General features: G+C 39.9%; 6 protein-coding genes and 2 long non-coding RNA genes across 15 annotated transcripts in view; 5 read left to right on the top strand and 3 right to left on the bottom strand.

Annotated features, from left to right (window-relative positions):
* LOC100705484 (poly [ADP-ribose] polymerase 14) overlaps positions 1 to 10549 on the top strand; it is a 13818-nt gene extending 3269 nt beyond the window's left edge. Inside the window, exons 6-17 of one of the 3 annotated variants that reach the window (XM_025903954.1) lie at positions 1 to 1401; positions 1656 to 1886; positions 1978 to 2199; positions 4144 to 4210; positions 4489 to 4635; positions 4819 to 4881; positions 5094 to 5270; positions 6646 to 6867; positions 6970 to 7466; positions 7942 to 8116; positions 9457 to 9789; positions 10056 to 10549. The exon at positions 1 to 1401 is cut by the window's left edge and continues 434 nt beyond it. In XM_025903954.1, coding sequence (XP_025759739.1) covers positions 1 to 1401; positions 1656 to 1886; positions 1978 to 2199; positions 4144 to 4210; positions 4489 to 4635; positions 4819 to 4881; positions 5094 to 5270; positions 6646 to 6867; positions 6970 to 7466; positions 7942 to 8116; positions 9457 to 9740 — 3486 coding nt within the window. In that variant the 3' untranslated portion in view covers positions 9741 to 9789; positions 10056 to 10549. Of the gene's footprint in view, positions 1402 to 1655; positions 1887 to 1977; positions 2200 to 4143; positions 4211 to 4488; positions 4636 to 4818; positions 4882 to 5093; positions 5271 to 6645; positions 6868 to 6969; positions 7467 to 7941; positions 8117 to 9456 lie in introns of all 3 variants that reach the window. The other 2 variants (XM_025903955.1, XM_019353355.2) reach the window with 2 other exon arrangements.
* Positions 10550 to 18310: 7761 nt separating this feature from the next.
* On the top strand, positions 18311 to 31388 carry esyt3 (extended synaptotagmin-like protein 3). Its single transcript, XM_019353160.2, has 23 exons — positions 18311 to 18696; positions 19532 to 19573; positions 20032 to 20166; positions 20274 to 20350; positions 20449 to 20518; positions 20604 to 20693; positions 20778 to 20833; positions 20944 to 21064; positions 21256 to 21432; positions 22492 to 22574; positions 23230 to 23278; positions 23416 to 23505; positions 23650 to 23712; positions 23799 to 23858; positions 26098 to 26169; positions 26996 to 27082; positions 27347 to 27496; positions 27621 to 27976; positions 28111 to 28209; positions 28305 to 28436; positions 28580 to 28685; positions 30000 to 30049; positions 30397 to 31388. The coding sequence occupies exons 1-23, from the start codon at positions 18349 to 18351 to the stop codon at positions 30428 to 30430; spliced, it is 2547 nt and encodes an 848-aa protein (XP_019208705.1). The 5' UTR covers positions 18311 to 18348; the 3' UTR covers positions 30431 to 31388.
* Positions 31389 to 31766: 378 nt separating this feature from the next.
* On the top strand, positions 31767 to 56781 carry LOC100706007 (extended synaptotagmin-3). Its single transcript, XM_025903888.1, has 24 exons — positions 31767 to 32661; positions 38487 to 38525; positions 38617 to 41356; positions 42035 to 42076; positions 45002 to 45136; positions 45273 to 45349; positions 45445 to 45514; positions 45599 to 45688; positions 45778 to 45833; positions 45925 to 46045; positions 46247 to 46423; positions 46723 to 46805; positions 47376 to 47424; positions 47576 to 47665; positions 47803 to 47865; positions 49833 to 49904; positions 50075 to 50161; positions 50437 to 50586; positions 50725 to 51080; positions 51229 to 51327; positions 51649 to 51780; positions 51905 to 52010; positions 54011 to 54060; positions 54368 to 56781. Exons 3-24 carry the CDS (start codon positions 41009 to 41011, stop codon positions 54405 to 54407), a joined length of 2493 nt encoding a protein of 830 aa, XP_025759673.1. The 5' UTR covers positions 31767 to 32661; positions 38487 to 38525; positions 38617 to 41008; the 3' UTR covers positions 54408 to 56781.
* Positions 56782 to 57894: 1113 nt separating this feature from the next.
* On the top strand, positions 57895 to 73493 carry LOC100706270 (extended synaptotagmin-3). 2 transcript variants are annotated; one of them, XM_003443312.5, is made up of 24 exons: positions 57898 to 58249; positions 58369 to 58697; positions 58829 to 58870; positions 62539 to 62673; positions 62786 to 62862; positions 62965 to 63034; positions 63119 to 63208; positions 63293 to 63348; positions 63439 to 63559; positions 63760 to 63936; positions 64142 to 64224; positions 64457 to 64505; positions 65917 to 66006; positions 66147 to 66209; positions 66291 to 66335; positions 68116 to 68187; positions 68811 to 68897; positions 69194 to 69343; positions 69467 to 69813; positions 69948 to 70046; positions 70151 to 70282; positions 70431 to 70536; positions 71102 to 71151; positions 72682 to 73493. In XM_003443312.5, the coding sequence occupies exons 2-24, from the start codon at positions 58392 to 58394 to the stop codon at positions 72719 to 72721; spliced, it is 2487 nt and encodes an 828-aa protein (XP_003443360.1). In that variant the 5' UTR covers positions 57898 to 58249; positions 58369 to 58391; the 3' UTR covers positions 72722 to 73493. The 2 variants fall into 2 exon arrangements, with proteins under 2 accessions (XP_019208704.1, XP_003443360.1); XM_019353159.2 differs by having other exon boundaries at positions 57895 to 58249; positions 63119 to 63348.
* Positions 73494 to 73978: 485 nt separating this feature from the next.
* dnah7 (dynein, axonemal, heavy chain 7) lies at positions 73979 to 149343 on the top strand. Of its 2 annotated transcripts, none has more exons than XM_025903745.1 (66): positions 73979 to 74306; positions 75197 to 75293; positions 75419 to 75599; positions 77349 to 77409; positions 78069 to 78249; positions 78477 to 78549; positions 78696 to 78821; positions 79250 to 79369; positions 81999 to 82182; positions 82285 to 82464; positions 82545 to 82817; positions 83086 to 83213; positions 83583 to 83661; positions 83950 to 84174; positions 84273 to 84419; positions 84929 to 85108; positions 86590 to 86730; positions 86824 to 87191; positions 88134 to 88320; positions 94296 to 94489; positions 96273 to 96471; positions 96741 to 96881; positions 97200 to 97412; positions 97510 to 97619; positions 98286 to 98454; positions 99099 to 99201; positions 100647 to 100774; positions 100999 to 101211; positions 102230 to 102328; positions 102644 to 102892; positions 103876 to 104025; positions 107014 to 107196; positions 109008 to 109184; positions 109462 to 109593; positions 111596 to 111817; positions 112590 to 112787; positions 116589 to 116744; positions 116897 to 117065; positions 118186 to 118312; positions 118845 to 119064; positions 119257 to 119883; positions 119985 to 120230; positions 120454 to 120683; positions 120857 to 121187; positions 121267 to 121613; positions 122278 to 122458; positions 122762 to 122947; positions 125059 to 125222; positions 125913 to 126067; positions 128144 to 128334; positions 130020 to 130153; positions 130273 to 130608; positions 130783 to 130909; positions 131207 to 131401; positions 135502 to 135594; positions 135681 to 135857; positions 136050 to 136211; positions 136299 to 136499; positions 136655 to 136816; positions 137848 to 138033; positions 140757 to 140894; positions 142738 to 142968; positions 144437 to 144589; positions 146287 to 146464; positions 147207 to 147310; positions 149061 to 149343. In XM_025903745.1, the coding sequence occupies exons 1-66, from the start codon at positions 74238 to 74240 to the stop codon at positions 149265 to 149267; spliced, it is 11994 nt and encodes a 3997-aa protein (XP_025759530.1). In that variant the 5' UTR covers positions 73979 to 74237; the 3' UTR covers positions 149268 to 149343. The 2 variants fall into 2 exon arrangements, with proteins under 2 accessions (XP_025759530.1, XP_005450513.1); XM_005450456.4 differs by having other exon boundaries at positions 119374 to 119883.
* A 1344-nt stretch (positions 149344 to 150687) lies between these two features.
* Positions 150688 to 186609, bottom strand: slc39a10 (solute carrier family 39 member 10). Of its 3 annotated transcripts, none has more exons than XM_005450457.4 (11): positions 186457 to 186609; positions 173394 to 173472; positions 168734 to 169945; positions 167655 to 167832; positions 159370 to 159545; positions 157618 to 157782; positions 157356 to 157464; positions 156971 to 157270; positions 156116 to 156196; positions 153845 to 154035; positions 153525 to 153677 (listed from the first exon to the last, which is right to left on the bottom strand). In XM_005450457.4, the coding sequence occupies exons 3-11, from the start codon at positions 169922 to 169924 to the stop codon at positions 153525 to 153527; spliced, it is 2544 nt and encodes an 847-aa protein (XP_005450514.1). In that variant the 5' UTR covers positions 169925 to 169945; positions 173394 to 173472; positions 186457 to 186609. The 3 variants fall into 3 exon arrangements, with proteins under 3 accessions (XP_025759531.1, XP_005450514.1, XP_025759532.1); XM_025903747.1 differs by lacking the exon at positions 186457 to 186609 and adding an exon at positions 173607 to 173933; XM_025903746.1 differs by lacking the exon at positions 186457 to 186609 and having other exon boundaries at positions 150688 to 153677.
* Positions 186610 to 226802: 40193 nt separating this feature from the next.
* On the bottom strand, positions 226803 to 230754 carry LOC106098079 (uncharacterized). Of its 2 annotated transcripts, XR_001224171.3 has the most exons (4): positions 230663 to 230754; positions 228650 to 228892; positions 228322 to 228574; positions 226803 to 228171 (listed from the first exon to the last, which is right to left on the bottom strand). It is a non-coding gene; the product is annotated as an uncharacterized LOC106098079 (long non-coding RNA). The 2 variants fall into 2 exon arrangements; XR_002058507.2 differs by having other exon boundaries at positions 226803 to 228574.
* A 52250-nt stretch (positions 230755 to 283004) lies between these two features.
* LOC112844134 (uncharacterized) lies at positions 283005 to 283909 on the bottom strand. The gene is made up of 3 exons (XR_003216735.1): positions 283641 to 283909; positions 283217 to 283357; positions 283005 to 283140 (listed from the first exon to the last, which is right to left on the bottom strand). It is a non-coding gene; the product is annotated as an uncharacterized LOC112844134 (long non-coding RNA).
* Between the last annotated feature and the right edge of the window lie 4449 nt (positions 283910 to 288358).

The raw sequence follows: 288358 nt of genomic DNA on the forward strand, positions 1-288358 counted from the left end.
CAAGAGGAGCTTACAGATGCTCTCCTCACATTTCATCAAATAAACGCAGCGTTTGAAATCAGTGGAAACAGGGTGCAGCTCCTTGCTGTCTCTGACAGAGATCTGTCTCATGCTCAGGACCATCTAGGACAGCTGTTAACATCTCAGTACATTCATGTTGAAGACAGTAACGTCCTGAAGAAGCCAGAGTGGCAGCAGCTGGTCAGTCACTTAGAGCAGGCTAACAGTAAGCCATGCAGAACTCGAATCAACACAACTGCTCAACAAGTCGTGGTGTCAGGCTACAAGGATAGTGTCATAAAAGTTCAGCATCAGCTTGGTGACTTCTTAACACAGAACGCTCACATAGAAGAAACTGTTGTGGTCAAAGCTAATGCTGTCGTTGAATACTTGAAACATTTCAACACATCTTGGATGGAGAAAGTGAAAGACAAGGTGAGAGTGTCCTACAGAAATGAGGCTATCTGTCTGAGTGGATCCAGAGTGAATGTGACACATTGCAAGACTGTGGTTGATGGTGCCGTCTCTGCTGTAGTCTTTGACAGTCTGAGTGTTTACAAGTCTGGAGTGAAGAAGCTCTTCCAGGAAAATGAAGCTATGTATGTTTCCTCAATCAAAAATATAACTGGTTGTCTGGTCCAACTGGTTGATAAGAATGGTGACTTTAGACAAATACCAAAACCTTTATATAAAATTAAAACACCTAAAGGAGTGGAAATAGCTGTTTGCAAGGCAGATATGTGCAGTTACCCAATGCAGGCAATTGTCAATCCATCCAATCAAGACTTGAAACACAGTACTGGTCTTGCAGCAGCACTTGTGCAGGCTGCTGGCCCTCAGTTACAAGATGAATGTGACAAAATAAAATCAATAATGGGTCAACTCAAGCCAGGAGACTGTGTCATAACTGATGCAAGAGGGCAGCTTTGTTGTCAAAAAGTCATCCATGCTGTGGGACCCAAGTATGAAAAAGACAAACTTGAGCAAACTTCAGCTCAGTTGAGCAAAGCTGTTAAAGGAAGCTTAGAACTCGCTGAAATCCACGGATGCGTCTCAGTAGCTCTTCCATCTATTGGCAGAGGCCTGGGCTGCTTTTCCCACAAGCAGTGTGAACTCACCATTGTTAAAGCAGTGAAGGAGTATTGTGATGAGAAGTGTGATGACATTACCTTGCAGATGATCCATTTCGTGAACAATGATGACACTGCTGTTCAGGATATGGTGGCTGCTGTCAGACAGGAGTTTGGAAACCACGGTGTCACTCATTCTCAACAAGGTCCTCCCATAGCTCACAAGCCACCAGTTTTTCAGCCTACTGGATCTGACCTGTACTTGTATCATGTGGAGACAAACGAAGGCCTGGACATTGTTCTTAAAAAGGGAAACATAGAGTTTTCCATGGTAATTTGGATTTTTATTATACTTAATTCAGAGCACGTAGTTACTTTAAGACAGAATTTTTGTTACCACAAGGTGCCAGACTACGAGGGTGTGTATGTAGCATTAACTACTCACCCTACCCTCTAGCAATAAATTATCTTTATTAGTGAAGGGTTTGACTGTTTCTTCTTTTATTATCATTTTTTGTTTTCTTGTTTTTTATAGTTATTTGCACTGCTGAACACACGACTGATAACTGTTTCATACATTTTTAGACGGAGGTGATTGTGAATACTGTGCCTCCAGACCTTAATCTGGACAGAGGAACAGTTTCAAAAGCCATCTTGCGTGCAGCTGGACCCAAACTTCAGCAGTTAATAAATGCACAGGGTGCTACTGGAAATCTTGGTGAGATCATTGTTACTGAGGGCTGCCAGCTATATAGCAAAAAAGTCTTTCATGCAATTGCGCCTCACTGGGATAAGGATCATGGCACAGGAGAAAAGGTAATGTGTTACATTATGTGTAAAGTACTTTTTAAGTTACTTCTACAATCCAAAAATGATAAAAATGCGTATTATTAAAACTCCCTTACAGATTTTGAGAGGAATATTTAAGGATTGTTTGGACATGGCAGAGGATAATAATCTAACCTCCATATCCTTGCCAGCCATTGGTACTGGAAACCTGGGTTTTCCTATACCCCTCGTAGCCTCTTTGATGTTGGATAGCATCCTAGAGTTTAGCAAAAAGAAACACCCCAAACACCTGAATAAGGTTGTGATGGTAATTTACCCAGGAGATACACAAAATATCAAGGTAAACAAAAAGCTTGCACCTTAATTAACCTCATAGCAAATCAAGCTGCCTTGCAGATATCTTAAGTAATATTGTCTTTTATTTTCCGTGTCTGTACGCCAACAACCACACACACACACACACACACACACAGATATAGTTTATAGCTGGTTTTCATCTTTGCTCTCTGCTTTATGTTCTAAGAGAAACATCATTAGTTCTGTGTAATGTGTGTAATCATTACTTTTTTGAGTAACAATCCCATAATCAACCACAGCAAAGAGGGGAAATACCTCCAACATTACCACAAACATTTGACCACATAGCATGCAATTAATTTGCACAAATGTAATTTTGGCGGGGCGTGGTCTGCAGTGCAGCTGCAGGGGAGATGGGCTCACCTGCACGACATCTGCAATCACGCCTCGCTGGCATAAAAGTCTGTGTGGACTGCGGTATGGTTTGTTGTTGGTATGTGTCAGGCAGCTCACAGCAGCGCCACCACAGACCACACCCCCCCACAGTAATGTCTATGACATGCTGTTTAGTCATGTTGGTGACTCTCAAAGTGGAGCCAACGAGACTCAATAAGAAACTTAATAAGAAATCAAATCGATAAGTGATTTCAATAATGGAATCAAAATCACTAAATTCTTATGAATTCCCATCCCTACATCTGACTACATTTCTCCGGTCCCAATGACATTCCAATGTCCTTGTTGCAGATCCTCGCGATGTGGATCAGTGAATCGATACCCATCTTCTGATGGCTGTTTTCACAGGATAATGAGCCACATCATAAAGCTAAAAGGAACTCAAAGTGGTTTCTTGGAGATGACAGTTAATTGACAGTACTCAAATAATCTTAATCCAGTAGAGTAATGTTGTGATGTGGTGAAAAGAGTCACATCATGGATGTGTTGCAGACAAATCTGCAGCAAAAAAATGAACATAGCTACTGCATTCAGAAAGTAAAGTAAATGCTGAAATGCATGAAACAGCATGGAAGTCTTCTTCTGGTAACAAAAAGAGTCAATTTTTAAAGACATTTGTGGTAAAACAGCTCTTTAATTCCGATCAAGGACTCTCAACCCTTCAAATTTGTTAAAAACAACAATAAAGACTGTTACTCCCCTCGAGTCTTAATAAAGCTCAACTTGTTCTTTGCGTTTTAACTGACATTTATTTCGGACAGGAGGATTCTTCCACATGTCTTAACATGCAATGATGTCCAACCACAGCCGATACAATGCCGTCAGAACTAAAAAGAAATACAAACTTAAATGAATATTCTTAATAAAGTCCTTAAGCATTATGTATAACGAAACATTCCAACAAAAGGATCAATAAAGTACACATTACACCTCACACTGCGGTAACTGCACTTGAATATCACGCAACACTCGCGTATTTACATACAACGATAATAAACAAAATAAAACATTTAGCTCATCGGCCTCACTCAAAGGGAATAAAACTTTCATCTTTACATCGTGGGGAGGTCCAAAAGGGAACTCTTTTATAACTTTCTGTAGACGTGCAAACCTCGAGGCTCGTCTCTTAATTAGCTTGCTGAGTGTGACAGCCAAAAAAATGCCCTCTTAGCAACAACAGACGGAACTATAGAAAAGGTTCCTATCTAATTGCACAATTACCACAAATAACACATTTAAACACATAAATCTAATCAATGAACATGAATTACTATTTATTTCTTATTTCAACTACTTATTGTTTCAACCTTAAATATATAATAAAATGAACTTAAATGCGAGAGTTGCCTATGACGGCAGCTACAAAGACTATTAACATGATTGTCAATATGCCTAACTCTGCAGCAGAACCAAAGTCTCTGGAGACTGACTCACTTGTTTAGTTAGCCTCGATGACCTTTCAGAAAATTGAACTGCCTTTTTTCTTCTGTTTGTGATTATTTTAATAGAACAACTCTGATTCTTTTTACAGGCTTTCAGTGAAGAGCTTAAGAAGTTTGGTAATGCCCCAGGTGGTTCAAGTTCTACACAAAGTCAAGGCATGGAGTACCCCATCGTGTACAAAATTACAATTTAATGACAATGAATCAATTTAATCTGTACTTTAATCTTTAGTTTATTTAAACACATATAAAAAAAATTGTTCAATAAGCTTGAAAAAACAAAAAATACTTTATATGTTAAGCAAATACTTGAAAAATATATTTCATTTTTTCCAGACAGCTGATTGATAATTGTACCAATATATAATAAATTAAGCTTGAAGAGAAAACTGTATTATGATGGGTTTAGCTGTTAATTTTCTTTTTGTGCTCAGGCCATTTCTCTAAGATCATCTCAACCTCAGACATGCATGAGACCAAAATGGGAAATGTGACTATACAGGTAGTAACAGGAGACATAACCAAAGAGACCACTGACATTATTGTCAGCTCCTCCGATGAAAACTTTACTCTAAAGTCAGGTAAATCATAAAAAAGGCAAAAAATCAAGTTTTAAAAAATATTTAATGTTCCATGTCATTCTGTCCCCATTACTCTACAGTAACAACCAATGGAACAATTACCAACAACCTTTTTTTACATTACAACAACCTACATTGATCATCATTTTTTTATATAGTTTTATGTGTTTTTGTCATCTCCAGGAGTTTCTAAAGCTATTTTAGAGGCAGCTGGTAAGGTTGTTGAACTGGAATGCCACAATCTGGGTAAGAAATAACAGCGTTATGATTTTATGTAACTCAGAGCTGACACCATCTACATTCTAACACTTTTGTTTCCTCAACACTACAATGGAAGCTGATCTAATCCTAAAACCAGTCACAGGCCAAACTTTTCAAGAAAGGAAATTTGGCCTGAATAAACATGCTCGCAATCTTTAAGGTTCAAAGGCACTCAAAAACACTATCTCCCCATTTAGGTGCCAAGTCCAACCCCGGCATGATAATGACACAGCCAGGTAACCTTAAGTGTAAGAAGATTCTCCACCTGGTTGGACAGACAGACCCAGTAAAAATCAACAAGCTTGTGAAAGATGCACTCCAGATGTGTGTGAAAACTTCCTATACCTCTGTATCATTTCCTGCCATCGGCACAGGTGAGATTTATTTATTCTCTTTTTATTTGTTGTCAGTTGTTTTCCCACCTGCCAAATTCTTGTTATCCTGTGAGATACATATTGTCTTTGTCTCTTGTTGTTCATTGTTGCATAGCACTTTTTGTATAGTTGGTTAGCCCTTGTGTTTCTTCATTCCTCATTTTTGATAGTTGTTCTTTTGTTTCCTACTGCATTATGGACTTGCTGCCACAAATAAAATAAAGTCCAGTTTCAGTTAAGTTAATCCTCTCCGATTTGGGTCCACTCCATACTCCACCCCATGACAGATTCACATTAGCTTAGTCCTAAGGCAAGGGGACCATTACTATCCTTTCTTTCAAGGAATAGACAAAGTTCAATCAGATGATGTGGTTTATGACAAAAAAAAAAGTATTACTAGCATGTGCTGCAGAAATATGTGCAGAATTTGGGGGTGGCTGTGGCTCAGGTGGTAGAGCAGGTCACCTAGAGTGAAGGAAGGTTGGTAGTTTGATCCCAGTCTACTCCAGTCTGCATGCCAAGTATCCTCGGGCAAGATACTAACCCCATGTTGCTCTCCGATGCATCCACTGGAGTATGAATGTGTGTGAATGTTAGATAGGAAGCAATTAGAAACAGCGTAGAAGAAAGTGCTAGTGCAAATGGGTGTGAATGGGTGAATGTACAAGTTGTGTAAAGCGCTTTGAGTGCTCAGAGTAGAAAAGTGCTATATAAGAACAAGACCATTTACCAATTTACAATGAAGCAACAAATTCCAGGTTTCAATTTTCTGCAGCATGCTCAAATTCACAAAATAAAAATCTCACCTTATCCTGGATACCCAAGATTACTTATATTAAAAGGCAAAATAGTCTTTTGCAATTCTTTATAAAGTTAAACAGTTCATGAATCAAACATCATTATATGTTTTGTATTGTTCCATCCAAATCAGAAATGTACACATAATGTATAAAGCCACAAACAAATCTTTGCCACACAATATTAAGAACTTGTTTCAAAAAAAGACCAAACCAAGACCGAATCCTTATGTGCAGCAAGCACGAACTAATGTAAAATATCACAGCGTTACAGTCATAGGAGTTTGTGCATTGATACATACCCTCACACATCTGTTCAAAAAACAATAAATTGCATTAATACAGGAAAAATTTCCACACAGTGACTGAGTTGTGTGAATTTCTTGATTAAGCTAAAAGTAACCCAAGCTGAAAGTAAGGTTCCTCTTTTTTGTGTGAAAAACAAATGTTCTAGAAACCTTGATGACCAAAGAAGAGAGGACACATATTTAAATTTTGACCTTAACAAATGAGTAGTGGAGTGACTTGGACCATGACAGCCTTCTTAAATTTCTAATAGTAACAATCATATTTTCAAGGTCAAGGCAATGTACAGGCAAGACTGGTAGCAGATGCAATGTTGGATGCAGTGACTGATGTGATGAGCCAAAACATTTCCAACTCCCTCACCACAATACGCATAGTTATTTTCCAGAAACCTATGCTTAAAGACTTCCACAGCAGTATGCAACAGAGGGAAGCTGCTGATCCTGATTCTAAGGACTTAGGAGGGTGGAACTGGGGATGGACCAAAATCAAATGTAAATACACAGAATAAAGTACTTTTTGGTTAAACATTCCTATATTTCTAATTAGTGTTGAACGTTAAGTTCTAATGTTGTTTTTGAAATTTGTTCTTTCAGCACTCTTTACTGGTGGAAGTACTGAAAACCCCAAGACAGAGAAAGACGTTGTTGAGAGTCTGAAAGTGGAGGCTACTTGCTTCCACATTTGTGGTGACACACAAGCTAACGTCGACTTGGCCAAGAAACTTTTACATGACAAGATATTCCAAGCACGTCAGACCATCAAAATTGAAGATAACGGTGTCCTTAGATTTTCTGATGAAGACCGCCAGAAAATTACTGACATGCAGAAGACCATGGGCATAAGCATAAAGATAGAGAGCAGTAAACCCAAAGCCACACTCATTATTGAAGGACTGAGCAATGATGTACTTAGAGCTAACTCAGAGCTCATTAAAATGCTAAGCAAAAATAGAGATGAAAACGTTCCTGAACACTGGCAGCACATGCCAGCCAAAACCACATGGCAGCCTTTTGCAGTGCAGGCCAAGACATCAGAATATGATGAAATCCTGAAGCTGTTCCAGGCCTCATGCAATCGAACTGTTACAAAGGTGGCATTAACAATTCTTCTTTATCATCTCTTACTCTTAGTCATAACCTTTCCTAGGTTGAACAATTAGATTTACACTTTTAAGTTTATTTTGAAAGTATGTTTCACAGAAATATCTTTAAAAGTAAACACAACAGAAATCACAATCACATCACATTCACAGGATCCAGAACTATATTTAGAATAAGTCTGGGTGTCACCTATACTGAATATAATAATATTCCTGTATTTAAAAAAATATTTCCAGTAATGATATAATTGATATATCTTAAGATCAATTAATTAATCAGTTGTTAAATAAAATAAAATCACTGACATGACAATTTCATCATTTTAAGTTGATGCAGAAAGGGTCAACTTTGGTGCAGAAATTTTTTTTAAAAATCTATATTTCAGGCACAGAAATTTTCCTTGCTTTGAATCCTGGAACATAAACTTGTGGCAGAATGCAAAAAAACAAAATGTTTTCTTCTCAGATTGAGCGGATCCAGAACCCTGGATTGTGGAAAAGTCTACAGCTCAAGAAGCGTGACATGGAGGTGAGAAATGGTCATCAGAATAATGAGAGACGTCTTTTCCATGGTACCTGCGACACAACTGTGCCAATTATTAATGACCGCGGCTTCAACAGGAGCTATGCAGGAAAGAATGGTGAGATATTTGTGGGTGGGGGATGTGTCAGTGTGCAAATTGCTGTTTTCAGTTTGATCTTAATGCTACCGAGAGTTACAGAGTTGGCCATAAACACATTTTTTCAAAATCAGCTTTAAAACACAGAAAGAACAGAATGCACAGAATGTGGAGAAAACTTGCACAAGGAACAATGCTGAAAATAAATATTTTAGAAGAGAGTGAGAGACAATAAAAGGTGGGAATGTGGTTATCAGAATAGGGATTGTACTGGGACTGTGGCTGGTAAAGGGAAAGAGCTGGCTGATATGATGGGCGAGAAGGAAGGTAGATCTATATTGTGTGTAGGATACCAGGCGAAAGGGAAGCAAGGCCATTAGCACCGGAGGTGGATTCAAGCTGTGCTACAATGATATAGATAGGAAATGAAACAGAGTAGGGATAATCTTGAAGGGAGAAAATGTAAATAGTGTTGTGGAGGTGAAGAGAGTGTCAGACAGAATCATGAGTTTCAGGCTGGAAATCAAAGGGTTGATGCTAAATGTTGTCAGTGTGTCTTCAGGGGGAGAAAGTGGTGATTGGAACAGACTTCAGTGGAGATGTAGGTGAAAGGAACAGAGGTCAAATTTGGAAGAACAGATGGAAGTGGGTTTTGCTGAAAGGATGAAAATGGCTGTAGCCATCAAGTAAAGTCAAATATCAAAAATCTAATATATGGGTCCAGAGTGTTTGGGTTGTGGCTGCCCCTCCGGTGTACTTGCTGTAATTTCTATCTGTGGAACCCGAGGACTGAATCTTCAGATGATGTCTTCTGCTCATCGCAAGACAGAGAGAAAAACACTACCGCATTTTCCAAGCCGCCTTTTTTATACTCTTTTGTCCATTTGCCTCCCTCTCTCTCCTCCTATCTGTTATTCACATATATCCAGCCACACCGTATCAGCCTCTCCATCTTCAACCTTTCACTCACTTTTAACTAAGGCGGTGGTTATTTTGTTGAAAGCACTTCCTTACATCTTCTTCTTTTCCATATTATACTTAACAAAATTTGTTAATAAATACACCACATATGAACTTTCAGTTGTGTGTTCAACAGCACTTAATACCATTTCTCTTATTCAGAATCATGTATAATTGGTTGGCAACATATTTCTATGTCTTTGACGACAAGTAAGTTTGATTTACTATTAGCAAAAGCACACAGAAGTATTTTTTGTATCATTTCAGACATAAAAAACTGTGAGGTTATGGGAGTTTGAGAGCATTTAATGTTTGATTTTCAAACTGCTGCAACTACTAGAAATAACAGAAAGCATGTTAAAGAGTTTTTTCGTTGACTTTCTACTGCTCTTCATTTTCAGCTGCATTATATGGCAATGGCACATACTTTGCTGTCAATGCTAGTTATTCTGCCAATGACACCTACTCCAAGCCAAATCAGAACGGGGAAAAGTTTATGTACGTCTGCCGAGTTCTGACTGGTGACTTCACCCTTGGACAGAAAGGCATGGTTACACCACCAGCAAAAAAACACGGATCCACTGACCTGTATGACAGTGTTGTGGACAATGTTGCCAATCCCACCATGTTTGTTGTCTTCCATGACACCCAGGCTTATCCTGAGTATTTGATTACATTCAAGTGATGCAGCCAGTGAACACGATTATGAGACATAATCAACTTACATCATAAAAGTGAGCCCATTATGCTACTTTTTAACTCCATGTATTTATTCTTTAACTCTATTAGACTAGCTTTGCATGGTCCACTGTTCAAAACCATTTGAGCCTTGTATGGGTCGAAATTGTGGTCATAAATATTTTGTACTTGTAAATCAGACTGCGTAGTTTTGTAACATTGTAAACCAAAATATCTGAAAATTTTGAGTTTGCGCATCTATAGATGATAATTTGTGTGTTTGTAAAAAATATTTACATGTTACACATTTTTTTTTGTTAAGGTCTGTTTACAGATACAAAGCAAAAAACTACGTGTAAAACTCTGCACTCGAGTTCCCTGGCTGTGTGTGAGTTTCGACTTGCAACTACGAATTTTGACCTGATTTTTCTTCCTTTCAGCTTATTGGTCAATGTCATGTCAATCACAAACTTAACAATCCAGTCAGAGAACAGGTGGGTTTGGCTGTCAGAGGTGTGCTTTATAGGAATACAGGAAAAATACAGGAAACAATAAAACACAAGATGGTCACTTGAGGAGATAGATGCCCCTGATCTTGAGACACAAAAACTCAAAAGCACCCAAAGTCCAACTTTATTTTACTGTTTTCGCCTCCTAGGCATTGTAAACCCTACACAGGTTTTTATTTATTTATTTATTTTTTGTCTTCTATTTTAAGTACAGAAGATTTTTATGTGTTTTTATGTGTTGATTAAACATACATTCAAGTTTAAGGTTATCAAAGAAAGACTAAAAAGAAATAAAATCCTATTTTAAACTCTACACCTTCTGTTTCTGCTTTTACCTCTTCAGTATCACTGGAGGATCTTTACCTTCCAAAGCGACTTGAGGTGACTGCTGCCGCCATGTGGTGCTATATACATAAAACTGAATTGAATTAAACTAATCCAGCTTTAACTTATCACATGTTGTGAGTGTAGCTGTGTATCCGTCTGAATCCATGGAAAGGTTTATCACTCTGTCCTAAATCTGTCTTTAAACTTACTTTTTTGGTTTTTGGTCTTGCTCCCCTTAACTCTGTACCAAAATCCTTGTTAGGATCACAGTCAGTCATAACATTTCTTCTGGACAAACATTTGAATGCTTGCCCATCCTACAAGAGGAGATGAATAGTTCTGCTCAGGGGAGATGGAAAGGCCTTATATGCTAAAACTAAACTAACCTTTAAAATTAAATCTAGCGGAAACTATGGATAGTGTAATACATTTCCCATTTCCTTACCATGATGCAAGTTGTTTTTAGTGAAATAAGGGCGGGGATGAGAGCATCAGCACACTCTTACATGTGTAGTTTCACTTAAAAGTTCATTCAGTTAAATTTCACCCTATACTGTCTCCTTGTGGAAGACAATAACAGTGTCCATCATATTCTGTGATTCTTTTCAAACAAATAACAGGAATACCACTTTCTGTTAGAGGAACACAAACATTTTCTGGTAATTGTATAACACATTTTGTGTATTTTCAAGGTATGAAAACCCCTCACGTCATTGAGGGTGCCCCCACATCCTTTAGTATAACATGAATTAAGTATAGAATTGCTTATAGGCTGGGTTGACAGATTTTAATTTTGTCAAGTTGTCAGAGCCCAAATTACAAATAAAATAATATTCTCAGAAATTAATTTCTCATCATAATAAATGCATCTCATAACACAGTTAAAATGTAAGCCCTGTTTATCAGTAACCACTATCCACCTCTGTGAAAGACATTTATGTCAGGTTTTACCTAATGTGTAACTTCTATATCGAAATTAGACAAATGAGACAAGTGAGATTTATGGTATTTTTTTTTAATGCTTAAACATTTTTATTCATAATATTAAGTATTGGCAGTACTGGAATATAACTTAAAACACTCTTTGGGTATCAATTTTCAAACAAAGGATAACCAACTAAAATACGTCTCTGTCCCAAGATCGAGTGGAACTCAAATAGGTTTTAAACGAACTTACTGAAAGTTCTCACCACCTGCAACAGACAGTGTGGAAAATAAATCCAGAACATTACTTAAAAACGTTCTAATGATAATGTATAACTGGCCTAGCAGGAGGTCGTCAGATAAGTGATAATTTGTACATAGAAGTTTAAAATAGTCTGTCTGCGCTGATGTTAGGTAAAATAAGCCAAAGTTTATTTTTTGTTAGAAATGAAGTAAGCTAACTAACACCGGGAAAGTCAAGCAGTTTCTTTCATGTGGACTTCACTACGAGGTAAATTTCTTACCTGTCGCTTTTGAACCCCAGATTTCCCTTTTTTTTTTTTTCTTTTTTTTTAAATTAGTTGGGATTTTTCTTTGCCAGTTTTTTTTTTTTTTTCCCTCTTTATTTATAGAGTTTTGCACATGTAATTTAACATATCAGGCCCAATACAGCAAGTACCAACCGATACAAAGACATATATCAAGACAGATTAGGCCATTAAAATTCTGGTGACAACAATAAAACAGATAAAATAAAATAAAATAAAATAAAATAAAAAAAAAAAGGAAAAAGGAAGAAAAACAAAAAACAACAACTCACACACAGAAAACAACAGCAAAAAACCCAAAGAAAAAAAAAAAAAAAAAAAAATCAATCAATTCCCCACCAAAACCAGAAAAGGTTTAGTCTGTTGTAAGTGTTTTCAATGAGTTAAAGTAAATGATAAAAGGTTGCCACACCTGTGAGAACTTATTAACATTTCCTCTGAGTCTGAATTTTATTTTCTCCAATTTTAAAAAGAACATAACATCTTCCAGCCAACGTGACCGGGCTGGAGGGTGAGGAGCTTTCCAAGACAGCAAAATTCGACGTCGTGCCAGCAGTGAAGTGAAAGCGATAATATCCAGTTGCTTACGACTAAGGTTTAGGGTAGCATCTTCAGAAACACCAAAAATGGCAACTAGTGGGCATGGTTTGAGAGTAACGCTCAAAACATGAGAGAGCACCTCAAAGTAAAAAGTCCAGTATAATTGAAGTGACGAGCAGGCAAAAAACATATGAGTTAAATCACAGGGGGAGGTGTTGCATCTGTTGCACAGGTCAGGAATACCGGGGTATATTTTAGATAGTCTAGATCTTGAGAAGTGTAATCTGTATACCGTCTTAAACTGAATAAGGGAGAGTCTTGCACATGAGGCCGAGGAATGAATTTTGTCAATTACTTTGTCCCAGTAACCTTCAACAAACTGAAGACCCAGTTCCTGTTCCCAACTCGAAGCAATTTTATTGGTTGAGTAATTGCCCGATGCCATAACTAAAGTATATATTTGTGATATTAGAGCCTTACTGTGAGGCTTCAACTGGAATAAGTCTTCCCACCAAGGCTTGAGAGGCTGACTTGGAAACTCTGGCAAGATAGAAGATGCACAGTGTCTTATTTGAAAGTAGCGGAACAAATGGTACGAGGGCAAATCATACAAAGAACAAAGGTCACTAAAGCTGAGAAAAATGTTATCTTTAAAAAGGTCATAAAAACATTTGATACCTTTTCTTGCCCAAATACAGAAGGAGGAGTCCACCAGGGACGGGGGGAAGAGGTGGTTGTTGCAGATTGGGGTCAGAGCAGAAGCAGAGACAGAATTGAAGTGACGCCGGAATTGATACCATATTTTTAGAGAGCCAATTAGAACAGGGTTGTCTGTGAATTGTAACAGGGAAACAGGAAGGGATGAAAATAATAGTGCTGAGAGTGAGGAAGAGAAACATGATTGCGCCTCAAGGCAACACCAAGCAGCCTGAGGACCATTCAGCCAATAGGTATACTTCTGAATGTTGGCTGCCCAATAATAAAACATCAAGTTGGGCAGAGCAAGACCCCCACTGAGCTTACCCTGTTGTAGTGAGGTCATACTAATTCTGGGGGTCTTATTAGCCCATATAAATGATGAAAACATTCGATTCACAGATTTGAAAAAGGATTTAGGTAGAAACAATGGGATACTCTGAAAAAGATAGAGGAATTTGGGTAGAATAGTCATTTTTATAATATTAATCCTGCCAAGAAGTGATACAGGAAGATTTGCCCACCTTTGAAAAGCCAACCTTACATAGGTCAGCAAAGGGTTGAAATTTGCTGTTCGCAAAGCTTTAAATGAAGTGGTAATATGCACTCCTAGATATCTAAAGCCTGAAGAAGCTAGGTGGAAATTCAAATCTGTTTGTCTAAGCTCTTGTGCAGCTGGGTTTATAGAAAAACATTCACTTTTTTGTATATTAATCTTGTACCCAGAGAAAGAGCCAAAATTCAGAAGTATTTTCATTATAGAGGATAAATGAATTGTTGGATTTGTAACATATAGCAATAAGTCATCTGCATATAGAGCAACCCTATATTCCGTACCACCACGAATAACCCCTTGAAACAGAGGCGAGGTTCTGAGAGCCACAGAGAGAGGCTCTATTGCTAAAGTGAAAAGTAAAGGTGAGAGTGGACAACCTTGTCGTGTACCACGTGATAGAGTAAAATACTCAGAATTCACATTATTAGTACAAACAGATGCCAATGGCGTAGTATATAAAAGATGAATCCAAGATATAAAACTGTCACCAAAACCAAATTTCTTCAAGACTGCAAAAAGATACCCCCATTCCACTCGATCGAATGCTTTTTCGGCATCCAATGAGATCACCACCTCAGGGACGGTGCTATGATTTTTGGAATAAATTATATTAAGAAGGGACCGTATATTAAAAAAGGAATGTCTTCCTTTAATAAAGCCTGTCTGTTCGTCTGATATAATAGAAGGGAGAACTCTTTCCAAACGGGTTGCCAGCAGTTTGGATAAGATTTTAAAGTCTACATTAAGAAGGCTTATTGGTCGATAGGAGCCACAACAAGTAGGATCCTTCCCTTCTTTATGCAGTAATGAGATAGAAGCCTGTCTTAGTGTCTGAGGGAGAGAGCCGCGTTTCAGTGACTCCTCAAAAACCGACAGCAGCAAAGGGGCCAGTTTTAAGTGGAATTTTTTATAAAATTCAGCAGGGAACCCATCGGGACCAGGGGACTTTGCAGACTGTAAGGATGTGATTGATGATATAACCTCATCCGCAGTGAGCGGTGCATCAATTTCTGCTGCTGTTGAGGTTGTAATTGTAGGGGTATCCAATTTGTCAAGAAACTGGTTCATATCTATAGAATTAGAGGGGAACTCTGATGTATACAGAGAACTATAAAATGACTTAAAAATTGAGTTGATTTCCGTTGGATCAGAAGTCAAAGTTCCCGATTCATTTTTAATTTGCAAAATTTGGCGAGATGCCGATTGGTGACGTAGCTGGTGGGCTAGCAGACGAGAGGCTTTATCGCCATGTTCATAATAGTTGCCACGGGACCGTAATAACAATTGCTCTGCATCATGGGTCGACAGGAGACTGAACTCAGATTGTAGGTTAAGACGCTTCTTATATATTTCAGGTGAGGGAGTTTGAGCGTGTTGCCGGTCTAGAGCTTGAATTTTGGCAGAAAGTTCGTTTTGCTTAGCTTTCTTTGATTTAGATAGGTGAGACGAATAGGAAATAATTTGGCCCCTGAGGTATGCTTTAAGTGTTTCCCAAAGTAGAGACTTAGAGATGTCCTCAGACTCATTAGTAGTTAAGAAATCATCAATTGCAGATGAGATATAGTCACAGAAAGCTGAATCAGACAAGAGTAGAGAGTTCAACCTCCATGGATGCTGAGGTCTATAGCCTGGAGATAAAGCCATATCCAGGACCAAAGGAGCATGATCAGATATAACAATCGGAAAATATTCAGAGTTGCAAACTTTAGAAGCCATGGAGCCATTTATAAAAAAGTAGTCGATGCGAGAATATGTGTGATGGACATTTGAAAAAAAGGAATATTCTCTGGCTTGGGGATTAAAAAACCTCCAAGGATCAATGTATCCATTTTGGGTCATAAAATGTGAGAAAGCCTTGGACATAGCAGATGGTGCTTTAGAGCCAGTGGCAGATTTGTCTAAAGCTGGGTCAATAACGCAGTTTAAGTCACCTCCGAAGATCAGGAGGTGCGTATTTAAGTCGGGAATCATCCTCAAAAGATTATTAGCAAACAGAGCGTTGTCAAAGTTTGGGGCATAGACGTTCACTAAAACAACTGGGTAATTCATGAGGGTCCCTACAACAATTAAATATCGTCCATTTTTGTCAGCAATCAATTTAGTGAAAGAAAAATGTATTTTATTCCTAATTAAGATTGCCACTCCTCTGGCTCTAGTATCAAAGTTTGAGTGAAACATATGACCTATCCATGGAGGTTTAAGTCTTCTATGATCTTTGACTCGCAAATGAGTCTCCTGGAGAAAGGCTACATCTGCATTGAGATGTTTTAAGTGACTGAGAACCCGAGATCTCTTTACCGGACCGTTCAAGCCTTTAACATTCCAAGACAAAAATCTAGTAGTACTATTGTTAGTGCTATAACTAGCCATATATATGTTTTACTGAAATCTGGTGACAATGACAAGATGACTGTACATGGGAGGGGACAAGAGAGAACAAAAAAAAAAAAACAAAAAAAAAAAGAAAGAAAAAAAAACAAACAAACACAAAAAACCAAAAAACAAGCCCACATACAACCAAAGCAAACAAACACAGGAACAATAACATTCCCCCATTCCCCCACCCCACCCACTAGGTCCCATTTCTGAACTAAGGTGACCGCAGTGTATTCCCAACAACTTCAACCTCCTAGCCCAAACTCCTGCTACATAGAAACTCCATACAACCTTAACTTTGAAGTACTAAGTGTATATCCCAATATGAATCGAACCTTCTAGGGATCAGTGAACATTAATTCAAAATATTACAAAAGAAACAAGAACCAGGTGTTAAAACGGTGACAACTAGTATACCATGAAATAACAGAAACATACAGTGCTTGCCTGCCTTCTCTGTAATCGTCCGATTGCCTGTAAGTCAACAAGGATTCAAGTCACTTTACTCGTAGCTGTCAGTCACTGTGGCCTTTGAGCTTCAGCCTCGTTCCTCAAGCCCTGCACGAACCTATCGGCTTCTGAAGCAGACGTAAACCACTTCTTCTCCCCTGTGGGCAGAACAATGCGCAGTTTAGCCGGGAAGAGGAGCGCAGGCTTAAATCCCCGCTTATAAAGTTCAGACATTGCGTCTTTAAACTCAGCTCGGTTCTTCACCACCTCCGGGCTGTAATCTTCATATAGCCGGATCCTATGGCCGTTGTAGCTGAGCTCGCTTTTCTTACGAGCTTCACGGATCACCAGGTCTTTAATTTGGTACCGATGAAATCGCAGAATAACCGGCCGTGGTTTCGTCGATTTCGGAACTGGACTCCGGTGCGCCCTGTCCAGCTCGGGCGGTGAGGGAAGCACCTGCGCTCCGAAAACATCGACGAGGAGCTGAGAAAAGAAAGCTGTCGGGCGTGGACCTTCAATGTCCTCAGGTAATCCCACAAGTCGTATATTCTGCCTTCTGCTGCGACCTTCCAAGTCTGCCACCTTGGATTTTAGCCAGTTGTTGTCTTTGCGAAGCGTAGAGCATTCGGACTCCAATTGGTCCAGACGTTGGTCAAATTCAGTGTATGTCGATTCCAAAGAATTAATGCGTTGACCGTGGTCCTGCACTGCAGACTGCACATTGTCTAACTTAGAGGACAAGTCCTCAAAGGATGACTTAAAGTCCGCTAGCAATGCAGCTCTATGCTCCTCGAGCATTAAGCTAATCTCGGCTGCAGTAACAGGTGCCGCAGGTGTCGAGGTTTCTCGGTCTCGGTCTTGTTTCCCCTTTGACTTCGACATTCTTTAGGTCTTCGGTAGTCGACAAAGGCAAAAGACATCCAAAACTGGGAATCAAAATCTCAAAGAAGTAGGTTCGTTAGGTAAATGCTGAGCCGTGTAGCGGAGCGGACCTAAAACACGTCTACCCAGTAAACGCCATTACCGGAAGCCCCCCCCAGATTTCCCTTTTAACGGAGCCATCGTACTCCTAGGTAGCAGCGCGTGTAAAAATGACAGTTGTCGGCTGTTTTCTAGGGGCCTTGTCACTCATGGGCCCTTAGAATGGTCATTTTTCTCCCCCTGTCCGCTATTATAGTGTCCCGGGGTTTGATAACCACTGAGGGAAATCACAGTTACCATCACAGAGCTTTATTTAAATCAGAGTCTCTGCCTTCACTCTGGCGCTATCTGCAGCACACAGTGAGTCACTGCACTATTATATCTGGATTTCTGCTGCGCTGTTCGCCAAAGAGTGAAAGAGTGCACACCGATTGAAATTTATTTTTCTTTATGTGCGTGTGCGCACGCGCGCAAAAGCCACGCTTATTGGGTTTTTTTCTTGTTTATTGTTAGGGTGGAGTTTTTGTTTTATTTTTTTAATTAAGCTGACTGTATTCCCCACCCATGGGCGCAGGTGTGTCTACCTGGCATGGGAAGTTTCGAACGCGGAAGTTTTTAGGACTGTCATGGTTGCAGGGAGAGTGCGGCGGACTGGTTTAGCTGCTCTGTAAAACGAAATACGCAAAACAGCAGCTTGTTCGGGCGCTGCGCCTACTTAGGCTTTCTGGACTTTCCGACCCGAGTCCTCAGCAGGACTACGACCCAATGGCATCTCCCGGACCGGTGAGTACCAGCAGCCCGGTGCAGGGAGCGGGGCTCGGGGAGAGCCCGTCGATGAGCACTGAGAAACTGAGCTCCTCGGCTGTCAATCGCATGTTAATGGAGTTTCTGATTTACTGCGGGAGAGCCGTGTTCGTCTTCTACCCCGTATACCTGACGGGTTACCTGGGCCTCAGCATTAGCTGGGTGCTGCTGTGCATGTTTATGCTCACTTGGTGGAAGAAAAATCGCCAGTGGAAGGACGCCCGGATCGGATCGGCTATTGACTTTGTGGACAATGAAAAGCACACGATCAACACCGAGCTGAAAGGTTCCCTACAAATGGCATCTTGGGTAGGTTATGTGTAAATGTGTGTACAGTAAGAAACTGTCGCTCTGCATCTGTTTTGCTTTAGAGCACTTCAGCAGCCTGGCAGCGAAGCCTTTTAGGTCAGCAGCTCTCCAGTCATCGTAGAAAAAGCTACCATGTCATTTATTTGTTTAGAACTGTAGGAAATAGTATCGTTCTCCCTTGCACTGTTTTGCATAACAAGACACACTCAGGCTGGTCCATTTTTTATTGCACCACACTCACCCAAAAGAGTGACTCATGGCACGCAACAAGGGAGAGGACAGACAATGGAAGAGGTTTCTTCTAATGTTACAGGAATTCAGCATGCACAGTGGGTGTGAAACCAGGTCAGATTTTACTGATGGCTGTAGTTTGTGTTTTACGGGCTTATCTGTTCCTGTGTCCATGACCATGAAAGATGCTGGTGACAGAGCCCCTGATGATAATGACAATTAAATCAAAGTCTCAGTTCATGCAAGATTCATTTTAAATATTCTCATTTTAAAGCAGTTGGATGCGTTCATTTTAAATGAATTAGCCATTCTTATATTTTGCTTGTTTTACGTTATTGTATTTTTGCACAACTCTGTTGCTTGTGAAGCTCGCACACAAGAATTTCACTCGCATGTACTGTACCAGTGTACCTGCACATGTGATGTGACAATAAAAGTGATTTGATTTGAATTAGATTTGCATGACTAATTCTATAATTATATTGTATAATTAATAAGTAATATATCTTCAGCACTGTCTTCATGTCAGCATGTTGTGCAGACAGTTTCAACTGAGATTATGTTTACAAAACCACTCCTAACTTTAATCTATTTTTTCCTAAAGGTGAATTTCACTGATGTGGAGAAGGTTCAGTGGCTTAACAAGGTATAGTACTGAAGTTCACTTACTCCACCTCATCTGAGCTTTATGAGCTATGACACCAAGTATGTGGTATGTGTCCCATCAATACTGAAATGTCTTGTGGGGGATGTTGTGTGTGTGTGTGTGTGTGTGTGTGTGTGTGTGTGTGTGGCGGTCACATGGCTGCTAATTGATTGTGTTTGATGTACAGTGTAATGCACACTGTACCTAAATGCACAGCATAAGGAAAGAATGTCAGATTCATTGATATATTAGCTCAAAGCAGACTGAATGAGTGACGATCTTTCATTTAATTACTATAAAAAAATCGTATTAATTGCCTGTCACTTTGAAATGATAAACAAAAGTTTAATACTATACACCTTTTCGAGTTCACCTAATTTAAAAGTATACTGTAAGCAAGATTCCATTTACTGTTTGATCAAGGTGTTTTCACATGGTGTTTTTTGTTATGTCTTCAGGTGTTGGAGCAGGCGTGGCCTTTCTTTGGGATGTACATGGAGAAGCTATTAAGAGAAAACATCCAGAAGTCTGTCAGGGCCTGCAATACTGCACTCAAAGCATTTACTTTTACCAAGATCCATTTTGGAAACATAGTGAGTTGCTTTGATTTGTGCACTGCTGTGTACTGCTTCAAGTCCACTTTAATAAGCAATGATTTTTGTGACTGAGTGAGTTTCTTTAAATGCTTCTTTATTTTCAGCCTCTCAAGATCACTGGAATAAGAGCATACACACATGAAGTGGAACATAGGGAAGTGATTCTGGACATGAACTTAAGGTCGGTCAAACACATTTTTAAAATGTAAATTCCAAGTAGTCTGCATGTTGTTTTCTTTTGCGATCATTTATGTCTGACCAGCTCAGTGTACTCTGCAGTTATGTTGGTGATGTGGATATCGATGCTCAGGTGAACCCAGCAATCACAGCTGGTGTGAAAGGACTTAAAGTGAGCATCTTATTTTTCTGTCTTTTCTCTATCTATCTGCATCACATGCTTACTGTTCTTATAAAGCTTTCTCTAAATCTTCCAGCTGCACGGGATGATGAGAGTTATTTTAGAGCCTCTTATTGGTCAAGCACCTCTGGTGGGAGGAGTCACTTTTTTCTTCATTCGCCGCCCTGTAAGTGGCGACAGATTTTAATCAGTTATGTGATTAACATTGCTTAAATCTTGATCAATTGATCTCCAATTGATTTTTTTTCAGACACTAGAAATAAACTGGACTGGCATGACAAACGTTCTGGACAGCCCTGCTTTTGGGTAAGAAAATCCCAGAGATGCTTTTAAATTGAATCATTCTCTTGTTGTCTCTTTAGGGTCATCCAGACTTTTTGATGTTTATTTGTCTCACTCCATCTTTTGCCTTACAGTTCACTGTCAGAGGAGACCATCATAGACATCATCGCTTCTCTCATGGTGTTGCCCAACCGCATGTGTATTCCCCTCATAGACCAGGTCAAAATGGACCAAATGAGGTTTCCACTTCCTCGTGTATGTGCCATCACATTTCCAATTCACACATTTATTTTCACCTTATAACCAGCAGCTACTTGGATTTTTTGAATAAGCACAGTGCATTTTAAGGCAAAATATGTTAACTTTTTGCTCTTTTAACCTATTTTTACTTGTTAATTATACAAAGACACTATCATTAATATGATTCATGTGTTTTTTCTTCATAGGGGGTGGTGAGGGTCCACTTGCTGGAGGCAAGAGATCTGGTGGCTAAGGACACATACATGATGGGTTTAGTGAAAGGCAAATCAGACCCCTATGCCACACTCAGAGTGGGTAACAGAAATTTCAAAAGCAAGACCATCAAAGAGAATTTGCACCCAAAATGGAATGAAGTGTATGAGGTAGGCTAACACAAACACACTTCACTGACACACACTTTGATTTCAGTAATGGGATTACTATTTGATTCTGCTGTTTTTGTCCCTCTTTTAATTCTCCCAGACAAACTTGATAGCAGCTCAAATCAGCTAGTTTTTAGAACAATTTCTGCACAACCATCTCGGATCTGCCTAAAACATTTTGAACTTATATAATGAAAGCTGTGAAAGTTTTGCTTCACACATCAAATCATTTTCGACAGTATTTTTTTCAAAATTGATTTAAAAACATTTTTTAACTGTCAGAGTCCTCCAGGGCAGTAGGTCGAAAATGACAAACATGCAGATATTTATCAAAAGTATTTTCTCTTCAGTTTGTGGTAAGGACCCGACGCACACACAGGTCTTTGCTGTGCTGATGTTTTATTATATATCAAGGCACTCTTGCATCAGGAGGCAGCTCCTTCCTCAGCTCCTCCACTGCACACTCACATCCCCACCATCTCCACCATCCCCAGATATATATAGAGAGTGACAGTCATCAGTCACAGCACGCACCTGTCTCCTCTGCCACACCTACGCAAGACAGACAAGATAACATTTTAGGCTTTTATCTTTAACAGTCTTTGAGATATTCATGTTCAAACATTGCCTCAGATTGTACACAATAAGGCCTGAAAGTGGCTCCACAGACCATTTTCCCAAAAATATATATCGAAAAGTATCTGATATGCAAAGCTAAAATTTTTCAAGAATCATTGTATATGTTCAAATTTGTAAAATTTGTACATAACTCGGAGATGGCTGAGCAGATGGCCTGCGCAGATTTGATGCAATCATCCTAAAACATACGTTTTTCTTACACTGTAATCCCGTGTGCATCATCCTATTGAAGACAGAGATGCTTGTTTTTGCTTGTAAAAAACAAATAACTCATTATTTGAAGGCTACAATTTATTAGTATCTAATATCCCATTTTCTATAAGTAATCTACTAAAAACCTTACCCATAATATTTTAAGAAATCAGACTCATTAAACTTGAAAGACATTTTAAAATATCTTTGTTTGTTTTTTTTATGCAGTTTGTTGTCCACGAAGCGCCGGGCCAAGAGCTGGAATTAGAGCTCTATGATGAGGATACAGACAAAGATGATTTTCTTGGAAGGTATTTAGCATACTTCTGCTATTTTGTGTTACCTATGATGTCTTTGGTTCTTAGCCCTCTGCTGTAAAAGGCTGATAGGGTGTTGTCATCATCCCGCCAGGTGGGCAAAGGGGACACTTGAGTTTGTAAATGTGATGACCAGAAAACGAGGTGACATAGGAGCTTTAAATTGATACCATAGCTGTATGCACTACGAGTCATAGATGAGTTTGAATCTCAGTAACCCTGACCTCAAGGTCAAGGTCAGAGGTCAAGTTTTCTGAAAATTTTGTGACCGCGATAGCTCGAAGAGAAGGTCACCTAGGAGTTTAAAATTGAAAGGTGCATCTAGTACGAGGCAGAAGGGTAGCACTGATAGACTCCAGTATTTTTACTTACCTCATCATGCTGGTCTGAGTCCTGGTGCAGAGCCAGGTCTGCCTCAGTGCATTTTAAGAACCAGGCTACAGTATGACAGGTTTGAAACTGTTGAGGTCTGTTTTTTACGGTCAGAAAACCGTATTGGACAGAATCTGTGGATAGCATCAATAATCTTATGGTAGTCCTTCCCTGAGTCGTTGACATTAGTGGATTTGTAGCTATGAAGGTGATATAAAACACCTCCCGAGTTCTGACGCATTATTGACGTTATGTTTTTATTTGACATCTGCTTTAGATATAACCTCGATTTGGGAGAAGTGAAGAGGGAAAAACAAATGGATCAGGTGAGCTCTTTTATCCTGAATAAGCTCAATAATCTCTATAACACAACATTTCTTGTCAAATGCTCTTGTATGTGTTACTATTTTCTATAGTTTTGTATTTACATTAAAGCTTTTGAAACATCATCTTATTCTCCCAGTGGTTTGCTCTGGAGGATATACAGCATGGTGAAGTTCATCTGAAGCTCCAGTGGTTTTCCCTTCAGACTGACACCAGCCTGATGAAGGAGGTACAGCAGCCCAGTGTTTCATCAGACTCGCTAACATCCGCGTTCGTACATTTTACTTTGAACTAAAAGCTGCGGCGGGATGTGCACTGCGCTCAGCTGCTCCATAAATCACATTATTTTTCCCTCTCCAACACTTTCTTCCAGTCCACCGACAACCTTGCCTGTGCTATGCTTGCAGTGTATCTGGACAATGCCACTGATCTACCAGTAAGTATATTCTAATGGGAAATATTGCTGTTATTGTAAGGCATTGATTCAAGTGTGCTCAGTTATATTCTTCCACTTCTGTATAGAAAGATGGCCGTGAGGCTGCAGACCGTCATAAACATGGGAAGAACCCCAAAGAAGCACGGGTAAGACGAGAGTGTCGTTGCACAACTGCTGCCAGTTAATAAAATTGGCAGCAGTTCTGCATTTTCTACATTTCATTTTGCACATCACATAAATTTCACATAATTTTTCCTTCTTAATGATAAATCGAGAAGATATTTGCCTCAAAGTCTGTCGTTCACATACACAGATGGTTGTTTTCTTTGACTGTCCAATAAAACTCTCGGCTTCTGTTTCATTTTAACACTATGCAGTTGACAGTGCTTTCGTATCTTGGTGTCTCGGTCAGATTAGCTTTCTCTTGTAGCTCTAGGTGTGGTTGTGTCTGTGAAAGCTGGTTCTTCCAGTTTGTCTGGTGCATGCTTGTCATTTTGTATGGGTGTGTTATTGTCAGCTGGTTTTCATATCACCTGAGGTTTTTCCAGGTTAAGTTTCTCACACTTGCACAACTCATCAGGACTGTGCTGAGAAAAACTTAGTCATTAAACTACTACATTTTTAAACTAGTTGTAGAATGATGTTTCTAAGGTAACAATATTCACATTTTTCTTAGACTTTATGAATAAATATGAATCCCATCCATCTGATATTTTGGGCAATTATAGGAAACTGTGGGAATTATTTAAGAAAATGTTTTTACTCAGAGCTTTTAAGCTTCCACTTTGTGCAAGGTGGCATAATTTCATTGCCTCCGACTGTCCTCTGCTGGTCATAGGATGAAAAAGCAGTCAGAAGTGTGTGAAAAGTAAAGTGTGAGAGAGCACTGAGTTTCTTAACTTAAGGTTTCATTATCCTGAAATGCAAAAAATGAGGGTTGCCCCATTGTTGTGTGTGTGTGTGTGTGTGTGTGTGTGTGTGTGTGTGTGTGTGTGTGTGTCCGTGCCTCTAATGAATCTCAGCTTACACTTCTTTTTCCCCCACATGTCCCAGTTTCTGTGGCGTGTTTGCATTAAATACTAAGTTGAATTCATAAGATTCCAGTCTGCTTGTTGACAAACACCCAACTTTTGTAGAACCCACGTAGAATTTCAATGATAGAAGGCAGAGTGCCGCCGAGTGTCACATACTGCAGCCTGCCTGTCAGGTATGCAGTGATCCATGAGATAAATGACGTGTTTAGTGAGATTTCCTGTAGCTTCTGTCTCAGTAGAAACTCTGGAATCATATTAAATACAGTTGAAAAATCCCAGAAGGTGATCTTCACCTTGTTGCTATTATTATCTAGATCTTATGTGGATTTTTTGTTTTGTTTTTCACCATCCATCCATCCATCCATCTTCTTACGCTTATCCGGTGCCGGGTCACGAGGGCAGCAGCCTAAGTAGAGAAGCCCAGACCTCCCTCTCCCCAGCCACCTGCTCCAGCTTATCCGTGGGAACACAAAGGCCAGCCGAGAGATGTAATCTCTCCAGCGTGTCCTGGGTCTGCCCGGGGGCCTCTTCCTGGTGGGACATGCCTGGAACACCTCACCCAGGATGTGCCCGGGAGGCATCCTTGTCAGATGCCCGAACCACCTCAACTGGCTCCTTTCGATGTGGAGGAGCAGCGGCTCTACTCTGAGCCCCTCCCAGATGGCTGAACTTCTCACCCTATCTCTAAGGGAGAGGCCAGCCACCCTTCGGTAGAAGCTAATTTCCGCCGCTTGTATTCGCAGTCTCGTTCTTTCTGTCACTACCCACAGCCTCAGGGACGTAGATCGACCGGTAAATTGAGAGCTTCGCTTTTACACTCAGCTCTCTCTTCACCACAACAGGCCGGTTCAGCGTCCGCATCACTGCAGCCGCAGCACCAATCCGCCTGTCGATCTCCCGCTCCCTACTCCCATCACTCGGGAACAAGTCCCCGAGATACTTAAACTCCTCCACTTGGGGCAGGAGTTTTTTTTGTTTTTTGTTTTGTTTTTCACAGTTGCACAATTACTTAGTTATTATTAATAAATTTATGTGCTCCTTTATAGACATTTTTTGTTCACTGCCGTTTTGCAAATGGATGGCATGTGTAAAAAATCTTTAAAAAGGATGAAATCAAAGGCAAACACTGACTTAAGCTCACAAGCACAGGTTTGGCCACAGCTGAAGAATTCATACCGTAATTATGACAAAATTTCACACAAAAAGATGATGGACTGGATGTAAACTGCAACTTAACTGGTTATTAGAGGTTTACAACTGCAAGTTGGTAATTCTGGTATTAGTGTTGACATAGACTCAGTAATTAGAGAACTGATACTCTCACTGTCTCACTGATTTGTTTTATTTTCAGCTCACAAAGAGAGTCGCCTGCCCCAACTCCTTTGTTGAATTTTCCGTTGACAAGGATGTTAAGAAAAGCAAGGTATTGGTCTCACTTAAACATGCTGATACGTCATTTTCCCCTTTAAATGTTTATGTTCTTTATATTCTTGTTCATATGTGATGAATCCAGATGGTTAGACTTGCTGATTTGCTACCGTTTATCAACTTTACAATTTTGTTTATATACAGTAGTTATGTTTGTGAACACTTTGTGTGATAATATTTCCCCGTTGTTCATAATGTAGCAGTTTATTTTTTTAAACCAGAGAATGGTCTACATTGAGGAGCTTTATTATGAATATGTATATATATATATGTATATATGTATATTTCAACTAAATTCTCACACACACACACACACAAATTCCACTCGTGACAGAAACGTGTCTGTCTGTGGATGTCTCAACACCCAGACTTATTTTGTTATTTACTTCTGTGGGGCTCCAGTAAGATAAGAACAGAGATTATCTGTATTTCACTACTCCAGATTCTACAAGTCACAGTACTGTCAACAGCATATTTTAAAAGAAAATATTAGTTGTGTAATTTTTATAGATTTCATACAATAGTTAAGAATGTCAAAATTAGAAATCAAGAGGTCAAAAAGAGATAATATAATAAGGTTTCAAAGGGCAAATGCATTTAATAAAAGTTCACTTTAAGCCCAACATAATCAAACCTGAATGAAGTACTGCAGCATTTGGGAGGTTTTTTTTGCCAAAGTTCAGGTGTTAAAACACATTTTAGTCATTTCTAGTTAAATCAGAACTTTTAGTTTTACGACTGACTTAGCATGGGAAAAAAACTAAAGCCCACCAGCAACTCTAAGCATTATTTTCTCTAATTTTCTCTAATGTTTTTCCCAGGTTGTGTATGCTTCCAAAGACCCGGTGTGGGAGGAGGGCTTCACCTTCTTTGTGCGTAACGTCAAAGCGCAGCACCTCTCTATTCAGGTTTGTTATCTCTCTCTGGCAAAAAAAAAAAAGCAACAAAGCTATTTGCAAATTTTTTTATTTTTATTTTTTTTTTACAATTTTTAACATTAAAGAAGTAAAGGTTTCTAATTGTATTTACCATATTCTTCAATCATTATTTTTCCACAACTACTTTATGATTCTAAAGCATATTCTGAAACAAGACTCTTTTAATCTGTCAGATTTCCTCGTGAGGTTAATGTAATTTGTATTTTTCATATTTTCTTTGTTCATGTGGTTCAGGTGAAAGAGCCTGAGAAGAAGAATCCACTCGGTGTTCTCAACTTGCCCCTCAGTCGCCTCCTCAACACCTCCGACCTGACTCTAGACCAGCGCTTCTTGCTGGAGCGCTCTGGAGCAACCAGCCAGATCAAACTGAAGGCCACTCTGAGGGTGGGCATGCATACACACACCCAAAGCAAATGATCTCTGTTGGTTTCCCCATTGTGTTTTCCAAATCTCTCATAAGTGACGGTTTTAGCCACAGTAGCATTGCTCATGTCTTCAACTCACACAGATTCTTAAATTGGAAGAGCCTCCACCCAAGCCTATCGTCAATCCTCCTTCAGAAGTCAAACAGCAACAGACCAAAAAAGAAGGGAATACCTCAGTCTCCAGTCCCTCCAACGCTCCATCCTCCTCTAACGTAGTTTCCTCCAAAGAAATTCCTGTTGTCTCTACTCCGAAACAAGTGCCAACTTCACCAAATGAAGGTTATTTAGCTCAACGCCGTGGCTCCTTCCAGGCGCCTGAAAACAGGAAGGAATCATCTTCATCAGGAAACTTGCGTCGGTTTGACTCTCACAGCCTCCTGTCGGAGAACTCCATTGCTTCATCACGATTCGACCTGTCAGATGGAGCCACCTATCCAGAGTGAGACTTTGTTCTCTGCATGTTCTGTTAATGTCGACTTCTAACCTTTCTTGAAATATGGTGAGCTGAGGCAATTGCTGCATTTTTGAAAGAATAGAAATAAAAGTGACCTTTGCATATGTTTTTCTCTTTAGGGCCATTAGGAATCATCAGGGTTCGTTTGGAGAGATTGAGCTGATTATACGCTATGCAACCCTGAGACATAAGCTTGTTGTCTTTGTTAACAGTTGCAGGTATGTCCCAAAAATCTGTCCTCAATAGTATTTAAGGCAATAAGAAAATGTAATTAAATATTCAAAACTTAAATACTGTGGCCTCTACCACACAGGAACCTATTCCCCTGCAGTGAGAACGGCACAGACTCTTACGTCCGCCTGTATCTCCTCCCCGACCAAACCTGGAAGCATCGTAAGAAGACGCATGTCAAGAAGAGGACAACTAATCCTGTCTTCAATGAAAAGTAAGCTTACTGGATTGATTAACCATCTTGTACTATTTTTTTCAAATAGGAAGAATTGACAATTTATAGTTTGCAGATTGTGTATCTTTAAAGCTCAGCCATTGACATGGTTTCCTTTTTGTCCCAACCTGCTTTCATCACAGGGTTGAGTTTGACGTCTTACTCGAGCAAGCACAAACTAGGAAGTTGGATGTGTCTGTGAAAAATAACAAGATGTTGGTTTCCAGAGAGAGAAAGGACATTGGCTCGGTGGGTAATGATGCTTATAGATCAGATGAGCTACTCATTTGGAAGTGATTCCCTGAAAATATAAATAATAAAATATGTTGAACAATATTTACATATGTAGCCCCCACCCCACCCCACCACCTTCGTTTTCAAGTAATTGTAGTCCATCTCAAATGTTCACAGTAAACTTTGTACAATGGGGGAAAAAAGTATTAGATCCCCTGCTGAATTTGTAATTTTGCTAACTTAGAAGGAAATGAACACACTCTAATATTGATGCAGAAACACAGAATATGAAAACAAAGCATTACATCAAAGTTATAAATGATTTACATGTTGGTGGTATGTTTTGGGTCACTGTCATGTTGGAAGACCTATCCACGACCCACCTTCAGTGTTCTGTCTGAAGGAAGGAGGTTCTTTTATGGCCCTGTTCATTGACCCCGTAATGTGCTGAAATCGTCCTGTACCCTTGGCAAAAGAAAAAAAGTCTCAAAGTATTATGTTTCCAGCTCCACGCTTGATTTTGTTTGGGTCATACTCAGCATTTCCTTCCTTGTAAACATGGAGGAAATTGATTCTGTAAACAGGTGTGCTTTATAAATATAGTGATTTGAGATCAGTAGTATCTTGATTGATTGACTGTAATCACAGTCAATTGGTAGGAGCCAGAACTCTGGCTTGGTTTTAGTCAATCAAATACTTATTTCAGTCAATGACATGCAAATTAGTTTATAACTTTTATGATTTTTTTTTTCTGGGTTTTTGGTAAATATTATGTCTTTAAAATGAAACTACCTTAAAAAAATTGAGACTGTTCTTTGTGTGAAACTTACTTCCCTTTCTATATTTTTGTTCCTGACCTAAGCTTTAAAACTACTGGCAGCCGTCCAGTGCCACCCTTTGCCTCCTAGTAGATGAACCTATGGTATAAATTTGAAAGTCCTAGGTAACTTCCTTCTTGAGTTATCACATTAACAAGATTCTCAAAAAACTTGACTTTTGAAATCCACATTGAGGTTGAGGTCACTAAGATTCAAAACTCATACAAGATTTTGAGGAGATGCAGTATCAACTTGAAATTCCTACATCGCCAGTGGTGTCTGTTGGACGAGAAGACCCCAGAAAGCCTTTTACAGCTGTGGGGTAAGACGTTGGTAGTGAAACTGCTTGGTGCACAGTGATTTGTCAGACAAATATGCAACCTTTCATTTTCCAAACAGGCTCATAACAGTTTTCTTTTTTAATGATCCCTTTCATGTCAAACTGTCTTTGGCTGGCACTCTTTTGCAGCCTGTTCCCGATAATTAATGGCACTTTTGCTTCTTTCCACAGGTAATAATAGATCTATCAGAAATAGATCTAGTCAAAGGCATCACAGCGTGGTAAGGGGACACTTTTCTTTTTGCATAGTTTATGTGACACTAGCTACAAATAAAATGTTGTCGCTCTGATTGCTTGCCCCTTTGCTGTTGGGCACTTTATTCCTGTTTTTTTTTTTTCTTTTCTTTTTTTCTTACAACTTCCTGGACTATTGCTGCTGTTAAGGAAGTTTTATAGCAATGTAGCATAAACAGTTTTTGTACAATTTCCCAGATGAGTGTAATTGTTGAGGGCATAGAGCTTATCTGCCTGATGGCAGAAGGGAATAAAAACAATAGAGGATAACATTTGCTCATTTTTATTTTATACTTGTAATCACATAAACGTCTGATATTTCTTTTCTCTGAAGGTATGAGCTCACTCTACCCGGGCTGAAGAAGTAAGTGTAGCACATACAACTGAGAGAAACTTCAGCTTGAAAAGCTGCTGCTGCAACCGCTGCAGAGAAAATGACAGAAGTTCATACTCCTTACGCATCCGAAACACAGCAAACTAAGATTTGTGTGTGTGTGTGTGTGTGTGTGTGTGTGTGTGTGTGTGTGTGTGTGTGTGTTTTGTGACAAAAAAGACCCTTAATAGCAATGAAAAAAAGGTTTGTGCAAGCAAAGCAATGTCTATATTTTGGTTATTTCATCTGAACCAAAGTTCATCTTTTGTGTTTTATTGTAAATAGATTTATTGACAGTTTTTTGTATATATATTGGGGGAAATCAGGTAAAAGCCAAATGTTTGTTACAGCAATGTAGATGAGTGAGTGCATGGTGAGGATCGATTACACACTTTGATAAACACTGAAATGCACAAAGTCCCACTGAGCAGATTTTACATCGAGGCAGCTGAGCTGTTCTGCAGCTCATTGGAAGTAAAACTGCATCCAAGAAGGGCACAAGCCAAGTTCTTTGGCCTCAGTTACTGACTCAATAGGATATTATTCCTTTTCAACCTAATCCTCTCAGACCATTCAAAATAACATCTCAGTACACCGTCATTCTCTTTATGAAGGACTACAGTTCTGAGCTGAGTAGTTAATCAGAGGTTTGACATAAACACTTCAAAGAAAGATGGGGGTTTTTGTATTTATGTGTTATTTAAAAGAAATCTCAATTGTAGTTGGTAAATTTGTTACAACAGGTGGCAGAATATTTTTAGTAGAACTGTCTTCAGACTACCAGAGATCTACGGTGGTTAAAGGCTTTGTCTTGGCTAATAGTTTGATGTTTTTCTGTTTTTACATTAATTATTGAGCAGGGAATCTGTTCCCGGTTCTTGTTTTTGAGCTGAAGCTAAAAGGGACATTTATTTTCAATTCATATTTATGGCAAATAAATATCTTCAAACAAATACATGGTTGATTTGACATCATTTCAGTGTGAGAGTGTGATTGTGAAAACGATAAATCTCTTCAGGCAGCTTCCCAGATGACCAGCTGGGGGTATAGAGTCCCTATTCTCCCCCCTGAACGCAGGGAGTATGTAATCAGTCAGGTTTGTTAGTCTGTTTATTAGCAGTCTAGCGTCCAGAGCTTTCCAAGATATCCTTTTCAAATTTTGCGTGATGGTAGATAATATGCATATCCAAAAATAAAGATTGTAAGAGTGTCATGATCTTGGGTCTGGTGACCCAGTGTTTTTGTGTTGATCATTAATATTCTCTGTTTTGTGGTTCTCATGGTTTAGTCTTTTGTATTTGTAGCTCCCTAAGTTAGCTTTTGTATTTTGTGATTTGTAGGCTTTAGATTTTGTTACTGTGCCTCCCTGAATTCCTTGTGTTATGCCTGGTCGCCCTAGTTTCCATGTTTGTGAGTTTCTTGTTTTACTTTGACAGTCCTGCGTTAGTCTGTTCTGATTCACTTTCTCCCTGTCTCATGTGTGTGATTAGTCCCAGCTGTGTTCCCTCCTGTTCCTCATTTCCTCGTTACCCTCTTGTGTATTTTGTCCTCTGTCGTCCCTTATCTGTTGTTGGTTTGTCTGATTTTCTCTGTAAAACCCATCACTACATAGTTTATGCACGTTTCTCAGACAGGCACAAACATTTTCACACTTTTCTCTCTTGTTTATGTCACACAGTGGAAATTTGTGTTTTTATGTTGTTTTGGATCATACTGTGTATTGGTACATAGAGTATTGATTTTATTTACATGGTTTTATTGTGATATTTATATTGTATGTTTTAGTGTTGTTGCACAATATTCTTTCAATCTACTGTGGACTAGGCGGACAATAGTAGGCACCTGTGGAGGTGGGGGTGTTCCCCGAGGCGGCCTATCAGCCACCAAACTGACCTGTTAAAGGGGATGATGAGCGCAGAGACGCACGAAAAGTGAGCAGGAGGAAAAGAAACGCGTGCAAGCCAGCGTACGTTATGGCAGGCGATTTTTGGCACTAATGGCTTGCCAAAGGGGTGTGCCTCTGCCTGCATCCGTGAGTATCGCTTTCCCACTGGAGCAGCTTTGCCAGGGGAGGGTCGCAGCGGCTGTGCCGACAACGTTGAGAAGTGCTGTTGACAACGTTGCTGGCCCGTGTCTGTTTGTTTCAGGGCGGTGCTACGAGGGAGGCCGTGTTCAGGTGTGGAGTGTCGCTGTACTGTGCGGTGACGCGCCGTCAAGAGGAGACAGGTCTGTGACAGGAGAATTAGCCAGTGTTGGGAAGGTTACTTTTAAAATGTATTCCACTACAGAATACTGAATACATGCCCCAAAATGTATTCTGTAACGTATTCCGTTACGTTACTCAATGAGAGTAACGTATTCTGAATACTTTGGAATACTTAATATATTATCATGCTGTTTACAACTACATGAATGTCCTATTGCTGTGATTTATTACTGTTACTGAAGGTACGTAGTACGAAACGTAGTAAAGGGACCTCTGGCTAATACGGTGGGTTCCGTGTCGGGCTGGTAGCCGAAAACTAGCTTTACTTTGTTGTCTGGGTCAACTTTGCTTGCGGGAGACAGAGAGAGGCGTTGAAAGGCTGCTCCAACGGAACTTATTTTTTCCGGAGGAAAACACGAACACAGTGTGCAGTCGAGTCTTAATAGCTTACTTACAAATGGGCTCGTCAGGCACTCTTCTTGGCTGCAGTGGTTATTATTATATTTACATGCTTCCAGCTCCCGTTTTTGCTCCGTGACAGCTCGGACTTTTCCTTTCTCTCCCTCCCTCGCTCACAGACACATAACGTGTATGGCAGTCCATTCTCCCTGCAGCACGGACTACACTGCCCATCAGGCTACATGCTTTAGAGCTATGCCTGTAGCATTCTGCCTTTTAGCTTAGCACAACAACAACAACAACAAAAAAGCGCTCTCTCACCCAGGAAACACGCAGAGAGAGAGCGCGTCACCCTGTAACCATGGCAACCGTAACGCTGCCGCCTGGAACAACAGAACGTAGCTGTCAAACAAACCCAAATAATCCTGACCCGCGATAATATGAAACAGGAAAGTACCGCCGTGTATTCCATTTATTTCAACAAAGTAACTGTATTCTGAATACCACCTTTTTAAACGGTAACTGTAACGGAATACAGTTACTCATATTTTGTATTCTGAATACGTAACGGCGGTACATGTATTCCGTTACTCCCCAACACTGGAATTAGCGTATGGGAAACATTGTAGTATTCGTTTGGGTAGTGTATATTTATTTTTGCTGGCAGGGTTTGAAGCGTATTGAGAACGTTATTTTTATTGTATAGGGGTATTTTAAAATTGTATTTGTAATCCTGTTTTTGTCTTCTTCCATGAAAATAAATGGTGTGTTTAAGGCCGACTAAGGCTACGTTCACACTGCAGGTCTTATTGCTCAATTCCGATTTTTTTTTTTTTGTTTTTTTTTTGTTTTTTTATCAAATCCGATTTTTTTTGTCTGCTTGTTCACACTACAAATAAAATGCGACAGCAAGCACGCTCTAGTGTGAACGCTCAAAGCGGCCCACATGCGCAAAAGATGTCACACACAACGCGCTCTGTTTAGACCCAGAGCAAACAATATTGTGACTGATGGCCCTTAATATAAAGACTTTACGTTTCCCAATTTTTGCTTTAAGTTATTTACATAATAATGTAGATAACCTAATAATTATCCTTATTGCTGTTTTAGAGAGGCGGTGCTTCAAAGGATAGTTGCAGATTTCTGTCAGAATCTGCAGAAATAAAATGCACAAATAAAATGTTCACGTTTCTCCAACGTTGTCTTCCCAACAGTTTCACTGACATCTACACTGGATGGCCAGGAAGCGTTCGCGATGTCTTCTCCGGCGCTGATAATTGGCGTCTGTCTTGTGTCAGTGACGTAAAAGACGGATTTAATGCGACATGACCGTTCAAACAGCAGTCGCTTTCTAAAACATCGGATATGTATCGGATTCAGTACCACATACGAAAGTGACCCAGATCGGATTTGAAAATATCGGATTTGTGCCGTTCACACTGTCATACCATGATCGGATATGGGTCGCATAGGGTCAGAAAACGTGCAAAATTGCACCGAAAAGTGAACTGCATTATAGCGAGGGACCACTGCATTGCCATTTTATTGCTTATTATATTCCTCACACTGATTGCGATTTCCATATGCTTTTATGAGTGATAGAGTATTATTTTTCAAGGCTGACTATACTCTAGGTAAGTGTCGCTAGGGGGCAGTACCACCACATATACAGAGTCTGCTTGCTAATCTAAACAGGCCTTCCTGTTTAGGTGATTTGTTAGTAAATGATCCTGTTTGCTTAAACATAACACCGAAGAGGAAAAGCAGTTGAAGCGTACATGCGCGTGGGTCCTCTTGTTCAAAGGCTTTAGGGCGAGTTAATTGGTTACCTAGTGTAGCCGGATGGGCTACTCGCCTTTCTTTTTTTCTCTCTCTCTCGCTCGCTCGCTCTACCGCCCTCGCTCTCTCCTGCGCTCGCTCTCTTGGCTGCGTAACTGGGTTAATTGGGAACTCACCTGCATATTGATTGCAGGGTGGCGTCAGCCCGTATGAAGTTAAGCCGGTGTTTTCCTGGATCATTCCTCCCGTGCGTTTGGCGCAAAGCAGCAGTAAATGCTGGCACACCGCGACGGATTGATCAGCAAGCGAGTAAATCATATGACGGTGTTGTGCTAAAAAGTGATTGTCTGTCAGAAACTGATTGCCGTCCGCGGGAGCGCGCACAGCTGCTTAAAGCTGCAGCGCCCGGATTACTTGCGTTGCCAGCTACTTCCGTGCAATTGTTATAACGGTGGGGGGGAAACCCCCAAAGACATTTATGCCTTTGTTATTAGGCAAAGGTATGCATTTATGGAACTTTAACGTTTATTATAACCGAATTATGACGCTTGTCAGAAGTTTGCTTTCATTGTGTAGCGCTGTCACGAATGACTACACGCATCACGATGGAATAATTGTGTGTAGCATCTCTACTCTCGTAGTTCATATTTGTTATAAGACTGTCGAATAGTAGTTAAAACAATAAAGACCTATTGTGCCAGTATCACCATGACTCTTTCTTTGTTCAGAATAACGACTGAGAACATGGAATTTTAGCGCTACCAAAAGGTGATTGTGGCCTATAACTTGTTACTGAAACAATATTTCTGCTTCAAACCTGTTGGATATCATCCAAAAGGATCATATGTGACACATCATATCCCAAACAGTCTCTAAAAAATGCGGAATAACCTTTAAAGGAACATTAACATTGATAATATGCCATTTTCAGCCTGCCAAAAAGTGATTGCCGCCTATATCTTGTCACTGAAATACTATTTTTGCTTCAAACTTGCTGCATCTCATTCTGAAGGGTCATATGTGACATATTATATCTCAAATAGTCCCTTAGAACTGCTGAATAACCATTAAGGGAACAATAAAACTGATAATATGTAATTTCCAACCTGCCAAAAAGTGATTGCCGCCTATAACCTGTCACTGAAACAATATTTCTGCTTCAAACTTGTTGGGTATCATCAAGAAGGGTTAAATGTGACACACAGGAGCCCAAACATCCCCTTAGACCTGCTGAATAACTTTTAAAAGAACCGATAATATGTCATTTTCAACCTGTGCATAAAACGTCAAATTTCAAAAATGTTGTAATTCAAAAATAATACAAAAAAAGGATAATGGCCAAATGGAAACAGGTGGGAGGAGATCTGCTTAAACACATTAGGAACACCAAGTAATACAAAAGAGAAAACAAACGGTAATAAAAATGTCATTCCAATACAGCACTTATTAATTGAAACGAAAACCAAAAACGAATAACAATTACATCCAATCAAAGAAGAAACCACCAGTTAAAATAAACTAACAAATAGACCAGAAACAGGGGGTATAGCGGAAGCTCAACACCAGTAAACAATGGAACAACATATATATTAATTCTTTGCATACAGTAACTATGCTAACATGTTAGGAAACACAAAATAATTGAATAATCCTACAAACAAATTGCAATCAAAGCTGAACTTTATTCAGTTATTCCGCATTTCTTAGAGACTGTTTGGGATATGATGTGTCACATATGATCCTTTTGGATGATATCCAACAAGTTTGAAGCAGAAATATTGTTTCAGTGACAAGATATAGGCGGCAATCACTTTTTGGCAGGTCGAAAATGGCATATTATGGGTATTATTGTTCCTTTAAAAGTTATTCAGCAGTTCTTGGAGAGTTTTGGGGATACAATATATCACATGTAACTAGGGATGTGTATCGAAAACCGGTTCTTGTTGAGAACCGGTTCCCACTGTTTCAATTCCTTGGAATCGTTTGCCAATTTTGCAAACGATTCCTTTATCGATTCCAGTCGCCCGAATGATGTCACCACGTTGCGGAGCGTACCTGGCAGGAAACACGGCGCCTAAGCGGCTCAAACGCTCAAAAGTTTGGTTATACTTTACCAGAACGGATGACAACAGGGCAACTTGCAGTACTTGCAAAGTAGATATTTCATTAAGGGAGGAAACACTACGAATATGCAAAAGCATTTGCTCACAAAACACGCGATGAACTTAAATGAATGTCTTTAATTCCGCTCCGGACTCGTGAATCTCAACCCAGCAGCAGCAGCGGTAACGTTTGCACGTCATCTCCCGTTAATGCGGCAGGTAAATAATCAACTAACAGTGCATATTATGTTAGCGCGATCTGCTTTACTACAAAACCTGTCATTGTGCATTTAGGTGACCGTGATGAGACAGACAGAGTCTGGCTGGCGCTCGCTGGCAGTTGTCGCTGCAGTCTACCGGTAGCGTCTCTTTTCAGGCCCGAATGTCACCGAGCAGTGACTAGTTTGTGGTCAAAACCTTGCAGCCATTTGCCACAGCAGATGGTAAGTGAATGTGTTTAATTGTAGGCAGGGACATTACTGGATATTCTTGTGTAATTGCTACAGAATAATTTATGTTATACTTTGTTATTGCTACAGAACAATATTTATTTTATTATTTTACGTTTACAATTTTCCCCGGGGACCCTGTGACACCCCACTGAAGAGCCGTAGGCTGTGGATCTTAAGATCTCACTGTTGGGTTTGTAAGGCCATGTTACTCCTAAATTTCTATCTTGTTGAAAGAGAAGATATAAAACAGTTCTAAGCTAATCGACCTTAGTGTTCTCCTTTTTAAAAACAAGACTCGATAAGAGAATCGATCAAGAATTGAATCGTTAAACAGAATCGAAAATGGAATCGGAATCGTTAAAATCTTATCAATACCCATCCCTACATGTAACCATTCTGGAATATATCCAACAAGTTTGAAGCAGAAATATTGTTTCAGTGACAAGTTATAAGCCACAATCACCTTTTGGTAGCGCTAAAATTCCATGTTCTCAGTCGTTATTCTGAACAAACAAGAAAGAGTCATGGTGATACTGGCACAATAGGTCTTTATTGTTTTAACTACTATTCGACAGTCTTATAACAAATATGAACTACGAGAGTAGAGATGCTAAACACATTAATTATTCCATCGTGATGCGTGTAGTCATTCGTGACAGCGCTACACAATGAAAGCAAACTTCTGACAAGCGTCATAATTCGGTTATAATAAACGTTAAAGTTCCATAAATGCATACCTTTGCCTAATAACAAAGGCATAAATGTCTTTGGGGGGTTTTTTCCCCACGTTATATCAATTGCACGGAAGTGGCTGGCAACACAAGTAATCCGGGCGCTGCAGCTTTAAGCAGCTGTGCACGCTCCCGCGGACGGCAATCAGTTTCTGGCAGACAATCACTTTTTGGCTTGTGATCGAGGCCTGGACAATTATCGCCAGCGCGAGTTGTAGTTGACTCGTGGGGTGCAAGCCTTCCAGTTTGGGGGGGGCGCGCATGTGTGATTTCTTTTATTAAAGCTATTAAAGATTGAAGTTTTAGTTTTTATGATATGTAGCGAGCCTGACGCTCAGTGTCCTTTTATTCTTTTAACGTATTGCTCTGTGTTTTATTTCAGTGAACGGAGAACGTGCCAGTGGCCCTGGGACCTCAGGTGGTGGGTCGTTTTTTTTTTTTTTTTTTACTTTCCTTTGTACAGCACTGGGTGCCGGCTGTAGTGATTTTCTTTTTGTGTGATTTTCTTTTAGGTCCGCGGCTGCTGGTAAGTCCAAGTTCCATGATTGTTTTAATTTAATTTATGGCACTGTCAACAACGACGCTACATTTTGCTTTCTAATATTTTATTTATTTTAACCATAAATAAAACTGTATTGATATTGGAGCCAACCTGCCTCGGTGTGCATCCTTGAATCTGTGCGGCCTCTTTTTATTCCTTTTATCTATTTTTCTTAAATATATATTTCCTGGGGGTGAAATTCCCCTTCTTCTGATACAGCATGCCCCTTCTAAACCATCTTACACGAGGTTTTAATCATCGCTGATGATGAACACTACCTGAACAATGACTCAGCAGGCCGAAACTGAAGTGCCTTTAAAAAAAAAAAAAAAAAAAAAATCACTCAAACAGTATTGTACACAGCTCTTTCATATTATTCATGGTACGGAAGCTTTGATATATAAGTGCTTGAAAAATTAAGGTTTGTATGCAGAGAAGGGGATCTGCTGTCCACTCCCCTCCCTGGACTTAATTGCCAGCTCAAGATGTCTCACCGGAGCCAGGGCAAGTATACAGGACCACCTGCGTTCTAACCACCACCTCTTCAACATCCCGCCCTCTGGAAAAAGGTACAGATCCATCAAGTGCAAAAACAGACTAAGGAACACCTTCTTCCCGTGGGCTGTCAGAACTCTTACTGCAAACTAAGAGTGTGTACAGACTTGTCCAACACATCCACTCTGACACTGCTATTGATCATCCATGTGCAATATCGCAGTCTTTCCATGTTCTGTGCAATATTTTTATTTATTTTTTTTTAAGCTCATGTGCAATATCTTTGGTATGTGCAATATTTTTCGGTCTTGTGTAGTACTTTGGTCTCAGTAGAATTACCATCTCCACCCTAAATCACCATAGCCCCTCCACCCTTATTTATTTATATTTTATAATTGCTCTTGCATACAGACCCACAATGTTTTTTTCATTGTTTCTTACGCATACACCATGTGTATAGTTTCACTCACATATATGTATAGATATATATTGCTTTTTATTTTATTTTTTTTCCCTCATTGTATATCGTTTTCTCTCCTTACTTTTGCAGCTTTGTGGTCCAGCTATCCAATTTCACTGTGCAAGAAACTGCACAATGACAAAGCTCTAAGTTTCTAAGTATCATTTCTGACTGAAAGATATTTACTGCAGTTTATTAATTTGTATGCAGTATCATATATAACCTCTAGAGGGAGGCATTGAAACTGAATCATACAGCTTTTCATTCTGGAGTTGTAAATCTGCCTTTGTGTTTGTGATGTTGACTGGCTCTTGCTCTGGGAGGTTGCTGCTCTTATAGGCCCATGAGCCACTTGTTGCTGTTGTGTCAGGCATCTTTCTCCCAGATGAAGAACTTGGCCTCTGCTTCTCTGCTGTATCTCTTCAGCCTTGGGGCCAGATCTGTGAGCCTTTGTTTGGCAGTTTCTAGTCTCCGTTACAGATATCTCTTTGTACCTTTTTCATAACACCCTGCTGTATTTTAGTTAACCAACTATAAAATCCTTCCTGGTTTAACACTGATGAAGCGCTAATGAATTAATACAGGCTAGGTATTGAGTGAAATATTAGGTTAATCAGAACACTGGCTTCCCCGAGTTCAGCTTCCAGCCTTCTTCTCTATTAGGGCCTTCCTCTAGATGCTTTTTGATTTTATATACAAGTCTGGGATTGCTGTGGCAGTGCTGTATATGAGCTCAGTGGTTTCAGTAATACTGGTAGACAGGTGTTCACATTTTTGAGCATATCCTCTGATGGTTCTCCGTAAGTGAGCTGGGGGAGTTGGGTGACATTTGACTTGAGGGTTTTTTTTTAATATAGTGCAAAAGTCTTGAAATAGTGTTCAGCTACTCGATTTAATAATGTAATAAAAGTTGAAATAAGACTGATTTACAGCTCTTATTCACTGAGCTTTACTCAAGTGAGACTCTGATTTTCGCTCTGCCTCCATCTGCAGGACAGACTCCATCAGAGCAGATACTACTTTGCATGTGATTCTCCTGAATTGCACAACAGGGTACACACCATGTCGAAATGTAAACTTTTATTAAATTAAAATGCATCTATAAAAGTCACACATGATGTTGTTGTTCAAAATTATGTTTACAGTGCAATTCTTTTTTTTTTTCTTTTCTTTTTTTTTTTTAAGCTGAACACATTCTCCACATTCCCCTCCCCAAGTACGCTTACCTGCACTTAAGAAGTTTCAACACGGAAGTTTTAGGATTACGATGGTGGCTGAGTGAGTGCAGTAGACTGGTTTGTCTACTCTACTCCAAAGTAAGACACAGGAAAACTCATTTGTTCAGGCATTGATCCAAAATAGGTTTGCTGAACATTTGGCAACGGGTCCTCACTGGGAGTACGACCCGATGGCATCCACCGGACAGTTGCTTCCAAGCAACCCAGCACAAGGAGCAAGGTCCAGGGAGAGTCCATTGATCAGCGTGAAAATGTTCAGCTCCTCAGCTATCACTCAAATATTAATTGATTTCCTGATTTACTGCGGAAGAGCCATGCTCATCTTCTACCCGGTGTACCTGACAGGTTATCTGGGCCTCAGTATCAGCTGGGTACTGCTGTGCATGTTTGTGCTCACTTACTGGAAGAAAAATCGCCAGTGGAAGGACGCCCGAATTGGATCAGCCATTGAGTTAGCGGACAGTGAAATACAAGTGGTCAACACCGAGCTGAAAAGTGCTTTACAAATGGCGTCCTGGGTATGTAATGAATAAATATGTGTACAAAATGAGACAGTTGATGAGTATCTTTATTGGGGCGATCTGTGTATCCTGCTTTTCTTTAGAGCATTTCAACAACCTGGTACCAAATGTATTTAACTGACTTGTGGGATAAAAAGAGAGGAGAGGTGATAGAAAATAAGATAAGCTGCTTCTTATGTCACAGGACTTCAAAATGTACAGGAGATGTGCTATTAGATTAGATTTTACTGATGGCTCCAGTTTGTGTCTTGTTTGTGTGTACGTGACTAAGAAAGACAGAGAAGATGCTTCTGCTGATAATGACAGACTTCATGGATTTAAATCTAAATTACAAGTTTGACTTCATGTACGATTCCATTTAAATACAGAAGTCTTAATAAATGTACGTTGAGTTGTAAGTTTTTGTAAGACTTAAAATAAATTATACCATGCTTATCCTCCGTATCCATTTTATTAAAAAATACCCTAAATGTTGTTGAATGAGAAATATCAGGGTAATTTCTTTGAGTTTCATTTTATTTTAAAGTTTATGATCTGTTATTAAGATTTAATGACACCAATACATCTTCAACATCATTCTGCATACTCACTGTGTTGTACAGACAGTATTAATTGAAAATCTGATTCCAGACCCACTTGTATCTTTAACTTTGTTTTGTTTTTTTTCCCCAAAAGGTGCAATACACTGATGTAGAGAATGTTCAATGGCTTAACAAGGTACAGTATTAAAGTTATTTTGCCTAACATACCTCATGTGAGGTATGTAAGTCCCAGCAAAATATTTGTTTCAGTGATCTATGATTTTTGTTTTATTTTAATCAAGACATTGGAGAAAAGTGTAGTAGCAAACGGCAGTTTGAACAGAGGATCAGCTCGTGTCATTAGCCGGCTAAACAACACGCTCCTAATCATGATTTTTATTGAGTAAAAGGCTTTACCAGTGATATTTGAGTAGGTAAGTATAATAGGTATATTTCCCGCTCGCCCCTGCAGGCGGTCTATCCTTCAAGCACGTGTCCTCTACCAGAGACCTCGGAGCTTGAGGATCCTGCACAGTATCTTAGCTGTTCCTAGGACTCTTCTGGACAGAGATCTCCGATGTTATTCCCAGGATTTGCTGGAGCCACTCACCTAGCTTGGGGATCACAGCACCTAGTGCTCCGATTACCTTCACCCTCCACATCTTCTCGAGCTCTTCTCTGAGCCCTTGGTATTTCTCGAGCTTCTCGTGTTCCTTCTTCCTGATGTTGCTGTCATTCGGAACCGTTACATCGATCACTACGGCCGCCTTCTTCTGTTTGTCTACCACCACTATGTCCGGTTGGTTAGCCACCACCATTTTGTCTGTTTGTTTCTGGAAGTCCCACAAGATCTTAGCTCGGTCATCCTCCACCACCTTAGGAGGCGTCTCCCATTTTGACCTCGGGGCTTCCAGGCCATATTCGACACAGATATTTCTGTACACTATGCCGGCCACTTGATTATAGCGTTCCATGTGTGCCCTCCCTGCTAGCATCTTGCACCCTGCTGTTATGTGCTGGATTGTTTTAGGTGCATCTTTACACAGCCTGCACCTGGGGTCTTGCCTGGTGTGATAGACCCCAGCCTCTATGGATCTTGTACTCAGAGCTTGTTCTTGTGCTGCCATGATTATTGGCTCTGTGCTGTCTTTCAGTCCAGCTTTGTCCAGCCACTGGTAGGATTTCTGGATATCAGCCACCTCCTCTATTTGCCGGTGGTACATACCATACACGGGCCTGTCCTTCCATGATGGTTCCTCATCTTCCTCCTCTTTCTTGGGTTTCTGCTGCCTGAGGTATTCACTGAGCACGCTTGATGTCTTCGTGGATGTTCCTTGTCTCATCTTGGACCGTGGTGCTGACACTCACGCATGCTAGACTTGGGGTGAAACCCACCATGCATGGTCAGGAGCTTCCTTGTCTTTATGTCAGTGGCTTCTATCTGCTCCTTTGGCCAACTTATTATCCCAGCAGGATACCTGATCAGGGGCAGGGCATAAGTGTTCTTACCGTTCAGCTGACTCCTCAGGAATTGCCTGACCCTCTGCAGGTACTTGATGGTTGCAGCTTTCCTAGTGGCCTCTTCATGGCTCCTATTTGCCTGTGGGATCCCCAAGTACTTCTAACTGTCCTCAATGTATGCAATGTTTCCTTCTGGTAGTTCGATCCCCTCAGTTCTGACTACTTTCCCTCTCTTTGTTGTTGTTCTTGTTATCATCCTACTACATTTCTCCAGTCCGAACGACATTCCGATTTCATTGCTGTATATCCTGGTGGTATGGATCAGTGAATCGATGTCTCGTTCACTCTTGGCATACAGCTTGATGTCATCCATGTACAGGAGGTGGCTGACAACTGGCCCACTTCTCATCAGGTTCCCCTGGTTCCTCAACACCTGACGCGGACCTTGTTGATCTGGGTGACGTCCGAGCTGGCATCCCTTCATATTTATCTGTCTTGCTCATGTCTGCGGTAGGCTCGCTTAGCAGCTCTACCAAGTGACTTCTACTCTGAAGAGAATTAACACTAATAAAGCCACAGTCCTGACACACCTGCAGCTGAGACTTGTGAGGATGGTGTTCGTGGACTTCAGTTCACCATTTAATACAATTATCCCAGACAAGCTGATAGTGAAGCTCCACAACCTGGGACTTTCAACACCAATGTGCCTATGGATCAGGGACTTTTTCACCAACCGGTCTCAGGTGGTGAGAATAGTGAACAGAATATCCACATCCACAGCTATCCACTACTCAAACACGGTTCTGAATTTTGCAGACAACGCTACCTTAGTGGGCTTAATAACAAACAATGATGAGAACCTCTGCAGAGAGGAGATCCAGCACCTGTTCCAGTGGTGTTTACTGAACAATCTGGTGCTTAACATCAGCAAGAGGCCATAGTAGACTACAGGAGGTCCAGGAGAACAGAGCACCCATCTCTCCTCATCAAAGGGAGGTGCTGGAGGGTGTGGATAACATCAAATTCCTAGGCCTCCACATCACCTTGGATCTGACTTGGTCACTGAACACCACCTTTCTGGTTAGGAAGGCCCAACAAAGACTCTTCTTCCTCAGGAAACTGAAGAGGACTCTCCGCCCAGTTGCTCAAGAACTTTTACAGAGCCATGATCAAGAGCATCCTCTGCCACAGCATGACTGGGGCAGCTTTTTCAGAGAGAGAATCTTGAATCTGGAGGAATGGGCTCTAGGCCCTCATGGAGTCCAAACTAGATAAGCTGACAATCAAATTGATTCATTTCAACGCCCTTATATCAAATATGTGATAATACTGACATGGCTGATAAAATCCACACCGACAGATAAATATGTTGGTAGGTTAGACTAATATATACGTGTCATTTTCAGGGCTCAGTCTCCTATAACAAGTTGTGTTTTTGGTTTTTGATGAACACACAAGTAGCTACCCCTTTTTGTCTTTACTAAAGACAAAATATTAAAATAAGTTGTCATTTTAAAAAGTTAAATAAGCCATTTGATACATTAAACCTTTTTGTTTTCACCTCATATAAGAGAGCAAGTAAAATTCTATGTACTATGTGATCTCATAGGTGCTGAATCAAGTTGCGCTAAAGTGGTGTGGGGTTTTTTTATGTGTTCAGGTGTTGGAGCAGGCGTGGCCATTCATTGGGATGTACATGGAGAAGCTACTTAGAGAAAAGATCCAGCCATCCATCAGGGCCTCCAATCCTGCGCTCAAAGCATTCACATTTACCAAGATCCATTTTGGATACAAAGTGTGTGGTTTTGATTTATGCACCATTTTTATTTGTTCTGCTTCAATATTCAGTGACATTCATCAGTGGAAGTGCGTCACAGGCAATATATTGTGGCCAAGTGATTTTTTTTTTTAAATTATTTTGTTATTTTCAGCCTCTCAAGATCACTGGAATACGAGCATACACACATGAAGTGGAACATAGAGAAGTGATTCTAGACATGAATATAAGGTTGGTCAAACACATTTTTTCACCTTGGTTTACAAAGTAGTGTGATGTTTTCTCTTGTCATCATTTATGTCTGACCAGCTCAGTTTACTCTCCAGTTATGATGGTGATGTGGACATCAGCACTGATGTAAGCCTGGCAATCACAACTCGTGTGAAAGGACTTAAAGTGAGCATCTCATTTTTCTGTGTTCTCTCCATTGTCTATATCACATGCTTACTGTTCATGTAAAACTCGCTCTGAATCTTCCAGCTCCAGGGGATGCTGAGGGTCATTTTAGAGCCTCTTATTGGTCAAGCACCGCTGGTGGGAGGAGTCACTTTTTTCTTCATTCGCCGCCCTGTAAGTGGCCAGAGACTTTCTCAGAGTCTTATTATGACTAGTGGAGCCTTGTAGTTAGTAATGTTTAAAACTATAAAAATTTCTTTCAGACTCTGCACATAAACTGGACTGGTATGCCAAACCTTTTGAGCATCCCTTCTTTAAGGTCTCAAATAATATTTGAAATGAATGATTTTATTACTCGGTGTTTACTTGTTTGGTTGCTGTCCTCTCTCATCACATCTTTCACCTTACAGTTCACTGTCTGAGGAGACGACCTTGGATGCTATAGCTTCCATCATGGTGTTGCCCAACCGCATGTGCATTCCCCTCATAGACAAGGTCAAAGTGGACCAGATGAGGTTCCCACTTCCTCGTGTATGTTAAATATTTTTGCAGTTATTTTCATCTAATAACTTGCAGCTACAGTAAGCAGCATTGCACATTAAAAAACAGAATCCTATCAAAATAAAAAGTATTAAAATGTTTAATGTTGTTTTGACTATTGCTAGTTTTTTGCTCTTTCAGTTTACCTGACACTGTGCTGTTAACGTGAGTACTTGTGCTTTTTCTTCTCAGGGGGTGGTGAGGGTCCACTTGTTGGAGGCCAGAGATCTGGTAGCTAAGAACACACACGTGATGAATTTAATGAAAGCGAAATCAGACCGATATGCCACACTGAGAATGGGCAGCACGCTTTTCAAAAGCAAGACCGTCAAAGAGAATTTGCTCCCAAAATGGAATGAAGTGTATGAGGTACACAAACACACTGCACTTATGCACACTTTGATTCAGTAATGGATTACTGTTTGATTCTGCCACTCTTTTTTTTTCCTTAACAAAAAAATGTGTCACTTAATTCTCATGGACAAACTTGAAAACACAATTTTGTGGAGTTTGTTTGCATTTTTGCTCAGTATCTTATATCCAGTTTTCTTAATGTAACCTGCTAAGACCTTTCCCATAATGTGTTTTGGAAATCCCATTCAGTAAAATTTAATCAAAATACTTGAAAGACAATTATTAAAACATTGTTGTTGTTTTTGTGTGTGCAGTTTATTGTCCATGAGGCCCCGGGGCAGGAGCTAGAATTGGAGCTGTATGATGAGGGCGCAGACAAAGATGATTGTCTTGGAAGGTAAATCGAAGATTAAATGGATTTTGGCCAAATTCTTTAGGCAGCATCTGCCAATCAGTCATCAGTAGATTTCTCGTTGTAGTGCCTCCTGTAGTCACTGATGTCAACAGATCCAACTTAAAGACAGTTTTATCACTCAATATTCAACATTTTTGATTTTTGTCCATAATATGTCATTTACTTGTATTTGTATAGCACTTTTCTAGTTTTACTGGCCACACATGACTAATCAAAGCTTTCGCGTTTCTGGGTCGTTTGACCCAGCATTTTCTGTTACTGGTGTTTTTTGTATTATTCTGTATTATGGTTTAGGTTCTGATTCCTTAGTTGTGCTGATTATTATTCTTATTGTAATCCTCGTGTTAGGGTAGGTTTAGTTCAGTCTGTGCCTGCCGTGTTTCCTGTGTTAATTTGAAAGTCCGTGTCTCATGTCAGTGTGTGTAGTTTTGCTTTCTTTTTAAATGTAGTGATATGATTATTGTTTTGGTATGCATTTCTGAGCTACGAAACTGATTAAAATAATGATCTGTCTGAGTTCTGATGTTATTGTACATTTCTTGTCTAATTTAGATATAACCTTGATTTTGGAGAAGTGAAGAGGGAGAAACAAATGGATCAGGTGAGCTTTTTTAACAGTAGTAAACAACTAATATCAGTATTTCTGTGCTAGAGGACATTGCAGGATTTATGTAGTGTTCGAGCTTTTGTTATAATTTCCTCTAGTTCTAGATTTGTATTTCATCCTTTTGAACATCCCTTTACTCATGCAGTGGTTTCCTGTGGACGGGGCACTGCATGGTGAAGTTCATCTTAAGCTCCAGTGGTTTTCCCTTCAGAGTGACACCAGCCTGCTGAAGGAGGTACAGCAGCTTAGTGTTTCTTTGATGTCACTAACATCAAGATTTTATTATTCAACTTTTAACTGCCTCTGTAGGTAGCTCAGCGTCCAGCTGCTATGTAACTCACGTTCATTCTCTCTCCCAACTCTTTCTTCCAGTCCACGGACAACTTTGCCTGTGCTGTGCTTGCAGTGTACCTGAACAGTGCCACAGATCTACCAGTAAGTGTCTTCTAATAGAGAGTATTAGAAGATACTGACGTAAGTCAGTGATGCAAATGTGCTCAGCTGTATTTTTGGACTGCTCTACAAAAAGATGGCCATGAGTCTCGAGAAAAGTAGTTTCACTTTATTATCTTCTAATTTTATAAGAATATTTGGCACCAATGTACAGCATTAGCGCGCTTTATATTTAACTGAGTGTTGCACCACTGAAAAACGGGGTAAAAGACAGTAAAAGTGTGTTTATTTTAAATTAAAATTTGACATGGGTATATAAAAAAATTCAAGCTTTGTTTTACTCATTAAAAATAACAGAGAGTGATATATTTTATTTCTCGGCAGCAAGCACACAAAAATGTAACTTTATGTGTGATTGCACATATTGTTTTTAAAACCAGCCCACTGGTCATAATGGAGATATTTTTTCATCTGATATCAGAAGACTGATAAAATTGGCATCAGTTCTGGGAATGCATTTTATAATTTAATTTCTGCTGCACTAAAAAAAGAAAAACAAATCACAACTTTGCATTCGAGTTTGGGGCTCTCAACGAAGGGCAGTCGTTATCTTTCATTGGTACTTAGCTTTTCTTTCATTTTTGTGTCCTAGAGTTGATAATGCTTTTGAATGTTGATGTCTCAGTTTGATCAGGAGCTTTCTGTTATCACTCCAAGTGCTCTTGTGTCTGTGAAAGCTGGCCTTTCCCGTTTGTCTGGCACATGCCTCTCATTTTACGTAGCTGTGTTACTGACAGCTGGTCTTCCTCCTGAGCAATGTTCAGGTTACGTTTCCTAGCATAAAGAAAAATGCAGAAAGTGAACATAGTCGTGAACTTTTGAGGAAATTAGAACTAATTAATCCTTTTTAAATCAGACACACACTGACACATTACCAAGGTTTCTATATTCACAGATCTTTTTATAGTTACATGCTATTATGTGTGAATCCAATCATCTTGTTATTTAGGCACTGGCATGTTTTCACAGAGACCTGCTAAACATTTCTCAGTTCTGTTGCCTTCAGAAGCATTGCCTCTGAATGCCCTCTGCTGGCCATAGTGTGACAATGCAATGACACAGTGAAAAGTGTGTGGGAGTATTTTTGCAACGGGCTGTCATTATATCAGATTTCCGTGATTATTGTGGCATTCCCCACAACAATGTTATTCTTATTTTTGTAGATATTTATTTATTTATTTATTTATTTTATTTGATATCCAAATAGCACCAATAACACAAAAATGCCCTTAGAGTATGATTGCAAGGCAGTGGAGAGAAGCTCTTCAACCAGAATTGTACAGAAGTTCATAAAACAAACAACTGCACAATTATTTATTACATTATGATATGTGTATTATAAACAGAGAGAAGGTTCAGGTTTGAATCCCCCATCTGGCCAGGGTTTTTCTTTGCAGACTTTGCATGATTCTCCTCATGTCTGCGTGGGTTCTGTCTGGCTTCCTCCCACAGTCCAAAGTCATGCAGGTACTGGGGTTAGGTTAAATGGTGATTCTAAAACAGCCATAGGTGTCAAAGTGAGTGTGAACGGTCGTGTGTCTCTGTGTGTTAGCCCTGCGATAGACTGGCGACCTGTCCAGGGTGTACCCCAGCTCTTGCCCTGTGCCAGGTGGGATAGGCTCCAGCCCCTCCCCCTTGAACTGGATAAGTGGGAGAAGATAGATGGATGGTTGGATTCAAGGATAAACTGATTTGTTGGTCAATGATAAAAGCTCACTACAACACATTTTGTCTATACCTGAAGAACTCCTAGCCTAATTGTGGAAAAATGTCCCACAATTAATGAAATGAAATAATGGTATGGATGTACACTTACCCGGCTGGCACAGGTTTATATGTGCAAGGGTTTTTTTTCCGGTTTAAATGTTGACAGTGGCTCACAGAAACACAGACTCAGCTAACAGTAGTTGTAAACTAGAACAGATGTTCCCACTTTGCTTTTATTTCAGCTCACAAAGAGAACCACCTGTCCCAACTCCTTTGTGGAAATGTCCATTGACGACGATGTTAAGAAAAGCAAGGTAGATATTGTTAATACGCGATTTCCACCTTTAAGTGTTTATGTCCTTTTTTGGATTATTTTTCTACTGTAAAAATTGAAAACACTGGTCAGTTCATCTGCTTCAGAGATTGCAGTTACATCCACACATCACAGTGACCGTCTCGCCTAACTAATGTTCTCTTTCCACAGGTTGCCTATGCATCTAAAGATCCAGTTTGGGAAGAGGGCTTCACCTTCTTTGTGCATAATGTCAGTGCACAGGAGCTCATTGTTCAGGTTTGTCATTTACTCCGTACTGTTTGTAAAATAATGCATTTAAAACCTTTAATTTAATAACCTAATTAAAAAAGTTATAGCACGTTCTCACCTTTTTTCCAGTTTTTAATCAGATATGCTCTTCATACAGTTTTTGTTCTGTGTCTGTAAATCAATCATTTAAACCTTGATTTTTCCAGTGTGTTGCCAATGTTGCAACACCATGTTCCATCTGATCTCTTCATAAGTTTAATCTAATCTGTGTTTTTTATATTTTCTTTGTTCATGTGGTTCAGGTGAAAGAGCCTGAGAAGAAGAATCTACTCGGTGTTCTCAACTTGCCCCTCAGTCACCTACTCAGAACCTCCAACCTGACTCTAGACCAGCGCTTCATGCTGGAGCGCTCTGGAGCAAACAGCCAGATCAAACTGAGGGTCACTCTGAGGGTGGGCATGCAAGGCTAAAGATCTCTTAGGTTTCCCTGTTTTATGTATCATTGTTGTTGTTTTTGTCCCCCCCCATTGTGTTATTCACTAGCACTGCCAATACAATTCCTCATCAGCGCTGATGTAAATCTCACACAGATTCTTACTTTGGAAGAGCCTCCATCCCAGACTATCTTCAGTCCTCCTCCACAAGTCAAACAACAACAGGCCAGAAAATCAGGGTACAGCTCAGTCTCCAATCCCTCCAGTGCTCCACCCTCCTCTTACACAGCTTCCTCTAACAATATCCCTGCTGCCTCTACTCTGAACCTGGAGGGAGCGTCACCAAGCGAAGGTTATTTGGCTCAAGGCTGTGGCTCCTCCCAGGCGCCTGAAAACAGGAAGCAATCATCTTCATCAATAAACTTGCGTCGGTTTGACTCCCACAGCCTGCTGCTAGAGAACGTCATCGATTCATCGAGATTCGACCTGTCAGATGGAGCCTCCTATCCAGAGTGAGACTTTGTTCTCTGTGTGTCCATTTCTGTCCTCTAACGCTGACTTTTAATATTTTTACAGATATAATAAACTAAGATGCTGCATTTTCAAAAGAACTGAAAGAAAGAAAAAGTGACATTCATATATTCATTTTTACCTCTAAAGGGCCATTAGGAATCATCTGGGTTCATTTGGAGAGATTGCGCTGTCTGTACGATATGCAACCATGAGAAACAAACTCATGGTCTTTGTTAACAATTGCAGGTATGTCACAGCGATCAAGCAGCACCAGTTATGATTTGCATTTTTAGTGTGATGACATTAAACTCCTTTTCTAATAAGCACCATATGATGAAATAATATATATACACATAGGTCCAGGATATTGAAAATATGTCATATAATATGTTCGCAGTAGCTGGTATAAGTCATAAACAGGCTTAATTTAAGAATATTAAGATATTCATTATTTTTTGTTTTAAATTATCTGAACTCAACAAATCCGATGAGAAAAAGGCAACAATTAGAGATTGTAAATTACACATAATAATATACAGTTTTCTTTTAAAATCCTTTGTTATGCAGGAATTTATTCCCCTGCAGTGAGAACGGCACAGACTCTTACGTCCGCCTGAATCTCCTTCCCGACCAAAGCTTGAAGCATCGTAAGAGGACCGGTGTCAAGAAGAGGACGATCAATCCCGTTTTCAAAGAAAAGTAAGCGTAATAAACTCATTCTACATATTCTGTTTGTTTTTTAAAAAACGAAGAGCTGAGAGTTTTAAAGTTTGTGCACAGTCTTACTTTCTTTTCCTTTTCTGCCAATCATCTTTTGTCACAGGTTTCAGTTCGATGTGACACTCGGGGAAGCACAAACTAGGAAGTTGTATGTGTCTGTGAAAAGTAACAAGATGTTGGTCTCCAGAGAGAGAAAGGACATTGGCTCGGTATGTTATGCTACGTCAGGGTAAATGGCATTGATACCTTAAAAATAATAAAACTATACACTGAGGAATATTCCTATTTGTAAATAAACATTTTTATAGTAATTACAGTGATATTTGCTTCTGTTAAAAATAATCTTAATTTTTTTTTTTAAAATATTAAGAAATAATCAGTATTGGTGTCATTAAAATTGTAACAAATATAATTAGTATCTAGTATAAACAACTCATTTTTTCTGATACGGGCTTTAAAAAGCAGTTTAATCTATTTGTGATCTCTCTATCTATGCATACATACAGTGGGATGCAAAAGTTTGGGCAACTTTGTTAATAGTCATTATTTTCCTGTATAAATCGTTGGTTGTTACAATAAAAAATGTCAGTTAAATATATCATATAGGAGACACACACAGTGATATTTGAGAAGTGAAATGAAGTTTATTGGATTTACAGAAAGTGTGCAATAATTGTTTAAACAAAATCAGGCAGGTGCATAAATTTGGGCACCACAAAAAAAGAAATGAAATCAATATTTAGTACATCCGCCTTTTGCAGAAATTACAGCCTCTAAATGCTTCCTGTAGCTTCCAATGAGAGTCTGGATTGTGGTTGAAGGTATTTTGGACCATTCCTCTTTACAAAACATCTCTAGTTCATTCAGGTTTGATGGCTTCCAAGCATGGACAGCTCTCTTTAACTCACACCACAGATTTTCAATAATATTCAGGTCTGGGACTGAGATGGCCATTCCAGAACGTTGTACTTGTTCCTCTGCATGAATGCCTTAGTGGATTTTGAGCAGTGTTTCGGGTCGTTGTCTTGTTGAAAGATCCAGCCCCGGCGCAGCTTCAGCTTTGTCACTGATTCCTGGACGTTGGTCTCCAGAATCTGCTGATACTGAGTGGAATCCATGTGTCCCTCAACTTTGACAAGATTCCCAGTCCCTGCACTGGCCACACAGCCCCACAGCATGATGGAACCACCACCATATTTACTGTAGGTAGCAGGTGTTTTTCTTGGAATGCTGTGTTCTTTTTCCTCCATGCATAACGCCCTTTGTTATGCCCAAATAACTCAATTTTAGTTTCATCAGTCCACAGCACCTTATTCCAGAATGAAGCTGGCTTGTCCAAATGTGCTTTAGCAAACCTCAAACGGCTCTGTTTGTGCTGTGGGCGGAGAAAAAGCTTTCTCTGCATCACTCTCGCATACAGCATCTCCTTGTGTAAAGTGCGCCGAATGGTAGAACGATGCACAGCGACTCCATCTGCTGCAAGATGATGTTGTAGGTCTTTGGTGCTGGTCTGTGAGTTGACTCTGACTGTTCTCACCTTTCGTCGCTTCTGTCTATCCGAGATTTTTCTTGGTTTGAGACTTCGAGCCTTAACTTGAACTGAGCCCGTGGTCTTCCATTTTCTCAATATGTTCCTAACTGTGGAAACAGACGGCTTAAATCTCTGAGACAGCTTTCTGTATCCTTCCCCTAAACCATGATGGTGAACTATCTTTGTCTTCAGGTCATTTGAGAGTTGATTTGAGACCCCCATGTTGCTACTCTTCAGAGAAAATTAAAAGAGGAGGGAAACTTACAATTGACCCCCTTAAATACTCTTTCTCATTATTGGATTCACCTGTGTATGTAGGTCAGGGGTCACTGAGCTTACCAAGCCAATTTGAGTTCCAATAATTAGTTCTAAAGGTTTTGGAATCAATAAAATGACAACAGTGCCCAAATTTATGCACCTGCCTGATTTTGTTTAAACAAATATTGCACACTTTCTGTAAATCCAATAAACTTCATTTCACTTCTCAAATATCACTGTGTGTGTCTCCTATATGATATATTTAACTGACATGTTTTATTGTAACAACCAACGATTTATACAGGAAAATAATGACTATTAACAAGGTTGCCCAAACTTTTGCATCCCACTGTATGTGGGTTGTTACATTTAATGCAGCTTATTTAGGATAAGTAAAAGACATTTTGTTATTTTCCACAGGTAATAATAGATCTCTCACAGATGGATCTGGTCAAAGGCGTCACAGCATGGTAAGATCAAGCTGTGCAGCAGGTTTTTTACCTGTGTGACACTGAATAAATTCTGTTGATTTACTCTGAATGGAACACTAAGTTGAGTGTCTGAGTGTCAGTATGAAGCATCTTATAAGGGGCAAGAGATTTCATTGTTTCGGGGTTTTCGCTAAAATAACCACTTTCAGCACCAAATGCAAACTGGTGCTGGTTTCTTTGTTTCTTTGTTGATTGCAAGTCATGGACTCTAATGTAAAACAATGTGTGGCTGATTATTTGTTTTTAGATATAGTCACGTGAATATTTCACACTTGTTTCTCTGAAGGTATGAGCTCACTCTGCTTGGGCTGAAGAAATCCATCTAGCAAGTGGAACTGAGAAAAACTTTGCAACTTAAAAATCACCTCATCAGCCACTGCAGGGAAAACTGCAGACATGATGCTTGAAGAGTTTCATACTCCTTTATGGAAGTTAGTTTTTCTGCTACTTTTGGAAAAAAAAAATCTTTGATGATGTGTAAATAAGGAACACTCTGATCACAGGCACAAAATTCATCTTCCAGTCCAGTAACACTGGAGGTCTTACTTGAAACTGACACACTTAAACATAAGATTAAAACAAGTTTGTGTCACTTTTTGTATGCAAGAAAAGACAATTTGTCAGAACTATAACTGATGACATATACAAGCAAAAATCAGCTTGTTTTTGAATGCTAAATAATATTTTTACAGTTTCCATCAAACTGCAGTAAGTTTAGGACTTGACCATTAATGCTGATGGTTGATCAGACAGTACCACTAAGTTAGTGTCATGTGCTCTTTGTTCAACATGTATCTGGTCCCACTATCCTCGCAAAAATGCACTTTGGACATAGCTTATGCTAAGTATTAACAACGTGTTTGTATTACGATCTGGAGTTCAATTGATGACTGTTATTTCAGAGATGAATGTTTGATCCTCTTCTTTATTTTAAAGATCCCCTCCACTATTATAATGAAGCAGTGAAAGGGACTGGATCTTTTTATTTCAGCAATCTCAATCTAATTGTGACAAGAATAATCCTAGGATGACTATAATGTATTTCTCAATCATTTTGTAAATAAGGTGACAGGGTTACTGTAAGATCCAAGTTCTCCTTATGTTCCTCAGCATGTGACGGCCCTTAGTGAGCTGAGTCCTTTACGTCATTCTTTCCAGTTATGCTTAATGGCTCAGTTACAGTAATGGGCTAGATGAAACCCTCTTCATACTTATTAGAGATTTTACCTCTTTCCTGTTTGGGACTTTTACAAGTATTAGTTCTTCGTTTCTGACTACTGTTAACAACTCGTTGAAGTAAGGTTGTGGCATTCCCTGTTTTAAGCATCCCGAGCCAGTTTTGTTACTTTAAAAAATCTAATCTTGATGCCAGTTCTGTTGGGAATTGTTTCAAAAATGCCATTTACTCTATCAGGAGATTATTAGAAAAAGTTGTGGGGAGTCAATTCAGATCCCTTTTATGCAAGAAACAGATTTCTGACCTGTTCCAGTTTGATTTTCCAAAGCAGCACTTCCCTGAGATTGAGGGACTATAATGAGCTTCTAATGGTATTTGATTCAGGAAATTGTTCTGTACTCATTTTACTTGATCTCAATACAGCCCTTCATACCGTTGACTATGGTATGTTACTTAATAGGCTTGAGATTTCGGCTGGTATCTCTGGCTCAGTGTTAGACTTGTTTTCCTCTGATTTTTCAGACAGGACTTTCTCTGTTTAAGTAAGCAACTCTAACATTGCTTCTCTAACCTGTGAGGTTCCACAAGGTTCCTGGGTCTCTTACTATTTTCTACTATATTGCCTAAATCCTTCCTTTAGCTGCCATCATTCAACCTTTCCATTTCTTATTTATTTATGCTGACATTCAGCTGTTTGTGTCTTTTAAGCCTTACCAGCTCGAGAGGCTATCCACCCTAGTTCAATGTCTATCCCAACAATTGATTTGTTTTGAATTTCAACAAGACTGAGGCCATGATTGTAGCTCCTCCTGAACTACACTGAAAAATCAGTCAAGTAATTGCTTCCTTTTGCTCGTCCAACATTCATAATTTTGGTATAGTATTTGTTTCCGCTTTAGGCTTTAACTTTTATATAAAATCTATTTGACATTTCTGTTTCTTTCATTTAGGTCTATAGTCTCCTCAGCTGAACTGGAGAAAGTGATTCATGCATAACATAATGTCCTTTTTACCGGCTTAGTTAAATCATCTCTTTTTCACGTCCAAGCTTTACAAAACGGTGCAGTCAGACTGCTGATGTGTTTTACTTTGGGAGCTCACGTCACCCTTATGTCATACTTTCCATTGGCTCTCAGTAGATTTTACAATTCATTGTGAAATTCACATTCTTGCACAGAGATCACTAAGTGAACAAGGTCTATTTATCTAAGCTTGTTTTTACTCCTTCAATCACAGACTCTGAATTTATTAACTGTTCCTTGTTAGCGACTGAAGACCAGGAGAGGGGTAGACGGCTGAGGACAGCTGATTTTTATTGTTATTTATGTTAACTGATTTATTGTCACTTTTATTTTATTCTTTTTGAACTTGCCTTTGTATTATTGTTAACAGTGTTTTGTTTTAATCTTCTGATTTATTTTTATTGTGATTCTTCCTCATTTTAATTTATTTGAATGTACAGAACTTTGTGACTATATGTCTGTAAAACAGGTGTATTAATAAACATTATTTAATCAGTCAAAGCTCAGTTCCTTACTACTGAAGAAAGGCAATGAAATGTTAACGAGATGCTGTACAGCTGGCTGGATGAAAACCCTCTCTCCCAGACATTCCCATAACGGCATCCAGACCAGCTGTCTTTCCATTCTCCATCCTCTTCACAGCTGCCCTCACTTCCTCCTTACCAATCCTCTGCACTTCCTAATTCACTAACTGTACTCCATCTGTCCTCCCCTCTCTCTCCTTTTCTTCCTTAAAGTTCCTTTCATCTTATCAACACACTCTCTTCGCATATTAGTACATTACCATCTCTGCCCTTACACCATAACCTGCTGCACATCCTTTCCAGCTCAATCTTGATGTCTAGCTTAAGTGAAACTGGGACTGTTGTGGAGGGCCACACCAATACACTGAATTTAATTCTGCTCAATATATTTTCTCTTATAAACTGATACTGGTAAGAGTAGATGTTTACAAGTGAGTAATGAAAATATGAAACATGCATAGTGAAAATGCCACAATTAATCAGCATTGCCAAAAACAACTATGAACAAAATGTGAACTGACACAAACAAGAGAAAAAGAATACAACTGAAAAAAAGAGTAGAACACAAACAAACAAACATTTGTACATATTTGCAGATCTTGCATTCAATTAAAACTGGGTGTGAGTTTCATGTGGTTGAACCCACTGCGTGGATAAGGGGATCTACATTATGTGGTTAGGTGAGTCATCATTAAATAATAATAATGATAACAATAATAATATTAAAAATATTGGTAATAATAACAATATAAGTAATAATACCACCGCCAGTACTATTTGTACCACTACTGATGGTAATGATAATACTGAGAAAAAGACAACAAAAAAATCAAATGAAGCTAAATAAAGATATTCATGAAAATATGAATTAAAATAATGATAAAAGAAAGGTGAGAATTGGTAACAAAAATATATATGAAGTTTCCTTGTTGTTAATTACGTCATCTGCTATTTTTCCGTTCCTTTTTTTCTTGTCCATGGAGAGAAATGCGGTCTGTTTGGGACTTAAACGAGCACATTAAAGTCGGGTTCAGTAAGAGAGGATCTGTATCTGGATTTGTTAAACTTCATCACTGAGAAATTTTGAGATCCAAAGAGAACCGACACCTTATAAGCACATCTCCGTGTGCGTGGAAAGTCCTGACTTGAACACTACTGACACAGTAGGTGCCAGTAAGGAATCGAAAGTGCAACAACGTGCCTGTGATTGGGCGCTCGTGCCCTGATAACGTTACCGTGTAGTTACAACACCAACAACATGGTGCGGGGTGTTTTGGCAGTGACTTACACAGCACCTCCCGGTGCAGAATAGGCATACAGCATGAAAATCTAAGTTCCAGGTCTGGATTTATTTCCGTCATTTTATCCTGCATATTTATCTTTGTTTTAAAAAAAACACAGAGAACGTCAAAACGCGAAAGTTTTAGGAGTACTATGAGCGCGAGGTAAGTGTGGAGGACTGGTTTGTCTACTTTTCAAATGAAAATGAAATGAAATACGCTACACAGAAATTTGTTCGCCCACTGATCATATGATCATACAGTAAGTGCGTTTTCTGAACCAGGTCCTCAGACGGTGTCTGACCCGATGGCACAAAAAACGGCCGAAAGCATCCAGTGCACGGACAGGCTGGGCTCCTCGACTGTTAACCACGTAATAATAGAGTTCGTGATGTACTGCGGGAGAGCGGTGTTCATCTGCTACCCTGTGTATCTGTTAGGCTATCTGGGCATCAACATCAGCTGGGTGTTGCTGTGCGTGTTTATGCTCACCTACTGGAAGAAAAATCGCCAATGGAAAGTCGCCCGGATCACATCAGCCATCGAGTTAGTGGACAATGAAAAACGCGCGATCAAAACAGAGCTGAGAAGTGCCTTACCGATGGCATCCTGGGTATGTTCTGTTTTTCTGTTACAACCTAAACTTCTGAGGAAGGTCTTTAATCATCACACCTCTTCATCTTCCATCAACGCCGTCATGCATGTGACACGTCAACTTCTAACTTTAATGCTTTTCCCCCAAAGGTGCAATTCTCTGATGTAGAGAAGGTTCACTGGCTTAACAAGGTACAGTATTCAAACGTTTTTCACATGTTGAGAGTGATATCATCTATTAAGTCCTTTTTTAAAAACAGGTTCTCTCGGTGAGATTGAAATCTCTTTTTCAAGAAAGATACAAATGACTAAAAACAGGTGCAAGAGTAGTTGCAGATGCACAAATACAACAATTTAAAATGTTCACATTATGCACTGTGATACGCAGAATTCAATTCAAATTAATTCAATTCAATTTTATTTATACAGCATCATATCACAACAACAGTCACCTCAAGGTGCTTTATATAGTTAATTAGACCCTACAATAATACATACAGACATCATATGAGCCCCTATGAGCAAGCACTTTGGCAACAGTGGGAAGGAAAAACTCTCATTAGAGACCTTAAGGTGGATATAGATGCACTCATAAAACAATATCACCATAATCAAGTGGAGACAAAACTGTGGGTTGTGCAATGATCTTGCAGCTTATGAATGAGGTAAAAAAAAAAAAATTCTACATAAAAACCAGATCTTCATCTTTTTTCATTTTTATTTTTTATAGAAAAGTCTCTTTATCATCCAGCCAGAGTCTCAAGTATCTATAACAATCAACTGTTTCAGCTTTACAACCATAAAAGGTTTTAATATGGACTGTAGGGTGATTCAGTAAGAAGGACTATGCATTGCTTTAGATGGAGAGACTCTTGAGGGATGGCTGTTATGAGGAAAGGCAGCCCAGAAACTTTGTCAGCAGCACGCATCGTTGTGTGCCTTTTGCTAATCTGCCATTTTCCTTCCTTGGTTAGGTTTAGGGATGAGAGATCTGATCTAGCTTATCATTTTAAAATTTGGGACACATCGTCAGTAGTGGACCTTGGATTCATCGGGTGTTTCGGCCATTATCACTAGACACCCTCATCCAAGGAGGCCCTGCCAGGGTTGATCAGGCCCTGGAGTGTGTCACTGGTTTATGTTAACTTGTTATTTCTCTTCTTCTTTCTTCTGTTTAGTTTCCTACAGTTTATTTTCTATCTACTCACTGCAACTGAGAAATGATACTTACCTCTTTAGCATTTATGGAGCCGAACTTCTTCAAAGGGATAGAAAAGGTGATAGAGAGAAATAAGACAAAAGGGACAAGATAGGAGAGAGCAGAGAGGAGAGCTGGAAGGGGGGCGCCTGATCTGGCTTCCCACACCTCCCCGCCGGATCGGGCTGTACTGGATACCTTTAAGTGACCTCATTAAGATCAAGTAGAATCCTGCCCAGTGCAGTGATGAGGTGTCTGTCATCCGTCCTTCCATCCACAATTCCCAGGAATCATTCCTGCCAGATTACTGATCAGAGTTTATGATCACCTAATGAATTTATGAGAGTTCCTAAAACATGCTGATGCATGTGAATGAGGACTTTATGAGACTAAAAAAAACAAAACATAACAAAATAAAACCTTTCAGAGAAAGAGAGAGACAGAAAGAGCACAAACCTGCAGCCAAATTAACAATCTGGTATATTCTTACAAAGATTCAATGCCCTAGCCAGCTCAGCAACACCAAAAGGAAAGAAAGACCACAGAAGACAACTAAAGTGCATGACAACAGAATTGTTTCCATGGTTAAGAAAAACTTCACTGCATCTAACCAGGCCAAGAACACTCTTAAAGAGGTAGATCTATCATTCAAAGAGCAAAAAATCAAATAGACAATGACTCAAAGTATAGTGTAAGAGTTTCACAGGGCAATAATGGATATTCTTCAGTGGCCAAGTCAGTCACCTGTGCTCAACCCAACACAGCATGCTGAATGCAGCGACACAAACAAGCAGCAACTTGTTTTTTGGAATGTATGTGGTATTTGTTTTCAGGCAGAAAGAATAACAGTTCAGGAATACGTGACAAAACAAAAGTTCTCCTCATACAGGAAACAACTTCATTATGTTATAGATTTTAATTGTACCCAGGTCCCTATTCATGGACATGACTGACACAAAAAGAAAGAGTTTATAGAAACAAATGATTTTCTTTGTACAACTCCTTTTTTACTTACCCGGAGGGAACTCAGGTAAACATGGGGAGAACATGCAAACTCCACACAGAATGACCCTGGCCTGATGGAGGCATTGAACTCAGGACCTTCTTGTTGTGCAGCAACAGTGCTATCTACTGTGCCACCGTGCTCCCATATACTTTATATACCTTTATATACCTTTTATAGTTATTACTGTAATTTCTATTCCGCTGAAATTAACACAATCCAGAAGATATTCGAATTCCTCTATAACACGAACTTACCTCATTTGTCTAAAGTAGATACAGATTTCTTAGACTCTGTACTTTACACTGTACTTTACTTCAAATGCCTGATAACAAGATACCAGGCCCTGATGGATTCCCTGCTGTATTTCTTAAACATTTCAGATCAGTGGTGGCAATGCTTTTCTGCAGAACTGTGACAGAGATCAAAAACAGTGGTCAAAACCAGACACAGACCCTAATCTTCCACCCTGACCTCTGTCATTTATTAATACAGACATTATTCCTCCTTTTCATGGTTCTTCTCAAATTTGGCTTTGGAAAGTTATTCATCATTGTATAACAACTTTATATCACACACAAAAGGCACGATATCACAATGTTTTACTCTTAGAATTAGAATTAGAATTCAACTTTATTGTCATTGCACATGTCACAGGTACAGGGCAACGAAATGCAGTTTGCATCCATCCAGAAAGTGCTTTAGCCGTGATATAGATATATTACAATATAATTTAGCAATAATAGAGATGTGTAAGTATATTACAGAAATGGGTCTATTATGGTATGTTATAATGTACACAGTGTGAAGTATGTTATGAATATTCTATAACTATAAGTATGTACAGGCTGTAGTGAGTACAAGCTATGTACAGGCTATGAACAGGATATAAATATGAAATAAGACTATACAGAAATCTGAGATATACAGTTATACAGAATGTGAACTATGTAAGTTATAAACAGTTGTGGGATTAAAAATTATCAGAGAGCAACCACTGTCTCTCTTATTATTTGCAATTTCCATTGAAATAGAGAAAACACAGCAGGTGATGTCCATAGTTTCTACACCTCAGGCATCACTGACGGCAAAATGTTTTCATCAGGCATTAAAAACAGGTTTTATATTTAAAATCACGTTAATTTGGAAAACTAATTTTGATTGCCTGAAAATGGCTCATTATGTATAAAAACTGTAACTGCTAAACAGCTAAAGAAGTTCTTTTGTTAAACCCCTGACAGTCTGCACTTAAATCATGTTTTGTTGTATGATTAAAATCCATTGTGAACAGATGAAAAACGGGTCTTTGTCCAAAAACGGATGGACCTGGTTACCATATGTTGACCTGAGTTTTGGTGTAGTTAAGGCCCTGGTGATCTAGAGTACACAAAACCTACACCTTGATGCAGAGCATGAGGGCAGAAGGTCAAAGTCAGAGACAAATTAGCTGAAAGCAACATGGAGACTGCAGGAAGTGCAGACTATACTAATTAATTACTAACAAAAACATTTTACAAATAAGTTGTAATTTTAGAAAGCTAAACAAAGCATTTGATACTTTAAGGCTTTTAGTGTTAATCTCAGTTAACGTTGTGAGTAAATTTCAGTTTGCTATTCTGAATCAAGTGTTCACATGTTTTTTTGGTCATGTGTTGTCAGGTGTTGAAGCAGGCGTGGCCTTTTTTTGGGACGTACATGGAGAAGCTACTTAGAGAAAACATCCAGCAGTCCATCAGGTTCTCCAGTCCTTCACTGAAAACTTTTACTTTTACCAAAATCCACTTTGGGCGCATTGTGAGTGTCTTTGATTTGTGCAGTTCTGAAAAAGACATTTATTCATTGGAAATGCGTTGGAGGTGATGTGTTGTGGCTGAGTGAGTTTCTTTAAATGCTTCTTTATTTTCAGCCTCTCAAGATCACTGGAATACGAGCATACACACATGAAGTGGAACATAGGGAAGTGATTCTGGACATGAACATAAGGTCAGTCAAACCCAATTTTTTTTTTACTTTAAATTCCAAGTCGTGTGCAGGATATTTTCTCTTGTCATCATTCATGTCTGACCAGCTCAGTTTACTCTGCAGTTATGACGGTGATGTGGACATTCGTGCTGACGTGAACTCAGCAATGACAGCTGGTGTGAAAGGCGTTAAAGTGAGAATCTCATTTTCCTGTTTTCTCTCCATCATCTGTATCACATGCTTACTATTCTTGTAAAACTTTCTCTGAATCTTCCAGCTCCATGGGATGATGAGAGTTATTTTAGAGCCTCTTATTGGTCAAACACCGCTGGTGGGAGGAGTCACTTTTTTCTTCATTCGCCGCCCTGTAAGTGGCCACAGATTTTCTCAGCGTGGAGTTGTAAGAAGTGTAGCTGTGTGTTTAATATTGTCTAAAGCTGTCTTTTTTCAGACATTAAAAATAAACTGGACTGGCATGACAAACCTTTTGAGCAGCCCTGCCTTTAGGTCAGAGAATCTTTAAAAATAATCCTATTATTACCGATTCATCCAGGATTTTTGATGTTTGCTTGTCTCACTCCATCTTTCGCTTTACAGTTCACTGTCAGACGAGACCATCATGAACATCATTGCTTCTTTTATAGTGTTGCCCAACCGCATGTGTATTCCCCTCATAGACCAGGTCAAAATGGAACAAATGAGGTTTCCACTTCCTCGTGTATGTACCATCACATTTCCAATTCACACATTTAGCTTCACCTTATAACTGGCAGCTACTTCGATTTTTTGAATAAGCACAGTGCATTTTAAGATTAAAAAAATATTTTAACTATTTGCTCTTTGAACCTGTTTTTACCTTTACTTGTTAATTATACAAAGACACTATCATTAATATGAATCTTGTGCTTTTCCTCATAGGGGGTGGTGAGGGTCCACTTGCTGGAAGCCAGGGACCTGCTGGCTATGGACACATACGTGATGGGTTTAGTAAAAGGCAAATCAGACCCCTATGCCACACTCAGAGTGGGTAACATACACTTCAAAAGCAAGACCGTGAAAAAGAATCTACATCCAAGATGGAATGAAGTGTATGAGGTAGGCTAACACGAATTCCCCCACACAAAATTCAAACACATGACTGTATTTCATACCCTGTAATGCTGGGTGTGTCACTCATCTTCGGTTTTACTTGTTTCATTGTATTGTTTGTACAGTATCAGTATCTAATATTCCATTTTCTGCATGTAACCTTGTCTTCTTAGTGCTTTTAAAAACGTCTTCGCTTTCTTTATCTGTGCAGTTTGTTGTCCATGAGGCCCCAGGCCAAGAGCTAGAAGTGGGGCTGTATGATGAAGATGTAGATAAAGATGATTTCCTTGGAAGGTATGTCATACAGCTTTGAGTTATGATGATGTTGTTCTTGGCTTTTCCTTATCTCATCATGCAGGTCGCAGTCCTCGTGCAGAGTCAGTTATGCCTCAGTAAATTTCTAAGGAAAGCCCTTCTCATAGTTCTCGGCATCAGTGCATTCTTACCTATGAAGGGCTTATAAAAAATCTAACTAATATTGACATTAACATTGTGGTTTTTATTTTACATTGGCTGTCTGCTTTAGCTATAACCTCGATTTGGGAGAAGTGAAGAGCGAGAAACAAATGGATCAGGTGAGATCTTTTACCCTGAATAAGCTGACAAATGAAAAATGTATCTAAAATCAGGGTTAATGGAATTGAAATTGAAAGAGTGTACGAAAATAAATTTCTTGGAGTGATAATTGATGATAAGCTGAGCTGGAAGTCTCATATAAACCATGTGAAAACAAAAATGTCAAAAACCATTGCTATTCTCTACAAAACAAAGCATGTCCTGAACAAGGAATCATTATACACACTTTATTGTTCTCTGTTGCTTTCATATATGACTTATTGTCTGGAGATATGGGGTAATGCATATAAAACAAATACTCTTCCTATTTTCAAGTTACAAAAAAGAGCTATAAGAATTACAAATCAATCGAACTATATAGAACCAACTAACATTTTGTTTATTAATCTGAATACCCTGAAATTGTATGATTTAGTTGAATATAAAATGGCACAGATAATGTATAAAGCACAACATAACTTGCTTTGCCACAGTACTCAGAAGCTGTTTAAAGTCAGAGAGTCAATATGACTTAAGGGGAACAGATGTCTTTAAAAAAAACAAGATAAGAACAAAGATAAAGCAGAGACGTGTTTCTGTTAGAGGAGTTAACCTGTGGAATAGTTATGATGGTGATTTAAAAAGGCGTAGTTCATTTTCCTTGTTTAAAAACATGTTTAAAAATAGAGTATTAGAAAAATATATAAATCAAGAATGAAAAGAGCAAAAATAAAAATACTGAAACTTTTGGTTGTTTTGCTCTGATTATTTTATCCATCCATCCATCCATCCATCCATCCATCCATCCATCCATCCATCCATCCATCCATCCATCTTCATCCGCTTTATCCGAGGCCGGGTCGCGGGGGCAGCAGCCTAAGCAGAGAAGCCCAGACCTCCCTCTCCCCAGCCACCTCCTCCAGCTTATCCGGGGGAACACCAAGGCGTTCCCAGGCCAGCCAAGAGATATAATCTCTCCAGCGTGTCCTGGGTCTGCCCTGGGGCCTCCTCCTCTGATTATTTTAATAAAATTTAATTTGATGTAGTTACTCATCTCAGGTGGACAGTTATTGTTTTGTTTTTTGTTTGTTTGCTTGCTTTGTTTTGTTTTACTCTTTGCTTCGAGCCCTATGTAGATGAGCTGCATGCTAAAAGATCTTCTGTTAAAAGGGTTGGCGTAATAAGCATGTGCTTCAGCCAGTACCTTTTGATTAGCCTTGTCTCGTGCGTTCTTGCTTTGTGGTAGATCTTTTTTCTGCATTCACTGAGATATTTGAATGCTGATCAATAAATCAATATTCAATAGATTAATCTTCATAACACAACATTTCTGTACCACAGTGCACTGTTTCATATAAAATGCATGTGTTGCCATTTTCCCTGGTTTTTTATTTGTACTAAAGTCTTTCAAACATCCTCTTACTCTTGCAGTGGTTTCCTTTGGAGGATGTACCACACGGTGAAGTTCATCTTAAGCTCCAGTGGTTTTCCCTTCAGACTGACACCAGCCTTCTGCAGGAGGTACAGCAGCCCACTATTTCTTCAACATAACATTCGAATTTGTATATTTCACTTTGAACTAAAAGCAGCAGCTGTATGTGTCTCAGTGTCCAGCTGCTGTGGAAATCACATGTCTTTCCTCTCACAACATTTTCTTCCAGTCCAACGACGACTTTGCCTGTGCCATACTTGCGGTTTATCTGGACAATGCCACAGATCTACCTGTAAGCATCTTCTGTTGATAAGTAGTATTGTTCTTGTTGTTGTCATGCAAATGTGCTCAGCTGCATTTTTGTCCTGCTCAGAACTCAGACCACCAGAGGTTCAGGAAGAACTCAAAAGAAGCGCAGGTAAGACGACAGCTTTTTTAGCACAATGCATCAGGCTGTATTCTTGTTTTTCTTGTTGTAATTTGTTTTAATGCAAATTTATACAGATATTTGGATCAAATGTGCAATATTAACTCTAATAATAGAGACGGCAAAGCAAGTCCTTCACTATCACTTGTTTTGATCACGTTGAGGACCCTTATATCTTTCTGTCCTAAACATGTTTATAAAAATATCCGTGATTTTTGGGTGTTAGTGGGAGCTCAAAGTTTATTGAGTTTGCCAGTGAGAGTATGTTTTCTTTTACAATAATACATGAGCATATTAAAACAAAAGCTTTGTTTTAATTTTATTTACCTTATTTCAATGTCCTGCAGCTGATAGTGCTTTTGTATATTGATGCCAAAAAGCCATATCAGTCAGGTCATCTGCTTTCTGTAGGTGTTCTAGATGTGCCTGTGCGTGTTCAGAGGTGGTCTTTCCTGTTTGTCTGGCACATGCCTGTAATTGTATATGCCTGTGTTATTGCAAGCTGCTCTTCATCTAACTCCTTGAACCGAGACATGTTCAGATTAAATTTCCCAGCCTTAAGAAACATGCAGGAAGGAAACTTAGAACATGTAGGAAACAGACATTTTTTTAAAAGTAAGGTTCTACTTTCACAGATTTCATAATTGATATAAATTCCATTCATTTGGTGTTTTAGCTAATTAAAAGCCAACTGGTAGAATTATTAAGGATTTTTTTTAAATAACAAAACTCTTTTACTCTTTTCTCAATTCAAGGTCTCCTAATTTCATTAGTACTGTCCTCTGCTGGTTATAATATGAAAATGCAGGCTAAAAATAAACTGAAAACTTAATTTCTTAGCTTTATGCATCATTATTTGGAAGTGCAAAGACGGAGGTTGGCCATTAGTATTTTTTCTGCTCCAGTAATGATTCTCAGCATAAATGTTTTTCTTCTTCCTCGTCTTAGTTGGTGTGGTGTGGTTTATTACAGAGTTGAATAAAGAACGTTCCAGTTTATTGTTGGAAGACTCCCAATTTTGGTTTTGTACAAGCCGAATAATATTTTTATGAAAGGAATGTCATAAGAATGCTACCAGAGAATCCAGGTGAAGTATGAAACAGTAAAGTAGTTGCAATTATATTTTTATATAATCCCACTCAAACTCATACATACATTTGATAAATGTATTAATTAAACACTGCTTACAATTGGTTATGCAGTAATCACATTTACTTACACTATAATTAGTTGTTTGTTTCCTGTAAAAGGCTGACTTGTTACCTCCCTTTTGTGCCTACCTTTAAGGATTTGTGGGTAAATATAATTACACAGTAATTTCAAATAAAATTCTGTGAAATTCCATTTAATTACATGGGACTTGGTCTTGGTCTAAATAACTGTTACCAAAAATTCTGTTTTCTGCTAAATTAACTACATTTAAAATATGAGTATAAACAACCAGATAAACTAGTTCTTCAGAACACCTTTAAAGTCAATATAAAAATCCAAAATATTCACCCGGTTATAGGAAAAAGCTTACGGAGACCTCACAAAGCACACAGAATTCATCACATAATTATGACAAAATTCACTCAAAAAAAAGGAAAAAAATATGGAACAGATGTAAACTGCTACCTAACCTGGTTGGCAGAGGTTTACAATTACAAGGCAGGTTTTATGTTTTTAATATTGACACTGACTGAAAGAAACAGATCCACTTAACCGTATTGGAATTGGAATAGAGCTCTACTGATGTTCTGACCAGGTCATTGTTTTGCTTTGTTTTCAGATCACAAAGAGAGCAACCTTTCCCAACAGCTTTGTTGAATTTTCCATTGACAGCAATGTTCAGAAAAGCAAGGTATTGCTCTCACCATACCATAAAAACACATAACTTTTCCCAATGATATCAAATATGATCATTAAAGCTGTTATTATAGCTGTATGGGCACTTGCTTTAAATGGTAATGCTTCACCTTTTTTCATTAAGTTACAATTTGTTATGAATGAAAAAGATCACTTTTATGATATTTACAGATTTTAGACCATTTCTGCTACCAGGAATATCAAATCTGAGGTCAGAGTAGAGGTCTACAGATCAAATGGAGATATCATTTCATTTGAAATTTGGTAAAAGCCTAAATTCAATAAAACTGAAGAATAGTTTGGGACGAGAGGCCATCTGAAAATGAGCACCTGCATTTTTGTCAAAATTCAAGTCTTAAAATCAATTTTTGTCATTTCTGGTTTCAAATAAGAACGTGTGTCACTTACCTACCAACAGTTTTAAGCAACATTTTTAGGTTTAGTGACCCAAAATAAATACATTTTGACTGCATTTTATCTGGAAGCATTTTGACTCTAGATCAGTGAAACTATTATAAAGTCCATTGAAAACATACTGCAGTTACAAACGCATAGCACAGTAACTGTCTCATCTTTTTGCAGTGAACTTGAATTACTATTGATGGACTGTTTCTCCAGGTTGTGTATGCTTCCAAAGACCCGGTGTGGGAGGAGGGCTTCACCTTCTTTGTGCGTGACGTCAACGTGCAGCAGCTCTTTGTTCAGGTTTGTTATTTATTCCAGAACAAATTGCCGTCAAAAACAACCATTTGGAAAGTATTGTATTTAAAAACTTGACTATAATCACTGCTGCTAATAAAAACAATATAGTGCTATATTTATCATGTTCCCAACCACATTTAATTGTCCAATTTTGACTCAGAATGAAACTTTTACTACAATTGACACGAATGATTCTGAAGCATATTCTGAAACCAGACCTCTTTCAGTCTGTCTGATCTCTTCATGAGGTTAATGTAATTTGTGTTTTTTTAAATATTTTTTTTGTTCATGTGGTTCAGGTGAAAGAGCCTGAGAAGAAGAATCCACTCGGTGTTCTCAACTTGCTCCTCAGTCGCCTCCTCAACACCTCGGACCTGACTCTAGATGAGTACTTCCTGCTAGAGCACTCTGGAGCAAACAGCCAGATCAAACTGAAGGCCACGCTCAGGGTGGGCAAGCATACACACACCCATCTGTCTTCCTGTACAAAGGAAATGTTCTCTGTTGGTTTCCTCATTGTCTTATTCACCTCCGTCATAAGTAGCATTGCTCATGTCTTCTATCTCACACAGATTCTTAAATTGGAAGAGCCTCCACCCAAGACTTTCATCAATCCTTCTTCAGAAGTCAAACAGCAACAGGCCAGAAAAGCAGGGAATACCTCAGTCTCCAGTCCCTCCGATGCTCCATCCTCCTCTCACACAGTTTCCTCCAACAATACCCCTGGTCCCTCGACTCCGAACCAAGAGACAGCTTCACCAAATCAAGGTTATTTAGCTCAAGGCCGTGGCTCCTTCCAGGCATCTAAGAAAAGGAAATCATCTGCGAATGTGCGCCGGTTCACCTCTCACAGCCTGCTGTCACAGAACTCCATCACTTCATCCAGTTTTGACCCCTCAGATGAATTCTTATTTCCAGAGTGAGACTTTGTTCTCTGCGTGTCCTTTAATGTCAACTTCTAATCTTTCCAAAGATATCCTGAACTGAGCTGGATGCTGCATTTTCAAAAAAGTATAAAAATAAAACTGACCTTTGCCATTTTTTTCTCTTTAGTGCCATTAGGAATCATCGGGGTTCATTTGGAGAGATTGAGCTAAATGTACGCTATGTAACCCTGAAACATAAGCTTATAGTCTTTATTATCAGATGCAGGTATGTCACAAAAAACTGTTCTCATTACTATTTAAGTTATTAAAAGGCTTTAATTAAAATATACAGAAACAGTTATCCTAAATACCGTGGCCTCTCCCACACAGGAACTTATTCCCCTGCAGTGAGAACGGCACAGACTCTTATGTCCGCCTGTATCTCCTCCCCGACCAAACCTGGAAGCATCGTAAGAAGACGCATGTCAAGAAGAGGATGATCAATCCTGTCTTCAATGAAAAGTAAGTCTAATACGCTCTTTCATCATTTTCTATTTGTTTGTTTGTTGTAAAGGAATAATTTATATTTTTATACTTTGTAGTTTGTGTGTCTTTAAAGCAGACACTGAGATGGTGTCACTTTCTTTTCGTTTACCTGCTTTCATGACAGGTTTGAGTTTGATGTGTTACTTCAAGAAGCACAAAATAGGAAGTTGGATGTGTCTGTGAAAAACAACAGCATTTTGGTCTCTCTCGAGAGAAAGGACATAGGCTCGGTATGTTAAGCTAATTTTGAAGCTGAACTACTCATTTGGTATTGATGTCTTAAAATATTTTAAAAAATATAAAACTATATATGGAACAATATTTATACATGTACATTTTTCTTTTACATATTTATGCTGACATTTGCTTTTTATTAAAAAAAAAAAATCCTAAACATATATTGCATGGTTTATGAAAATATAACTTGAAAAATATTTTTTAAATATTTTTAAATAACCAGTACTGCTATCATAACAATTGTAACAAAACTAAGCAATATTTTTTTGTGCTACTAACACTCATGCTGCTCCTGGTAAATTGTGTATTTTTCTTCCTGTCACAAGCTTCAAATCCTTAAAAGCTTAAAACTCTCTAACTCAGCTAAACTGCTTTATGTGTTTACTCATTCTTCAGACAAATATACGACCTCTCATTTTCCTACTTTTGTTCATTGTGGTTTAAATATTTATTTTATTTTCTTCATATGTGGCATAAATTGAAATCCTAGCTGCTTTCACTATCACACTTTTGCAGCTTGTTCCAGACAATTAATGGCAGTTTTGCTTCTTTCTGCAGGTAATAATAGATTTATCAGAAATGGATCTAGTCAAAGGCGTCACAGCGTGGTAAGGGGGCCAATTTTCTCTTATTACAATTAGATTTATGTGACACTGAATGTGAATGTGCTGACTTTAAGTATCAATACTTCCTTCTTTTATTGTCTTGCGGTCATCAGTTTTGTAAAGAAATTTGTAAAGAAAATCCTCCCTGACCAGCTTAATTAAAGGAACAGTTTGAGGAAAATTCACATATTGACTTTCTTGCTGGGAGTTAGATAAGATTGATGGTTCTCTATTCCTCTGTCTTATCTGGTGGTAAATGAAGCTCCAGCCTGCAGCTCACTGACTTAGCACAAATAATGGAAACAGCTACAGCGGCTTTGTCCAGCAGTAATAAAATCTGCCTGCACCTTTGTTGCTGGGCACTTTTTAACTGGTTTCCTTTTTTCTATATAACTTCCTGGAACGTCCTTGCTGCTTTTATGGAAGTCTCACATTGTTTTTGTACCAATTACACAATTGTGAGGTGTAAGAAGAGACGTGTTTCTGTTGTTCTGTGTTTTAGCTCATTTAGCTGAAGCACAGATAAACTTGTGCAAACACAAGACATCCACCAATCCATCTGTCCACAGTTCACGACAATCACTATTTCATCTACAGTATTGGTCAGATTTCAGAGAACAATCACAATTCCAAAAATGTTAGGAAACTGTGTAAAACATAAATAAAAATAGAATTCAAAATGATTTGCAAATATATATAAACCCATAATAGAATATAGAATTTAAACATATGAAATGTTTAAACTGAGAAACTTTCAAGAAAGTCTCACCTTATTTTAAATTTCATAGCTGTAACATGGTCCAGAAAAGTTGGGAGAGGGCAACAAAGGGCTGGAAAATAAGTGAAACTGAAAAGAAACTAATTTGTTTGGCAACAGGTTATTAAAATGTTCAAATATATATAATAAAAACAAGTAAAGACTTGCAATCTAAGGGCTTACACATCTGGAAAGTCACTGTCACTGCTCAAAGGTATAAACAGGTTTTAGAGGAACTTATGCTCCCGTCCAGGTGATGCCTTTTTCAAGGAAAGGCCTTGCATATTTCAGCAAAAACAATAATAAACTGCACCTGTTAAAACAGGATGGCTGATCTCTTCAGATGGCAAATGTTTGTGTGCTTTTAAAAGACGTGTGTTAAACATGAATTGGAAACAGTTATGCTATGGTTCTTACGTAATAATGGTTCCAACCTGAACTCATGGTGAAGTTGCATATTTGTTATTTTATCTGCACTTTGTCCATTTTCAATTTTCACAAGTCAGATTCCAGTGAAACAAGATCAATTTTTCATGAATGTGACCATCTGCGCGCCTCCCTGACATCTCAGTGGAATTGAATTCTCATTACTTTGTGCAATAGAGCCACCCAGTAACAAGAAAACTCATTTAACTTGCAGCAACAAATACATGTTTTTTAAATAACTGGTTGACCAAATGTGGTTGCGGGGCATGGACCCTAAAAAAACAGTGTGTACATGCTTATTTTTTTATCCACACGATCTTATGAACATCTCATGCTTCTTTTCTCTGAAGGTATGATCTCACTCTGCCTGAGATGAGGAACTCCATGTAGGAAGTGGAACAGAAAGATACTTCTGTGTGCTGCAAAAGTCAGCCTGGCTTCCAGACAGTTCTATACTGAAGATCTTACTTGGAACAGAATAAACCTGAGAGCATTCTGGTTCTCTTGTTTCCACATGTTTTCTGGATAATATAACAAAAACCAGTGGTTGTTAATAATATAATTTCTAGCCATTAGAAAATATTCGTTTCTCTACAGAAACAAGGCAATGTCCGTATTCTGAATGTTTTATCTGAGCCAAAGCTACCTTTGTAATTTTGTGTAAATAGCTCTTACAGTTTTTATGCAATATACTGGGGGGGGGGGTAAATAAATAAAAGAAATGCATAGATGAGTCAATACAGGGCACAGAATGTTTACACACTTTGATAAACACTGAAACGCACAAACTCATACTTACAATATTTTACATGTACGGTATGCATTTTAAACCTAAAGACCTCAGACCAGCTACATTAATCTGTTTTAGAAACTCACTCACAGCCTTTATGAATAGCTTCAGTTGTCAGCTGAATAGTTCATAGCTCAGTTGGTATTTGGTAAATTGGTTTCAACAGGCATCAGAATATCAGAGTGACTCTATTATTAGAGTGTCAAACGTTGATGGTGGGATGGTAAAGACTTTGTCTTGACTAGTAGTTTAATGTTTTTTATTAATTATTGAGCACAGAACCAGTTTCAGGTTGTTGTTTTTGAGTTGATGTTTAAACTGACTTTTATTTTTTACTAATATTTATGGCAAATAAATATCCTCCAATAAACACATGGTGTATTTGAAATAATTTCAATAAGTGTATGATCATAACAGATTTCTTCATCTTGATCTACCTTTGTGTATCTTTATTTTACAACCTCATTCATTCTTTTAATGTATTGAGGAAATAAGAATAGGTATATGCAAGCACAGTGACTGTGCAGGAATGTTTTTTTCTATATTCAGTTATTATAATTTAGAAATATCTCAAAGAATGCTGAAATGAAACCTATGAAGTATAATTACGAGGAGCATAAACTAAAAAAAATGTTTATGGGAAAGTATACATTATATAGATTATTATATATGAAGTACGTCTTTATTAAACACGGTTTTGTTTTTATTGCTTTTCTTATTGTTCTTAGTTTCTGTTTTCCACTTCTCAGCGCTGTATCGGAGAGGGGGCGGTACCACCACGTGCCACACAATGAAAGGACTTGCTCACCTAAACATTGATGTTGCCAGGGGAGATGAAAGTCTAACAGACCCACGAGGACTTTCACGACATAACGTGAAACACAGAAACAGTGTTCACGACAGACACAAAAACTCCAAAGAAAAGCAAATAAAACGTGAATTATTTTAAATATGAAGCTTTAGATTTTTGTTGCTGTTCTACCCAAACGTTCACGCGCGCGGGTCTTCCTGTTGTCCACAGGTGTTTACGCGAGGTCACCGTTAATCACTTGGCAACTGTCCTAGCAACGGCACAGAGCTTCGTTAACGGTGGTTTTATGGTAATTTGGCACAAATATGAGTTCAGCGAAGAAAAGAAGAACTATCACAGGTAGTCGCTCACTTTTGCCACCGAGTCCACCTCAGGTAAGTTCAGAATACTTGAACTCGAATATCGTCTGCGTTTCTGTGCTGCTAACTGAATGCGACAAAAAAGTTAGGAAGCCGGTGTTGGCACACTGCGGACGTGAAGTCCAGCCTATGTGTGTAAAGAAGACAAATGAAAGCTTAACCGTGGATGTTATAGCTAATTATTAATATAGCTAATTATTAAAGTTAATTATTTTCTTTATTCACTCATTTATTTTCACGTGTATGTGTATGTTTGCTTTCATTTAGGTTAGCTTAGTCTTATTTGTTTTCGGGGGGGAGGGAACTTGACTCAAAGTCATGAGTCAAGTCAACCTTGAACTCCTCTCTGTTGTACCATAATAGATTCCAGTATTCTGGAGTCAAATGTCCGAAGTCATTATTATTATTAACAGTTGAAGCTTGGCTGGTATTGGGCCGTGCAACTGGACAGTGATCTGATGCACACCAGTAAATCTCCAACAGAGCGGCTGAAAAAAAAAAGAATTCAGGCTCTGCCCACTCACAGTTCAGACCTCAACCCACTGAAGTGCTGCTGTTGGATCTTTAAAAAGAGGTGTGCATAAATGACTGGTCTCAGACCTCGATAAGCAGAACCAACTGTGTAAAGATGAGTGGACCATAATTCCTCCACAATGATGTGAGAGACTGAAAGCCATACAGAAAAACCCTTACTGGTACTTCACATTATTGCTGTTAAATGTGCTTCTGGGCTGTGCTTTTTTAAGGGAGTCCTGAGGAGACTTTATTTCACATGGCTGTGTATTTAATTGTTTTAAAGTTTGTTTTTATTTTTCTGAAGTCTTTTGTATTTCTGTTAACTCAGCAATTATCTCAATTTCTAATTTTGTTTTTGATAACTCCAATAACCTTGCTCCACTGCCCAGGTCCTCAGAAAGCAGCCCTGGATGGAAGCAAGACCTTCATTTTCGCTGTTTCCTCTAATCACACAGAAACCTGATGGGACTGAAACAGCTTCAAAACGTGGGTTCATTCCTCTAGGTTTTGAGTTCTTGCCTCTCTTTTTTTTATGGTTTTATGCCAGTCGTTTTTCTTTTTTTTTTTTGTAGCTTTACAGTTTACCTTCCTGAACTGTTTCTGTGCTGTAGGAGATGAGTTAAGTGATGAGGCAGGCAGCAGGGTCTTTCAAAGCCATGGCAGAGCTCAGACCCAGTTTGAGGACAGAATGTGGATGCAGACCCGTTGGACCTCCAAGCGTCGCAGCAGAATCCGCAAAAGCATCAATCGAAAAAACCCGAATCTCAGAAAAAACCTGGTTAAATTTATATGGTGAGTTCACTGTTTATTTCAGGTCCTTTATAGGTACTTATTTTACTGTTATAGTACAGATATAAATCTCTACAACAGTGACTACCCTGCAAATAAAAAAAGCCATAATTAGAAATTAGAATAACTGCTATAGTCGGCCTTAAGCCCTCAGCAAAGGAAAGTCCCAACAGTCTCTTGCCCACACTCTCTTGTGGGGCATTTATGAGAATAAAAACAAAAATAAAGACTCTTTAATTTGGTTCTTGCACAATTTTCTGCAAGTCTCACAAAGCTTTCTTCACAGGCTGGGACATTATTACACAGTGGTTGTAAATTTCATTACAAAATAAATTACCATGACGTTTGAATGTATCATACAGCCACAGCCTTCTGTCATGAAGCTAGCAACAAATAAATGATCTAAAACTGTAAACAGACTCTGCAGTTTTCACAAAATTGATTTAGATATTTGTTCTGCACAGGGTCTACAGGGTCCAAGTTAAATGATGGCCTTGGGCCAGTAAAAATAATGCTGGACAAGTAGATTTTTTTTTTCTTGGTTGTTGGTTTTTCTTACAGTCAATATTTGCACTTAAAAACCATAAAGCCCTAAATAGAAACGAATGTTTAAAATATAAAGTAAAGCATGTTTTATCTCCTCCCAGTGAATGGTGATTTCTTTCACAGTAATACACTAATTCAAACTAAAAAGCAGCTAAAATAAAAGTTTATATGCTGATAAATGGACAGATCTTTATGTCAGATTTCTTTTAACTTTTGCAGAAGGCTTAGAGCAGCCAGTCAGTCTCTTTCTAGCAGCAGTGGCCGCAGCATGCAAGGGAAAGCACAGCTTTACTCCTCTACATTATTTTAAAACCTTAGATAGATGCTTTTTTTCTAATTGATATATATATGATATCTAAATTATGCTAAGCTAGCAGTATGTAAAGTAATTAAAGTTGCTTTTTTGTGGGCCTGAAAAAAACATATTACTGGTTTGGTTGTCCAGCATGGAAAAAATGCTTTGCATGTTGACACCGGGCTTTGAGTTTGACATGTGCTCTATGCTTTGGCAGCATAGAAGGGATGTGGCTAACCACTTAACCACACATTTATGGATGGTTTTTACATTAATATTGAATATACATTTTATGTTCTTACTATAATGTATAGAAACCTTTTTCAAAGGCAATTCTGTACTACAAACCATAACTGAGACTAGAAATGTCGGGGGAAATTTCCCAAATAGAAGGCTGCCAAAGTAAAACAGAGACACAGTGAGACAATATAATCAATCACATGTACATGGGTGAACGTCTCGAGAGAGAGTCACCCAGTACTCTTCTTTATTGCAGGTTATATAGGCATGTAGGTTACACAGCAGATGGAGGCAGTCTCCGCCTGTTCTCAAAATATAGATTGCAAATGCATATCTTGCTAAAGAATATAGATTGCTTAACAGACAAATGCATATCTTGCTAAAACGTTCTGTTCATACTTAGACTAAACATCTGCTTAAGTGGAACTTTCCGTTCCTCTTTACACAGAAACTTGTCTTCACAGGCATATGATAAGCATAGGCAAGGCTTCATGTTTATCAGGGTGAATCGTCATTCAGAGTTTACACAAACACAAGCAAAGCATATTTGAATAATAAACAAAATCTTTTCACAAAAGCATTGCTGCTTAAATGTGTTTAATATATGGAAATATTGTTTAATACAATAAAGTGGCATCTGTATTTACTCTTTTTCGCATTTTCTGACTTAGCCAGCAGGAAGAGGAGGAGGAGGAGGATGGCAAAACACCACCAAGTGGAGACTGTGAAATGGTAAAATTAAACTGTGTGCTTCATGTTCAGTCACTTTTTTATTGTGTATATCCTCATTAACAAGATGTTTGACCTGGAAGTTAAAAAAAAAGCATGCAGGTTTAGAGATCATTCATGTAACAAGCTCAATGGAAACATAAAGGTAACAATCCTGCAGGGAATTTGTAAAGAAGACTTAAACAATTTTTCTTGTTTACTTCGATATCATCTCAGTTGTGGTTTTGAGCAGTTCTTTTTGATAATCTTTATACAATATAGTAATCATGTTTTCTCAGTTAAGTCCTTGCAGTTGGTAACTGCAGGATTTTTTATTTACTGTGAATGATTTCCTTTACTTAAAAATGCATTTTGATTTGGTAGTATAGTAAATACAAGAAGTGAAAACACATTTTGTTAATTTGAACTTCCATAGTGTTCCACCTTAAATAAATGAAAAATATACTAAGAGAAGAATATATTGCTAAGAATTACTAAGAATTACTAAGAATATATTGCAGGTTATTCAGAAAGCACGCACAAGAAAAATGTGTGTGCCCAGTAAAAATGCGATATTCACATGTTGAATCATATCTTTGAGCTGCATATAGGTACAGATTGATTTTCTGGATATAGATGGATAATTTTATTAACTATTTTTTGGCTTTTTTTTGTCCTGTTAGAGATATAACTACTACATTAAGAATGGTATAGACCTGGACCATGTGTCACCTCTGGAGGAATCTTGGGTGGAGAGCATTATGAAAAGGGTCTCCCCAAACCTGAGGCGCCACAGCACATCACTGGAACTGCTGGTTGATGAGATCAAGGAGGACTACTTGCACAGCATCAAGACAGCAATCTGTATTTATTCATATATACTTAATATATACATCGATCAGCTTGGTCTTTTAATCTGCAAATCATTCTGAGAATTGTTTGTGAAATCCAAAACCAACTCACAGTCTTTTTTAATTTATATTGGGTTAAAAAAACCCTGAAGAGTGTAGTAGTTAGATTAATAAGATTGTGGTTTCATTATGGGGTTTTTGTGTGTGTGTGTGTGTGTGTGTGTGTGTGTGTAATTGCAGTGAGATATACATTCAGAGAATCAAAGGAAAGTGACAAGGAGAAAGAAAAAGATGTGCCCCCTCACAGACTAGAGTAAGTCTGCAGGTTATTTATTGCATTAAAAGCCTCTGCTAGTATTCATAAGCAGTAACTACAAGATTAAACAATAAATTCTATATTGTGTAAAGGCTCGTGGAAAGTAATTCTTTCCTTACTGGCCCTATATCTTTTACTATCAGAGTGGAAACGGTGCCAAAACCATGGAACAAGTCTTTTGTTCATGCACGCAAGAGGATCCGTGAAAACCTTTACTCCGTCAACCCCACTGTGCTGAAAATACTCTACCTTTGGCATTTCTCCTTCAAGTAAGTATGCTTGGAAACATGATAGCCTCAAACTAATTTGGTTAAAGGGAAATATTTTTTAATTTAGAAACTTTTAAATTACAAATGAATAATTCATTTAGTCACATGCACTATTTGTTGCACTTTGTTGCACTTGTCATAAGTTAATGATTCTGGTTAAAGCAATAGTGTCGGGCCATCTATCATATTTTTTATATAATAATATTTAAGATGTCATTGCAAGTCAGAAGCCTAGTATGCTGAAAATAGACTGTTGTTACTGGTATTTGGAAGCTCTGTTACGTAATAATTGATGGTGTAAATATAGATCTCTTTCTACTTTTTGAAAATTTGTGGCACTGAAACATTGCACCATGTCACAAACATTGAAAAAACAAATGATCAGTGTAGAAGATTCTTGTTTGCCCTGCTTGGTTAACTGGTTACAGAAATCTCCGGCTGATAGATGTAGAGGAGTTCCACCGCAGAAACGAGTCCATAGAGCTTTCTGAGTTTCAGCAGATTGTCACTCGACATGTTGACAGTGCCAGAGGAATCCTTCTCCAAGAGTAAGTCTGCTTTATCACTAAATACCACCATACCTGTGCTCAGTGAAATAACAGTGAGAAGATAACTTTGCACAGATTTGATTTAAAAAAGAAAAAAAAAAACACCATAAAGGTAGCTAAAAAGTAAGTACCACCAATTAGAGATGGCACGATACCACTTTTTAATGTCCGATACCGATTCCGATATCATAAATTTGGATATCTGCTGATACCGATATGAATCTGATATAGCGTATTTTGTAATCAATAAAACTGTTTTTTATAAATATCTTGCTGCATTTTGTACAAGTTTATACTCAAGTTTTAAAAAGCAAGAGACTGAAGCTATTCTGTTATACCTGTATACAAAAAATACACTCCACCCAAAACATTTTATAGTTCAGCAACACTGATCAATCTAATAAATTTAAACCTACACCATCCTCCCTATTCTGGTATTTTAAAGAGTACTTACCTATCTAACTAATAGGGTTGCCAACTCCCAGCAAAAATATTAGGGAACCCCTCGCCCTTAATCGATGTAATCAACTTTAATTTAATGCAAATGTAAAACAAATGCACAGAAATCAATTATTTTTCTACAATAATTAAATAGATTCAACATCTTTCTTCAGCAGAATTGCAGACTGCTCAGATACCGTCCCAAAGGAAAAAGTGCTATAGATTACTAGGGTATATATTAGACTTATTAGTTACTATATACAATAATGGATTTCTATACACTTAATCAGATGACCACTTTTGTTGTAAGATTCAGATAATTATTTTTTCAAAGTTTTTAATTGACATAACAAAGAAAAGTATTTCTTTGTGCCCCCCTTTCCCTGTTAATGCCCAACTAGGCCCCCGACAAAACTTTGCTAGACCCGCCCCTGCACAGTTACCAGCCGTCAGCTGCGTAGAAAAGGATCCTGGTGTTATTTGTCTCTCAGAAACAGTTCATAACTTCAACTCATTCATGTCACCTAAAAGGTAAACCTGTTTCTCCATCACCTGTTCAGCTCTGATGGTTTAGTAAGTACATCTCCTGGGTTCATCTTCATGTTTCCCTCTCACCAAATATCCAAATGGATATCATGACCAGCAGCTTTTACAGCCGTGGCTCCAGCAAACATCAGCTGATACTAGAAAGTAATATTAAATACATTCTAACAACAGCTGATCAAGCTTAAACGTTTATCCGCTGGTCTCCTCTTTCTAGCGCAAAGTGGGTGATAAACAAACAAGAAAGACGGGACTTGCGGCAGAAAAGCCGATCAGCTGATCATTGATCAGTTTCATGTTTGAAGTAATAACAGGAGAGGAAGGGGGGTGAATGAGAGAAGTAGATGCAACTGCGCAGCAAAGACACAATAACTCCAGCTTTGTGTCTATTTTTTAATTCTAGCTGAAGTACGGGACAAATCACTTCCTTTTCACCTCAATATGGAACTCCAATGGCCAGTCCAGCTGTGGCTCAATATATCAGTTGTTAAGCTTAACGTGGAAATACTATGCAAACATTCAGGGATGAACTTACACACTTGCTTTACTTCTCTGGGTTAGTTTTCGCCGAGATGAAATGCCGTGGTTAGGAAGCATGCAGCGAGGCTCCAAATGCTCCAACAGACAGGTCTCGCAGACAGCAGCCGCTCTATCGCGTGACACATACTGCTCCGATGCGCCGAGCTGGGTTACGCCAAGTAGCGTGTTTTGTGAGGTGATTTTGTGATACTTCGGATCGGATTACATTTTTTATTTCTCTCCGATATCCGATCCAGTAATTTAGGTCAGTATCGGACCGATACCGATACATAATATCGGATCCGTCCATCCCTACCACCAATCCAACCACTTTTTATTAGTCGTGCCTCTCTAGTAAAATAGGCATTTTACAGTATGGTTTACTATTCTCTGACATCGGCTCTTTGAAATTCCACCGTTTTTCTGTTTGAAACTCATTTGGTTATAAGATGTTTAATGACTTTATTTCATGTACTGCCTGTTTCAAATCCACCCACCTCATTTCAGTAGGATCTAAATCTGAGCTTTGACTCAGCATTTTAAAACCCTCTATTTCTTTTTTTTTTGAGTCATTCTTTGCAGACTTGATAATCTGCTTTGGATCATCATCCTGCTAAAAAGTCTACATGTGATTCAATTTCAGCTTTCAGACAAATGGCCTTTAAGCAAAATTCACAGTTGAACCAGTAACTACAAGGCTCCACTCACAAAGGCCCTGACTGTGTATAAGTCTGCTGTTGACTACAAAGTCCACAGCAGACTTACCCACAAGTCCTTTGCCTATGCATTTAGGTATGGTGGTGGAGTCGTTAGCATGGTCACAGGAAAAAGTTTCCCTGTTCAAAGCTCGACTGAGGCCCATTTGTGTGGAATTTGCATGTTCCTCCTATGGCCTATAGGAGTCTCCACCTTCGTCTCACAGTCAGAAGATATACATGTTAGATTAACAGTTCATTCTAAATAGGCCAGGGTAGATAAAATGCTGAAAGTGAATAGAATAAAGTGCTGTATGAATGTGGCTTGTAGTTAAAGTCCTTTGAGTGGTCAGTCAGACTGTCGAGTATCAACATGTATGGTTCTCATTAATGTAATCTTAAATCTGATGTTGTGTTTCTTTTTGTCCTAGTTGGCTCCTTGAAGTGCAGAACATTTACCACCAAGGGTGCAAGCGTGAACTGGTGCCTTCCAGAAGCAACATGACCAAACTAGAATCTTTTTTTAACTGTGTGGCTGCGCTGATGACTTCCCAGCTGCAGAATCTTCTAACAGATTCAGTCATCGACTATACACACTTAATTTCACAAGATCTGGTAAGAAGAAACTGAGTAAGATAAAGGGATTTAAATATATCTTTTGTTTATATTTTATGAGAGTGTGAACACTTTCCTTTTCATTTTAATTTGGTCGCCTAGCATTCAGAACGAGCCAGTGAACACTCAGGCTTTGTTCTGCATCTGATCTTGGAGGACAGGGAGATCAAGTTTGAGCCCAACCTCAAAATATATGAGGAGGCCTTCCTAAATGTGTTCGAGTTAATGCTCAGATCTGTCAGTGTGATACCTCGTGTGGAAACCAAACTCTGCTCTGACTGGGTAAGGAGACAACTCTATATACAGCCCTGTTTAACAGCATGCTTCCCCCTGAATTTTTACCTTACTTTGCTTTTCTCCAGCCAAGCTCACAGTTTGTAAGTACCCTGAAGCCCATCATCCTTCCAGAGGTCCTTCATGCCCACCAGGAGGAGGTACGCAGGGTATTCTGGGCTGAGTGTGTCAGGCCCAAGGAGTACATCCACAAGTATGATAAATATGCCACACTGGTATCGAGGCAGGCGGAAAAAGATGTGGAGCAGGTCCTCCGTGACCAGCACTCTTTCCAGGAATTTATGGTGCAGGTGCTACACTACCAGAAGCTTATTGATGAGATCCGGTATATGCCTTCCAAGGTAAATGTATTAAAAAAAAAATCCTAAACCAAGGTCACATAAATTACTCTGTAACTGTTCATGTTTCCATCCAGTTATACTGATACATATTTTGCTGAAATAGTGTCAAATCAAAAAAGCTAAACGGTGGGAAAGCTTAAATCTAATAATCTAATTCTTAAATTTGTGGTTCTTTGATTGGGCTCATTTAAAAGCTCTTGCATCATTTATCACTGGCCATTTCTTAGATTGTGTTAACTGTGTCACTTATTTATACCATGGATTTTAGGTGGTACGACTTGGCATGTTTGAGGTCCAGTCCTATAAGCTCATCCAGTCTCTTGTCAAGCGTGCACAGGACATACAGCAGAAACTGGTTACACGGATGCTAGATGACCATCAGAAAGCCAACAAGAAGTTAGTTGGTTCTCTTTTTTTTATTCTCAGCAGGAGTGTTTTCTCTCTAGATCAGCATAGTTCCCCAATACAGCTGAAGGAAGTTATCATTAAAAAAAAAAGCAGAGAGGGATTAAGCAGCTTCTGTTTGGCAGATACTAGTGAAATATGCATAGGGAAGCTTAAGAGTGCAGATCTAAGCTGGTCGCTCTAAAAAAAATACACTATGTGAAAGTCATAAGGAATTTAGTTTAGTGCTCTTTTTGATTTTCAGCCCTGTGTTAGCTCCTCTGTGATGTTCTCTATTGCAAAGCGGTGCCATAATAAGATTGTAAATCCGTGAAATCCTCTGTATACATCACTGAATTAATGCTATTCTCCCTCTCACAGGCTCTGTGATGAATTTGAGCAGATTTCAGAGAAGGCACTGAGCACACCGCCAGATACTCAAAAGCTGATGGAACTTAAGGTGACTGCACCAAAAAATCACACATACCAGGCTTGTTGCATTATGCCATGCACAATTGTCCTTTACAGTTTGTCCACAAAGCAGTTATGGAGTGCACTTAATACCAGTCAGTAAACTTTGTCTTTTATTTCTTTTCTTGTGGTTTTGAGTGTTTTTGGTAGTAGGCCCTCAGCTGAGGCTACAGAAAGCCTGGAAAGTCTTGCATTCCTTCACACTTATGAACTACCTTAGTATGGATGCTGTACAATTTTTTTAAGATATAAATGACAACTGTTTTTTCTTATCCAGGCCTATATTAAAAAGGTGGAGACCACAGAGATGCCTCTTTTGCAACAAAGACTAGCAGACTCTGCCACGCAGTTGTGTTTCCTGGTGGAGTTTGCCACCCTGTCAACACTGGATATGGAGCTCAATACAAAGACAATCCAGTGGTTTAAACGTATGCCATCCATCTTTGAGGAACACCAGCAGATAGTTACCAAAATGACGGAACAATATCAGAGTGGGCTCAAGGTCTGTGTTTTTCTGTTTCAGTGTATTTTAATGTTTAATGTAGAGAAAACATACCAGTGGCTAAAATACAAGGACATCTTTCCTTACCCTCATTCCAGTTGTACCGTGAACACTTGTTGCAAGAACTGAACAGCTATAGTAAACAAGTGGAGGAGTTTAAGGCCTTTGGTGAGATTGCCAACCTCAGCAAGTACCTGACAAAGGCTCAGGCCCTCAATGCCAAACTGGAGTTAGCTGCTGAAAAGGTATATCACAACTTGTAACCTGCAAGCCTAGAGAGAAATCTGTACAGGTAGCTCTGGCAAATGAAAGCATGCAGAGCAAAAATGCTGAAGGTAACTCATGCAGAAAAAGTGTGATTATAGAGATGCCTAAACCATGATATAACACAGCATAGAGTGTCTTTGTTTGTGCCAGTCCAGCAGCATCTTACGTGGGTAATCCATAGTAGGAATCAGTGAGCATGTGTGCTATAAAATATTTAACCCGTAGAGGGCAGCATTTTATATATATATGTATATATATATGTATATATATATACACATATATATGTGTGTGTGTGTGTATATATATATGTATATGTGTATATATATATATATATATATATTACACATTGACTATGCATCTACTCATTAATTTATCTTTTCTTTCTATGTCTTTGTTTATTTCTTTATTTTCTTTATTTTTGTTTATTTCTTTATTTTACTCCTATTTTACTCCTACTCTTACCTTTGATCCTTACCTCTGTGGAAAGATTAATGATTTAAATCTAGACGAGGAGGCATTCGGCTGGTCTGTTTCCCAATATCCAGAGCGGAAGAAGGCACAGGAAAAGTTGACACCATTCCTGCGCCTCTATGAGACAGCTGCTGATTTCATAAAACAGCGTGAGAAGTGGCTGCATGGACCACTCACCAGTGTGAACCCAGACAAGGTACAAGCAGTGGAAAAATTACTTTGTATTCAATACAGGAGCGACTGGGGAGTTTAGGTGACAAATTGATCTCAGTTCTAATTTTCTGATTTTCATTCATGTAACAATGACATCATCTGTCTTATTTACAGCCTCAGTGGTCCAGCAGTAGTATAATAAGGGCATCCAGACCGTCATACATATTCAGATTTCAATTTTTTTGTTGAATGGTGCATTTTATCAAGTCCCTGGGAAGAATAAAAAAAAACTGAACAAATATAAATGCAAAAATAACGCAGAGCTTATTTTGTAGTACTGTGAACATTCAAAACAGCTAACTTGGATAGTTCAATAATAAAGTGGTTGGTCAGAGTAAGAGTAGACTGATTAAGAAAGCAATAAGAAAGCAACAAGATTAAATGGTGAAATAATGTAAAAAAAAAAAAAATCAAATGAACTTAGTCAACTGTTCTTTGTATAACTAAAGCCTTGAAGGAGCTGATGGATTTTTTTGACTGCATTTTTATCTGTTTGTGCACTCTTATTTACATAATGACATCACTGCATGTGGTACTTTTTATTATACTCTGATGGTATTAATATTATTACACTGTCATTTCCCTTTTATATTACAGCCATTCTTCCACATACTATACATGAGAGCAGCAAAGCGCTCAGCATTTTTCACATCACTGATGTTGAGCTCCACAGAGCAGAGCTCCACATGAAACAACGTTTTTTCTGCTTAAACTCCTTTCCTTTTTTCCTTTTAATGCTTATTTAAGTACTTCTTTCATTAACTACATCCTCAGCTATTATTACTATAAGTACCTCTGTAAGCTAACACTGCTGCTGCCTCTACTACAATCAATAGTTGTACTATTAAAAACACATTGTTAAATCTAGCATTTCTAGCATGTACTTGTGAGCAAACACCCTAAATACTCATAGCAACCATCTACCTATTCATCTTGGCAACAACAATAGTACAATGTTTTGTTACATGGAATAACCTTTAGCTTTCTGCCTTTATGTTCGTTTGTTTAATGTCTGTGTTCTTTGATTTAAAAAATAATAATTTTTCCTTTTGTATTATTATTTAATTCCCACAGCTAAACATGTAGTAGCCTCTTATTACCAGGTTTTCTGTGTTTGCAGCCTAAATCCTGCTGTAGAGTGGAGAGCTAAGTTATGATGTAATGCTAGCAAACTTGATTCCTAAGGTTCACCCACAGACAGCATGGATGCATTGTAGATACCTGCTAGTTACAAATAAAATGGTAAAATCCAAAACTGCAGTTCAGGCCTCCAAGATGGTCAGTCAGTTGACCACAGCTTCAGTCATTCATAATTTTAAACTGTAATATGATTTTAAAGGGGAAGTCTGTTGTTTTTTTTTAATCACCCTGTAAATATTTTTATTGAATTACTTGATGTGAAATTTTTATAAATTCTATTTATGTCCTGTTGTTATGTAAAAAATACCCCCACACCCAATATAGGTAGAAGGTGATGTTGGCAACTATTGGCGCGCTCTATACAAGCTGGAGAAATCTTTAAGTGAAGTACCCAATGCCCTTAATATAGCAAACACTGTAAAGGCTAAGGTGGAAGACTTCAAGGAGCACATTCCTATGGTTCAGGTGAGAAATCAAGAGTAAGATTTGGTATTTGACTTTAATACAATATAATTTGAAATTTTGGAAGTCTTTTGGACTGGATGTACTTTTTCATAGGTACTGTGTAATCCTGGCCTGCGTAAACGTCACTGGGATGCCATGTCGGACTTGGCTGGCATCTACCTGGAGCCAGCTGATGATCAGGTGTCCGTGTCTAACTTCCTGTCAATGCACCTGGAACAGCACTTGAGCAGCTTCGAAGGCATTAGTGAAGCAGCCAGCAAGGAGTACTCACTGGAGAAGGCCATGGAGAAAATGGCCAGTGAGTGGGATCACATGGAGTTTAATCTCCTTAGCTACCGAGAGACGGGCACCTCCATCTTGTCATCGGTGGAAGAAGTGCAGATGTTGTTGGATGATCACATTGTGAAGACACAAACCATGAAAGGCTCACCCTTCATTAAACCTTTTGAAGCAGAAATACGGTGAGAATCAAGAGGAATTGATTTTGAGTAATTTTGCTTTGCTTGCTTGGAAAATGAGTTTGGTGTAATGTTATTAAGGGGAAAATTCCATACACTCACTATTTAGTTGCAATCTGTTGGCAGTCTATGTATTGCTTGCTGCAGGGCTCAGCTGAGATTGTGTGGCAAACACAGACATCTGTGCCCCACCGCCCTCACTGCTAATGTGAACTTGTTGCATAATTTAGCTGCCAAAATTGACTGTTTTTGTGAGCATCTGTGCTGCCCGAAACACCAGCAAAGAAGCCCAGAGATGTACGGCTTATTCATAGATGCTGTGGTGATAGTGAGCTAATGAGTTCTATCCAGAAGGACTTCACATTTAAACAGATGCCACATGTGGATTAAAGTACCCACAACAATCCCTGCTGAGATCAGAGGAGCTTGAATCATTTTTTCAACCTCTACAGAGAGGTAAAAGGTCTGAACTGATGAATTGAAACAATTTTTTAGGGAAACATTGCACATCATTGTACAAGTATAATAAGCAGCTATGGAAAATGTCTTATGGATGTTGTGTGAGTTTTCAGCAAAGGCATGGAAAGCACAAATGTGTGATCTTAGTTTAGGTCTGGTTGTGTTTTATTTTTTTAAATAACTGTGATCAGGATGAAGATGACAAATATATGTGATCATTGAAAAAAAACTTGAATTTAAAAATTTTTTTTATTTTAAATGCACCAACCTTTTTATTTTTGTGAGCAATGAAATATTATATAGCAAAGATTGCAAAACAAAACAAAAAAAAAATAAATGTGCGGAAGAGAATAATAGCATGTAGAGGAATCAGTTTGTCTTTTACAAACCTTGAATCTAAGCCTCTGCGTCTGATTGCAACTCTTTAACTGCAGAAAAAAATGACTACACATCAGTAAGTAATATTGTTATAATTTTTATCATTAGGGAATGGGAGGGCAAGTTGCTGCTTCTCCAAGAAGTTCTGGACGAGTGGTTAAAGGTGCAGTCTACTTGGCTGTACCTGGAGCCCATATTCAGCTCCCCAGACATCATGGTTCAGATGCCTGAAGAGGGACGCCGATTCACAACTGTTGACAAAACATGGAGAGACATCATGAAACAGGTTTCACTGGTGAGTGTTTTGGATCTAACACTATTGCCTTTAGAAGGCAAAAATCTGAAGATTTGGGTTTCAAGACCTGTGTATTTACTTGTTCTCTGGTTTGAAATGCAAATATAGCTATAGCGCATCCAGCTCAGGACAAGTATTTATTACTAGGCACTAGGCAGCATATTCATTAAAATTTCAAGTGTTCTACTGTAATCAGATTAAATTCAGTGCATTAACCTGAGCAGATGGGTCAGTGTGCAGACACATAAACATAACACACTGAGAGATTCAGAGAATATGTAGGAAAAGAACAGTGTCAGCCAAATACACCGATACAGCCAAAGCAGAAAGGAGCATTCAGACAGAGGGAATGCGATAAGAGTGAATCAGTCCGAAACGGATGGGGAGCAAGACAAAAACAACTGAGCGGGGATAGAAAGTGAGTGTTGCAAGAGCATCCTCAAAGAGTTTCCAAAGGGTAATTGGCGTCCTCAGTAGACCTGAAATGAGACACATCAATTTCAGGCAGTGTCCTCCGAAAGCCCAGCCTGACTGCACCATCAAATAGAAATTATGGATTTTGTCTGGAAGGGCCAGGGGTGTATGGAACCACAAAGAAAATGAGGTCACCGAGGGATGGGCAGCCTGCACACAAAGACGCTCATGTGTACACTCTAAGCTGCTTTGATATGTTACACTGTGTTATTGAGCATGTCAGCATAAATACTAGAGCAGTACAGTTTAAACTTAATTTTTTTCCTGTATAATGGAGCTCAGTTTCTAAAGGCTATCTGTACTTTTTTTTCTTTTATTAAAGTAACGTATGGCCAAAATTTTGTATCAATATAAAGATTGAAAATTTAATAGAAAATTCTGTAAATAGAAAGATTTGTTGGAGTGAGAGAAAAGGATAGATTATGAAGGTGTGATCAAAAAGTTTGTGGAGTGGTTCTTTAAAAATCAGAAATTTTACCTCAATAAATTTAAGTTTTTCTCTATTCAAGGTCATGTTTTCAAGACCATCCAGATAGCTTCCAGTGTGGTGGTTATTTTTAGATTGCTCCCTGGAAGTCCTGTTCTGACCACTTGCACTGTGTGTCTGGAATTTGGCTGCAGACCTTACATTCATCCAGAGAGCAGCCATCAACTTCAGTTTCAGATTTAGCCAGATTTTATTTAAAGGATCATTAGAGATGGGCCTCCAGCATCCACCAAGCAGTTTTCAGAAGCTTTCAGTTACCGAGCCTGAGTGCAGTGTATCAGATTCATTTCTGCACCACGAAATCATACGCCAAAGTAAACCTATGCTCTAAACACACCTTTCTGCAGTGTCCTGAAGCGTCATGTTGGAAGGAGAATGTTCAGCGGTTTGCTGTATCATGCCACACATACAGCACACTACTGGCCACAGTAAAACAATCTGTGCTCAGCAACTTGACTGCTTGTCAGATTTGGTTCATTGTAAGTTTGTCAAACAAAAATCAAACTATTTGGAAGCAGTGGAAGAGATGCATCGCAAACATATACAGTATGGGGTTGGGAAAAAAAAATTGGTATGGCATAGTATTATAATATTTTGCATGGGGGATATTGTATCTACAGGGATACAAAATATTGATATTTTATTGATATTTATATAAATTAAAATGTGAATACTCTGAACAAGAGGGCTCATCTCATGTACAAGTCTCCTGAGATAATGTACGTTATGCAACATATATGTAATTTTCAACAATTTATCACAGTTAGATGCTACATTATAAGAAACTGGTTGCATGTAATTGCCATTCAGTTTCAGACTGATAGCAGACTGATTCGATCTTATTTGTGGCATTTTAAAGCAAAAAAATAATTGAAGTGGTTATTTTTTAAATTTAACTTTGAGGACATAATATGCAATTGAAAAAGATGACAAATCAAATATTTGTTATTGTAATACTCTGCTTATCGCAACATGTTAAAAATTGCAATAATACTGTATCATGCCTGAAGTATTGTGATGATATCATAGTGTACGATGTCCCACTGCTAAAGGCATATATTAGTGCATTGAACCAAAGTGAAAGTGTTTCAGTGTCACACCAGAAAATGATCTTAAACAGATCCCCAAAATTTAATTTTTTTTTTTTTTTGATAGAGGAATTCCCTATTGAACCCTAACTTTTGATAAATGTGAATGTATAGCGCTATCAGTAATGACAGGGAAAAAAAGTTTGTAAACTTTTTTAGAAATGTTAGCTAGATAGCTAAATACAAACAAACAAATAAACAAACAAAAAAGGAATATTCTGCTAATAGTGTGGAAAACAAAATATTTTATGGTATGAAGCTAAGCCAGCGAGTTAGTTCAGCCAAACTACATTATCATAAACCAAACACCACCTCCCAGTTTTAGTAGTCAATTTTGATGTCTCGCTCTGACATGTCAGTGCTGCTGCTTCTCTGCCCTGGTGTTTGACACCCTGCCGCCACCCAAACATCCATCTGTATGCTCTGGTGGGAGATTTACTCATCACTCACTAATTTCTGTATTTGAGAGCAGTGATGAGCTCAAAATCTGTAACTGTCCTCTGCTGCTGTAATACAACCCCGATTCCAGACAAGCTAGGATGCTGTGTGTAATGTAAATAAAAACAGAATGCAATGATTCAATGCAAATCTCATAAACACATTTTATTCACAGAGCAACATTGAAAACATAACAGATTTTGTCAGTTTAAACATTTGATATGTTTTCTATCTTCTCTTGTGTATAAAATATGTGTTTATTTCGAGTCATTGCGTTCTCATTTATAATTTAACAGTGTCCTAACTTTATTGTAACTAGGGTCATAAATCATTTCAAATAAGAGTTCCCTGACTAAATTGTAATTATGGCCATAAAAATTATGATTTTCTGCTTTTTGATCTCAAATTTTGTTCATTGCTTAAAGCTAATTTACCATTTTAATCCACCACTACATGAGGGCCAGTTACAGAAAAATACCTCCTCGGTATGATCTTGTACTGCATCAAAATCTGACAAACACTACACCCCTTCTCTTTGTCAATAAGACTGATCAGTGATGCATGAAATTAGAATCATCTCAACTACATGCTATGACACGAGTGTGAGCAAAGGCAGATCCTCTGTCCACATCAGGACGTCTTTGCCCAGGTTGTTGTCATCACATCAGCCACTGGGAGTTGCTCAAGATCCACTCATCTTCTAGCACCTTACTCCATCACCATCTTAACTTAATTTTCCTGGCCTTATTTTTTTTATTTGCTGCTTGTATTAGTGTGTCACTTACTTTACTATTGCATGCTCAGTTGCAAGTACAAACAGGGTAAATCAATTTAAAAGATTTGTTTCTATGAACCTGCTTCCTTTTAACTATGCAGCGCACCACACTCGAGTCCCTTTGAGTGAGTGAAGAAGGGCAGAAACCTATGAGCTGTGTGTACCTATGAGCACACAGAGAAGACGACTGGCATAGTGTTTATTAATATAACCATAGATATAGATATACCTATAATAAAACTGAGCATGTGCTAGTAAGCTAATCAAAGACTAGTTCACACTCATATTGTGCAATAAAGGACAACAAAATTTTTGTCCTGAATGTGTGTTAATTTTTTAAGACCTGCTGTATCAGCTGGGAACAGTTCCTACCCTTTACCGATTTGTATGGTGCATAAAAATCTACATTACCTCACAAAGTACTTGCATAAATCAATATTAGCATTTCAACATAAATATAAAAATAGACCTGTTATTACAATGTACTCCTAAAGAATGGACCAAAATCACAAATGTGAAGATTCATAGTTCATCAATTAGGAACACTTTGTCAGAATAATTACGTGCTGACAGCAATCAAATGTGTCTTGTCTTTGCTATCGAGCTTGAATGTCTGATTTAGGCTTTCATTTCTCGGTTACTGTATTTTAAAATTATATCTTTTGGCCTGATTTAAGAAAAAAATACACGATGTTCAACAGTTTAAATCTCCCATTGTTTAAATGTTACTCTCATTACATTAGTAGGAAACAAAAACTTGGGAAAACTGCCCTTGATTGGCACATTATACAAAGTCAAGAGCAACCATGTATTAAGGACGACTAAATCATTGCAAATCAGCATAAGGTGATACAGTGTCTGCACCATTTTTACCTTCAAGGTATAATCAGTTATCGTTTTGGCTTTCTCTTTGTTCTACATCCAACATTTGTTTGGCTTCCAGACGTCTCTCTGTCAAACCTTTGATCAAATTATCCAGCCAGTGTATATATACTAGTCTTATAGCCCTGATTCTTCCTTATTTTACCTGATCTTTCATGTTTATATTCTCATTTGTTCCTATGCATTACTTTATGGAGCCCCTTACCAGATTTGTTTTCTTTTGGTGCCAGCCTGCTTGTTCTTGTACAGGACCAGCAATCAGGAGAAATACCTTGTTCTTCTCTTTCTCCATGTTTATGGTATTTTGCACAATTTTGAAAATTCACAATGTAAGAAGAGACACAAACACGGGTCATCTGACCAGGAATCAGACCGCGGGCATTGTGTTGTAACCAATAGACCAAATGTTCCTCCGTGTTTTTTCATGTTGACTCCACACTGGTTCTGCTCCTTCCTGTCTGTTATTTCATTCCTAGAAGATGATATCAGACTTCATTTCAGAACTGCCAAAATCTTCATGTGAACGGGTTAGACGTTCACTGTCCAACCTTGGAAATTAGACAGACTTTTTATTTAGACGCTTCCTGGGGGTGACAGCTCCAGAGGATATTGAATTAGTGTACAGATGAGATGATATGAGAGCTGAAATATTTCAAAGGTGCTAGACATGCCTCAGGTGAAATCTCTATTGCTCTCTCCCACCATAGATTTTTCTCTAGACTGTGTGACAGGTGGATCTCAGTGTGGAGCATAAAGTGGATTTTGTTAAAGGAAGAAATTGCAGTGTTTTACTGTCACCTTCAGAGCAGCAGTGACAACTCTTATGCAAAGCAGAAACCAAAAAGGAATGTGAATTTCTCCTGAATGTTAATGTATTATAAATAAAACTCACCCCAATGACTATTATTTAATCATCAGAGTGGCCACTTTTGCATTTTTCTCACTTTTCCAACATGGTAACTTCATTCATTTGTAATTCTGGTATTTATGTTGTGCTTTAAGCTGTCCAGGACGCACAGCCTGCCACTCAAAGCCAACTGGGATAGACTTCAGGCTGTGTTTTACACTAATTTTCTGACATTTGTTGTTAATAGCTGCATACTTAACATTTCTGTTTCCAGGCTGCCACACTGTTGAGCCAGTTGCAAAATAGCACATTGTTCCTCACCAAATGCTGCCGTGCATGTTATTCGTCTCATTATCCTTCAGAATTTTGCTCTTCTGATGGATTTGAATTTGCTCTCTCTGTCAGTGGGTCTCTGTGCTGCTTATTGGTATGAGCTGAATAATGAATTTGCATCCAGGATGTTTCCAAACTCATATGTATAATTGTCAGTGCAGCCTCACCAACTTGTATGCAGGAAAGATGTAAAAAAAAAAAGAAAAGAAAAAAGAAACACAGTTGCTGATTCATCCAGGACTAGTATTATCACAGGACTCTGTATGGTATTTCCTTTTAACTAGGGCTTTATCATACATGTATCTGATTATGCCTAAGACTAGTGCGACTTCTCATTGAACTAAGTCATCTTGCTGTACAAGTTTTGTGACTATCTGAGAAGCTTGCATTAATAGCTAACCCAGTGGAAAGCTTCGTGTTCCAAATAAGCCAACATAAAAAAAACATTTTGGTAACACATCTGTGAAACTGCAGTGTGTAGTTGTGCCTGTTTACCACCCAAAAGAACATAAACTCAGAACTTAAAATAATCCAATTTAAACATTTTGTACTAACTAGTTTTGTAAATGTGCTGAAATAAGTTGACAATGAAGATCAAATTTCCCACACTGGCAGTGGACAAAGCATTAAAGCTGATTCTCTTCAATGCAGAACAAGCACGTGTTGGCCGTGATAGCCATCGACAAGATCCTGGAGAGACTGCAAAAGTCCAACGAATTTCTGGAAATGATTCTCAAAGGTCTTAATAACTACTTGGAGAAGAAACGTCTCTACTTTCCACGGTTCTTCTTCCTCTCAAACGAGGAGCTGCTGGAAATCCTCTCTGAGACCAAAGATCCTACAAGGTAAAGAACTATAAGTGTGCACACAGTTAGATTAATTTTTTATCATAATAATAATTGTAATCAATTAGCTATGGATGTTATCAACATCCCTTAAAGAAAAAAACCCCCATCAAAACTAGCTTTGTACCACAATGTATAGCATATAAAAAGGTCTCAGAGCATTTTCCAATAAAAAGATTTGAAATTGAGATTTATGAAGTGAAAGAAGGAATGCAGAAAAGAAAATGGAAGACTGTTTAAAATTGTGATTGGGGGCTAGCTACTATAAATTAATCATAACAGCCCTTTGTTTTCTTGTGCTTACAGCAGCTACTTTACCTCCATAGTGGTTACCCAGAAATCCTCACTGATAACCAACACTTGTCTCATTTCACCCTGGGCGTTCAGTTAATAATAAATGTGATTTGAGGCAAGATGTTCAAGCCTCTTACTCTCCTCCTGTTATTTCTGTTTCTCATTTCATTTTCATTCTGCTCTCCCTCAATTCGCTCTCTGACTGCTGGGACTTCTCAGTACATCTGTACAGATACACAGTCATCAGCTCTTCTGTAAAGAAGGGATTTCTGCTTCATTGATGTGGATGGTGGGTTTGTGTAAGCCACAGAGGGGTAATTAATGTTGGGGGAAATTTGCATTACTGGTCACTGAATGTAATGTCCTGAGAAAAACGCTTACTTTAAATTCAGGGACTTTTTAGCAAATGCCACAGACAAATGTGGCATTTGCAACATAGCAAACCACAGGACATGAAGAGTTAAATTAGGATGCTTGACTGAGAGTCATCTCTTTGAGGCTTTATAGGTGCAAGTGTGTGAAAATTCTCCAACTACATTCTGACCTATTTGACTAAATTCAGTGATTTAATATTTAAAGAAGTTATAATCATACACTTTAAGGGTGAACCTTTGGAAAGTAACCTGTTACTATTAAGACCTAAAAAAAAAAACATGCTTTTTGTCTACCTATGGATAGAAAATCATATAGCAGCTGGTGTCTTGTGGCAAACTGAAGAACACTGAAAAGTATTGAGACTTGAGTGCAGTTATCTTTTTTCATGTGTGCTCTCTCTTTCTTTTTAAGAATTTCCCCTTTCTAAACTCTTCTGTAACTGACAAATCCAAGTTTTATTATTCAGTACAACAAATGAGAGCTCAGTCAGTATAAATGCAGACTAATAAATCACCCTCATTGCTGGGGACATAAGCATCAAATAAAACCCCTTTTGTACAATTTTGTTTCAATATTGTTTAAAATGATTCTGTTTGCAAAAGTTTCTATTAGTAGAAAATTACACTGTTCAAATAATAATCCATTTTTTGTGTTGCTTTGAATCCATTTGCTCAATTTCCTCAGATGAAAGGGGGAGAGAAGATTTATTACGCAATGTCTTTTTATATACAGCAAAATCAAAAGTTTTCAAACTCTCCACATGGGGAATTTTGCACATAACGACATAGAAATTTGTCTGGGTGATATTGATCCAGACACACAGACATTTTACTGCTTGTCTCACTGACAGTGTAGTAAAAGAGGGGCATCAGCAGCTCACAGACAAAGCTGTAGTTTTGTCTAAAGTGGATTCATTTTAATCCAAATTAAGCTTCACAAAGCTAACAGGCTAACAGACAATTGTATATATGGCTATGTGCAAGCTTGATACTGTGTTAAAGTGAGGGACAGTGTAAGTTTGCATATATTTTGGCCATTTGATCAGATATACAGGCCTGTGGACCTTGAACTGTAACTTTTGGAGATTCATTTTTCTTGCATTCCTCTTCACAAGGGTGCAGCCCCATCTGAAGAAGTGCTTTGAAGGCATTGCTAGTGTGTTGTTCACTGATGTGCTGGATATCACCCACATGAAGAGCAGTGAGGGTGAAATGGTGCAGCTCCTGGATGCCATTTCCACCTCCAAAGCCAGGGGACAGGTGGAGAAATGGCTTTTAGAACTGGAGAGTGGCATGACTGCGTCCCTGCACAAGGTGTTGTGTGGATTTTTATTGAACTATTTTTAAAGATGAATTCATTTATAGCATAGAGAAAAAATTGAAAACAACACATTTCATACCTCAGATGCAGTTTTTTTAGATTGCTTTATAAAATTAGTTGGTTTAAGAATTTGCTCTTATGTGTTATTTCTGTTTCCAGCCAGAGTTGACCATGGATGTTCCAGGCTGCACTCTGTGGTTTCCAAAATCCTTCATGATACACAGTTTTTTGAGTGATTTGCTGCTATTGTGGTCAATTGCAGGTAATAGGGGAGGCTATTGAGGCATACCCCAATGAGCTGAGGGTAAACTGGGTGCGTGCTTGGCCAGGCCAGACTGTATTGTGTGTTTCACAAGTCTACTGGACGAAGCATATCCACAAAGCTATCAAAATAGGACAGAAGGTAATTTTTTTTAATATATCATATACAGTATATACTGAATATGGGCTAAAAAGTTGATTGTTAACAATATCACCAGGGCTGCTGTAACCAGCTGCATCTCACAGATTAAATTTTTTTTTTTAATATTCGTCAGAAATTCTTTACAATTTATTTCACAGGATTAAGGACATAGCCAGCCAATTAGAGCACTAAGAAAAATGCAATCTCTTGATTTTGGACTTTTTTTTTATTAGTAATTTCAAAGATTAAACTTGATGCTGTTATCTTTGCTGGACTCTGGCTTCCTCTTTTTTCTGTTTAATGATGTTTCTCCCTTAGGCTCTTGATGCTTACCTGGAGCAAAACAACAGACAGATTGATGACATTGTGGGACTTGTGCGTGGAAAACTGTCCAAGCAGAACCGGGTCACCCTCGGAGCCCTTGTCGTGCTGGATGTCCATGCCAGGGATGTGTTAGCCACACTGGTGCAAAAGGGGATAAGTGATGAGAACGACTTTGAGTGGCTTAGCCAACTGCGCTATTACTGGGTGGTATGTGACAGGAATGATTGGGGAAACTGGGCATTCATGGCAACTCATAATACAGTTGCAGTCATTTACTTCAGACTCTGCATCACACGCTTTGCAGGAAAACCATCTCCAAACCAAGATGATCAATGCTGGTTTGCCATATGGCTACGAATACCTGGGCAACACTCCACGTCTGGTCATTACACCACTCACAGACCGCTGCTACCGGTAAAGCTACTGCAGTAACATACCCAACAGTTAACTACACTGTTAGCTAGTCTCCTGTCTTATTACTTTTAACACAAAGATACGTTTTAAACTTTTCTTATCATCTTAAGGTGATATAATGTTACAGGTATAACAAAAACCGAACAAGGCTTTCACTTTCAGTTTTTGTTACACTTCAGCTATGCAGAGAAGGGTGAGGGAAATTCAGTGTAGATGCTACATAGTATAAACGTTTGCATCTGGCAAGCCAAGAGCATGTTGTCTGTCTAGGATACGCTACACATAGCTCAATGCTTACTAGTTAAAGAAAAAGTACTTTAAACAGGAAAGAGTCCAAGAGGACCAAGAAGTTGCTGCAGTTTAATTTTTTTGTAGTGAAGTTTCTTGCAAATTATTACAGCCTTATTCTCCCTGACAGGAAGAACGTTAAAGAGTGGAACAAGAGTTCATATTGTTCAAAAAAAGCTGTGCACACTCCCTCAAAACATAAATGGTGATCAATCAATGATTTTGGAAAAATCTATATACATACACATATATAAAGTATCATGTACCTCACTGAAACTTTAATCTGTAGATTTCAGATTAAAAAGCTTGTAAGCCATTAAACATTCAAAGTTATATTTTTATTTAGCTGAGAAGAATAAATTCATTTTTCTTTTTCAGCACGCTGTTTGGAGCACTCCACCTTCATCTGGGAGGAGCTCCTGAAGGCCCAGCTGGCACAGGAAAAACGGAGACAACCAAAGACTTGGCCAAAGCTGTGGCCAAGCAGTGTGTGGTCTTTAACTGCTCTGATGGTCTGGACTACATTGCTTTGGGCAAATTCTTCAAAGTGAGTAAATTGTGTTAATGTGAGTCAATCCCAGCAGACATACGCTACAAAGTTTTAGACGTAAGTGAAACGTGGCCCTCGAAAAGATGTTTTACTTCACATAGCTCATCAGAGGAACATATTCATACATGCTGTTTCCGTCTTCTTTGGATGGAAGTGCGGCAGAACACACACATCTACCTGGGAATATCCCACCGGCGTAGCTATTAGCACTTCAAAGATGTAGATAATAGAAGAAGACACAGGGGTAAAGTTTCATTCTTACAGTGTTTCCTCCTTCCCCACATGGCACACAGCCGTTTAAATGTCAGCCTCTTCACAGCCTGTTCTGAAAAATAAAATGTGGCACAGTGGTGCATTTGTTTGTGGTACGCAAATATATGAAGATTGCGTCCGCCATAGTTTTCTGATGGGAATATTGTGAATATTTATCCTTATAGCAATAGCACCACACTAATGGGCCAGCAAGGCCGCCTCAGTGACCCACAGCGCCTCTGCGGCTGATCAGTGTCATGTAATTAGAAATGATCAGAATAATGAAACTCCTTACACATAATTTTTTCCACGCTGATCCAAAAAATAGTTCGGATAAGAAGTGTTTATGTTATTTATTTACTTGTGTGTGTATGTGTGTGTGTGATCAGGGCCTCTTGTCCTGCGGAGCATGGGCCTGCTTTGATGAGTTTAACCGCATTGACTTGGAGGTGCTCTCTGTGGTGGCGCAACAGATTCTCACAATACAGAGAGGTTTGTGTTTGTGCCTTTCTTTCCCTTTGATCTTTAAGAAAGTTGGCAGCACACCCAAAACAAATTTGACATCATCTCAGCGGTGAAAAAGCAGGTTTTTCTACAAAGCACACTAACACTGAACTAAGGCAATTTGTGTTGGTCAGCAGAACTTCAAGCTCAGCAGTGTTTAGCAGTGTGACCTCTGAGTGCTGCCGGCGTTCAATGACTTGTGTCATGAGATGCAGCCATGGCGATGCCCAGAATTTCTCCCAGAAAAAAATTAAATGTTAGTAGGTTTTGGTTAATTAACAGGTGTTAGGATGCTTGTTTTTACAGTCGTACATAAACATAGAGCTTTTCCTTATTTCCTATTGTGTCAGATTTTGGACCAAATAAAATTCTCTTGAACTTGTCTGGCCTATGCAGAATTTCTGTTTTACAACATGGGAGTATTTATTTATTTATTTTTTATTTTACACAGACGCTATAACTTTAAGTTGGGTAATGTGTAATAATGTTATTAGACTGCTGTTGCCATTAACCATTTCACACACATAAAACCAGCTAAAAAAACCTAAAATTCTAAAGAACCAGATTATAACTTAATACTGTTTTACCTTTTACCATTTATGTATTACAAATTACACCTTTATGTTCCATCCCGTGCTCTACAATCTCAGGACTCTGGCCTTCTAAAGGTTCCTAGAGCCAGAAAAAGACAATTGGAGAGCATGCTTTTTCTTTTCGTGCCCCATTCTTGTGGAACAACCTCCCTCAGGCATGTTCTGTGGAGTTTTTTAAAACTAATTTGAAGACACATTTTGTCTTAATTCTATGCCTTCTAGTTTTTAAATTCTTACTGTTTTTAACTTGTATTGTGTTTTTACTTGTATTGCTGTTTATCGCTTTTCTTTATTTATCTTTTTAGTTTCAAATAGCTGTACAGCACTTTGTTTGAAAGCGCTTTAAAAATAAAGTTATTATTATATTATTATTATTATTATTATTATTATTATTAGCGTATGCAGCATAGTCTTTCTGGTACAGGCTATAAAATAGGAAATAAACTCACTGGTTTCTCTCTCTTTTTTGTCAACTACTGTACGTGCAGAGATGCACCTAAGGCCAATGGAGCTGTGCTGTTCTGTTTGTGCCTAAAAACTACTGTTATAGCATACTGATATCCCTATCTGTTTCCAAGTTGTCCTCCCCCGTCGCCCCCACTGGCACCTTAGTGCCAGTTGAAGTCAGTATTGTTAACTTTTATTGCTGGAATCGTGCTAAATTAACAGATTATTGAGTTTCTTAGCCTGCTGCCGCAAATGTTAGTATATCAATTCATATTTATATGTGCCACTTATGGAAATGTGCTGTTAGGAAATTCCCTAAATCAGCAGTTGGATTGAATCAAAAATCCATTTGCAGCTGACTATATTGTTAACTAACTGCACTCGTGCCCCCAGGAATTGCTGCCCACACCGAGATGTTGATGTTTGAAGGGACTGAACTTAAACTGGATCCCTCTTGCGCTGTGTTCATCACTATGAATCCTGGCTATGCTGGACGGTCTGAGCTACCAGACAACCTTAAGGTACAGCATCAGTTCTTGTCACTGTTCCTGTTTTAATCGTTCAAAATATGATTTTTTTTTTTTTTCTGGTAATTTAGGAAATGGCACTGTCTTCTAAAATTAGCTCAGATTAGATTAGATTGTTTTATGTTTCTCTCTACTACTACTTCAGCTCAGAATCTTTTGAGCCTTAAATCATGTTTTCATTTAGTACATCTTTTACTGTTTTTTTGGTTTCATACCAGGCTCTGTTCAGGACCGTTGCCATGATGGTACCAGACTACGCTATGATTGCAGAGATTGTCCTCTACTCATGTGGTTTTGTTAGTGCGCGACCCTTGTCAGTGAAAATAGTGGCTACTTATCGACTCTGCTCTGAGCAGCTCTCCTCACAGCACCACTATGACTATGGTATGAGAGCTGTCAAGTCTGTGCTAACTGCTGCTGGAAACCTTAAGGTACGTGAAAACAGATTCACGCTCATATGAAGGGAAACTGTGTTCTTAATTAGAGGGGCAGGATGAGGGATCACCGATCCGGGACGGGTTTCGAGCAGCAGTTGAAAAGGAGCCAGAGAGCAAAATGGTTTGAATGTAGCAGGCAACGTTAGCTCTGTTCCTCAAGCTCACTTCTGTGTGCTGTTTGTTAGGAGCAGCACAAATGTTCAGTGTGTGTATCCTCAAAACTGCCCTATTCTCAAGGCAACAGTGTTTAGGGGACATCTGTTAATTGAGCTCCAAAAAATAACCAGATTTCACTGTCAGCTGTGAAACTGCTAGACTGCAGTGGTTGAACTAAAGGACCAAAAGTAAGGAAAGCATAATTGTGTGCAACATTTCTCAGCTCTTGCTCAGTCTTTCCTGATAAAAGTTGCTGAGCAACTTAAAAGGCAAACACTCACATAGCTGAGTGTAAGAAATTGCTTCACCCTCAAAAGAGATTTACTTACATTTTTAATGCACCAGAAGTAAGTTTTAAGTCAGGTTGGGTTAAAAGTTGGTGTTTCTGGGGTATTATTTTTTTTATATTATTCCCCAGGAGCAATCTTTTAAACACAAGAGTCCAAGGACTGGCCCATATCGGTGCATTTCAGAAAAACAACATGAAAAAATGTTTTGCAGAGTACTGTAATTTGTGAAAGAGAGGGATGTGAGTCATAGTGACCTTATGCATACTGAGAATTTTATCATCGGGTTCTGTACAAGCAGAGCAGAAAAATTAAGCCTGATGTCTTTTAAAATGTTGTTTGTTTTTTTGTTTTGTTTTGTTTTTTCATATGGAAATGTGTTTTGTGAGTTCCCTAGCAACAGCTGCTGATTTCTCTTTTTGGCAAATATGGCAAATATTGTTTTTCTTTGCATTACATATCTTCATCCTTTTCCACTGTTTGGGTGTTTAGCTCTCTACATTTATGCTCAGAATGGTGCCTTGTCTGGTTCTCTTCCCTTCACCTCGGAGTTGTTTGTTTTACTACAGCTCACCTTTCCAGAGGAGAATGAAGACACCCTGTTGCTGAGATCCATTATTGATGTCAATCTGCCCAAATTCCTGGACCACGATCTGCAGCTATTTGAGGTGTGTGGAGCTCAGCTCGGCTTGATAAATGGAGCCATTCACATCAGCTCAAGTCAGCTCAAGTTAATTCCAGTCAGTTCATTTGAACCCATGATGCACAAGGACATTTTAAGCACCAGTCAATCTGACTGAGTTATATGTGTGTTTGCATGAGTGAATGAATATTTATGTGTCTATCGTTTGTCCTCAGTCCGAACATCAAAGTGAATGTGTGTTGCCATTGTATGTTGTGGTTAGTATGTAAGGATCTGTATATACAGTATGTTCCATCATTCCACTCCAGTATTCTCCACCAATTCTCATTTTTCATATCAGGGTATCACCTCTGACCTCTTTCCGGGAGTCAAACTCCCAAAACGTGACTACAACGTTCTGCTGGAGGCCATTGAGGATAACTGCCGCCAAATGAACCTTCAAGTCACAGAATTCTTTGCTGAGAAAATCCTGCAAATCTTTGAGATGATGATAGTGAGACACGGCTTCATGTTAGTGGGTGAACCGTTTGGTGGGAAGACCAGTGCTTACCGTGTGCTGGCAGCTGCCCTTCATGACATTTTTAAGAAGGTGAGATGCTGCTTTAAATCTAAAAATCTAACCAGTGAATTGTAAAATAGAAAGTCCCAGCTCTATTTGCACTCTATTGACACTTGGACTTAACAAGGTGGTTTGAGTGGTTGAATAAGAGTCTTGATTGAAGATAATGGCAACAACAGCATAAGTGGTTATAAGTGGCACTTGGCCTTAGGTTGAATGGCATTTAATATGTTCACATATCTTGTCCTGAAAGAAACGAAAAACAAAGCTTAATTTTAAGTGGTTGACAAAGCAGAGTTAGTAGTTTTTAATAGTGCTACCTGAGTCCTTAATATATAAATTTAATCTGTGAAAGAAAAAAAAAATCCTAAACCTTTGTGTCAAGTAAAAATATGTCTTACACGCAATATTCAAGGCTTATCTGAGCTACATGATTGTCCCAAGTAAACACATCCATCCACTTTGTCAGAGCTGTAGTCTTTGTTTAGTAGTTATCGATCTCCCAGAAAGGACCAGAACTGGCTTTTTGTATTTACATGGCTGAGAGGGCTGAGAGGCATCCCACCAAGGAGACAGATGAAGGCCTGCTGATGGAGCGCGTGGGAATGCCACATTTATCATCGTCATCCTTGTCGCTGCACATCCACTGATCATGTCCAGCCTCCCTCCCCTCACGCTCCTTTTTTGTTTTTTGTTTTTTCCTCCAGCAGTTTTTAACTCAAACTGACATCCTGTCTGAAGTGCCATTTGAAGCAGGTTTTGCTTCTCTTCTTCAGTTAGCACAAACCCTGTCAAACTGGCAGTAATTTTGTAAGCAATTTATGTGTCAAGGCAAAGACAGGTTGGTCAAATGAGTGTCATAGAAACACATTTAGTCTGTTTTTGCCCCAACTACAGAGTGCAGTCATCTTATGTATAATCATGTGGCTCACGTTTGTCTGATTTGTATTTGTCTGGAGAGCTTTTGTTTTTTCCAGTAAGAATATCTCTTTGCACGCATGGCTTTTTATCAGGGTCTGATGGATGAGAACCAGGTACAGATCACAGTAATCAATCCCAAATCCATTACCATGGGCCAGCTGTACGGCCAGTTTGACCCCGTCTCTCACGAGTGGTCTGATGGCATCCTCGCTGTCAGCTACAGATCCTTCGCTGCCTCCCAGGTAAGACTGCTGCCCATGAATGTTTTGCAAAAGCCTGCAGAGTACTAGCAGGAGATCATCAGAAATTTCAGGTCAAAAACAATCAATGAGTCAAAAAATGAAAGCAGCCAAGCAGTGGTTATTCAGCTACATGCACTTTCAGAGTCATACAGATGAACATGTTCACCCTGATGAGCTGTGTGATTATGTAGTGAGAAAAAAAAACAAACTCTACTAGTACTTACTACTACTACTACTACTACTACTACTACTACTACTACAGGTATCTGAGCACCAAAACTTCAAAACCAGCTGACCCTTTGCTATGCTAACTGCTCAAAACAGGGTTATAGTGAGTCCTTTTTTCTATTTTGCATCATATATTTCCTCTCCCTGTGGTAGATGCTTTTTTCAGATATGAGATAAATAAGGATTATTTTGAACAGTTATTCATGCACAGCTATTTTATCAGGGTCCAAGTATAAAAGTATGGAAATGGAACTGGGCAGAACAGGTGTACACTAAACCCTTTTTTTCTGTTGCTTTGCTTTTTGGAGAAAATGCTTTTCTGTTGAGAATATAATTAGCAATTTTATGCATGTGATTTAGTGCTTGCAGTTTAAATATATTCAGCTGATAGTGCAGAACTGTGATTAAACTGTTAAAGGTCGAGTAAGCTTTTTGAAATTCATGAACTACTGGACTAGCTGTCTCTTTCTCGTTCCTGGATCCAAGCAACATCATCATGCAAGGATGTTTTCTATGTGGAGTAAAAATCGACTATACTTTATTGCCGCATTATTTTAGCATTTCTGTAACATTATTGCACTCATCTGTCAGTTCAGAAAAATGTTTTTGGAACACCTTTGTATCAGAAAATAATTATTATTTATTATTTGTTTGTCTTCTGCAGGATTTTATAGTACAGATAAATAAAAAGTTTGAATGGGAATGTTTGCCAGTGTAGATTATTCTGACTTTATTGCGAGGCAGGCGGCAATACAGCAATACAGCATATGCTTTGTTCATAATGAGTAATTCAGAACTGAATCGGGAAAGCAGGAAACTGCTGTTGCACTCCCCCCTACAAGGTAAAACTTTAAAGCACATGGTAATTGTGGTACAGTTGGACCAGATGTCCAATGTGCATCCACCTACTGTTGGTAGCTGTGCAGGAATAAGATGAGATCGAGATACATTATTGTCTGCTCATCCTCAGTTAATGAGTTTTGACGGATCTTTATACAATAGGCATGACATTCCAATTAATTGCAAGCTAGTAGAAAGAAAGGCTTCAGTGGCAGGTAAACAAGAGAAACATTTGGCTGTCTTGTTAAAATTAGATCTTTAATAACTCTCTTTCATTCCCATGCAGACAAACACACACACACACACACACACGCACACACACACACACACACACTAGACACACACAGGCAGACAATTTACAGGCTGCACTAGAGGCATGTCCTAATGGAAAATCATTTCTTCCCTTTATTCTCAGAGTGTTTCCAAATGAAGTTGTCATTTAAAAAAAGTGTTAGTATATAAAGCTGTCATATTACAAATTGTAAGGAGTAACATTATATACTGATGCAATCAAAATTGAAAACAAATCTAGCTTTTTAAAGTCATTTTCTTCTGCAGGCAGTGGTCTTCCTTTGTTTTTGCTCTCTTTTCCTGCAACACATTTTACTAAACTCATTTCATGTGCACTAATCTGGAGTAAACTGCGTTGTAGTGTATTAAATTTCTGCATACAAAATGCTTTTTTTTTTTTTTCAGATCATTAAATTACTGCATGTTCACTTCCCTCACAAGCACCAGATGGCCCCAGCCCAGGCATCTCCATTTGTTTATATTATAACAAATCAATTTAAAGTACAGCTCTTGCCAGCCCATTTAACTGGAGAATTGACACTTGTTGTCAGCCCCCATTATGACAATGTGGGTGTTAATTTCATTTATTTAGCAGACATTCTTCACTTAGATTGTTATTCACAGGAGTTCAGCTGTGACCTTGAAAGTATGCACAGTGATTTCAGTGTGAGTGCAGTATGTGGACAATACTGCCACATAAAGTTGTAAGACATGCACTCTTTTCACAAACCTTTAAACACATTTTTTTCTAACCCTGAACATCATACTTATCAACACTCGTGTTTTTCCTGGTTTCTCTGATATTTTCAGACCACGCCCACCTTCTTTGCTTTTTTCTACTGGGAAAATTCCTTAATGTGCATGATCCTCAAACTTTATTTTGAATAATTGTTTTGTTGTTAAATTTGTTGATTACCAACGTTTCCAGACCATCAAGCTCGGCATACACAGCATGCAGGTAAAGCTCACACAACCTGTTAGTGCAACCGGGCAACATGCATTCAGACTGAAGGTGTATATGTGCTTGCTAATCTGCACAGGCAGGACAGACTGAATTATCTCGCTATCTTAGCTGTTATTTTGATACTTCAACTCTCCTTACAGACTAAAATAAATAACTGCAGGTTGAGTACATGTGCGACTCTTCGGATGCTGAGAGCTGTTGACTTTTTTTTTCCAGCCACAGAGAGTGAGCAACAGCCATTTTCAAAATGAGCTGGACATTTCATACTGATCTCTGACTGTAGCTGGCTGTAAGATGAGTGTGCAGGGATCGTCTATAAAGTGCACACTGCAAAAATAAAGATACTACAAAAATATAAAACAGAGTCACCAGAATGATTTTACACATCACTGAACTTCTGTTGGTTGTGCTAAACAGTCATTTTTAAAGGCTTTATATTTCACTGTACAACACTGCATAACTTCAGTGTTATACAGAGTCACTGCACTCATAAATGGTCTTCTGATGAATATATCAACATACTGCTGGCTAGCCAGCAGGTCATGATTGTGGTTAATAATCGTAACCTTACTTTATGTTTTGACGTCACAGCTTAACAATTTAGCTTCAGTCGTGTTGAAGTGATTTCTTTACGGTATGAACTTCATATTCCTTGTGTGTCTCAGAGCCCTGACAGAAAATGGCTCATCTTTGATGGTCCAGTGGATGCTGTGTGGATTGAGAATATGAACACAGTACTCGATGACAACAAGAAGTTGTGTCTGATGAGCGGTGAGATCATTCAAATGTCACCACAAATGAGCCTCATCTTTGAACCCATGGACCTGGAGGTGGCATCTCCAGCCACGGTGAGAGACTCCTTTAATTTAGACTTCATAGTTTTACCCAATTTTTATTAGATTTTGTGATATTTATTTTGTTTTATATAAATATAATTTTAGTGTGATAGATGTTGATATTAAACAGGGCCAGAGTTTCACTGAGTTTAGTGTGCTGTCCCCATTATCACTTAACGTGTGTGAGCCAAAACCTCAAGCTTTTCACTTTCCAAACACTGGCCATCAGGCAGGTTCTACTCGTGGCTCTGTATGATGTCAATGAGAGCAGATACCTCTATCATGGCATACAGCTGTGCCTTCAATCTGAAGAAAGCCTTGAAGGGAAGGTGGTCTTAAGCTAAAACAGCTTATTTCAGGCAGAAGATGAACCGAGGTCCTGCACCAAGGCCAAGCACAAGATAAATAACGACTGAACTATAAATCATGAGGTCACCTTGAAGTTCAGTCATTCATGAATACTCTGGTCAAAAGCCTGTTTTAGAGGACTCGACCTCTGCGGTCTCTGTTTCAATAATTAGAATGACAGATGTTTGTGGGACTGTGAAGAATTTTATTCTTGAGAATTCAGCCCCCTTTTCTGCCCTTTTGAAATGTCATATTAGCAACATCAGTGGGGGTTATTTGACTGGTTGATCTTCTCTGTTTGCAGAATTACTGAAAATCTCAACAGATATATGTATTCACCCACCCCATGTCCTGGTGAATACATTTATACAAATAACAAAAGTTCTCAGACATAATTTTAAAGATCAAGATAGACAAACACAGTCTAAACGAGGTTCAGGCTCTCAGTTCATGCATGGCATGGTATTTTGAGCCTTTGCAGAGGTATTCAGTCTTCGAATGCTACTTTTCTGTTTGCACTGTTGTTATTTGTATGGCCACCTCTGCTATTGGCTTTGGGAGACTCTAGACAGCAATGCGCTAACATCAGCCACATTTCTTTACAAAGCCACAGTGATATTTATCAGGAGGGCATAACACTTGAGATAGCATCCTCCCCAACCTCCTCCTCACTGTTTCCACCCTCCACTGTGTAATTTCAAAGGTGCTAAAGGAAATGTCTGCTATAGGGTGCGTAATCTGTCAATCGTCAAAACAAGAGATCACAGGGGTGACACACCTCTCTCTTCCATTTGAAATAACCTGCAGTCCTTGTGTACCAGTAGTTTTCTTGCAGTATATATTCTTTGGTTATTTGTTGTGAGGCAGGAACAAAGGATGTGCTTCAAATGCATAGATGTCTTGAGAGAATAGCTTCTGCCTCTGCTTTTTTTTTTTTATTAAACAGACTTCTATTTTTGATTCTCTATAGCCTGGCATCTGTTCCTTTCATTACGCTGAACGAAGAGGCATCAAACATTTTGTGATAAAATTGAACTCTTCCCAATTTGTGCACTTCTGACACTTTTGTGCACTATTGATCCCTCATTTTTTCTTTCTCTGTTAAAGAGTATGTTTATTAAACCCTTGATAATATCTTCTAACTTTATTAGTACTTCTTTGCCAAGCTATTAATGGGATGTTACAGAGAACTTCTGTCTTAAGGCAGCAACTCTTTCATTAGATAATAATTACACATGATGTGATGAATGCACTCTGCATTAATTTGCACTATCAGTATGTGTTTTTTGCTACACTGCTGTTTTTATATCACATCTACTTTCAGCATTGTATACCTTTATCTTCTGATAAGGAGTCTATCATAATTCTGGCTGACGGTTTATAGTTAATGTTATTTACAAACAATATTCTTGTGAGTTATGAAGGATAACTGTTTACATGCTTATTTTCTAATGTGATATAAATGATTGTGGCAGGTGTCTCGCTGTGGTATGATCTACATGGAGCCACATATGCTTGGCTGGCGGCCTCTCATGCTGTCCTGGCTCAGTACCCTGCCTCCTACAGTCAGCGCTACGCACAAAGACCTCATCACTGCCCTCTTTGACCGCCTACTGCCAGCCTGCCTACAGCTCATTCGAAAGGCCACCAAGGTGCTTAGAAACTTTTTTAACACTTTCAAGTTGCCAGTACTTCGATTTTAGAGCAGCGAGTGGTCCAGTCAGCCAGGAATTGAACATAAACTGCTTGGGGCATTTGCATGATTTCTTTTACAGATGAATTTTGTGTAATTTTAGTTTTATGCTTGAGTTACTTTCAGATGTTTATAGCCTCAGTTGCCTTCTATACTAACAAATTAATTATTTCTGAGTCTGGTTGATTTTTTTTTTTTTTTTTTAAACATCATTCTTATTCAAAATTTGATTTTAGGAGCTGTCTTCAACGACTGACACCAACCTCGTGAAGTCCCTCATGAATCTGATGGACTGTATGATGGATGAATTTCAGGATGAAGCAAAGATTAAGAACATGGATGAAAAAGATATTTGCTCCTGGCTGGAGGTTTGTGTCCACACTACTGCTGCTAATGCTGCTATTTGTTATTGAAGTAATATAAAACATAGTAACATATGAAATAAGTAGAGGTCTTTATACCTTTTTAGCATTTTAGCCCAACCCTAAAAGATGGCTTTACAGAGCAGTCCACAATATACAGTTTTCACTTCCCACTCTCATTGCAGCTCTGTACCTCTTTGATATGCATAATTCTGCATACGGCATTTTGGCTAATTAGTTAATATGACACAGTACAATCAGAAAAAGTCAAACTCACAAGAGCTTAGAAATACTGACTCCCCATTGTGTCTATTCTCATTTGATCACATTAAAAAATACACAGTGTACTGCAAACACTGCAGAGACAAAACTGAATCCTGTTATATGCACAGAATACAAATTGAGAATATGTCTCATAAAAAATTGGCACTGTCAGGTTCTGTTTTGTGTTGACGCTGTAAGTCTGGGATATTGCTCTTGGAAGTGTAAGGAAATGCTTACATGAACGCAAATGAGAAAAAAATACTGCTGCTACTTTGATACAAAAAAACAGTTTGTTTCTAAAATCAGACTTGAGTAATACAAATTAATACTGTAGTTTAAAGTATTAAAGTGTGAAACTTGACATTCATTTTCTGTAATCTGCAGCTCAGTGTTAACAATACAGATATAATACAGAAAAGAAAACATTCCTTTTGTCATTCTAAATTTACTGTATTAATACGGTCTGCCCCGTTAGAAAATGGCAAAGTTTTAGCAGATGAGCCATGTGTTACAATTGATTTTTTGCCTCTGTATCATGTCTTTTGAAAGCACTGCTATTATCCCCCTGTGGCATACTGCACTGATGAATGCCTTTCAACCCTCGCTCCTATGTTTCTCAGCTAGTCATTATCAAAGTGTTGAATTAATCAGCTTTTTAACAGCAGGAGCTATCATGAGGCTGCTAAGCCTCATTTCCAATTCCTACAGTATCCCCTGCTGGGTTTTTTTTCTAACAAAGGTCCTCTCTTTTTGGATTTTGTCTTTTGTCTCATTTAATAACCTGTACAGTACTTGGAGCTGGGCTGACGTACACGGATGCTTTAAATTAGTATAATAAACACAACCCATGACTCTTTTGTAAAATATTTTAGAACAGATTCTATATGCGCGTGGGATTTTTATTTTTATGCTAGACTGGTGGTATCTGTTTACCTTCTCACCCCCACCAGAATATGTAGTCTATTTAGTCATCTAAGACTGCTCACTGGGTAAATATACCACGGTGTTGAAGTCTTTCACCAGGACATTCCAGGAGACAGGCGGGCCCTAAAACATGTCCTCCAGCAGGCCACTAGTGTGAATTTCACCTAACCAACCATCAAAAACACACTTCATGAAGGTGGCCTGAGAGCCTGACATCCTCTAGTGGACCCTGTGCTCATTGCATGGAGCTCAATTGGCATTTGCCATAGAATTGGCAGGTCCACTACTGAAATCCTGTGCTTTTACAGATTAGAGCAGGTTCATCATGAGCACATGTGACAGGCAGGATCTGGAGAAGGCATGTTCAGTTTGACCAGTTTGGTAGTGGGTCAGTGACAGTCTGGGGAGGCATATCCATGGAGAGATGCACAGACACCCTAAGTATTTGAATTAAATCCTTGGACCGATCGTCAGATGCTGTTGCAGTGGGTCCTGGGCTTCTCCTGGCCTCAGGTAGTGAGATGATTCCTCGAGGATTAAGGAATTAATACTACTGAGGGGCTCCACGCTGTTTTTCTCATCAGACAAATTTTAAATGTCTTGGAAAGTTTTCTTTTCGATGTATTTTAATGTTGTTCTTGGTGAGTGGGATGTGATTAGCTCATAAACAACCCCAGTTTCCTGAGTAGGGGTAATTTTTTTTTTAAATTGAACTTTGAGCTTTCGCCATTGATTTCATGAATCATATCCACAACATATATCCATACTGATAGGCTTGAGCAGTCAAAACCAGTAATGATGTTCCTTTTCTTTTACAAAGGGCATGTTTGTGTTCTGCCTGGTCTGGTCAGTGGGGGCCAGCTGTGACGATTTGGGCCGAGTAAAGTTTGATGCTCTGGTAAGAGAGGTGATGAATGGCCCCTTAAGTAAGGAGACAGCATCCCACCATGGCATTCTGGTCACTGTGGAGGCTCCACCGAATCAGCTGACACTCCCCTTACCCACTGAGGGAACCCTCTACGAGTACTGCTTCGTTAAAGAGGTAAGAGTGCAAGAGGTAAGATACTTTTGTGCATGATATTTATAAGATGCTTGTATATAAATTTCAGCTGTTTTAGGATTAGAATAAATCCTAACCCTGAATAAAATAGAATAAAAACAAGAAAACTGAAGATAGCAGTGGTTTTGTTTTTGCCATAATCACAATATGTACAAAAAAGAACTTAACTCTGAGTTTTGTAATCTAGATGGAGTGACATACCACTATAAATCTTTCCTTCCCTGAGATTGTTGGGGAAAAGGGAGTGTAATTTATTGTCTGTCTGTGACCTTTATGGTTGCATACTGCAGTCTCTTTCACATCCCTCCACCTGGCTTTAATGTGCTGCTAGTAAATTCTTATTTTTCATTCAAGGATTGTTTTCTTAGAAAAAGGTTAGTTCCCTTTTCAACATGGATATTTGAGATATTCTTAATATCTGCTTTGAAAAGGACATATGTACATGAGAGATAACATACCAGATGATGAAACACACACACACACACACACACACACACACACACACACACACACACACACACACACACACAAACAAACAGGTTGTGATCCTTGTACCCTCTTATTTTTTGTGCTTGTGATCTGAGGAGAGCAATTCCTTCCTGCTTTAAGCAGCAGTTTAACTGTTCACAAGCCCGGTGGCCATTTCATCAAATAGTATTATCTGTGATTAGTAGTCTGGTATTGTATGTCTCCAGCACTCACTGAGCTTTATATCGTAAATGCAAGTTTCGTCTTTTCATTATTTCCATGTCAGGGCCCGGGCAGGTGGGAGCTTTGGACAGATAAGTTAAAGGCTGCTCCCCCCATAGGCAAGGACATGCAGTTCAATGAGATCATCGTTCCCACTGAGAACACAGTACGCTACATGGCACTGATGGAGCTACTCGTCACTCACCAGAAACCCACTATTTTCATCGGTCCCACTGGCACTGGCAAGAGTGTCTACATTACAGTGAGTCATGCAACACATCTATTTTACACATCTAACCTTTTGAAAGCACTACAGTATTTTGTGTTTATGCAAACTGATTTGAGGTAATATACACAGTATAGCAAACTCTATAAAGCTGAAAGCTGTTAGTTCAAATAATGTCAGACAAGAACAGACTTTTTACATTGCTACAATAGAAGGATGTAATCATTACTTAGTGCTTAATTTGTAGTTACATTTAGAATAAAACCACTTTTGAATGTGATATTGAAATTAATCTAAGATGTTAACAGTCCACATTATTATAATAGCTGTCATTTAATACAACCTTTGTTAAGTTATCCCTACCCACCCTGTCTCCATCATGGTCGACGTCATCAGCAACTCTGTAGAACTCACATGGTAACAGCTGCTTTCTGCCTCATTCTCTTAAAAACAAACAACAACAAAAACAACTGTGTCACCATATGGTGACCTTCCACTGATGCTCTATTGTATCTTAGCTACAAATTGTCCAATTAGCTCCCTCCGCTGGTTTGTGTCAACTGGTTGAATGACATCAGAATTTCAACCAACTTTTTCAAAATAAAGAACAATAAAATTGAACTCTTGGTTGTGGCTTCCAAAATTTTGCCTGCAAAAGTGGCTCACCTTCATCTTAATGTGGGTGGATGCTTCATTTCACACACATTTGTAGAAGTCTGCAAACTGGGTGTCAACCTGGACTCTGCTCTCTTGTTCTCATCACATGTCAAATCCATCTTTAAATCTACCTTTTACCACCCAAAGAACTTCTCCAGACAATGGCATTCATTCTCAGACTTAAACCCACACTCATATCTTCATCACCTCCCTCCTAGACTACTGCAACAGTGTACTGTTTAACCAACAGGCTGAACAGTGTACTGTTCAGCCTAACAAAGCCCTTGGACAGTATGTCCAGAACTTAGCTGCCAGTCTCTTACCCACAATAAGACCTGGCTCTGTTCAAGTTCTTCTCCTCACCTGCAAATACATACATGTCCTTGCTCCTACATGTCATCCTGAACTCTGATTTTCAAAATTTATGCCTTGATTATACTTTATTGCAAACACTGATACAGACAGCTGGCGACCTGATTGCCCAGGAGTCTTTCCTGGTATACTTCAGGGCAGCTGACTTAAAAATTTTCAGTTTTCTTTTGTGAATGATCAGAAAACTTATCGAAGACTCAGGGTTGCAATAATAGTTTTTCCTACTTTACTACAGTTCTGTGAAAAGCTATTTAATTTGCAGTTGAAGGTGGTTAGTTGTGACATTTGGAGTGTACATAAAATTAATTTGGTTGCATTTTATTTTATTTTTTTTACAGAGCTTAAACATATTTTTCAGAACTCTAATGTTGCACTTTTCTATTTCCTGTACTTAAGAAGTTATGAGTGCTCAGAAGACATTAACTTAGGTCACATGTCCACAAACAATGATGATAATATCCAGTCAGAACCACATCTTACATAGTACAAACAATTAAATAAGTCATCTACGAGAAATACATATTGCTTTGGCAAAACAGCAATATGTATGTACTTTGATGGCCTGTAACTGTTAAAAATTGCATTATATAAAGGTAAGGATTATTCAAATTTTGATTAAATTAACAGAAAATCAGCTCACTCTGATGGGGTCTGTTAGTTATGACATTTTTTCACCCTGAGACAAAACTGGGACAACTGCTATTATTATCTTGTGCACTTTAAAGCTGTTTTTTATTTACATAAATTGTTATCAGATACAGACAAACATTGCCTGTGCCACTGATAGTATCACTACCTCAGATGATTAAACTTATAAGACTTGCATTCCCAGGCTAGAGTAAGTGCTGTGAGCACACCAATCATTTGTAGGCAGCTACAGAAGCCAGGTGTGAAATGACCACCTTGGAAGAATACAGAGTATCTCTCAGCAGTGCTTTGACTATTTATATCAAGGACTAATCCGTCCTCCATTCCTTTGCTTCATTAGTTCATCCATTAGCAAGTTCAAACTTCAGACTCTGGGGTGAGTGGAGATCATCTCACTGGGGAGTCTGCCTTGTACTCCACTTCCTGTCTGTCTGTCTGCCTGCCTGCTGAAGTGGCTCTGTCCCATGTCATAACCAGCAGACCGTGGCAGAATCCCAAATCTGGCAGAAGTGATAAACACTCAGACTATGTGAATATGTATGGCACCATGCTCGCACTTGTATCCTCGACCGACTACTTCACCTGCACCACACTAATCTAGGGTGAGATTCAGACGAGCAGTGCTGCTGATTTATAATTTAGGGAAGAGGGTGATGCACTTTGTCTGCATCTTGTGATCATTCACATCACACGCTCCCTTTGATTAAGCAGCACATTATTCAAATAGTTTGACAACCTCCATATGACCACTTAATATATGCTTATGCAGAAAGCAAGCTAAGGATGTGCTCTGAACCTAAAGATAAAATCCTAATAAAATGCATCAGCTCTCTATGTATGCTATGTTCTCTGTACATATAAACACAGAAGGAGGTTTGTTCAATGGGTGCCAGTTATTTTAGAATAGAATAGAATAGAAAACTTTATTTGTCAATTTCTTCAAATGTACTTGCCATACAAAGGAATTCAAATTACGTTTCACACTGTCCCATGCGTAGACATTGACAACAATAAAGTGCAGATGCACAACAAAAACAGCCCTAACAATTTTCAGCTTTTAGTAAAATTTCCTTTCTGTAAACTCATGCAGTTTGAAAAAGTCACTGATTTTACCGTTTTAGCCTGTGTAACATTATTTTAGAGCCTGTCCTCAGGGAGACACCTCATTTCACACTTCATTTCGGAGTCATTTTCAGGGATTAACTGAGAATGTTTTCTAATGAAATACATACTGAAAGCCACTTTTTTATTTTATATAGATTAAAAAGCTTATCACAACCTTTTATCCAGATAAAATTTAAAATGATCATTTTTATGTGTATTTGTAACAGGTATTTTTGGTATGCTAATTTAAAATAGGGTGAAAATGAGCACTACAGTTTTTTTTTTCTTTTTTTGAGTGTGCAGCAATCAGCAAGGTTAATAATTTTCTAGAAATGTTACTACTACTGACATACCCCGTTCTTTATAAATCACTTGTAGGATTTGAATAAACCAGAAAGAAAGCCTTTATAAGTATAAACCCTCCACTGAGTATAAGAGCAAGATATCTGTTTGTCTCATGTCTTGGAGTGTGATACCTTGCTATCGAAGTCAAAAGATTAAGCCAATTTGGTGTAAATATCCAGAGGAACTTTTACTTAGTGCCTCCGATATCGACTTTTTAGGTTAACAGAAGGTTTCAGTTAAGCTGTGATATAGACCTGGTTATAACATAGAGAAGATCAGCAGGAAAGGAGAGGAAGGTGATTTATTTTATATTAAAGTTACACTAAAAGTAAATAAACGGAATAGCTGGAATAAGTTGCACTTGAATGTGTTGGTGTGACCATCACCCTTTCTACTAACAGAACACCAGATCTCTGACCATTAACACATTTCTGTGTGATGTGTTATTAGTGTTTGCTCTTGCTGTATATCTTTGTATCTTTTTTATTACAAAGTATTATGTGACCTGCCCTGAAACTATAGATGTAAACTAGCAGGTTTGCTGTAATCTGCCATGTTTACAGTTTATTTTTTTGATACACTGATGTCCATTAAGATGCATTGCTCCTGGTAAATAAACAAAGAAAGAAATGTAATATACTGTTTACCGTATGCTCCCATACCATGAGATCTGATGATAACTTGTGTTCATATTTCAAATCTCTTGCCTAGGACTTCCTGTTGAATAAGCTACAGAAGGATGTGTACACCCCATTGTTTATCAACTTCTCAGCCCAGACTACAGCTGCCCAGACACAAAACATTATTACGTCCAAGCTAGATAAGCGACGCAAAGGAGTGTTTGGCCCTCCAGTGGGGAAAAAAATGGTATCACCTACATTTTATTATGTTTGAACATCTTGTTTCTTTGCTGGTGTGCACTCAGTGTGGCAGCATACAGTTTTAAATACACCAAATAATTTGTTTTTCTCTAGTATATGCAGTTTAAGTTTAAGAATACTAATCTTACATCGTATTAGGTGGTATTTGTGGATGATGTAAACATGCCAGCGAGAGAGGTTTATGGTGCTCAACCTCCTGTGGAGCTGCTTCGCCAGTGGCTTGATCACTGGAACTGGTATGACTTGAAGGACTGCTCCATGATTAATCTGACGGATATCCTGATCATATGTGCGATGGGACCACCTGGTAAGTAGCCGCTCTGGTACCTAAAGGTTAATTAGAAACGCCATCAGACACTGACAGAAATGTCAGTGCTTGATTAAAATGTTTTTAGAGTGAGTATTTTTGTTTTTGTGTTGCTCGAGCGACTGTTGAGTCAGTGTCACAAACCATTTCCTGCTGTTTTGTGAGCTTCTCATTGCCTTAAGGTTTTTACAAATAGAAAAAATGTTTACCACATCTGTCTCCACTACAAGGACCAGTGTAAACATGAAGGCAACCTCCTCCACTGAAGCAGCTGGCAGTTACAGCTGCAAACTCTCAGGTGGCCACATTTTTGGTGATGCGTGAGCTGACAGTTTTTTTTAGTTTTTCTGAGGTCTGCGTACCTGTGGCAGCCACTGAAACTAAATGCTGTCCCAAGTGTTTACCAGCTGCCACAGTGACAGCTGGTCAAGATGACCGATCTCAAGAATTCAAATAAAAATATTACAAAATTTCACATCTTTAATTAAACTAATACATTTTATTAATACATAATTTGTATGTTAAGTTTAGATTTTAACTTTACTGTGACATTAATATTTTTACAAATCTACTTTTCTGGCCATTGTTTGTCCCAATCCAAGAAGGTTGGAGGGATTGTCAATCTCAGGTAAAGGAGAGAGGAGAGGTACTGTGGCCTCAGTTGAGCTTTTTATTGATTCAACTGCTAGGTGCCCACCTTCTACACTTTCTTTCCCTGCATTAAACTATGACAGCAGGCCTCTTGTTCCTCTGGAGGCTGCCTGGTAGTCTGCCAAAACCATACTGGTTTTGCTGGGCTTCAGGTGATCACAGTAGCACCATGTGATCGTGGCCTCTATTGATCTTCTGTACTCGACTGTAAAAACAGTCTCAAAGGGAAGCCAGTATGTTTCTCACTGGAATCATGCCCTTCATTATATTGGTAAAATGTCAATATATTGATAACTTCCATTTTGGAACAAAATGCATTCAAACCCTTTGAACAAATTCCTTAAATTTTTACTACATACACTATACTCTGTAAGTCTGGACAGACAAGGATGTAAACTACTTGCTTGATGCAGGCTTCAAACTGTGAGTTAGTAATTCCAGTTTGTATTTTGTTGTATGCTTTTTTTAGGTGGGGGGCGTAACCCTGTCACTCCTCGGTTCCTGCGTCACTTCAACATGATCACCATTAATGACTTTGATGAGAAGACCATGTATACAATCTTCTCCAGGATCACAAATTGGCATTTTACCATACGGTAACACTAACAATTATGATGTTGAGACAGTGATTCATTTATTCAAATTTACCAAGAATATGTACCTGTGTAAATAACCGTGCCTTGCATATACAGGATAATCAGTTACTCAATACTGCAGAAGATCTTTTTGAGCATCATATAGTAAATACCAGCTAGGATCCAGTTATTCTGTACATCAGTGTCTGTGTCAGTCATTTGAGGATTAAAGGTGGTACTTTTGCTCCCCCTTTTTGCTCTGCCACATTGTTTACTTGAGAGACCATAAGACCAAAAGCAATCAGATCTTTTGGACAGATTTCAGATCTCCCCTAGCACTCATCCAGGAGGATATGGCAGCTGCATTTTAAAAATATACATGTTTTAAAGATGTTTTTGCATTTTGAAAACAGTTATATTTGTTTGAAGAAAGATTTTTAATAATACTATATATTTATGAGTTCAGTGTTTAGTTAAAACAACAATTACAGATTCATTTTCCTAACTAAACTTCAGGAACAGGGTCTCAACAATGAATTTATTTGATTTGCAGGTTTTCATTCCCCAAGGCATTTGCTGCTCTGACCTCTCAGATCGTCCATAGCACTATGTCAGTTTACCAAGAGGCCACCAAGAACCTGCTACCAACCCCCACAAAGTCCCATTACTTGTTCAATTTACGTGATGTCTCCCGGGTTATTCAGGGCATCTGCCTGTCGCGGCCAGAGACTGCAGAGGAGCAGTCTGTCGTCAAACGGCTCTGGGTCCATGAGGTAATGTTGTACATAACAAACAGTATGAGGTACATGAAAGCAGCATAACTAAAGTAACCTAATGTATTGCTGTGGAAAGTGGAAATACATTATAAAATAGCTTCAGTCAAGCCAAACAAGATTTGGTGTTGAGATCTGTCCATATCTGTCTTTGCACATGTCTGTTTCTTTCCTTTTCTTGTTAATCCTTAGGTCCTGAGGGTGTACTACGATCGACTGGTCCACGACACCGATCGATCTTGGCTTGTAAGTCATCTACAGGTTGTGTGTCAGACTCACATGAAGGAGAACTTCCATCATCTTTTCCAGCATCTGGACCAGGACCAAGATGGAAAGGTGACTGAAGATGACCTGCGCAGCCTCATGTTTTGTGACTTCCATGACCCCAAAGGTGAGGACCGCAGCTACCGTGAAGCTCATGACTTAGATCGGCTACGTCAGGTTGTGGAATCACACTTGGAGGAGTTCAACAACACCAGCAAAGCACCAATGAATCTGGTGCTCTTCCGTTTTGCCATTGAGCATGTGTGCCGGATTTCCCGCATCCTCAAGCAGCCAAGTGGCCATGCCCTGCTGGTAGGGGTTGGTGGGAGTGGGCGTCAGTCTCTCACCCGTCTGGCAGCCTACATGGCAGTGGCAGAGCTTTTCCAGGTGGAAATATCCAAGACCTATGGGACCACTGAATGGCACGATGACCTGAAACAAATCATGAGGAAGGCTACGGAAGGAGAGGCTCATGGCGTTTTCCTGTTTACAGACGCTCAAATCAAAATGGAGTCATTCTTGGAGGACATTGGTAACTTGCTCAACACTGGTGAGGTAAAGTGGATGGAATAGAGAGACTGACTACTTCATTCAGGTGAACAGATGGTGACACAAGGAGAAAATGTGTGAATTTGTAAATATTTTCTTATTTCCAGGTGCCCAACCTGTTTGCAGTGGATGAGAAGCAGGAAATATGTGAGCGAATGCGTGTGCTGGACAGGCAGCGTGATAGAGAAAAACAAACAGATGGCAGCACCTTGTCGCTTTTCAACATGTTCTTAGAGCGCTGTCGCACACAGCTGCATGTGGTGCTGGCCATGAGTCCCATTGGAGATGCTTTCAGGGACCGTTTGAGACGTTTCCCCGCACTCATTAACTGCTGTACTATTGACTGGTTTCAGGTGAGTGTATGTATGTTAGATACATGTTTTGCTGTGCTTTTTGTCCCATCAGAGGTTTGCACTAATATTTGACCAGTAAACACAGAGCATGTAGTGTATTTCATGCTCCATGCTTCATTAGTAACTGATAACATTACCAGTACCACATAGCAGAGGGAAAATAGTAATGTCTGGAAGCACAACTGTTAAAAACAGGAAAACAACCTGTTTCCTTCCTTGTTAGACTTGGCCTGAAGATGCCCTGCAGGCAGTGGCCTGCCGCTTCCTGGAGGATGTTGAGATGACGGAAGAGGCCCGAGAAGGCTGCATCACTATGTGCAAGAGCTTCCACACTTCAACCATTAATTTGTCTCACCGCTTTTTGACTGAGTTGCAGCGTCACAATTATGTCACTCCAACCTCATATCTGGAGCTCATTTCCACCTTCAAAGCTTTGCTGAAGACAAGAAGAGCGTAAGATCAAGATATATTTTATGTATCTGTATTAATTTGTAATGTTTTTCATTCAAGTGCTGCTTTTAGTTTTTAGTTTAAATTGACTTCATCAGTTGATGTGAATCAAGGAGCACAAAAATCTAGTTTGCATGAGTAAGCGTTTCCCTTTAACCCCTCTGTCCTTTGCTCAGTGAGGTGATGAAGATGAAAAGTCGCTACGAGGTCGGTCTGGAAAAGCTGGAGTCAGCTGCAGAACAAGTGGCTACCATGCAAGTTGAGCTAGAGGCTCTACAGCCACAGCTGCTTGTAGCTAGCAAAGAGGTAGATGAGATGATGGTGGTGATTGAACATGAATCTGTGGAGGTGGCTGAGACAGAGAAGGTGGTGAAGATAGATGAAGCAGTGGCCAACGAACAAGCCATGGCTGCCAAAGCTATCAAGGATGAATGTGATGCTGACCTGGCTGAAGCTATGCCCATCCTGGAGTCAGCCCTGGCTGCGTTGAATACTCTGACCCCTCAGGTAAAAGCTGAATATTTTAATATGGCTCAAAGGCTAAATGTAGTGTACAGCAAATAGTGATTAATGATTCTGTTAACAGGATATCACAGTGGTGAAGTCCATGAAAAGCCCACCCACAGCAGTCAAGCTGGTTATGGAGGCAATTTGCATTCTTAAAGGCATCAAACCAGATCGTGTGCCGGACCCCTCAGGCTCTGGTAAAAAAGTGGAAGACTTTTGGGGCCCAGCCAAAAAGCTTCTGGGAGACCTAAGGTTTCTCCAGAGCCTCCATGAGTATGACAAAGATAACATTCCTCCAAATCTTATGGCCATCATCCGCACCAAGTACATTACCAACCCAGACTTTGTGCCAGAAAAGATTAGAACTGCATCCACTGCAGCTGAGGGTATGTGTAAGTGGGTTTGTGCCATGGACAAGTATGACAAGTAAGTAATATTCTCCTCTTGTGTTCTTAGTTATGAAAACTAATGTATATGCACAAAGCCTGGGCAAGCTTTTCATCCGTCTTAGTGATTAACATGAGGCTTAGTTAGCTTCAAAGGGGTAATAAGTTTCTGGCTGTATACCATGAATATGCCAGGTCCCAAGTGATTCATCTGCAAGGCCAATTCCAAGATATGACTCATTGAAAAGGAAATGTTAACATCATTATTGTTGTGACATTCTTAAATGCTACTTTTATTTATTGATGCAAAGTTTGCCATAAAATTTAATTTTCCTCTCTGCAGTGAAATTCTTAATATTTCTCAACAACAGTATCCAGTTTCATTATAAGGGTGGCATCAGGTGACACAGTCAATGAGTAAAAGCCTTAATTTAAAAACAATAAGATGAGAAATTACGTAATTCATATTTTCATACTGCCACGTATTGTATGAAGTATTTCATCTTTTATCTTCCAAAAGCAGTCAAGAAGCTACAGAACTTTGATGTCTGTTAATTTATATTCATGCAGTATAGATGAGTATTTTTGTACAGATAAACTAACTCATAATGGTTTGTTTTACCTATACTTCACACATATCTAGTAAATTATTCTTATGTATTGCACATTTAGATTTATGACGATAGATTATATGTTTTTTTTAGAGTTGCCAAGGTGGTGGCTCCAAAGAAAGAGAAGCTGGCACAGGCTCAAGGGAAGCTACAGGTGGCCATGGGGGGCTTGAGGAAAAAGCAGGCTGCTCTAAAAGAAGTCCAAGATAAACTTGGAAAGCTTCAGGAGACTTTGGATGCCAATAAAAACAAGAAAGCTGACCTAGAGAGTCAGGTTTGCTATCTCTGCTGGAGAAACCAATTGATTTTAATAGTTGCCATATTTGAAATTTTGAACAGTGACTTTCCTTCCACAGATCTGATCACTGGAAGTGATCAAACCTGTCAATATCACAGACGTGTTCTGTAAATGTTAAAATACAACAGTCAGTATTTTCTCCACTGAATGTATACAAATGTATGTGGTTATTCATCAACACCAAGAAAAACAACAAAGGAAAGAATATGGCACAGACAGGAATCAAGTACAATGTTTTTGAACTGTTGTTCAGTTTCCTTTTGTAATGATATCTTCCAGGTCGATCTTTGCAGTAAGAAGCTGGAGCGAGCAGAGCAGCTCATTGGAGGTTTGGGTGGGGAGAAGACTCGCTGGAGTGAAATGGCCTTACAACTTGGAAACCTCTACAATAACCTGATTGGGGACATCCTCATCTCAGCAGGCATAGTAGCTTACCTGGGAGCATTCACGTCAAGCTACAGACAGGTACAGACCTTAGATTGTATTGAAAAGAGGTTAATGACTCTTTTTACCCCTCTGCTATAAAAGGCTGATTGTGTATTGTTGTCACTCGAGCTGGCAGGTAGCGAGGACACCTACATTTGTGAACAAAGTTTCAAGTTTTCTGAAAATCTTATAAATGCGATAACTTGAAAACACGGTGAACGCTCTGTATTATTCTAGGGTCTATACCTTAGAACTGTGGTGTCCAAACGCAGGCCTCGAGGGCCGGTGTCCTGCAGGTTTTGGATGTGTCCTTGGTCCATCACAGCTGATTTAAATGGCTTTTACCTCCTCAACATGTCTTGAAGTTCTCCAGAGGCCTGGTAATGAACTAATCATTTGATTCAGGTGTGTTGACCCAGGGTAAGATCTAAAACCTGCAGGACACCGGCCCTCGAGGCCTGGAGTTGGCCAAGACTGCCTTAGAATGTAAAGCGCCTTGAGGTCACTGTTGTTGTGATTTGGTGCTATATAAATAAAACAGAAACTTTGTACCATATGTGCATCTACTAAAAATGTCAGATGAGTTCAAATCTCAGTGACGTTCACCTCTCTGGGCAGAATAAGTTTTCTGAAAATGTTGTGAATGTGATAACTTAAGAACAAGACGATGTAGGATATTGAAATTGATACCATAGGTCAGGGGTCTGCAACCTTTTACACCCAAAGAGCCATTTGGACCCGGTTTCCACGCAAAAGAAAACACTGGGAGCCGCAAATACTTTTTGACATCTAAAATGAAGATAACACTGTATATATTGTTTTTTATCTTTATGCTTTGTGTGAACAACTAAGGTGTGCTGCTTATGAAATCCATGAAGTGCTACAGAGAAAATTAAATTATATTTATGTAATCAACACATTTTGAACTCTTAAAGAAATATAACAAAAGGAAAGACACCCAGCTGAACTAAAATGATCCATGTAGCAAACAAAAACTGTTGTCAGCCGCCACCCTTATATCGCCTTTGGGCTGTTGGAGCCTTGACCTGACTCTTAAAAAATAATTGGACAAAAGCTCTATGCTGCTGAAAAATGAAAAATAGATATTTGCAAAATTCTGCCTAAATATGTATTTTACCTGGTTAATGCGTGCGGTGGGGCGTGGTTTGCAGCGCCGCTGCAGGGGAGGCGGACGCACCTGAGCGACACCCGCAATCACGCCTCGCTGCCTTTACGTCTGCGCTATCTGTGCTGTTGTGTTGTTGGTGGTGTATGTCGGGCTGTGAGCTGAAAAGCTACAGCCGGCTGTATGCGTACAGCAACCGTTTGTGAAAAGTGCTCAATAAAGAGATGCTCAAAAGCGTGTTCATGGAAACATCGTCGGGTCTACCGTGATTTGTTTACAATGGGACTTCTGCTCCTGAACCTCTGCGCACGGAGTCCGCAAATCGGGGCTATACAAGTCAGTTTACGCAGGACTGTAGGCTGTCAGCTGTCAGGTGTGAACGGTGTTTGTCTTTAACATAGTTCACGGTGGAGAACAGCTGCTGACATAATGTGGATCCGAAGATTCATAATTGGCCTACCTGGGGTTGAAGGTCTCGATAAATGTGCGGCGTTTCGGCGGGTACACCGGCTTCCGGGAGTGTGACTCTTATTTTGAGCGATGAAAAAATAATAGAATATAATTTTATTTTTATCACAATAATCTTCCAATTTAGAACTATGAGTTAAAAAGAACTAACATAAATAAAATACACTTCAGCTAAATACTTCTGATTTATTTGCCCAAACCACGCGGAGCCGCAGTATAAGGACTAAAGAGCTGCATGCGGCTCCGGAGCCGCAGGTTGCTGACCCCTGCCATAGGTGTATCTGCCTGGAGACTAAAGGGTAGCACTAGTGGTCACCAGTATTTTTAATATTAGCTATTGAAAGCGAAATGCTAATGAGCAGTTTAATCCAAAAGATGAATTTCAGTATTGCTAACACACTAGGTAAACTAAGCTGTCAGAAATTTAAGAAGAAGACTGGGTACACCAGTGTCTTCAGGTAAAATGGGCAGGTGATGTATTTGGTAGCAGGTTAGTGTGTTTGTCTGCATCTAGGAAAATGAAGAAAGTCATTACTAGTAATCTGCTGCTTTCCAGGATCAGACACAGGAGTGGATGAATCTTTGTAAGAGCAGAGGGATCCCATGCTCCCGCAACATGTCTCTAATGAAATCCCTGGGTGATGCAGTAAAAATTCGCACGTGGACCATCGCTGGCTTGCCATCGGACAGCTTCTCCATAGATAACGCAATCATAATCTCGTGAGTACTGAAGTCCAACTTTCAAAGGCCCAAATATTACTGTAATGTTTAACATTGTATTTACTGTGACTTAAATGCACTTGACTTAAATGATCTTGTATGTGAATTCTTTACAGAAAAATGAATTAAATTGAAAGGAGAAAGACAGGATTTTGAAAATAGAATATAAAAATAATATGAGAAAATAGAATGAGAAAAGAGAACTTGAAATAGGCTTTTCACCAAAGCACTTTAGAGGTGCACTGCACCTTTGGATTGTTGCTGTAATAGAGACAAGGGTCTTTTATTACTCTGCAGGAATGTGTTTAGATGCAGTGTTTGAGGTCAGCTGTATATGTGGATTAACAAAGAATCAGGATTAAATTGGTCAGTTTGTCTAAAATGAATGGTACCCCGGTACATCCTTAAGGTGCACTAAAGGTGCACTAAAAAAATAACACTGTTTGTGTAAACGAAGAACAACATTGTGCTGTAATCACAGTACTATTGCCACTGGGGTGCTATCCAGCTGCGAGCTGTCTAACTGTGCTCAGTCGGTTTTCACCTCTCAGCTGCTCTCTGTATCGCAGTTGTTGTTCTTCAGCATTCCCCCCAACCCCATATGTCTCACAGTTAAAAAGATCTCTCTCACTGCCAAGGTGGCCTCATTTGATCACACACTGCTCTGCGTGTGTGTTTGTGTGTGTGTAGTAATGCCAGGCGGTGGCCATTGATGATCGATCCCCAAGGCCAGGCCAACAAATGGGTGAAAAATATGGAGAAGGCCAATAACCTGCATGTTATTAAACTGAGCGATGCTGACTTTGTACGCACTCTGGAGAATTGCATCCAGTTTGGCACACCAGGTAAGCATAAGAATTCTTCTAGTTCGATGCGTCTGCCATGGCTGCCTCAACCACTGTTGCACTCCCTGTTACTGCCTGCTGAGGTCTCTCTTCACCACAGAAACTAATTACTGCTGCCCCAAGACTGCAGCTCTCTTTTGTTCTCTGTTGTGCTATAGTGGCGAAATTGAAATAAGCACTGTTTCTGAGTGAGACATTCCTGAGTGAGCCTTTATTCAGGTCTAATGTATCAGACAACTATAGATCACATAAAAGCACAGGAGAAATCTATTATATGTTCTGCATTTAGTTTTTCTCCTGCCCGGTGTTATGCTTAAGTTGAGATGTGTAGGCAGATGTGATGATGTTTTTGGACCAGTTTATGTGTCTCTGTGTCTGACTTTATTCATCTTTGTAGCCCCGAAGTGGAACAGCATTCAATCCCCAGTGCTGCTGTGTAGATGTGACCTTTTGGTCCTCAGACTGGTTTCAGAAAACAGCCCACCATGTCTCATAGAAAAGTATACAACATTTAAAAAAAGTTGTGGTATAATATTGTAGATAATTGCTTCTCATATTATTTTGAAGGGGCCACGGGGGGCAACTTCAAGAAGGAATTAAGACTCAGAAACAGAGAAAGCTGCACCACCATTACAGAGACATCTAAATAATGAGCTGACCCAGCCAGCCACTAGGTCTTTGCTTACTGAAAGACTGCGAGGCTAACAGCTCAGAGAGTAACTTGTCCTTTTACGGTGCAAAAGAGTCCCCTGAGGGTACAGTTTCATCCTTCACAGCCTGTTTTCTTATTTCACAGTTTTAGTTTCTTGCTGTTTGTATTGCCGCTTATAATCCTGATGATGCACTACTATTCTTTCTTTTAGCACGGTTGGGCTGGTGCTTTCATGGCAAATCTCCTAGGATATGCATATGTTTATTAAATTTAAAAACATGCTTTTTAATCTGGTAACTTATATTAAATATTTATGCCTATAAAGGGTTGACCTGCTTTGGTAACTAACTTGTAAGAGAAAGTTCATCACTCCATCTGAAAACTGAAGAAAAAGTTAGTTACCACCTAAAGGCAAAATGTCAATTATAGATGGGCTGATGTTGGTAACATGAGAAGAGCATTATCATACTTAATGTGAAATCGTATTAATAATGATGTCATGGGAGTAAGGCGATTGCATTTTCATGTGCTTCACTGATTTCTTGATATTACTCATGTATGCAACTGCAGTGGAAGTTCACGGTTGAGTACTAATCACAGAAAGCTGAAAGACAGTGTGAGTTTAACTTTAATTCATCACATAACTTATAATATATAGTTTATGCGAGCCAGGAATGCATCAGCACAACTATTACAAGTCTCTGTATGGAGTATAAACTTTCGTTGTTGGGAACGGTCTCCCACTGCTCCTTAATATGATTTTAAAGATTTTTAAATTGAAAGAACATTTTCAAGCAAGATGCAGAGTACTTTCCAAAGGCAGGAACATGGCCACAATGACATGAAGTGAGAGTCCTGCATGAAATAAATGCACCATGAAATAAGTAAAATGACAAGCCGTGACACAATGCAGTACAGTGCATTTAAATCAAAACAACAGAATAAAACTAATATAAGAGAGAGATGTAAAATGAAACATGGCAACAGTGAAATGATAATGGTGAAAAAAAGTTGTATTATATAGTTAAATTGGGTTAAGAATTAAATATCAAAGGCAAAAGAGCAGATTAAAGACCATTTATAGTGTATTTTTAACCAGGAAGTGAAACATTTGGTATTAAGAGTCTCTTTTTCACAGGTAGAGCAGGCGACCGTGCAGGGTTTGAATGCGTGTTTCTCCCAGTTCTGCCAAAATGGCTAACTGGTGATCTATAAGAGACTGGTAAAGGTGTTGTAGGTAAAATGCTTTGTGTGGGCTGAAGAATTTGGAAATATTTGAAGCTTTGAAGCAGCTCAGCTGTTGAGGCAGTAGTGTTGGTCGCCTTGGACAGTTTGACAGCTTATTATATTTATAAAGATGTCTCTCTCCTGAAAGAGGTCAGGTGCTGATTAGAAAAAACACTGATTTGAACATTTTCTGTTAGTGCTGCTGGAGAATGTCGGTGAGGAGCTGGATCCCATCCTGGAGCCTCTGCTGCTTCGACAGACCTTTAAACAGGGCGGTGCAATGTGCATCCGTCTAGGAGACTCTACCATTGAATATGTTCCTGACTTTCGCTTTTACATCACTACCAAACTACGCAACCCTCACTACCTGCCTGAGACTTCTGTCAAGGTACTGTAGCGATACTGCCGTCACCACTGTTCTGCTTTTCTTCTCCCTACTATAGTATAAAGTGCAGTACTTATAACTATGAAACCTTTTTTCATGTACTGAAGTCCATTTGGAAGGTGCAGTAGGATGCAGGACTGGTAGTGCAGGTTTGCTGCAGTTTCATTATAATGGCTTGCTGGGAGTTTCACGGGTCAGCTTGTTGGATCAAGTATCTGAGCATCCAGAAAGAACTTGAATGGATAAAATTCCCGGTGATTAGCTTTAATGTTTTCATTCTACGTTGTGGAGACACACAGAGAAACTTTCTATCCAACATATTTCATCACTGAGACGTAAATCTGATACCACCTTTAGTTAAAGCAGAGGACAGCATTCATAGTCACCACACATAACAGTGCTGTTTACAGCAAGTTTCAGTGTTGCTGTAACAAGCCGTATGCAGTCCTCCATGCATTCTGTACTAACCTCTTCCACACAGATGGAGCTACAACCCTTTAATTGTGTCACAGCTAAGGATAGATGTATCTACCACAACAGAGCCGTAGCCAACAAAGAAGGGAATAATAAAAGACAAGCACAGACATAAACCAACAGAGTCATCTGCAGTCTTCTGCCTTTAAAATATCAATATAATAGTGATAAATAGCATCATTTAGAACTGAGGTTTGATTTTCATTTTGTTTTTTTATTTAAAGTTTTCATTTGATAGCAGATGAGATCTACTTTTCTTCTTTGGCTCTTAGTTATTGATACCACCCAAATGACATTTTTACCTCAATAACACAGTGAATCATTGTTCACTGATATCACCTATATCACCTTCCCAATGGAACACAGCCCCCATCCACCCTGAAAAAAGGATTCCAAGAAAAGGAGCATTAAAGGAAAATTGCATTACTGAGAGGCAAGGGGTTGGAAAGCATTACAGAAGATCACATTTCAAGCATCTATTTGCAGGGGCTCTCCTCTTTATGGGCAGCCATTAGATTGATTCAACTCATTTTTCACAGCTGGCTCAATTCTTCCCTTTTTTTCCCTCATTTTGCTTAAATGTTTTTTTTTTGTCTTCTGTACAGTACACTATGAGCTTCCATGATTCCCATTAAACCCTATTTGAAATGCAATAGCTCCAAATACAAGAGGGTAAGCATCTAGAAAAAAAAGCCCTTAGGAGCGCAAGGGACGAGGCGAGGCAAAGGAGGGTGTATGTGTGAAAAGGACAAACTGGAGATTTATACGGGCTCTGAGTCTTTACCACCAGCTGAGTAGGTCTCACGGCATCAATAGAAATGGAATTAAGCCCCGAAGAAGTGCACTCGTTTATTAGGGCAGAGAGTAGATAGCATATATAGGCTTTTAACCTCCGGGTAAGTGCAGCGCCGGATGACTACGCCTGTGGTAAAAGACACTCCTTCACTTTGAGCTGCAACACCTTTCCACAGAAAAGGGGAAAAAAGTAAATGCATCCTACCTGTATTTTGCCAAGGCTGAAGCAGTTACTGGAATTGATTGGGTAGGAGGTTTGGCCAGGAGAGCAGCTCTGAAGCCGAGACGATCAACACTTCACTTTAATGGCTGAGAAAAAGGGCGGGCACCTTCCTCTGAAACATACACACGTACATCACCTATTCTTCGACGATTATGTCTCCATAGTGTATGTGAAGTGGATATTCTGTGTGATGTAGGTGACCCTGCTAAACTTCATGATCACTCCAGAGGGCATTCAAGACCAGCTACTGGGCATTGTAGTAGCCCGGGAGAGGCCTGACCTGGAAGAAGAGAAACAGGCTCTCATTCTACAGGGAGCAGAGAACAAAAGGTACAGAGGCATATGTTAGACCAAGGTCAAATCCATTCAACTAATTCAATAAAATCTCTACTTCCCTGAGTGAAAAATACTATAGACTGATAATTCAGAGTTTCTTTTTTTTTTTTCAGACAGCTGAAGGAGATCGAGGACAAAATCTTAGAGGTCCTGTCCTCCTCTCAGGGCAACATCCTGGAGGATGAGACTGCCGTCGAGATCCTCTCTGCTTCCAAGGTGCTTGCCAACGAAATCTCAGAGAAGCAGGCCGTGGCCGAGGTGACAGAGAAGAAGATTGATGAGACCCGCATGGGTTACACACCTATTGCCGTGCATTCGGCAATCTTGTTCTTCTCTATTGCTGACCTGGCTAACATTGAACCCATGTACCAATACTCCCTCACCTGGTTTATTAACCTCTTCATCAGCTCCATTGAGAGCTCAGACAAGAGTGATGACTTGGAGCAGAGGTAGGCAGGCCTGACTAATGTACTAGCAAAATACTAGTTCCTGCAGGTCACCAAAACAGTGCTTTAAGGTCTCTGTTAAAAAATAAAATGCAATGCTGGTAATGGTGCATTAGTGTGAGGGGATTTCTTGTATTTAACAAGATTATTAAATGATGGCATGCGTCTCTTTTTCAGACTGCAGATCCTGAGAGACCACTTTACCTACACACTGTATGTGAATGTGTGTCGCTCTCTGTTTGAGAAGGATAAGCTACTTTTTTCCTTCTGCCTCACTGTCAGCCTGCTTATGCACAGCAAGCTGGTAGGAATCTACACACACACGCACAGACACACATTTGATAGTGGAGAACACACACATATTGTTTGGGGTTTTTTTTTAAATAAGTGATTAGATAATCAAACAAGCTCCTTAGTGTCAGTTTTCAGCTCTGGTCTTCTCGAGGATTGTTTTAGATTATCTGTTTCTTCTATTTCCAATTTGCATAAACTGCTTATCCAAAGATAATCCCCCAAATTGTCAAGCATTAATCCACTTAATTACAAATTCTGGTCATTCTGCTGCTGTGTTAACAGGCCATGTCATTAATTAATGTTTTAGGTGGATGAGGGGGAGTGGCGCTTCCTTCTAACGGGCGGTGTGGGCCTGGACAACCCCTACTCCAATCCCTGCACCTGGCTCTCTAAAAAGTCTTGGGATGAGATATGCCGCTTGGATGCCATGGAACATTTCAAAGGCCTGCGTCAGGACCTGACACGCTGCAGAAATGAGTGGAAACAGGTCTACGACAGCCCAGTAAGTCACCTCTCGCTGGGTTTGTTGAATATAGTAAAAAAGTATGATGACATTTTTCATTTATTGTTCTAGTTTTAACTCAGAAAATTAAACTTTGATGTAGTCTGTATTAAGTACACTTGAAATGAAATATTCAAGCCTTTTTATTTCTTAATTGTGATGATTATGGTTTATAGCATATGAAAATCAGAATTTCAGTGTGTTATTGGCACCATTGCATTGGCAGTATTAACAATTATAGGGAAGACTGCTGATTCAAGAAGTAGAATCTGCCTCCATGCACAGGAATGGAGCTACAACTGTCTGAGCCAAAGACCACATCAGAATATTTTACCTGGTATTTTGCTCAGTGGTTCAAAGTCCTCCTTTCAGATGAAAGTACATTTTGCTTTTTATTCGGAAATCAAAGCATCCTAGCGTCTGGAGGAAGAGTGGAGAGAATCAAAAGGTGTTTCAAATCCAGTGAAGTTGGCCAGTGTTGGGTGCCATGTTATCTGCTTATGTTGGTGGTGGTTGGCCCACTGTGTTTTATCGAGTCCAGAGTCAATGCAGCCATCTACCAGAGCACTTCATGTTTCCATCTACAGCAAGCTTTATGTGGATACTGATTTTTCTTTTCTCCAGCAGAAGTTTGCTTCTGCCCACAGTCCCAAAACTGCTACCAAATGGTGTTTTGACCATGTTGTTAGTCTCCTTTATTGGCCAGCTAGCTCAAAGAGATTATATGGGGTATTGTCAAGAGGAAGATGAGAAAGAATCCAACCCAAAAATACAGATCAGCTGCTATCAAAGGCTACGTTCACACTGCAGGCGAAAGCGCATCAAATCCGATTTTTTTGACCCTATGCGACCCATATCCGATCATGGTATGACAGTGTGAACGGCACAAATCCGATATTTTCAAATCCGATCTGGGTCACTTTCGTATGTGGTACTGAATCCGATACATATCCGATGTTTTAGAAAGCGACTGCTGTTTGAACGGTCATGTCGCATTAAATCCGTCTTTTACGTCACTGACACAAGACAGACGCCAATTATCAGCGCCGGAGAAGACATCGCGAACGCTTCCTGGCCATCCAGTGTAGATGTCAGTGAAACTGATGGGAAGACAACGTTGGAGAAACGTGAACATTTTATTTGTACTGTATAATCTGCAGATTCTGACAGAAATCTGCAACTATCCTTTGAAGCACCGCCTCTCTAAAACAGCAATAAGGATCATTATTAGGTTATCTAAATTATTATGTAAATAACAAAATAACTTAAAGCAAAAATTGGGAAACGTAAAATCCGAAGTCTTTATATTAACGGCCATCAGTCAAACAATACTGTTTGCTCTGGGTCTAAACAGAGCGCGTTGTGTGTGACGTCTTCTTTTGCGCATGCGGGCCGCTTTGAGCGTTCACACTAGAGCGCGTTTGCTGTCGCATTTTATTTGTAGTGTGAACAAGCAGACAAAAAAAATCGGATTTGATCAAAAAATCGGAATTGAGCATTAAGACCTGCAGTGTGAACGTAGCCAAAGGGGCAGTAAATCATCCTAAAATGTAAAGTTAATCAATATTAAACATTAATTTAGCTGGTGTGACTTGTGTCATATTTTAGGAAGTGTGTTAACTTCTAGGTGGAAGTGAGTTTGGTTACAGTTTACATCAAACTGGGCCTCTTTTGGTCTCAACAGAGTATTGAAATTAAAACATCTGACTGCAGTCTGTTGGTTTGATAGATTAGATCCACTGACCCAAAGTTTACTTTAGAAAAGAAATATGTACATCGAAAGATTTAACAATTTTTTTTGTTTGTTTCTATGTTTTTCATCTCGCCCTCTTACCCAAACCTTATAGATTAATTACTTGACGTACAACCGACAAAATATTATAATTATTTTTCAGTGTGGGTGTTATCGGTCTGTGCTATTTGTGCAGACTGTGTTCTGCGGGCTGCATTGTGGTGGTTTCCTGGTTTAAAGGACCACCAGCTGTTTGAGGCCTTTCTGTGTGGGGGTTGCATGTTCTCAGTGGGGTCTCTATGAGTATTCTGCCTTCCTCCCACAGTCCAAAGACATTCAATTCAATTCATTTTAATTTTATTTATATAGCGCCAAATCACAACAACAGTCGTGTATGTTAACCGGTGATTCTAAATTGTCTGTAGGTATGAATGGTTGTGTTTCTGAGTGTGTCACCTTGTAACAAGCTTGTGAGCCTGTCCAGTGTGCACCCTGCCTCTTTCCCTGTGGCAGCTGGGATTGACTCCAGGCCCAGAATTGGATGTGTAAGTGGAAGAAGATTGATGGATGCATTGAGTTTTGTGGAAGTGCTTGTCTTGTAGACACAGATTAGAGTAAAAGTTGCTGCTTTGCTGGTGAAAACACAACAAGAAACACAGTCTTAATTTCTTCTTAATATGAGTAAAAGTGTTTGATTGGCTGTGCAGAGGCAAAACAATCAAACCTTGGGAAAACAGTGAATGAGATAAAATAGCAGCATTAAATACAGGGCCAGCTTCGCCCACCTTTAAGCTTAGCAGGGTGGCTCTGTGGAATCTCACAACTGGGGTGCAGCGCCACTCCCCCCTTCCCTGCCTGGGAACAATGTGGATGCAGAGTAGTTCAGTTTATACATTCAGTATAGCATGTATGCTTTAAGGTAGCATATGTGCTGAATTTGACTATTTTACCACCTTTACTTTTGTCTTGGCTAGATTTTTTTTATTAATCAGAACATGTGTTCTCATTTTGATTCCACACATATGCCATAATTTGATTCGTTACATTGTTATCTTTTTTCTTTTTAGTTTTGTCAATACAACATCACTTCAAATATTGTATTTTTTTTAATTAATGATAGATCTGCCAAACAAATCATAGGATTAGTTGTTTTCTCATACCGTACCCTCCTATAGTACAAGAAAATGTCTGATTCAAAAATATTGGCCCTGTTCAAATGAGCCTTTTTATTAATTGTTAAAGCCACTGATTGATCTGATTTATCTGACTCTGTAATCCCATGACACATTGAAGTTTTAACTTTGTACTTTGTTTTATGATACCTTTTTTCTGTTATTATAAGTGTAGTGAATATAAAGGGCATACAGAACAAAGGAGGTTGAAGAGGGAAACATTTTCCTGTCAGATTGTGATGCACACAGAGACACTGTCCATCTTTGAAACGCAGAGAATCACAAACTGAGGTTTCATCTAATCTAATCAAATCTATTCAGCTCCTGTTGTGCTCGTCACATCTATGCAATCTAAATGCAAGAACAGCTGCTTAATCAATGTGTGGCGCACTCAAACATGTGTGCGGCGCACAGGCTTGTGTCTTTGCCGTCGCACATACGTACACACAAACCATCTTTGATTTATAATCAACAAAATCAGCCACAACACTTCTGTCTAATTAAATGGAGTTTGTTCCAGTTGTAGAATTCACATTTATTCAATTTTGATGTAAGAACAGCTGTTCAATCAAGCACACAGGCACTCAGGCTCACACACGCTAACACACCCTGTTCACACAGTGAATCCCCAGGAGATCCTAAATAGGTGTATCCATCTCAAAGCACCTGCCAACACACATAGCCAGAAGTCTCTCGACAAACAGCCTGGGGGAAATAATTCCAAAAGTTCCTTCTACCATTGCTCACTTCCTCCGGTGCACTTGTTCCACTAATTAATCAAACATATTGCTGTGACCTAAAACCCATTTCTGTTTTTTTTTTTCTTCTCTTCCCCATTTCGGTCTGCTTCCAATTGTTCCCTTTCTTCATGCTTTTCATTTGCATATTTAGTTATATACAATATTTCTCTCCTCAACATTTGGAATTTAGTTTCACCTTTTTTGCACGGTTACACTGATTTAACCTTGCCCGTTACAGAACTCTTGACGTAATTGTCCCTCAGCTGGTATTTGATTAGGATCATTTTGATCAACAGAATTAAAATATCTACTGGTTTTCTACAGCTCTCGCTTGAAATATATATTTATGACACATGACAGGATTAATATTTGGAAAGTTATGCAGTGTGGAACTAAAAGTACTTGCCATACATACTTATCGTGAATCAAAACTGACTGTGTTTTGTCTATTTGTAGGAGCCCCATCAGACTCAGTTTCCTAATGAGTGGCAGGAGAAGCTGAGCCAGTTTCAGAAGATGCTGGTGATTCGCTGTCTCAGGCCAGACAAAGTCAGTCTACATGGGGAATGATCTCTTTTTATAACCTTGTTTTTTTTACATAAAACCTCTAAAACATTCCTTTAACTTGTCCCCAGATTGTTCCCATGGTTCAGGAGTTTGTTTCAGACACGTTGGGCCATCACTTCATTGAAGCACCACCCTTTAACTTAAGTAACGCCTTTGTAGATAGCCACTGTTGTGCCCCCCTTATTTTCATCCTTTCCCCTGGCTCCGACCCCATGGCGGCTTTGCTCAAGTTTGGAGATGAAAAGGTACAGAGACATTACAACTATAGCTGTCATCCTGCTGTGTGCATGAAACTGTAAATGAAAAACAAAATTGCCTCTATAAATGAAAGAAATTCAATCTCAATATTTACCGGGTCTAAAAAAAAAAGAGAGAGAGAGAGACCTCAGTCAAAAAGCAGCTAAAAAATGAAGTGCACCACTCTTCTTATCTCTCAGGGCTTTACTGGTAACAAGCTGACATCCCTCTCTTTGGGCCAAGGCCAAGGTCCTATTGCTATGCGCATGATTCAGACAGGCATTAACGAGGGCACCTGGGTGGTTCTGCAAAACTGCCACTTGGCCACTTCATGGATGTCAGCACTGGAGAGAGTTTGTGAGGTGAGGACATGTGCTTTTTCAGTACACAGCAAGTGAATTTGTTCCAATATATGCATGTATTTACTTGCTTTTTGCCTCTGTGAGCAGGGGCTAAACCCAGATACCACCCACCCAGACTTCAGGCTGTGGCTTACTAGCTACCCATCTCCCACATTCCCTGTGGCGGTGCTCCAGAATGGTGTTAAGATGACCAACGAGGCTCCAAAAGGTCTCCGCTCCAACATTGCACGCTCCTTCTTAATGGATCCCATCTCTGACCCAGAGTTTTTTGGCAGCTGCAGCAAGCCGGTCAGTATGCAAACATGTCTTGGTGGCTTGCTGTGCATGTCTACCATGGCTCCATCAGCGGGTGGATTTCAGGATGTGTATGTTTTAGCAGTGGGATACGAGCACCACTATTTATCTTAGATCACATCTTTCATTTGTTCTTATCCACCTCTCAGGCTGTGTTCAAGAAGCTATTGTATGGCCTGTGTTTCTTCCATGCCCTGACCCAAGAGAGGAGAAAGTTTGGACCTTTAGGCTGGAACATTCCATACGAGTTCAATGAGACTGACCTCCGGATCTCTGTACAGCAACTATACATGTTCCTGGAACAGTACCAGGTAGATGTTCTTGAAATGTTTCCATTCACGGGCAATTTTTTTTGCTTACTGTTTTTTTCTCTGCAAAAAACATTGTATTTCATCAAGTCAGCGCAAGCGTTTAACCAGTTACAAATTTCATGCAGTCTGGGATGTAGTGCTTTCATATAAACTTTACATAGAGCTGTATGAAGTGAGTTTATCTCACATGCAGACCCACATCCACGATGTACTCCTATATAGCTGTCAGCATCTAAGCTCATATTAAAAATTCTGGCTTTTACAACTACCGTCTGCTTTGCTCAAGTATTCCTTTTCATAAGCCATATTCAAAACCCCTCTTGACATTTTTCCACATACAGATAGCACTCCAACCCTCCACCATCCCCTCTTCCTGTGGAAAAAGCAGTAGAAATAAACTACTGAGGATCTTTTTGGAACACAGTGACATTTTCAGCTTGTGGCTGAGTGTTGCTCAGTACATCTTTAAGTGAAGTCCTCCTCAAGAAAATGCCACACTGGCCACAACTTCACCCTTCTGCATCCTCACATGCTTTTTTTGTGTGCAAATGCTGGTTCTAAAGTGACAGGTGTGTCAGGTCACAGCATTATAACCCCCCAACAAATACTGTGTATGTCACCTTGGTGCTTCAAAATACTTCTGACCTGTTGTGGTTTTGAATGGGATAGTTTGGATGTTTTATGGTTTGTGGCAGTGGGCTGTAGTTGTGGATCCTCGGGTTCTGTGGATTGTGGGGTGGGGTCTTTGTTCATCCAGCTTGTTTTGGGCTGTTAAGGAATTTTTGCATTGTGACAGAGCACATTGCTCTGCTGAAGAAGCATCTACCATGAGGAGGGTTTGCAGCAGTATTGGCTGGTACGAGTCAAAGTAATGTCTGCATGAATGCCATGAGTTTCCCAGCAGATCTTTGCAATGAAACAAAATGATCACTTCACCTGTCAGAGCTGGCAGATCTGTGTACACTGAAAATCAACTTGCTCATCCGCTGTTATGTTCTCTTATGAAATGAATGATTTATTGTGTTGTACAGGAAGTGCCGTTTGATGCCCTCTGCTACATGACCGGTGAGTGTAACTATGGGGGGCGAGTGACAGACGACTGGGACAGACGAGCCCTGCGCACGATCCTCTCGATCTTTTACACCCCAAAGATCATCGAGGACCCTGGCTACACATTTGACCCCACTGGGCTGTACTACGCACCAGCTGAGGGAGATGTAAGAAATACAGCGAGTCTCAGATAAGATTTTTTTTTTAATGAATCACCTCTTTGGTTTAGGTCTGGCTGTAGGCAACAAAATAAGCACAGGATTTATGGTAATATGTCAATACCAGGGAAACATTTTTGCAGTATTCATGATGCAAAGTCTCACTGATCTGAGTTGTCACTCTCTCCTTTAGTCACATTTAGCAGGCTGCAGATTCCCTGCACAGGGCAACTGTTAACCTCTCTTTACTTTTATTATCTTCAAAATGTGTGTTTGGTGCCACAACAAAAACTCCATCTGACTCCAGTTTATGGACCAAATATAATGTGCTGTGTTTTTTAATCAGGCACACTCCATTTCCAGGGACAATAATTGACTTCAAACCTCATGATCATATGCTCAGTTCAGACTTATGGTAGATGCACTACCGGTCAAAAGTTTGGACACACCTTCTCATTTTATGTTTTTTCCTTTATTACTTTCTATATTGTAGATTCATACTAAGAATGTCAAATATATGAAGCAAAATTGATAACTCTAAATATGTCTTATATTTTAGATTCCTCAAAGTAGCCACCCTCTGCTTTGTTGACAGCAATGCAAGCCCTTGTCCTGTCAATGAGCTTCATGATGTGGTCTCCTGAAATGGTTTCACTTCACAGATGTGCTTTGTCAGGGTTCATTAGTGGAATTTCTTGCCGCCTTAATGGGGTTGGGACCATCAGTGTTGTGCAGAAGTCAGGTTGGTACACAGCTGCCAGCCCTATTACAAATGTTAGAATTAATAATATAGTCAGCTAAGTAGAGAGAAATGACAGTTCATCATTACTGTAAAAACCAAAGGTCAGTCCGGAATCTTGCTAAAACTTGTTCCCAAAAAACCATCAAGAACTACGACAAAACTGGCTCACACAAGGACTGCCACAGGAAAGGAAGTCCAAGAGTCACCTCTGCTGCTGACAATAAATTCATCCGAGTCTCCAGGATCAGAAATCGCAAGTTAACAGCAACTCAGATTAGAGCCCAGATAGATGCCACACAGAGTTCCAGTAGCAGACACATCTCTACATCTGTTCAGAGGAAACTGCTCGAATCAGGCCTTTATGGTCAAATAGCTGCTAAGAAACTACCACTAAGGAAAAGAAACAAGCGGAAGAGATTTATTTGGGTCAAAAAACACAAGGAATGGACACCAGATCAGTGGAAATCTGTGCCTTGGTCTGACTCCAAATTTGAGATCTTTGGTTCCAGCCACTGTGTCTTTGTATAACACAGAAAAGGTGAAAGGATGGTCTCTACATGCATGGTTCCCAACATGAAGCAGCGAGGGGGAGGTGTGATGGTGTGTGGGTGCTTTGCTGGCGACACTGTAGGGGATTTAGTCAAAATTGAAGGCACACTGAACCAACATGGCTACCACAGCATCCTGCAGCGATGTGCCATCCCATGTGGTTTGTGTTTGGTTGGACCATCATTTATTTTTCAACAGGACATTGACCCCAAACACACCTCCAGGCTGTGTAAGGGCTATGTGACCAAGAAGGACAGTGATGGAGTGCTGTGCCGGATGGCCTGGCCTCCACACTCACCTGACCTATCCCACCTAGGGTGAGATGGATCACAGAGTGAAGGCAAAAATGGCCAACAAGTGCTCAGTATCTGGGAACACCTTCAAGACTGTTGGAAAAGCATTTCAGGTGACTACCTCATAAAGCTCAACAAGAAAATGCCAAGAGTGTGCAAAGCAGTAATCGAAGAAAAAGGCGGCTATTTGGAAAAATCTACAATCTAAAACATGTTTTGACTCATTTCACACTTTTTTGTTTACTACACAATTCCCTATGTGTTCATTCATAGTTTTGTTGCCTTCAGTGAGAATCTACAATGAAAATAGTCATGAAAATAAAGAAAAACCATTAAATGAGAGGGTGTGTCCAAACCTTTGACTGGTAGTGTATGTATGCTGTATGCTGGATGGTTTTATATATTTTCTATTCTTTACCCTGCTAATCAAAATGTTGGCTGTAGACTCTGATGAAAACTACACGCTGAAATGCATCAACGAAATGATACAGTTCTTCTGTGTACTGCAAGTGTTCCTTCAGCTTTAACCTCTTCACATGTTCTACTCCTCAGTATTTGCCTTGATGTCACAATATGTCAACCAGGTTTAAGTGCAGTCTGCTAAACTAGCAAATGCTGAGTTTGTTCATGCTGTTGAATTTTTGATATATAGTACAGCATAGGTATGTTATTCACACATGTTTTCATTCATATTCAAATATCAGTCACACAAAGCTGCTGGCAGTATCATTGCCTTAAAATTCAATAAAAGTAAACTTGGCAGTTTTTCAAGGAAGCGTATTGCAGGACTCCTTTGCGTTGTTGTTGAGCTACCTTTAAAAAGTCATTAACAGATAAAATGTGTGTAACAAGGCACAGCAGGAAGCCACCATCAGTGAGGGCTGATATATTTGTTAACACTAGTACAATCTATGGTGCACACCATTTTATTTGGCATTTTGTTCTCCAGCACTGCACCCCCCTCCAACCACATCTTTTATTCATGAAGCCACATTTACATAGTCATTAAAATAAATGTCAGCAATCTAAGGAGCCGACTTGTTTTTCAGCGAATGTTATTACTCGAGATGTTTCCTGATGTTGCGTTAAAAATCGTCCTCTTACTTCACCCGTCCTCTCTCCCTCTGTTTTCTGCATCTCTGTCGCAGTACGACAGCTACATCGAATATACCAAGTCGCTGCCACTCAACCCGTCACCAGAAATTTTTGGCATGAACGCCAACGCAGATATCACCAAGGACCAGGCTGAGACTCAACTTCTGTTTGACAGCATCTTGCTTACACAGGTAACGCTACCTTGACCCTTGATAAGTCTGTATTGTATTTATCAGCTGTCACAGGAAGTTCAGACACACATGAGTAATCTTTTAGGAAAAATAAACGGGCATATCCAGGAGTAGTTTGTAGAGATCTTTTTTTGCTACCACAGAAATGGAAAAAAAAAAAAAACAGCAATGAGGCCAGACCTCCGCACAAATTAAAAAAGAAAAAGAGCCAGCAGCCTTTGGTTGCTTACCAGGCCAAAGCGCCCCCTCTTGGCCAACATCCCAGATGCTCAGCTGGAATGACCCCACCCACTCTGACCCTGCAAATACATAACACACAAACAAACACAAAATAAACAGACCGGAATACATGCATGGGAACACATTTACCTAGGCACTGAAGTTATTTCTCCCATAAACACACACAGCATCGGTATGCCTCCTGTAGATCTGTTCTAAATATTTTATCGGCCTGCATTAAAATGCACCGTGCAGCATTAATTAAAAACAAAAAAATCTAAATAAATATTGCAGTTGCTTTTAGAGAGACTTCTCAAAGAGCAACATTGTGCTTTGAGGCTGCAGAGACACAGTGTGAGTCACAGTGGCTTTGGTGGAGCTGTGTGATCCAGCATCATTATATCTCAGCTTTCTTAGACGAGGTTAGCTTGTTCAGGATTATATATCTTACCGCTTCCCCGCTCCAGTCGATGTTTGATGGAAATCAAATGTGAGGGATTTTGCATCAAGGCCTACTCGAACATGAAAGAAGTGTGGCTTCTACTGCAAAGTGGAAAGGGGTTTTTATTTATCTGTGTATCCATTTATTTAAAGAACCACCACAGTGTCTTTGACTTCTGAAAAAATATTTCTCTTTGCTAGAAGTTTTAAAGTGGATCGACACACAACAGTAGAGAAGAATGACTCCGCATTCAGCTCAGCATATATAGTGAAAGTGTATTTTTATAGCATCAGACCTGGGTTGCTACAAAGAGAGAATTATCTCCACATGCATCGTGACTTCTAGATCTCAAGTTAAAATTAGAGCTCCATGCAGTCTGGCATTTATTCGTATAAATTCCATTCAACAAGATTAATAATGGCTCCAGTCATGTGTGGACTTCATTAGCATCTAATACGATCTCATCAGTCTCAATGACCGATAAACAGGGAGACACTTCAAATGGAATGAAGCAGCTATTTATCATTCTCCTACTGTAACCCTGGTGCCATTAGCCAATGATTATCCATTACCGCTGGCTAGTGACTAAGCATCATATAGGTAAATGGTGCAAGCTGGACTGAGAGAAAAGCGTAAGAATCACAGATTAGAGTGAATAATTATCACAGTGAATGATCATTATAATTGTTGATAAGAGTGTGTGAAATTACTGCGTGGGAGAAATCGGGGGGGAGATGCAGTGAAGCCTTTCATCTCGCGCTGTATGATGAAATCCTGAGATTATACTTGCAGGGATTCCTCTGTGGACAGTGTTGCAGCTATAACCTGAGAAATGTGTACAAATTAAGAAAGAGAAGGTAAAATAAAATATAAAAACGTTGATATTCTGTGTCATTCCGTGTTCTTTTAGATGCATAAAATGTGAATCACTCAGGCACAAAGATGATGAAATATAAGTCGAGTCAGAAGTCAGGCCCTCTTAGCATCAGGGTCTTTTCAAAATCAGAATAGCACCAGTGCAAATGAGTCTTTAAAAGAGAATACATAATTTGACAAGTCAAAGACAGCAAATGGTAATTTTCCCTAAAAATTATGAACTGTCAATCGAGTGAGAACCCCACATCCTGCCTTCCCTTCTCATCAGCCCTCTGTCGCTCTGTTGTGCTCCATGTCTCTGATCAGTCCCGCTCTTCAGGCGGAGATGCCAAATCCTCAGATGACATGGTCTTTGAAGTGGCAGCTGACATCCTCAGTAAGCTGCCTGAAGACTTTGACTTGGAGGCAGCAATGAGCCGCTTTCCTACCAGCTACAACCAGAGCATGAACACAGTGCTGGTGCAGGAGATGGGTCGCTTCAACAACCTGCTGGGCACGATCCGAGACTCTTGCATCAACATTCAGAAGGCCATAAAGGTACGTGCTTACATGGAGAAAGGGCTGGAATGTATCTGCAGTAAATTTGAAGAGTGTCTTTTTTTTAATCACTTTTCACAAGAGAAATATGAAAATATCAAGAATTAAGTGTCGTCACTCAGCAGCCATCTGAGCAAAAGCCTCTAACTAAATAACTGAAAAGAGAACCATAAGTCTTATTTCAGTGGTCATAGGACATAAAAACACTATTATGAATTACTTATGACTCACTTCAAAAAAGCGACACGATCAAAGTGTGTGGCTCATCCCACAGAGAAAATGTGCTGGTTTACATTAAGGAGACTGTAAGATGGCTCCTGGCTAGATCTTTAGTTTGATAACAGGTAGCTATATCAGCAGCCGCACACTTGAAACTGTCATGAACTTATACTGTGTACTTGCAAATGTACAAGACGACTGGATCATATGTTTCCCAGTTGGGCTCTGTGGTGGCTCTCTGGGAGACAGGTGAGACACTTGGCATTCTGGAGTTTTCCCATCACTTTCTATTGATCGTCCTGAGAGTGCCACGCCTCTCCTTTATACCGCCTCTGGGTAATACCTGACCTACCAGAGAGGGGAGAAAACATTAAGTCTGGTCCAGGTCTCAGGAATCATTGTTGTCTGGATATTGTCCAAATGCCAAATGCTGTGTAATTGCAGTAAATTTGTTTAAGAAAAACAGTTACGCCAAATGATGAATCATCATTGATTTTACATTTCTGTTCAGTGAAAGCAATAATTCATGTGTGGACGCACACCTCTGCTGAATGATTATAGAGGAAACACTGGTAATGCATCCTCAGAAATCAGATACTGTAAACCTTCAGCAGAATACAGCTGAATGCAACAACCTAAAACACATCCTCTCTTTGTTAAACCAGGGAAAGTGTAGACATTACCCTGTATATAATATTTGTCTACGTAAAAGTCTGTGTGTTGCTGTTATTGTCATCTTACAAGCACTGTTGCTAAATTATACACCAGATAAATCCATGAGCGAGGATCCGCAAGTATTACAGGCGTCTGAGCAGTTGCACTCCCAAATAGATTCACTACCTTCATATAATTTTGATTAGTTATTTTATTCTTTTCTTAAATTGCCACAAACACACTTGGAAACTTAGAAACAGCATTCCAGATTGACTGTAATTAGACTAAATGAGATTAATAAAGTTCTCTGCATATAACTGCAGTCCCGTTGTTCAAAGGTTAGAAAAATAAGCCTAGACACTTGCGTGCTTCTCTTTGTAACTTTATTGATCTCTTTCTGAAATGTTCCATCGTCACCAGACTGAAGAGAAAGCCCAAGACTCAGCAAGGGGAACAAAGCACATCATAGTTCATTGTGGTATCAAAGGCCCCCCACAGAACAATAAGAGTTTCCCATTACACACCTGTCTGTCTCCTGCTAGCTTCAAAGAAAGTTAATCACATGTGTGTGATGTGTGGGTGTGTTCATGTGCAGGGTCTCGTGGTGATGTCTGCAGAGCTGGAGGAGGTGGTCAGCAGCATCCTGAAGGGTCGCATCCCAGCCATGTGGATGAAGAAGTCCTACCCCAGCCTCAAACCGTTAGGAAGCTACGTCAACGACTTCCTAGAGCGACTGACGTTCTTGCAGGTGACTAAAACAAGAGAACTGCATCAAATAAGTGGGATTCTGGTCTGTTGACTTGAGTTTAGCTATAAGGATCTGACCATTTTGCTTTTTTGGAGCCAAAAGTGAGCATACTTGGATGAGATGGTGGCTAGTGAGTTTGTTTAGGAAGCTGCATTTGAAAAGTGCACAGGTGTAACAGAGAAAGTAACATTTTACTTACAGCCCATCTAAGTCCTTTACTGTGAATTAAGTTCATGTACTTACCAGATCAATGCGTTAAAATATTCCAATATGCAGCACAAGGCGATAAACATCACCAACAGGTTCAGATCAGCTCTTCAGGACCATGTTGTTCAGCCCTAATACGTGATATCGATAACTCACCAGGTTAAACTGGAAAAAATCTATGCCTACAGTTTTAATGGATGAAGGTATTGTCTAAAACTTTCGGAGAGCAACTTGGGGTTAGTATCTTGCCCAAGGATATTTGGCATGCAGACTGGAGCAGACAGGGATTGAACCACCAGCCTTCCAATTAGTGGAGGACCTGCTCTACCTCCTGAGCTAAAGTCATGCCTTTATATAAGTCAGGTATTATCACAGCACAAAATAAAAATAGTAAAGCTGATTAAAAATTAAATAACAACATAAAAATGTTTTAATAAGGTATTAACCGCATTTTTTATACATGAGTGTTATGGATGAAAAACTTATGTCATTGCATACTTTGGCTGTATAACGATCTGCCTTAAGCTGTGCCACACTTGGCACACTTACACAAGAGTGCTTTATTCCACAGTGGCTTATCAACACGGAGGAGGCAGGGAGATCTGCTGTATTATGCATTTTAATCATGAGCAGAGTTGGCACTGGAAACACTTGCAGCCACATGACCTACCATGTGAGTCTGCAAAGTGAAGCGCTTCATCGAACAGTGCTGTCAGTTCCCACAGCAGAAATGTCCTCCTCCTGTTAGTACCCACTCGAGTGAAAAGAATACTGTGTGTGTGTGCGTCCACTCATGACTCCCTAAAAGTGAGCTGGAGAGTGCCGGGTTTCTTATCTGTGACTGCACGTTTGTTTAGGAGATTTTGGTTAAAATAATAATCCCTGTTAACATTTCTGAATATAGAAATCTGTAAAAAATGAGGAAAAATTGAACTCTTCACCCTACAGTGCGGGATTTGGTGCTTCTGTTGTTCTGTGAGAGGATTTTGGTGGCATTGGTTGGGTCCACCTGCAAACCAGTACAAAGTTGCTCTAAAGATCATATTTATCATCTTTTCCAGGAGGACTGGGGGTCGAAGTGTTTTCCTATTATATGTGATTTCCTGAATTGCCAGGTTACATTTATTGTAATACCACAGCACTAGCATGCACTAGCACTGGCATGCTAGTGTTGTGCCTCAGTGTGTGTCACTTGATCTGTGGTCCAGACTGAAACATCTCAGGGATCAAGTGAAGAATTCAGTTTTCACATTACAATCTGTCATTTAAATAACATATGTGCTGTAATTCCTCTTGTTTGTATAAGTCAGGAATTATCACAGGTTAAATTAGCAGCTCAACATAATATTAAACATATTGTACTTTAGTTACCTGCAGTGTGTGATGTTGATATGGACTTTCTTGTTCTTCTGTGCATTTATCTTTTGACTTGCTTTTCCTCACTGACTGTTTTGCATCTTAATGTCTTCTTTTCCTCCGTGTGTGTTCAGGACTGGTACGACAAGGGCGCGCCTGCTGTATTTTGGATATCAGGATTCTTCTTCACCCAAGCCTTCCTTACAGGCAGCCAGCAGAACTACGCCAGGAAGCACACCATCCCTATCGATTTGCTGGGCTTTGACTTCGAGGTCCTGGATGACAGACAGTACAATCGGCCTCCTGCGGACGGTAGGATGCTGCTAGGAGAAAGAAAACAGCAGATAGGATAAGGGAGCGTGGCCTTGGGTTAATAGTGTAAGCAGGGTATTGGGACAGGTTTTCTAAAGGCCCCTCTCATTAAATGAAGGTAAATAAAAGACACGGGGAAGATGGAGAGCACTTGTAGTAGGAAGGAATCAGAGAGATGAAAGAGGGGAATTCAAAATTAGGTTTCAAAGCAGAGAGCGAAATGAGAGGAACACAAGCAGTGGGTGTAGGAGAAGAAACAAACAGATGAAAAGTGACACAAGGCTGACTGAATACGAGAGAAGCAAAGTATAAAGCGAGAAAGTAAGTTAAAGTAAAGCCTCCCTGCCTCTCTCTTACATGCGGGCCTGCATCAGCCCCTCGCTGTGCCTCCAGCTCCGCTGTGAGATTCTCAGTCAAAGTCTCACATAAAGTCTCACCCTCAATCAGCTCCCTGCTGGGCCCCCACCAAGCTAACACAAGCTATACTGCCAAGCTACAAATCTGACAGTGTGTTTGTGCATTTGGGTGTGTCATACTGTCGGGGTGCCAACATCTAGTTATCTCTAAGTCATGCCCCCTTTTCCAGCCTATTAGAGGAAGAGCCTGCTGCTTTCTGCAAACAAGCAGAGGTCAGTTCAGCTTAATTCATGTAGAAATGTGTTTGTCCAAAGCTGCAGTTTGTAGAAGATAATTTGCGGATTTTAATATCACAGTAAGAATGAATTGTGTGTGTTTGTGTCAGGTGTGTACATCAGAGGTCTGTTCCTTGATGGGGCGCGCTGGGACAGAAAGACCAAACGTCTTGCCGAGTCCTATCCCAAAGTGCTGCACGACTCCATGCCTGTGGTGAGCAGTTGGCATTGCGTTCATGTTGGTCGTCACCTTTTATTTCTAATAATTTCGTGCTTTTTATTGAATTTTTTGCAGCTGTTGTGAGCCCTCACAAGTACAGCGCATCCTTATGGAGTTTTTCAGGGCTGATAAACAGATTGAGCTCTGTTTAAAAACTGTTTCCTGGTGTCACAGCCTAAAGGCATCATTTAGTTTTCACTCAGCAATATTTTTTATTCCAGATTTGAGCACCAGTGTCATGGCAAAAAATCATGATGTGTATGGCAGAATAAGAGGGAAAAAGCATTATTTGTAACCAGCTGATAATTCAGTGGAAAAAACACAAAACTTTGAAATGACTGGATTTGAAAGGCCTCGGTTGGAAGGTAAATGCTGCAGCGCACGTGTGAAACTGGCTTATGAATGCCTTCCTGATGAGGCCCCATGCAGAAACACGTAGAGAGAAGCGTGTGGGTTTACACTTTATATTACAGCTTTTGGATTTGAAAGCTCATTGTGGGCACTGTTAAATGAATTTGTGGAGCTGATAGTAAAACACTGCAGGCACCTGGTCCAAAAAGGCCCCAAAAAGCCGTGTTGCAAACAAATTCTTACATAAAGTTTGCAGGGAGGAGGTTTATTGATTGTGCTTGTGTGAATCCCTCTGGCCATCAGAAAGAAAAAGTTTTTAATTGTTGCGTTGCTCGTAAACCCCAGTGCGATAGCTTTTACTTAAAAAGGGACACATACTGCAAAGGAAGCGAACAGCAGCCGCTGCGGGTGTAGCTGCTGCTTCACCCAGGAGGATGTTCTCTGGACTCGGCTGCAGCCTCAGCACTATTTTACATTCTGCCTGCAGGACACTCGTCTCCTTCCCATCCTTTTATTAATTAGCAGGGCATGCTGTGGCATATGAAAGCAGACTGACAGAGTGATGGAAGTAAGAGCCGGTGGCTCAGAGCAGCCACTGATCAAGTTTTCCTTACGGTTTGAATCTTTTCCATTCTCTCTTCTTCACAATGCATTCAGCGCCTATGAATTATGCACGAGACTGACTTTTTTTTAATATTCAGACAGTTCAGGGCAAGTTATTAACAGAATCAGTTCTTGACAAGAGCGGAACTTAATTAAAAATGTGTTTATTATTTGTGGGGGGAGAAAAAAGCAGCACAACAGAGGCTGCCGCGCCTGCCTTTGAAATGCAAATCTTCACTGAGGCGCCTGTTACGGAACCAGATGAGCGGTTTTTCAGGCTGCAAGTCTACAAACAGTTTTTGTTTTTTTTGCTTTTTATAGATGTTTTTTGGAGTGGCCCAGTTTATCCCTTTTGCATAACCAAGACTTCTTAATAGCCCAAGGGAGCTCTTGCTCGTTAATGCTATTGTTTTATAAGTTTATGTCCCCAAAGTTCCAATTTGTAAGTTAATGTTTGGATAACAAATCAAGAGCCAGGTTAGTTTCCACTGCAGCGAATGCTTATTGCTCCATCCTGACCTCTGGACCCCTTTGAAGACACCCACGCCCATCACAGTGCATTTATCCTGCAATCAGGGCTGTTTCCTTTTGTGTGTCATCAGCGGAGGCGAAGCAAACCCCCAAAGCCAGCTGAATTATTCCACCAGTCAAATCTTTTGAAAGGAAAACAACCTCTACACGACTGCTGCTGCTTTCCAAACTCTAAACAGAGCACACCCCAAAACTTTGAGGTACGACCTTGTCACCCCAGCCCGTCCCCTCTGTAACACACTGTGCTTCTCTCTGTCAGATGTGGTTGAAGCCCATGAAGCGAGGCGACATTCCCGAGAGGATGTGTTATCTGGTGCCCGTCTACAAGACGAGCGAGCGACGCGGCACCCTGTCCACCACCGGACACTCCACCAATTATGTCATCGCCATGACACTCAACTCCAACGTTCCTGCGGAGCACTGGATCAGACGAGGGGTCGCTCTACTCTGCCAGCTCAGCTCATAGTCTCAGCTTTGGCTTACGCCTGGGTTTGTTTCACACTCTGACGTGTAATTAAAAAAAAATCGGGAACAGAAACCTGCGCAGGCTCTCCGGGCTTTTTTTCAGAATGTCACAAATCACCCACAAAATACACGAGAGCACGTCTCGTACACAATGTCAGTGCCACGATGCATCTGCTGGATGACAGCAGTGAAGCTGGTCGAACTCCTGTAAAGGACCTCTGCACGCTGCACTGGATAATAACCCAAACCACAATCTTCTCTTAAACCTAACCGAGCTTATTATAGTTAAATAAAACTAAACGTAAAACTACAACTAGATGTCAAAAATAACAATTTTAGTTAACTGGTTTTGTGAACTTGACATAAAATATGGAGGTAATGTGTTTGGTTTTAGTATCAGTTAAAAACTGATGGACACATTTCTTGAGGCTTTGATTGTCTACAAGATCGAGTCCAAAAAGTTTTTCTTCCTCCAAATGTTGCCTCTGACATATGTCCTCCACACAATTAATCATTACAAAGTCTGAAACTAACAGTGAATCTAATAAAAACTAAACTCAGCCTGAAGAAACTCAGGTTTCTTCCTGTTAAAAGGGAGTTTTTCCTTCCCACTGTCGCCAGTGCTTGCTCATAGGGGTCATATTGTTGAGTTTTCTCTGTAAGTATTATTGTAGCGTCTACCTTACAATATGAAGTACCTTGAGGCGACTGTTGTGAGTTGGCGCTGTATAACTAAAACTGAATTGAAAATTGAAAACTAATAACACTGAACTTCAAAAAGTCGTTTCTTAAATTAAACTTAAACAGTGAATGAAAACCAGCAAATCCACCATAGAGACAAAAGCTGCACTCTCATACTTGTTTAACCTTAATTTACTTCACTGTCACCCCTCAAACCTCCTGATCTCAACTCTTTATAGAAGGATTCTTAGCCCCAACAATCCTGACCCAGATACCTGACACCGTGTGCAATAGCAGCATCGGACAGATACATGCGAACCCTGGAATAAAATCACAGCTTTTCTAAAGAACAAGGCTGCACAGCCTGTTTGGTTTCTTCATAGATCCATCATCCAGGTCACTCATTTACAAACCAGCTTCAGCAGATAAAGCGAGGGGAGGGACAGCAGGAGTGCTGCCAACAGGGTCTCTCAGCTCTTTCACCAATTTGTGCCGGTGTGGAGCAAATGTGAGAGCCAGACCGCAGTTTGACGGGTTTGAGAAGTAATTATTACACATTAGCTCGAGCAGATGTTCAGGTAATACATGTAAGAAGGAAACTGTGGTGGACAGAAGGCCTGTGGACTACATCTGCCAAGCACCGGTGAATTTGTTGTGGTAGAATCCCCCCCACCCATCCTACAAATGTGCGAGACTGGCGTCAAGATTATAGCAGAACCATCAAAGATCAGGAGTCCAAAAAGTTTCCAGAGTTTATTTTCCTTCTGTAGGGGAGAATGTACAGACAGGCAAAAAGCAAGGATATCACATTTTGCATCTTATATCGAGGTCACTAAACAAATATACACAGAGCAAAGCAAATACGATCGTGGTCTTTTTGCCCGAGAAACAGTGAGGAAACTTTGGGCCATGTGTCACAAAGTCTTACTGAGCACTCGACAGGGCGGTAAAGGTTTAAATTATTTTTTTAAAAAGAAAGAAAAAAAACCCAAAACAGAGTCAATATTGGAGGAAAAAGATCAAATAGATGTAAACTTATATTTTAAAAAGGGGGAAATAATAAGCTTCATTTGATACTGAATTAAAATACATTCAGGTCCCATTGCACTAAAATTCCATTTGAACATGAGATGAAATAATAAAACACTTGTACAAAGAATAACCATGCAGATATATCGACTGCGATCACGACATAATCTGCTTCAAAATAATAATAAATTTTTTTTAAAAGGCTTGTAACACCGTCACACTACACCCTGGAGAACCTCCCATGATCTTCACACAGTTCATTTAAAAAGGAACAAAAAGTTTTCACCGTTTTTACTCTTGCAGTACAAAGAATGAAAACACCCAACACAACGTCTGTACCGCTTCACTCATGCTTCATGCATGATTCAGTCAGATCAGTGAGACTCACGACAATTTACAGCCAGTTAAGACACAGACGACGGATGTCACACAGTGACAGGATAACTGAAGTCTGCGTGCTCCAGCAGCTGAAGCTAGGATTGGTAGCTTTAGCACGTGAGCCACACAGCAGCCAATGGAATGTCGGGGTGGGCGGGATGATGGGTGGCGTCAAGCACCAGCCGCTGAAAATCCACGCTGTGGCCAGTCTGGGCACAGCCAGCACAGTGACTACACAGGACAAGCCTGGAAACACTCAGGAATGGTTGGAAATACACTCCCAATAAATAACCTTTGTGCTCTGGATCGATAACCTGGTTAATCGATTACTAGAAGTGCTGGGACGTTTAGAAGGTCACAGCGGAGTGCACTGCTCTTTGCTTCATCTGTCACAGATTGTCAGGAATTCATTCTTCAACAAAAACTTTTAGCAGGAAAAATTTTTAGCTTCAACTTTTAGCTGCACAACTACTGACGCTAGACAGACCTCATGTATTTACAGTACATCCACAGATGTATGTCTCATCAGTGAAGATGAGACAACTGAACCGCCTAACATAACTACAGACCACAGTTGGTCCAATGGGACAAAGCACCTTTCAGGAACTCAAAGAGGCACCCTAAACAAAAGTCGAGTAAACTACAACACGTCTTATGAAGATAAAAATAAGTTTAATTCACATTTTGATGCTGCTGACTCTCAAAGAGGCCTAAATAAGAAACGCTCTCATTTAGCTGAAGATTGTTAAACCCTTACAGAACAAAGTTGGCTGGACGTTTGCAGCATTTGTTTCCCAAAGAAGACAAAACACTGAGTACTGTAAATGCTAGTGTGCAAAGGCTTTGGCAGCTGTGTTAGCAGCAGCTGTCAGTAACCCTTTTCAGACACGCTTTAAAAAAACAAAACAAAACAAAACAACTTTCTTTTACTGGATCTGAATGTTCCCGATTTAGTTTTTAGATGAGCTCCATACAGACATTTTGATGACTTTAGTCACATTGGCTTTGCGTGTAGTTGCATCTACTCCCACTAAGAAATATTTGGGTTGGCGGTCTGATGCTTGCTGGTGGGAAACGGCCACATTGTGACGGTGGTGTCATGTTACATCCCACCAGCAGCAGTAAAAACATTAAAAATCTCTAAAAACAGTTTTTGTCTTAATTATAACATAACTATTCAAAATACTGAAGAAGAAGAAACCTATGTTTGAATTACAGAATACTGTCACTTGTTACCTATCCCATGTCTGAAAAGGGCTACTATAAACTACAAAGGTTTAGTAGTCTTAAAAAAAATTAGGCAGTAAAACATAATTCTAAGGGCACAACTAAAGTTAATGGCAGCAAAAATAAAATAAAAACATTGACTAATTAAGACAATCTCCCACACACAAACAGGTGAATACTTTTCTGTTTTGATACTGCAGCTTAAAACTGTCAGCGTGTTCTGCAGGTGAAGCAACACCAGCTAAAATGGTTTATTCCACATGTAGCAGCCAGGTGGGGCCGGGCTGGTCCGGGCGTTGCTCTAAGGGCACTGTGGCGCTGTGGAGCTGCTCCAGTGGCCGGGGCTTGGCACAACGGCGTTTGATACACGACGTGATCACATCAGACGGCGATGATGGATGGCAGGTGAAACACACACCACAGATGTACGCGGCACAGCTGACAGGACACAGCACAGAGGGGATGAGAGACGAGGACACGGGGAGAGGTACGACGACAACACACTAACAACAGGCGATGATGGATAGGCGGCGAGCTGCTGAGCCGTGACAGCTGCCTCTCTGTATGAACACACACCCTGCACCACCTCACTATCTACATTATTTTATTTTATTTTATTTTATTTTAAACGGAGTTCAGAGCACAGGAGGTGTATCCTGTTTGGGGCATAGCTTTGCTCCTCCGTCACTCGGCCTGCTTCACAGGGAGCAGACAGATTGGAACTGACAGAGGAGAAGTGATGGAGGAGCAGAGTATAAACACCACTAGCACAGTCATGAGATATGCATAAGCTACCGCAGCATGTTTGGAATGGAGGCACAGGCCATGAACGAGACACGTTGCATGCAAGACCGGGCCGTTACATTGCAAACAGAGCAAGTTAAGGCCAAGAACAACACTGATACATCCAGCTCTCCCCTCCTCCTGCTTCCTCTGTCCTCCACTAGAAGCCAAAATCGAAAACAATGCGGTCTTCGAAGATGGCGATGAGCAGCATGATGGCGAACCCGGTCAGCATGCCCAGGTTCTGCAGGATAAAGTGTCCCAGCTGGCACCGCTTGTGGTCCTCACTGTCCCCGTGAAGCATTTCTGGCAGCTATAAAAGAGACAAAGTAACCAGTTGGGATAAGACAGACTTTCTGGGATTAGCATTGCCGATCAGGAGGCAACGAGAATACGAGCGACTGCCCGTGTGTGGGAGAGGAGACAGAGTCGGGGGACAATTATCACTCTGGGGCTGTGGAGCGTGCTCAGCCAACTCACCATATCCACCAGAGCCACATAAAGGAACATGCCAGCTGTGATGGCGAAGATCCAGTTGGTGACATTGTGCGTGTACTGGCCCACCGCGGTGCCAATCAGCATGCCAACGTAGGCCATGAGGGCGGACAGCAGATTGTAGACAATAGCCTGCTTCACCGACATCCCGGCTTTCAGCAGCACCGCAAAGTCACCTGTCGGCCAGAAGACACACTCGTTTAAACAGCATCACTACAACACACACACACACACACACACACACACACACACACACACACACACACACACACACACACACACACACACACACACACACACACACACACACACACACACACACACACACCTGCTCTTTTCATGAGGTAAAAGCAGAATGACAGCTGTATGTCCGAGTAGGAACTCCTCGGTGAGCAGCGAGGCTCGCTTCATGTAGTTTTATTTATTTTTCCGGTTTATTCCATGACTCACATCGCCTTCAGTGATGAGGTGAGCTTGTTCTAAACAAACCTCCCCGCACACATCCACCACCACCACCACCACTTTCTGTCTTCACATAGGTTGGGGAAAAAAAACAAAAAAAACCCAGCCGCACTTCATATACTTATGATTACATATGCATGCAGTAGCCTCTCTACCCTCTTCAATCATCACCGGGGCCAAATGCGAGAAGAGACCCGAGTCTCAGCGGAAACGCCCTGGATTTGGAGAGAGAGATGAATACTGAGAAGGGGGGTGGCCTACATTTCCTGCGCCGTGTAACAAGCGGCCTCTTTTCCTCGCTAATTACCACAATGAATATATTACCACTCTGCTCTCATCCATCAATCAACCCCGGAGAAAAGAGGAGAGAACTTAACAGAGACGGTCCACGCACACCTCGCTTCACTGGCATTTTTTTGTCAGCCCCCCTCTTCAACTTTTCTTGCTTCCCCCCGTTCCAAACCGTCAGACACTCAGACACGCCTGCTGCCGCCTCATCTACCGCAATTAACACACCCATCACTGCCAATTAGTTTCACTCTGGGTGGTTAAAGAACCCTCATAATCATCATCTTTTCCATCCAGCTGCCAGTCGGGGGACAGTCTTTGTGTTGAGGAGGAGCTGAGAGGTGCACTTGTCAAACTGCTGCGTTTGTCTGACAAGCTGCCCGACGGGGGTGAAAGCACGACAGCGAGCGCCGCTGAAGAAACGGGCACCGAATCAACAGGAAATGTGAAATTACGCGGGGACAAAGGGACCGAGCTCGCATATCTTCACATATCGCTTGAGACGAGATTTCGGTGCTGCAGCAGTTAGCCATCTGGAAACTTAAAATAGAGATAAAGGACTTTTAAAAAATGTGTTCTTCAATATACACATATATGAAACGCTGATTTATTTATTTTTTGCAGACACAGTCATTAACTGGTAATATCTGCTAAGCGCTTTAATATTACAGACTCAAAAGCCTGTTTCTTCTCCTTTACTCATTTTCCCTCTAAAAACACCACAATAAGAGCTCAGGGTGCTCTTGATCAACACAAGGGGAGGGGGCAGCCAGACAAACCTAGGTTATTATTCACACACTGCGGTAATTGACACTAGTCTATTCATCAAGCACACAAACGAGGCAATGAAGCTGCAGCACAATGAAACACATCATCAGTACTGATCTGCTGTGGACGGGCCCATTGTCTGTCTTCTTTGCAACATCCTCCTCCTCTCTCTATAAACAAACCGGCAGAGGAGAGCACTGCGGAGTTATTTACAAAAAAACAAGCATGCCTGAACAAAACTGTTCACTGCTGCTGAATCACAGTGAATCAAATGGCTCCTCAGAGGAGGATAGCTGAATGCAAACGAGAGCACCGGCAGCTGTATTGAACAATGTGTGCCAGGCTCAGTATATCATCTGCTCTGACAGATATTGGCAAATCATCTCAGTGCCGTCACGTGAAAGCCATTAATTTACAAAAAAAAAAAGGATTTTTCTGGAGTGAAGAGCACAGTGCTGATTGTTGATGCCGCTGGTTTTTTAACAAGTTTCAAGGGACGGAGGGTCGCGAGACTCGCTCTGATTAAAGTTTCAGTTCAAGTAAGACGAGAGCTTTTCAGCACCAGGCGGTGATTTAGACGCTGATTATCATTACGGGAACCAAAGCCTCCACAAAACAGCTTTGTTCCACTTGTTGAATAAATGAAGTGTGCAGTGTCTTGTGTGTAATGAGTAAATGAGTTGCTTTTGACAGTTTTATTTATTTTATCCCCCCTTCACAGTGTCTTAATGCACGTACCGAGTTCATGAGGTAATTCGTGGCAGAAAACAGCCACTGATGTGCTGATGCCACCTGTCAGGTTTGCACTGAACGCGGCGCCTGTAGAGTTCAAAGTGTCAGAGAAAAGAGAAAGAAACAGACCATTAGAGGAAACTACACACTGCTGTGCATCTACCAGTTAAATATTAATCTTCTGGCAAAAGACTGTTGGTGGTAGCTTCATGCTTGGTATAAAAACAAAAACTGTTTTGCAGGAGACCAACATTTTATAGTAAAGCAGTGTTTACAGACTTCAGACTTAACATAGACCCTTTAGGCCAGGGGTGGGCAATCTCAGTCCACGAGGGTGTCCCTGCAGGTTTTAGATCTCACCTTGGGTCAACACACCTGAATCACATGATTAGTTCGTTACCAGGCCTCTGGAGAACTTCAGGACATGTTGAGGAGCTAATTTAGCCATTTAAATCAGCTGTGTTGGTTCGAGGACACATCTAAAACCTGCAGGGACACCGGCCCTCGTGGACTGAGATTGCCCACCCTGCATTAGGCCTTATTTTCTGTCAGACATATGCTGTTAAATGATTGGATATTAATATTAAATGACTAAAGTGAAGGAGTTCATCTATTTAAAAGTGATCTCTGAGATCTAAAAGCTCAAGCTTTTATAAACTCTAAAACTAAAAGCTCGAGAGTCAGATATGGGAGCAGGGAGTGACGTCATGCCCAACCTGACTGCATTCCAGCATAGTCCTCACTGCTTTCCTCATCTAATAGGCATCATTTGGAAAACTGTTGGCATTTCAGTCTATGCTTTAAGTGCGACTGGATTCACATCCTGTACGCTGGTGCAGATGAGTTACAAAATCGTGGTACCTATGGCGAGGCCATCGCTGAAATTGTGCATGCCGTCTCCCATGATGACCATCCAGGCAATGCTGGCTATCCCAGCGTCCTTCATCTCCTGATCAGAGTGGCAGTTTCCTCCATGAGAGTGACCGTGTCCGTGCGAGTGCCCGTGCTTCTTGGTTTTACGGCCATTTTCCTTGGTCGGGGACTGACGGAGGTTTGAGGGTGCCAGCGGCGTCTTGTTGGTGGGAGAGTCGGGTGTCTGGAGCTCGGTGAGCTGCGTGTCGTTGTGGCTGTTGTCGCAGGAGACGGCCGTGCTCTCAGGGTCTGGCAGAGGGAGGAAATGTTAACGGGAGGACCAAAGGAGCTAAAGTTCGTGACCTGCTGTAAAGATTCACGAACAAACACTAACCTTCATTGAGCGGCTTAAGGTGGAGCCACTCTGCATCCGAGCGCCGATTTAACTTATGATCTGACAACTTCCTGCCGATCTTGCCCTCCTCATTCACCTTCTTTATGCCCTGAGAGCAACAATGCTCATTATATATATATATTTATACACATTTCTTACACTGTGTTGCTTCAAAAGAATTTGAACAAAAAACAGAGTTTTGGAGATTTAGCGTGTGATAACGGCCCACTCCATCACCTGCAGCTGGATCAAGGTAACTCACCCTCTGGTCTTTGTAGTGCTTAAACATGCCAATACAGTGTTCGATGATGAAGAGGAGGTATATGCCGGCCAAGGCTGTAAGCCCCTTCCACACTCCATCAAAAGCTGTTGCCATATCTTCGTCCTGGTCCGCCCCATGTTTGCTGTGGTCGTGCTGCCCTTGAGACTGAAGACAGGAAGAGGAGCAGCAGATGACTAAGGACACATGACATTCACACATTCATTAGGGCAGTTTAACCTCGACTCACTAAGGAAACAGCCCGACTAAAACTGACTCGATGAGTTACAAAACTCTTCGGGGGAAAAGGGATCTGAGGTTTTCATGTCATCAACATAAAATAAATAAATAAACACAAATGTGACACAGTTGTACAAAAATAGATGCTATAAGTATCCACAGTATACAAGTTACATATTTAACACAGAGTGAACAGTTGCTGATTTCCTTTTCTACATAGATGTTAAGGCTGTTAAGTCTCACGTCAGGTCAGAGGTGGCATGACATTTGCAATAAATTCACAAGATCATTTTTATTTTACTCCAAGCGTTTTTAATTCTATTCTAATAAATATAAGTATATTTAAATATAAAGCATTTCTCTTTTCTTTGACTTCATGAAATGTCTGTTACCATTTCACAGCAACAACATCAACATGTGTTAAAATTAACCCAATGAAGCCTGAACCATGAACAAACTGTCAGAAAATTATTTTTTTGAAAATTGACTGTTTATTGAACCTTCTGACAATTAAAAAAAAACATTAAATATCATTTTTGCATATATAAGTATTCATTTATATCATGTTGTTTGATCTGGCTTTTTTATATGGAGCAAGCAGTTTAGTTTTTTGGGGGACCAAAAAAAAAACAAAAACAAAAAAAAAAAAAACCACACACTGATGATCTAGAGGTGTCACAACTCACAAAAACTCAAATATCACACACTTGCTGTCACAGGGTTAATAGAGGACCTGTGAATAGCAGGTGTGATCCTGCAGTACCTTAAGTACCTTTCAGTCCTCAGACTTTCTACAGTGAAATCTTCAGAAGCAAAGCAGCCATGTCATCAAAACTTGTGTCCAAATTATATTTCATGTGGAGAATTACTTTTTTTCCTTGTAATTTCACAGATTTTTTTTAGTTAAATACACTGATTTTTGCACCAGTAGCATCACCTGGTTAACAAACAAAAGCAAATTATCAGCCAGGCAGTAAAATTTCTATTTACTGTGCTCAGCCTAATACAGCATTAATAGCAATGTAATTTATCAAGATATGTGTATTTTTTTTTACAAATGGTCTTGAGCCTTAAAGAGAAACTCATATGTACACATACATTTTTTGGTGTTAGTGCGCTGCTGTGTTGTATTAGATCCCAAATATTACATGAATAAAATGAACTTTTTTGTATCCATTTAGCTGCATCTGACTGTTTTAATTGCCTCACTTGTTTCTGAATTTCTATCAGAGTGGTGGATGTGAATGGAAGTTTGTTCAGTATTTAAAAATGAAACATGAAGCTACCGTTCTTCTGATTAACCCACAGAATCCACACGTTCTGGTTCAATTCATTTCCACTGACGGAGCAAGTGGTGCTTGTAGTTTTAGGCTCTTTGTCACAAAAAGGTCATTTCTGTTACCACTTTAACCCACTTCCATGGATTGCACAGGGGACTTAATGAAGTTGCCGTTAAGGCACCACAAAGATTATTATTCCTGTGTTTAGAAGCTGCCGTCTGTCTTTTGTACTTACGTGAGGCAGCAGGTGAAGGAGAGCGTCACCACTGAGCGTGCCCACTGCCAACGCTACCAGAAAGGTGAGCAGGAACTTGAAGCACGATTGCTTGAGGATGGGCACAAGTACGACCCCCAGCAGAGACAGCAGGCTGATGATGGTGATGGACACAAATCCCCAAATCCAGACCCACACTGGAGGAGGAAAAATAAACACTGAGTAAGTTAAATGATAAAATATGAGTATTATTTATCGGAAAGCAACTGATAAGAACTTGTTTTTTTCCCGTTTGTTTGGTGAGGACTTTTTATTGTAGAAAAAGTACAAAATAAAGGCTTTTTCCATTTCCAGTCAAACAACGAGACTTTTAGGAAGAGAGACGACACCATCAGCTGCAGCTTTATCATCACGTGGCTCATGGCTGCAGGTGTTTTCCCTCACATTGTTCACACGTGAAGGAAAGCATCCTCCAGAGGTTTTAAATCCATGTGTCCTTGTGATGACACATGATGCCTAAAGCAAAAACCATGAGGTGACATTTCAGCAGAATTCTTCTCGCCTCATTTTTCATTCAAGGCCAGAGTCAAGAGACGTGAAGCGCCAGAGAAAAAGTGAGAAAGGTACACTATCATTTAAACTGTCAGTCGAGCTGTCAGCCCAGGACGGTCTCAGAAGCGAGAAAAAGTTTTGTCGTCAAACACGACAAAGTGTTTAATGTGGTATGAAATTCCATGTCGCACAAAAGCTGGTCTGTGTTCTCTAAAGCGGTGCTGGTCCTTCACTGCTGACATTCACCTAAAGGACATCTATTGACTGAAACACTTAGTGCATGTAATGCACATATTACAGACAACTGACTCCAGGAAGGCTATTTGAGAACCATGACACGAAACACAAACAACGCTCACCAACACATTTCAAAGATTTACCACTTTTTTGTTAACAATAGTTCAATGTAGCAGCTCTTTGTGACGCCAAACAAGTTTTCTCCAAACTGTTTTCCATATGACAAACTCTTAGGGTTTTGGTGGAGCTTCATTCACGCATACAACCATACCACAGGTGACACAGAGCCAGCAGGAAAAAACGACAGGCAGACCTTCTCTCCTCTTCTATTCGGCCCCAGGTGGCGGAGCTTTTGAAGACATGATCTGAAACGTGTCTTACACCTGACAGAGTGGTCTTTAAAGAGGCTGAATCAAGCTGTTACTGTACCGTTACACAGCTGTGGGATTAAAAAAAAACACTACCAAAGACATCTCTCCCCAGGCGCCAGGCTCACCACTCAGAAACAGGAGGCTGGAGATCCTCCTGGGGAAAGTATTTTAGCTCAAGTGGTGTGTCCTGATGCTCGTAATTAGCTTTTGGGAAGCTACTCTTTTCCTCTGAAGCCATGAAGAAAGTCAGTATTTGACTTTAACAATTGTTAAATTGTCTTAAATTGCCTAACATCTGGATTAGATGCACGCAACTAATTCAGATTCTCCTTTAATTTGCCGTCAGGATCTGCGTGCGATGGATTTACTTGCTGACGCCCCTTTGATAGTGGAGTGAATTCAGAGCACAGGCCGAAGCTGAACACTGAGACTCTTTGAGCCATTTGGATTCAGGCTATAATGTGCACGACATTATGCTGATGTTTTTTTATTCCCTCATTAATTAGACTGACTTGGGCTAAAATCCTCATAAACCTCCCAACATTACTCTCTGCAGTTTATACCCCGTAATGACGGGCAAGTTGGATACAGTTCACCAACATCAATTAAAAGGTTCTCCTCTCGCTGGCTCCTTCCCTCGGCTCTCCCTGTTCACTGTGTTCCCGTACAGCGCTTTGTGTAACATCACGCAGCATCGTCTTTTACTTTATTCAATTAATTCGTGCCCGCAGGACTTCAGACTACTGGAGAATGCTTCGTTTTGACATTTTATTAAAGTCTTCACAGATATATTCATCTTGGCCACAAGGCTCTGGGTGTGAACCGAAAGCCCGCCCACCTTCCATTTAAATCTTCTGTTTGTACAAGGCAGCCAATCGGATGAAAGCTGGCTTAAAAAAAAAAAAAAGAGAGAAAGAAAAAAGCCTTGTTTGAGATACAGATTAAACTAAAGAGCTGAACAAAGACCCAGTTTACGATAAATAAAGATGATTTTGTTTGTGGATGGTGATCATGTAAAGCTACCCAAGCACAGTTAAAGAACAGGTCCCCTTTAAAAACTTTAACTCCAACGTGTTCGGAAAAGTGAACAGAAATAACTAAATCTTGCCTTTCATTCTAAATAATCCTGCCCTGCCATCAAAATGTTTCCTCTGAGGAAAATGTTCCTCTCAAACTGGCAAAAGGGCGTGAATGATGAAGGCTTCTAACACGCCCGCTTATAACATATGATTGCTCCTGGGCTCGCCATGTTTCCTCACACTGCAGGCCGTGAGTCAGCACACAAAAATACCACAAAATGCATCTGGCACACCCAAAGGATACCAGCCAGGGAGCATCTGACTGATCTGCACTGCTGGGATTCACAAAAGCCTCAGCGGTTTATTCATGAATCATAACATAAATATAATATATAAAGAAATGTATGTTTTCTACATTTCTTTTCTACTTTGTTGTTCGAGAATATTTTCTTTTGGGGAGGAAGCAAAGTCAAAAATGTTTAATTCTTAGCTTTGAACGTTCTCTTGGACCAAAGCAAAGTGTTTGCATCCAAGTATGAGTCACTCCATATATATTTTTAATCCTATTTCATGGTAAAAATGATGGGAAAACCTGTTTTTATGCGACTATCACTGATTAGAGTACAACAAAGAAGTTCTTTCTCCTTCGTATGTTAAACTTCAGCCTCAGTCCTGTGCAGATCGCTGCTGCAAAGAAGCAGAGAAGCATCAAGCCAGCCGCTGGCTCAGTAAAACAGGAAGGAAAACGCTAATTTCAGGTAATCATACAAACACAAGTTTTAAGAGTCACGTGACTTGTTGTAGGTCGATGTTGTGTAAGCACAGCTCATATTTGTTGTGTGTCCCTTCCAGCGTCTTCATGGATCTATTAGAGCTTCTTTGTTCAGTTAAAGAGGAAAAGAAGCGCTGCGTTTCTGCAGAACATTTTACGCACTCTACTCCCACGAGAACCTTTGAAAAGTCAGCACTCTTTGCTCTGTCCTCTGCAGCTCACTCAAACAGTATGCTGAACCCGGCAGCGAGCGCAGCACAAACCACGTCCTGCGTGAAAGCCCCTTGAGGCAGGAGCTGCTCAGCGATTCGACAGAAAACCCGAGAGCAACTCTGAATATCAAGACACCTCCGACCCCTCTGGAGTTTTCCGAAGGTGGAGGACTTTTCCCTGCAGAATGTGCTGAAGTGGACTTTAGTTTGATGAAGGCAGTCACAAACAGGATCGAGTTGAGCTCGTCGTCTCCCTCCTTCCTTCTCTCTTAATATCGACGGACAATCCTGCCATCTGCACCTGTGCCAAGCCATACGTGGGAGTGAAAAAAAAGAATGCGATCCGATGGTGCTTCTATTTAAAAATGAGCACGGCTTTGCAGAATCCCACTCCAAGCTCAAGACTGGACTTGATTACAGAGAAATAATAAAATCATTATATAAATCCATCTCATTCCTGCCCTTTTTTTATGTATCTGCAGAAATGTCACTGTTACCACTAGCCTCACTATGCTAGCATCCCCCCCGCCCCAGCCAAAAGTGGACCTTTGGGAGTTAAGAATCAGTCTGTGCATCATCCTGGTATTTGGGGGGCATTTTAGGTATTAGTAATTGTATAATTGTTACAAACAAAAAAACCCTCCTTATAATAACAACGGTGAGATGGATGGCCAAACCCTGATTGGTTGGCGCCTGCAGTTTTAGACGCAGGATAAAGTGTGACAGTAGAATTATATGAGTTATTCTCTTCAGAGCTGCTTTACTGATTCCACATACCAACAGAGCGGCTCATCGTGAGACAAAACGGTCAATCTGTATTCAAATCTCTTCACTAACACTCACTTTCTTGTTTTTATCATAACCACCATTTTCGATGTGCATTATATAAGTAAAGTTTTACAGATGACCGCTTTTCCATTTGTCGCTATCATGCGGAACAACGTGTAACCCTGAGAGGCAACTGTACATCAGCCAGACAGTCCATCGCCACATCACCGCATCACCGCAGGTCCTTCACACTCACGCAGCTCATCTCCCTCTCTATCTCATTACCTTTATGCAGCTGTGGTTGTGTGGGCGGGTGTATGTATGTGTGTGTGCTTATGCGTAGACATGGAGGTGGGCAGGGGGTTGCAGCAGGGCAATTTAAAGGCGGTGATAAGGGAACAGAGGAGAGAACGAAAGAGACCAACTTCTCTCCAATTACGCATCTCCTGTGAGCCACGGCTCAGAAAAATGGCCCCCGGTGTCGCTTAGGCTTTCCTAATTGGCACGGCGCAAAAAAAAGAGGGGAGTGGGGACCAGAAAGAAGTGAACTGCAAATTTTCCGAGCTCCCCCGCGGATGCCGGCAGGAGGTAAATGAGAGGCAGCTCTGCAGCTTGTGGTGACGTCTATGGTTGAATCTTGGTGCACCATTTCTGAAAATCTAGCGCCTCTAGCTTTGCACTAATGAGGAGCCATTGCTGCCCTTTTGACTTGTTTGTGCAGTCCTCCTCGTCATCGTTACTGTTTTAAAAAAATTATTATTATTAATGTTTTCAGGGGCGGCACACTTTTGCCTGAAGCCCGTATGACACAGGTTTCTCCAGGAGGAAGTGTGTGCTTAAAAATTAAGGCACTTTGGGAATTCCTCCAACCTCACAGCTGAACTTCAGTCCTCTTTTGTCTAATTCTGTCCCCGGTGTAAACCTATCAAGTGTAAATCTGTCTTTAGTCACAAAAGCCGCTCCTCTAATTAAAAGTAAATCTTATGACCCTATACTCACCGTGATGTCTAATTTGCAGCATGTACACAAAAACAAACACACTTACACAGCAGGGGTCACACAAGACATGAGAACTCACAGATTGAGACGGAACCCATTATGCTTTTCCCTAATTTTCTCTCATATACAAACCATTAAAATGCTGGATATTCATATTAGACTTGACCAAAGTTTCACATAATGAGGTCAGTCCATAGACTAATCCCACCAAGCCAAAAGACTCTGGCTGCTCAATTACAGCAGAAATCATAACTACAGTAATTACAGTTATTTACCACAAATAATAACTATATTCGACTGTTTAATTTAACACCATGCAGCAGTAGCTACACTTGACCGGGATGAACACCATGCCTTGAGAGACCAACACACCACCAGGATGACGGAGACAGACAGAGTAAACTGTTTATAATCCTTCCACAGGTTCACCAATGGTAATTCTGGAGCTGCAATAAGCAGAAAGTTAGTCTGAGCTTTCAGGACACCACTGTAAAGGAAGGAGGTGGGTGTGATTTGTATAGAAACGCTAAGCTTTGCTGTGAAAATTCATGGGAAAAAGTTTCATTTTCCCCTGGTTTGACTCACAGCTAGTTGCACATAGCAGTTCCTGTTGTTAGCCAAAGTCTGAGGACAACTAGTTCTATTAAGAATGAGCTTGTAGTTCATTGTTTGACTTAATACCACAACTACAAGAGATGCTGCTGCTAATGATGTTTCTCAGGAGTTTCTGATCCTTGAAGGTTAAAGTTCTGAATTTCTTTCCAGCCTAACCTTGAAAAGTGACGTGATATCAGTCCTTGACTAAATCGAACACCTACGTTTTTTTTCCTTATGTTTTTCTTGTAAATTTATTATCTTAATCTAGATATTTTTTTCTCGTTATTATCCCCCTTCACACGTTCTCTTTGCACGGGACAGAGACTCTGAAGAAAGGTAACTTAAAGAGAGGCTGGAGATGAACTCACACTGAACTTACAGAGGATGAGCTACACCGAGGCCCATTATAAGTTAAAGAAAGATTATTTTTAAATGTGAATCATGCAAAGCTACTCTAGCAGAATCTAAGAAAACAAATACAGAGCTGGAAACGAGCATAAGGTCCCCTTTAACTGCCACAACGTGATTAGACTGATTATTACACAAGTTTACAAAATACTGTAATTCCAGATGGCTTTGTGTAATCTATTCTGAGATTTACATGCTGAGCCCACCAATATAAACACATTAATGTACCGTAAAGCGTAAATTCAAAGAAACCCAAAGATGTGCAGTCTGTCTTGTATTTTTGGTTTGCAGTAGCTGAGATTACTGCGCCTCCTTTGATTTGTACGAAGCTTTTATGGCTTCGAGTTTTATTTCACGACCTGTAACTCATTAACTTTTAAACGCTATGATTTTATAATTTGCATTCCCATAAACCTGGAAACGCTGTAAGGTCTCAGAGCAGGACTTAATACCGACCTTCTGTCTTTATGGCTCCGCTTTTGTCCTCTTTCGGTTTTCAGATTTTCTTTTTTTAATAATATTGATTGGAGGATGTGATCAGAATACAAACTGAAAGAAGAAAGCTCACTGAAAGAAAGTAGTTGGGCACTCAAAGAGACACAAACGGTCCTTCTTTGCTCCATTTAGAAAAGCAAAAAAGGACCACTTGTTCACTGCCATGGAAACTGAAATAATTTAATAAGGAGGACTCACAGATGGAAAGCTCCAAACACAGATTGTGAGTGCTGCAGTTAGGTGTAAGAATATCCCAGAAATGTCCCGAATTAAGATGATCACAAGATGGCCAACTGCTTTCTTTAGCCTGTAGCACATTAATGGGGCGATTCCACTATGACCTCCATCCTAATCAGCTCCTGATGCTCACGGTGAATTATAATAGCCTTTGCATAAACACTAAACTGTAAACTTGCGTATACAGTTGTGTTTTTTCATTAAATTTTTTTTTCTGTTAAAAAAAAAAAAAAAAAAAAAAAAAAAAAAAAAAAATCACTAATTTTAAGTCAGTTTAGTTTCACTTTGCTTACAATTTTAGTTTTTAGTGCTCAAAGTCACAAATATCCTAGTCTCAGTAAACGCACCAAAGTTTCCACCCTCTGTGGGTTGAAGACTTAAACTAAAGACGTCTCCACATACATGTTTAAATGAAGTCTATGCTTGATCTATATTTCAGTTAAACATTTCCCAAACTTTTAGCTTTTTCTTTAGTTATCTGTATAAAAAAAAGCCCTGAACCGCAGATGAGATTCACAGTGGTTCCATAAACCTTCAGTCTACAGGCTACACACTGAGCAGAAACTCGTGAGGTCAGGGTCATGCCTACAGCAGCAGACTCCATAAAAAAACCTCATCAGTGGTTTTGGAAGAACCTTTCCGTGTTGAATAAAGGTTATTGTGAGATAACCTTGCGGCAGGGTGATTTTGATATAAAGAACAAAGTACATGTTTAGCAGTAAGCAGGAAAAAGCCTCCTGGACAATGACGACATCGTTGACTGCTTTAAGTGACTCGAGCCTCAAATTTCTCCAAGTCTACATTATTAGCAAGAACTGAGGTTACGCCTTCCTTCAGCTGTAAATAAAACTCATGTTGTGTAAATACATCAAGCAATTCGAGCATAAGAAGCACTCTTCAACGACTGCTCTGGCTTCCAATGCTCAGTTGTTCTTTTTTGTTAAACTAATGTCACTGCTCAAACTGCTCTTCTATGTCTCCTCTGCAGCTCTGCACAGCAGAAGGATGCTGCATAGGTATAGTTACACAAAAATCACAAAAAAAAAATAAGTAAAAGATAGCGGCAGTACCAGGAAATAAAAGTCTCAATATAAAATACGGCTTAACTATTTCAAAGAAACATTATATATTTTGCAGATCTTCCACTCTCCCCTAAGAGAGGAGCTCCAGGTTACATAAAGAGAGCATTACATTAATGTTTTATGATGGGAGTCCCTGTGGTTTTACACTTATGAAGAAAGCAGTTTCCTATGGCCGATGGCATCAGACAAAAACCCTAACTTACATTGTGTTTTGTTAACCACATTTTTTAATGTTTCACTGTGACTTTTTCCTCTATTCCAATTTCTTACCACCATATTCAGTGTCTCAACAATATAATAATACTAGATGCTTTTTATTCCACCTTCCGTGACTGCTGAGCTTGCTGGTCTCACACTGCCATTTGAGAATATCTCAAAGTATCCAAAACAAGGATAAAACACTGGCATCAGCTGCATTTTGTCATCCAAAAGAATAAAATGAAATGAAAAAGAGCACCGTGTGCTCTGGACTGAACTAAGCAGCTGACACTCATTCAAATTAATATTTCACCTTTCTATGTGTTTTTTTCCGAGCAGATCAATAAGTTTGCTCTTACCAGAACTGGCAGGCTCAAAGGCTTCCTGCTCCACATCCATCTGCTCGTAATGGAGGATGCAGACCCGCCTGTCTATTTGGTAGAGCAAGGCGGGACACAGATACGCGAACTGGCGGGGGGAGATGAGCGAGTCGGGATTGAGGCCGTAGTAGGTGAGGAGCTGAGTGAGGTTCAAACACTGGAGTGAGAAGGTGAGAACAGGAAAATATACATAAACGCAGGGAACCACTGACAAAGCTGAAAAACATTACAAATAATGGATTCACTTCTTGTAAAGTCAAATTTCACTCAAACACAATGTGTGCTGCAGCAAATGACAGATTTTATGTTAAGGGAATTTCACTTTGGCAGTACTGACTGATCTAAACACATCCACAAGGAAAGCCAACAATTCACTTAAAAATGCTTAGAGAGATTCCAAACACAGAAAACCAACACGATATAATAACTTAAGCAGTAGTGGAACAACAAACACCCGACTAAGCACTGATAACTTATTAAAACAATAGCATTTAAATAAAAATCTGGTTTCTTGTGTCTGTTTATTTAATCCTCCTTGTTTTTTGTCCTTTTGTGAAAAAATAAATATTATAACCAAGTGGACTGTTTTCAAGGCTTTCAGATTTCCTCACACTATATTTAACTTCATCAGGGGGTTTATGTAATAGTTTTAGTTTGTCTGTCTGTTTTTTAGCGGGATTACTTAAAACTTTATGGACAGTGTCACATGAAAATTTGACCAGTTAATTGTTTTGATGTTTCCAAGAAAACCAAAATCTAGTCCAGATCCAAATATCCTGCTGGATCCATGGGCTTAATTAATGTATGACCTTGATGTTATTTTTAGAGTTGGCAGGAGTAACAGATAAACACCAGTATCAATAAAATTAAAAAAATGGCACAGGCTGCCAATCAGAAAATAGTGGGTTAAAGATAGGGGAAAGGAAGCTTCAACTACTTGTTTCACACAGTGGAGGAGTCCAGAATGACGCAAAACTATCACAAAAGTTAAAAAAGTGAATTGGAAATCACAACAGGTGCATTTAATGAAAAAAGAAAAAAAAAAAAAAAAATCTTACCTCCTCATGCTGATGGGTTAATCCACCTGGATGACCAGCTGGCATGGAGACTGGCAGAGTGGGCACGGGACGTACCCCCGGTGCCTCTCTCTTATCTTTATGAGAGTGGCTATGACCATGTGTGTGGTTATGGTCATGAGTGTTGTCATGGTCATGGCCGTGGTCATAAGATGGAGGTGTGTGAGGAGATATGGTTTTGTCTCGCCCTCGCTGTCCTCTGACTCTTCCCGGTTTCCGGGGTTTCTTGGGTTGGTTTTCTGTCGGGGTGGGCTGCAGCCTCTGGGGCACCTGAGATGGCTCCAGCTTTTCCTGGTCTAGGTGAGCACCGTCTGTGTGCACTTCATGAATATGATTGTAGTCATGTTCATGATCACTGTGGTTGCTGTGGTCGTGATCAGGGTGAGGCTGAGAAGACAGGTCCCTGTGGTTAACCTGCTGGTGTTTGTGCTCTTCATCATGTGTGTGATTGTGATTGTTGTGGTCGTCAAAGTCATGTGTGTCATGCTGATGGTCATTCTCCTCTACCTTAGTGTGATTGTGATCGTGATTGTGATCATGTTCATGGTCATGGTCATGATCGTGATCATGATCATGTTCATGCTCTGTGGGTCCACCAGCAGTGGTTTGGCTGCACCGAGTGGGAGCTCCTTCTGTGTGTGGATGCTGAGAGTCTTGTTTTTGGTGTGGACGCATCTGTGTGGTGTGACTGTGCCGGTGGCCCTGGCCCTGGCCCTGGCCGTGGCCATGGCTGTGGCCAGCGTTAGTGGATGAATGTCCGTGCAGCATATCCAACACCTCGAGGTGGGCTACATGGTCATGGCCCAGATCCTCATGATCCAAACCTACAACCTTCACTTCTCCCAATCCCAAGCTAAACAACAGACTCTGAAAGCCCTGGAAATCTAACCGGTCTTCCTGGCCATAGCGCCTGAAAAGCTGCTGGATGTAGAAGCGCTGTTCCTCCTCAAGAGCATCACCAGCGTGCCCACTCTTGGACCCTGGGGACTCTGTGACCCCTCTCACGTATGGAGCCTCAGAAATCTGCAGGTCACTGTGAGCGCTGTCATGATCATTGTGGTGATGCCCATCGTGCTGATGGTGGTGTCCTCCTTCATGGCAGTGGCTGCACTGATGGAAGAGGAACGTGAGCACACACAGGAAACAGAACTTGGTGTGCATGTGGACTTGCATTGTCCCCTCAATTCTCGTCACCTGCAATAAATAAATAAATGGATAAATAAGTAAAAGAACAAGACCGTGACAAAAGCACTGAACTGATCTAAAGCCCAGATTCCTGTTATACTTTGAGCGTCAGGCTTCCATGGAGCTAACGCATGTTGTTATGGTACACTGTAATGCAAATTCTCCATAGATGGGTCTGCGTGGTCTCACAAACTAAGCAGACATGTGGACATCAACTCATGGACTCAAGGGGAAGTGGAAAGTGTAATCTAGCCTTTTTTTAGTCCCAAGTAAAACTTCACTAATTAATCTTTTCTTTTAAGATAATCAGCACCATTGAGAACACTGCTGAGTTGTACTATGCTGATTAGTACATCAGCAAATCAATCTACGAGAACAAAGAAAGGCCTTTTATTTATCTTTGCATTTCATTTACTTTTAAGTGTATTGTATTTTGCATCTTTTTGTTTTTCTTTGTTCTTTGAAACGTATGTTAAGAAGTTTGTAGTGCAGTAAAAATCATTTTAAAATAATGTTGTTATTTCACTTGTTGAAACCCATTTTAATATACTTGATATAATTTTGAGTCTAGTTTGTATTAATTTATGTGGCTACACAACATGTTTGATCATAAGTTAAAAAAAAAAAAGATCATACGTATTATTTTGGAATATTATTTTTAGCAGTGAGGATATATTTCCTGATTGTCACCAAATCATAGTGAGGATCCGAATCTTGATTTATTCATCTGGTAGCTGTGTCATTACAAAATATGTATTTATATGCAAACAAAATGTATTTAGTTTGTTTCCTGTTACCGTTTCCCTGGATTTGTTTCTTTGGACAGCAGCTTTGATTAAACAGTCAACAATGATTAAATCACCTCAACGAGACTCTGGTTACAGTCAACAAACAACATACCTTAATTATGGTCTGGCCTTAGGTAAAAACAAATAAAACGGACACAGTTACACAGTGAAACTATATTTTCTTGCAATCTTTTTTAAAATGTGGCAGTGCAACAAGGAATAATAAAATCTTCCAAAATAAAAGCAAACAACCAAGTGTTATTGGTCTATGGCACATACGGGAACACCATATAAAATAAGAGTAATTACAAACATGAGCCACTAGTATCAGATTACACAATCCTGAGGTCATTAAAATCTGCAATCGATATCAGGCCTACTAACACAATAACACACTGATATCCTCCAGTTTAAAAGTTCACATACAATGTTAGACACACACAAAAAGATGCGAGATAAAAAGCTGGCAAGCCACAGATAAAAAGACGATTCAAAGCTGCTACCTCCAGCTTAGAATAACAGATCTAATGACAGAATCACGAAGCCTTCTGGAGCATAAATTTGTGTAACAAATTGCTTGTTTTCCCCCTACTTTAAAATGCCTGAAGCAGCAGTATTATTCCAGTCAAATGATCCTCATAAGGTCTCTCGTGAAGCCCGTGGGTGGGTGATGTGAGAGAGGAGGGGTGGAGAGAAATAAAGAGAGGTCATATGAGGAATACTGCTGGATAATGGTGCGATGGCACACAGAAGAGACCAGACAAATGTGTGTAATCGCTCCTCCACACACACACACACACACACACACACACACACACACACACACACACACACACACACACACACACACACACTTCAGCTTGTTAGTAAAGTTTATAGTGGATTTACAGCATGCACATCATGAGGGAATAGATCTGTGTTGTGCAGGCCAAAAATACTGTTGAAAACGAAGAGGATGATAGATCCTTCTCACAGCTGTCAAGGTTACTAACAACAGACTGCACACTGTAGGCATGTGTGAGAACCACAAACAAAGAACATCACAATTTAACCGCATTGATTTCTTTCTGGATATCCACAGAACAGCAAGTAATAGCAAAATAGAAACTCAAAGGAAAGGAAACAGAGATCTGTACACAAAAATTGTCCTTGGTTAAGAGTGTAAGGAGAATCTATCAAATGACAGTATTTTATTTATATTTCATCATCTTAGGATGATGCATAGTTTCCTTTCTATAAGATAAAAATATCTCCTTACATGCATAACACAGGAGTCATACCCACCACAAAAATCTTTAAATCTATCCACTCAACCAGTGATGCCTTCTGATACAAATATATTTCCACTCAAATGTATTATAAAAAGGAAACACCTAGAAGACGCCAATCAACATAAAATCAAAGCCCTATTCATTCATCAGTGCCTTGGTCACTGTCCAGACAGCATCAGTAGCTTATCAGCCAAAGACTATTAGCTCATAATGGAGTTCAGAATCAGTGTGTTACAGACTTTTGCAATGTAATGCCATTTTAGAGATTTTTTTGTTGTTTTTGTTTTAAATACACACCAGGATTGTTGCTCTCTGCACCAATCACAGTAAACAGACCCAAACCTCTACAAACACATTTAAACCGCATTCAAGCAAACACCTTCAAAAGGTGGTAAAACCCAACAAATATTTCAAAACCACAAAAAATTCAGTTACTTAATCCCAGCTTCACTCTGAAACTAAAATCAAGCCAACTTACCACAGTGTGCTCTTGAATGAATGGTGTGTGAAATTTGAATGAGGGCGTTCTGACTCAAGGTTGCAGTAGTTAAGTGTGGTTAGAAGCATACTTCGCTGCTGCCAGCAAGACGGTGTTTATAAACATGAGACAGCAGTGACCTATGAACCTAACAGCAGATAGGTTGGGGCAAAGCAAGACCTATTTTTTAAGAGCACACCCTCTCAGCAGCAACAGAGCCTGCAATGTTTCCTGACTGGAGTCTTTGTTGTTCTTGGCCTTTATTGGAAACAACAGAATCTCTATTGAGTGCTACAGTTTAATTGTGTGTTACAAAAACTAATGTAAAACGTAAGCAACACAAATCAATTTTGAGGGATTTTTTTTTCCCCTCTCTGGAATTTTTATGTTCACATATACATGAATTGAATATAAAATTGATTTCACTGAGCGGTCAGAGAACTGTTTAATCGCAGTTGTTTCAGTACATGTTAAGAAAATAATCCTACTATCACCAGTGTTTCCCACACACATTTTACTTGCGTGGGCTGCTGAGGTATATAAACAGGTACCTATGTACCTTGTTTGGCAACTCATATTAGAAATCTATTTGTTATTCCTGTCTGAGAGAACAGAACCAATCAGACTATCCTCTAAATTTGTTAGAGGTGCAACAAAATGTTCCGCAGGTGATTCTGCGGATCCCCTTTTAATTGCCAGAAAGTATTTTGAATGAATGATTTGCAGAGGGAAAAAAAAACTTGCTGCCCACCAAAGAGGTCTCTGCCTTCCAACACTGGTAAGTCAGACAAGGCAATTTTGAGCCAAGAAAAACCCTGAATATGTACACGTTTCCCCACATCCCCAACATAGTCACACAGAGAACCTGAATCTGTGGGAAATCTGATTACCCAGCACACTGCAGTATGTTTTTCACTCACCGAACACTTCTTCGTCTGCTTGGCCCCCAGTCTTGGTGTAACTAAATGGGGGTGTAACAACTCTTCTGATACTTGCACCCTGGAAAAAAAAAGGGAGGCAGAGAAGTGAGAGTCATTCTTTTGCATAAAGAAAAGGTGATGAAGCATTCTGGCTGTAACAAGACAACAACATCTAGGTGTAGCTACATGGTGGAGGGTCTCCAATTTGGTGACCTGAGGATTTCCAGGTCCTGTTGGCTTCATCAGCTGTTGACCTTCATCTTGCACTGAAATGGTTCATGGCCCAGTGTGAAGCAGCGGTAATGAAAATCAGCACAGCCATATCTCTACTATGTTTCTTAGATGGAAAAGAGTGGAGTGTCCAATCATAGTCTGGGCCAAGTTGATGCCCCAAGTATCTCGGGGTCTGGTTCATGAGTAAGATAGAATAGAGCGTGACTCTCCTATGGTTGCCAAAAGATGTACAAGAAATGTGTTTACTGAGATCATAGAATAAGGTAACTGGAGATTAGTTATCCTACAAGCTTCAAAAGAACTGTAAGTTCATGGACTCAGTGGGGGGTTTCAAATGTCAGTGATATTCATAGACAAATTCATTTTGTAGACTTTGAGACTACAGCCTCACACTGCAGGCTGGCTTTGTGTCTCCTTCTGAAGACCACAGTTTTGGTGCTCATAACATCTGGTTTCAGAAAGAAAACATGACAATGGCAAAAACACTCAGCTTTTACAAACCAATGGATAACATCACAGTGACTTCCATCTTTTATATAGTCTAATGTAACCTAATGTAACCTGCAACATCTCAGTACCTTCTGCAGGTGACCCAGACCATGTGCTTGATCTTGTTTCTGCAAGATGTAAGACTTTAGATATTAAGAATTTGGGAAAGAAATTATCTTGTCAATGTAAACCTCTAGTGGATAAGCAACACAACCTCTGGCCAATTTGCCCAAGGAACTATAACCATGATAGTGGACAATAAGTCCAAAAATAGAGCAAGGCCACATCGAGGCAAACAGATGGGAGATAAGATTAAAACAGAATTAGATCTTGAGTGATACATATTCCCTGAGGACGATGGTGGTCAAATTTAACCTTTACACCTGAGGACAAATGGATAAAGCTCACAACTGAAACAGCACACACAAAGACAGAAATGTGCATATGCATTCTTGTTCTCAGATGGTGTGTGCGTGCATGGTGCAAGAAAGAGTGGATGCATTGTTAACTTCTTTTATTTAATAGTTTTTATTTAACATTGCTGTTTGCACCTTCTTGTGATTGCCAGACACAGCAATAAAAAGAACAAGAAAGAAGTGCAATTTCACCGAATGTGAAACAGACATTTACCAGAGAAGCGGAGAAAAGGAAATGGGTTTTTTATGTTCTCAGCTCTGGGATCACAAACAGAAGCAAAACGACCGAAAGGGAAAGGCTATCAACTCTAAGGTGACAGAAATTTAGCTTAGCCAAGGGAAGAAAATTAAATCATTATGCATGAGCGCAGTAATTTATAGTACCCATAATCACCAATTAAAACTTAGTAAACACTAAATGGCTTTCAGTGGCTAACTGCACATATTAGCACCACCCGTATTAACTACCCGTTTTGACTGCACTCTACAACATTAGGCTTGACTTGACCAAGAAAACGGTCTGAAATCTGACTCAGTTCATATGTTGGAAATTTATTTTTGTTTTTCTATAAATGTTAATAAATCTGACATCGGAACATGTCAAGAACACCATTATGTGCCCTGACCTTTTAACAAAACATGGCTGCATCTGGATACCTGCAGCTTAATCACCAGGTTGGGTGGCTTTTCTTTGGCACCTTCTGAGATGAAAGTACTAAATGGTGGCCAATGTGCTTACGTGAACAGTACAAGGCAATACACCAAATGAAAACGGTTGAATATTCGGCTGTTCTTCCTTCTCTGAGGACTTCAGGAACACTGAATTCTGCCATTTATGCGCCTCTAAGGAGAGGAGAGCTACAACCCAACTGTACATCTGCAACATAGACCAGATGCTCCCATCCCCATTTTAAAAGCTTTTGTCCACTGGCAGCTTTAAAAGTCTCTCCCTGGCTTTGAACACATGAACAGTATCTAAAAATCTCTCAAAGAGATGAACAGCTGGAGAAAACAAAGAAAACACCACTGCTGAATTCAAACCCCAGCACTGTTAGGCTCATACGTATGTGTATTTCATAAGAGGAGCAAACCTCTTCATTCTGGTCCACCAACAGCACTCAAACCCTGAAGGGTTTTACTTAAGAACACTTCGGTATCCAGAAGTCAGCTGTGTGTAATATTAGTTTAGGTGATACTCCAAAAGACAATGGTGCTATATAAAAGACACTCCAAGCATAACTAACATTGTTCTACAACACACAAAATTAGGGAACATCTATAAGGTCTAATAATAGTTTCTGACTGACTCCTGATTCATTTTGCAAACTGGAGCTACCACATGAGCAGGAATGTGTTATCTCATTGCCAAATGACTAAGCCATACAGCTGAAAAAGCTAACATTATAATACTTATAAATTAATCTTTTAAAACATGTCCTTGTTTCTCTTCAGAGTTGCTGATAACTAAAGGAATGCTGTTATTTCTCTGCAGGAAAAAAAAGAAAAACCCAACTTTGACCCCTAAGCTGGTTCATATGATTCTCACACGACCATACACATCCCTCTCATCTCGGCATGAGGCCGGTGTCTGCAGGGAAACAGGAATGAAGCAAAACATCAATTCTGGTATTAAAGACATGTAAGTGAAACCACTCGTGTTCACTGTTACAAAACAAGTATATTGGTTTGTGCCAACAAGACCAATAAAAGAAAAAATTTAGTAAGAGATTTGTGAGGCTGAGAGATATATACACGTGGGTACTTTGTCACACTACGTATTTGACTACAACTCCTTAGAAATGTAATTCTACTTAAAAAGCAATAAATGTACACATGGTTTCCCAAGTATTGCAATATTTTGAGCTCTTGAAATGTGATAAATCCCCCAAAAAGTCAGGCAGTCTCACAGACCTGTGATAGTTACATCAGAGCGGATTAAGCCTCTACTTTTTGATCCACACCGCTAAGCCAGGAAGCTACATAACTAAAACCTTGAGCCAAGTGGGGAATGGGAACAACTTTTTTCTTGAGACAGAAAAAAAACAAACAAAAAAAAAAACAACATGTCAGAGAAGAGGGTTTTCTTAGTGAGGCCTCAGGCCCACATAAGACGGCAGATGTCAGCTGACACATGGACAAAACTCCCAGCAGATGGTCTGAGGAAAGCATGAAGGACCACAGTCACAGTCTGGCATGGCAGAAGAGGAAACATATGACACACCTGAGTTTAGGTCATGCATCTCTGCAGACAATCACCAAAAACAGCAGGGAACATAATAGGTTGTGAATTGTTTTTTATCTCACACATAACTGCTGTCCTAAGCAGTCATTCAACAGTGGTGAGACATTACAGCACTGACACACAACAGCAAACTGTTAGAGCCTAGCTTAACTGCCTCATAAAGCACAAGCAAGCCTACACTTTGTGGCTACAGAGGGACTACTTGTCCACTCAAACTGTGGACATTTACCAATGTTGTTGGTAACAGCAATGATAAAGGTAGTCATCTCAACAGGTGAAACCGGCAATCCTCTTATTAGAAGTAGCTATTCTGTATATGCATCACCTAGCATAAGAACCACCTCGTCATGAGCTGCACTGCAGGTTTCATTACAGCAGACTCAGCACAGGTGGTAGGTAGGTGAAGACATGTTTTACTGCAAGCTGATCCCGAGGTACTTTGTCAGCAACTGAAAAACAAGGTAAATGAATGACCAAGAAATCCTTCCAAAAGCCCTTAAATGTCCATCGAAAACAAGGTTGACACATGCCATATGGTTAAACCCCAGTATCCCACTGGGATTTGAAAATAGGTTGTTGGCTTCTGTGACAACTTCGGGTTCACATGTAAACAGACCGCAACTCCCCTTAAACTCCTTGCAGTCAGAGAGCGTGACAACGCTGCACCGCAAACATAAACATCTTTTCTGCAGCTTGATGCCACTGAGTCACTTGTACACTGATCCTGAATTTGCTGTTTACAGCCTTGGATTCTGCAGGCAAATTCAAGAAGCAGCTAAATGACACGAGGTTGCTGTGGCGAGACGCAGGTGCATGGCTGATGCTCTGTGGCCTGGAAGCATGCTCATCACAGTGCAAAAACAGATTCAGACTGGATAGTGCGCATACAAGTAAACTCAACTATCAGCCAAGGAATACAGAGTGCAAAAACAACAACAAAATAACACCTTTCCCAAAATATACAGTGATCCTTACCTCTGGTTTAAAATATGCCCCAAAAAATTTTAAAAAAGGCACAAATTTACACCAGACCAATGCAGAATGTGGACCGCAGCACTAACATAACTAACAGGTTGACTGTTTTGAGGCTTTTGAGTCCAGTGATTTAACTAATTTGTGCAGAGAGGCGGGGAGGCACGGAGGGGGAATGTGTGTGTCTGCGTGTTTGAGCAGTCAGGGATCGGCCACCTGACCAACTACTCTTTGTGCATACAGGGTGGGCCATTTATATGGATACACCATAATAACATGGGAATGGTTGGTGATATTAAAGTCCTGTTTGTGGCACATTAGTATATGTGAGGGGGGCAAACTCCTCAAGATGGGTGGTGACCATGGTGGCCATTTAGAAGTCGGCCATCTTGGATACAACTTTTGTTTTTTCAATAGGAAGAGGGCCATGTGACACATCAAACTTATTGGTAATGTCACAAGAAAAACAATGGTGTGCTTCGTTTCAACGTAACTTTATTCTTTCATGAGTTATTTACAGTGGACTTGTCTCTGTGCTTGTCCTGCTAGACCTCAGTGCAGCGTTCGATACTGTCGACCATAATATTCTATTAGAGCGATTAGAACATGCTGTAGGTATTACAGGTACTGCGCTGCAGTGGTTTGAATCATATCTAATAGACTCCAATTTGTTCATGTAAATGGTGAATCTTCTTCACATGCTGAGGTTAATTATGGAGTTCCACAAGGTTCAGTGCTAGGACCAATTCTATTTGCATTATACACGCTTGCCTTAGGCGGTATCATCATTAAAAAAAATAGATAGATAGATAGATATACACACACACACACACATATATATATATATATATATATATGTACACATATATATATATATATATATACACATATGTTTTGTACACATATATATATATATATATATATACACATATGTTTTTACACATATATATATATATATATATATATATATATATATATATATATATATATATATATATATATAAAAAAAATCAGAAGGCATAGGAAGGTCGCCGGTTCGATCCCCGGCCTTTCTGTCCTGGTCGTTGTGTCCTTGGGCAAGACACTTTACCCTACCGCCTACTGGTGTTGGCCAGAGGGGCCGATGGCGCGATATGGCAGCCTCGCCTCTGTCAGTCTGCCCCAGGGCAGCTGTGGCTACAACCGTAGCTTGCTTCCACCAGTGTATGAGTGTGTGCATGAATGAATAATGGCATTATAAAGCGCTTTGGGTGCCTTGAAAAGCGCTATATAAATCCAATCCATTATTATTATTATTATTATCATAGCATACATTTTCACTGCTATGCAGATGACACCCAGCTCTATCTATCCATGAAACCAGGTATCACAGACCAATTAGTTAAACTGCAGGAATGTCTTAAAGACATAAAGACCTGGACGGCCAATAACTTTCTGCTTCTTAATTCAGATCAAACTGAGGTTATTGTACTCGGCCCTGAAAATCTTAGAAATATGGTATCTAACCAGATTCTTACTCTAGATGGCATTACCTTGGCCTCCAGTAATGCTGTGAGGAACCTTGGAGAGATTTTTGACCAGGATGTGTCCTTTAATGCACATATTAAACAAATATGTAGGACTGCTTTTTTCCATTTTTTTCCTCACATACAAGGTCTTAAGTAATCAGACCCCATCTTATCTTAATGACCTTGTAGTACCATAAAACCCTATTAGAGCACTTCGCTCTCGCACTGCAAGGTTACTTGTTGTTCCTAGAGTATTTAAAAGTAGAATGGGAGGCAGAGCCTTCAGTTTTCAGGCCCCTCTTCTGTGGAACCACCTTCCAGTTTGGATTCAGGAGACAGACACTATCTCTACTTTTAAGATTAGGCTTCAAACTTTCCTTTTTGCTAAAGCATATAGTTAGGGCTGGACCAGGTGACCCTGAATCCTCCCTTAGTTATGCTGCAATAGGTGTAGACTGCCGGGGGATTCCCAAGATGCACTGAGTATTTCCTTTTCAACCACCTTTCTCACTCATCATGTGTTAATAGACCTCTCTGCTGAATCACACTTGTTATTAATCTGTCTCTCTTCCACAGCATGTCTTTCATCCTGTCTTCCTTCTCTCACCCCAACCGGTCGCAGCAGATGGCCCCGCCCCTCCCTGGCCTGGTTCTGTCGGAGGTTTCTTCCTGTTAAAGGGGAGTTTTTCCTTCCCACTGTCGCCAAAGTGCTTGCTCATAGGGGGTCATATGATTGTTGTTTTTTTTCCTCTGTATGCATTATTGTAGGGTCTACCTTACAATATAAAGCTCTTTGAGGCGACTGTTGTTGCGATTGGGCGCTATAAAATTGAATTGAATTGAGATGAACCAAATGTCCCCTGATAGGGTTGTCTCATATCTGTTCATGAAAACATAAAAACAAATAAAAGAATTTAAACTGCTGTACCTCCTGATGTCTGCACAACTGACCCATGTCTTGAACTATAGCGCGACACAGTTTCTCTAAGTCATGTCTACTCAAGTCCTTTTTACACAAGACTGAGATTAGATTAGTTATATTTATTATCTTTTCGCACATCTGTGTATCTGGGGCGACTGGAAGACATTAGAAACATTCAACAGCAACAGGCTCCAAAACAACAACTTTACCATCAACAAAAGCACAACAACGCACAAGTAACACATCTATCACCTTCCAAAGCACACAGGATCCACAGAGCTGTGTTTTTCTCAGCACAATTTTCTTGGACATACTTAAAATATTACTGTGTTCCTATTAATGAAATAAAGTTAAAAACAAATGCCAGGAAATAAAGCAGAAAGGTACGTAACAACTCCTAGCTGATTAGGTGACTTAAAACTAACCACAAAAGACACAACATGCTGCATTTACTGATCATACTACCTTGTAATACTCAAGAACACGCTAATCCTCGTCACTGGGCTGATGGTAAAACGAATAAATACCAGGACCTCTGTGTGGACGCTCTTCAGTTACAACATGGCAGCACTGATACCTGGTGCGGAAGCCTTTGCAGTACTGATTTTACCACAATAAAGTATCTAAACTTTGCCCTCAGGACAGGTGTTGCTTAACTAAAGGTAGTTCAACTCCAGAACGTGAAAGTTAAAGCCACTGGAAAGACTTTATCACCCAAATCAGATTCCAAGGGTATTGTTACCTGAAGCTAAACTAGAAACTGAAATCAGGTGTTAAAAAAAACGTAAATGGATAAGGAAGAAAAAAAACTAAAGCAATATTTTGCACTTACAAACCAACTGCAATGAAGCATACACTTAGCCACTCTATAGCACCGCACCATGTTCTGCATAATTTCCTGATTTAATTACAGTTAACAGAGAAGTAATGTAAGTAATTAGTAAGACTAAATTTGTGGTCAAAGTAGAAAAAAAATGAATTGACAATATTAGATTTAAATCAGTGGCTTATATTGAAACAAGAGAACATTATGGCCAAAGGCCATTTTAGTAATTACACTGCGGGACAAGCCTTACAGGAAAAAAAACTGATTGGTTATAAACAAAACAAAAAAAACAAAACAGGCTACAAATAATGTACAAGCAATAATGTATTAGAGAAAAATCACTAAAAGGAATTGTAGGGTTAGTCCCGGGCTTGTTAATCACATTAGTGTTTGCCCAGTTAGACAGTGTTGGCCTCCCTTTGGCAATTATGGCCCAGCTCTGGCACTCCAATTGTGTCAGCCAGACTTGATCCAGCCTTGGGTTTTGGTAAGTGGTGAGTAGGTCAGATGTGGCCCAAATGTCCTAGTTCATATAATACGCACTCAGGGCAGAAAATTTACTTTGTGATGTGACCAGTGTTTGCCGTTTGCCATCTCTGTATCCCAGTGTAATCCATAAATAAGTTACAAAGCCATCTTCAAACACTTTCACATACATGCCTGTTTTTTCTCCACACACAGTAAGCCAACTATAGAAGTTTAGCAAGCAAAACTGAGACCAAAACACAATTTAAGCTACAGCATTCAAGCTAGCGTGCATTTGATGTGAAAGACAAATTTGGTCCCACACTCAAAATAGATGAACTCAGAGGGTTCCCATCTGTACTTGCTGGAGCCAGATGGTTTTGGGGGTTTTTCCCAGCACTGTTTCAATCATATATCTGCTTCTTAAGATTCTTCAGAACTTTTAGTGGTGCTTTAGTGCATTACAAAGCAGCACTTTGTCATTTAGCCCATTGAAGCATTTAAAATGTGCAATGATTCAGTGGAAGCCTAATCTCCTTAAGCTATATGCTGCAATCATATGCTGCTTATACAGTCATGTGAAAATGACTACACAGCATTTAAATAGGCCACTGCAACATTTGTTTATTTTGCTTCTGTTTCTTTACCCAGTATCAGACAAACTTTGATTGTCAGCTGATCGTCTGACATTTGACTCTAGAACACGTAAGTGAACAGTCCAGGTTCTTTGACTGCTAAACAAGCCCAGATCACCCCGCCACCGCTGTGCTTTATTAACTGGTATGGTGTTTGTTCTGATATGCCCTGTTTAATATTAACCAAACGTGGCACTGTGCATTGTCGCCAAACATCTCCACTTTGGTCTCATATGCCAGAAGGACATCGATCCGGAAGTTTTGTGGTTTGTTCAGATGCAATTTTCCAAACCTTTGCTTTGCTGCCTGCTCACTTAGAAAGAAGGGGCTTTCTCCTGGGAACCTCTTCCAAACAAGTTATACTTGTTTAGACTTTTTCTCATTGTAATGTCATGAACTTTAATATTCAACATGCTAAGTGAGGGTTATAGAGATTAACGTGCAGGTCTTGTTTTGGTTTTTTTCCCTAGTTTTTCTGACCACTGAGCACACTGACCTTGGGGTGAATTGGCTGGTATGTTGACTTCTGGGAAGATGGACAACTTGAATGTTTCCAGTTGTGAATAACCTTTCTCACTGTGGAATGGTAGACTTCAAATTGTTTGGAAATGACCTTATAACCCTTTTCACATTGATGGGCAGCATCAGCTGCTTCTCTAAGCTCAAAGCTGATGTCTTTCCTCCTCAGCAACGTGTTAACACACACCTGAACAATCCAGACCGCCAAACTGCCAAAACTTCTTTTTACAAAGATTCACATTTGTATTTGCTTAGTGGCACCTGCCTGCTACTTACCCTCTTAACCCCTACGAAATAATTTCTACTTAGTTTTTCCACATACTGTTTCTACATCCTCGCTTATTTTGTTAAATAAATAATGGCACAGTATAAAATGTTGTGTTACTCACATGAGGTTTCTTATCTAACAAAACGATTTTTTGTTTTGCTGTAAAAACCTTAAAATCAACAGAGGGCACACTCTGTATTACCATGACTGCATATGGCAAAAAAGTTTAGTAATTAAGCTTAAAACTTACAGGGTAAACTGACCTGCATTGTACACGAGTTTCTTTTCAAGTTGAGAACCTTTAGCTTGAGTTGATATTTTTATATTATTCAAGCCTGAGAAATTCATGCTAATAATATTCAGAGTAATCTCAGCTTTGGTTTAAGACTGCTGGTTTACAATAACCCTTGTGTTATAAACTTAAGCCCTTAAGTTCGAAAATCAGTGGTATTTACAAACTGGTGAAAGTCTATCATAAGAAACTACTGATTGCATTATGAGAATTACAGGATCCAACATAAGCTAGACACATATTAAGGTGCCTACGCACTCTGATTTCACCAATCTTATAAGTTCATCACAAGTTACACTGAGCAACGTGAATCTAATAAACGTGGACATCAAGTATGATGCAAATACACTGTATAATAATGGCGTCTACTATTGAATCAGGGCCAAGAACAACAGCTGTTATTTCTTTTCTATTTTCTACATCTTCCTTAGTTGGAGAACAAATTATACACATGTTTCTTCTTAGACAGAATCAGTTTTCCTTTTTCACATTTTTATTTCAATCTCATTTCATTTCATACAGTTTCCTGTTGGTTTCTAGCAGACATAGGTCACACATTATCCAAATTTCTGGATGTCTTTGTAGGCAATGGAGCATAATCAAGAGTCCAAGGAAATGTAGATAAACAGACATGATTCCACTATTTAGTCTATGAATAATGATCAATATTGGCTAAAATAGCTATGTATATAATTTCTGGGATAATCAAGGGCCACCAATGTGGTGCCACGACATTTGGGACTACCCAAAACTCATCTAGTGTGCACCTGGCTTTTGGGAGTAAAAGTCAGTATATCCCAGCAGCCTTTCTTTATTCTGATCCCTCTAGTCCTCCTCACTCAGAGAGTATATCTGAACAAGGAACCACACTAGTTCCGTTTATTTTATTTAATTACTTAACTAAGCAGAACGCATATGTACATTAGTGTGGACATCTAAATACTAACAGGTGCTGCACTTGTGAGCTGTAGCTCTGTAACCTACTCCCTTAATTGTGGTTGGTTTGGATATGGCATGTAATGCAGTGGAACCAGATTGGGGTGGGAATGTAATAAGCCAACCTTACCAGCTTATTCATTATCTTAAGCACTGGTCAAATTGTGCATGCCAAGCCCTCAACGCACAATTAAGGTTATATAATATTAAACTATAAGTCTTCATTTCTCTGCCTCTTTATTTGTGTTGACATAGACCAGCATTACCAGGATGTACCAGTATAGTTATTCTGTTACCCAAGGTCAGCAATTCAGCCAGCGGCCTTAAGTCAGACCAAAGCACACCTACATAAATGAGTGTGCATCCTGCAGTAGCTGTTTCATCAATTTTCCACCCAAATGTTACACATATATTTTAAGCAGAGAGTAAATATGATTCAGTACATAGCCACATACTTCAATGTGACTCACTGTATTACATACACCAAATAAGGCACTGTGCTATGAAGTATTTTTTAGCCTTTCTGGTTACGTAGAGGTGTGAAATTCGGAGTTAAAGGATTGCATTAAACCTCATTACATCACTCGCATAGTGCCCACATTTCAACATTACATATTATTTTTAAAAGTGTTAGACTAGAACCCATTTTGCCACAAGGAAGGCAGTTGGACCATGACCAAGGTGAAAGTCTAGTTAACTTGTTGAATTTGTCTGCCTCAAACTTATTACACCATTTATTAGTTTTTCTTCCCCCTTAATTTTTTTTTTTATTATTATTTCTATTAAGGTTAGTTTCAATTATTTTATTTAATTACTATAACATGGATGGCATTTGTCAAGTGCAAGATTTAGGAATTTCAGAATAGGTATTACAACCTTCCAAAGACCACGTGTCACACACTCTGATCCTTGCCAGGTTGAACTCGCTGTGTTAAAAAAAAATTATATTTCTTGTTTCATTTTTTTTAGTTTGTAACCAACCAATATTAAAAGCATATTTTCATTTTTTTTCTTTGTTAGGTAATTAAAACAAGTTTCCACAACTAGTTTTTGTAAATAAATTTCCAATAATAAACATTTTTCCCCTTTCAGGATTCCTTATAGGCAAAAATTAAATGCTAAAGTATTATTACACGGGCTTACTACACCTTAAAACTGCAATTTAACACTGAATGAACTAGATTAAAGCACTGCTGCTGGACAGCATGTAGAGGAAACACATGCACACAACCTTTTACTCATGCTGGCTGTTAATAAGGGCGGTCAAACATGGTAGTTTCAATTGCAATAAAATCAGCACTGCAAGAAAAATAAGGGAGGGGGGCATTTACTCCACTGGATCCATTTTAAGCTTTAGCTATTAGTTACTCTGAACATTTAGTTATTTTAAAACAAATATCCAATCTTACGTTATAGTAGTATAGAATAACTTAAATTCGTTTTACGTGGGTCAGTAAACTGCTGGCAACAGGAGGAAAATAAATGTTGGACGCTGAAAAGGTGATCACTGATTCAATGAGACAGACAATGAGAAAATGGACAAATACGCGGACATTTCACCCGGATCACTTTGACCCTGCTGATTTCAATTAAGCCTATAAAAAGACTTTGTGGTGATGCTCAGAAATTTAGTACAATAGCGTAAGTGAATATTTATAAAGAGGGAGGGTACTGTTTGAATGCCATATTTGCATATCACCAAACGCAGTCGCTTCACAATGGCAGCTCCCCACTCATGCAGCGTTCAGCAAGGTGGGTGAGAGCCGTGTAATGTCGACAAGTTCAATAAAAAACAAAAACAGATCAACAACAGGTCACACAAGTTAGACTAGGGAGAACCGTCTGCTATTGAGGAATCGCAGTAAAACCGCCAATCGCTCATCAATACACTGATCAGAGGGAGGGCTGAATTCCGCACGTGGTTCGAATAATATCAGACTAAGCGTGCTACACTTCCGCGTCCTTGAGACGTGATTTCAACACGACAGCGTTAAAAGGCACAAAAATGAACACTTAAAGTAGTCGCTTATGTTCAAAACACCGGAATACCTCACAGAGGTACTATTTCAAAGCCCCTGACTCCACAGTCAGCCCGTTCTCGGAAGGCTAACGCTAGCCTGTAAAGGAAGACAACAATCCAACCAGCTAACATAAGCTAGCAGACGCCTCACAGGAAATTAGCTCACAGTCTAGAAAGACCAACGATATAAAACACGGTGTTATGTTTCGTTACAAACGTTCGCAACAGCGGCGAACAAAATCCACGAGCCGTGGATAACGCTGCCCGGGTCCATGTTGTGGGAGTGAATGATAACAAATGGGTTTTTTTATATAGTTACCTCACTCGAGTGCCGTGTGCATCTCCTCTCCGCTCGGTACCAAAAAAAAAAAAAAAAGTCGGCCAGCTTTACGTCAACGCACGAGCGACCAGCTCATTCACCAACGCCTGCTGAGAACTTTACGTAGAGTTCGCGGGGGTGGTCCTTCAGTCTACGTAAAGTGCGCAGTACACCAATGAAAGCGCTGACGTTTCTTTCCGCCAAATTGTGTCTAGCCTGTCATATGACTGTCTGAGGAGCTTACGTTCTCTTTTTTTCCTCAGGCTGTTTCTAAACAAGAAGACGGCAAATAATTAAATATTACAGTTATTAATATTACACTTAAGGGAGACGAGGAGCAAATTCTAATTTATTATTATTATTTGACTTCATAAGAAATATATGTGCAGTAAGTAACAGTACAATTTCAATAATAATAATAATAATAAATATTAAATAGCAAGAACAGTTTAAAAGCAATCAAGTGAAATTAAACCACTGTATCTTAGGTATAAGGTTACATAAGGTTAGGTATAAGGTATAAGGTTACAATCAGTTCATTGATTTTACCTTTGAAACTTCATAAAACGAGTTTTTTGGGGATTTCACCCTCTGTTATATTTTCTTGGTCCGATACTGTCAAATGACTTTAAATCACCAATAGAGCCAAACTGACCATTAAAGGAACTTAACTTTTGCTGTTTTTTTACCACCAAATTGTGACTTGGTGACTGGACTGTCATATGACTGTCTGGGGGAGATCATGCTCTTTCTTCTTTTTTTCCAGGCTGTTTTTAAACAAAAAACCCATTAAGAAATTATAAATCACAATTAGGAGAAACCAATGGCAATTTCATACTTAATTTTTTTTTTTTTGTTTAACAGTTGCAAGCAACAATAAAACTGAAATGTACAAATACAAGTCCTAAATAAATTGCATATCACAATGTTTTTGTTACTTTTTCTGTGTAAGAATATAATGAATCAGTTTGGCCTTTGTTTGAAATTCATGAAATATGTGTATGTGGCAGTTCATCTTCTCCTCTGACATTTAGATGAACTTTGCTTTGGCTGTTTCATTCTGCCAAACTGTGTCTGGGCTGCCACATGACTAGAATAATCTTCTTGATTCTTTTTTTACTCATTTTGAAAATTAATACCTTACATTTTCTTAATCACTTATATAAATGCAACAGATAATTAGCAAACATAAAATCAAAGCTATCCCATTTTACTCTTAAAAAATAAATTTAAAGCAATAAAAGAGTGAAGACGAACTGAGTCAAAATCACAGTCAGTAAATGTCATGTTTCTTGGTACTTTTTCGGTTTGTCTTTTTTAGCTTTTCTCTAGCTTTCGCAGACATATAAAGAATTTGTCTATACCATTTCTGTCTGAGGTGTATAGTATGACTCTGTACAAGATATTTTTCCAGATTTTTTGATCCAAGGAAATATTAATTCATATTTAACTTGAAGGTCAGGAATCAGAAGAAAAATATACCTCAAAAAAGGAAAAAAAATGTTGTTGGGATCTTACTTATAAGCTAAGCTAAAAAGAACCAGCTAGTTTTCTCTGGGCAAAACACATCTACTGAGAAGTTTGAGTTTCAGCAGCTTGTTTCGTGTTGGAAAAATCAGAGTTATCCATTTTTCAAAAGTTAAAAATGTCCTTAAAAATTAAAAACTGTAGTTTTTTATATTTAAATTGTTTCTGAAACTGTTGGGTTCCTAGGCATTACACAAAACATGTTGCTTCTGTAATACTGTTACAGGAAACACATACTCAGTTTACTATAGCACTGTAAATCTCAATAATTTAGAACAAAAATCACTTTATATTTTTCAGAAATGTTTTTAAGTGAAAGTGGCTTGGTAAATATAATAAAAAATACATAATTGAGAAGTATGTATATTGTTTTTATTAGATCTATAACCAAAAAAGTTAATTCCTTTTATAAGAGGTTTCAGGAGAAGAGATGGGAACTGAGAGAACTGTACAGCCAGCAACAACCTGAGAAAGTGAACAAAGCCTTCATCAGATGAATACACCCTCTAATTTTAACTCACATCCTCATTACTCATGATCACTGGCTGTGTGACATTAAGGTCAACGCCTTTGCTCTGACAACAAACATGCCGTGATTACAGGGCGTTAACAGTATATGACAAATGTTTTCAACTGGAGTGTCTAGTTTTGTGTCAGTCATCCTTTTCTATGAAGTGAAAACTACATCTTAACATTCTGTCCATTTTACTTTAGTCTTCAGTTACTACACAAACATCTCAGTGACCCACACCAAACATTCAAAGCAGTCACACAGAGGCACAAACAAGGGGGTCTATAAGAAATCTCATTTTAAATTCTACTCAAAATAACCATCAGTCTGAACTAAACATGACAAAATGGGAGCAGCGCTGCACTCCATCAGACAGGGAATGTACAGAGGCTGAACAAGCAGTTAAATAAGCTGAAGCTTCCTTTTTTAATGTGCAGGTTCCTCATTCACTTTAACTGAAGACACAGATTGTACTCCAGCAACAGAGTATTATAAAAGTACAGTAAGCATACAATAATGACAATAACAATAACAACACAAAAACGAGAGTGAAGCTTGCTAAGAACATAACTAAACAATTTTTGTCTTACAGTAAAAAACTTGAGCAGGTTTTTTTTAAATCAAAAGTCTGTGTGTGGATTACCACTGGGACATGAAGCCACATGACCATCAGAGGATCATAGCTACCGCTGAAGGCACAGAGGTCATGTCCTCAGCACTGTCTCTGGGAATCAGGGATTTTTAATCACCTAGACGAGGGTTTATATTTATATTACATTACAAGATGTGTCTCCTGATGTGTGCCTCAAAAAAGGAGAAAGAGATCTTTGAAGACTTACCTTCAAGACTAAGCTCAGCTGATTTTGCCAAAAGAGGATCTTGACCTTGGATATCACGCAGCAGCATTTATTATCTAAAAAAAACGGAACTACTTCTGGGTCTGGACAAATAGCAATAACTGAGGGAGTTGTTAACTTCCATCTTCACCAAGATATCTTACAGAATACTTTGCCTGCCAGCTGTAGCTCAGCAGAAAGCTGTATGATGCAGTAAAAAATGAGCCCCAAAATAAAGTAAATCAGTTACCAAATGACTTTAGACGTAAGAAAATCCACCAGTCGGAGTTACTCAAACCAATGGAGATACACTATAAAGCCAAAAGTATTTGCTCGTCTGCCTACTCATATATGGACTTGAGTGACATCCCATTCTTAATCCATAGGGTTTAATATGATGTTGGTTCACTCTTTGCAGTTATAAAAGCTTGAGCTCTTCTGGGAAGGCAAAGTTTGAGGAAGTTTGGTGGTCTGTAGCGATTGACAATGCAGAAAGTTGGCAACCACAGCCTGCTCTGTGATTTTACATGGTCTACCACTTTGTAAGTGACTTACTGCCATTCTCAGTCAATTCTACTTTGTTATAAGGCCACTAACATTGACTTTGAGGTATTTTTACAGCTGGATTTTATGCGCAGAGGTGGCATCCTATCAAGGCACCACACTGGAATTCACTGAGCAGCCTGCATGCCTAGGAGCTTGATTTTATGATTTCATACACCAGTGGCCATGTACAGTAAGACTGGACAGATTGGAACACATGAACTGAATGATTTGGATGCTTGATTGAATCCTTTTGGGAATATAGTGTAATTGTCTGTAAACCCTCCCTTGAGTGTGATCCAGTTATAACATACTAAGTTGTTGAAAATGCCCATTAAAGTGAGTTATTAGAATAATCGTTATTTTGTGTCATGTAATCTTAAATTTGTCTTGTTAAAATAGCTGTATGACAAAATTATGGGTAAAAATAGTATATTTATGGCATGAACACTAAGTACCTTAGAGGCTTTGTGCTAGCTTCACCTCTGACCTCTCAGTTTGGCTGCTGATGTATTTACACTGAACTTTTTATACAGTATATTGAGGCAATGAGATTTAAAACATAGCGCTCCAAGGAATCCATCAAGGTGAAATGCACTGAGATTTCATGTCTGGCCATATTATGTGGTACGATACAGAAGAGGCTGAGCACAGCTGACCTTCACTGCCTGTGTGTAGGTGGCTCTGAGTGTGTGTGCTTGCTTGCGTGTGCAGGTGAGCGTGAGGCATTTGAACGCTCTGATGGGAGCGCACAGCTAATTTCTGTCGGCCACACACCAGCTGGGTCCACGTCCCTGCTCCTCCCCACCCCAGGTTTTCCTCCTCCCCTCCCACCTCATGTCGGCTGTCTCTCGTGATCATAGGGAGATTAATATCAAGTGATTGGCAGCCATGTTCTCGCTTAGCACTCCAGTCATGGTGCCCCGGGGTCTCTGCCAGTCGTAAAGCAATGGCGGAAGTGCCACTGTGGCTTTCACTGTCATTTAGCCAGTACCCTGCCCCAGCAGACAGAGGATGAAAAGTGCCAACAACTGCATTGAATTATGAGTTCAACTCAGCCCCGGCCATATATACAACCCAGCACAGGGAGCCATTTCCTGCTGAAATGCCTCCTGCTGCAGATTACTGAGGTAATATTTCCTGGACTGCAACTAGAGTGGTTATGGTCTGCAGGCAATCTACCTGACGCAGCTTTTGCCCACGGAGGTGCGACCGGTATGAAAGACGAGGCATTGACTTGTGGTGAAATTGCCCTTTTTATCACACAGTGGTTAAAAAGGTGAGGTGATTTTTAATGAGGACAACTATTATAACATTTCACACCGACCCGAGGCCATAAGAGGTTGAAGAGCTACTATGCACAGTTACAGACACAAGTGAAATAGTTCATTCCAGTTATACAGTATACCCTATTATAAACCTATATTACCAGAGTCAAATTAAGGTCGTACATCTTGAATGTGTCCTTCCATTTGATGGAAATAGGCACTGGGGATATGTAGCCTGGATCCAGTGTGTGTGTGTGCATGTTCCTGGCTGACATTTTGCTGATACAGAGCAATACTGGCACCCCTGCAGACCTGCTGGAGCTCTGTCCTGGAGGGCAGCCAAAGACAGGAAAAAAAAGAGAGAAAACTGGAGCGAAAGGGAGAGATGCAACAAGTGACGAGTTTTAAATATCAGTTCATTAGCAACCTGCAAACCCGTCTAATGAGCACTCATGGATTTTTCATTCCCTTTAATCGGGTGGAGGTTGAAGAAAGGTGAGAGCGCTTGCTTGTTTTCCCCTCGGGTTTGTTGTACTTGCCAAACCTATAATGCACACACATACCACTGCAATAGCCAACGAACAGCTCACACGCTGTCGATCGACGCGAGCAGGGGAAGAGCGTCCAACAAGCTCCATTAGGCTGCATTTGGTCCATATGAATATCCACTGATGTAGCAGATTGACTTCTTGACAGTATTAGTCTTCAGAGACCTGTCACATGATTGGGATCCATCAAAGACATTCGGTGTGTTCTTTGGAAATACAATTTTAGCGTGTTTTTTTTTTTTTTTTAAAACCAGCTGATCTTAAAGGTCCAAAGGTATTCACATGTCTTTTTCCTAATTTATGGAGCCCAGTAACAAGGTAAATTGCAATTGTAAATGACTATTAATTTATTTATTCATAAGATCATGGCTTCTACTCATTTAATCTTTTGATTGAACTTCTTTACTTTGTCCGGTAAAAAACAAATGAATCCCACAACTACACACAGTTCCTCCACACAGCTCCTTTATCGACATATTGACTTGCATGGGTATTTGAGCAAGTGAATTGCATTCTTGGGTACATTCAATCCAATGACATCAAGCTGAACAGTTCTTCTTGTTATCTGATGCAGTAAAATTGTTAAAAGAACCACAGTCAGATTCTTTAAAGAAACAAATTTAAAGTCTAAGGAGCTTGGAAAGAAAAGCGTCTGGACTTCTTTGAGTTGCTTGAAGACGTTTCACCTCTCAAGTTCTTCTTCAGAACTGAAGAAGCTTCTCGGATGAGAGGTGAAACGTCTTCAAGCAACTCAAAGAAGTCCAGACGCTTTTCTTTCCAAGCTCCTTAAACTACGATGACCTGGATGACTGAGAACCTTCACAGACATCAAATTTAAAATTAGACATACAGCATACTGTATGTCTCACATTGTGAATGACTTATATATCACTTTAGGAGATTCTTTGAAGTCATTTTTAAATGGATCAGAACAGCCAGCCTATTTTTTAAATCATCTTTTTCAGACGCAGAGAGGTTCAAATAAGACTTGAGGCCATTGTTTTCAGGAGGTTTCTTTTCTTTTTGTACAGGTATTCATCTCATTCTCTTGTTGGAATCAGTCTGCTTGCTTGTCATGGTCTATTTGCTGAGTACAGTTTTCTGATCCAACTAAATTGGCGGATGGAGACCTTTTGCTTTGGGTGAAATGGCTCAAATGACCGACCATATATTAGGTATCTGATAAAAATCGGATTACATGTTGTTTTGATAAAGATGTGGTGCCACAGCCAGTTTTTGCTCATTTTTATAAATGAGTATCTATTTTAAAACATACTGTATGTGTTACATCCATCATTCCTTGCAAGCATGTTTTCCCACTGTCCTCCAGCAGGCTGTTTCAGAACTATTTACATAAAATTTCCATGATTCATGACCACCTACTCTTCCGGTGGGCTTGAGCAGACCCTGGGGCCACACCTTCAGCCAATGAGAATACTGTCTAATGAAAAATGCAAGATTCCTAACATTGCATCTTTTCTGAATGTAAAAGCTGCAGGTGAAGGCTTCAGAACCTCTGCAAGGCTGTGGACATCTTGATTTGGTCATCATCTTAACAGGCCACAATAGAGATTCTAACATAGAAGTCACACAGGTACTCAGTGAAGGTAGGGGCTCATGAAAAAGGTATCCATATGTTTGGATTTTCTAGTGTAAGTTTTTAATTTTTTAATTTTTTTTCTCCACATTGAGCAATAAAAACTCACCGACAGACACAAAGTTTAACATGGATCTATGTTTTTACATTTACTTTATAATCACATTAACAGTCATGTAACAAATATCTGTAACTGAGGGATGTGTAGTTATTAGAAATTAGTTATGAGTTATTAGCTTGATCAGAGCTAATGAGAACATAAAAAACAATGGTTGGTGATTTAGGCTACAAAAGTATAAAACTGGGCCAACACAGTCAACATTGTTTCTTTTTTTGCTTAGTATTAGACAGTAGTTCATTGTTGATCGTGGTATGAAGGATTTGTAAAGTTACATTTTGTTGTCTTTGTGTTTGCCATATGACTTGCAGGTTTCATTTGTGAGAAAAATTGTTGCTTGTGTTGGTTTCGAATTAGAGTGGTGCCTGCTTTAACATTCATTGCCAATAAGGGAAACTTCTATGTACATAGATCTGTTTCTTTTATGGCAAAGACAACGTGGGAGACACAGGTGTTCAAGTTCCCACAGGGGTAAAATACTATATGTGAAGTGTTATTCTAGGCTCCTTTACAAGAGCTGATTTCTGTGCAAGATCAAGTGTTCACAATAAAAGAACACAATTCTTTCAAGTCATTTTCATCTTTTCCCATACACAGAGGAGTGCGTTTGATTCCTGACAGCCCTGACATTTTCTCAAATTCAGCCGCAGCGCCTCCTGTCAATAACAGCTGTTGTGATATTTCATCTTCTTGAGATCTTAAAGGGAAGGAATGGGCATGGTCAAAGGCTCCCTGCAGAGAAACATCATTTTATAGGCATTTAAAATATCATGTCTACATACCAGAACCAATCCAAGAACATTTTTATTTTTCATTTAAAAAAAATTCTCTTAATGACACCACAAAGATAAAGGCAAGTATCTGACAACACTGTGCCATCTGCAAAGAGAGAGCTCTGCTTATGCCATTTGTACTTGTACTTCTGTGGAATGCACACATTACATGGTTGTTAAAATGATGTAATAAGTAAGTGGAACATTCTGATGGTCTGCTGCAGTGTAGTCATTAATTGCAGTGCTCCTAATGTTTTTTTTGCCCCACACTCATCTTATTTCTCACTCCATTCTAGCATCAGTTATTAGCCAAGAGGTAAATCTAAATTAGAGCTGATGAAATTGCCAACCTTATGAGGTTTTGACAAGCAGTGGTAAATGACAGAGAAATGCTCAGATAATCCGTTTAGGTACTAGAATTAAATGAGTCAGCCAGATGCCAGGTGGCTCCAAATCTCAAACACACCGAAACACTAAAACCTTTAAAAGGTGAATTATGTACTGGTGATCATTCATCCTGACATTTGGGATGCTACTCTAACACGTACCACCCACCAACCCAGTATCACGGCAAAACGTCCACGTGTCCATTTCACATTTTGCCTCTCCAAAACGTTATCTCCCCCTGCATTACCGGGGGGGGGGGGGTATTATTAAAGCCACAAAGTCGGGAGTAAGCAAAAATCCTATGAAGTACATTTCAGGGTCCTTAATTGACGGAAACAATTAGGCGGCTAATTTGTATATACGTGTAAATGTGTTATTAATGTCTATTTAAACGCTTTCCTGTGATTATTTTCATGTTGATTTGAAATAAAATATCTCCCTCTGCTGTTACTGCAGCTCATCGGAACTTTGGAGAGGCAAAACGTATCCCAGTAATTTGCAGACTGCGGTTGTGGTGTCAGAAGGAAGGAGTTAAGGTACACTGTGGACAGTTTGTCAGTCTATAGTCTTGCTGGGAGGCAACAACGGTAACCACTGCACCAATGTGACATCAAGAAAATTATTGCCTGTAATAAAAGAAACAGACCAGTAACTGCAATTACCTGGCCTTTGCATGAGCAGCAACATGAGGCATTCTGGGGATTTCTTTGCTTGATTCAATTAATATATCTGTCTTTGACATTTATTGCTTGCATGATATTTGCAGCTTCAAGGGAAATCATTTTAATAAGGGTACAGGGTGTGATACACTGCAATCCATACAACAGTGTTCTGAAACATGTAATATTAATGGCTGGCTACAATGCGCTTGTTGCATAAACATGTCTACAGTTTTAATTAGTTAAACCGCTGGCACATTTTTATTTAAAGTTCAACACAATCACTTCACCCTTTTCTTCTCTGGCTCCTACATTTTGACACCTGTGAAAACCCGGATTCTTAGGAGAGCACAAAAACAAACTTATGAGACCTGTCAGTCCCATAAAACATTTATTCTGGGTGTCATTCTCTCTCATCTGTCTTTTATTCCTTCTTCTTTGATTTCGTCATTTTCCTTTTCTGTCTTCTGCAACTTTTCTACAGACAAAAAAAAAGAAGACAAAAATCCACTTATAATCGCCGCAAATAACACTTTAATAATAATAATAATGTTGCCACCAATAACACACAAATAACTCAGCAAAAATGTTTCCTTTAAGTAAGACAGCTTTTCATATTTACCAGGTATGCCAGGCAACTCAAGGAGGATTAATCACAGCTTATATACCATAATAAAAAAATGGCTGACATTTAGATTTCATTTGCATGGGAATTTTTTATCTTTTGTTCTTAAAAAAAATGAAGTGTGCTACTAATGCCCAATTTTTGCAGTGTTTTATAGTTACAGATAGCCCAAAGCACTGCAAAGCAATTCAAAAGGTGATTTGATATATACAGATTTTATTACACTACCCAATCATTACCATAATTTTACGAGTTTTCCGTCACATTTGTTATGGAAACTGTTCTTCTGATGGCTGTGCCGTGCCTCTACCCTGACATCCCAAATCCGTTTTCCAATGTGCTGTCACAATCCATCAGTTTAATTTGAAAGATCACAAGCGTGCTTAGCCACGAGCATCAATGCTGTTATTCAATAAGACGACCATGCTTAATTCTTCATGTCTTATGGAAACAGCAAGAAAAGTGCAAGAGGAATGTGTCTTTCCCTTTTATCCGGAGCAGATATCTGTTGCTATGTGATCAAGTAAATGGCAATAATTTTCTCAGTGTCACAGGTCGACTTCATGAAACACAACATTCTATTCTAACATGTAAATTAATAGGGTAAAGAATAGCATATGGGATGAAAAGGGACTTACAGTAACTGGATGGAAACGTCAGGAAATATAACAAGAAGAAAAACACTGATCAAATCAGGTTCCACACTAAGACAAGTGGCATCGTGCTGTCAGCCATTAAATTAGTCTATCTATGATAATGACTTAATTCTGAAAAAAACATTTGCCAGTAGCAAATCCAAACTTTTTTTTCCGCTGAGTCTAGACAGCAGCAGAGAAAAAAAGACCTTGGCTAAATTTTCCTTTTAAAAACCGTTTCAATTAAAGCGGCTGAGCTGGTTGATTTTGTTAGTGAGCACTTGTCTCGCCACAGAAACTCACTGGTCTTTGTGGAGCAAATAAACCGTTTATTTACATCTACAGACAGTATTCATCTAAACCTTGACGGCATTCATTTAAATCTTTTCATCACATTTCCCTTTGATTAAATCTTCATTTTTGCCCCGAATGGTATTCTAATCTCACCCAAGAAACCAGTAAAGTTAATGCAATACTTCACTAAACACAGTACTAAATTAAAATGATTCTAATTTTTAATAATCTGGCTTTCAAGGCCATGTTTTTAGGGTTTTTTTTTTTTTTACCACAAGGCCTAATCCCTGCTTCAGAAACTCGTTCCAAAATGAGCAGAACAAGCCAAAGAGAGTTCACATTGTAATTTGCATGCTGGCCCTTAGCAGGAGCTTAGTTGGCGTATGCCTGAGGCAGACTGTGCCACTGTATCCTCCAAAGAAAAGTCTGCCTCATCACTACTAGGGAAGACCAAAAAAAAGGAAAAAGAAAACAAAAACTTGTTTTAAAAGTCATCAAGCGTGGAATAGTTTCCCTAGTGTTTCATGATGTCCGATGACATTTAGATAGGAGGCAAAGGGCTCTCTGTTTGAGTTCATTAATAAAAGTTTAAAACACAAAGTGAAGGCAGATAACTTGGAGTTATTTCCTCTAAAGGTCAAGTGAATCTCATGCAATTACTGAGTGACGGGCCAACTCTAGATTGTGCCAGAAATAATTGAAAAAGGGAGTGAAGAAAAGAAGTACTTATACATGAGTTACTTGTACAGTATAAAGTGACTTTTCCTGGAGCGTCTTGCGTCATTTAATACTAAGCTATACAGAGCCAGAATGTTGCATACCACACAGTCAACACATTCTCATCCAGGGACATCAAATATGACACTGTAGGTTTATAAAACAGAGCCATAGTACCCTACTGCAGCTGGTCCATCAATGCAGCAACAGCAAAACACAGCAAAGTCACAGGTCTATTAGACAGGAGGCCTTTTATTTGCATCATTACTGAGACACGCCCAGAATTTACTCTGGATCCTCAAGCTCGTTAACTCAGTAGGTGATTCCAAAATGTCTGTAGGCGGGGACGCAAGGTAAATCAGGGGCTTAATGTGCATAGAATAAAGTGCTGTACATCTTTGTGAGTAAATGTGTCTTTAAGTGGTCGGTTATTTTTTTACTTTTGGTTTCACTCACTGTTCAGGTTTAGTCTCTTAAAATTACTTGTTTGCATGTAGGAACTATGCAAGAAACATCTCCTGGATGCACTGCCACACGTCCTCAGTGATGTATCCTGGGGTCATCAGGTGTTTCAGGTCTCGCAACATCATACACCTTCGCCCAGGCGACCCAGCCGGGGGTGATCAGACCCCGACTTGCGTACCAGTAGCTACCCACGGATCAGCCCTCTTAATCCACAGCCACCTTGTGGCTTTCTCTGCTGCTTCGCTCACAGCCTGGATGGCCCTCTTCTTGGCCACCCCAGCCACACCCAGCCGGCCCAGGACTTTGCAGAGTGATCGTCCTGCAAAGTCCCTACAACCCACTTCTATGGGCTCATAGAAAGTCTTCCCCTTCCCCTGCACTTTTGCACTAGAAAAAAAAAAAGTTTAGATCAAAATATTTTTGTATACAGCAGTAACTGTACACACTGAAAAATTATGACCTTCATCCTTAATGTTAACATGTGGTGTGACACATATTGCTGTCAAAGACAGCAAGCTTTGACAAACTTTTCTTTAGCACCACCTAGAGGGTAGGTGGTGTAAAGACAAAATTAATCAATTAACAAGACATGATATTATAAACTAATAATCAAAAAGCTACTTAAAGTTTGGGTGCACTGCTCTTAAATGAACACGGTGTATGACAGAGAGGTTAATACGATGCTGATTAAGCCTCAGGACCCACTACTGAATCTTTTCCACCAACACGGAGCTACTGGTGGTGACGGTGCAGGGCCAGGTCTGGCTTGGTGTGTTTTGAGAACCAGACCACATTTCAGTGGATTTAAGAACTGATAATAATAATAATAATAATAATAATACATTTTATTTAAGAAAGCGCCTTTCAAAACACTCAAGGACACTGTACACAAGCAACAAACATAACAATTTACAAAATAATAAGGATAAAACGTTGAGCAAATAAATAAAATAAATTAAAGTAGCAGGATGGAAAAATTTATGTGGAATAGGCTAATGATTACTTCATAGTGTTGCTGTCAGAGGTTGTTGTAATTTTGGTGATAATATCAGTGGTTCCAATACTATTGTGCCACTCTGATGCCTGATTTTTGAAACAGCACCAGCCTTTTTTCGGCTGGTATGTGTGAAAATGATTCTAAACTGTGTACTGGCAGTGCATTACTGGAAAAGGTATCTCTGTGTTTGGCAGTTCTGTATAAAACAAAATCAACAATGAGAAGGAGGATTAAAGTCCGGAAAAGAAAAATATATCAAAGGTGTCCCTAGAATGCTGCAACTCTTACTGCTACTAGAAGACAAGTTTAATGTTGTAAAGGACTTAATGAGGATTTTATAATGTGTATTCAGCATAGCTTTAAATTGTTAAAGATCCGTTTTCTATTACTGATATAAAAAGGAGAAGAAAAACAAACAATTTGGATTAAAATGCCACATAAAAGTAGTCAATTTCTAACATTATTACCAGTTATTGTAGACCTCTTATATAATTCAGGCAGCTTTGCTATTAAGCTTAAGCTGTACAGTATCTGCAGTCGCCTGATATTGTACAGACGAGCATACAGTCAAGCTGCCAGACACACACACACACACACACTTGCTATTTCTTGGCCAATTATACTTCATCAATACAACTTGCCATTTAAACATTCAATATAAAGCAAAGTAGCTGACATGTTTTATTTGTGCTTGGTGTCCCCACTGGTTTCTTCGTGATCTCTCTGCTTTATCTTCTGCAGACATGGCCAAGTGTGTTATGCAATCTATTTGATTGTTCCGTAGAGCTGCTTTGCAAGAGAAGGGAGGAGATGATGATGTGAAGGGTTTTATTATGAAGGTGTCCCTGGGTCAGATGTCTATTTATGAGGAATGTGTTTTGTAATTTGTTACTTTTATCTTGGAGAGTATAATAAATGTCTGGCTCTCACATTGAAGATCGCCTGGGTCTCTGTACAGCTGTCTATATCTCTCTTATTATTATCTGAACACTCTGGCAGGAGAACACAGAGAACTTTTTCCAGCTACAAAGTGAAATTTTGACACCTCCAGTGCAGATGTGACAGTCATAAGCATGTCAATGGTCCTGCCATAAAAGAATAACTGTTACAGAATTATTTGCGATTGTTTAATGGGAAACAGTTCTCTGTGACCTTCTTGGAAGTAGTTCACATGGTTCTGAATGATTAAGAAGAGAAATACAGAGAATACAAAAAAAATACAATTTAAGATTCAATAAGTTACCTTAGTAATGAAAAAAGAATAGAGCTCATATAGCAAAAGGCATTTATTCAAGCAATAAAACTGAGCTCATGCATGCCTGAATTTACAATAGGGTGTTTTTTAGCGCTCTTGCTGTCTGTCTGTCTTGGATTTCTTCTTCTATGCATGAAACACACACCTGTTCCTGTGAACATTTGATCAAAAGAAACTCTTGACTGAGTAAAAAGTGATGGACGCAAACAAGCACCTATCACTGTGTATAGTTTCTGTTAGCAGGAAGGTAATGTTGGAAATAAAGCCAGACCGCATTTAAGAACAAAAAAAAAGCTATAAAGCCATCCAACCTAGTATATAATTAGTGTGGCAATCTGCTTACTGAGAGTGCAACAGCTGCATTGCTTTTTGTTTTTTTTTCCATTTTCATCTGCCAAGAGAATTTTGGCATTGAATGCTGTGGATAAAAAATAACAGTCATATGCAAGTAATTTGCATTTACAAATGTGTTTTTGGACAAAATGCGGGGTGATGTGATATTAAGGATACAAAGAATCCTTAATGTCAAAGCCTGTGTAACTGCAAAATGCTGGTAGCAATCATATCTGCCAAATATTTTTCGACACATCTCAGGTTTTTATCCATTCTCTATATCTGGGAACTACAGAGGGATCGACCGGTATAAATGTCTTAGACAATCTTTTTGTTTTATGTTTCCCTTTGTTTGTGTTTCCCTTTTTTAACTCTTGTTTGGGATTAGCTTAAAATGTAAAAAATATATATCACCCTCTATAGAATAGCTATAATGTTTATCATTTAACTGACTGACATTTGTTAACGGTGCACGGAGCAAAATACAACTGGGACCAATGGGAGTTTCATTTGTTTTGGGGTTTTAATCCATCCATCCTTCCATCCAGGATTACAGTTGGGCTGGAGCCTGTCCCAGCTGATATATGGGAAGAAGTGGGGTATCCTGGACAGGATCCCAATTTATCACAGGGTTAACTGAGAGACAGATGAAAAATGCTCACATTTACATCTACAGTTAATTTAGAATAACCTAACATGTGCCTTTGAACTATGAGTGCTCAGAGAGAACCCATATAGCCAACATGCTAGCTCCACACAGAAAGGCCTCAGCCAACCAGTGGATTCAAACCCAGGACCTTCGTGCTGGTTTATGCCACCCCATAAATATTGGAAATAATTTCAAAATTTTTCACCCACTTGACTCAATTTTCTAATATTAAATTACTCAACTGTTGAGATATTTTAGTTTGCAAAAGTCTTAAACAGCTCTGCAGACCAAGAGCCGCACTGCTAGCATGGCTAAAAATAAAAGAAGATTGTGGGTGGAGAAGTTCTTAAAAGTAAAAACCAACGACTTCTTCTGCCAATTGATACTTGAAGTTTTGCACCACTTTTTCAGTGACTTATGACTAATTGATTACGTTTTTATCTGCGTTATCCAGTGCATATACTGTAGGTTCCATAACCATCCCAGTTCCCTCATTTTAGTGGCAGAACATGAAACAAGTGGCTCCAGCTTGATAAATGCAAATTTCTCACAGAGATATTCTCTATTTATTATGTATAAATGTAGTTTGGCAAAGAATAGCTCCAGTGGGTCTCTGGTGAATAGAGCAAGGCAGAAAGAGAAGCCTTCTCTAACCCACAATATGTTTTGGCCCATTGGGAGGAAACTCTCCTCTGTGCATATTGTAAGTCGTGGAAGCATTTTGGGCCAGAATGAATAAGTAATGGGACACAGAGTAAAGCAAGAACAAGTGGGCTGAATATTTCATCCCTCCAGCCCTATGCTGTGACCTAAAATTTGGACTCCTACAATAGACTAGTGGCAATTCAAAAATATCATGCAAATAAATTAAATTGTTCCCACTAGATTGAAAATGGTTCCAACTTTAATAGTTTGAGGGTTAGAGGAAGATTTTGACTGGAGCAGACATTAATAGGTCTGACTCTTTAATATGAGGTATAAAGGCTTAAAAGGAGAGTGATTTGTTATTGCTTCAGTAAACTTGGCAGCAGGTGTTGAGGTTTCCATAAAAGGGGGATGGTTTCTGAACAATACAGAAATTTTCAATGGATGCAATGATTTTTGATCTGCTTGAGTCTTTTGGACTTTTATAGCCACACCGATTCCTTTCTTATTTCCCCAGTGTTAACATCAGATTTGTCAAGAAAATAAAGTACCTTATTGTACTTTTAGTTTTATAGCAGCCAGTCTTAAACTTTTAGCAAGAATTTTGTACTTTAATGTAAAAATTTACAGAATCCAGGACCACTTTTAATCGTTGATAGACTTGGAAATAGGTGGGTTAGTGCTTTTCTACTCTTACTGCCCACTCAAACCTTATTTATATCACAACTGTGCCCATGAGCAGTTTAGAATCAAACATTACAATCAAACATTTAGAATCCCATTCATAACTAAGGCAGTTGTGGTGTCATTAATTAACTTAATAAGCATGTTTTTGGACTGTGGGAGAAAGCTGAAATACCCTGAGAGACCTCACACAGGCACATGAAACAAGTATCTACAAAATCCACACATAAAGGCTACAGCCACCCATTAAAGTTCAATGTTTTTTTAACTTTAAGAAAAAAGTAAAAGCAGGGTAAGCATGATATTCCTGATGTCCTTTTCCCCAGGGACTCTTTCCAGTTCCTCCCTCAGAATCCCAAAATGTTTCCAGGCCAGACGAGATGCGATGGGTTCTAGGTTTACTCCTGGGTCTCCTTCCAGTTTGGCGTGTCCAGGAAGCATCCTAACCAGATGCCCGAACTACCTCTACCGGCTCCTTTTGACAGGCAGGAGAAGCAGCTGAGGCACCTCTGAGAAGTATATTTGACTAATTTCTCTTTATTTGTCTCTCCTGATACTGAAACTTAAAATCCAGAAAAAAAACAGTTCCAATGTGTATATTTCACTGCTTGGATCTACTCAGCTTTCAAAAAAAGGGGAATATAGTTAAATTGAGGGTCAACAATTAGCCCTGTGGGATAAATCTGTTTAGACTGTAGATTTGTTGATTTTGTAACAAATTCCCATGAGATATTTTACTCTGAGGATTTGCATTTTACTCCCCCACGCAGTTTCCTGTAGTCCCAGTGTGCTTTCGTGGCCTCTTTGATGGTTGTAAAACCAACACGAGTCAGAGTTTTCTGACAGGCATGGCACCTGCTCACTGTAACATCTGTCTGTCAGAGCCAGTGACAGAAAGTAATGGAGTTCGGGAATTTTTCTTGTTAAGGGACAGAAAATCATTATGTTTGTAAAATATGCCAGTATGATGAAGTTTAATATGAACTGACTGATATACTTTGCAAGTACTGCCACTGATTGATAGATTTAAAGCTGCATTATTGAGATTCTGAAGGGCAATTATGTTGAGGAAATGAATGACGAGAAATAACAACAAATATGAGAGAGACTGCTGAGCAGACTCAAGCTGAGTCTGTGCTGTAGGAATAATAAATTTTGTTGCTACGCAACTACCACTCATCTGTCAAAAAGACAATGCTGGCTTCAAATATGATTAAAAACGAAAGACGACGAGCGCCAGTTGTCACATCTCTGTGCAGGGACTGAGACATGTTTCATGTGCAGAGCAGAGGACAAAACATGTTCCACGACACACAAACAGCTTCTTCATATCAGAAAATGATGACAGGAGAGCAGCTTTGAATATTTTGAATCAGTTTAAGTAAGTGGTTGTAGTCTTGTTATTATTGAAGCATGGGGCAGACTATTAGCAGGCACTGACTGTTGGATCTGTCCTTTGTTTTTTCTAAATTTAAACAGGAGAAAAAGATGGCACTCTAAGCCCACTGAATGAGAGTGAAAACGAGAAAGAAATGTTCTTAGCTTTTATAATGTAACAATAAGACCACAACCACCACACATAAAATAGAGGAAGCAGGATGAGAGAGACAGAGAGGAAGAGGAGACAAAGATGCACCGAAGTCACATAAACAGGCTGAGGCCTAATTTATTCTGGTGTCCTTTCTCTGGATCCAGAGCCAGGAAGCCAAACCAAGCTGTAGGAAAAGATTGAGGGGTTTCACGTTTGATCAGTGTAGAAGCTTTGTAGGTTTCCAAAGTGGAACCACCTCAGGGAACCTCGAGTTAGAACGTGGGGCTCTAAATAAATTGTAAACAGTCTTCTGGACTCTAGCAAGGAATAGAAAAATCTATTTAAAAAAAAAGGGCTTTTAGTTTAACCCTAAAGATGATGATGAGCCTAAACTGAACACAAGCTCCAAAGCAAAGACTGGGACGTCTGTGCCTCGGCTTCATTGTGATGGGTAATAAAGAGAGACCATGGTGACCATGGTTCAGAATAAAAGCTTAGATGCCACTAGGGGAACTGACAGTATGATTTGTTTCTTTTATCCATTTTCTCTGGTTATCCTGTTCAGGGCCGCAGATGCCGGATTCTATCCCAACTGTTACCGGGGAAGAGCCGGAGTACACCCCGAACCACTCGCCAGTTTGTCTCTTAAATTCAAAGTAACCATATTGCTGAAATTTTTAATACCATTTTTAGCAAGATTATATGATGGCCCTGAGAAATCAAACATGCTGAAACTCAAGAAAACACAAGCCAATCGAAAAATATTCCAAAAGCACACAAAATAGCGCCACAAAACACAGCAAAGGTTTTTCTGAGAGACAATAATGTGACAGAGCAGCTGTGGAACGGACAAGCTGGCAGTAAACAGCTACTAGTGATAGTATAACATGAATAATTACCTGCATCTTTTTCTCTGACACAACACAGCAGAATCTTGCGTGTCTCGATGTAGTGTAGTCCGGCACGTTACCGTCTCTCCAAAAACACTTCTGTTGTGTTTTGTGTGCTTTTGCAGCTTTTTTCTATTTGCTGTTTTTTTCTTAATGTTGCAAGTGTGTTTGACCTGTCAGGGCCACTGTAAGATTATGTAAATTTACAAAAAAAAAAAAAAAAATCCAGCTCACTGACAGTGGCGGTGGACCGCTCTCAACAAATGCCCTTTTTTCTGTCCACAAGGACAATCAGCAAGATTATGCGACAAGCAACCGGGGTGAAATTCATGAAATTTGGTAGATATGTGGGATATGTATCACTTTCTTTAAATATGCAAAGCAGGGCACTGGATGTGCTCTCTGAGTACTCTTGTTGATTGAATCTGTTACACAGGGTTCTAGCATTACAATGACCTGCCTGCTACAAACTGGCCCTGTTTAAGCTGTAGTGCAATGGAAAGTCAAAGCATGCTTTCCGTTGTTGCTGTTTGATTTTTTCTATAGTTAGCCTTATATTTGCTCTTATTTGTACTTTTTATTATTTAATTTATTGTTGTTAACTACAGAACTGTTTCAGCTCTGAGTGAACATTAAGGCTGAGATTTTTTTAATTGATTTTTAAAGTTTAATTTTGGTTTTAACATCATTCATCACCTGCCTCTGTCAATGTACAGTTACCTAACATTGTGTTTTTACAATTATGGATAATTTTATCATTAACTCCTCAGTCTTAAGTGGAAAAGGTTATTTATACAAGTCAGTTTGTTAAATGGTCTTTATTACTTTGATTGCCAGGAAAAACACCAGAGATAATGTGCAACAGTGACTTTGGAGTTTTTCTTATGAGCTACGGCGCCCACATTGATGGTTATTCATGCCTCCTGCAGAGGGACTGTTTTGTGCAGGTCGGCTCTGACGGGCAAATACGAGATGCCTGGAATAAGGGCAGTGCAGAGGGGGAGGGCTTGATTCACAACCCTCATTAATAGTCGCAAGTAGTGGCACCATCTAATTATGAAGCTCATCCATCAACTGTAACAAGAACCGTCATCGATATTTAGTTGGGCATAAAAGCCGGCATGCTCTGCTTTATATGCTAAGCAAGACGCCACAAAGAATTTGCAAGTTTCCAATCTTCACACTAATGGCTTTCCATAATTTAATGAATGATGCATTAAACTGAGTTGGGAACCTTGGAGAACTGAAGGAATGAGCTGGGAGATACAAACAAGTCACAGCCTGTAATTTACTTGAGAAACTCTTGACCCATGTGAGCAAAGCAAGGTAGGAAGGAGGTGATGCACTGCACACATTGCCACTGCTGGTTCAACAGAGCAGGGACTTGGTTGGGCGTTAATGTGTGATTTTTTTTTAAGTGCTGTCACACGAATGCAAAGGTCAAATCTGTCTCATGCTAATTAACACCTCTTAATTATAATGAACTGAGTGATGGGCCGTGCATATTAGAAGGAGGAGAGATGAAGATGGATAACGGTTGAAGTTGTCAATTGTTGCTCTTTGAACCGCAGCACACAACAGTCACACAGCTGCATGTGTAATGAGCAATGTGAGTAAATACCCTGACACAATTTTCTCTGCAGATAAACTTAATAATACCCAATAATAATGATTATGACTTCTATGCACAACAAAAGGATGTATCATTCCAAATGAATCGCTGAACAGAATATGGATCATGACTTGAAACAGCTGCTGTTTAACACTGTTTTCGGCTACTTGCTCATTCATGTTTTGTTATTAACAGAAACGAAGATTTGTGTTTGTTTTTGTGAGCTTCATTCTCTTGGGTTGTGAGATAATTTGCACTGCCGACACATGCGCGTTGAAATTTTTCCTTCCTTTCAGGGCTGCAATTTTTTCCTCTAATGAAGCCATTATTTTGCCTGTATCAAATTTAGTAGTGTGAGGTTAATGGCTTCATTAGGCAACAAATCGCCACCCAGGGCCTGTGTAACGCACTTTGCCTTCCTGTCTTGGCTATATTTCATCGTTTGCCATCTATGAACGTATGAAATTACAAGGGAAACAGATTAGACCAGGCTAACAACATGGAATGCTTTTATTGCACAATGTGATTCAGAGCAACTATTCATAATAACAACTGGCTCTGAGGTGGTGATTTAGCACAGACATCAGTCTGAAACCAGAGATGGAGATATACATAATTAAAAGAAAGGTGTTCCAGTTTGGTATTTCTGAACTTGAGTAAGCAGCGAATGTATGTGGACAAGGAAATTTTTCTTCAGGAAACTGGAAGCAGATCATTAAATCTGAAAATTTCCCAGAAGAAATCCTGCAACACAACCAACTCTGACACACCCTCCTAACAGTGTGGAAAGTGCTGATCTGTTTTACAGTGTGTTTACGGCAATAACAAAAGTCTAAAGAAAAAGGCTCCGAAACCTCTTCATTAAACCAATGAGAAACCACAAGGCTGACTGTCCTCCTTCACATTCTGGATTACCTTAAAAACAATAACTATGCTGTCCTCGCCCTGAGTTTCTTAGTTTTCACCAGCTAGACAGCGAGATAACGATGCTCCAATAACCAGACTTATTTTCCTTCTTTGTGCTGATTTATTGAAGAATGGCCTCTTACAATGGTCAAGGAGAAGGCAATGGTCAAACTGAAAAGATACATAATATTGTATTAGGAAACTAACATTGTAAACTAGCTTGTAAGATGCTTGATGCAAGCTAACAAGCTAAAACGTTCATACTCAATGTTCATATCAGCTTAAAACAACAGTACTTTGGCATTACGTTCAGCCATCTTGGATTTTCGCTTTCTCTATTTTTTTCTTTTTCCAAAGTAATCAAAACAATATTACAAAGTAGCCACTAGAGGGAGCTCTAGGGCAGTTTATGAACCCGTATTATGCAGCGTAACTTATAAAAGGGAGATGTCAGGGCTCTGTGTGCGGGCAGGCGGAGATAAGGATCCAAATGCAGGACTCGGAAAACAGAATGCAACTCCAAACTTCAGCTTTATTGCTGGCATGAAAACAAAACATGAAGTGAACATTGAATACTGAGACCAAAAACACACAGGCATAATCTGAGGGTACGACACGACACTGAGAAAGGGCAAACACAGGGCTAATATACACAAGTAATCAGGGAATGGAAAACAGGAGGGAGACACAGCTGGGAGAGATCAGGGCTAATGAGACAGGAGGAGTGAAGCTGGACACACTGACATAAGACACAATCCTTCAAAATAAAACAGGAAACAATACACAAGGACGCAGACTAAGAAACACGGACTTTACACGGGCAGAACTAAACCTAAACCAGAATAAGCTGGAACATACTAAATAATCATCATCATCATCATCATACAATAGATCAAGAAATAACCAAAAATACAAAATCAAACCAAAACATGAAAACTCAAAATACTGGGTCAAAACTGACCCAGAACTGTGATAGGTGAACAATAACGACAAGAAGTACAGTTCTTCACTTCTTTACATTTACTTTTACAGGAAAAGTATTGTAGTTCATGTATAAACATTATGTAGGTGTAGAAAACTGATAATATGTACTGACAGATACATTTTGGAGTCATCTTGAAAGAAAAGCAGAGGTGAAGCATAAAAGTGAGGTCAGAGGTCAAATGTGACATAATATTTGTATGCAAACTATAACATGATATTTTGAATCCCAATGTTACAGTATGATTTCCTAAATGTTGCCAATATAAACAAAAGCAGTAGTATTTTTAAGGCTAGTTTTAAATATAAGACATTTATGATTAAATTGTTTGACCTTGAAGAAGAAGTCAGAGGTTCAAGCTGATGTTTAGTATCCCCAAATGTGTTGAAGGGCTAACACAGAGAGGCAGCGCTTCATGCTCGGGCTCATGAGTCTAGCCAGTTTGGAACTCAATACATGTCTTTGGACAGTGGGAGGAAGTCGGGGTACCCATGCTGGGGAAAACACGCTATATGCACAAAAAGACCCGGGACCATCTTGCTGTGAGAGAATTGTACTAACAGCTCCACCACTGTGAAATAGTTATTTCTAATAGATAGATAGATAGATAAATAGATGCTTTATTGATCCCTCAAGGCAAATTGTTGTGTTACAGCAGCATGATAAAGAGTAAAAATATAACAGTCTACAATAAACAACAAATAACACATTTAAAATTAAAGTGCCACTGGCGCCTGGTAAGGGCCTTATACTATGAGATAGTGCAGGAATTTATATATTTACAAAAGTGATAAAAACTAAGAAAAGTTCGTTAAAAACAGCAAAAGTAAGGTGTAAGGAAAACAAGGTATGATACAAAAATAGGTTTGGGATCTTTTGCCTGACAGGTGTGTTCACATGCCACAGCATGAAGATGTATTATACAGCTTCATAGAGAACAGTAAAAATGATTTCCTGAAGCATTTTTAACGACAGCGAGGTTGAATCAGTCTGAGAGAGAAGGAGCTCTGCTGCCTTAGAAGTGTGGCGAGGAGTGGGTGTGATGGGTTGTTCGTGATGCAGAGCAGTTTGTTCAGTGAACTCCTCGTAGACTCAAAAGTCTCCAAATTCTGACCAGTGATGCTTCCAGCCTTACTAGTTTGTTGATCCTGCTGGCATCTGTGGCACTGATGCTGACCCCCCAGAAGTCAACAGCAAAACAGATGCACTCACTACCACAGACTGGTAGAAGATGTCCAACATCTTACTGCACACATTAAAGGGTCTGAGCTCTCTTAGAAAGTACAGTCTGCTCATCCTCTTCTTGTACACAGCATCACTCTTGGTCCTCAAGTCCAGTCAGTCATGAAGATGAACCCCTGAGTACCTGTATCTGTCACCTGTTTCCATCTCCTCACCCATGATTTTGGTGGGCGTAGTCACAGTTTTTTCCTCTGGAAGTCAACCACCATCTCTTTTGCCTTAGAACACCACCATAAAGTTCCTCACCAGGTCCTTGTACTCCAACTGCTCCAGCGTCCGTTGCAGAAAATCTGAGGTGTATAAGGTAAACAGATGATGTAGCAGTGGCTTAAAAAGAAAATGAGAGTGCAGAATGTCCCAATTTGATCATTTCCAAACAGAAAATAGTTTTGAAAAGTAGCAGAAAGATTATTTGTAAACTCAAATAATCCAGAATATCGACATTAAATTTGAGATAACTACTGAGAATGTGCTTACTCACATTCTGCAAAAGTCAGAATTTGTATGTAAAAACAAGACGAAGTCTCTGTACATTTTTCATGAAGTCTGAGGTGTCAGGTGAGTTAAGTGTGCAATCATTTCACCATCATTTTAAAAACAATAGCAATGCACTCTTTGAAATCTATTCAGTCATGCACTGAAAATACATGGTTTTTAGCAGGCGCCATCTCATAGCTAACTCTGTGTTCAGCTGTAATGTTTAATTCATGCCCATGTGTGTCCCCATTCCAGGTAAGACTGCGACACTCACTGTCACTCTAATGGAGTTGGAGGGGGGTTCTGTGGCAATAAAAATGATAATCAACTGACAAACAGAGCCCACTTTGAGCAAATATCTATAAGGCTGCTGGGATGAGTCAAGTGCCAAACCGCTGTCTTGAGAGCAGAGCTTTCCCGAAGTTGTGCTCTTATCTTAAATGAAAAGATGTTATAAAATTGGAAAGAGAAAAACCTATCTGGTTAAAACCTTAAAATCTCGTATCAGGCCTGGCCATGCTTTCTTGTAATCACAGCAGATCTGGGCAGTGCTAGTAGCCTTTCTTTGTCATCGTAATCTGTTAGATCTGTTAGTCGCCATCGTTATCAAGCAGCAGAATCACACACACCACTGTTTTCTATGTATATGCTGCTGCTAGGTGGCCATATCTGTCTTTCTGAGACTTTCCCATTTGTTGGCTTTTTTAAATAAATTTCTTCTTTGGCTAGTTCATGTTATCTGTATACATACATGTGTAAAAAGTGAATCCAGAATGGATCTCAATATATTTTACAAATGTTTGTCCCCCCAGTTAAAACAGAATTGGGTTAAAAAAAAACCCCAGCTTTTTTGTTGCCCCCATTTACTGAAATAATCTACAGGACAACCTGAAACTGCCACAGATGGATACTATGGGGGAATTTAAGCTGTTTCTACAGTTACTTTAAAAAAAGACATAAAACACTTGGTCATTGTAATTGTTGTCACGATCTTTTATTGCTTATGATCTGTGTTCACTTGTTTGCAGTGTGTGATGGGCAGTTTTGTGTGTTTATGTTCAGCATCGTTGCAGCTGTCTTGATCAGGTGACTCTTAAAAGTGTCCTTTAATCTCGATGAGACTTAAATATAAATATAGGACTTTAATACAGAGTCATGGGGAATAAAAATTACTTTTTGTATTTTTTCATATTATGTGTAGTTAACAGATTCTAATCTGTTAAGCACAAATTGTGTTTAGTCACTGACCTTGACAGACTGGCTGTGGCAATATTAGCCACACAGTTCTGTGTGAAGGACCAACAAATACATTAGATGGTTGGTGGCATAAGTCACAGAAACACAGTTGTGTTCTTGTCAAGCACTTGACCGTTCAGTAGCCGGCTGGTTTAATCACTTATCATTTTATTTGGACAACACATTTAAAAACAGAGTTTATAGAGTTGGAAGTGACAAACTCATATCACTAGTGCCCAGTATGTGATGTCCTGCCTCCAAAATACACCTTGTGTATAAATCTGACACATTTTTATACACAACTCTTCATTGGGTTATTATTAAAGTCTGACCTTTTTTTGGTCCCATCTTCCTCTCCTCACCCCAACGGGTTGCAGCAGCCCGCCCTGGTCCCAGGTCAGAGGTTTCTTCCTGTTAAAAGGGAGTTTTTCCTTCCCACTGTCACAAGTGTTCATTATAGGGGTCATCAGATAAATGGAATATTCTCTGTATAATTGAAGGGTCTTTACCTTACAAGGAAAAGACAGAGCTAGTTGATGCCCTAGGAAGGAGAACCTCTGCCTAGCAATCCTCTGAGTTTCACCCAATATTGCAAAGTGGAATAGTGGTCTCCCTTGGTTGCTTGATAAAGGCACTTTACAAATAAGGAGTGTGCTCTAAATTAAGGGGATCACACTCAGTCTGCGTAGGAAGGTGTAGGTCAGGATACCGGAAAGGAGCAGACACTGTTGTACCAGTTTATCATAGTGAAAAGATAGCTGAGTACAAAAGTGACCTACATTCCCGTCATAATCTATTGCCACGAGCTGTGAGCAGTAGTGACTGAAAGAATGAGACTGGGGATAAAAGCCAAACGGCAACTTCATCGTGGTGACGTCGGCATTACAGAGGAACGTACACAGTAAATCTGTGCTAAATTTAGCACAGCGCAGCAACATATTGCTGACGTGAGCTATATGGTCTGTGTGGGTGGTGGTAGTCCCTACCTAGCGGAGACGTGTTTGCGCTCATTGAGAAGAAGTCGTTTCTATGTCACTTAGTGCTGCTTTGCCTACTTTCTACTGCTCTCTGTGGAACCCTGACAGAGAGGGATTTGGTAGTGCTAATGTAGCTTTGGGGGTGACCTTGCTTACTTCTACTTCACTGATGCTCTTTCCTTTCTCTCTGCGACTCTGCCCAGGAGGCATAGGGTAGCTACCTTGTTGTAGTGTAGCTGGATAGCGTAGTGGCAACTCTGTTTTTGGAACATCAGACAATGCCTCGACGTCTTGCCAAAGAGAAAGCTACATTAACTGTACCAAACCCCTTAAGGTGTGTGGATTGCACAGAGAGCATTAGAATGTAGGCAAAGCAGTGCAGAAAAGACTTCTTCTACATAACCAAACACATGTCTCTGCTATGTACAGGCTAACACCACCCACACAACACATATAGGTTAAAAATACATCTCTGTGCTGTACATTAAGGAATGGAAGATAGGTTCCTCCAAAGGGTGTCTGGGCTCTTGCCTAGAGATACGGTGAGTCATTCTGGAGGCACTCAGAGCAGAGGTGGCTTGGGCATCTGATTAGGAGGCCTCCGGGATGCATCCAACATGATCTGCTTCAGGCATGTTCAACAGGGCGGAGGCCCCAGGTAGACCAAAGACGCACTGATGAGATCAAGTTTCTCGGCTTGAGAACCCTGCCTCGATTTGTTCTGAAGGCCAATTTTTAGACTCCCCACCTGTGAGCCTGGATAAGCAGCAGAGAAATAGACTGATGGATAGAATGAGAACAGACTGGTGCAAGTGGTCTGCACTAACAAGGAGGACACCTAGAATCAAAAGGTAATTTTTTAATGTTTCTGAAAGCATTTTAGTTTGACAAGTAAAAATCACAATTGTTTGTTTTTTAATTTAACTATTAGTCCCTGAGTGATTTTAGTGCATTAGTAAGAATGTGTGGGGTTTTTTTATTTTATTTTTTTTTTTACAGAAGATGGATTTAAATTGATTTCGGAAGACAAAACAGAGCTTTTACCCCCCACCACCCCCACCACACACTTCCTCTGAACTCATTCACAAAACACAGCTACACAAAGACAATATTTTTCTCTGCTTAATGAAAATGCAAAATTAAAAGCATGCATAATTTTGTCTTTTTTCAAACCACAATCACAGCATAAGTGCACTGCTAATTTCTAACCATTTTTATTTATTTAGAAGTGTCTCAAGAAAAGTGTTTTTTTTTATAGGAAGATTAAAAATGTTACGTCCCCCCCACCATGGTGGAGGCAAAGGTAGGAAGGAGACAGCAACACTGGACAACCACAATCAATGAAGGAGGAAGACAACAGGACAGTTAAGAATCAGGCAGGATTTATTGGTTGCTTGCCTTGATAGTCAACTTAACAAAAGAAAAAGGTGGGGGAGGAGGACTGGGCGGTTGAGCCAAATCAAAGAAATTAATAAAACAAAAGGAGGTTGATAGCTTCCAGGGCCTAACTAAAACAAACATGCAAAACAAAAGGCCTACCTAGCTACTCGACAAAAGGTCAGTGAAAACATACAAAAGTGGCATCAACCGCAAAACCTAGTGTGTCTAACAGTTTAAAGCTGCAGCCAGTGTATAGGGTACCCCAGCTTACCTGTCCAGCCTCCCACCACACACAATACAAAGAAGCCTTCACACAAATGTTTGTCATAAATCTCCAAAAGTTGAATCTGTTCATCTGGACGTAGCGTTTTGTGGGAGAAACGTTTCGTCACTCATCCAAGTGACTTCTTCAGTCTCAGCTGACTGCAGGTTTCCCCAAACCTTATAAACAGTACATTTGCATAATGACTGAAACCAGCCCACTGAGGGAACAATGGGCTGTGAGGTCAGCCCATTGTTGGGCTCAGTGATGAAAATACTTATGAGCCCCTGAAACGAGACCCAGGAAGTGGCTACAGGAAGAGGGTCATAGACTGTCTGAAGCAGTTAGAACAAGACAAGGCTATCGACCGGACCTCATACCACAGGCTGTACCCAGGGGAGTCTACACCAAGTCTGTATGGTTTACCGAAAATACATAAGCACGGTGCACCTTTAAGACCAATTGTCTGCATGATCAACTCGGTCACCTATAACATCTCCAAGTTTCTGGCTTCGATCCTCAACCCGCTGGTGGGCAGCTCTGAACACCACACCCAGAACACCCTGGATTTTGTTGAGAAGGTGAGAGATGTCATTATGGAGGCAGATGAAACCATGGTCTCGTACGACGTTACATCTCTCTTCACTTGCATCCCAGTCACGGAAGCGTTGGAGGTAGTCCGTAAGAGATTACAGGATGACACCAACTTCAGCAACAGGACCACTCTCAGCATCGACCAAGTGTGTTTGCTTTTGGAACTGTGTCTTCATTCCACCTGCTTCACATACAAGGGTCAGTTCTACAGGCAGAAACATGGGTGTGCCATGGGCTCCCCAGTTTCACCCATCGTGGCCAATTTGTATATGGAAGAAGTGGAAAAGAGGGCATTGCTATCCTACCCTGGAACACCACCAAGCCATTGGTTCAGATGTGTGGATGACACCTGGGTGAAAATCAAATCTCAGGACGTACTACATTTCACGGATCACATTAACTCGGTGGACCGACACATCAAATTCACCAGGGAGGATATGAAAAGTGGCAGGTTAGCCTTCTTAGACTGTGAGATTTCCATCAGTAATGGGGGACATCTAAAAGCTGACGTGTACCGTAAACCTACGCATACGGATCAGTATCTAAGGTTTGACTCTCATCATCCACTGGAGCACAAACTGGGTGTCATCAGGACGCTACAACAAAGAGCGAACACCATCCCCACTGACACAGCGGCCAGGGAGGCAGAAGAACAGCACATCAAGAAGGCCCTGAGTAAATGTGGTTATCCCAGCTGGACTTTTGTCAAAGCTGGGAAGGCACCTAAAGAATGCAGCCATTCCCCAACTCTCTGTGAATGGTACTCATGGCCATTGATCAGTGTTCTTTGATCAGTGGGTTTTGGTCAGTGATTGTTGATCAATGGTCATGGAATTTGCATAATTATGATTAAGGAACTGACCTCACAGCCCATTGTTCCTTCAGTGGGCTGGTTTCAGTCATTATGCAAATGTACTGTTTATAAGGTTTGGGGAAACCTGCAGTCAGCTGAGACTAAAGAAGTCACTTGGATGAGTGACGAAACGTTTCTCCCACAAAACGCTACATCCAGATGAACAGATTCAACTTTTGGAGATTTACTTTCCTGGATGATTGAGAATGCATCAAGACGTTTGTCATAAAGCAGAAGCCAGCAGCCACCAGCTGGCCAGGGAGCTGCTCCTTTGTAGTGATCCCCGGACGGTGATTGGCCAACTGTGCCCAGACCAGCCAATAGACACATGCCAATCAACTTTGAACTGGCCAATAGGTGGAGGCTTGACACCTGAAAGCTAAAAAGAACACAAAAGCAAAGCCACATCTCTTGGCACGTAACAAAAAATCTTCCTATAAAAAAAACAAACAAATATCACAATCAAGCAGGAGTAAAGAGGAAACTCCTCTGCCTACAATAATTGGCTTTCTTCACACAGATTCTCCTTACCTTTTGGGTATTGCTCCACCTAAAATTAAATTAAGAATTCAGAGTATCAGATGGATAATTTCCTTACATGCAATTAGAGATTTGAGACACCCAGACCCAGATGCCGTCTAAATGACTGTATTAAAACAAACAGATGATGCAGGAACAGCTCAGGATCATGCACATTAAATGTGAACATGCATTGTTCTAAGTCAGTCCGTACCTAGCTGGTAAGGATTAGTCTGCTGCAGAAGTAGCACATATAAATTGTGAAAACCTTTAGAAATACATATAGTTTTGGTCAGTAGTTTACATTCACTCATCATGAGCATAAATGTCATGGTAATTTCTTTAAACTGTTCTTTTCCCAGGGTGAATGATTTTACAGCACACATCTTTAATAACTTTAAGCACTCACAGTAATATTTGATTAAATGTCTGTTAGCACGCTGCATCTCGACCAGACTCTTTTGGTAGCCATCAACAAGCTTCTGGCATAATTCTAGAGGAAAATTCACTCTCCTTAGCAGAATTGGTAGTTCCTTAAAGTTAGTTAGCTTTTTTGTACAGAAGATAAGATAATCATAGTCTGCAAATTTTCAGTAGAGCTAAAGTTGCATGCTGTCAAATATTGTGATGGTGGCATCGTATATGATACGCACATATGATAGTGTTTATATGAAAAATTCAGTCTGCCTCCTTTTGTTACTATTCCTAGTATACCTACTATACCGAGCAGTGAAAGAAAGTCAGGCACAGGTCCCAAAAAAGTTTTTTTTTTTTTTTTTAATTTAACCCCAAAACATAGTTGGTTAAATCATAAATCATGGGCCCATAAAAGAGGTCAAAATAACAGAACTCTACTCAAAGTTAAAAAAACAAGCTTAAAAAACAAACAAACTGACCTAACTACAACGCACATATTAAACAAATATGTAAGACTGCTTTCTTCCATTTGCGCAACATCTCTAAAATTAGAAATATCCTGTCTCAGAGTGATGCTGAAAAACTAGTTCATGCATTTATTACTTCCAGGCTGGACTACTGTAATTCTTTATTATCAGGATGTCCTAAAAACTCGCTGAAAAGTCTTCAGCTAATCCAAAATGCTGCAGCAAGAGTCCTGACAGGGACTAGGAAGAGAGAGCAGATTTCTCCTGTTTTGGCTTCCCTTCATTGGCTTCCTGTTAAATCCAGAATTGAATTCAAAATCCTGCTCCTCACATAATCAGGCCCCATCTTATCTTAATGACCTTGTAGTACCATATCACCCTATTAGAGCACTTCGCTCTCACACTGCAGGCCTACTTGTTGTTCCTAGAGTATTTAAAAGTAGAATAGGAGGCAGAGCCTTCAGTTTTCAGGCCCCTCTTCTGTGGAACCAGCTTCCAGTTTGGATTCGGGAGACAGACACTATCTCTACTTTTAAGATTAGGCTTCAAACTTTCCTTTTTGCTAAAGCATATAGTTAGGGCTGGACCAGGTGACCCTGAATCCTCCCTTAGTTATGCTGCAATAGATGTAGGCTGCCATGAATTCCCATGATGCATTGAGTTTTTCCCTTCCAGTCACCTTTCTCACTCACTATGTGTTAATAGACCTCTCTGCATTGAATCATATCTGTTATTAATCTCTGTCTCTCTTCCACAGCATGTCTTTATCCTGTTTTCCTTCTTTCACCCCAACCGGTCGCAGCAGATGGCCCCGCCCCTCCCTGAGGCTGGTTCTGCTGGAGGTTTCTTCCTGTTAAAGGGGAGTTTTTCCTTCCCACTGTCGCCAAAGTGCTTGCTCATAGGAGGTCATATGATTGTTGGGTTTTTCTCTGTATGCATTATTGTGCGATCTACTGTACAATATAAAGCGCCTTGAGGCGACTTTTGTTGTGATTTGGTGCTATATAAATAAAGTTGAATTGAATTGAATTGAACTAAACAAGACAAAGGGGAAACTTAAATCGTGGCTGATCAGCCCACAAAAACATAAAAAAGGGTAAAACACACAAAACCCAACTGAAACTAACATAACGAACTCCAACACTTATCAGTCAAATGTCCTGTTAGTTTTGATTCTCTGACAATATGGGACTACATATAATGGCAGTAATTCCTGAAAATGTAATACAATCCTTTGTTAAAGACCTTGAACTGAAGCTGAAAGTTGGCACTTTAATCATATCTCGATTGTGCTTTTTAAAATCCTGTCTGTGGTGTAGAGGCAAAACTACAACAATTCTGTCATTGTCCAAAACCTTATGGACCTAACTGTAGGAGGTCTACAGGTAACTGATTGGTGAGAGCTCCATCCTTGTCACATTCACTCTCTCCTGAGGTTGTCACACTATACTCTTATCATTCCTCTCACTGGCTTACAGCAATGATCTCCTTTGAGGACATGATGGAACTGGAGATGAAAGATTATGGAGAAAAAGCACAAATCAATGGATAATGAACACCAATCAATCACTAGTGGGGAAAGTAGGCATATGTGGCAACAAACAGAGCTCTCCTGGTCTCTGGCATGCCTTTGATTAATGCCTTGTCTCGGTATGTGTGGCTGGGGCCCCCATAATGCATTGCAGACAACTGTCTAGAGACTTAATTTTCTTCAACCTCAATCCTCAGAAACCCTCTCTCCATCCTCTTGCAGCTTTACGTGACGATGCCTCCCAGGTGACGACAGCAATAATATGACCATTAATAGGGTTGCCATAGTGATTAATCATGAATCCAGACGGAGTCAAAGCTCATTGTTCTATCTGAACTAGTAGATTTTTGGGTGGGCATATTTGTGCCCTTGGATTGACTCTCAATTAATGCATATCATCTATGGAAAGCCTTAACATAATAAGCCATAAAAACAATCCTTATTTCAGACCATATGAAGCAAACAGACTCCTGTTCAGAGGAGCCAAAAAGTCCAGCTGTAGTCTTTACTTGTTGCACATTGCAGCATTGCTCTGTAGAGGTGACACATGGGTTTAACGAATGAGATGAAGTGTGAAATGACAGATAAGATGAAACCTAATTTAAGCCCTGTGGGGATTTAGATCACTGCAGAAGCAGCAGTAATAGGATTCAGCAGGAGAGGGACAAAGATAATGAAAACGCAAAGCTGAATGTAAATAAATGAAATATATGCAATTGTCTGGCTCTAACAATATGTGCTTGATTAAAAATAACAGCGACGTAGACGTAGGGAAGAAAAAAGAAGAATGTGATATATGATTCACAACCACTAGATACTAGCCACTATGCTTTCATTAAATATTTTTTGTGATATTATTACAATGCAAATCATTTCCTGATGGTTATCCACCATCTTCAAAACTATAATTAGTTTCAGTCAAAGATGTAATCTGATTTTTGTTCAGCATTTAGTCCTCCATTACAATAATTATTCCTACACTCAAAGCTGCTTTAACACTTTGAATGTATCAGTTTTTAGTCCATACTGCATGATTGAAACACTTTTCTCTATGAACCCAATGTTATTGGATCAGAGGTTAAGGAAGGCTTTGCAAATCAATTTCACAGGGCTTGTCTGCAACTACTGGCAATTGCTCATGGACTGCACATGTTTACCTTACAACTAGAGGTTTCCACATGATTGCCACCCCGTCTCTATGTACTAAGCTGACTTCTCTGCTTGGGCCACTGAACAGTTTTAGGCATTTGTGGTGTTGTCTTTTTGAAATGCTTTTAATGCTGTTGTCTAGCAAATAACATGGTATACCTGTACTAACAATTAATCCAATAAACACCAGTTTTGGTAAGTAAAATTAGATTGTTTTTTATTTGTATGTTAATTGGCTTTTAGTAGGAAGTATCTGTGTCTGTGCTAAGTACCCAGATAGTCTTATGAAGCTAGTGTGCTAATCCAGCTTCCTAGCATTACCCAATAAATTAGGGCTTGAGCCTCCAATGCAAACATGGTCAGTTCTGGTTCTAATGAAGCAACATGGCCACAATAAAAATGGGGCTGCATAACAGGGCTTCAGAAAGTAATGGGATGGTATGGCAGCTTAACAGTGTTTTGTATATAGTCTATGAACTCTACAGATAGTACTGATATCTCAAAAATGTGCCTATAATGCAGGTTTACAAATCTCTTTGGATTCTTTTTGACTGTAGAACAATTTTAGCAACATAGTTAGATGCAATAGCCTCAATAACAGGTTAGCTAAAGGGCTGTATACCAACATGTTCTCAGCAAGGTGACAAATTTCGCCATAATCTGTTGTTCACTGAAAAATTTAGACTATGAGACGCACTTTGAAACAGCACTGACTAACTTCCTGATTAGAACAAGTTTGTTGTTGAGTTTGTTGGGGTGTATTTGTATTTCTGACTAAGAAGCAGCTCTGCAAGTGTTTCCTAATGACTTTTACAAACACAATCATAGTTTTCCTTAAGAAAACAAAAGGTTTATATTGGAAAGATTCTGGCATTTGTCTTTGTAACAACATAAAGCAAATATCTGTACCTGGTTAAACCCAAATTTAAAACTTTGGGATCACATAACCTCTTGTTTAGTTTTAGTCAGATAAGAGGAAGAGATTTTAAAAAACTACCAGCCTTTATACTTCAATCTAGACAAGAATAATCAATAATGGCAGCACTTACTGTCAGAAGAACCTCCCAGACTAATTTGGGGGCTCAAGGGAAATTTGTTTAAAGTATCTTTTCAGAAAAATTAAGTTTTAGCCTCGAGCACTTAGAATGGACGAATATAAAATTATTGAAATTGTGAGCATACATCTTTGCGAGTGGTCTTTATTGCCTTCCCTCTCTACTCTTCAGAGGCCACAACAAGTGCACACAAGCAAAGCCTGGATTAGCGGGTAATGGCTGACATCAATATGACTGTAATGTCATTTGAAGATGCATCCTGATCGTTACTGGCTAGCAAAGAGTGGTCCCCAGCTTGCTGTAATGACTGGGATGTCAGGAAAACAAATGTTATTACGCAGCGGTATTAAATATAGCTGTTATTTCTGTGACAGCAGTGCAGAAGACAGCAGTCAGCTGATTTTCAGATGTGTTTCTTTACATCAGATGAACGCACGTCGCTTTCTGTGTTTACTCATCACCGCAAAACACATTGCATTTTTTTAAAGTTTGCATATACATATTCTTTGTGCAACTAAAAACAAATGAATCAATTTGTTTCAATAAAGTCCAAAAACATCAAACACTGAAAATATTTTTTAGTTTGCAATATTGTGTGAAATGTAAGTCTGCTAGAAAAAACAGACAGGCCATTATTACCTACAGCTCTGGGAGTTGTGCCTCTGTTAGGAGGAGAATAAAGTAGAAATTAGCTGGGTTTGGAGTAAATAGAGGATCTCACTGAGTGCATGCACTCACTACTCTGATTCTCTTCTGCTGCAGTAATTAAAACTACTCCAGTCATTCTTGTTTTTCAGCTTCAGACATAATTTGTATTCATTAGTCATTGGAGTGTAATGTTTTATAATGGTGCTTTAACTTAAAATTAGTCTCTTTATGGCAGTTCATTTTCCTTTCTTTTATTAAAAGCCCGTAATCACAAAAGTTGTGATGCTGTATAAAATGTAAATTAAAAAAATGCAATGATTGGCAAATCATTAAAGCCTATATTTAATTAAATAGCACAAAACAACCCATTACATTTTTAATTACATGCCAGCAACACACTAAAAGAAAAAAAAGTTGGGACAGCGGTAACAAAAGACAGAAATAAATGTGCACTGACCTGGTAGAACATTAGAATAATAAAAAGCACCTGTTTCATTTCATCACAGAAGGTACATAACACCATCATTGCATGGCCTCAGAAACACTTCTTAAATCCACAGAAGTAAACACAGTTTTTCAGCAAATTAACAAATGCTATTACACTTCTCTGTACAAAGAAAAAAAAAGTTCTAGAAATGTAAAAACTGTTGACAGACCAGCTGGCTTTTTGTCAATGCTGAATTCAAAAGGCAGCATGTGAAACTCGTACATCTGTATAGAATTCATAGATGTTTAAGACCAGCGGTACCCGACCGCCGGGCCACGGACCGGTCGTTTGGTGCCAAATTTATGAGTTTTGGGGTTTTAATTGGTTTTTAGTGTTATTTTTTAATTGTTTTTATTGTTAACTCGGTTTTTCCCATTTGTTATTAATAAATCTTTTTTTTCATACCGGTACTGGTTTTATTTTGTTGTATTTATCTGCGACACCTTAAAGGCCGGTCCGTGAAAATATTGACGGACACAAACTGGTCCATGGCGCAAAAAAGGTTGGGGACTGCTGTTTTAGAGCAATGGTAAGACAATGCAGTTTCTAGTAAAGGTCTTGCTTATTTCAGCAATGTTACGTGTCTGCAGGCTGCATGTTTTCTTTCCCTCTCCTTTTGTTTGCTAATCCCTTAGAGGCCCTGATTGGACAAACCAGGAGTGCACACCTTGATAAGGAGACTCACCTGTGCCTGGGCGTGGCCTCTCTTCCCTCCTTTGAATTGTTTGGCTCATGTGTAAAGCTCCTCTGCTGTGTTTCTTTTGTTTGATGGTTGTGGTGGGAGTAAAAGTGGACTAGGTAAGTTTGGGGACCCCATACACTTGTGACTGGGACAAATCTGAGGCTGATTACAAAAACCAGCTGTATGTGATTGTTTTGATCATAAGACATTTGGACAGGTCACCTGTCTCCAAACAATCACAGGTACGACAGAGAGTGACTGCAATCACTTAGACAGGCTGGTGAAGGTGTGCAGATAATTTCTAATTTATAAAACAGACAGATTGCCAACATATTCCAATGAGTCTGAGTCAGTCTGCGCCAATGAGTGCAACTTGTCTGTGATGGATCTCAAATGGTTGTCAGCTGTTTGTATTCTGGTTTAATTCTTATATGGAAGCAAGATTAGTGAGCGGTTTCATCATTTTGCTGCTAAATTGCTGTCCTGCAGCAACTACATCACCATGTATGGAGAAATTTCTTAATTTGCCTTTAAATTCTGTGAGGTTCTGGCTGCACTCTGACTGTAAGCAGTTAATGTGAACGAATAGATTCATGATTTTCCCAATTTCATTGCAGTTTATTGCTGTATCATCACAAAAAGATAGATATATAGAATTTCATTCAGAAAATGGCACCACATTGACCTTATTGTTGCTTTTTCCTTGATGTCTAAAGTTTCTGTGACTCTGAAGCAATAATTTCAAAGGCAACGAGACTGCAAGTTCATTGCATGCGGTTGCAATAATTTTCACTGTGCTGTGGTCTCCAACCACTGTTTGGAAGCTTAGCATGATGTAACACAGTAGTAAACATGTCACCGTCACAGCTCCAGGCATCAAATTCAAAATGAACATTTATAGTTTCAAAAACCTGTAAAATTTCTGTTTCAGCATCTGATATTTGAGAGTCTGTCAGCGTGTACAGCACATTGTGTGCAGGCTGTTACATCCTATTACTTACATTTTACACAGCATGCCATCTTTTTTGGAAAGTCCGATTGTAGAATAGCAACAAAAATTGTACTTTAAAGCTTAGAAAAGAAGAAAAGCATAAAATTGTAATTGTATTTTCTTATAAAATGAATTTAAAATGAAATGAATGTAAGATAAAACAAGAACTGAATATGAACACCCAGCAGTCATTATAAAATTGTTCAGTTTAATTGTTTTGATCTTAGGAAGAAAAAGTTCCATTTTGCATATAAGTAAAAGTAAATGGGTGGATGGCTTCAGTTGTAATGTACAGTGCACTGCAAATTAGCGGAAGACATGTTTTGACACAGTTTCACAGTGAGCGGTGACACGCATACGGCACTGCAGGAAAACAGAGGAACACCTAATGAGAATGAAGAAGAAGGAAAAGAGGAGCTGCAACCAAAGAAAATAATGAGACAGCTAGGGATTGTTGAGTGAAGTCGGCAGACCAGTGTGGTCTGGATCTCAGCATCGTTTCATCATCTACAGAATAGACTCTGGTGTACTTTTACTGTTGTACAATTCCCTATGCTATACATTCAGACTTAAATACATCTCAACTAGCAGAGTAGTAAGCAAGCACATATGTATTGTGTCACTTTATTAAAACAACAACAACAACAACAAAAGACAATAAGTTGGTAAAAATGAGGTTAAATAAGACACGTTTGCATATTTCTATTATCTTCAGTGTTTCTTTGGTTTGTACTGGTTTGTTTTGCTAAAATCATGCTTTTATTTGTCCCTGTTTATATTCAGTCCTTGCAGTACTTGTAAGCCTTCAGAAAGTCAGGCTACACCATCATTCATTATGTGTGGTGCTTTAAAGTCTTTTAAAAATTGTCTCACGACTTGTTATTAAAATGGACATCATCTCTCTCAGAGTACTGGAGGATTTTTCGTAATGAGGGAAATTGGCCGGCAGTGTCCTCCAGCTCAACTCATCCTTAATCAGTGCTGCTGGAGATGTCTGCCTGTCCATGTAATGATAAATTTAGCAGTGGAGCAAGAACAGCAACTCAGTCTGCCCTTGTCTGCACTGTACATGATATCAACATCACTGTTGACACCGGTGGAGGAACAAGCTGTTCTCCTATGTGTTGAAAATATATTTATGCTATAGTTGAAACATATGAAATATGACAGAGACACAATAGGTTTAATTAAAAAGGGCAAACAAGTTGAATAATAATATTATTTAACACTACTGCCACTGCTAGATGCTGACTGTCTGTCTAACTTGTGGGAGGATAAGGAAAACTTGTCTTTTTTAAGTCTTAATGATGTCTTGCAATACTCAGTATACTTGCTGCTAACCAGAAGCAGGGGCAATGGCTGCTGTTTTCCAAATAAGTGCAGTTCTTATACCTTTGTAGGTGGCTCAGATTCTGATATGCTAAAAAAAAAAAAAAAAGTTGAGTAAAGAGGAAACATGTTGCAGAAATAAAAATACCATACATTAAGGGGCTGTCAGTAAATGGATATGCACACAAACCTTGGCATTTCCTATCAGTGCATTAATCGGTAACTTATTCTCCAAGGGCAGGAGAACCAATAATCTGATACTAATTGCAAACTGGTGATGATAACTGTATCGGCTAAAATCTTAATGCCTTCCCATTAATGTCAATACACCATAATAGTATCTTTTTTTTTTTTAGCACTGTATGGAGTAGAAGACCAGAAGAAATATAAACCTATAAGCATAGGTTACAGGTTTAGCTGAGAGTACTAGCTAATTTAATACTACTAACAACACTAGCAGAGAAACTGCTAAGAGGTGTTGGGTGTACCTTCTGGATGGAAGACAAAGGAAAATCAGACTGGGTGGTGGAATCAGGAAGTACAGCAAAGTGTTCAAAGGAAGAGGTTAGCAAAGAAAACGTGGGATAGTCAGGGTGATGAAGAAAGTAGACTTGTATCAATTGACTAGACAGAAAGACTGAGCTGAAAAAGATGTGCAGCCGATTAAGAAAAGAGATTTACTAATAAGTGAAGAGAGTGTGTTTAGATGATGGAAGGAGTACTGATGAATGAAGAAATTGAGGGAGAGAGGGAAGGACAGATGAGGAAAATGAGTGAAACAGGAAGTTCAGAGGATTCATGAGGAAGAAGTAAAAGCAGCAGAAAAGTAAGTTGGTCTAGATGACATACCTGTGGATGTTTGGAGATCTAGAAGAGAGGGCAGTGGACTTTAACCAGATTGTTCAGCACAAGCTCTGAGCCACTTCTTACCTGAAGAGTTGACAGGTGGCCCAATTAGGTCAGGCAGGAGTCTCAGTGAACTATGATATTTGCATTGTGACCTGAAGAGAGCCTGGAGACATGGAGGTATGCTCTGGAGAGAAGAGGAATGAAAGTCAGTAGAAGCAGAACACGCATGTGGGTGAGAGAGAGACCTGTGTAACAGTAAAGATGCAAAGAGCATAGGTAGTGAGGGTGGATAACATTAAATACCTGGGAAGAATACCTGACGACCAGAACAGACTGGATCAGAAATGAATATATCGGGAGGAAGCCTCGGGTTGAGTGGTTTGGACACAAAGTGAGAAAAAGCAAAGCTGAGTTCGTTTGGAGATGTTGAAGATTTAGCTGCTAGTCAGAAGGAAAAGAGGATGATTGGAAAGAAGGTTCACAGATGAAGTTGAGTAAGAGATCCAGAGGGTTGGTGTGATGGGAGAAGAAGAAGAAGAAGAAGATACCAGTGATAAACTGAGATGGAGGTAGATCAGCGGCCCCCAACCTTTTTTGCACCACGGACCAGTTTAATGTCACACAGTATTTTCACAGACTGGCCTTTCACAGACTGCAGATAAATACAACAAAGTAAAATGATACGACCAAGACAAAACGGTGTTATTTTGTAAATATAATAACAAACGTAAATTCACTGTGTAATTTTGTAACTTTATTAGCAGCGTTCTCCTGAAATGCGCCAACAACATTAAGAGTAACATCCTCCTCTCTGCCCCTTAATGCTCTCTGGTCGCTATGGTAATGCGTAAATATTTCTTTCAAAATAAGGCACACAACTACAGCACGGGAAAAGACCCAGGGAAACCGAGTTAACGATAAAAACCGGTACCGGCACCGATCCGTGGGCATGGGGTTGGGGACCGCTGAGGTAGATGATCCGTTGTGGCGACTCCTAAAGGAGCAGCCGGAAGAAGAGGAGGAGGATTGTGGATCCAGTTGGATGTAATGTATTTGATGAATTATGCCAAGTCTAACAAAATATGCTCTTTAATCCAAAGGACATACCGTATAAGGAAATTGTAATATTTAGGAAAGTCATCAGGACCAGAAAAATATGACATTACAACATTCCAACTTTAGAGAGCTATGCTAGCTGTTTCCTCTGTTTGAAGTCTTCAAGTTAAAACAAATTAATCATCTGCTGGCTGTAGCTTCATATTTAAAAGGCTGAACCGATAAGCTAACTCTGTTCAAAAAAGTGAATAAGCCTATTTTGAAAAAAGCCAAAGCATTCTAAGACAGAGCTGATTCTGTATGCATTAGTATTTTAATTCAGCCAGAAACGTCTGGGAGGATTATAGTCATCTACTGTATGATAGCACCAGGGTGTCCATAAGTGCTCACATACAGGCCCGGTTATTTAAAAACAGTCTGAGACATGTTTGGTTATTTTTATTATGCAGCAAAATGTACCACTTCATGCATATCGCTAAACACTGTTTAACAGCTGGGTGTGATTTAGAGTGCATAATGTGAGGGCAGTTGTAGTTGATTAACCTCATGTCAGAGGAGCCTTACTTTCCTTTCTTTTACATGAGTCTCTGTTCTGCAGTTTCCTCATTATCAAACACTTTCCGGTGGCAACGCTAACTACATCATTCGTCAAGCACCAGGCTGTAACTGGGTTAACTCAAATCACTAAGATGAAAACCCACATTTCCTTTACCAAACCCTACTCGCCTTATTAATGTTCTTGCCATTTACATAGGGATCATTGCTCATTCATCACATTGAAACACAGATATTCCCAACAGTTTCATATCTCTCCAAAGCAATTCATCCTCACTTGTTTTCTCCCACTTAATAAAGAAACTAGACGTCCACCAGCAGGGAGTTTTCAGCATGCTGACATTTTGAAAAACATAACTTATAGTATCCAGAAATCTTCGAGGATGACTTTTTCCTTACCTTTCAAACCTTTAACTGTACAATGCAAAAAGCATGATTCTGCTATAAGCATAAAGACATCAAAAAAACCAAAGAGATGCCTCATTAGCATTTCCTTATTCTGTCCTTGATTCTAATTACATACATTAGGAAACCTCTGAGGAGGAAGAGGTGTTGCATCATATCAAAAACCTTGGTGGTCGTTTTTCCTCTCTCCCTCTTTGTTGATGTTGTGGATAATGAGCCACCTGTCTTACTGGAGTCCTGCAATATTTCACCCAGAATTTCATCTGCCGGAGCGATGGGAATAAAATCCTCAGTGTGGTATGAGAGAACAAAAAGGAGTGGCAGATTCTTGGCTCACTTGCTTAACCTGCACACTGCACAGTTTTATCTCTTTTTGTTTTTTAGCAAATTGTCTGTGCCCCATTTTTCTAATCTCCAGACATTCTCTGGGAGCAGTGAAGCCGAAGCCTCCTATGTTTTTCAATAATATGTCATTATTATATTCAGCCGTGTGCTAGAATTGTATCCCTAATGGTGGAAAAATACAAGGATGAATGAATTTCCATTGTTGATGACTCTCTCCTTGCTCTGAAATTTAAAAGGTGATCAGGGTTTTCAGGGAAGATCTGTTTCGTTTCCAACATTCTTCATCATGTTAACAATGAGCTCAGTCACATTTTGTTATTGCACGAAGCATATGTAAGTGAAACATAATGTGTTTTAATTTAATGTTCTTACCAAACAGCTCATTTATTTGGTGCACACTTTTTCCCCTCCGACTCTCAGAAGAGCAGCGGGAACTGGGAAAGGAAAGTGGCCCCTGCCATGCAAAATGCAAATGTGAACTTTGCAGAGAGACCAGCTTTGATGCCCAGGTCTCCTTGGTTAGCTGAGAGAGAACAAAAAGGCCAGTTGATGTGCCTCCATGTCTGACGAGGTTCCTATTTGCAGTTTCAGAGGATGATTAACAGGAAGGCTGTGAAGACTCTACCTGCCGATAACACAAAGATGGTCATCCAAAGTTTATGGCTCAGTCCAAGTCATTTCTGATTTTTATTACCCTTACAAGCCAAAGGATCACATGGTCATGGCATCACCACTCAGCTGGTCAGTCAGCGAAGAGCATAAGAGTGGATAAAGCTGTCTCCACATTGGAAGCAATTTGCCCATCATGCATTGCTTTGAAAGTGGCGGCTGGTTTCTTGCAGACATTCCAGGCCCTGGTTGCCTGGGTAACACTCTTATGTATATACTAAAAAGTCATATGTCAGTCAGTACTATCTTCATGGTAGTTGCTTCAATTGCTTGCCTGTGGAGAAGAAATGGAGAAAAGTTTATTTTGGGTCCTACCCACTTCACATCGATAGCGATTATCTCACCCGTATTGAAGTTGGTGAATTTCCTGCACTTCCTACACTATGATCTTTGTATCGTTGCTAAATCACTGCAAAGTTTCCAGTGTAGTTGAAGCTCTAGTGGATGTTCAGTGTCGTTTATTTTGTGTTGGCAGAATGTTTTCATGTATGTGTATAGTGTCTGTTAGTTGCCTGAAAATCCGTCCAAACGTCCAAAGTATACCACCCCTATTCTCCAAGCCAGGATCTTAGGTCCACAGATGGTCTCCTTGTGATCGGAAAATGAAGGTGGATTGCGTATTCTGAACCGGAGCTTAAACCATAAACTTTTAAGTGAATTACTAAATAATGTTAACGTTCTACATGCCACAGCATTATTTATTGTTTTGTTGGATGTTGTCCATCTCCATCTCCCCATTTGTCCTTTGGTATTTGTGCCTTAATGCCAAGACAGGTCTATTATGTAACCACTGTAGGTCTAGGCCAGGGGTCTGCAACCTTTTACACCCAAAGAGCCATTTGGACCCGGTTTTCACGCAAAAGAAAACACTGGGAGCCGCAAATACTTTTTGACATCTAAAATGAAGATAACACTGTATATATTGTTTTTTATCTTTATGCTTTGTGTGAACAACTAAGGTGTGTTGCTTATGAAATCCATGAAGTGCTACAGAGAAAATTACATTTCATTTATGTAATTAACACATTTTGAACTCTTAAAGAAATATAAGAAAAGGAAAGACACCCAGCTGAACTAAAATGATCCATGTAGCAAACAAAAACTGTTGTCAGCCGCCACCCTTATATCGCCTTCGGGTTGTTGGAGCCTTGACCTGACTCTTAAAAAATAATTGGAAAAAAGCACTATGCTGCTGAAAAATGAAAAATAGATATTTGCAAAATTCTGCCTAAATATGTATTTTACCTGGTTAATGCGTGCGGCGGGGCGTGGTTTGCAGCGCCGCTGCAGGGGAGGCGGACGCACCTGAGCGACACCCGCAATCACGCCTCGCCGCCTTTACGTCTGTGCTATCTGTGCTGTTGTGTTGTTGGTGGTGTATGTTGGGCTGTGAGCTGAAAAGCTACAGCCGGCTGTATGCGTACAGCAAACGTGTGTGAAAAGTGCTCAATAAAGAGATGCTCAAAAGCATGCTCATGGAAACATCGTCGGGTCTGCCGTGATTTGTTTACAATGGGACTTCTGCTCCTGAACCTCTGCGCACAGAGTCCGCAAATCAGGGCTATACGAAGTCAGTTTACTCACGGTGTTTGTCTTTAACATAGTTCACGGTGGAGCTGCTGACATAATGTGGATCCGAAGATCCATAATTGGCCTACCTGGGGTTGAAAGTCTCGATAAATGCACCGCGTTTCGGCGGGTACACCGGCTTCTGCGAGTGTGACTCTTATTTTGAGCGATGAAAAAATAATAGAATATAATTTTATTTTTATATTTCAATATCACAATAATCTTCCAATTTAGAACTACGAGTTAAAAAGAACTAACATAAATAAAATACACTTCAGCTAAATACTTCTAATTTATTTGCCCAAACCACGCGGAGCCGCACTTTAAGGACTAAAGAGCCGCATGCGGCTCCGGAGCCGCGGGTTGCCGACCCCTGGTCTAGGCACTAAAAACTTCTTGGCTAGGAAAAGACTGAAGTTTGGGATCAAATACACTTCTTCTTCACAAGGTGGAAATAAAGTAGAGTGTGACAGACCTGCCTCACTGATGTCATAGCCCGTTGCATCAAACTGCAGAACTAAAGGCACCTTGTACCCACACCAGCTTTCACAAAAGGAATTGACTGATGCCCCCAGGGAAACCAGAGAATGATGGGAAAAATACTGTGAAAGGGGGCGTTCACTCACCATTAACTCATCTGATCAACAGCTTACTAGCTTATCTCTCACTGGTTTCAGCTGAATTCTCAGAAAAATTAAAACATTGGAACAATTTGTTCTTAATAAAATAGAATTAGAATAGAACAGAATACCACTTTATAGTTATGTATAATGACATTGTGGGTGCTCCACACTAACTGTGCAGGAATAAAATATAAATATCAAGACAGCAGGAATAAATTACAAACAGGAGAAATATATACAAATCAAGAGAAAAGCACATAGTAACACCAAATGACAAAGACAAAAAAGAAGTCTCTGTATGATTTGGATTTACTGGATGGAAATGCCACTAGAAATGATAAACAAGTTCACATCAGTCGTGTGTTCAAAATCTGTGTCTGCTGCAGCCAAATGACCAGACAACAGTGCTGATGCAGTGCTGATGCAGTTCCTAGGGCATCACATAGAGCCATTTTGTGCAAACATTTCAAGGATACACACACACACACACACACACACACACACACACACACACACACACACACACACACACACACACAGAGTGAAGTATGACCTTTTCTAAAACTGAGGGAAGAAGCTTTGGTGCCTAAAACTAACCAAACACCAAAAAACAACAACAAAAACCCTCCCAGTTTATGCCACAGCTATTCCTTCTGACACAGCCTTTGTGCTTGGTGTCTCGTATTGCCACCACTGTTGTATCAAGGCCACTGTATGCAAATCGCTGAGATGCTAGAGGCATAGACAAAACACCAAAATGACACTTTGAGAACAAAAACATGCTGTAATTGTCTTTTCCACTGTCATTTGATATTTGATCATATTGAGGATCTAAATACAGAACTCAGTTTTAATGGCAGCTAATACTTACCTAGAAATAAAACAGCAGAAGCAAAGAAGAAAACACTAATGAAAACTACAGAGACCACATGGTGACACGCAGACTGACTGACAAGAAGAAGAAGAACAAACAGGACTTTAAATACACAGAAAATAAACTAGGGATAGGTGGCACCAAAGAGAGTGGGGCAGACCTTCAGTAACGAAGGACAATAAACAAATGTAGGAAGTAACAACACAAGACAGCTGAGGAACCCGACCTTCAAAATAAAATGGGAATTAAATAAAACAAATCATAGTTCACGTATAAAATACATGATGAGAGACTGAAGGAGACAGAGGGCAGGAAGAATTGAACTGAAAATGTCTCCGGGTCATTTTTCTTCTCATGCACCAGACATCTGTTCAAATCATCCAGATGTGCTGTTGTGTTATATTTTATCAACTTACATTTACAATTATTTTATAAGGCCATCAGTTTCAACATGTTTCCAGCTTCAGCCCATATAGTGCTAGGACATGTGGAGACTCATTAAAGCCATTCTTGTTCAGTACATTTTCTTACTTTACTCAGCGTGGTGGAGACTGATTTGTCAAAGAAGTTTTTCTAGCTATTATTATTATTATTATTATTATTATCCTGGAGGTTTAATGGGTGGTCATTTCATAATACACATTCTCTGTTAGTCTTATTAAGTTATTTAATTTTGAATATCAAATTGATGTGTTTGCAAAGCGGATTCATTAAAAAAGTCCAGAGCCTTTTGACTATCAGAGCTGTGTGAATGATGGGTCAGTAGATACCGCTGCATGCTGTTATCTTTGTTGCCTTATTTACAGTTCATAAAGGCTCTATTGTGACTTTATTTTTTTTAAAAGAATGGGGATGACTGAAGGCCTTGCCTTGTCTTTTCCTCTGATCATGAATAGCATAACATACATGTCATGCCTGGGGCAAAGAGTGCAATACATTCAATGCAGTTTTGTCATTTTTCTTTCTAGCCTTGTTAATGAAGAATGTTCGCAAGTTATATAACAGTTCAAGTAAATTCTTATTTGCAATGCTGGCTTGGAACTCTTCATATAGACTATTGAAAACAGTTTAAAGATTATCAGTGTTAGAAACACCTGCTCTGATATTTAATTGTCTTGTATCTTAGAAACTACTGCTGCCTACTTGCCTGCACAGTCTTATTACAAAGCAAAGGTGTTGTCTGCTGTCTTTAGGATTTGAAGGTTGCAGATTTGCAAATCCAGACTTCAGAGATCAACTACTGTATTTAAACAGAAAATAAACTAGACTGTAATCAGCAACAGTAGGGAGGACAATAGGAACACAGCGTGACTCAACAAACTGAGACTTTAAATAGACACAGGAGGTAATCAGAGAGACCAGAAACGCCAGGTTAGCAGGGCACAGCTGAAACTTATCAAGGCAATAATAAAGGAAGTAAGACAAGGCACAAGAGACAGAGGACCAACAAAATACAACAGGACAAAGTCAAACTGGGAATCATGCAACAGAGACGAAGACTTCACGACAAATACAAGGACAAAATACAGAAGCGAGACGCAGACTTTTACACTGCCAAAACTTCCCACCCCTGCCTCTGAAATGTCAGTCCTACTACTAACTACCAACTATTTCAACCACCCAGCGGATGTGTACGAATCACTCCCCTATTTCTGCATGTCATGCCCACAGAACATGAACTGCAGTTTCCATCTTTAATGTATAACGATGGATTTTCTTGTGAAAAACAAAAAAGTAATCTTAAATGTGTATTACATTATTTACAGTATTTTACAAAACAAATTTCAGCTACAAAAAAGCCTAAATTTGCGGCCTCACAGTATAAAAAAGAGGAGTCAAGTAGGATTCATGCAGATATGATCTGTCCCTTGGTCCACTCTGGACCAAAGTTTAGTATAACAAGTATATTTTACTATTTTTATTAAGACTGAATATTAAGACTTTCACATTTTTCCTGATTGACACAACTCTCCTTTAATGCATTTAAAATTATGCAGCTGAAACTTTAGAAAGCGGCAGCGAGCCTCACTGGTCAAAAATAATAATCACAGCTTTGAACAAGTGTAAAGGAACTCCCAAAGCAATGTGCGGATTATTGTCTGGTGTGTTTACTGTGTAATTCAGGGAGTTATTTTGCAGTATGGAAATAGATACAGCCTTTGTTCACATCACTTGAAATGTCTGTCAAAGTCACAGATTTTTTAAAAGCTGTCTTGCTGAGTTACTTAGATAGCTACACCTTTATGAGTGATCAAAGAGCTTCTAAATCTCCCAGTTCCCCGAGCTGCCTCAGTCACTCTTTTACTGGAGCCATTCTTTTTTGTTTTTCTTTGAGTTTTTGTCATTGCCATTTCTGGCTCCCCGAGGTTACAGCCTTTTCAGTCTTACTGTAACCCCACTGGCATGCTGTATAAAAATACAAACAAAAGAAATCCACGGCATTGAAAGCATTCAAACGTTTTTCTGTTTTGCACATGTTTGACTGTTTGTTATGAGTATAAAGCTGACTTTATGTCCTACTGAGAACATGATGCAAATAATGGTTATTAGTGCCAGACGAATGTTCTGTACCTGCTACTCAGTGTTAATTAAGGAAATAAATACAATGTGCAGGTTCTCACCCAGCAAACACCTGTATGTGGGCCACACATGGGATTTACTTGGGCTATGGGGGTTCCAAGTGACCATGGGCTTACAATGGGCATCCAATCTGCGACCCACTTGGGTTAGCCAAGTAGGACCCACATGAGCCAGCCCAGATGGGCTATGTTCTATTGGCACCATATGGGCAACATGTGGGAAATAGGTTGTACAGGCAACTGAGTTTAAATACCTCACCTAATTATTACTGATGTGTAAATATGAACATAAATTAAGATGAAATAACTGATAATAAATTATGCCAGAGGCAGTATATTTAAGACATTCAAACAAAAACTATCCTTAAATTGCATATTTAATTAATAAAAATATATATTAATGTAAGTGAAACAGTTATGCAAGTCATAGCAAGATTGAGAGCTTGAAAAGAAGGTGACGGGACTTCTTAAGGTTTGTGAGGATGTTTCAACTTTCATCTAAGAAGCGTCTTCAGCTGTTGGTGACAAGTCCCTGGTAATAAATCCTTAGTGGGGGCTGTCCCCTTTGGATGTGGTCCTGAAGGTCATCATTGATCATGTGAGTCATCACATGTCATGCCATGAGTTTCTGGAGTTGCTGTTTTGTTTCTCCCATGTAGATACATCTCACTGCACAGCATTCACTGTGTTGTTAGGGTTGTGTTTGGGAGTTTTGCCCCTGTGATGAACTAGGTTTTGTCAAAGGGTGTTGCTGGGTCTGAAGTGCACTGGGAATGTTGTGCTTGATTTTCTCTGACAAACGTGCAACGTAAGTGACAACTGTTAGTTTGTCTGTCATTCTGTTTCTCCCTGGTTGGGGCCCAATATTCTTTCCTGTAGTTCTTCAGTGATTTGGTGAAGGGACAACTGAGATAACAACATGTTTTAAGAGATTTCTTTATGTGTGTGCTCCTTTTTCTTTCCCTTCTTCCTTACAGGGATTTATCTGCTTGGTGTTGTATAGGTGTAGGGTGGTAAGAGTAAGCACTAGTCTCTGTTTGTGGGTTTCTCGTAAACTTCAGTGCTGAGTTTTCATCAAAGCGCACAACACAACCCAGGAATGCTAACCTATTGTTTTGGTGTCCTCCCTGGTGAACTTCATTTTTTAATGGTAAATGGCCTGTATTTGTATCGCACTTTACTAGTCCCTAAGGACCCCAAAGCGCTTTACACACCCAGTCATCCACCATTCACACACACATTCACACACTGGTGATGGCAAGCTACATTGTAGCCACAGCCACCCTGGGGCGCACTGACAGAGGCGAGGCTGCCAAACACTGGCGCCACCAGAAGTCAGTGGAGGGATTTTCCACTCTGCCATTAAAAATTTCAATTATATGGAATGCACATCCAGTAATGTAGAAAGTATTATTTAAAGGAACTGAGACATCATTAATGTTGCCAGAGTGGATTCTAATACTGGAAAGTTTGTTCTACTAGCTGAGGCTTCACTACGGAGAAGAGCCAGCAGGGAGGAGCAACCACAGGTCCTTAGTGAGTGCATTTGTTGAATTAAAGTTTGACTATAAATTATAGTTAGGGAGAAACAACCCTGGAGTGCAGCAACAAATGTGAGCTGCAAAAGGGGAGCCAGAGAAGTAGCGTGTGGACTCCTTTAAGAAGCTGAGCACAAACAGACGTATCAACATGCTGGAGTTGCTGTGGGGCCAGGAGCGAGTGCAGGTGCTTCAGCAAGAATGGAGTTTTTCTGGATCCTTCATTTGGTGTATAGAGCATCATAGGCCTGCTTGTTGTTCCAGTCCAATTTGGCCGGGCAAACAGATTTTCATCTCTTCTTTGCAGGTGATGTAGTTCTGTTGCTTCAAACAGACATTACAGTCATTCAGTTCTCATCCTCAGGGTATCCACTACTGCTATCCACTGCTGTCATTTGACAGTAGTGTTGTGATGTTCTGGCTTTGACAATACTGGAAAAACAATGCAGTTGTTTGAAAGAGTAATAAAGTAAGCATAAGGAGGGAGCAGATGTAGCAGGGGAGGTATACATCACAAACTATCAACATGTATCTCTTTTGAGAGCTTTGTGTTTTCCCCCTCGCTCTGGTTCTGGTTTATTTTCACTGCTATTTAGTTGGGTTTCAGCACCAAACCCAAAATATGTCTCTATTTGAGGATGAGAGTGAACATCTCCAAGGCCAGAGTCCTCTGATGACAACAAACATGGATTTCTCACATCAAGTTGAGAGGAAGATGTTGCTGCAAATCAAGTTTAAACAGAGTGTGACACTGAGAAACGGGTTGCTGGGATGTTGGCACTGATGTTTTGTATTGTTGTCAGATTGTTGTGTTAAAGGGGACTGTGCTGGAATTTAAACAGTCCAAGAATTGCAACAAAGACAATCTACATACAAGCTGCTGCTCTCACTATTTAAAGTGGGATTGATTTCGAGCCCAGAGATCTAGAAGGTGCATGGCTGGTTGAGGCAGGCGGGGCCTTGTACATTCATCTGGGAGGTGAATCAGGGTAGTAAAGACATAGTTTTGAGCTTCCTTCATGCAGTTTACCACCTATGAGCTATACTTTTGTCGTATCAGATGCTGTATTTGCTTACTAAAAGAGGCTCTTTTCACCAGTGATAATGGTGTTGCTGTCAGTATCCTTTGAGAGCTCAATAAAAGAGCACAGCTTCTTTTACACGTGTGTAACTTTGCTGTATAAATGGTTAATTCATGCTGTTTTGTTACAGTGGCTCACATGTACAAAAGGTGTATTTCTGATGGTTACATCATAGATGAGAATGCTCTGTCACTCCTAAGTCGCCCCCTTATAATGTGCAGAGTTAATATTATGAATGTTTCCTAGCACATTGTTTTTAAACCTAACCAAATAGTTTTCAGTGCAGATACCTAACCAGTGAGTAAAACTGGTGTGTGAATGAAACCAAAACAAATCAGCAAATAGAAAAAAAAGTGAAAAGGATAAATGCCCCTCTGCCATCACTCCAAACTCCTAATGTTGACTTTGTAGGTTTCAAAATGGGGCAGTTATCTCTGGGGGTGAAGAGGACATCATATACATATCTGCAGCGGGTGGCACCTAAAATAAAACATAAGACATAAAATTGTGCAAGAGAAAATAAGAAACAACCAGTTATTTGCTGTTCCCCAACTGAAGGAAAATTAGGCTTTTAAATCACATCATGAAGATTTATGAAAGGTAAAAGCAGAAGTCTTTGATTACTGAAACGTTCTAATAATCCATTTATATTCCATCTCACCTACGAGAATTTTGAGTTTCTGAAGAACTTGACCTGACGATATTGGGAACAGCACACAGAGGACTTCCAGGCAGATACTGGGTAAACATGCAAACCCCCCAGAATGACACAGCTTTATTAAAGCCTGTGCCTTCTTTACAAAAGACATTTTAAATTCAACAGTGTCAATCTGTGTGTCAGACTCCTCAGTATGTAGACTGCTTAGTTTCATACAAATTGCAGAAATTGTGTTTTTTAACATTATCGTCTTGAAATGTGTTACCACAGAAAAGTATGAATGCCTTCATTCCTTAGTGTTTTTTAATGAATTTGTAGCTCATACCATAGATTCTAAAACTTCTTTTGCTTAATGCTTTTTTTAAAACTCAAGTTTCTTTTTGAATGTGTGAGATTATGCAAAGATCATAGATCCCTTTCAATTTGCTGCTACAATATATTGTTCTGACAGTTAAGAGTAGGAGTCCTTGAGCCACTGGTAATATGCTAGTTTGGTTATAAACCTGCATCCTATTTGTAAAAGTATGGATAATAACTGTTGATAACCTGGATTCAAATATCCATATGCTGCTGGCATTACTGAGAAATGCAAATAACGGCCTTTGGCATCTTTGCTTATAATATTAGAAGTTGAGCGATTCTTTTAACGTGCGGTAAAGCCCTCATTAGGCGTTTGGGGAGTTGTTGGTAGAAAAAGCCAAGTCTTTACTAACTGCTTAGTTTAGTTTAGGAAAACAGAAGGTTAAAATATGACCCTTCAAAACATTTAAAATGATATTTACTCAGTGCATTCACATGGGGAACTTTGGGGTCCTTCATTATAATCTGTTTGTAATGAGTTGAGCCGTCTCACTGTGGCCTTAAACCTGCTGCACCAATGCACTGGTTCATGGCCATTTAATAAAGTCAAGAATTATTTGTCTTCTTATTGCTTTTCAGGCTATTTGAAGAGTCATGAAACTGAATGCTGCACAGTATGAAGTCGCTGAACCAATTAAGTAAACTAATTCACTAATCTGTATCAGTCAAAAGACGTTTTAAGACTGGTTAAAAGTTGGACTGATTAGAAGAGAAAAAGATTTTCCTCCTTTCCCTCCTTTTATTCTCCTCTTATCTCCTCTTCTCTATTAGCCAGCACTGTATGGGGCAGTGTCTCACTAGGAGGAAAAATCATTACCTCTCACTTTGAATCTCCCACTCCCCTCTTTGTGCTGCACACATACGGTTTAGTGCTGCCTTTCCGAGCCCTGGATGCTATTCTAGTCCATGTACTGTAAGCAAAAGCTCCCTGCGGTGCATTCAATCTCTCATTCATTGTGCTTAGCTCAAACAATACCCTTTCATACTTCTTCATGGAAGAAGTTCCTGCAAAGCCAGAGCTGGGTTACAAATGATGGGCATGTAAGAGAGACACAGAGAAGGAGAGGTAAAGAAAGATGATTGATTGCATGAGTATTACAGAGTATGTGTAGAATGCCACCCTCTGTGATTTTGATCTGCTCCAAGTTGGAAGCGAATCCTACGTACCTCCTGGAGTTAACAGGCATATTTGCCTTTTGTTGCACCATTGAGAAAGTGACGCAATGATGGGAGAGACTAGCATAAGTCTGACAAAGGAACACATAGTACTTTTAGAGCAAAAAGTCTTTTTAAATCATTGAAGTTCTTAGATTTTCAATCGACAGCAGGATTTTGAAAATGTGTCAAAGAGTTTCCAAATGTCAGCATGTGCCAGCATTTAAGTGTGTATCGCTTTATGCAATAAAAGGCGCTTTCTGTGCCTGTAACCAGGCATTTTTTGTCTTCACTGTGCAGCGTATTTATCTTAATAACGACCGGAGCACAGTACTATCACACTGTAACACAGAGTGTGGCTCTTACGACGTTAGGATAATCAGCAAATCTTTCATTGTGTAATACAATAGAAACAATAGAAATGCCTGTAGAGGACCAGGTTTCTAACAGGAGCACCATGACAGGTTAAGTATCAGTTTCAAGGCATTATGCACATGCAGACCGTTTTCTGTTGTCTTACATGATCAAATGATTATTTTACTCTTTATTATCTTTAATGCCAGGATAAACACATTTTTACAGCACAAGCTAACAGGGAGTTGAAATGAATGCTCTCCTCTTGTCTCCTGCAGGGGGTGCCGTGGCTCTGCTCATTTTGCCGTCATCACTTCTGTCAGTTGCACACACATTGTACTGTAGCTCAGTGAATTGCTATGCACTGCTGTGACTCAAATGATGCAACAAATTTTTGTTACATAAAAGCAGTTTTTCAAGCTTCCGAAAAACAATATTCTTAGGAAAATCTGAAGGGGGGGAGAAAAAAAACACACAACGCCTAGCAGGTTGTTTGGGCACTTTTCACTTAAACTATACAATGTGTTAAAATGTCAAAATGGTGTTTGTAAATAGGTGTTAGATAATGATATGCCACAGAAATAGAAAATCTGTTCTTCTCTGAGCAGCATTTGAAGTCTTGTAGGGAAGCTGTTGAAATGCTTCCACATTTGATATTTAAGGGGATTCCAGCATTTCTGTGCACAAAGCTCCTATTTCACTGAGCTGTATGCTGCATTTTAATACTGCTTCGGTGTTTCTGTAGAGAGAAGCAATGTTTGGAATAAGTGTAGTTTTGTTATCTCCAGCGATAGAATAGACAACCAGGAAGCAAACTGAGTGATAAGATAACCTGTCACAAGTGAGACATTAGCTTTTTTTCCCCTGTATAGTTTTGTTCCATTCATATTTACCAAAATCAGTAGCTGCTATAGCCCCTTCGGCACTAATGAAGGGTAGATGCAGGTGGGCAGATTTATCACAGCTTCTATTATAGATGTCCTATTTGTAAAGAGAGAAGAATCCAGCTCTGTGATAGCTATTCAGATATTCCTTCTCTGTGTACGCCTCAGATATGACATTTGATTGTGTATTCAAAGGTTAACCCTGATACTGTGAAGGAAACAAAAACAGAATACATGATTGGATGTGTTTATAGTCTCGTATAGTTTCAATATGATACAAGTCAAGCTCTTGATAACGCAGTCACTCTGATCTCAGTGTCAGAAATGCTCCATAAAGAATTTAACAAGGTGTGAACTTGGAAGGCTCCTGGGCTGATGCAGGGAAAAGAACTGCGCTGTGCAAGTACACTGCAAGTGCAATTAGAAGATTACATGTAGATATACAAGAAGATATATCCACATGTACTAAAACAAGAGTATGCAGAACATGAATCCTCACAGAAGAGCACAGAACACAAGATGTCAAAAAATGAGCAAATGTCCTAATGTCATTTATTTCTTCAGGTTCTGTATTACAAAAAATGTTTCCGGGACTCAAACAGAGGCAACATATTTATATTCTTTAGACTGACGAGGCCGACAAGTATCAAGCCAGGACTTCACCGTTGCCCCAAACACATGCACACCTTTTTACTAATGCATATCCATTTGTCTGCGTAAACGCAAGGTGAGCAGTGCAACTGGAACTCAAAGTGCTTTGTTGTGCTGAGGGACTCTGAGTATCCACCCAGCAGGACATCCATATTTCCCCTTAAGGGCCCCAACTGAATTAGTCTTTCATTCTATTTCTATGCCCTCTTCCAGTATGTTCCCTTTTTCCCCTCGGAGAATTCAAGACTAAACAAAGTGCTCTGTGGCAGACCAACCAAAGGGCAATGTGCAATACTGCGTTCCAAACCCTGACATTAGTCAGTCATGTAGTCATGCTCACTGTTATTTATTTCAAGGGGCAGTCTTTAAAGTTTGGTTGTGTAGTGAGCGTAGCATTGTGATTCTATGTTGTCCTGTCTGCCTGCCTGTCTGTCTGTCTGTCTGTCTGGTGTTTTGTTTTAAAGGCTTAAAGTTGTGCCCCTCACTGCTTCCATTGATTGTGCTGACACAGGCTGCTGTAGCATGAGCTGTCTGCTAAGTTCAGCCACTAAACTTGACTGAGTAAAAAATATGTAATAGAGATGATTCATTGAGGAAAAGCTCAGTGTCAAGTGAGAGTTTATATATTTTAATGTAAGCAAGTTTATCCATCCATCCATCCTCTTCCAATTATCCAGTTCAGCGTCGCGGGAGGGCTGGAGGCTATCCCAGCTGCCATAGGTGCAAGAGGCAGGATACACCCTGGACAGGTCGCCAGTCTGTCGCAGGACTAGCACAGAGACAGACGACCACTCTCACTTACTTTCTCATCTGTGAACAATTTAGAATCACTAATTAACCTAACTCCACTAACTGCATGTCTTTGGACTGTGTGAGGAAGCAAACATCCACACACAGGTCCTGGCCAGCTAGTGGATTCAAACCCAGGACCTGCTTGCTTAGCCACTATTACATTATATTAAAAATAAATATTAAAAAAATAATAGGGTAAAAATAGCCACCCTTACATGAGATGCTGAAGCAAAGGATGGAAAGGGAAGTACTGAATCGAATAACATTAACCTCCTTGGTATATGGCTGGGTGATTTCCTACAAAGGCAGCTGAGCCCAGCTGGTCCTCAGAGAGCTTTCCCATTTTCACAAAGAAAGGAGCAGCTCATCTTCAGTGAGAGGAAGCTGGCTTTGCAGGCCACGCTGCAAGAGCACCCCCAACTAGAAATGTAAAACCTATTGTCTGTTAAGAACAAGCTGTCCGAGAAAGTAATGCTTGGATGAAGCAAACTCGACTGTGCAACAAGCGTTTTTCTTTAAAGGCCAGGTACTTGGCCTCTCTATATATCTGAGATTTGTGTAGTGACAGTAGCGATAATTAAAAGTTTAATGTTTTTTCTCTGTGAACATAAACTGAAACTCTTTAGTTATACATGCATGCATCATTTGGTTTCCTGTATGTTTCTACATTAGTAGTGCTTGGTGGGTTTATTTTTAGGTTTTCATGTGATGAACCAATGAGTGTGCTTAGAACAAAGCTGATTGACCTGAACTAGAGTTCAAATATCAGCTTTCTCAGCAGTACAAACATTCTGCACTGACTGGCCAAATGGACCACGGTTAATTTTAAGTGAACCAAACATCTACCTGGCTGGTATTGTCTTCATTAAGAGTGAAAGATTTATTGAAAGAGTTTTCAGAGAAAGCGATTGCTGTACTTTGACAGTCTTTCTTGCTTGTACGTATTAAGCTACAGTATGACCTTCAGAAACACAGTAACTTCCTTCCAAAACAGAAATTTGGAAATCATACTCCCTCTATCTCTCTTTTGCTAATGTTCTTTCAACAGCTGCAGCTTCTTTTCAGCAGACTCATCTTTTCATACATCCTTGCTCTTTCCTTGGGCATATGAAGGTCAGGTGAAGGTAATGCCAGGGATTATGGGAGCTCAGTCACAAGTCCCTCTGTCTGCCATGAAAGGGTGAAGTTAATGGCTCAAAGAGGAGTGGGAGGTCTCCAATCTCTCTGCTGCAGGCTGTGAAAACGGATGCCTTTTATTACAGATTGACCCTCACAAGCTGTAGCTGAGGCCTCTCACCTGATATCTGGGGGCTGGGGGGTGGCTTTGCATGGATTTAAAGTTAATGTACCGGTGTTAATGAAGCTGCCATGGTCCACTGGCCTCCTTGGCCATGCCATGTCGGAGTGTCCATCCCCCTGTTGATCACTGCAGGTCTGCTGTGGGTCATAAGTGCCAATAAAATTGTGGCCTCCACTTTCCTGGATGACTTTGGGTCTGATGGGCAATGGTGGATGAAAGGGTAAAGAGGAGGGGGAGCTGCCTCCCCTTTACACTTTGCAACCATCCCTACAGCTAGCGAAAGTGCAAAGTTATTTATTCATGCAGTGGTAGTAGTATAGCAGGGATGTACAGCAGCTGCAGCAGTAACAGAAGACAAATCACAGGACAGCAGAAGTAGCAGAGGAAGCAGTAGTTGTAGTCATAAAGGTAGTAGCAGTTGATGCAGTTACAGGAGTCCAACACCACACGGACTCCCACTGAGTCACCCTCACCTCCCCTGTAGCTCTTCGACTACTGCTGGGCTCAATGTCATCCAAAGTATGGGGACTGACAGAGGTGCGAAGGGCTTGGCAGACCCCTCACTGACTCTAATGGAGATGAATGTGTGTGTGTGTGTGGAGGGGCTGTGAAATAAACTGACTGGAGGGTCAGAGACAAATGAATAACACACATTAAGTTACATGTACTCCCATTCGAATTAGTAGCTTTCTAAAGACTGCGTTTGTAAAATAATCAGATTTTAAAAGCTTTACTTTATCTAATGTACACAGATCAGGGGTTGGACACAGACCAGAGGCATTTATTTATTTATTTTTTCACAATTTATGTTTATTGAAAAGGTTCCAACCCTGGCAGCTATTTTGTTATTGCCATGTACAATTTCATAATCAGGTTTATGGCAGCATAACAAGATGAAGGCTGGATTTATAGAAGGGAACATTGCCATTTACAAAGCAGAGGAGGAGGTCAGGTTAAAAAAATCACCTGTGATAAATGATGCCATATATTAAAAATAACGTTGCATATGGCAGTGGCATCAAGCCAGAACCGCAAAGACTGCACATCTCAGCTGGCGGTTGTCACAAACCTTTGCATCTCCTTCAAGGCGACTATCACGAGTAGTTTAAGCTCGAGACTGTTACTTGAGTTTTTTAACATACAGTATCATTGTTATTCGATGTGCTTGTCTTATACCATTATCATAGTAATTTCCCATTAGCTTCAAACTGTTATGTAAGCCATACCTGGGACGAGTCATGAGCCGTCACAGGGCTAGTAAACATCAGACTTATGATATATGTAATGAACAATGAAGATAATTATTTACATCTACATTAATTTATATTTAGTGGTTTTCTTCACACTCGTTTGCTCTTCCATGGCAACCTGGCATAACTTTGACTAGGTCAGACACAATGAAGAGGAACAGCTGGGATCGAGGTGGGTTGCCAAGCTGCTTGCAGATGCAACTGTAGGCAGGCTAATGTAGCATAAACAGGTGAACCTGTGTGAGATCTGCAAATCAGATTTGAAAAGCTATATTTTTATATAAATTAAGGTAAAACTCTTTTTTTTGTGGTTTACTGACATGAAAGAGAACACATGTCTGAGAATGTGGGACAAACTCTGAGATGAAGTGAGATGTAGGAGGTTTGTGAATGAGTTATTTACATGTGACTGTCACTGCACTCTCCTCTGTAGAGCTTCAGGGTATTCTTTGGATTCAGCAGACCGGGATTTGTTTTCCCTGAATGATATAATATTTCACATAATAAACTATTATGTAAAGGCATGAAAACAACCCGCAGGCTGCTGCTGTACAGTGGCGACCTTTCTCATGTACAGTGGTGACCTTTGGAGAAGTGTTTGCTGCAGGCAGTTGTTGTTGACACTGTGGTCTTACTGAAATCCTGACCACAAGCACAGAGTATGATACTGTGGCTGATGTCAATATGCTATCCCCAGCCATGAGCCACAATACATTTATGCTCGGTGAAGGAAATCTGCACTGAAGCCTGTTTGTTTGGCTTTGTTTTCTTCATTAAGCATCATTTAAAAACACTGACTGTGTCACAGATGTGCCCGTCGGCAACACCTACAGTGACTCACTGAAACGGCATCTTCTGTATTTTGCTTCTTCGTTATTTAAAAAAATAACTTTTTTTTTTTTTTTTTTTGTGGATGAGTTATTATTCATTATTATGTAACATCAGGCTTCTGATGCAGTGTGGTCATATGTGGATGGACATGGTCAACTCTGATAGGCTGTGGTGACACTTGGTGTGGTTTTCTGCTGCTGTCACTGACCTGCTTCAAGGTTTGATGCTTTGCATGTTCAGAGACGCTCTTCTGCAGACCCTGATTGTTAGCCTACTCAACTCCGACCTCTGGCATCAATGAGGCATATTTGACCACAGAACTGCTGCTCACTGAATATTTTTTCTTTTCCAGATCATTCTGTGCAAACCCCAGAGACAGTTTCTGAAATACTCAGACTTGACCAACAGCCATGCCGTGTACCAAATCACTTAAACCATCTTCCCTTCCTATTTGGTTTGTGCCTAAATTTGTTGATTTGCTACCATTTGACAGGCTGATTAAATATTTGTATTAAACAGGTGGGCTAATAAAATGCCTAGTGAGTATGTATTTTATTTCTGCAGTCCTACCGCAGAAATAAAAAGATGAAATTATAAATGGTGGCTCGTAGCAGAAGTATTTGGTTGCATGAGAACATAAAATCCCAGTTTATATGAAATATTTGTAATTGCGATTTACAGGCTTTGCCTCCCCACTGAGACAAATCCTTTGAGGAAACAATGGTGCGTAAATACAACCTGAACTGAGATATTGAGCTCAATTACGAAATGATTGGAAACACAATTTTAAGCATAAATTACCTTTGATTTGTTGGGTTTTGATGTACGTGCATAGGAAGAGCTAGATAGAAGTCACACAGTTCTCAACCTTTTCAGTTCTCAGAGGACTTTACCAACAAGCACTGGGGTGTAAGACAGTATAGACAGGCTGCCACTGTATTGTCAGGGTCACAGATGTTGTCAGACAAAAACATTTACTCTTTCCACCTTAATGAGATACAAGACAATGCACACTGCATTATTAGAACCTTCACACAGTGATTGGATGAGTGATTAAAACATCAATATTCTCCGACTTTACCAGCCTCAGTCGCAGCATGGTAAACAGAGTGAGACCTGTGAAATGATGCCGCATTATTGCTTGCTTTGAAAAAGTGATTGTGCTTTAATGCGGTGGGAGGTTTGGGGGAAGGGGGATGCCAGGTATCCCAGCACCATTATTTAGCACTACATTACCTCCCATCCCATTCCTATTAGCAGGTACAGATGGCGCTCCTTGTGCCACTTCGAGGTGCTCACAGCTGGCAAATCTGAACTGCGTCTGGACTTTGGCCATTCACATCGCAGACCAGATGGGAAAAGGTGGGTCTTCTAGTGTAACAGTGTGTACAGGCAACAGCATTCACACACCGATCTGGCCGCATACACGTGTTGTCATCAACGCAGAAATGCCATACAATCACAGGGAGGCTGAATTTTGGTATTTGGAGTTACAGCAGTTTTTTCCACCTTTGGTGGTCAGACTGTGGTCATTTAGCTGATTGCACGCTATGCTAATGGGTTATGTATTTGACTCTTGTGGTTTGTGAGATATGTAAACTGTCATAGCTGTCTAGTTACTGTTTAGCCAGCTAGCAGTGGAGGTCAGGGAGGTCAGTATTAAAGCTTTCTATTTCCAAAAGCAAATATTCAAAGAACCTCTGAACCTAAAACATCATGGCAGGCACTTATTGTCATCACTGATGAAAATTAGTTTTTCAGTTTTCTTCATAAGGCTCTCTTCACTCAGACTGAAAGTATTCCAATGACTTTCATTGATTGATTTGTTATATCTGTTAAATAAGCCCCACCTGTTTGCTTTTTTTAGCAGTTGTCTTTAAGATGACACAAAGTGACATGTCTGAAATTTTTTACAAATTGTCATGTCTGAAATATTTACCATTAAAATGTGTATTTGTTTAAGACTTCTCCTGATGCCTAAATTGCCTCTTTTCTCTATCTAATGATCCTCTGTATCAGGCTTCTTTTTTCCCTCCAGCTGTAAAACTGCTCACATTACCCCAATTTTTTTTAAATCTGAGGAGCCGACTGTTGTTTCAGACAACAGTCTAATAACCTTTCTCATAGTAATATCAACATTTCTGAAAAAAAAAGCCTCACTAACCAACAGAATGATCTGCTCTCCCTGTCATCTTTGTTATTCATAGGTGATACTCTGAAGCCATTTTTATGGGTTTTTAAAAATCCTTTGATGCTTTAAACCACCACAGTGGTCTGAGTGACAACTTACTTTTCTGTATTATTGGTATTTCTCCAATAGGTTCTCTTCTTATAAAACCAGCATATGGGAGTTCCACAGGGTAGTCAACTGGGTCCTTTTCTTTCTTTTCAAAATTATTTTCCCAATATGTTCCCAACAATTCTGTGATGTCTGTGTGTTTGTCTGACACCATACCTCCGGCAAAACACGACCACCAAATCCCACAAACATAAATATAATGTTCTGTCACATTGCACTTAATAAGAACATATTCACAATGATGAAGAAGCTCAAAAAGACTTATATATAATATCACCAGAGCATATCTCAACCATGGAGTTTTGTCCACATATTTAGTTGACTTCATTATTCCATGAATGTCTTGCTGTGCCGATTGGGTTCCACACCACAAAGGAAACCATTGAATTAATAGCAATGACTGTAAAATAGAGCATCCCAGATTCATGGCGACTTTTCTAACACAAATAACCTGGGAATACTACGCACGGAAAATTCACTTCAAATCAATGCCAACAACCAAAAGGGCATTCAGGTACATTACAATTAGTAGGCACAGGTGTTCAGAAGTTAGTTTATTGGTGATAATAAAAGAATGAGTAAAAGAGGTTTTTATCTATTCATATGTAAATATTGACTCAGTGCTGCAGTTTACTTGTGGCCAGATGGGGCTATGAGAGACGGGAGATGATCCGCAGCGGTAAAAAGGGTCTCCTTCCAGTGTTGTTAAAACATTTACAATAACGTTTACAAGAATCCGTTTTTAAAAAAATCACTGACTGACTAACTAACTTTTAAGTGTCTACAATATTTCATTAGAGAAACACACATGGTTTACTCTAAGCAGAAAACTGTTTAATGCTTTGAAATTTAATCAAATTGGCAAAACCTTTGATGTTGCGTGCACATGCATACCACTGACATTTTGTCTAAATAGGCCTGAAGAACAGATAAACTGGCCTAAATTCAATAAAATGTTCCAAGGTAACCACTTAAAATGAAGACAGGAGAGGAAGCGATCGAGGGAGAGGCTAAGACAGCAGCTAGAAGCTGTTTATAATAAGAACACAGGAGATGATTGGCTGCTGACCAAGCAATAAAAGCAAGACAACACTCAGTGCGACAAAACAAACGCAAAATATTCATTCTGTTACATACAGAAAAAAACCCTCTACAGTCTTTAATGATCTACTTCCAGGATACAATACAAAAGCAAGAACACATTACTCAGTCAGTTTGTTCTAACTGCAGTGCAGAGTGACAAAATGTAACCAGATTTTTAGAGAGAAGTAATATAAGCATACTCTAATATAATATGTTTGCACGAGAGGACCACTACTACACACTACTGGCATCTTAGATACACAACAAAGAAAGTAAACAATGCTGCACATGTAGTTCATTTAGAGTTCATATCATATCAAATAATATAGAAGGACAGAATGAGTTCAAAGAAACATCTGTCTTCACTTTTAGCCTTCACAGCAGATTAAACTGTCCTGGTGTCAGAAATATAAACCACCATCCTCTACACAGAAACATTACAAACACAAAAACATCTGCTGAGTCCCTGTATTAGCATTCAATGATCAAAACACAGAGAGTCCTCTTAGAACAATAATACTTATCACATATTTAAAGTGTAAAACAGATATATAAACACTATGATGGAAGAGCACACTTAAAGCGACACATTCAAATCATATACTATCTCAATCACTACACTTAAGTTGACTGCTCTGTAGTATCTCTGCAGCTGTTTATTTCTTTGCTGTCTTAATGGCCGAAGAAAAGTACAGTAAAGTGCTTTGATACACTGGCTTCAAGCTCCCATCATCACCAATGCTTTAAAAGACTCATCCTCTCTCTCCACTAACACTGTCATCACTGCTGACCTTGACCCACAACAGTTTGCATCAAGGAAACGGATCAACAGAAGACGCAGTTCTCCACACATCTCTTACTCACCTGGACCAGAAAAAAACCCATGTAAGAATACTCTTTGTGGATTTCAGCTCAGCTTTTTATACAGTTATCCTCCACAAACTGGTTTAAAAACTGGGCAGCCTACACTTTGGCAATTAACTATGAATGTGGATACTGGACCACAGGATGTCAGGATGATAGTCGTCCACTCTAAACCTGAACTCTGGCATACCACTGGGGTGTGTTCACAGTCCCTTCCTCTACTTCCCACCTTCCCTCATGACCGCTCTTTCATTCACACTACCAACAACACTGTGAAATTTGCTGGCTGTACCACAGTAGTAGGAGTGATATGAGACAATGATGAAACAGCCTACAGAGACGGGGTCAGGCATCTCACAGACTGGGGTCATCACAACAACCTGGACTTGAACTCTACAGAAACCAAGAAATTTATAGTGGACAGTGTGAAATCGAGGCACACAGAGCACTCTGACTTTTGTATACATGGAGAGGAAGTAGAGAGGATAGAGGACTTTTAGGGTTACTTGGTACTCACATCTCAGCTGACCTCGTCTGGACCACATACATCTCTGATCAGGTGGGGAAGGCCCAACAGAAGCTTTACTTCCTGAGGAAGTTAAAGCACGCTCACTTTCCTCATCACCTGCTTACCGGCTTCTATTGATCAAAAGTAGAGAAGCTACTGATTTGCTGGTTCACCAGCTGCAGAGGAGAGAACAGAAAGGACCTGCAGTGGGTGGAGAGGTTGAAAGAACATGCCATCGGTGTGACTCTACCTCTACCATGGTGATATCTACACTAGCTGACTCCGAAGGAAACCAAGAAAAGCCAATAAAGGATCACACCCATCCAGAACATCACCCATTCCCCCTTTGCGCTCTGAGAAGAGATTCAGATTAAGCCCAAAACCAACAGATTGAAATACAGTTTCTTCCCACTGGGAGTAAGAAAGTGTAACTGTTCCCTCAAACTATGGTCCAAGAACTGAAAGCAGAGTTTGTGCCACAATGCATTTTGCACTTTTATTCTGTGTACGACCTTGGTGTGTTTGCCTTTATCTCCAGTTATTTTCCATTTATGCTGCAGCCCATTTTTGAGTTTTGGTATCAGTGTTGTAGGATTTGGTACCACCAGAAGGTTGCGTTGTATCTAGCCATTGAATGAATAACTGTGCAATGTAACCATCTGGCAGACCAGGCACTTTCCTGCTGTGTAGATGTGCCTGCCTTTTGGGAACAATTGCTTTTTTAATTTATTTTTTTTTACACAAGCCTTATAAAACGGATAGATCAAAACAATGTTTATTTATTTATTTTGTTCATGATTATTTTAATTGACACTTGCCCATTGGGTGCAATGCATGTATTAAAAGCTAGAGTGCAAAAACGTAGGCACAGATAATACAAAAACAGAGGCACAGAGAAATTGCAGGCAGATGCTTCCTAATGTGGGCAAAAACTATAATAAAAAATACAAAAAATAATTAATTAATTTAAAAACATGTCACTCACATGTTTTTTTTCGGGTTTTTTTTTTTTTTTTTTTTTTTTTTTTTTGCAGGATTTTGCTTTCAGCACCAGTGAGCAATGTGAGCAATGATGGCATTGTTGGGCACAGTTTGGAGGATAAAAGTAGGGTGAACATAGAAGGTGAGAGACATCAGTGGAATATAGCAATGTAATGTACTGTACCTGCTGCTTTGCTACACAGGCCTCAACCCCCTAAGCCATTTCATTGCAAAGAGAGGATGTGGTTATAGATTCAGGAGTGGAGTGAACATCAGCTACTTCCTGTACATGGATGACATCAAGCTATACGCCAGGGGTGAGCGAGACATCAACTCACTGATCCATCGAACCAGGATCTGCCGCGAAGACTTTGGGATGTGATTCATGAAAGATAAAAATGAAAGATTCATTAAAGAACTAAATTTCACTCCAGTCCAAATCAGTGAATGCTACTGTAGAATATTGTAGAGGTTCAAGCTGTGTTTGCATCATAGTCCACTGGAGCTTCTGTTTCTCTCTACAATGGCTGTCTCCCTTCATGATATGGTTTAATTCTGAGGGAATGCTAATAGAATTAATAAGAGCCGAGCGGGAAATACATTATTGCAATGTCAAATCATCTGTACCGAGGCAAAACTGAGAAAAGCAATATAAAACAAAAAGTGCATGGAAATGTGGCATATATTAGACTTATTTAAATGGTCCTTTATTGTTTTACATTCCTTTTGACTCACTAAAGGTGGTTTTGAATGTGGATTAGGACAGAGATATTCCAGGCTCTCTGAAGGGCTGTTTTTAGCCTTACTTTTTCCACCGATATCCTGGATCAGCCTGAATCCTTTGTTCGCTGTCTGTCCTTTCTCCGTGCAAAAAATCTTTTCCGTTGGCTCAATGTCTGTTGCGTGCCTGCTGACAAATAAATGCACACATGATAAATGCGAAGTGCTGCAGGAATCCTTTTCTTGTTAAGAAATAATTTCACGATACATTGCAATCGCCGACCTCTCCTCAGTCACGCCACCTGGGCACCGGGTTTGGCCTGTCCCTTGTCTGCCTGAGGTGCAGCTGGCCCTCCCTGTCAAGCCTGCCAAGACACTGTCTCCAGGCAACAGGCTCAGAGGCCACCTGTCATTGTGGATCAATGGACACACCTGCACACCCACCTGTCCACAGTCTTGTCACAACGGGGAGACGCGAGACAAAAAAAGAAAAGAAAAGACAGACAGAGGGAGACTCATCGTGGGTGGTTGATGACCTGATTCTGAATGAATGGATGAGCCCATATAGCCTGATTTAGCTACACGAGATTGAGTTTGACAGACCTGAGAGAGGCTCGAGTGTGGCGGTGAATGTTTCGGCAGTAATGACTGATACGACTTGTATTTGACACCACGCAGTGAGATGATTGTTAGGCTGTTTGCAAACTTTCTTATATAACAACTCATTGCAATAATCCTCTGCTTTACTTTTTGGCTTTCTTTCACCTTTGGAGGCTCAGAAACTTTTCTGATTAAGTGCTTGGCTGGACACAATGACTGGACAGAAGCGCTCACTGTCATAACCATTAGTTCTATTTGGATTCATCCACTGAATGACAGACGACTCACACCTCAGGCTCTTCCTAACTTACCAGAAACACTTAATTTCTCCAGATACTGGCAGTTAATAGGCATATCAGTGCAGGAATCTTCATATTCATATGCGCCAATGACCTTTGTGTAGACTAATTATGCGTTGTGCAGTGTGTAGACTCTACTGTGTAAAGTTACAAAAATGTGATAAAGGGACTAGAAGAGAATATTACTGGCATATGAGAAAAATTCTCCCTATGGACTGGGAACCATTTACTGTAATTTTTAAAGGAGGATTAACATAAAACACAGTATATTTAAATCCAAACCACTATTACTTTTCCTTAAATATTGGTCCCTAAAGTTAACAAGGCTGGGAGTGAAAGCAAAGCAAAGCTAACTGCACACACATAAATCTTCTGTTCACGTGAACCAGGGAGTGTACTATAGATTTAATTGTGATACAGATGCTTCAAAGAGTGGACATTTTGCAACAGAAAACTGGGATCTGAGGAGGTCTTTCCAACTCAATATCTCCTTGAAGGGTCCTTAAAGCTACAGACAATCCTTTCTCCCATCGTAATGTGTGTAACTTTCTATTGAAACTTTTTGTTCCTCTAACTAAAGATCAGTGAAAAGCTACTCATACTACATTTAATAGTGTAACATTAACGTTACCCTGTGTTAAATTTTCACTGCTAGCTGAAGTCAACTGAGTTCTGCATTCTTATCCCTTCCAGTTCAAGTATATAATCCTAGTAACAGTGGCCACTGGTGGACAAACATGTTTTAGTGATCCAACATTAAACTTAGAGTGTGGCCTGCAGTGAGCATGGCTGGCAAGGATATTTCTGCTGTGTGGACTGGATTGTGATCGAGTTTACCTCAGCTGTCAATGTCAGATGAGAAGCGACAACCTTTATTGACTCTAGAAGAAGCTGTAAAACTTTCTGAAATGAGTTTGATACGAGTCAGTGAGTCAAAGAAGTTCACTTCTGACCGATGACAGTGAAACTCGGGTGTGTTGTTGAGAATATTGTAGCGGACTGGGTTACAAGTTAGTTGACTTTTGTGTTATCAGTGTTTGTGTTCAGAATTATCAGTTACCCTTGGCATAGTTGGACCACACCCGCAACAGGGTGATTTACTGAGTGTCCTTGAACGTGCAGTAGTCCATAGGCCGGTTGGCCTGTCAATCAGTTCGGTTACCAATGACAGAGAGTCTGGAGGAGAGCATGTGTGTGGTTGGCTGAGAGTGTTCGGGGGGCAGGGGCAGAGAGAAGCTGGGGGTGTGGTGGCGGAAGAGAAAAGAGAGAAGAGGGATTTGTTGTTGTTGCTGTGAGCGCGCTTTTTCCTGTTTTTTTTGGCGTTGGCTACGGCCCACAGTAGCCCGTGTACGAATATCAATAAAGACGCCAGTAACCAGTACGCCGATCGTCTGTGTCTTCTGTCGGGGGAACGCTACACTGGTGTCAGAAGTAAACGTGAAGCTCGCCTCCGGAGTTATCTGCGCTCGTGTCGCCTCGACCCACGGCATCGGCTGTGGACGCTGGAGATTTTTTTTTTTTCTTTTTTCTCTTTTGCGGGACTGTGCGGAATGCTTCCGATGGATTACTCCAAGATCAAACGAGAGCCTTCGGCAGAAGCTCACGGACACGACTACCCTGCCGGGGACCTGAAGTTCGCGGAGCATAGAGAGCGGGTGAGACGAACGACCGCCGATATGGCGAGAGAAGCCGGCTTTTCATCCTCTCGTCGTTCGGGTGGCCGTCGGAGCTCTGTGGGGACGTCTGCAGCTGCTGAGAGTGTGGGGAGAGACACGCCAACGCATGGAGGCGCTTTCCACGCTCCCATAAAGACCCCCAGGTATGATGGCAAGACTGACTGGGAGGCTTTTCATGCACAGTTTGAACTGTTGGCCAGGGCTGGTGGGTGGTCTGCTGAAGAAAAATCCCTGCAGCTGGCTATGTGCCTTACTGGCGATGCCCTGTCTAGCTTGCTGCTGTTGAGCCCAGAGGGCAGGGGGATTATGATGCTTTGGTCGGGGCTCTGAAGAGGCGGTTTGGTTCTTGCTCTGCTCCGAGCCTGCTACGCTCCGAACTGTGCAGCCGCCGTCGCCGTTCAGGAGAATCCATTAGGGACCTAGCTAATGACATCGAGGGGCTGGTCCACCGCACCTATGCCCACATGCCCCCCAACATCCAGGGCGAATTAGCTTGTGACCACTTCCTGCAGGCCCTGCTTCCCGATGGGCTGCGGATTCAAACGCTGTTAGCTCACCCTAAATCCCTTCAGGAGGCCCTGGAGATGGCTACGGAGAGGGAGTTACTGTGCGCTGGGGCTGCTAGACCCCTGACTGAGCTGACCAGGCCACCGCAGACGGGGGCTGCAAGGGGGACTGCACCGGGCACCGCTGAGCCCGCGTGGGCGGAGGAACTGACCCAATTGGTGAGAGCTGTCACGCTGCGTGGGGAGCAAAGGCCGAGGGGAGGGCCGAGGGTCTGCTGGGGATGTGGACGGCCGGGTCACCTAGCCAGAGACTGTCCCCATGCCCACCCGGATCAGGGAAACGACATGGGGTCTGCATAACCGGGACGATGCAGGACCCTGGGGCTGTGTCCCGGCCTCCTATTCCGGGAGGGACGACCCAGCTCGGGTCACACGGGGGCGCACAGCGACCTTGCGGAGCTGTGGATGGACAGGTGGAGCGGCTTGTTTTGTTGGGCAGGACTTGGGTTGGCAGCTGCTGGTATGCCCCATTAGTTGTAAATGGACTATGCTGCTCAGCCCTGGTGGATACCGGGTCTTCCGCTACAGTTTTAAGACCTGATGTGGTGGGAACGGGGGTTCGCATCCTCCCTACCACGGTGAAGCTGCAGACTGTGACGGGTGAGCGGGCCCCCATGCTAGGGGAAACACTGCTCTCCCTAACTGTGGGGAGGAAGTCAGTCCGCTGCTCTGTATGGGTTGCAGACCTGGAAGACTGTATACTAGGGCTGGATGTGCTCAGGGCACTGGACTGCGTTATTGACACAGGGCGGGGAATGCTCTCGTTCCCTGACGGTGGTGTTGTTCGGATGCTGAGGCGGCCACCCCTACCTGATCACCCTGCAGCCCATGCCCTTTCTGAGCGGGCAGCCGACTTCCCCCCAGATCTGACTAGTAGTCCGGCCGCCCCCGAGGACACACTTACACTGACCTCATCTGCACACTATGCTGCTTCATGCCCTCCCCTTCTTCCTGAGGAACCGCCGGACAAGGGCGGCAGAGTTTCAGCTGTGAGAAGGGTGTGGGAGGAGAACTGCGATGGACTGACTGCGGGCGAGCAGGGCCTGCTCTGGCAGTTGCTGCTGGACTTCAAGGACTGCTTCTCCTTCTCAGAGGATGATATGGGCCGCACTGACCTCATTCATCACGACATCGATACTGGAGAGGCACAGCCCGTTCGGATGAGGCCTAGACGCCTCCCCCTGGCCAGACAGGCTGCAGCGGAGAAGGCTCTGCGAGAGATGCAGCATGCTGGACTCATTGAACCATCCACCAGTCCCTGGGCCTCTCCGGTTGTTATGGTTCCGAAGAAGGTGAAGGATGAATGGCGGTTCTGCGTGGATTTCCGGCCTCTGAATAAGGTGACAAAGAAGGACCCATATCCGTTACCACGTATAGATGAGACCCTTGACACTGTGGCAGGGTCCTCATGGTTTTCCTCCCTAGACCTACGCAGCGGGTACTGGCAGGTACCCCTCGCACCAGATGCCAGACCAAAGACTGCATTTATTACCAGCGGAGGCTTATGGCAATTTAAAGTTCTTCCTTTTGGCCTCTGCAATGCCCCTGCCACATTTGAGAGACTCATGGATAAGGTGCTCACTGGAATCCCCCGCGGAGAATGTGTGGTGTACCTGGACGACATCTTGGTCCATGGTGCGTCTTTCCATGCTGCCCTTGGGGCCCTCAGACGGGTCCTGGAGAGGGTATTGGCAGCGGGGTTAAAACTCAACCCAGGAAAGTGCTGTTTCATGCGACGTGAGGTCGCGTTCCTGGGCCACCGACTGGGGGCCGGGGGGGTCGGCACCATGGATGATAAGATCCAAGCTGTGAAGGACTGGCCCACCCCAAGATCTGTGCAGGAGTTAAAGAGCTTCCTGGGCTTGGCGTCGTACTACAGACGGTTTGTAAGGGGCTTTTCTTGCTTGGCCGCGCCACTGTTCCACCTGCTCCAAAAGGGTGTGACCTTCCAGTGGACGGCAGGTTGCCAGGTAGCTTTCGCCTCACTACAGGAAGCCCTAGTTGGGGCCCCAGTGCTCTCGCCGCCTGACCCCACTCTGCCCTTTGTCCTTGACACAGATGCCAGCAGTGTCGGGTCTGGTGCAGTGCTAGCCCAGGTGACACCCGGCGGGGAGAAAGTGGTGGCATACCATAGTCGGGCCTTCAACAAAGCAGAACGCCGCTATTGCGTCACAAGGCGGGAGCTGCTCGCAGTGGTATGTGCCATACGCCACTTCAAGTATTACCTCGGGGGCCTCCACTTTACGGTCAGAACGGACCATGCTGCCTTGCAGTGGCTCATGTCTTTTAAGGAGCCGGAGGGGCAGCTGGCACGCTGGATCGAGGAGCTGCAGGCTTATGATTTCGAGGTCGTGCACAGACCTGGGGTCCAGCACAGGAACGCAGATGCGCTTTCTCGTAGACCCTGTGCCCAGGACGGATGCCACTACTGTGAGAGGAAGGAAGCTCAGGAGGAGGACCAATTGGTGCCCGATGTAAAGTGTGCGGTGACGGGGGTGGAGGAACGGCCATTCTGTCAGAGGCTGGTCGCGGTGGATGCAACGGAGTGGAGGCATCAACAGGGGGAGGATGCTGACATCAAGCCGGTGCTCGGGTGGATTGAGGAACAGAAACGACCCCAGTGGGAGGAAATCGCCATATTGTCACGTGCCACAAAGGGACTCTGGTCCATGTTTGATGCCTTGCGGCGGCACGATGGAGTGCTGCAAAGGGGCTGGAAGGAACCGGCTACGGGCGAGATGAGGTGGCAGTTGGTTGTTCCGCGGGCCCTGCAGGAGATGGTGCTCTGCGCAGTGCATGGGACCCCAGGGTCTGGCCACTTTGGCGTCACCAAAACACTCCGCCGCCTCCGGCAGGGGTTTATTGGGCCCGTCATAGACGGGACGTAGAGGACTTTTGCCGCCGCTGTGACAGCTGTACAGCACGGAAGGGACCCACAGCCAAGTCCCATGCCCAACTGCAACAGTTTCCAGCAGGGTACCCTATGGAGAGGGTGGGGATGGACATCCTGGGTCCTTTTCCCCGCACAGAAAAGGGAAACCGCTATGTCCTTACAGTTATGGATTACTTCACAAAGTGGCCGGAGGCATACAGTTTGCCTGACCAAGAGGCCGAAACAATTGTGGATGCTCTGGTGGAGGGGATGTTCAGCAGATTTGGGGTGCCTGAAGTAATTCACACGGACCAGGGCAGGAACTTTGAGTCTCGTGTGTTCGCGGCCATGTGCGAGAAACTAGGCTCCCATAAGACCCGCACAACACCCCTCCACCCTCAGAGTGATGGACTCGTTGAGAGATTTAACCGTACGCTGGCAGAGCAACTGGCACTAGTGACGGCTAAACACCAACGTGACTGGGACAGTCATGTTCCCTTGGTCCTCATGGCATATCGTTCGGCGGTCCAAGACTCCACTTCGTGCTCTCCTGCCCTCTTGATGTTGGCCAGGGAGATCAGGACACCAGCGGAGATGATGATGGGCCGGCCTCCCAATGCTGATGGGGACCAACCAGGTCCTGACTATGCGAGGAAACTCCAGGATCGCATGGAGTCTGCTCATGACTTTGCTAGGAGGAAATTGACAAGCGCGGGGGCGCGGCAGAAGAGGAACTACGACGTCCATTCCAGAGGCCGACATTTTGACGTGGGGGAACTGGTCTGGGTGTACAACCCCCAGAGGAAAAAGGGCAGGTGCCCTAAGCTGAGCAGTGACTGGGTCGGACCCTGTAAAGTTCTGGAACGTCTGGGGGAAGTGGTGTATAGGGTACAACTGCCCCCAAGGGGACGGAGGGTCGCCCTGCACCGTGACAGACTGGCCCCCTATCGGGGTACAGCCACTGCACTGACGCAACAGGGTGGGCCGCAGACAGACCTGGACTCCACCCCTGCAGATGCTGCCACCACCATTGTGACAGCCCCTACTGTGAGCCCTGTGAGCCCTGGGCCCACAGCCACTTTGGACGCGGACCCCCCTCCACCTCCGTCCGGGCGCCTTCGCCCAAGGAGGCACCATAGACCACCAGGCCATCTGAGAGACTTTATCCGTCCTCGTGGGCGAGGGACTTTGAGGGGTCGGGGTAATGTAGCGGACTGGGTTACAAGTTAGTTGACTTTTGTGTTATCAGTGTTTGTGTTCAGAATTATCAGTTACCCTTGGCATAGTTGGACCACACCCGCAACAGGGTGATTTACTGAGTGTCCTTGAACGTGCAGTAGTCCATAGGCCGGTTGGCCTGTCAATCAGTTCGGTTACCAATGACAGAGAGTCTGGAGGAGAGCATGTGTGTGGTTGGCTGAGAGTGTTCGGGGGGCAGGGGCAGAGAGAAGCTGGGGGGTGTGGTGGCGGAAGAGAAAAGAGAGAAGAGGGATTTGTTGTTGTTGCTGTGAGCGCGCTTTTTCCTGTTTTTTTTGGCGTTGGCTACGGCCCACAGTAGCCCGTGTACGAATATCAATAAAGACGCCAGTAACCAGTACGCCGATCGTCTGTGTCTTCTGTCGGGGGAACGCTACAATATGTTGAAAAATTCTGTCAATAAAACTGCTGTTGCAGCTGTTAGCCTAAGTTAGTCGCTGTTAGCTCGAGTTAGTGAAACTGTTTTTGAGGTAGCTGTAACTTTGTTACGTCGTCTCTTTCCTTTCTCTTTTCATTTCTTTAGTGAAGGGGATCCCTTCTTCGATGATAAAATGTAGGTATGATGCTTCATATCTTGAGTCTGAAGATGCAGGCATGAATTTAAATGTCCCTGCATGGCACGACTTCTCTTCTTCATAAGTAAGCGGTCTCTAGCCACATACTTAATACACGGTTAGTCAGGAGGAAGACGTCCTTCCTGGTCACTATATTCAAATATGGTAGGGGTACTGGGCTGCATCTACAAACCACATACCTTCTCCTATGTGTTTTTAAGAGATTAATTATGAGTTAATGAAAATTCATCAGTTTGTTGGAAGACATAATTGTACATTAATCTGTGTATATTTATGATCACAATATCTGTTTTACTATTAAATAATCTAAAAAAATTAAAAACTGTATCTTTAAGTTCAGTGATGACATCATAAAAATAAAATAAAATAAACACAGAGTCACCAAAGTTCATTAAAAAAACTTTCTTTCTATTTCACATAATTGTCAAGTCATTTTTTGTTTCAGCTGCTATGTGCTGACCTCTCCTCTGTCACTCCTTGCATTTGTTGCAGGAGGATTGCAATCCAGCTGATCCATGAAGCACACTGCTTGTCCATTACCATCCACTTCACAGTTTCACTACTCAATCTACAATCACTCATATAATCTAGTAGTAACTTTGCATCATATTTCAACTACATTTGAAATCATGTGGCTCCTTAGCTTGCAGCCAGGGGACAGTATATACATGTGCAGCATTCACACATGTACCTAAAGGTTTCTATCACTTCATTAGATATTACAGTGACTTACTTTTATAACATAGTTACCTAAGCCTTATCCTGATCTGAACTGGGACATGTTATGCAAATTCTCAGCTCCATATTTGTACTCAAGGACTCCAGAGAGTTGCTTTGCATACATCACAGTTAAAAAAAACAACAACACAAAAATGATCTTATACTCTCCAGTTCACTCTCCTGTCTGAAACAAGCATTTAAGGTCATCTTCCTTTAAGCATGCTTTCTTTTGATTGGCTGCCCTTTACCAAGTGAAAGTGGGTGGGGCTTCTGTGGGTTTGGAGTATCCACTGTTGCAGGGAAATATACCTAATTTTGGTACTTTCTGCCAGAGCATTTCAAGCTGTCTGAAGCCTTGGAACTAACTTACATCCCAGCTTTACTGTAACCAGAAACCTACATTTAAAAAAATATAATATTATTACAGTTGAAACACCTGAGGACTTATGGGGACCAGCCCCCAAGATATTTATCATCTTGGGGTGACCTTAGCTGACCACAGCTTGGATTGAAATTTCTGTGAAGTAAAAGCCAAATCACTGCAAGCTCCAGGTCCGGGGTGTGGAAATATTTCCAGCACCTTTGGAACAAAGAGTGAAATAACTGATTTCAGCCTCAGTGAGGCCTCTGAGACATGGCATTACTGTTTTCTTCTGAAAGAGCTTGAAATTTTAAGTCAGAGCTTATTTTTTATGTGACAGGTTTGGATGTCCAAGTATGTGAAAATACTTACCGTCCTTTGTATAAGCTTCCTTAACTCCAAAATGGGTGCCATTTGTCACAATAACACAGAATGTCAGGAAGCTTAGTAAAGTAGTTTAAAGATGGAAAGTGTGGTTCTCACTGTTCTGTGAATGACAGCTATTTATTTTACATGAATGGCACTCATACTGTAATTGTCTGCTGCTAGTGAAAAATGCTGATTCAAGTCATGATAATTTAGCCCTTATCTAGTCTTTCATCAAATGTGATTAATAAATGTTGTTTTCAAACTATGTAACTTAGTTGTTACCAACAGAGATGCCTGTAACCTGTTTAAGGTCCCAGAGGTCAATGTTAAAATCAGAAAACCTGCTCTGAGAAAGTCTCATTGTATAATGTGGTTGCACTGAACTGATTTGAGTTAATTCAGCCCCAGGATTGTATTGAGGACCTGTCGCCCATATTTGTAGCTACAAGCTGCTACATGTGGGCATGTTGATGTAGCTCATGTTAGTTATGCAAACTTTCTCAGATTAAATGTTTTTCTTTTCTCTGTCCGGATATAATACCAAGGATGAGAGTCACAGAGGGAAAGGAAATAAACGGTAGCATATTTCCAGGTCATGTGTCATTACAAGATTCTCTCTTCTAAATCCAATACTGAAATCCAAATATGCTTCGAGTGCAAGATGTCAGCCTGGTTCAACTTGTTTGCTACTCCCTGTCGCAGTGGAAATCTGTACAAAATCAGCTGCCGAGGAAAACACTTAATTACCTTACTTTGTCAGTGTTGAAGCTGCCCTTATTGTGAATTCAAGACAATGTGAGTGGGCAGCAGAGAACATATTGATTTTGTGGCTCACAAAGAATGCGTATGTGTGACTGTTTTGTGAATTGCTATTGCAATTTCCACCCCAGCCCTACATACCAACACCATCATAATTTAGGTCTGATTATGTCTTCATTCTTCTGTAATTTAAATGTTTACCGGGCACCCAGTCAACATCCACAATCCTCCACCCTTCATTTGCATACTGATGCTGAGGCCAATAGGGCAGAGAGTTTTGGAATAAATACAGTGTGTCATCAGCATTTGCTCACTCAGAGCTTAAATTAGTGTGGACCTTTTGGCAACGGTTCATGCAGCAGAAGTGCCTCTTTTAAATTGGCCGTGAGGGTTCATGATACCCCTTGGAAGACAGAATAGACTCATGTTCTGAATGTGCAATTGTGTAAAATCCTTCCAGAATCGAGTCAAGCGGCGAAAGAGAGGCAATATTTTATTTTTCTCCAAGTGTCAATGTCAGAGATGTGCTTGTAATGTCAAACAAAAACAAGAGTTCATTTAAATGCATTAAAAAGGGGACTAGCAAATGCAATCTGGAACATACAGAGTGGTAGCTTTTTAGATTTTTTTTTAATTGGTGATTGTTTTGGTTTTATGGCCATGAGTTGACCTTTATAACCAATCTGCCTGTCACTATGCAGTAAAGGTAAGGTATTATGTGGTAAACTAATAAAGGAAGAAGAATCTAAAGGGATAATATTCTGTTATGGATATTGCTAATGTTGCTCTCAGAGTTGTGGGTGCAAACAGCTGACTGTGTGCTAACAAATTTGCTATGTAATGCTTTGGATGGCAGTCCTACCTACAAGTGACTACAGAAATCAGTTATGGCAGCTTTGGATTTAAATATTCATGAAATGAAGTTAAAAGTCTGCATTAACAGCACTGCAAAACTGGACCGTTACCATAAAAGCCAGAGGGGGAAAAAAAAGCTAATTCCTGCCAACTTGCATTTTATTCTACATCTCTCCGTTGTCAAACTTACCCTCAAAATCAATTCCAATATCACGATCAAAGTTCATTGCAAGTCCACTCAATCTTTTGTCAGTCATTGTTCCTTTCAAAAAGGCCAAAGGAGCACTCAGTACTGGGAGCAGATATGGGCATCATTAGTATAATGGTAGATATCACTAATGGCAGCGTCCACAGTTCTAGCAGCACTGTCAGAAATTCTTTCCAGCTCAGAACTGTTTCGCTTCTGTTTTTAAAAGCTTGAAAATCTCAAGTTGTTGTCATTTCCTTATTACTTGCTGACACACAAGATAAGCAAATTCCAACACTGCCAAAGTGGCTGTTAAGCAGCAGAAATGTTGACCGTGCAATACCCAGTATCTGTATATAACAGAAGATGCAGCCAAAAATGCAAGCGCATTAATCATTTAATAACCCAAACATATTTATTGTTGTTAACGTTGCATTTTCAAAATGTTATAGAGTAAAATGAATAATAAATAAATAAAAACATTTGTACCTTATCCATTAATTATATGTAATTGGTTTCTGTTCATTTCTGCAACAATGTGAAACCCTATTAGCAGACTCTCGAAGCTTGTTTGAGTTACAGTGTGTAATCATTAAAGTGAACATCTGTCTGCATAAATTATTTGTTAGACATATTATAATATTATACATGACTGAATTCTACTATATTGCTGACTGCGTTATCATGCAACAATAGTCTGATAACTGTCACTAAATAAATTTGATTATCAAATAAATAATGCAATGCTTTGATAAGCATACAAAATTGTAAACAGAGCATACTTTCCAAAATGATTGGCTGTGATTTAATGTAAATCAGTTTGAAGTAAACTAAGAGCTGCGGCAGTGATATCATGGGAAACTGTGGCATCATTTCCAGCAGTTTTTTGATCCCATTCATGCCACATTGCAAGTATCCATGTTAATGCAAACAATCTATAATCCTCATGAGCATTTGTTCAATTTCTTAGTAGCCAGATAGAATCAGGTGACAAGGTTTTGAAAAACTAAGTACATCTTTACAGGAATCAAGAGGGTAATTAGCAGTCAGGTGCTACTAATCAGGAGACTTAAATAAGCATTAGAAATCTGCTGTTCCAAAGTATTCAAGTATGTTTGTATATTAACACCATGCCACAATCTTCCCAGCAGTGGATGACCCAGCTGTGCACTGCTCAGAGAAACAGCAAAAAAACAAAAACAATGTGAGAATACATCTGAGACTCTATAGAAATCAGTTAGCATGTTTAATGTTAAAGTTCATGACAGTACAAAACAATGAACAAGTATGGAAGGAGTCTCTCCTCTTTAACAAGAACATAGCAGCACAGCGTAGGTTTGCAAAGTTGAATAAACCTCAACATTTCTACAATGTCCTTCGGACACACAAGACCAAAATGGAGATGTATGGCCATGATGCACAGTGCCACCTTTGGCTTGCTCCCACAGGACCCGGGCACCGTGTGGTCAGTCGGTTGACCACAAGCTGCGTACCAAAGTATTCTAGAGTCAGATGTAAAGTCACTGTCCTTCTTTCCACAGCTTGATTCCAAGCACAGCAGAAAATTTTCAACAGAATGGCTTTAAAAGAAAAGAGTCAAGTATTTGCAGTGCCTAGTCAAAATCTAGACCTCTGCCTGATTGAAATACTGTGGTGAGATCCTTGGTACATAAATAAGTGCCTTTACACCTCAATGATTAGAAGCAATGCTGTGAAGAAGAGAAGGCCAAAATCTGAATATATGTATGTACATTTAAAGTGACTGTAGATGCATTATCACTCCTTCCAGATTATCTCTTTTTTCACTGGATAGTAAACTTACACCTCAACTGCAAGCCTGAGTTGAACAAACTTTGCCAATCTTTAAATATTAAGGATTACAACAGCTTTTCCATTGCAGCACCTGTTAATTTATTATTCAGTGTTAATAACTTCATATCTTCCATCTAAACCAGTAATGAAGATCAGTGTTTATTAATGCTTCAAGCGTACTGAGCCTGGTTTTGACTCAATCCTGGGATCTCGCAAAATAAAGTCAAACTAAAGATGAAGCTGCTGTTTAACAATATTAAATACATGAGCTGACACAATCAATCTTTGTGAGAGGCTTAAATACTTAGAATGGACAATTATAAAAACAAACAATGACTTAATGAAAAAATGGATAGGAATGGTTCAGTTTACATCGCTGACAGATTCATGTTGATAAATTATGCAGCCTGCAGGATTTTCAGTGCAGTAAGGCAGCTAGCAAGCCAACTAAGCTGCATGGATTACTTTTAGGCACTGACATAAACATTCTGCTGCATTTTCCAGGGTGCCTCCAGTCCCCTTTGAGCTTGATGCAAAAAGACAGTGACACTCTAAGGATGCCAGTGGGAACCCTGACAGAGCTTTGAATAAATGTACACTGTTAGAGCTGCATGAGGAGTGTCAATCCACCGAACAGTGGGTGTTTACACTTGGTAACTATACAGAGCAATGATACTTGATCCCTGAAGCTACCGAAATTTTTTTGCTCCCTGTTATCATTAAATGCAAAATTATAAACAGGCAGTGATTAAAGAGGCGAGATAAATTATGCATGGAAGGATATCTCAGTATCTACAGTACGTTAAAGCAGGAATGTCTGAGGTGCAACTGCTACAGTGATGCAGAGAACTGCTCTTATCACCAAGCTTGTTTTTTTAATGTCTTGGCAAATCCCACAGTGCATTATCTTGGCCAAACTAAAATATATAGAGTAGATAGTCATCTTTCTAAATAGACCTGATAAAATTGAAACCTTTGTAAACATACTGGCTGGCTCTAATGTGTCTTTGCTTGCACAACTCCATTTTAAGAACTGGGGACAAAATTAACAGATCTTGTTTTCTTGCCAGTGCAAGTTCAGCCAATTTGAGACTTCAGCAGAATTTTGTCTCCCCTTTTCACACTGTGATAAATCTCTGTAGTGAGCAATAAACTGACATTTAATGAAGATAAAGAACTGAAATTTGAGGTGTGAGGTGAATGAGAAGAGAAAGAGGAGCACAGCAAGACCAAAGAACGGGACAGAATACACAAGATCAGACAAAAGTTAATGATGTGCAGCAAAACAAGAGCGGCAAATGGAGAAGTGCACCAGCAGTCTGAGCCCATAGCAGCATAATTAAAAGATGACTCAGCATCACCTGATCCAGCACTAACTGTAAGCTTTGTCAAAAAGGAAAGTTTGAAGCCTAATCTTAAAAATTGAGAGGATGCACATCTCCTGAAGCCAAACTGGGAGCTGCTTCCACAGGAACTGATAGGCGAAGGCTCTGCGTCCCATTCTACTTTTAGAAACTCTATTGGGATAATATAGCATATGTGCCCTTGAAGGCCATATGTGGTATTCAAGGGGCTAATCTTAAGGATTTTAAATTCATTTCTGAATTCAACAGGGTGAATAAAGAGAAGCTACTTGAGCTATTCTGTAATGAAACACTGACTGGAGTCATTTTGGGTCACTTTTGGGGTCAAAGTAAGTCAATACCAATAGAGCAAATATCACTCTATAATTTATTTTTATATAAAATAATTTACCCTTTCTGTTAGTGGACGGGTATTATAGGCAGCTGTAGCCCATCGCCTTTTGCTAGGATTCACCTCAGCTAATTCCACAAAGAGCTGGACTTTTTTTTTTCATGATTTTTGTGGTCTCGGTGCCTTTTGGCTTGCTGTGTGGAAGTTTGAAGAAGTTTGTGTTCCACTTTTGTTGAATGAAATCCCACCATATATTAGTTTAATGGCTCCTCCCATAGCTTATGTGTAGTCTTTATTATTATTTAAAACACATGCATTTAGCGATTAGTTGTTTGCTTTATATCAAAGCAGTGGTAAATGCTAAATGTGACAGATATTGGAATGCACAACCTTGAATGCATCTTCTAGGCTGTAACATTCAATGTAAGCACAAGCCTCTCCCTAGATAAATAGGAGTGGTAATCTTTCATTCTGTAGGACCTGACAATGAGCTTTCATGTGTTGTTCTCATGTTTCTCGTGCAGTTTAACAAGAATAGTGAAGGATGGTTTAGCCATGACTACTGTGTGTTTTTGTTGCCCTGAAATACAATTACAATGGATGAGTATTGTGTTTTTCTTGCCTTTTATTTGGTGTGGTTTTGTGAACTTGTAGTGCTTTCATGAATGGATAGTCTAGGTATAGATTGAGCAAAAGTGGCTGTAAGCACCTATAATTGTGGTTGAATTTCTGAAGTGTAAAATTGCTATAAAATTGCCTGAGCACAGGTTTGCTCATTTATTGACAGGATCAGATTGTAACGCTCTGAAATTCTGAAACTTACAGTAAATACTGTAGTAGCTGTGAAATTTAATGTGTTCTGTTCTCTTTTTAATTTCAGTGTACAAAAATATCTGATGCAAATAAATGATTTTAATTAAAAATAAAGAAGTGCATATTCTATTTTCATAACTGTAATAATAAGGGAGGTGTGCACAAAGGTTTTCTGTGTGTGCAAGCCCGGAGAGAGTAAGCTTCAAAGGGGTTGACACTGTTAGTAAATAACTCATGAACACGCCAAATGGGTTGAGGATAGAAGAGTCACAATGGCAGTGTCCTTTATGAAAAATCCAAAAGCTACAACTGTGTGATTTTGATGCTGGAGGGAAAGACCTGAGAGGTTAGAGAATGAACTCCTCATGCCACACTTCACTAACTGAGAACTGTTTTTGCTCAGGGAAATCTCGTCTGAGCTCAGTCATGTCGTTCAGCTGCATCTGACTATGAACGGAGTGGGAAAGTGGTATCAGTGTACCTACTTGTTTTTAAATGAAAGCAGGATCTTAGCAGTGTTCGTGTCTGCATTACACACAAGAGTGTATGTGTTTCGGGTGTTGGTGGGGGGGTTCTTCGCCATTAAACTGAATCATTTGTGAATCTTCTGACATTTTTTTTCTTTTATCAGAGAGATAAAATGATTTGACTCTCGTTCAAAGACGTCTGTGTTCCTCAAAGGCTGAAGTACAGCAACTTTTCTGCTGTCAGACCAAAGTTTCGTTTTATAGCCAAATTCCTGCAGAAGTAATGACTTCCCCAACAACCTCTGCTCAGCTTTAGTGCTAATAAGCAAATGCTGGTATGCTATGATGGCAAATGAATTTGATAGATGAAGCTACATGCTATACTGTACTTGTTAGAATCATGTGTATGTTAGCATGATAAACAATATTTACTGTACACACTGTAAATAGTATATTTTCTCTCTGCAATAAAAAAAATCTTTTACTGTGTTTTTTGCAGACGCCTGCAAACCGAGGTCCCAGATGGCTAAAACTAAACTGTCATCACAACACTGGAGGTGTGATGACAACCAACAATAAAAGGGAAATGGGAACTGTTACTATGCTTAAAGTACAACTGTTGCTCTCACTTTAAGTCACACTAGTTGGAATATATAGGATTGCACTAGCTCTGTCTTTTTAAATTGAGCAATATTTAAAAGTATAACCATGCACACTGCCACATATGGCAAATTTAAGTGACAGGGAGGCCACTCTATAAATGGAAAGAGGCAGTATGTGCTGGAGAGCTTGTCACATTGGAATCCCTAGTATGCCAATCAAGTCCTCTTCTGCAAGTACAATCCACTTATTCCAATTACACTGCTGCCATCAGATGCGATCTGTTGTTATGAGACGGCATGTCTGCAGAGCTCCCAGAAAACAAGGAAAATGACTTTCATCTTTTTTTTCAAGTACACAAAATGCATCTAATAAAAATTATATCAGGTCAGATGAATTCTCTGACAGTCTGGATCATTTTGCAGGCATGTGCTTCAGCTGCACAGACGATCCGCCACGTCTGTGCTGTCATTTTGGCTGCCCACATATTGTTTACTGACATCTTTATTTATTTATTGATGTTTAGCATGCAATCATGGTTCGCACAAAACTCCATGATGTAAATTATAGAGAGTCAATACTTCTCTGCCAGCTTTGCTGCTATAGAGACTTGGATTTGAGCCAGGCATGTTACCCACACCCCATATTGATAGGAAAGGCAACAGACACCATGCACATAGAATACTAACAACAAGATACAGTGTAAAACAGTAGCTCCTTATGTGTTCTGAAGTTGTGGCGATGCACATCATTCTTGGCCATCGACTACACGTGACAATTTGAGATGAAGGTTACTTTTAATACAATAGTATCTTTTTAGCCCAAGACTTGCTTTTGTAATTACTGTAATGGCACGATCCTGGCTTTCATAGACTGTAAATAAAAGGTGGCCACTGCACCTTAGTCCCTTGATTTGTGGACTACCACTTTTAAGCTTCAAGTTCCACATTTTGCTGATTGCTTTAGGATGAGCCTAATATGCAAGTCACAAGTTGCTATCTCATAACTTCGCAGCATCCTTCTGTTTCTTGCATGTGACTTACGGTTTTAAAACACCAACGCTTCAAAACATGTATTCTCTAAACAGTCAGTGACATTGCAGTGGCTACTTTAGTCAATGGGAATGAGACATTTTCCAAATGAGTTGAGTCAAATTGGCAATATGGTGATTATGTCATGGTCTCTGTGTCTCCTTGGTTGACCTAGGTTCCAGGCCACATGTTGTTTTTAGTTTGTCTCTCTCTCTCTCTCTCTCTCCTGTCTCTCACCTGTCTGCCTGGGTGGAGCTCAGCTGGGCTCCTGCCCTTGGCCCACACACTGGCCCTGAATCTATCCGATTACCTGGACTCCTGGGCTGCTATTTAAGCTGAGGGCTCAGAAGGCTTCTTTGCTGGATCATTGAGTTACTCTCATCAGTACAGCCCTGATAAACTCCGTTTCTCGTGTGATTTCTCTGTTTATGCTAACCGCAGTTCTCCTGTGCATAGGTTCTCGGACTTGTCCGTAATCCTGATCTGTTTCCCTGGCAGCGTGGAGTGGAGTGAGAGTGAGTGTGCTGAAGACAAATACGGAAGGAGCGAACGAGCGGAGCATGTTTTGGACTTTCTCCCCTTTTCCCCCTGGACCATTGATCCCTGCCCTGCCCTGTACACTGTATATACTTTCACGTGGTGTTTTGTAAATAAACTTGTGATTGCTATTCTAGTTCAGCTGGTCTGCGCCTGAGTCCGTTTTCGCCTGCGTGACAGATTAACCCTTTATAGCCGGTCCGATCGGGCACGCTCCGTTTTGCGTAACTATTTTTAAAGCCCAGTAGAATTGCAACCACTTAAGCTAGCACAATAATTTTTTTTGCATATGAAACCGGAGGAATTGTACTTGCATGTTATGCAAGTTTGTCCTAGGTCACGGTTTTCTTCCACATATGGCTTTACAAAAATAGGGTAAAAAGCATTTGCAGCAACAAAAACATAATTTTCCAGAAACAGGCTTTGCCGATCTGATCAGCTGTTCATAGCACTTCCTACATTGGAATTAATAAATACATTTCCTGTGTTTGGAAACTATTTTGTGCAACTTTTTTGCATTTACATTTTTGGGGGATAAACCTCTGAAATTTCTCTAACTAGAAATATGTGTAAAACCCCCCCCAAAAAACAAAGATTTTCAATTTTTGTTGTTGTTTATTGTACTTTTCTTTGCAATTCATGTAGTTACTATGGACTTAATGCATACACATAATAAAAATTTTGGATTTAATGGTTGTATTGATGTATAGCAACTTGAAATACTCCAAAAAATGGCACTACAGCATGTGAAAATATAAAGATAAACTCTTGGTTCTGCTGCAGTAAACGCCAGGACCGCCACCTACAACGCGGGTCTCGCCACTGGCGATATGAGCACCTACAAAGCGGCATCATACGGCGTGCGGCGCACGGTGATAGATGCCAAACGCCGGTACCGGGAGCGTGTGGAGTCCCGCTTCCACCAGGGCGACACACGGCGTATGTGGCACGGACTACGCACCATTACGGACAACAAACCCAGGGACTCTGCGCCGATCAACGCCGACTCTGCATTCACCAATGAGCTGAACCAGTTCTACGCCCGTTTCGAGGTTAGCCAGGCGGCTAATGCCATCTACCGCTGGACTACCGAGGACAATGATGTCATCAACGAGAGACCGGTGACCAGCTTCGCGGAGCATGACGTCCGAGCGGCATTGAGGAGAGTGAACACAAGGAAAGCGGCGGGGCCAGACGGCATCACCGGCCGTCTGCTGCGCTGTTGTGCTGACCAGCTAGCAGGTGTGTTCACTTACATCTTCAACGAGTCCCTGGCGAAGTCTGTGGTCCCCACATGCTTCAAAAGATCCACCATCATCCCGGTGCCCAAGAACAGCAAACCCTCATCCCTGAACGATTACCGGCCAGCTGCGCTGACCTCGGTAGTCATGAAGGTGTTTGAGAGGCTGCTGAAGAACATCATCTCCTCCTCCATCCCAGACTCCACAGATCCGCTCCAGTTCGCCTACCGACCCAACAGATCCACTGAAGACGCCATCGCCCATGTCCTGCACACCACCCTCAGCCACGTGGACAAGAAACAGGGTAACTATGTGAGAATGCTGTTTGTTGATTACAGTTCAGCGTTTAACACAATAGTGCCCAGCAGACTGTTCACAAAGCTGAGGGACCTGGGACCCAACAGCCGTCTGTGTTCATGGGTGTTGGACTTCCTCACCGGCAGAACTCAGGTGGTGAGGGTGGGTGGGTGTGTCTCCGACAGCATCACCATCAACACAGGAGCACCACAGGGGTGTGTCCTCTCGCCACTGCTCTACTCCCTCTACACTTCGGACTGTGTGGCCACCCATGGCTCCAACACCATTGTGAAGTTTGCTGACGGCACAGTGGTGTTGGGGGCCATCTCCAACAGCGATGAGGCAGCCTACATGGACGAAGTGAAGAATTTGGCATCATGGTGCCAGGACAACCACCTCCAGCTGAACGTCAACAAGACCAAGGAGCTGGTGGTGGACTTCAGAAGGAGTCAGCACAGAGACTACAAACCCATTTTCATCAATGGAGCTCCAGTGGAGAGGGTGCAGTCCTTCAAATACCTTGGTGTCCACATCTCCTCAGACCTGACATGGGCTGCCCACATTCAGGTCCAGACCAAGAAGGCTAGGCAGCGCCTGTATCACCTCCGACAACTAAGGAAGTTCAGGGTCTCTCCAAAGATCCTCAGGATCTTCTATACAGGCGCTGTGGAGAGTATCCTCACACAGAACATGACAGCGTGGTTCGGGAACAGCTGTGTGAAGGACCAAAAAGCTCTCCAGAGAGTGATCCGTACAGCAGAACGCTGCTACAGGATTGCTCTCCCCCCACTTCAGGACACCTACACCAGGAGATGCCGGACTAGAGCAACGCAGATACTGAAGGACCCGTCCCATCCTGGCAACAAACTGTTCCAACTTCTACAATCTGGTAGAAGGTTCCGCATCATCCGGGCAAGGACAGAGAGACTCAAGAAGAGCTTTTATCCTCAAGCCATCCGGGCCCTAAACCAACCCCCCCCCACACACACACACACACACGCCATCTCACATCATCTATAATTGACTGAGACTCTCCTCCAGACACTCAATTCCTTTAACTTCCTTTAACTTTAAATATGTTTATATTGTCCATTCTGTAAAATAGTCAGATGTCTATTCATATTAATGTACAGAATTCACCTGCTGCTGCTTCTACTGCACATTCACCCAATGTATATACTATATATATATATTTATAATGTTATCCCTCTACCCCCCCCCATGTTTTTGCACATGTCATTTGCACATTTTCTAATTTCTGCTACATAACTTTGCACTTTTGCTGTAACAAAACAAATTTCCCACCTGTGGGACTAATAAAGGCCATCTTATCTTATCTTATCTTATCTTATCTTACATGTCGAGGATCGTGTCAGGATACATTTCACTGTGTGTTATACTTGTATAACTATGCATGTGACAAATAAAGAACCTTGAACCTTGAACCTTGGTTCTATGGTAGGTCTTAAAGGGTTAACTGATAAATTGGTGAAAACCTGTTTCCATCTGTTTCAAATCTGTTACATCTACATAAAAAGAAATTGTAAAATCCAGCTAGAACTTCCTTCATAAATAGTGATATAATTGCTGAGTAGTGATATTGCTGCAGAATGGGCGCTCGTCAACCTTGCTTTTATGTAGGAATATAAGCAGAAAAAAAACAGTTAGCAGCCTGATAAGTTGAGTTGTTGGCAGTAGCTGGCAATCTATCAGCATTTCTAAATTAGATGGGAACTGTTCGGAAACCTTTGCCAATCTGTCTGAGGGTCCAAGTCCGATTGTTCGGACACGTTGCATCCCACCAGGTCACCTGTGCAATTGTCCTTCAATTGAAAGTAGTCTGCAGAGGCTGAGGGTTTTATATGTTCAGCCTCTGAGCAACCAGTTTGCTCCTACAACTACTTGTAATCGGTTGCCAATTTGTTTTATTTTATGTTTTACGCTAGTGCGACTGAGCCATTATAGAGTTTTTTGTTTTATTTTTAACTCTGAAGGTTGCATTTTGTACACAGGTTTTCCTGCTGCTCCCAAACATGCATCTTGTCTAATTAAAAGTTGTGATCTTTTAGTTGTTCTTCAAATAATCCACCTCCAAGTTTTCTCGTGACTTCCTTCTTTTTTGTGTCTAAGAAACAGATCTTTAATACAGTATGTACTCTCTGGTGACCCAGACTGTAACCAAAGCACAACAATTGTAATTTGTTATTTAACTTCATGCTTAACTGTTATGTTTATGCAAATTTATCCTACTTTCAAGATCCTTTCATGTCCCTGTTTAGCTCTAAAGGCTACAGGTGTCATGGTTAATAAAACATGTAAATCTTTTCATGTGTCCAGTATCTTAGAGAACCATGACAACAGCTCTCTGTTCATAACCTTTGGACTTTGGCTACAACAACTGCTCAGTTTGCACATCTGTTATTTTTACAAGCCAACCCAATATAGGAGGCTGAAAGTAGCCCTGAGATGATGTGAAAACATTCCCTCAGTGCTCGTCTCTGTTCCTGGGAGACTTAAGTTGTAAAGCAGTAGTTAAAAACAGAATGTGATGTACTATTGTGTCTCACTCGTATGTTGTGAATCAGTACTTTTACGATCAGTGGTGTCTGACCCAATCTCAGTCATCATTAAAATTGATCTGAACTCTGTCTTCCAAAAAGACTATAAGCACTAGGATCAATAGACTTGAAGGTGCACCAGTATATAATGCTCGGAATTGCAGGTTTTTTTTTTAAGGTCCATTCTTTCCTCCACTCTCCACATATGTTTTATATAAAAAGGATGTAGATAAAATAAGTTATCCTTATCTGTTGCCCTGCATTAAACTGTCTACACTGAAAGAGGCACAGAGATCTGTTTTTCTTTGCACATCTGTCGAACATTCCAGCCCAGTACCTTAAAACAACATCTATTGGATGCTCACAAATTATGCCCAGTGGCAAAATTCATTGTCAGTTCAGGAAGAAGTTTGCCCTCCAAGTTGCAAGATGGAAAGCAAAAGTCAAGGGATAGATCAAAATGACACGTCTTAAAATAACAATCGTCCCCTAACTGTAGCCCGGTTTATTATTTGACTGTCATTCAGAACAATACAACACCTTCTTGGACCTTAACAACTCCTTTGATGTTTCATCAAAGGCTTGGAACCACGCCACAGTTCTGGGACTGCTCTTGAATTCCAGGTACTTAAACACAGACGGCCTTGGTATTATTAGACCCAGCATGGTCAAACAAAATAGACTCTAAAGCTTATGCTTATTATTTTTGAAGGTCAGGGATTACTGTGTATTGGTCGCTAATTGACATGAGGTTCCTCTTGCTCTATTCTCAGGCCTCTTCACTCCAGCATCTACTGTACATGCACTTTTGAGCTTAGATTACAGAAAATATTCCTTTGCCAGCCCAGCCTCATCAGGAAAGATGAAATATTCAGAAAACATGTTCATGGACACAAACATCTTCTTGTGACAGTAAGCACAGCTTTGAAAGTATTATATTTCAATAGGGAGCATATTTAATGTCTGCAGCATGTGTTTTCTCCAGACAAAGGAGGGATATGTGACTATGGCAACCAAGAAAACACAGAAGTAGGAAACATTTGTTTAAAACCATAATATACATATATTTAATATCCTAACCCAACCATGTCATTTTGGAAGATAACTAATAATGTATTTCAAAATAATAAGTTGGCCATAACCTGTTACATGTAGGACGTTTACTTGGGTCTCTGGTCTGAGCCACAAAAAGATTTGTTCCACCAATCGCAGCTCCTCCAGTCTTTAAATGTGGATTTTGAGGTGCCTTAGATGTATAAAATAGTTATTTTGTGAACACAAATCAATGCATATTGGACCCAAAAGTAAACTGCTCAGAAATAAAAATCAGCAGATCAGAAGTCATGGCTGTTGTGTTGGTAAGCATCACACATTAATTTGATTGATTTTTAAATCATCTCTTATTTCTAATTTTGTTGGTGGATATTTCTGATATTGGGGATGTTTTAGCAACTTCCTGTGTTGATGTTTTTGTCCTGTCTTGGCAGAATTGTTACTCTACTTGAAGAATTCAGCTTTAAAAAAATCAAATAACATCCACTTCCCTCTCCTGACATCTTCTAGCAAAATTCCTATACTTTGTCTCTTTTAGATCATTCCCTCCCCTACCATTTCCTGTCTCTGTGCACCCGTTAAGAGCTGAAGTTTTATAAACCGCCTCATACCCAGAAAACTTTGTTCCTGAGACTCAGCAGGAAGCAGACAGAAAAATGCATCCTTCAAAAACCTGCGGGGAGACTTGAGCCAGACCAAAATTGTACTCCATTTTGGCTGAAATCGTTCATCCACTTCATTACAGGGGATTGAAAGCAACCTGCCACCTTCCCAGGGTGTTTAAACTAAATTTAACAAACTTTCAAGCTGAGACGAACAAGCAGAGCGGGGTCTTTATTGTTCGTGTGCCCTTTTCCCTTTCAAAGCTGCATGGGCTGCCTTTATCACACAAATTGCAGTGTTGCGGTGGGACTGTGATGTCAAACCGCATTGTAAAAATGACACTCATGTTGCATGTTTGGCAGAAACCCAACTACCCAGGGCTTTGCTCGTGTCAGAGTCTGCTGATAAGAGAGACTTGTTGGCATGTTGCAAAACTGTTGAGTCTACAATGACTGGCACTGGTGGGTTTTTTTCTCTTCAGTGTGTTAACAGTGGTGCAAGATGAGTAAGGAAGAAACCTGCACAGGAACGTCATGTAATCCAAATCACCATAAAACTCGATCAGACAAGATAATTTTTTGTTGTATTAAAATATACAACTGATAAATGAGTTTTAAGTTAAAATGTTATTAACAGTTGATGGCATACTTATATAAATATTAAAAACCATCCTAATGGTTGACAAATTATGAAACAACCATTGCCAATATGGTGTGACCAGTTACCTTCAGAAAGGCTGCTAAATAAACTCATGTAGATTCTGCAGCTGCAGACATGAAGATAAAATACTTTAATTTTTTAATCTTATTTCCTTGTTAACGTGATTTATGGGTAACGTGACAAAAAAAATGTACATTTAAAAAGCGAGTATCTTGACTTTTAGTACTCTGGCAGCCTAATATCAATTTACTTCAGTTCAGTTTTATTTAAATAAAGGAAAATCAAAACAACAACTGCCTCAAGGCACTTCATATCGTAAGGCAAAGAACCTGTAATAATCGAGTGAAAACAGAGGAATCCCAACAATCAGATTTATAAATCTTCCTCCTCTTTGGAAATCAAATTTGAAGACGTATCTATTTTCACAGGTTATTAGATCACTTTCAAACCGGCTACGGGTCTGTGTGTGTGTGTATTTATGTGCAGATATGTGCTTGTATATGCACAATGTGTGACAGCTTTTTTTTAACTACATTATCCTTCTCTTGAGCACTTTGTCTGACACTTGACCTCTTTTAAATGTGCTCTACAAATAAAGCTGACTTGATTTGACTTGACCCTCTATTTGTCAAAAGTGGGAAGAAAAAACTCCTTTTTAACAGGAAGAGACCTCCCGCAGAACAGGGCACAGGAAAAGGCAGCTATCTGCTGTGACTGGTTGGTGGTAAGGGGAGGGAGACAGGACAGGACAAGCTGTCATTATTATTAACTCCTAACATTAGGTACATTATACAGTAAAAACCCCTTTTATCATCAAAAATGAGAAATGAACCGTATATAAAATTAATTTAAAAAAATATCTGTGTTCTGTTTTCCAAAACAGAACACAGATATTTTAAGGTATGAATTTTATTTTTCTTGCTCACAAAGGTAAATATGTCATGTAGTTTAACAACATGAGACTGGCTATACTCCCTGTTCTCTATGTCTTGTACATATAACAAAATTGACAATAAAGACTCAGAAGCACACAGCAGAGTACAGCTATGTGAAGCAGCTATCGCCTGCTGTGGTGACAGAGCGGAGACACATAGTTTTATGGATTGGTGGAGCTTGGTGCAGTCAGTAAAACAGCATTTGGAGACTGAAGGAGCTCAAAGTAGAACCACTGCATTGGAGTCAGTTGGAGTAGTCCGCATGTCTGATTCAGAACCATACAGCTATGAAGTTTATTGTTTGTTTTCAGTTTATGCCTTTCATATTGTGTTTTGTTAATGTGTTAACAAACAAAAGAAACAATACAAATATAGATGGATATCAATGCTGTGTATAAGAAAAACTAAAAAATGTCATAAAGAATATTTATAAAACCCAATTTTTAGGAATAATTTAAAAATGTCTTTAAATGTTTTTAAATTATATTTCAATTACTTTAAACACTATTAAAATAGTACAAAGTACATTAAATTTACTACTGTATTTTATTTATTTGAATTTAATGCCAGGAACACATTTCCAAAAAGTTGGATCATGTTTACAACTCCACTCTATCATTTTTCAAATCCAACAACATCAATAAAAGCAGCATAGTGTTGTGGCCATTAGCACTATTGTTCCACAGCGAGAAGGTCCTGGGTTTGAATCCACCTGAAATTTAAAATCTAAACGATGTGAATAGTCATGCCAGTGATGACATCATTTTATGTTAAGTATTTATTAAATATGTTTAAGTTTTTATGCTAACATAGCTGTAAGGTATATATGACAGAAGTTTTGGAAACAGATGCATTGTGCATTTTCTTTCACATAAATAAATAAATTAACCTTTCTTCCCCATATTCCGTGCGTAAATGGTTTCAACTTTACATTATATTTTCAAAGAGGGATATGACCTTTTCAGAAAATGTTGACACAACATTAACTAAGACCGATCAGACATCATCTGCTTACTGAGAGGACAACAACACCTGCCGCTTCCCAGCAAATGTAGCGAGTAATTCTGTATCAGTTGCATCACATGCTAATGTCTCATGAGGCGCAGACATTCCTGCCAAAATCTGAGGGTGACAGAAAGGTGGAAGAGTGTGAAGTCTGTGTGTGTGTGTGTGTGTCTATGCACATACCATAGCATGGGTGCAATGACTATTTATGTAGATACCCCTGTGGAGGTGATGTATGTCTTTATAAACACCTGATTATTTTTAGCTCTTTGATTTCTTTTGTTATGTTATTAACAAAACTTGTGACATAGACAATTAGTCTTGTAAATCCAGTTTGTAAAAAACCTCGTATAATCATCACAGTCTCTCTATTCACTGTTCACTGTTGTGTGTCATTTTTTTGTGCAGTAGAGAGACATTTGTTTGAAAAGAATTGAAATGAAGCTTCTTCACCATCACTTTTGATTGTCGATGGTTAAAAGCAATGAAAAATGACACATACATGAAACAAATTAAAAGAATCTAAGTTTTTTCCTTTGAGTTTTGAATATCACCCCATTTATGCATCCTGTTCATATATAAGTCAAGCCTAAAGTTAAAGCTGAATAAAATGCACACAAACAGATTATGCACCACCCTTTGTAATGCTGCAAACACATTAGGAATGTGAAGCAACACTTCATACATATTTATAACACCTATCATTAAAGCAAAAGTTGGAAAAGTTCATTAGCTAACCAACCCTTGAGGGTCTTGGTACTATTTTGTACAGCACAAAGAATAAGCATGCAGAAGAGGTGAAATAAATGCCACTCACTAAACTGAATAATGAGACAAGAAGTGACGAGTTTGCAATACAAACGTGAAAACAAAGCTTATTTTAAAACTTTTTCAGTGTAAGTATTTCATTTGTATTTGCTTTCAATTCTAAATCACACTATATAATAAAGATATCAGTTATAGTGTGTTTAAAAAACATATATTGCCATTTAGTGTTACTTTAATGCTTATTAATTTAAAATTCAAACTGGGGCACCCTAGAAATAGATTCAGTAGGGAGACATTAAAATCAAAGAAGTGCAATTGAAATGCTGTAGATTCTATTTGTTATTCTATTTTGGATATTGTAAGGAACAGTATCATTTTGGATCATTCAAAAACAATAAAGAACATGAAAATAAAGAAAAAAAGCGCGTCACTTTATGTATTAAAGCCAGCATGACACACACGTTTTACAGTGTTTAATCCATGACAGTTGGTAGTAACTCCTGGTCGACTCTGACTAAAAACCACATTTCAAACGACTCACAGAAGCTGCACAGAGCCCTGCTGGCTCTCATTATGAAGGCACCTATCTCCACCTCGAGGCAGTTCAAAGCTTTAAAAAAAATTGTCCAGACGGGTCAAAGCAGTCAGCTAAAAAACATATAACCCTTCTCTGCCTGTTTTGATGTTTTGGCATTTTTTTAAATGGCGAAATATTAAAGATAAAGAGGAGCAGCTTAAACCAATTATCATCTGGAGTGAAAGAAGAAGCGAATGAGAATAAAATTTCTGCCTCAACATATGACCACGCTGCTATAATTAGCACGGCCTTTTTTAATCTTCTTCGATAAGCCACTAAAAGTATTTCAATAAATTGAGAATATGATTTTGATTTATATTTTTATCTGCTCGGTAATGACACAATGAAACTACTCAGTCTGGTGCATCATTTTTCTGTGACTTATTGCTTACACACCAGCTTACACATCAAGGCATCAGCAAACAATATGCATTATTGGTATGCTAATGGATTTATAATTATTCCAATTTATTCCAATCAAATTGTTTGACAGGGAAAAAAAACCTGTGTGCCTTAGATATTATAATAGATATTTAACAGCTTACATATATTAATCTAGACGCTAGCAATAATACCAAAATAAAAAAAATACAATAGGTAAGTTTGGTATGATGTAGATATTCTGTTTACCATTTTATTTGAAATTGACAGGCATTTATTAACCCATCAAAGTACTTTACATCAGAAGGCACATTTACTATCCATACATTTACCCTTCATACAGCACTTTCCTCTACACACACCTACCAGACTTTCATGGCTAATTTAGAATCACCAGTTAACCTGTGTGGGAGTCAGAGGAAACCTGCACATGCAATACAAAAGTGAACATACAAGCTCACTCACAGAAAGGCTGACTGGGTGATACAAACCTAGAGCTTCTTTCTACAGTAAATGATGTTTGACAGTAAATAATGTCCACCATTTCAGACATGTGACAGTGCAGGGTAGAGATAATAAGACAGCATTCACAAAAGCCTTGAAACCGATCTGTAATAAATTAGCAACTACCAGTCATGAGTGAGAGTGTGTTTTCCCCAACCTGTACACGGTTGCCCAGAAGTTGATGCAGTCAATGTGAAAGCGATTTCTAAAGTCCCAGCCACAAAGGCCTTTTACTGGAAGAATTTCTATTCTTCCCCAGCAACATCCACAATTCTACAATCAATTGCTGAAAACTGCAGTGTGATTATTATCAAATTGCCATGGTCTCCCACAGTTCTCATGTGGCATGCCGATTTGTCTGCAAACACTCTGCAAGTGGTAGCGAAACTTAAATTATGGTTGCATGGCTGAGGCACAGCTTTTACTTTGACGGTAAACCACTTCCAGTTTGTGTCACAATTTTTTGAATTTAACTAGCACTCAGCTAGCAGTCGGTGAGTGTGTGCAGAGAAGGCTATTTCTTCTATGCAAATCTGCAAGCGTCCAGAAAAACATGTTTGTGTTCTCCTTCTGTCTCAAATCACCCCGGACACTTGCCTCCACCTCATCCACCCTGACTACCCTCTCTTGACCCCAGGTATTTAAACTCATTCACCTTCACTTGCATCTTCACTGTAGCACCCGGCTGACACCAATTTACAAACATTAACAGTCATACACTCATCATGGACATGAATGTCATGGTAATTTGTGGCTTTTAATAATTCCCTTGATGGACACACTATTTCCAGGGTGGAAGGACTGTGCAGCATACATATTTAATGACTTTTAAAAAACAAGAGCTTTGGTTTTATTATGCATTTTTCTCTCATTACATGTAGGTTAGGACTTTTTCTAGATTGTGGCATGATGTGTTGCTTTTCTAGCCCACTTAACTTTGTCAGACAGGATCTCTTCAAAGGATTTCTTGATTCTGGCAGTAATGGGGCCTGGGTGTGGCTCGTGACACTGAACTCAGCTTTCCAAAAACTGTGGTTGATGACAGTTATTTCATGATTACTTAAAAATTGCTTGATGATCTGAAACATTTAATCGTGACAATTATGAAAAAACGGGCATCAGCACTGTAGATGCAGAAAAACAATCAATCTAGACAATTCAGATGAATGACAACGCAAAGTTTCCGGTAGAGAGCAAACTGAAGTGATGAAACTCAACAAATGTGATACAGGTGGGAATATGTGGATTATCTTCTATCAAACTGAACGTGAGATGGCTTCATGCACACAGTAAATATGAAACTAAGTAACTAAAAGAATTTACTGGGCGTAGTTCACGCCAACAAACACATGACAAGGTTCGTTTTAGCTTTATTGCACAGTATTACTACAATTCACACCCAAAGCTGAAACCAAAACACCCACATGCCAATCACAGGTTTGCTGTAAGAGAGCAGGGACAGACAGGAATTAGAGATGGTGCTGAGGGGATGGTGAGGGAAAGAGGTCTTGATTAAACAGTTACTGCCATGTAGCCTCACTCCAGGCAATTTGCTAAGACTAACACATTTTCAAAATGCCTCGGCTTGCTGCCAATCAGTTGCTCTGCATAGCAATGTGGCCAGAAGGTTTTGGATTTTGTAGTAGGAAGGATGTCATTGGAGAGAAGTGCCGCTGGCATCCAACACCTACTCTCCTGGAAATATGCTTCAGAAATGTCACATGCAGGTGCTACATTGCTGCCTGTCATAGATTTGAAATGCCAGTGTGTACATGCAGGAGACAGGTTCTGAAATAATAGATTTAATGCAGCATTCTGTCCTGTCAGATATTATAGCTGTGCTGTATGTGCGCATGTAAGGTGTTAATATTCATTCCAATTTGGCTGAAATTCAGGATTAACATAGCTGATTTGAATGTTTGAAGCTACAAAGAAACTTGCCAAAGGCAGTGTGAAGGAGGATATTCACATGCAGTAGCACTCACACACTTGCAAATGCACACACACAGATATTTTCTCGGTGTCAAAGCAACTGTAACCCATCATGCCCCCACTGGTGGAGGTGCCAGCCACTGGCTCCCTCAAGGATGACAGGCAGATGACAGCGCACACAGTGTGGCAGCTGCAAAAGATCGTCTGCAAAAGCTGGAAAATTCCTGTCTGCTTACGACAAACACTAACTGTGGTTTCACAAAATATTCAGCTCTCATAGACACTATTTTGACTCCCATTTTTGCCCAGCTATCTACACTCGATGAACTCAATAATTGTTGGAAATTCTACTTCCAGCTGAGAGGGGCAATGTTGTTTTGTTTTTTGGTGGAGCATTGTTTTGACGCGCAAATTATCTGAAACACTCAGCTATACCTAAGTGGAAACCTACTGTTAATCATTTCAGTCAGTTAACTAGTGAAGACATGTCCATCTTGATTCTCATGTCTTTGACTATTGTGCCAGTACAAAATACAACAGTGACAAATTTTAAATATGTGCTTGCAAATTTATAAAAAACTCACAAACTAATATCAGTTATTTACAAAAGTGTTCAAACCATTAGCAGAGACAGTAACATGCTTTTCTTTTTTACTTATCTGTTTGCATAAAACAGAGGAAGCAGAGATGGAAGAGTCTCCTGGATGGCTGTCTCAGCATCAATCTGCCTGTTTTTGGCAGCCCGTGTGGAGTTTGCCAAATGGCATGTAAAAACTCAAAGACCATGTGGCAGAAAATATTCTCTGATCTGACGAAAGAAAAAGTGAACTCTTTGAGGAAAACTTTAAGCTCTTTGTTGAACATCAGGCACTGCTCATCGCCTGCTAATGCCATCTCTACTGTGAAACATTAAGGTGCCAACATGATGTTGTGGGTGTGCTTCTGAGTGGCAGGGAGCAGGAAGTGGTCACAAGGATGAATGCAGCAAAATGCAGAAAGGTCCTTGGAAAAAAAAACTTGTTTCAGAGTGCAGCAACTTGAGACTGAGTGACAGTTCACCTTTCAGCACCTCAATTACCTGAAGCAAACAGCCAAGACAATGCTGAAGCTGCCTTAAGACAGAGCTGACTGTTCCTGAGTGGCTCACCCAAAGGCCAAACCCCCAAAGGATGTGGAGTGACCTGAAGTTCACATATGTTTTCCACCCAGTCTGATCAAGCTACAGAGGAAAAAGAAAAATGGTATGAACTGCTTACAAAGGTATTTTAGGCACTTATTTACAACACTTTTGTTAGAACTTTCCCCAGTGAGCACAGTGTAAACCACCGTAAACCTTTTTTTATTATTTCCTCACAAAATGCAGCTCATAACTGATGTCAGAGAAGTGAAAGCAGAGCCAGCAGCAGCTTGGCTCACATGCTGGTCTCCCATCAGTCTCCTGTCAAAGACTGGAGGTTTATCCACAATTCACATGCACAAACAACCAGAAAAAAGCTGCTTACCTCTCAACTTGACAAGCTCCATCCATTGTTAGCTGATAATGGAAGAGGAATACACCCATGAAAATAGAGACATGCTACAGTTTCCAATGAGAACCAAGACAAGCGGAGTTTCCAGTGACAATAGCCAGGTATGGCCAGAAGAGGTCAGCACTGTAAAGAATGCATGGAAACAGGTGAGACTTGACTAGACAAGAATCTGACAACAGAGAGACAGACAAGCTTTCGCACCCGATTTAGACACAGGGAGAACACGGACACGCCACACAGAAAGACCCCGACCAGATGGTGGAATCAAACTCAGGACCTTCATGTTGTGAGACAACAGTACTACACACCATGGCACCATGCTGCTGGTAGCTAGGATAGGCTCCAAATGGCTCACGATCCTGATAATTGGAAGAGAATGGATGGACCACATTAAGCAACATTTCATGGCTTGATCAAAAAAATCTAAAAATTGTTCCTGAAATGTCAAAAAATATGATTTGTGTAGAGGAAGACTATTTTCTAATAAAGGCAGCATCTGAAGCTTTCTTTTACTTGATATGAAGTTTTCTCTGCAGTTTGAAAGTAACAGAATTGACAATCCTGCAAATATTAGTTGATTAACTTTTTCTGTGGGAATCTTGTCAGAACAGCTTTATTTACCCAGGAAGGACACTCAGGAGAATTAGATGTTGTTAAAAAAACAGTTAGGAGATTAGGTGTTGGCACTCATAGCATGATTTCTTAAAGTGATCCACATCTACCCATCAATCCAAAGAAGTCTGACCTATCTCCTTTTATCTTCAGTCCAAAAAAGAATTAGGAATATTTTGCATGCAGGTACCTTTCTCCTAAAATTAGAGGAGAGAATCTCAGACTCCTGCAGACAGTGAATTATTACATTCTAGCAAGAGATTCTTTTCAAAATTGCCTTAGAAACCTTAACAAGACCTTGTTTAGGCACGATTATCTTACATTTTCCCAACAACTGATTTAAAGTAAGTTATTTCAATTGTAAACTATTACATGACAGATGTCACAATTTAATTGATTTTTATCATCTATACAGATATTGCTCAATAATTGAAAAGGTGCATTTTATTTCTAAACTTCCCCATTTCTAGGAAGTTATCACTGGACAACTTACTATTGGGCCACCTTAGCATGCCTTGTTTCAGCATGTCACTAACAGGCCTTGGACTAAAAAGATAAATCAGCTGACACAATCATTTCATCCACTTTGCAAGGAAAACTAAACCCAGAAAAGTTCAAGGTAAATGTGTAACAGCAGCACAGGAAACGAGGAATGGTAACGCTACCGTGAGACTAGGACTATGAGATCATACTATGAACATGTTATGTCTAACAGTCCCCACTATATCTGTAAATAATCAGGTTTCTGTAGTGACTCCTAAATTTCAGAAGGAATGTGGCTCTATTGTGGGGAACAGCTGCTCCACCTGGTTGGTCCAATGAGCTACTCTGCCTTAGTAACTTTGCTAGTAGTAGACCATGTTGTAGCTTTGACTGCATCATTCTCAGAAAGAACATACTCATCCTATTATCTGGCTTAACATAACACAATCGTGATATTTATTTGTCATGTTTGAGTTTTCTATCGACTTGAATGCAAATTGCATTCATAAGCAATATGTACTTTGCTTGTTGTGTGTACTGGTTGAGCCTGTTCTTTATTAAAAAAAGTAATTAGTTGTTGTTACTATATATGTCTTGCAAAGTATATGTCAGAACTACCTTGATGACATTACATTATTTTTTTTATATTACAACATATAAGTCTGAAACAGACTTAATGCTTAGAAGGAACACAAACAGAGCTGGGAGGTCTTGTGTGGTGGCAGTACGGTGAACAGTACTTGAGTTTCTCCTTTCTTCATGCTGATTAAATTCTTACAGCTTTAAAAAAAGCTCTTAGTGAGCACTAGTGGTGACCATGAGTTTGAAAAGGTTTTATGTGCGACACAAATGCTTACCCTGTGACTGGTTTCCAGAAAGCTTTGAGCAATACTGTCAGGCAAAATTCAAATTGAGATTTTGGCAAAAAAAATCAAGACATTTAAAAATATTACTGACTAGTGTTGTTTAAAAAAATGAAAAAACAAAAACAAATAAACAACATTTACAGATACTAATCGGTACAACCATCCAGCATAAAACCTTTGCCAGAGCAAACTGTGTGGATCAATCTCCTGTGGTAACACCTGTGGAAATAATCGAGCACCCGAAGATACATTTATCTGATAGCCATGTCATCAGCAAACATACTGTTGTCAAAGCAAACTAATGAATCCAAGATTGCTCTTGCATATAATTCTGTAACTGTTACAGGGCAGAACATGAAAACTCAATAGTTCTGTGAGACATTTAGCCAAAAGCCCAAGTATGAAAAGTTGGTCATAAACTACTTTATTTATTGAATTTATGTTGCTTGGAAATAATATTTGAAAAATTTCTTAACCAGACCCAAATGTAGACCACACTACAGACAGACAGTCAAGAAGTAAAACTACAGAGAAATAAAAAATAGAAATAAAAATAAAAAAGTAAAAGTACTGCAGGCTGGTTGTAGGAAATTCCAAAGACAGTCAGAAAGAAAATACACTTCAACAAGAACAGACTTGGAACTGGACAGGAGGGCAAAATCACAGGAACACAACCAATGGACATGACTGAATAGACTGACCCATAAAGACAGAGGGAAAGATTTGGAAAAAGGGCCTAGGTAGAAACAATTAGAGTGGGGCAGACAATGGAAGTAAGAAGAGAGTAAAAGCTGGAAGTAAAAAAAAAAGTAAAACTGTAATCCAATAATGGTAACTTTAAAAAAAATAAACCTGAAGCAGGACCCAGACCTCAGTGTTCTGCTTTTGAAAAGTTTCTTTCACAGGTAGTCAGTTCAATCTGGAGCAGCAAGAACGTCACGTGAGTGTGTGTTCACTGAACAGAAATAATCTTCTACCAAGGAAAGAGTGAGAGTTTGGCCAGAGCTGTACTGATCTGTTCTGGGTTTTTCCAGAACAGGTGTTTTTCCAGCAAGTAAAGGAAGTGGTTGAGGATGTGCAGGCAGGAGAATTTCAGGTAAGTAAAAACACAGTTCTTCTTTCTGCAGGGACAGCCCACCTCGAGATTGCAGGTGAGTTTTTATTCTGGGAGGGTGCTTCAGGCGACTGAGAGAATTACTGAGAGGGAAAGAGGGTTTTTTAGGTATTCGAACAAGCACCACAGAACCGTATTACCACAAACTAGAGATGGCACGATACCACTTTTTTATGTCCGATACCGATATCATAAATTTGGATATATGCCGATACCAATATGAATCCGATATAGCGTATTTTATAATCAATAAAACTGTTTTTTAAATATCTTGCTGCATTTTGTATAAGTTCATACTCAAGTTTAAAAAACAAAACAAAATTAAAGCTATTCTGTTATACCTGCATGTAAAAAATACACTGCACCCAAAATATTTCATAGTTCAGCAACACCGATCAATCTAATAAACTTAAACCTGCTCCATCCTTCCTATTCTGGTATTTTAAAGAGTACTTAGCAGAAATATTAAGCAACCTAACTAATAGGGTTGCAAACTCCCAGCAAAAAAAAAAAAAAAAAGGGAACCACCCTCCACCCTCTGCCTCGTGATGCTTAATCGACATAATCAACTTTAATTTGATGCACGTGTAAAAAAAAAATGCACAGAAATAAATTATTTTTCAAGAATAATTAAATAGATTCAACATCTTTCTTCAACAGAATTGCAGACTGCACAGATGGTACCTTCCCAAAGGAAAAAGTACTATAGCTTACTAGGGTATATTAGACTTAATAGTTCCTATATACAATAATGGACTTCTATACATTTTACATCAGATTAAAACTTTGGGTGTAAGATTCAGATAATTATCTATTAAAAGCGAGACATTTGAAATGAGAATAAGAAAGAAAAGTATGTCTTTCTGCCCCCTTTTCCCTGTTAATGCCCTATCGGCCCCCCTGGCTAAACTTTGCTAGATCCGCCCCTGCACAGTTACCAGCCGTCAGCTACGTAGAAAAGGATCCTGGTGTAGAAAGTAATATTAAATACATTCTAACAACAGTTTATCAAGTTTAAATGTGCTGCTGTTGTTTATACACTGGTTTCCTCTTTCTGGTGCAAAGTGGGCCAAAAACAAAGAAGAGAGACGGAGTCGCGACAGAAAAGCCGATCAGCTGATCATTGATCAGTTTCATGACTGAAGTAGCAGCAGGAGAGGGAGGGAGAGAATGAGAGGCAGTCGCTCGCAGGATTCGCTGGGAATGCTTTACAAACACTCAGAGATGAACTTACACACTTGCTTTCCTTCTCTCTGGGATAACTTTCTCAGAGATTAAATGCTGGTTTGGTAGCGAGGCTCCAAATGCTCAACCAGACCACCCACAGGTCTCGCACGCCACAGCCGCTCTATCACGTGAGGCATACTGCTCTGAGTGCTAAGGTTATGAGCTGAGTTACGCCATGTCGCTTGTTTTGTGAGGTGCTTTCGTGATATTTATTGGATCGGATTACATTTTTTTTATTTCTCTCCGATATCCGATCCAGTAATTTAGGCCAGTATCGGATCAGTCCATCTCTACCACAAACCAACATGACTCCAACCTGGCAAGGAGTGTAAGCCTGAGCTGGTCTTTAAATACAGAACAGGTGTGTCAACTGAAGAGTGGAATTCACC

Source organism: Oreochromis niloticus, linkage group LG16, assembly GCF_001858045.2.
Source record: "Oreochromis niloticus isolate F11D_XX linkage group LG16, O_niloticus_UMD_NMBU, whole genome shotgun sequence".
Lineage (NCBI taxonomy): Eukaryota > Metazoa > Chordata > Actinopteri > Cichliformes > Cichlidae > Oreochromis > Oreochromis niloticus.

What these genes read in the sequence shown, in the direction of transcription:
- LOC100706270 (XM_019353159.2), top strand. Translation starts at nt 58,392, where the DNA reads ATGGCACAAAAAACGGCCGAAAGCATCCAGTGCACGGACAGGCTGGGC. An exon ending in AAATCCACTTTGGGCGCATT is followed by an intron (nt 62,674 to 62,785) that starts GTGAGTGTCTTT and finishes CTTTATTTTCAG; the next exon opens with CCTCTCAAGATCACTGGAAT. An exon ending in TGCAGCAGCTCTTTGTTCAG is followed by an intron (nt 68,898 to 69,193) that starts GTTTGTTATTTA and finishes CATGTGGTTCAG; the next exon opens with GTGAAAGAGCCTGAGAAGAA.
- esyt3 (XM_019353160.2), top strand. Translation starts at nt 18,349, where the DNA reads ATGGCATCTCCCGGACCGGTGAGTACCAGCAGCCCGGTGCAGGGAGCG. An exon ending in AGGATGTTAAGAAAAGCAAG is followed by an intron (nt 26,170 to 26,995) that starts GTATTGGTCTCA and finishes TGTTTTTCCCAG; the next exon opens with GTTGTGTATGCTTCCAAAGA. An exon ending in AATCCTGTCTTCAATGAAAA is followed by an intron (nt 28,437 to 28,579) that starts GTAAGCTTACTG and finishes CTTTCATCACAG; the next exon opens with GGTTGAGTTTGACGTCTTAC.
- slc39a10 (XM_025903746.1), bottom strand. Translation starts at nt 169,924, where the DNA reads ATGCAAGTCCACATGCACACCAAGTTCTGTTTCCTGTGTGTGCTCACG. An exon ending in CGAATTACCTCATGAACTCG is followed by an intron (nt 154,036 to 156,115) that starts GTACGTGCATTA and finishes TCTGGCCGACAG; the next exon opens with GTGACTTTGCGGTGCTGCTG. An exon ending in ATGTGGCTCTGGTGGATATG is followed by an intron (nt 153,678 to 153,844) that starts GTGAGTTGGCTG and finishes TCTCTTTTATAG; the next exon opens with CTGCCAGAAATGCTTCACGG.
- dnah7 (XM_025903745.1), top strand. Translation starts at nt 74,238, where the DNA reads ATGAGTTCAGCGAAGAAAAGAAGAACTATCACAGGTAGTCGCTCACTT. An exon ending in TGAATACTCTGACCCCTCAG is followed by an intron (nt 121,188 to 121,266) that starts GTAAAAGCTGAA and finishes TTCTGTTAACAG; the next exon opens with GATATCACAGTGGTGAAGTC. An exon ending in CAATCGGCCTCCTGCGGACG is followed by an intron (nt 146,465 to 147,206) that starts GTAGGATGCTGC and finishes TGTTTGTGTCAG; the next exon opens with GTGTGTACATCAGAGGTCTG.
- LOC100706007 (XM_025903888.1), top strand. Translation starts at nt 41,009, where the DNA reads ATGGCATCCACCGGACAGTTGCTTCCAAGCAACCCAGCACAAGGAGCA. An exon ending in AGAGAAAGGACATTGGCTCG is followed by an intron (nt 52,011 to 54,010) that starts GTATGTTATGCT and finishes TATTTTCCACAG; the next exon opens with GTAATAATAGATCTCTCACA. An exon ending in GTCAAAGGCGTCACAGCATG is followed by an intron (nt 54,061 to 54,367) that starts GTAAGATCAAGC and finishes GTTTCTCTGAAG; the next exon opens with GTATGAGCTCACTCTGCTTG.